Source organism: Erpetoichthys calabaricus, chromosome 18 (assembly GCF_900747795.2).
Source record: "Erpetoichthys calabaricus chromosome 18, fErpCal1.3, whole genome shotgun sequence".
Lineage (NCBI taxonomy): Eukaryota > Metazoa > Chordata > Cladistia > Polypteriformes > Polypteridae > Erpetoichthys > Erpetoichthys calabaricus.
In genome coordinates, this window is record NC_041411.2 from 86,772,806 (window position 1) to 87,061,163 (window position 288,358).

The 288,358-nt window shown below is 40.2% G+C and overlaps 3 protein-coding genes across 4 annotated transcripts; 1 reads left to right on the forward strand and 2 right to left on the reverse strand.

The window, feature by feature from the left end:
* Window positions 1-22,874: 22,874 nt before the first annotated feature.
* Window positions 22,875-239,008, forward strand: plxnd1 (plexin D1). Of its 2 annotated transcripts, none has more exons than XM_028824793.2 (36): window positions 22,875-24,244; window positions 69,898-70,074; window positions 77,535-77,666; window positions 86,107-86,207; window positions 96,239-96,368; window positions 96,473-96,641; window positions 98,149-98,257; window positions 98,579-98,681; window positions 100,790-100,894; window positions 101,125-101,214; window positions 102,828-102,921; window positions 108,461-108,618; window positions 123,626-123,771; window positions 129,632-129,731; window positions 138,946-139,085; window positions 139,177-139,350; window positions 147,056-147,146; window positions 155,536-155,811; window positions 170,391-170,540; window positions 190,771-190,885; window positions 193,971-194,078; window positions 194,349-194,461; window positions 195,701-195,805; window positions 201,039-201,169; window positions 207,373-207,571; window positions 208,504-208,650; window positions 208,735-208,891; window positions 209,489-209,592; window positions 213,262-213,325; window positions 216,866-216,900; window positions 218,545-218,649; window positions 221,465-221,628; window positions 225,710-225,857; window positions 231,135-231,275; window positions 234,367-234,441; window positions 236,430-239,008. In XM_028824793.2, exons 1-36 carry the CDS (start codon window positions 23,030-23,032, stop codon window positions 236,544-236,546), a joined length of 5,688 nt encoding a protein of 1,895 aa, XP_028680626.2. In that variant the 5' UTR covers window positions 22,875-23,029; the 3' UTR covers window positions 236,547-239,008. The 2 variants fall into 2 exon arrangements, with proteins under 2 accessions (XP_028680626.2, XP_028680627.2); XM_028824794.2 differs by having other exon boundaries at window positions 101,128-101,214.
* An 8,486-nt stretch (window positions 239,009-247,494) lies between these two features.
* LOC114668826 (protein B4) lies at window positions 247,495-254,764 on the reverse strand. Its single transcript, XM_028824795.2, has 5 exons — window positions 254,639-254,764; window positions 250,350-250,609; window positions 248,023-248,158; window positions 247,886-247,938; window positions 247,495-247,818 (listed from the first exon to the last, which is right to left on the reverse strand). Exons 1-5 carry the CDS (start codon window positions 254,691-254,693, stop codon window positions 247,531-247,533), a joined length of 792 nt encoding a protein of 263 aa, XP_028680628.2. The 5' UTR covers window positions 254,694-254,764; the 3' UTR covers window positions 247,495-247,530.
* A 7,120-nt stretch (window positions 254,765-261,884) lies between these two features.
* On the reverse strand, window positions 261,885-278,783 carry LOC114669187 (rhodopsin). Its single transcript, XM_028825349.2, has 5 exons — window positions 278,356-278,783; window positions 270,119-270,287; window positions 268,285-268,450; window positions 265,328-265,567; window positions 261,885-262,437 (listed from the first exon to the last, which is right to left on the reverse strand). The coding sequence occupies exons 1-5, from the start codon at window positions 278,714-278,716 to the stop codon at window positions 262,309-262,311; spliced, it is 1,065 nt and encodes a 354-aa protein (XP_028681182.1). The 5' UTR covers window positions 278,717-278,783; the 3' UTR covers window positions 261,885-262,308.
* Window positions 278,784-288,358: the final 9,575 nt, after the last annotated feature.

The window sequence follows — 288,358 nt, forward strand, 5'->3', positions numbered from 1 at the left end:
TCTCATTCAAGCAAGAAACCTTTCAGTAGCTCATTTTATACCAGCCCTTAGTTAAACATTGATGATTGACTCCGTTTTATTTACACTTGTCATGTTTTATTATAGAACGCCAGGACTTCTTGTTGTGAGACCACCACCTTCCTGCTCTGCTACATTGCCTGATTAGAAGCAGAAGTGTAGCAGCCAACAAAAACACAGAAATCCTCATTCCTGCTTATCTGCCCTGGCTAATATGCAGCAAAGAGCACAGAGGATGTTCCTGTCAGGATGTCATTGGTACCATTATTTGTGTAGTCTAAATCTGTAAGAAAAAAAGAAAATAAACAGGCTGACATTTATTAAAAATGTTATTTTTTCCCCTTAAAATGTAGCTGTGTGACTTTGACACAGCCTTTCATATGCGTCTAGGGTTCTTACAGAGGAGTGCGATGTAAAGAATTTTAATGAAGGGTTTTGATCATCATTGCCGTTTAATAGCTCCAGCAACACCGACAGCTCCTGACATGGATTAAGAAGCAGATCCTCCTCTATCCCTCACAATCTCTTTGAGTTTAACTAATGCGTCCCTGCTGATAGTCCCCCGCCTAAAGACCTGGCCATGAAACAGATCCCAGGTCAGCGATAGCTCATGGGTCCTGAGTAAATGGCAGCCTTTCATTTTACAGGGAGCCGTTGCTGATATGACTGGCGAGGCTACTCAGAGGGGAATGCCATCCCAATCCATATTGGGCTGGAGCCTGATCAGGAAGCACTGCAATTCAGAAACGCCTCCTTATCCTTTCAGATTTATTAAAAACTCATTAGGATAAACGCAGCAGCAAGTAAATTAGAGTAACCTTCCTGTGAGTATTAAAAGGAACAGGTCTCATTTCAGAAAATGCCACAGGGGGACCAAAAAGGCAGAGAATATTTCATTTTGAAATTGAACTGAGGGCTGCCACTCTGGTGGTGTGAAATAGGAAAGAAATAGAATAAATGGAAAACTCCCGATAAAACACTCCTCATGTACAGGACAAATGAATGCAGTTTTTAAGATTTCTTTTGTTTAAAGCAGCTTGCTGAAAGAGACGGAGATAACAGTCAACGTAAAGTGCTTCAAAAAAACCTACAGTGGACTAGTGGAGTATGTCTTCTGGAAGATCTTCTGATTGTAATTTTATAAATGTCAAAGTTATTTAAGATTAGTATTTATAGTAACCTATTTTTAGGAATGGTACACAAAAGAATAACAATTCCTGTAAGTAACAGTTGATTTTGCGTAATTATGCGAGGCTAATCTTGTACTTATGTAAAACAGAATTCAGCCAAGGATTTCTCGCTGTTTTGGTGGCCATTATGAATATACAGAGTCCTCTAAATTAAATTCATAATTCATATGCAATGATCTGAATACATAGGGATCTACAGTATCTCTGCAACCTAATGAAATGGCGACAGAATACAGTCAGTCAGTCATTTTCTAACCCACTTAGTCCTGAACAGGGTCAGGGGGGTCTGCTGGAACCTACCCCAGCTAGCACAGGGCACAAGGCAGGAACAAATCCCGGACAGGGCGCCAGTCCATCACAAGGTGAACACGCACACCCCAACCAAATGCTAGGGCCAATTTAGAATCACTAGCTCACCTAACCTGCATGTCTGTGGACTGTGGGAAGTAAGAAAACCCACACAGATATGGAGAGAACATGCAAACTTCATGCAGGAAAGGCCCAGGGCGCAAACCCTGGGCTCCTTACTACAAGGTAGCAGCACTACCACTGTGCCACCGTGCCACTCAGAATACATTAATTTAAAACACAAAAATAAACTAGTATTAAAACTGTCATTAAATGCTGTTGTGAACTAAAATCCCAAAATTGGTACAATACTGCTTATATTTTCCATCTTTTGAAGAACTTGTTTTCTGTGTGTATGGAAGTGTGGGGAGCTGGTATGAAGCAGGAGCCAACTCTGAACAGGACACGCTCACCCACACAACTGTGGTGACTTGGACTCGGCTCATTAAAACCTGAAAACACATCTTTGGACAATGGGAGGAAACTGGAAACTGAGATGACCATGGAAACTCTGCAGAATGGCCAGCCTCGGCCCCAGAGCTTTGAGGCAGCAATGTCAGCCATGATAATGATAAGCATAATTAAGCTCACAAGCTCCAAAGAGAAAATGCGTATAAAGGTGACTAGTGATACCGTGTTGGCTCAGTTTGAATGTGCCCCATGTTGAACTGATATGTAGGTGTCCAGTGCCTGCATGGAAACTCCATAGAATGACAACTATTGGACCTGCAGCTGTGATACAGCAATGCCAATTATGGTCAAAGTGCCACCCTATCCTATACACGGTAAGCACAATTAAGCTAACCAATTCTAAAGACAAAACTGTGCATGCAGTGTTGACTGTTGTCACTTCATTGGCTCAGTTTGATTGAGCAGCATGATGGATGGATGGTTGGGTTCCTGCTTTGTGTCCAGTGCCAAAATGTAAGCTCCACAGAATGGTCAGCCTTGTACTGGGGCTGTGAGGCAACATCACCAACCATGGTGACAGTGCCACTCTAAACAGTTGAGCACAATTCAACTAAGCAATTCCAAATGAGAGGTGTGTGTGCCAAAGTTAACACCAACATTAACACTACATTGTAACACTACATTGGCTCATTGTGATTGGGTCCAATGACGGACTGATGCCTTATTCCTGGTGGGTTATTGCTTTATGCTCAGTGCGGCGGAAATAGGAAAGGGTTCCCCGCTACTCTGAAGTAGATAAGCAGGTTATAAAATGAAGGGAGAGAATAATTAAGTTTTAGACCATAGTGTACAACTAAAGCAAATGCATTAGGTACCCCTTACTTACTACCTACTCTCCCTTTGGCATGCCTGAACAATATTTTTGTTTACCTCTTCTGATGGATGGCATGGTGGTGCAGTGCTAGTGCTGCTGCCTCCCAGTAAGGAGACTAGGGTTCACGTCTAGGGACCTCCTTGATGGAGTTTGCAGGTTCTCACCATGTCTGCTGGGAGCTGCTCCGGGTTCCTTCCAAGGGCCAAATACATGCAGTTTAGGTGAATTTGCCTGCTAAATTGGATCTTTTGTGTGTATTTGCCCTGTGATGGACTAGTGTCCTGTACAGAATTTCTTTTTGCCTAGGCTCCAGGCCCCACTCCGACACTGGTCTGGATTAAGAAGGTTAGAAAATGACATGACATGACCTTTTTTGATGCTATACTGGTAACTTATAAACTTAGCATGTAGCCACAATTCAGACTGCAAGAAGAGAGAAACCCATATAACAGAGGTAAGATATATTTGAGAAGGGGCAATGGCTTTGGAAATGGGCACCCTAATGTTTAAAGACAGAGGCTCGTGGCTCCCAGCATCTAGACTGAATGGGGTTTAATTACAGATGGTGGTCCATGAGTACTTGACAACGGATGCTGATAATTCATACTCTTCAAGTTGGGTCAGGAACAAAACAGTTGGCTCTGCACTCAGGGGTCCCTGAATGGTGGCACTTGTGCAGATGCAGAACCAACAGGAATTAGCTCTCAGAAGGTCCCTACACCACACCGAACCAAGCTGCTTATTACAGGAAGGATTGTTCTTCTGCATCTTGAGCTATGGATCAAGGATGTATTGTTCTTGGATGGCCGCTGGTTTAAGGAAGTGATTTTCTTACAGTATCCCTGGAAGAGGGGTTAAAAGGTTAACCTTTGAAGGAGAATTAAAGACAGAATGAGAGGCAACGTTATCCTTTAAGGACAATAAGCAGCCTGAAGTAGGTGATATGAAAGGAAGGAAGGAGCAAAATTGATCCTCCAAAGGAAAAAACACATGGACCTAATGAAAATGTTCATATTCCTACCCAGAAAATGATTGAGCAAGGAACTAGTCTGGGTCTGAGTCTTGTTAATCAGCAACATGCAAAAAACAGGAAGAAACTCACAACGGACAAAAGTCCATGGAAAGACCCACTCTTGCGTTCACCCATACTCACTTATATTGGGACATTTTACAGTTGCCACACAAACACAGGGGACATTGCTGAATTTACACAGAATGTACCACAGCCATCATATAAAGAATAAACTGTATGTATAGAGGATTGGCACTGCTGCCTCATGAATCCAAACTCCTGGGTCTGAGTTCTGCACCCGATTGCTCTCTATTTGCACTTTACATATTCTGTCCATGTCTGCATGTTTTTATTGTTGTTTTTTTTTTCTTTACCCGGGTACTCCATTTTTCCTGCCATTTCCCCAAAGATCTGTGCAAATATGATTGTGAATGCATATGTGAGTAGGCCCTGCGAGGGCCCGCTGCCCTGTCCAGGGCTATTTCCTGCATTGCACCCAGTGCTACTGGGATAGGAGATTTTGCAGGGTATGCTTCCTTAACATAAAACAAAAGTGCCCTAAAACTGAACAAAGTGGTTTATTTAAAACTAGCCACATTACCTGTTGAAGACAAGTAACAGAATAAGTTCAAGATATTTAGTATGTCTTGCCCCACATGTACCTTCAGTGCCTTTCTTCAGTATCCTGAACATTTCTTGACCGACGCTCCATCTCTTGAGATCATTCCCATAAAGACTGCTTCTCAGACTCTGCCGTTTCGAGGCGCCTTGCTCACCTTCTTTCCACTTTAACACCTCATGTCCTTGAAGACAACTCTCAGCGTGCCTCCTAAGCCTTTACTCCTCCTTGTGTGTCTAACACTCACACTTCCTCTGTCAATCGCATCACCAAGGCCAAACTGAGCAATCACACCAAAGCCAAACTGACCAATCAGATTGCTAGGAGGAACCAGACACATTTGCAGACCTTAGTGTTTTATTATATAGTAGATAAAATACCAAAGGGGTCGATGAGTATGGGGAGACTGCAAAATATCACATCAGAATGAAGTGAAAACAATTCTAGCTGCATCCCCAACTATGGCAATACCTGGTTTGGTTCCCAGCTATCAGGTGGGGTTGTTCTCTAATCTTCTCACCATCCAAAATACTCAGCCCCAACAGCTGAACATTCATGCTGTGAAATCCAACTCTCTTTTTCATTTTCTCTCTCCAAAATTTAGCCACACCACTTAGAAACATGTCAGTTGAGTCCTTGTGTGAATTTGCCTTTTGACTTTCTTTTCCTTTAACTTCAACGATCTTTCTCAACAGTGAAGTAATCAGATCTGGTCAGAGGAGATGACTGTTGCATCCACTAATTCTCTTAGTGGCAAAGGTAAAATGTCAATAAGTACAAAGCACTTCCAAGAGATCGTGTTGATTCTATGAGACACATGTATATTATAATGGCAGTGAAATGTATATGGGCGATAATGCCAGTCCACAAGGCATTAGTGGTCAAAAAACATGCTTGACAATGATGTCAATTAGAAACCAGAAGTGTCCCTATGCTCCAACATTAAAACTCCATTGGATGGACTTTCTTATGCAAACTTCAGAACAATTCCAGACCCTAGTTTAGTAAATGCCAAGGTATTACTTGTAGTTAAAGCTGTAGTGATGGCTGTGGGGGCCCAATGCTCTATTCAGGCAATTTACACACAATTACTGAACATATTATTAGGAAATTATACTTATGTTGGGCAGGCCCAACTTTTGTTCTCAAAAAAGCCTCAATTGTTAGTACAATTGATCCCACAAGATGTTGGAAATTGAGATTCTGAGCCATGTTGACATGATTTCATCATGCAGTTTCTGCAGATTTGTCAGCAGCAAATTCATGCTGCAAACTTCCTTACCTGCCATATCCCAAAGACGTTCTATTGGATTCACGTCTGTTGTCTGGGAAGGCTTCTGAAGAACACTGAACTCTTTGTCATGTTCATGAAACCAGTTTGAGAAGATTTTGGCTTTGTGACATGATATATTATCATGCTGTAAATGGTCATCAGTAGTTGGGTAAATTTAAGTCATGAAGGGGTCCACATGGTCAGCAGCAGTACTCATATAAGCCATGGCACTCAAGCGATGATTGATTGGTGTTAACTGGCCCAGAGTGTGCCAAGAAAACATTCCTCACTCCATCACACCACCACCACCAGCCTGAAGTGCATAGATTCATGCTGCTCTGCCATCTGTGTGCATCAGCAGAAATCAAGATACAGTACATCAGACCAGGCTGCATTTTTCTAGTCTTCACCTGTCCATTTTTGGTGAGCCTGTGCCCAATGCTGCCTCAGCTTTCAGTTCTTGGCTGGCAAGAGTGGAACCCAATGTGGTCTTCTGCTGTTGTGGTGCATCCACCTGAAGGTTCGATGTGTTGTGCACTCCAGGATGATGTTCTGCTCACCCCAGTCCTACACAGTGGTTATCTGAGTTACCGTAGCCTTTCTGTCAGCTCAAACCAGCCTGGCCATTCTCTTCTGATCTCTCTCATCAACAAGGCATTTCCATCTGCAGAACTGCCGCTCACTGTTTTTGTTTTTCACATCATTCTGTGTAAACTCCAGAGACTGCTGTGTGTGACAAACCCAGTGTTGTGATGTGAAATTTTGCATACAAGTTGATAAATATTTTGTATGTCTTTATTTGTAACTCAGATAAAGCAATGTAATATTAGTGTTACATTATTGATAATAACAGCAATGGTTTAAGAAGAATTTCCATCCTTTTAGGAATGAGACTCTTTGTAATTTTACGACAGGGTTGGGGGAAGTGCCTCAAACAAGTTTGGCTAATATTTCTCTGCTGAAGTCTCTCAGTCAACCCCCACAGGAAGGCCAGGCTGCCTAACTGCCAAGTTTTACCTTAACAAATGGTTTGGAGGGCAGGTGTGAAGGTATTCTGTCCCCCCATTGGTCTGAAGTATGGCTATTTGGAACTGGCTTGTATCAGAAGCCTTTAAGTACCATGACTGTAGGGGTTGGACAGAAAACCTTTAAATTTGCTTGTTTTACCCAACCCCCCACCCCCCCTTACCAAACTGATGAAAGACCATCTCACACCATGACCTGAAAAGGACAACACAATGAAGAGCAGAGCTCGGCAGCCATATTGAGACAGGCATGCGGCCTGTTCTGAAGAAAGCTGACCACAAATGATGCCTTAACTAGAGACATTTTAAGAAACTAACAAGTCTGTGTGCTGCCTGAAACTACACAATACCACTTATCAGGATGTATGGTTGCCAATATTCAAATGTACTTTGCATATTGTTATTATTTATGAATATTATCAATAATACATTATTTAAAGTGTAACTTAACACCTGCTTGTCTTTTACTACACCTAATTGCCGGAGGTTATAAATGTAGAAGGGAAGGTGGGGAGAAGTTATATGGTACAATACCTTATGAACAGTGGTAAGTCTGTGAAATTTGAATCATGCTGACAAAGGCTACATATTAATAATTCAAAAGGGGAAGTAGAGGTAAAATGTTACTCTACCAAGACAAAACAGCCCAGGAGGTCAGAAATTATAGAAATACTCAAACCACCCTATCAGGTACCCACCAAAAATCAATGCCATGGTCAAAATCACTGAGAAAACATTTTTCCCCATTGTAGTGTTTGATGTGAACATTTATGAAGCTCCTGACTTGTATCTGCATGATGTATGCATTGTGCTGCTGTCACATGATTGGCTCATTAATAAGCAGGTGTTCAGGGATTCCTAATGATTTGCCAAGTCATCATAGGTGCTTCCTCTGTTTTATCAGTTTCATATACTTGGTGCTTTGTGAAACACGTACAGATTCCTTAGGAACATTTATAGTGTGCTAACTGGGGAGTTCTCGTTTTCCTACCATGTGTGAAGACAGTTTTTTCTCCATAAATGTACAGTTATGAAATGTAGACTATGACAGGGTCCAGCTATTCCCCTTTGAACCAAAGGAATTTCAGAAACTCATAATGAATGCAACATATGAAATGTATCACTACTGGCTCTGGCATTCTTTACAGTTCAGCACAAGTGAGACATGTTCTGATTAACCACAGTCGAACAAGCTGAACCACATGCTCTCTGTCAATAATGAAGCCCTTACAAGGTCTGTAAAGTTTTTTTTTTTTATTGTTGTTGATCATTATCTGTTGAGTACACCACCCTGACGGAGCCATGCACAGTACCTGATAAGGGGAATTGAACTTGATGGCAATGTGATGCACACCCGCAGGGTGCAAAGCCATGTACACCCGGTATAGAAGGCCGCTAGTTGTTGCGCCTATATCCCAGTTTGGAGTTTGGAGTTTTTCGGGTATGTTACCTTGAACTGGTCTAGGAAGTTAAAACAGGTTTTGTTAAATTCAGTTCTTTGCTAGCCTTGCGGCTTGTGTTTTTTCTTTCTTTTCCTTCCTTTCCAAAAAAAGGCTATAAATCAGAACCAATGAGGTAAATGGTACAGGAAGCTGCCATGCCATTTCCTAATTTAGATGTTAAGGTCGCATTACTCATGACTGGTGCATATAGAAACTGGATTGGAGGCTACAGCCTGTATGCTTTTTTTTTTTTGTTAAATCAAAACAATTTTGAATTAAAAAATCAACAAGAAACTAATGCTTTCATCTGAAGAATCTTAAAAATTTCAAAATTCATTTATTTTTGTGTTATAATAAGAGTAACTGTAATATTAGGTGACTTCCTTGCTGGCACAGTTAGTCAGTGGTGATTAATGAAGTGGCAGCCATTTATTTTACAGCCTATTGTCTGAGCCACTAGGCCTTACTGGTGTATCGGCTGCTCAGCTCATCATTTTACTGTCTCATGCCGCCAAGGACTTGGGTTCAAATTGAAACACAAGCTGTAAGGATGTTGTATGGTCTCTCTGTGCTCATTTGGATTTTGCCAGTAGCTCTTGGGCCTTCTTACTTCCCAGAAACGTGCCGGTAGTTTAACCGGTAACTCTGAAATTGACCTAATTGTGAGTATGTTGTGACAACATGGCATGGCAAAGGACTGGCAACCAGACCGGAATTTGTCCCTGCCTTGTGCCCAGATTTACCTTGGCAGTCTTTGGCATCACATAGCCTTGCAATGGAAGAACTTCAGCAACATTTTTTTCCATACCACATTTTCATACAAACCATGTAGCTCAAAGTGCTTTACAAGATATCAAGGAGAAAGTTGCATGAAAAAAAAAACAATTACAATTAGGCAACAATATTATAAAATAAATAACAAAAGAAAAGGTAATGTCAGATGGCCAGGAGGACAGAAAAAAACAAATCTGCAGGGGTTCCAAGGCCAAAGGCAAAGAATAGCAGAGATTCGTTAAGATTGCAGATCAATGAAGAATATGATAATTCCATGTCCATATAGTCTATTAGGAATACAACTAAAATGTAGCTATGAAAGAGACAAATTAAAATGAAGGGTTTTTAGCAGTTTCTTAAAAATGTTCCACAGTATATACCCTGGCGAATTTCAATTGGTAAAATATTCGAGATTTTAGGTACATAATAGCAAAAGGCCACATCGCTACTTCTTTTAAGCTTGGCTCTTGGCATTATAAGTAGACCTCCATTTGAAGATCTAAGGTTACAACTTGGGAGTGTAGGAGAACAGGCATTGCACAATATTAGGACAGAGCAAAATTATTTAAGGCTTTATAAACAAGTAGTAGTAACTGAAGTGAAGAGAAATGAAGACAGTGGAACAGCGTAAATCACAACCACCCTCTCAGTGGTCAGAACATACATTCTGAGTGAATGTGAAAGGCCTGAGTAGCGCCTTATTGTGCATTACTAATAGTTGCATGTAGGTGGTTCACCTTGAGCCGGTTTCAGACTTACTGTATTCATCCATATGTCATATTCACTATGCCCCAAAGGCGGCTCCAGTAAAATGCGCAGCTTTGTCACCCTGAGCCACTTACATGTTCATGCTGGAAATTCTTCTTTATAAAGCCCCCCTAATGTCTGATGCTAAAGTGCAAAGTACATCACCGTGAGTCATGTAGATACTCCATCTGCCTTCTGTCATCTCTTTGTGTACCTGCTGTCGTCATCTGTTGAAGGAAGGCTCTTACTCTTGTGTACATTCCGTCAAGTGGAGGGGTAAAGTCCATTGCCATGTATAACATAATGACTGCATGGACCACTCAAAGTACTTTAAAGGCCAAGATCAAATATGCCTTCGTTTTACATTATTTTAGGTTATTGATTTTACACGGTGCCTTTAGAAAGTAATCCAACCCCTTCGTGTTTTACATATTTTTATTATGTTGTGTCTTGGGCTAAAATCATTTAAATTCATTTTTTTCTACATTAAGTAATACTCAGTACCAGTCAATGGCAAAGCCAAAACAGGATTTAAGAAATTTCTACAAATTTATTCAAAATAAAAAACTGAACTATGACATCGACACAAGTATTCAGACCTTTTTACTCAGAATTTAGTTGAAGCCAACTTGGCGTTGATTCCATCTTGGAGTCTTCTTGGGTCTGGCACGATAAAATTCACATATATGGATTTGAAGATTTTCTGCCATTCTTCTCTGCAAATCCTCTCAAGCTTTGTCACTTTGGACGGAGAGCGTTGGTGGACAGCTATTTTCAGGTCTCTCCAGAGATGTTTGATTAAGCTTAATTTTTTGCTCTGGCTAAACCACTCGAGGACATTCATAAACTTGTCCCTGAGTCACTTCTATGCTGTTTTTGCTGTTTATGGTCTGGCTAATTATTTATTTATTGTTATGGAATAAAAAAATGCTAAAATTTAATTGATATATTAAAAAAAGAGACACAGATATTACACATGACATTTTTATCTAGGAATTATGACTTGCAAAAACAATGTAAGAATGCCACATCAACAATCAAACTAGGGTATATATAGTGTTCTGTAAGTGAAGAGAGGTTCCGTTTTTACTGTGTAATACAATAGGGTTATTATCCAGTTGGGAGGTGCACCTTTAACTCAGGCTATAGTCCAGAGTTCTCTGTGGATATCTCTGTGCTTTGCCCAGTTCAGCTCTCTGCTCACACTGACTTGCCTCCTAGTCCCTGCCACTGAAAAACAACCCCACAACATGATGATGCCACCACCATGGTTCACCATTGGAATAGTATTGCACAGGTGATTAGCGGTGCCTGGTTTCCTCCTGATATGACACTTAGAATTGTGGCCAAACTGTTCAGTCTTGGTTTCACCCAACCAGAGAATCTTTTTTCCCTTAGTGTGAGAGTCCTTTAGGTGCCTTTTTGTAAACTCCGAGCAGGCTTTCCTGTGTCGTCTGGCTATTCTGCCATAAAGCCCAGATTAGTTGAGTATTGCAGTGGTGTTTGTCCATCTAGAAGATTCTCCCATCTCCACATAGGTTCTCTAGAGCTCAGCCAGACTGGCCAGGAGATTCTTGGTGACCTCTTTTACCAAGGCCCTTTCTCGTTGGATTACTCAGTTTGGCCAGGCATCTAGCTCTAGAAAGAGTTGTGGTTGTTCCACACTTATTCCATTTAAGAATTATAGAGGCCACCATGCTCTTGGGAACCTTCAATGCTGCATGAATTTGGAGTAGCTTTCCTCAGATCTGTGCCGTCTTTGCCAAAATTTCTAAAATCCTTCTTTTGCTTTGTCATTCAGGGGTATTGATTACTGTTTTATGAAGGAAAAAATTAATTTTAATGATTTTATCATTAAGGCTACAACATAACAAAGGGTGAAAATAGTGAAGACTTTCTGAAGGCATGGAAAGAACACAAAAGAAAGGAACAACATATAGCATGAAGAAAAGTTCCACTGGTCGCCTGGTCAATCTGAAATACTGCTACCCATCTACGTGAACCCAGAAAACCTCTGCCATTTGCTTGATTATCCATACCTTACCAGAAAAATGGTAAAGAGTGACTTCTGCCAAGTTAGCTTCCTGCTCAATGGTGTGTTTCTCTTTCTAAAGGCCGTGTGTAGTATGGACAACTTCCACTTGTCAAAAGTCACAGAGTCAAAATAAGAAGTTGTCAGGCAGTTAAATGTGGTCTGTGGCCTGTTAATGTTGTATGTTTTCTATGTATCAGTATATGGAGTATTAAACAAAGGGGGGCACAATTATGGAGGGTGATACAAAATGTGGTAAATTAGTTTATTATATACGGGCATCCGTGTCAATAGCTCACATGTACTTTGACACAAATAATATCCCTTATTGACTGTTAATTGTGTCACTGCTGTTCCTCATAACTCCAAAGATGATTGGTTGGGTTAAAGAACACGATTAGGTGGGTGAATCAAGATAAGCAAAGTTTTATTTTGAGTCAAAAATGAAGAACCTGTCTTTATCTGAACAGTTACGTTGTAGTTGGCATTGGACATTTTGATCATGTCCTAATACAGAGATATGGATTTGATGTTTGCTTTCATGTTCTGCTTCACATATGTATTGAAATGAGGGGGTGAAGGAGTTTAAATTAGGATTCAGGCAGTATCTGTGACTACTCTTTTATCTTTGGCCAAGTCTGAAGTTCCCTTCTTTGTATTTTTTTATGTGTATTTGAAGGGTGTCATTGTCACTTGTAATAATATTTTTTGAGCTTCTGCAAAAAAGCAAAATTTCCCTCTTTAGACAAATAAAGTTCTATCTATCTATCTATCTATCTATCTATCTATCTATCTATCTATCTATCTATCTATCTATCTATCTATCTATCTATCTATCTATCTATCTATCTATCTATCTATCTATCTATCTATCTATCTATCTATCTATCTATCTATCTATCTATCTCACCAGCAGCGTCTTGTTGAACCAATGATCAAGGCCCATTTGCCAGTGTGGTCAAGTGGGCAGTGTGATTGCTCACAGACGCGTCCACATACAGACAGTCTTGTATATCAAATATCAAAGCCTCACCAATCAGTATTTTCATCTGCTTGGCTCTTATCCCAAAACAGCAGGAAGCATGAGGTGGATGCTAAACATACCCACTGGCAGAAATAAATGGTATAATTTCATTGATAAAGTGATTTACCTTTGTGTTGTAATTTTTTTACAAAATTATTATCTGTATTTGTCAAATAAATTAGCTCTGCATCAAATTTGATTTTAGGCAGGCAGTGTGGTTTAATGGCTAAGGAGCTGTTAGGAAAAGTAACAGTTTTCTGGTTCTGTTCCCACTGAGTGTGTCACTTAACCCAATAATGTCTCATGAAATAGGAACAAGCATATTGTGGTGACTGTAAATCACTTTGAATCAAAGTGACACCTAAAAAATAACTGTAAAATAACTACTGTGCTCAGAAGGCCAACAAATTTACATTACCAGCTGAGAATGCTATTTTTAAATGTGCCTCCAAAGTTTAGAACCATTGCATGGAGTCCTCTATCAAAGGGAAATACCAAATTAGACAACTTTCAGTCCAGCTATTGGCGACAGACTCTTTCAAATAACTGATTTGGAGAGAATTAAAACTGAGTGCCATTATGAGCGATGCTGCACATCCTCTCTCTGGCAAACTAACACTGAGGACTTTCAGTCAACAAATTATTCAGCAGAAGTGTGTCAAGAAACGCTGCAGGAGCTCCTTTATACCAACAGTAATATGTCTGCATAGTGCCTCACTGGGAATGTGACAGCCAAGTCAGAAATTTTCATTCTTTTTAAAGCTTTTTTCTTTCTAGTCATTCATGTGTGCGTTCAGGCCATTGGTGTGTATGTGTGTATATACATCTTTTATTTATCTACATGGGCGGCATGGTGGCGCAGTGGGTAGTGCTGCTGCCTCGCAGATGGGAGACCTGGGGACCTGGGTTCGCTTCCCGGGCCCTCCCTGCGTGGAGTTTGCATGTTCTCCCCGTGTCTGCGTGGGTTTCCTCCGGGCGCTCCGGTTTCCTCCCACAACCCAAAGACATGCTGGTTAGGTGGATTGGTGATTCTAAAATTGGCCCTAGTGTGTGCTTGGTGTGTGGGTGTGTTTGTGTGTGTCCTGCGGTGGGTTGGCACCCTGCCCAGGATTGGTTCCTGCCTTGTGCCCTGTGTTGGCTGAGATTGGCTCCAGCAGACCCCCGTGACCCTGTGTTTGGATTCAGCGGGTTGGAAAATGGATGGATGGATTTATTTACGTATTTATTTATTTAAACAGCTTCTGTAAAAAGCCAAATTTCCACAAGAGGACAAATAAAGTTTGTTCTATCTATCTATCTATCTATCTATCTATCTATCTATCTATCTATCTATCTATCTATCTATCTATCTATCTATCTATCTATCTATCTATCTATCTATCTATCTATCTATCTGTTTCATACCCACTCTCACATGAACACCTTCTGGTCTCTTAGGTGGAGCTGTCCTAATGTAGTAGAAATATGGACCCTTTGTCCCTTGGGTCATCCCTGGTTACACCAAAAGCAAACTTACCTCAGTTTCTCTTTCTGGAAGCAAACTGCCATGTAAGTCTGAAAGTTTATGGACAGTTTTTCTGTCGGGAAGTAAACTGTTTCCCATGGTTAGTTTTTTTTTATCTGGCTCCAGATCCTCAGGGCTGGAAGTTCATCTTTCTGGAGACCTTATGGGGCATTTTTGAGCCTTCTTTAGTTGACCTTCAAATCTTCTCATGAGAGAAAGCAGAACATGCTTCAAGGCATCCAGAATTCCTCACTGTTAATATAATGGTTCTCTCTGTCCTCCCATCTTATACCACACAAGCAAACCATGACATTACTTCCACATTACAACTTAGTTATCTTGAATTATGTTAGCATTCATTTTGAACTTGCTTCATCTATTCTAGGATTTCAGGGAGTTGGGGTCCATACTACACTTGTATAAATAAAGGTGCCAAAGCGGTTCTTTAGAGTGATTATGGTTCCCAAAAGAAACCTCCACATCAAGGATCCAGAAAGAACCTATTATTTACAGGTAAATCCATAAAAGGTTCCATAGATAATAGCAAATGTGTGAAATGCCCAGTGGGTTCCTGATTTTAAAAGGACTCTTGTTACACGCAGTAATGCTGGCTTAGCTCAGGTTTTCTAGATCTGTGAGTATCCTGCTATAGGTGGTCCATTATACACTAAAGATTTCTGTTCTGTCTGCTTGTTAGAAACCTTTTCAAAGCCCAAACAACCTAAGTACTTGGAGAAAAGCCTACACAGACACAGGGGAAAACATGCAGACACCACAAAGGCAGTGAAGTTGAGAAACAGCAGAGCTTCTTTAACAATGACTGTCTTGAAAAATGTCTGTTTAAATGAATAGAAAAGTCTCCTCAAAGACAAACCTTTTTTTTCTGTTATCTGCATTTATGAAACAAACTTCAAGTGAGAGGGCAGCACGGTGGTGCAGTGGTAGTGCTGCTGCCTCGCAGTAAGGTGACCTGGGTTCGTATGTTCTCCCCGTGTCTGCGTGGGTTTCCTCCTGGTGCTCCGGTTTCCTCCCACAGTCCAAAGACATGCAGGTTAGGTGCATTGGCGATCCTAAATTGTCCTTAGTGTGTGCTTGGTGTGTGGGTGTGTGTGTGTGCCCTACGGTGGGCTGGAGCCCTACCGGCTCCAGTGGACCCCACTGACCCTGTGTTAGGATATAGCAGGTTGGAAAATGACTGACTGACTGACTGACTGACTGATTGACTGACTTCAAGAGAGACGTTCTGCTTTGACAATAAATAAAACAGCATCATCAGTGCATTCCAATCTGCGCCAATTTTTAAAAATTGTTTTACTAGTCTGCTACTCTCCTGCTTTGAATGGTTTATGGTTTTCATTTTCTCGCTAAAGCTTTCTTTACAGTTTCCTACATGTGAAGAATCTGAGAAATTGTCAAGAGTTAAGCATATCTTATCAGTCGTTAAAAATAGGGCATCTCAAGGTCTCCAGATTGTTACTTACACTTTGGAGTTATTTGATCAGTGTCTTTAAAAACACTTTGTTACAGGTGATAAACTTCTCAGCTATATGTTAAGCATAATTTCATACTTTGCTTTCTTTCAAATGCATATACATGACACTCTGAACTACTCTTAAAAATAATGGCACTTTACTGGTTGTGAGGCTCCTTGAGTTGCTTGTTAAAGACCCCTTTCATTCTGAGTTCTTTGTACAGTATATCAAGTTGGTTCTTTTGGCTTTGTAAAAGTCCCTAATACAGTACATCGATAAAGGCAGACATTTTTAATGCATACGAGGCTACATAGAAGGACACAAAAAGATTAAGAAAACCTGAATGTAGCCTCTGTAATTGTATGCAGCAAAAGACCTTTTAAAATCAGAAACCCACTAATATATCACAAATCTGTTGCCATCTATTTATGGAAACCTACTACAGATCTCAATAAATTAATGTTCTTTCTGGAATCTCCGTGTGGATGGTTCTTTGGAGAACCAAAAATGGTAACCCTATGTCATCACTTTAAAGCACCTTTATTTTTAAGACTGCAGAGGAAGGGTCAAAATCTTTCTCAACACACATGGTGAGAACCTAATCTGGACAAGGTGCCGATGGGGCCCATGATGCTTCTGATGCTTACAGTATGTATGTTTCTATGTTGCTATCAAAACAGGGTCTCCAGCATATAACTTTGCGCAGGGGCCTTTGATGCAGATAAGATGGTCCTGAATGTGTGCAAGAACAGCTTATCACATGAGTACACATCTATCTATCTATCTATCTATCTATCTATCTATCTATCTATCTATCTATCTATCTATCTATCTATCTATCTATCTATCTATCTATCTATCTATCTATCTATCTATCTATCTATCTATCTATCTATCTATCTATCTATCTATATAGATCACCATTTGAATTAATGCCAAAAATTATGCTAGGATTTGCAGATTTACAGCATTTCATTTTAAACTTCTGAACAACTGCCATCAACAAGGTGCCGCTGTGGTGTCTAGGAGTTGGTGCTGCGACCACCCACTGTAATTCCAGGAATGTGAATTTAGTTTCCTGCCTGGCCACTGCCCATAGATTAAATTTGTACATTGTTTTTGTGTTTGCATGGATTTTTTTTTCTTTTTTTTTTTTTGTATTCTGATTTTTGTTTTTTAAATCCGCTTGACGGTTCGTTCGACAGCCCTAAAGTGACCCGGTGTCAGTGACTGCGGGTGTGCGCGTCGCGAGCGTGTCACGCAGCGGGCTGGCGCCATGTCATTTGTTGGGGTTCTGTTCAATAAGGGCGCGCACAAAAAGGCCACCTTCAAAAAGGTGACCTCAATTGAGCACAGCAAATAAAGGCGTTCGTAGATAATTTAGTTGAAATGGCTCAGGAATATGTGAAGAGCAACAAAGGTGCAGATCTACTCGTAGTCGAAGGCTATACATTCAGAAAGAAGAAATCTATCAACGGGAAACACATCTGGAAATGCACTGAATATAGACCTGAAGAGACACTTCGGAGCGAATTAAATTAATTGTCCTTGATTATGCTAATAGACCGCATCTCGAATATCTACGTGGCATTGCACATAATCTACAGCTTCAAGTGTAACTTGCTTTCATCTTTTTATACATTCAGTCATTGCCTTAATCTAATTTTATGTAATTTTGAAAACAACATCTTGCCTGAAGAAGGGGCCTGAGTTGCCTCGAAAGCTTGCATTTTGTAATCTTTTTAGTTAGCCAATAAAAGGTGTCATTTTGCTTGGCTTTTCTCTAATTTTCTGTAATTTTGAAAACAACGAAATATAGAGAGCTTTAGAAATAGTTCGTTAGAAGTAGTTCGTTAGAAGTTCATGCATTAATTAATTGGATGTTTTAATATTCTTGCTTTCATCTTTTTATACGTTCAATCATTGCCTTTATCTAATACATTTTCTGTAATAATTTTGTTGCGTTTGCCTTTATTCGCTGCGCCCAATTGAGGTCGCCCTTTTGAAGATCGCTTTTATTTATGTGCGCTTTTTTTCGCCGCGCCCAATTGAGGTCGCCTTTTTGTGCGCTCCCTTATTGACGGATACCATTTGTTGGCTTCTGTCTTGCGCCTGCTAATGGCTGTGATGCGATTCTGGAAGAGGTGAGTTTATAAAACGAGTAAGTGGAAGCCCTCTGGAGACAGCGCCTTGCATATCCTAGCAAGATTCACTTTGGAAGTTTCTGCTATGCTGATTCAAAATGACTTCATGGTCACATCAATCAGTCTGATGTTTAGTGAAATATAATGAAGCACAACCTTATTAAGTAAGAGCTATAGAACCAAACATAAAATACTAATGAGTTCGTTTTGCTGTACTGAGACCACACCCCATCCATTTTTTTAAAAAATATTATCATTATTTTTATGTGGTTATTAGTTTACAAGTTCCATTTATGACAGGTTTCGCTTATCTAAACGACAGTTTCGAAATAAAAACCTCCACACAGAGTGAGGTAATCAGTGGAGTCCCTCAGGGTTTGTGCCGAGACTTTTGTTTATTTATTTATTTGTATTAATGACATAGGTTTGGGTATAGCAAACTTGTAAAATTCGCAGATGATACTAAAATTGGAGAAACAGCAGACACTGAGGGTGCAGCAAAACCAATTCAAGCAGACCTGGACAAGCCTTAGAAGTGGGAAAACATTTGGAAAATGCAGTTTAATGTATGACTAGAAAAGCGCAAAGTGCTACACGTCAGTTATAAATACAAAATGGGAGACACTGTGCTACGGGAAGGAACCTCTGAAAAGGTGTTAAGGGTTTATGTTGGCACAGTGTTTTCATCATCAAAGCAACGTGCATTAGTAATTAAAATGGCAAATGTTAGGTCATATCGTAAAAACTGTTGAATATAAATCGAGGGATGTTATGATCAGACTATATAACGCATGCATCTGTAATATTGTGTGCAGTTCTGGTCACCATGCTGCAAGAAAGACACAGCAGCACTTGAAGCTGTGCAGAGGAGAGCAGTGAGGTGCATCCCAGGACTTCAGGACAGGTCGTACTCATTAAACCTGCTTAGCCGCGAGCAGAGGAGACTGCGTGGGGATTTAATCCTGGTGTTCAGAATTCTCAAAGGCGTTGATGAAGAAGATCCAGCAGAATTCTTTCAGCTTAACAGTGAATCACGTACTGCACTCGAGGACATCGGTAGAAATTAAGGAAGGGAGAGCATTTAGGACTGAGGCCAGAAAGCACTTCCTTATGCAAATAGTTGTAGGAAGTTGGAACAAACCACCGACACATGGAGTTGAAGCAGAAGTCTTGACAAAATTTACGAAGAATCTGGAGGTGAGACTAGGACAGCTTTGCTATTAGCTAAAGGAATTGTGAAACCCTTTTCAAAACTAAAGTAGGAGGTCGTTTAGAACGTGGTGAGTCCCCCATTGTAATAAGAACTTTCTTCCTGAAAATGAAACTTACAGCTGGCTTCTCATTTGGTTTAACAACACGCCTCCACCCCTCGCCCCACCTTGAAAGAGTAATACTGAACTTACATGAAGTGAAGAAATGCGCTTAGAATGTTACAGTGACAGTTTAGTGAAGGGGTCCCTTAAAATGAATCTATACGAACCTGAGTTTTCGATTTCACAAACTGTACCGAATGCAGTTCTCCCCACAGTTAAACACTTTAGTATGCCCAGCCCGCAATATCGTCGCCGCATTTTAAGGTATGCGGTACTGTTTATTTTAAAAAATCATGTGAATCTACGCATGATTTTATTTAATTTACACGCAATACAAAGTTCATACTGTCTCAATTTGGTTAATCGTATAATAAAATTTTTAGCATCTTGAAAAATGTTACGCATGAGACGCACAGAAGATCTACAGCATACACCTCCGCACAGAGCAGGCAGGGAAACACAAAGACAAGTTTGAAAATCGCGCTGACGATCGCGGAAAGGGTTTCATTACAGGAAGAAAGGCGTTCTGAAATGTATTTATTTTTTTCAATAATTATTGTGCTGTCAAAATAGGTGAAATATAAAGTGACGAAGGTAAGAAACAATGCAGTCAACTGGCTGAAGTTGCAGGAATCGTCCAAGTCCGGAAAATGGCAACCCGCGGAGTTAAGTGCAAACTCGATGTGCTGCTCATGCAGAATCGAAAAGGAGTCAGGGGACAGCCAGGTGCTGAGCAGCGTCAGTTACCACTTATAAATATAGAAAAGGGATTTTTAAAAAATCAGCTGGTTTGCCGCACCCTGGGTGGCTTTTATTCACATACTAATAGTTGAACCTCGCAGAACTGGCGAGCAGATTAAATATTTGGTTCAGTTATTCGGCCTTATCTCTGGGTGTCCTTGAGCTCCACGCAGCTTACGCACACATTGTTCAGGTGTTGCACATTACTCTGAATTCCCATGTTTTCAAAAGCGGAGTTTAAAAACAGGAATCTGCCTTTTGTTACAAAGGTCTAAAAATCCAAGTTTTATTCTATATAATGTCTTACGTTAAGAACGTCAGTTTGACCTCTGTTCATTTTCTATTGGAGCTTTTCTGTTAAGTCTTTACCGTCAGCGGGAACAAACCTGGAAAGATCTCCCAGCTCCGTTACGGATTAACAATTATTGTATAATCACGCAATTATTATTTATTGCGACCCCGCTTACTTCTAAACCAGGCAGCGGAGGACTGATGCCCGGAGCTAATTCTGGTAGTATCGGACACAAGGAAGGAATCAGATATGGGGTGAGTGAACCTCATGGCTTGAATGATCGATTTAGAGTCACCAGTTAATCTATTTTACAGATTTAAATCAGAATACCCGTAGGAAACCCAAGACGATAGCCACAGTGCCGCTTTGAACCCACCGGGACCAGCCGGGCAAACGTGCCAACGGCACCTGCAGACATTATGGCGTTAATGATAATGTGCTCAAAAGGAATCAGTGGTTTTGTTATATTTGCATTTTACGACGGTGTGTGCATGATTGCCGTAAAGTGTTTGGGATCAGAGGAGAAGTTTTTCAATGAATGGAAGTTCTGGAATAAACGCCTCTCCGAGACAACTGCACCTCACTTATTGTATGCAAGAGGTTTGAGGCCAAGTTATTTGATCCGCTTGAAAGGCTGTGTTATCAAAACGTATAACCCCAACTCTGAATTTTTCTGTCCACTCGTTTACAGGATTCGTTTAATCCGGTTTAGCTTGGTGGGTCGCGATGTCTTGCTGGGTCGCCAGGGTAAGCACACTCTTACACACCCATGCACACTCACACATTGTTGAGACTAACATTTAAGGCTGCCACCTTAAACAGAGAAAAGCTGCGACGTGCAAACAGCGTTTTGAAAGTACAGGGTGTGGATCAAGAGCGACACGGTTGTGCTGCTGCATCTCCACACTGTCCAAGTCCTAGATGCTCTCTGCATGGGGACTGCGTGCTCTCCAGGTGTGCGCCTGGGTTTCAGCCACTCTGCTCTCCTCCCTCAGTCCAAGAATATGCTGCTTATGTGGATTGGTGATGCTAAGTTGGCCCCTGATATTTGTGGTTGTGTGTGTGTTGACTCTGCGGTGAGGCTGATGCCCTCTCCAGGTGTTCTTCCTGCCTTGCTCCCAATACGTGCTGGAATAGGCTCTGGCGATGAATGGATGGATGGGCTATGGCTCGAAGTGAGCTCCTTGGAGCAGTGATGCACACGATCGTGATTTGTATGCACTACTGTTTCTGATTCGGTGTTCCATTGTTTTGTGTTTCTACCAACACCGTTTGAGCCTCCAGCATTTATATATTAAGTCAGCGTCTTTTTGTCTTTATTTTGAGAATACCACAAGTGGGCTCCAAATTTAAACGTTGGCAGCAGTAAGTTTCATATCCGTTATTTTGTCTCGTGCAGTCTTAGTTTTTACACCCGAGTTATTTCCACATTCTAGCGGAAATTCATTACTCGAGCTTTAGCGGCATTCTTTGAAGCAAAGTCTTCAAATAAAAGGATTGCAAACAGGTATCTCGACCATACAGATATCTGTCAACCTCGATGGACAACGCCCTATTCCATCTCTCCTGGAGTCTATATACGCCCCTGTTGCAAATAGGAAGATTGGACGTTTCCTTCAATGTAAAAGAGGCCGGAATTCTCTATTTGCCACTGTCAGTTTCCGACACAATTCACTTATTTCTTTCCACCTATTCAGCCATCCAAGTGCTCATGATGCACATTACCTGCATCTCCAACATATTTATCTACAAACCGAAGGAACAAATTCTTTCCTAATGAAAAAAGTATGAATCTATAAAGATGACTAATCCGAAATATAAATTCTTAAGGACTCACGTGTATGCAGGGCAGTTTTTATGGCCTCACGTGACACAGCATATGCGGGCATATTCAACGAGAATATTGCAAATGACGTGTTTTGGTATTTGGAAGGCACGTCAGGAACACTATCTGATGCATTATTAATATTATTATTACAATTATTATTATTCACTTATTTATTATCTGTACCTGTTTAATCGAATTCAGGGTCTCAGGAAGTGGTGCCTACTCCGGCGGTATCGGGTACAAGGCAGGAAACAGCTGGTCCAGGCGCTGAGCAGACTCACAAATAAAGGCACAATTTACGGGCGTAAATAGAAATGGACACATTTTCATGCAGGAAGTTAACTCGTTTTACAGTGAGCAGTGCTGCCGTCTTAAACCTCCCGCGACTTTATCCCGTTCAGTGAGTGCCGTTTGCACATCAATGTAAGGATTTTTTCTGGGTACCATCTCGCATCCCAAAGACTTGTGTGTTAGATTGCACGGCGCCCCCACGTTTTTCAGGTATATGTGCCTAGCAATAGACAGGCGTCCCTCCAGAGCTTGCCCCTTGATCACAAAGCGGGGTACGTAAGATTGCTGAGGAGTTGAAATACAACTGACCCCCTGGTTAAGTTTTTCTTTTTTTAGTTCCCGGGGAGATCTATAGGGAGCTGAACGACGTGTTTCATTTGTCTTCCGCTGACTTCGCTTAGTGAGAATGATTTTCTTGACTTCCCTCCCCCGCCGCTACCAGAATACAACGTGACTCCTGCTGCTGCTGGCAGCGGCTGCCGCTTTAAGAAAGGAAGCACGACTCTTAATCACGTCATTTGAAGTTTAGGCGTATTAGCAGGAAACAGGTTTTCCTCTTGGATTGTTGCAATGTGAACATCTTTTTTGACTTCTCCTTTTGCTAAATGCACCCCAAAGTGCTCGCGGCGCAGCGGCTGACTGCAAGGATCACACGATGTCCCCTCGTCGGAAAGTTGGTCTTCTAGCTTGGATTCTGTCTCTTCTCGCATTGATGAGCACATCTGCCGGAGGGCTGCAGCTGCAGCAAAAGTACACGCTGCCTAAAATGACCAACAACTTTGAAGTGGACACTGTCTCCAGGAAAGTATACGTAGCGGCGGTGAACAGCATCTATCAGCTGAACAGCGACCTGACCCTGGAGGTAGAGCAAATGACCGGACCGGTGGAAGATAACCGACTGTGCCATGCTCCGGAGTTACCCCAAGCCTCTTGCGACCATCCGAAAGTGCCAACCGACAATCACAACAAGCTGCTTGCCCTGGACCGTGGCCAGGGGGTCGCAGTGGTTTGTGGCTCCGTTTATCAGGGATTCTGTGAGCTACGGAACCTGGACAACATTTCGCAGATCGCCGTGAAATTCCCTCCTAAGGAGAACAACAGCGTGACCGTGTTCCCCAGCATGCTGAACATTGCTGCCAATCACCCTAACGCCTCCACGGTGGGCTTGATCCTCAGGACAGGTGGCACCACAAGGCTACTGGTGGGTGCCACCTATACAGGAGTGGGAACTCCGTACTTTCCCAAAAACCACAGCAAGGAGGATCTGAGGTTCGAAAACACCCCAGAAATCGCTATCAGGTCCCTCAACATTCACGACTTGCCCCGTCTTTTCACCTACGATATCAACCCTTCAGAGGAGAACGTGTTTAAAATAAAGCAGGAGAAGAAGCAAATGAACAAACTGAGCTTCGTGCGCGCCTTCATTCAAAAGACTTACACATATATCGTCATGAACAACGATGCCAATTTAAGCGACAAGGAGAGTCAGCCTAACAGTGTCCTCGCCAGGATATGCCTGGATACAGAGAACCCCCGCAAATCTGCACCTGAGAGTAAAAAGCTAACCGAATCCTACATCCAGATGGGCCTCCAGTGCGGCTATAGCGGCAACGTCTACAACCGGGTGGTCTCGGTTTTCTCCGGTAGGATCTATCTGGACGGAGCGCCCGAAATGCAGGATGTCTTGTTTGGCGTCTTTGAGAAAGGAAACAAAAAGTCGGCCGTCTGTGTTTTTAGGTTTGCTGATATTGAGAAGTCCATCCGTGATGCCCGGCAAAAGTGTTTAAACACGAATTCAATGGATGTTACCGTATTGGACAGTGTCATACAAGGGACAGGGGCTGGCTGCAGCAAAAACATCAACATTGTGGTAGGTACCCACCTTAGAAAGCTGGCTACGCGACTTTAAATTCTGGCATGAGCATGTAGCGCCTTAATACCCCTTAACACGCCTAAGTCCCAAGTACCTAATATAACTTACATTGTAATACTGACAGCAGAGGTGTGCGTCACGTGAACATTTTAGCAAAGAGTTTCTACGCCACTTGCTAGGAAATGCTGCGAATTTACACGGATGAATGTGCGAGTGGAAGTGAGCCAACCACTCAGCAGTTAAACAACAGAGTAAGGTCTGAACCCCATTTAATGTAGTGCAAAGTCGCGGGTGCGGGAGTCTATCCTGGCATCCCTGTTGAAAGGCAGGACACAACCATGGACCATATGACTCGCAGCGCGCACCGATTCACCAGAGCGCAATGTGGAAACACCAATTAACCTAAACTACACGTCTTTGTGGGGATTGGTGGCGGGGTTGGGTTTGGGAGGAGATCCGTTGTACCCCGAGGAAACGCCACTGAGCCGCAGGGCACAACGTGCGAAATCCGCGGAGATAAAGTCGAGGCTCGGCGTCCGTGAAGCAGCAGCGCTTACCACAGCTTTGTCCGCTAAATGATAACTGATAATCCCCGAGAACCATACTGCGTTTAAACGTTTATGTTATTATGACACGTAACCTAACATTAGAAAAGATTACAATCTGTAAAACAACCAAAGCAACAGGTAAGGGTGTGTTATACACCAGTTTACTGAATTGTACAACACAGCATTCGGATTACATAGCAATTTGCAGAAACATAACTAGTTAGTTAAATCCAAATTGTTTTCATTCCTAAAACAGTTTATTTCAATATTATCAGTACAAGGTGTATTAACCACAAGTAAATCCATCCATTATCCATCCATTATCCAACCCGCTATAGCCTAACTACATGTCATGGGGCCTGCTGGAGCCAATCCCAGCCAACAAGGCAGGAAACAAACCCCGGGCAGGGTGCCAGCCCACCGCAGGGTGCACACACACACACATCAAGCACACACTAGGGACAATTTAGTATCACCAATGCACCTAACCTGCATTTATTTGGACTGTGGGAGGAAACCCACGCAGACACGGGGAGAACATGCAAACTCCATGCAGGGAGGACCCGGGAAGCGAACCCCAGGTCTCCCAAGTGCGACTGCGCCACCCTGCCGACCACAAGTAAACACTATTTCTTAATTTAAAATGCCTAAGACTGTTAAATGACAAGATTTTCAAAAAGTGAAGTTTTCAGCAGGTGAAAATTGTATCAATTATCAGGCAGCAAACTGAGAATCCTGCTATTGTGCGCTGTCCAGTTTATGGCAAATATCCACTACACATTAAATGCTATTAAAGTGTTCGGTGCAGAACTAAACTCCAGGAGGCTGTGGTTGATGTGTTGGGTCCTCCCTGCATGGAGTCTGCATGTTCTCCCCGTGTCTGTGTGGGTTTGCTCCTGACGCTCCAATTTGTTCCCATAGTCCAAGAACATACTGTGCATCACTCTTAAAAATAACAGTTCTTTAGTGGAATTTTATGGTTCTTTACTGGGTTGTGTGGTTCCTTGTAGAACCACTGCTCGACACAGCACAATTCCATTTTAAGAAGGGTTCTTTACATTTGAAGTTGGTTCTTTGTGCTTCTTAACATATAGAAAAAAAATGAAACCTTTAATGTATGGTATATTACCTAGAAGGACACAAACAAATTAAGAAAGCCAGAACTTAGCCTCATTACTGTATGTATGCTGAAAGAGACCTTTTAAAATCAGGACCCAATGCTATTTCCCAAATCTGTTTTTTTGTTTTTGTTCTTTATTTCGTCTTATACGATTTCTTGTATTAGAAATTTGTTAGTTTTCGCATACCCCTTGGGGTTAGAGCGCAGGGTTAGCCATTGTACAGTGCCCCTGGAGCAATTACAGGTTAAGGGTCTTGCTCAAGGGCCCAGCAGAGTAGGATCTCTTTTGGCAGTGATGGGGATTCGAACCAGCAACCTTCTGGATACCAGCGCAGATCCTTAGCCTCAGAGCCACCACTCCGCCCCATCTATTCATGGCTATTGACTGTATGGAGTCTGTTACAGATCTACATAAATGAAGGTTACTTCTGGAACCTTCATGTGGATGGGTCTTTTGGGAACCAAAAATGGTTTCTCAATGGCATCACTCAGAAGAACCACTCTGGCACCTTTGTTTTTAATTTTGTTTAAGAGTGCAGGTTAGGTGGATTGGCAATACTAAACTGGCCCAAATGTGTGCGATGGACTGGCGCCCTGCCCAGTGATTGTTCCTGCTTTGTGCCCAGAAGCTGATTCTATTATGAAACTGATGACGCTTAAGCTCCAAGGCCCCTAATCTTGGAGGGCCCCAGAAGTGATTTTAGTCTTTATTGCGGGGTGTCTACTGTATGAGAAGTTTTTACAATAATAATATTAATGGTGTAGTATAATTCAATACAAAATAATAGTTAAAATAAAAATGAAAAGGTTGTGAAAGTATCATTTAGGCTAATGGTAAATGAAAGCAAATTAAGGATGTTCCAGTCTAAATATTTTTAATATAAAATAATTTAAAACAGTATTAACATTTATGACAGAAATTCAGATCTTTATTAAAATGATTTATTTGTGGTGATCTGCCGTGAAACAGCCCCCTTGTAGAACATAACACAGGCTACCCAGACCTCGTTGCTGGTTTTGAAGGGGCCCTCATGACAGTCTGGGGCTTCAGGCCCCCAAAAATGTCTGTCCACCACTCCTTGTGCCCTCTGTTTGCTGCACTGGGCTCCATCTACACTGTGACCCTGCTCAGGATAAGGAAAATGACTGGAATGGAATGAGTGGATCTCAGACATGCAATTCTACGGTGGTGGAGTGGGAACGAATGTGGTTAGTGCTTGAGTGTGCCCTGCGACGGACTAGCGCCATATTCTAGTAGGTTCCTGTTTTGGTCTGTGGGACTCTGAAGTGGATAAAGTGGTAAAAATGATTAGGCAGAGATTTTATGAGCAAGATAAGTGATGATGAGTAACCTCATGGTTAAATACTTAATGACAAAATGAATATTCAGATGTTGTTAGAAAAACTAAATTACATGCAAGTTAGCATCTTAAAGCCACCAGTGTTCAGTTAATCGTCTTCCAAAGGCCCACCCCTGTTTCTGTCTTCTACCTCGAAAGCTTTTCCCACTTTCATGTGGGGTCGCTATATTGGACCAACCTCCTCCACTCTCGTCTTTTGTACATTTCCTCACCTGACCTCCCCTTCTCCCTTAAATTCCCCTTCACACAATTCATCCACCTTCTCTTTGGTCATTCTTGTCTCCTCCATCCTGTCACCTCCATATCCACGATTCTTCCCCCCACTTTATTTAGCTCTCTTCTCATGACATGTCCATACCACTTTAACCTTCTCTCCTGTATTTTCTTTGGTATTTTCCCAACATCAACTGTGCCTCAGATTCTCTCATTCCTGATCTTATTAAGCGTTGTTACTCCACACATCCATCTCAACATCTCAGTTTCTCTAATATCCAGAACGGGGTTGAGGGTGGGGACTGGGTCACGCTTCTATTTCTATATTCACATTAATATAAAATACACTTCTTCCTTTTCACATTCACAGAGACACATAATACACTGTCAAAATATGTAGCTGATAAAAGTTTGATATAATGAATTGCTTGCCTAATAGAGTCTGCAATTGGATCTCTTAAGATCCTAATTTGCCATCTCTCTTAATATGTTTTAATCCATAATGTGCGCCTGACTAAGCCCTTTTAGAAAATGAATCATAGTAAAACTTTCCTCAAACAAACATTCCCCTTGATCACGGGTCTGCCCTTAGCTAAGCTGTTCCAAGAAAGTTTAGTCGGAGCTCTGACAAAGGTTGTGGGAACTAGTCTGCAAAATTGTGCAATTCTCTGTGTTTTGGAGGCTGGGCATAGAGGCCTCGGGGGGTTATATTAATTTAAAGCGACTGCGAACATTCATCAGTTTAAAAAGGAGGGGGTGAACCAGTCAGTGATGTTACTGTAACCGCAACACACAAATGTCTTTCACAGCTTTTCATATGAAGTGTCACAGAGAGCTTCAAGATGTGATTAGAAATTCGCAGGCTAGCTGCATTTAGGAATATGGATGGATGAATTAAAATGATGGAGAATACACAAGTAAGAGCACCATCAACCTTTGTTCTCTATAGCACCTTTTTATGTAATGAAGATCACCCTGAGTCACCTTATGGGAACCACACTACAGTCCAGAAGTTTGCAAATTGTTTTTCCAAAGTAGTGTACAGCCAAGTGATGTGATATCCTCAAAGTCACATGAGTTCACAGGTCACAGTCCTATGCCTTACCCACTAGGCCACACTTCCTATATTGGCAAAATCAGGTTGATGTTTTGGACATGATTCTATTAAGCTTAATAATTGTAATCTCATTTTATAGCAATTTTTCACTTTTTTGAATAGATAGAATGTAAATTAAACACACCAAAGCATATAAAATCCATCATTTATCTCTCTATATATAAAATCCAATGTCTGTCTGTCTGTCTGCTTTTCACGCGAGAACTACTTAACGGATTTAATTTGGGTTTTATTCTATAACTAGTCATTTAGCCCGTTACAATAACGGGCGCTAGAACAGTAGTGCATAAACATTAGTAGGCACAGTCTATATTAAATGGCAAGGGACTTTGACCTCATTCTTTTTGTTGGTCGTATTTTTCTTTCTTTCAGCCTTTCTTTTGTTGATGTTTACTTGCTGAGCTGACCGTTCTTTGTGGGCTGCCGCCGTGTATTGTGTGTCTTTAATTTTCTGTGACAGTAATACTGTCTTTTACAGCTCTATTCAATAAGGGCGCGTAGATAATTTAGTTCAAATGGTTCTGGAATATGTGAAGAGCAACAGGTGCAGATCTTTATTTACGCGCGCCTTTATTCGCTGCGCCCAATTGAGGTCATCCTTTTGTGCGCGCCCTTATTGAAGGATACCGTCTTGTACGTCCGCTGGCTTGTACGTCTGTAATATACGTCCGTAATATACCTTTATTTTTCTCTGGCGGTAATACAGGCGTGCGTGTCGGTAATATGCCTTTACTCTCCTCTGACAGTAATACTGGCTTGTATGTGGCTGTAATATGCGTCACTGTATTGTGTACCTTTAATTTCCTCTCGCAGTAATACTGGTTTGTATTTCCTTAAAACGCCTCTAACTTTCTCTGACAGTAATATCGCGCATAGCACCGTGCCCCACGCATGCGCACTTCACCAGAAGACACACACACACGGACACCTGGACGCACATAGGGATTTTATATATATAGATTTGCTTGAACATTCCAGTTGATTTTGTGACTCCTGTCATTGCGCTAAGTATCATAGTTCGTTTGCGTCACCGATTTATTCACACAAATCTGCGAGTGATAGGAGGGAGAGGAGGGACCTCAGGAGTAGGGAGCCGGGCATGGCCCTCCTCACTCATGCGCCAGCCTCCATTCAAGTCGCTCTACCTCTCGCCACGTGTTGGAGCGTACCTACCTTGCCTCCACTTAGCTAGCAATTCCTGTTTGTTCAGTAGAAATTGTCATCTAGAGATTGTTAAAGAGTAACGTTTGACATTTTTGAGAGGGAGATCACAGCCACGTGTGTTTTAGAGGGTACCTGCTGATTGCCAGAGATATCACGGCCACGTGTTCTTGTCCCCATGCAGGGACGCTCTCCCATCGGAGTTGAACACAATTAGATACAGTGCCAACGTTTGACGTTGGAGCGTACCTACCTTCAGCTTGGCTAGAGATACCTTGCCAACTTTTTACATTTTTGGCAAACAGATCACAGCTACATTCTCGCCCCTGATAGCAAAATCAAAAATATTGTATATCAAGAGGCCCTCGGATACAAAAGCTATCAATATAAATTCTTCTCAATACAAATTGTTCCATCTTTTAAATTTTTTTTAATTGATTTTTAAAGTTTGTCCTGTTTCACTACTACACGGGCTAGTATTCTATAAAACAGAACTTTATGCTTTTTCAGTCCTTACAGTTTCAAGGAGCAATACTTTTTTAACAGAAACTTTTCAAAAAGCTTTGTAAAGCCAATATCTTTAAAAAATAACAAGGAACATGTACTCTGTAGGCCGTGTGCCTATTCTTTACATTTCATATTAATATTGTCATTAGCTATCCTCATTTCACACGCGTAATGCCCTGGGGCTGTGTCTAAGCATACAAGAGAAGTGGCAATAGAATGTGTGTCCTAAAAAATGAAACTCTGTGACTGTTACTGCATGGAGAGTTCAGCTGACTTACAATAAAGTAACAATTATAAAATATACAGCACCTTTAGAAGTATTCAGGACCCTTCACTTTTTGCACATTTTATGTTGCCGCCTTTTACTAAAATGGTTTACATTAATCTTTTTCCCACATCAACACTCAATACCCTAGAATGACAAATCGAAAACAGGATTTCAGGAATGTTTTTGGAAATTTATTGAAAATTAAAAACTGAAATATCACATTGACACAAGTGTTCAGACCCTTTACTCAGTACTTCATTGAAGCCCCTTTGGCAGCGATTACAGCCTGGAGTCATCTTGGGTTTGAATAGACAAGCTTTGCACACCTTGAACTGATTGTTTTTCTGCCGTTCTTCTCCACAGATCTGTCAGATGACGGATGTGTTCAGGACTCTCCAGAGATGTTTAATTGAGTTCAAGTCTGGCCACTCAAAAACATTCCCAGAGTTGTCCCTGAGCCTCTCTTGTGTTGTCTTTGCTTTACACTTAGGGTCATTGTCCTATTGGATGGTGAACCTTTGGCTTGGCCCAGTCTGGAGCAGGTTTTCATCAATGATATCGCTGTCCTTTTCTCCTTTCAAATTTCCCTTAACCCCAACTGGTCTCCCAGTCCCTGTTGCTAAAAATCATCTCCACTGCATGATTTGGCCACCACCATGCTTCATCACTGGAATGGTGTGGCACAGGTCCCTTCTCAGAATGAAAGACAAATAGTTTAATGCTGGTTTCATCAGACCAGAGAATCTTGTTTCTCACCATCATTTTGCAAACTCCAAGTGGGCTTTCATGTGTCATCTGGCCACTTTGCCATAAAACCCAAATAAGTGGAGTTCTGAAAGTTTCTTTCATCTCCACACGGGTTCTCTGGAGTCTGGCCAGAGTGACCATTCAGTTCTTGCTCACCTCTTTTGTCAAGGCCCTTTTCCCCTGATTGGTCAGCTCTAGAAATAGTCGTGGTTGTTCCAAACTCCTTCCATTTAAGAATTATGGAGGTCACTGGGGGGCTTCAATGCTGCAGGATTTTTTTTTGTGTATCCCTCCCCAGATCTGTACCTTGACACAATCCTGTCTTTAAGCTCTTGGTGTTTGCTCCGATGCACAAAGTCAGCTGTGGGACCTTCGATAGACAGGCGTGCGCCTTTGCTAATCATGTCCAGTCAATTGAATTGACCACAGGTGGACTCCAAACAAGGTTTGAAAACATCTTGGTGATGATTAATAGAAAGGGGTGCATTTGAGCCAATAGCAGAGAGTCTTAATACGCTATTTCAGTTGTTTTTTTTTAATAAATTTGCAAAAATTTCAGAAATCCTGCCATTGCTTTGTCATTCTGTGGTACTGAGTGTTGTTTGATGGAGGAAAAAACAGAATTGTAATGATTTTAGTATTCAGGCTACAACATATCAAAATGTGAAAATAGTGAAGGGATCTTAAGATTTTCTGAAGGTACAGTAAGAACACAAAAGAAAGAAACAACATACAGCATGAAGAATAGTTCCACTGGTTGCTTGGCCAATCTGAAATGCTGCTTCCCATCTGCGTAAACCCAGAAAACCTCTGCCATTCCCTTGACTTATCCATACCTTACCAGTGGAAAGGGAAGAAGTGACGTCTACCAAGTTAGCCTCCTGCTCAGTTGTCCTCAAGTCCTGCTTTTGATTTGTCATTCTGGAGTACTGAGTGTTGCTTGATAAGGACACGGCTACAACATAACAAAATATATAACAAGTGAAGGGGTCAGAATGCTTTCAGAAGGCACTGAAAACTTCTTACTGTTTGCTCCTTATGCTGATGAGTAAAGAGAGATGGCTCGGCGGCCAAGGCGTTAGATATAAAAGCACTGAGCTTCCAGGAGGCCACTTTCATCCACTTCTCTGATTCACTGAGTATTCTGAGCAAGTTGCTTGACCCGCCTGTGCTCTAAATCTTTAAAATGTTAGTCTTTGTATTTGTGAAGATCCTTGAAAGAGTATTTAATTCATTAAGGTGTAATATAAGATAAAGTCAAGTTGCTTTACCCTAATTGTAGGATAAAAAGAAAATGTTCTGAGATTCTAAGAGGTATTCTTTTGATATTCTCTAAGGGTTTTTTATTAACAACATTACCATTAGGCTGCTGTAGTAGAATATCTATACATATATAAAAATGGTATGGGTTGTCTGTCTGTCACATAGAAACTTATGAACCTCTCTGCCTTAAACTTTGATCTTGGTCTTACTTGAGAGCTTATGCCATGATATGGGTAACAGGGCCCATGAATCGGACTTGCGGACTACCCATGGCAACATGGCCACACGCCATAGCTGACAGGAACACAACAGATGTACATGCATATGCCATTGTTGACAGGAAAAGAACTTTGGCAACATGTGCTGACAGTACAGCACATCGCACAGGCCATTCAGAGGCACATCAAGTACACTCTATTATGCCACTAAAAACTACTTGATCTGCAGATGACTGGTCATTTTTGGTCCATGAATGACTAATGTTGTGCATCACAAACTCAAGTCGTGCACTTTGAACACAAAATAAAGTCAAAGAAAAGGTGGCAACACCCTCAGCAGAGCGATACGGGCTTCTATGTTTCATTAAGGTCACATTTCCATCTGATTATTGTCAATTGCACTGCACAGCACACCTTTCTTCAAGGACTGAAGATCCAAGTGTTTTCAGTAAAGTATAAATGCTCATATGCCGACGGTGCCATCATTTAAATTACTGCAGTGCATCATGGTGACTGGATACATGCAGAGTGAGTTCTGTGTCGACTTGGTATATTAATGTGAGGAATGCCCCATCCATCCATCCATCCATCTATCCATCCATCCATCCATCCATCCATCCATCCATCCATCCATCCATCCATCCACCCATCCATCTTCTTTATACACTTAATCCATTTCAGGGGAATGAATAACCTGAACGTATCCTAGCAATATTGGGTACAAAGCAGGAACTAATCTTGCCAGTCCTTCGTAGGGCACACTAATGGGTACTCCCAAACTCAGATGTTCAGGGCCTATTTAAAGTTACCAACAAACCTAACAGATAAGTCTCTTGCATGTGGAAGGAAAGCTGTTTACCCCGTGAAAGCCCACCTGGTTTCGCAATGAATTTGTAAAGCACTGCTTTAGGGATGCCTTAGCTGTGAAGTTTCCTTCCACTGTCCATAGACGTGCAGTTAGGTTCAGCGATCTGCTGGTAGGTATGTGGACAGATATGCTCTACCATTCACTAGCATTCCATCTCTGCCTTGCTCTAAATGTTGGCAGGAAGTACCCTCACTTAGATCCGGAAACAACAGAATGAAAAGGTGGATGAATAGAAAGAATCAGAAAATGGACCCCCATTAGGCTGAAACAGTTACATGAGTCTGACCAATGGAGTCATTAGATTGTTAGGACCCATGTGTGCCAGACAGCATTTGCAGCAAAGGCTGGGTGAAAAAAAATCAAACTTTTATAAAAAAGATGTTACTGTATGTCTTTGTCATGATTTCAGTTCCCAAGAAAAAATGCATTCAGCCAAAAGCAAAAAGTGTTTAGTCCCCTAAGCATTTAGGAAAAAACAAAGCCAGGCGGGCTAGACAAACCGCAAAGCAGGCCACAGACAGCTATGCAAATCGCCTGGAGAGAGCGCGATCGTTTCTTTTCTTTACATAATAATTTGGCAGCCTGCTTTAAATAAAATACAAAGCTCAGATTGTTTTGCAGTTTAAGTTTACCTGGGCCAAATAAACACTTTTTCTTTTATTATTATCATATTGTTTCAGTCACTCAGCTCTGCATGGAGATCATGCGCCACAAAAACACAAAACAGGAGAATGCATTTTTGAGAGGGTCAGATTTCTATATCATGTGGTAATTTATGTTTGTCTGGCTGTGTACAACTTTGAGACAGTCACAAAAGTTTACTAAATAGTGCCCGGGGTTTCTATTGGAAAGCTAAAATGTTTTTAACAGCAATGAGTACTCACATAAAAAATGCCATTTTTTAATAATAACAGAAAATTGTGTTTGTGGTTTATGTTAAACCTGGTAGAGTGCAGATCAGATAGTCCTGATATGTTTATCCTCTCCACACAGTAGGTGTCAGGTTTTTCCTTTGCTTTTGCGATAACAGCGGATTGACGTGAAGATTATGATAAGCTCTGTGTGAGCCATTTAAAAGCAGAGATGTCTACTTTAGTCTTCAATTTTTATCCATCCATTTTCCAACTTGCTTTATCCAGTCCACTAACATAAACACCCAAAGTGACTCAAGGAAGGTTCATTTAGAGCCATTACCGGTAATTAGCCCCAGCATGCATGTGTTTGGGATGTGGGAATACCTGGAGAAAAACTTCAAGCACATATAAAAGGAACATGCAGACTCCACATAGACTGGCCAAGATTTGAACAAAGGATTGTGGCATTCTACAGCCCTCATATTTTAGATTTACTTATTCATTGTAATGCAGGAAATCCACAAAAAAGCTTTGCGATTAAGGACATGACAATGCTAACAAGGCAGACAAATAACGTGATGTCCCATCTGTTACCTACACTACCATCCATCCATCATCTAAGTCCACTTCATCTTGTTCCTGCCTTGTGCTCTATGCTTGCTGGGGTAGGCTGCAGCTGCCCTGTGATCTACACCACCTCTCTGACAATTGCTCTGCTCTATAGAGATGGGAATTTGTCTGTTTTGTGTATGATTGGATTCAATAATTGCCATAACTAGATACATTAGAACCTTGTGTATTGCTTCTTTATAACAGTACTTCCTGGTTTAGTGTGATTTTACACATTTAATCCCATTTTAATGAACTAGATGGCTTGTTGAATAAGTGAATCCATGCACAGCAGAAAGCATCTACAGTAGGGGGGACCAGGGGGTCCTGGGGTTCACAGTCATAGATGCAGGTCTTGGTGTTATTATAGCAGACAGCACCAACACAGACTGATTTCAAGGTCCATAGCATGTTGTTACAGTGATTATATTCAATACTGTTATAAAGACGATTCAAATCATGATGCTGTATTGGCATCAAAACTTAAAATTAGTTGTGCATCATCATAATGATCTATCTATCTATCTATCTATCTATCTATCTATCTATCTATCTATCTATCTATCTATCTATCTATCTATCTATCTATCTATCTATCTATCTATCTATCTATCTATCTATCTATCTATCTATCTATCTATCTATCTATCTGTTGTAGGTGCCTTTGGCATAGATCCAGTATAGACACCCACAGGGATCCATGGGATTTGTAGTCTTCAGGGACAACCCTGTCAGGGTTCTTGGGTGCTGCCTAAGGGCACTGCAGGGAGAAAGACTCCCTGTTTCGTGGGGCTTCCATGTGATCTGAAAGTGTCTTCTGTCATTCAGGGCTATGGCACTGGAAATACTCTCGAGCCGAACATAAAAGGAAGCTGTCCAGCCTCCTCCAATTGAGTCATAGTCGGGAGACAGAAGGTGACACTTACTGTACATGGAGGGGTTGAAGGATGGAAAGGAACTGTATATTGTTGGTGGCTATTTAAGTAGATCTTGTTCATTTGTAAAGGTACCATCTTTAATAAACCAAAAAACCTTTATTTGAACCTTTATTTGGATCTGTTGGTGCCTGGTGTTTGGTACTCAGTGGCACTCCCTGGAGCTCACATCTATCTATCTATCTATCTATCTATCTATCTATCTATCTATCTATCTATCTATCTATCTATCTATCTATCTATCTATCTATCTATCTATCTATCTATCTATCTATCTATCTATCTATCTATCTATCTATCTATCTATCTATCTATCTATTTATCTATCTATCTATCTATCTATCTATCTATTTTGGACTTGAATAATCCTCAGTCGCTCTTCTTCTACCATAGTGTGTTGTTCAGCTCGACATGCACTAACGAATCTTGTTTCATTCTGTTTAATTGTGCCTTACCTTTATTGCAGTTAGTAAGGATTTGCAGGTGCATGATAGCATTTGCTTTTTCAAAAATGGAAGGTTTTCCTTGGATTAAAAATGTAGCATCATCAGTTCATTTGAGAATTATTGTCACTTGTACACAGTGCAATGAAATCCTATCGGCATGTTGACCAGCACACACCATGGCAGCACTATCTTGTCTGGCAGCCAGAATGTATCTGCAAATTAAAGTATAATTTAACATCACAAAGTAATAGCTAGTGGGTAGTGAATTAGCTTTGTTTCCTTTCACATACAACATTGCAAAAATTCACTCTAAAGTTTATTTTGTATGCAACCATGAAAACTCTCTAAAAAGGATGTTATGGTGTTTTCAAAGTTTTTGGGAGTTTGAAAGAAAGAAAAATGGCTCCTTAAGGACTTTCCAATGCTTTTGAACCTGTATATTTATCAAAAAAGAGTCTATCTGAAAACAGATAGGGAGATTCAACATGGCTGAACACAACCCATGACGAGACTAAAAGACGTACTCAGACAAAAGCTGTAACCCCACCTGGGAATTGTATCCCCTGCATCAGCACTCATTTTTGGGTTGCACCCCACCCCGCAGGATACAACCCCTCTCTCTGATATACCATCTGGCGTATATTTAAGTTAGACCAACAGTAACACAAATTTCATGAAAACCGATTCAGCCATTTTGGCATAACTGGCAAACAAATCAACAGTCAAGCAAACAGGTTATGATTTTATTTATATGGATATGAACTACTAAGGCCCCAGAAGACCACTAAGAATTTGCTTTTAATGAGAAGTGAGCTGCTCCTTGCTTTTTGGTCCACTTGTGTCAAGCCTGTGTACAGACAGCAGCTTGTCATCCTATAGGACCCAGTCCCTCTTGTTATTTTTTTATGTATTCATTGTTGAGTCTGTGTATAACTTTGGCGATCTCACAGCCCGTAACGTTTTGTTACTGTAACCTGTGTAAGTGTTAGTGATTAGTGTGAAGCTGAACCATTACTAGACGCCTGCTCTCTTTGAAGATGTGAACTGAAGTCTGGAGCAGTCCTTTGTTAAAACTCTGGCTGTCTCCCAACAATACTGCCCCTTCCACCCTACTCAGGGTAGACTTGTGACAGCCTGACATTTAAGAGCTTCCCCGTCACCGTATTATAAAGCACATTGTTCTTATACAATTCCCATTGTCTTGAAATATTAAGAGGAGAGATAAAAATAGAATTTAATAATTGTTACTTTGCCTGGGGAGACAAAAAAAATGAAACAATACAAGGCAACATAAGTACCCAGAAATATGCACTTCAAGCACCCTGCTTTTAAATGGATTGTAACAATGCCTAATTTTTGTGTTCATTAATGGATTCAGCTGTGTACTGACAATATGATTCCACAGTAACTGCGATTTTGTTTTGATCATACAAATCAGTGTTGCTATGGTCCTCTGAATGGGAATCATATTCTGCCTATCATAAGCATGATACCTCGTAATTAGTTTCAGCTGGATAAACAAATTGTTCACTCACTGAAAGAAAGGCCGAAAATACAATGAAGCTGTGTTTGGTGGAAATTTGTTATGTGTGTGTAAAGATTATATTATGATAATGACCGGACATTGAAAATATTCCTCTACAGTATATTTTTACAGTTATGTTTACAATAAACACAAACAAAACGGGGACAATCCATCAGAGCGGCTAAGTAGACAGACTGTGAAGGATTCTGTGTTGTTCTGCAGTCCCTTAGTGAACACATCAGGTGGTGTTTGTCAAAAAGAGAATAGTTTGACAGATTTACCAAAATATTTAAATGAGTGTACAATTTGTTAAAATAATTTGTTTCCATTGATGAAGGATATGCTTTGATGGTAAATTTTTGATATCCTTCGGATATCACATGATAGTTACTGCAAACTTAACAATTTCAAAGAGTGCATTTCAGTTTTGTTCTTGTCAAGCAAAAGTACGATGTCCACTAGGGAAACCGAGATTACCGCATTAACACCTGCACAGTAAGATTTCAAGAACACACTGGACATCAACTTATTTTAGGTATAACCATTTAAACTGGAATGATAACTAGTTGATGGCTGACTACACAGTTAACAGGTACAGTTAGGTCCATAAATATTTGGACAGAGACGACTTTTTTCTAATTTTGGTTCTGTACATTACCACAATGAATTTTAAATGAAACAACTCAGATGCAGTTGAAGTGCAGACTTTCAGCTTTAATTCAGTGGGGTGAACAAAACGATTGCATAAAAATGTGAGGCAACTAAAGCATTTTTTAACACACTCCCTTCATTTCAGGGGCTCAAAAGTAATTGGACAATTGACTCAAAGGCTATTTCATGGGCAGGTGTGGGCAAGTCCGTCGTTATGTCATTTTCAATTAAGCAAATAAAAGGCCTGGAGTTGATTTGAGGTGTGGTGCTTGCATGTGGAAGATTTTGCTGTGAACAGACAACATGCGGTCAAAGGATCTCTCCATGCAGGTGAAAGAAGCCATCCTTAAGCTGCGAAAACAGAAAAAACCCATCCGAGAAATTCCTAAAATATTACGAGTGGCAAAATCTACAGTTTGGTACATCCTGAGAAAGAAAGCAAGCACTGGTGAACTCAGCAACGCAAAAAGACCTGGACGTCCACAGAAGACAACAGTGGTGGATGATCGCAGAATCATTTCAATGGTGAAGACAAACCCTTTCACAACAGCCAACCAAGTGAACAACACTCTCCAGGGGGTAGGCGTATCGATATCCAAGTCTACCATAAAGAGAAGACTGCATGAAAATAAATACAGAGGGTGCACTGCGAGGTGCAAGCCACTCATAAGCCTCAAGAATAGAAAGGCTAGATTGGACTTTGCTAAAGAACATCTAAAAAAGCCAGCACAGTTCTGGAAAAACATTCTTTGGACAGATGAAACCAAGATCAACCTCTACCAGAATGATGGCAAGAAAAAAGTATGGAGAAGGCGTGGAACAGCTCATTATCCAAAGCATAGCACATCATCTGTAAAACACGGTGGAGGCAGTGTGATGGCTTGGGCGTGCATGGCTGCCAGTGGCATTGGGACACTAGTGTTTATTGATGATGTGACACAGGACAGAAGCAGCCGAATGAATTCTGAGGTGTTCAGAGACATACTGTCTGCTCAAATCCAGCTAAATGCAGTCAAATTGATTGGGCGGCGTTTCATGATACAGATGGACAATGACCCAAAACATACAACCAAAGCAACCCAGCAGTTTATTAAAGCAAAGAAGTGGAAAATTCTTGAATGGCCAAGTCAGTCACCTGATCTTAACCCAATTGAGCAGGCATTTCACTTGTTGAAGACTAAACTTTGGACAGAAAGGCCCACAAACAAACAGCAACTGAAAGCCGCTGCAGTAAAGGCCTGGCAGAGCATTAAAAAGGAGGAAACCCAGCATCTGGTGATGTCCAGGAGTTCAAGACTTCAGGCTGTCATTGCCAGCAAAGGGTTTTCAACCAAGTATTAGAAATGAACATTTTATTTCCAGTTATTTAATTTATCTAATCACTTTTGAGCCCCTGAAATGAAGGGATTGTGTTCAAAAAATGCTTTAGTTGCCTCACATTTTTATGCAATCGTTTTATTCACCCACTGAATTAAAGCTGAAAGTCTGCACTTCAACTGCATCTGAGTTGTTTCATTTACAATTCATTGTGGTAATGTACAGAACCAAAATTAGAAAAAAGTTGTCTGTCCAAATATTTATGGACCTAACTGTAAATTACCTATAGCCACCCAAAATAAATTTGCACCAACTGTGGTTTTCCTTTTCTTCACTTTACTTGTCTTATTATCTTTGATGAATTATAAATAAGTTAAGGGCTTTAATTATATTGCATATTTATTTCTCCTTTGTGACTCAGGAGTTGGAAACAGAAGGATGATTGGACGGTTATTTATTACCTGCCTGTTTTGTGCTTTATTATTGTTTCTGTGGTGTGTTTGTGTTTCATTTTGAGTATAAGAGCGTGTGCATTGCTCAGAAGTGATCTACAGGGAAGACAGGTTTTAAAATAAATTGAAGTGAATTGTTTATTGATTAGGATCAAAATGTTATTTAATGCACTCCATACAGTAGACATGTTAATTATGGCTTAATGTGGTCTAATGTGGCTTATCCCATTTCTCTTCATTAAGTATTCATTGCATTCATTGGCTTTTATGTTGTCTTCTTTTAGCAGGCTTGGCATCTTTGGTCTGGTTGTTTGAAATCAGTTTACATCGCACATTTCAGGTGTGCTGGCATAAAATACATTTTTAATAAATAGGTACTGAAATAAGTAAGAAATATATACATTATCCATCCATTATCCAACCCGCTGAATCCGAACACAGGGTCACGGGGGTCTGCTGGAGCCAATCCCAGCCAACAAAGGGCACAAGGCAGGAACCAGTCCCGGGCAGGGTGCCAACCCACCACAGGACACACACGAACACACACACCAAGCACATACTAGGGCCAATTTAGAATCGCCAGTCCACCTAACCTGCATGTCTTTGGACTGTGGGAGGAAACCGGAGCGCCCGGAGGAAACTCACGCAGACACGGGGAGAACATGCAAACTCCACGCAGGGAGGACCCGGGAAGTGAACCCAGGTTCCCAGGTCTCCCAACTGCGAGGCAGCAGTGCTACCCACTGCGCCACCGTGCTGCCCATATATAAATTATTTTATGTATTTTTTGATTACAGCCCTGCATTCAGTACATGAGTGCCATCAAAACTGACAGATGCTCCTCACCCTTGGTTTGCCATCCACCATCTGTAATTGAGTTCTGCACTTTCTAACAGGCACACCTCAGGTATTCTGTATTGTGAACTGCATTTCCAACAAAAGGGTTTTAAATATAGGGACTCCTCTGGGCTGTGTGCTAAGCCCTCTGCTTTATACCCTCTTTTTGAAGGACTGTGTTGCCTCCCAGAATAATGCCAGCATCATAAAATGTGTGGGTGATACCATAGTCATTGGACAGATTACTGGGAGAGATGAGAACATCCTTCAGGATGGAGGTGGTAAATCCGTTAACTTTGAATATCCACTTGAGAAAAATAAAGTACAAAATAATCTAATTTAGTGCAGTTCCAAAATAACAATCTCTTCTTAAATATTGCTAAAGCAAAGGAGATGATTGTGGATACACAGAAAATGGAGGAACAGCATACACCACTGTACATTGGTGAGGCAGAACTGAAAAGAGTGGAAGCCTTAAAATTTCTTGGCTTTTATATTAGTGAGAATCCTACATGGTCCCACATTACTATTCAATTAGTAAAGAAATCTCAACTGCATTACTATTTCCTATGAAAGATAAAGAAATTTGGTAGCCAGAATCCTTGGTGGCGTTGATGGGGGAACTAAAGAGAGCATTTTTACCAATGCCATCAAAGTCTGGTTTGGTAACTGCTCTGCATATGTTGGTTAGTGGTCGACCTACCAAACCATTTCAGGGACCGCTCTTCCACTTCTAGAGGATATTAACCATTCCAGAGATCTCAGGAGGGCTCACAGCATTAGAAAGGACAGCACCCACCCACAAAGCGGTCTATTCACATGCTTACCACCAGGCAGATGCTATAGGAGTGTGAATCAACAACAATAACAACAATTATTTATATAGCACATTTTCATACAAATGATGATGATAAACATAGCTCAAAGTGCTTTACAGGATGAAGAAAGAGAAAAAAAGACAAAATATACAACATAAAATTAGGCAATACTAATTTACATAGAATAAAAGTAAGGTCCGATAGCCAGGGAGAATGAAAAAAAAAAAAAAAAACTCCAGACGGCTGGAGAAAAAAAAGTAAAATCTGCAGGGGTCCCGAGGCCACGAGACCACCCAGCACCCTCTAGGCATTCTACCTAACATAAATGACCTCAATCAGTCCTCATGGTATTCAGGGTTCACATGGAAGAACTTGACGATGACGGTCATGTGGACTTCTGGCCTTTTATCCATCAATGTAGGGACAGCATGGTGCTTTGATCAGGTGGTGGTGGCGCAGATTGCCACCAAAGAAAACCTGAAAAAGAATAGCAGAGAAAATAGGGGTTAGTATGGATTTCAGAGCCACCATGAATGATAATGATAATTAAATGCATATACAGACTATCAGGATTAAACTAAAATGAAGCTATGAGAAAGCCATGTTAAAGTAACTGGTTTTTAGCAGTTTTTTTTAGCATATTAGCCTGGTGGATTTCTATCAGTAAACTATTCCAGATTTTAAGTACACAACAGCAGAAGGACACCTCACCACTTCTTTTAAGTTTATCTCTTGGAATTGCAAGCAGACACTCATTTGGAGATCTAAGGTTATGATTTGGAGTGTAAGGTGAGAGTCATTCCGAGTTATAGGACGGAGTGAGATTATTTAGGACTTTGTAAACCATAAGCAGTATTTTAAAGTCAATTCTAAATGACACAACTAACCAGTGTAGTGACATCAAAACTGGAGAGATGTGCTCAGATTTTCTTTTCCTAGTTAAGATTCTAGCAGCTGCATTCTGTACTTGTTGCAGTTGATTTGATGTCTTTTTTGGGTTGTCCTGAGAGAAGTGCGTTACAGTAATCTAGTCGACTAAAAACAAACGCGTGAACTAATTTCTCAGCATCTTGCAATGTTATAAGAGGTCTAACTTTTGCTATATTTCTTAAGTGAAAAACTGCTGTCCTAGTAATCTGAAAGCAATGGCTACAAGAATACGGAACAGTTTTTATCTGTAGACAATTAGACTTGTGAATGATTCCTGTCCATTTCCTCTTCCCCTCACAATATCTGACTTTGCTGGTATGTGGGTCCAGCCAGTAATGTAACCACTCCATTTACCTATTGAATTAGATAGATAGATAGATAGATAGATAGATAGATAGATAGATAGATAGATAGATAGATAGATAGATAGATAGATAGATAGATAGATAGATAGATAGATACTTGAATTATGATAGCTACATTACATGTTTGTTTTTTGGATTATATTTTTCAGTCTCACCTTCTGATTTATATGTTTACATAATGCTCATAGTATTTGCACTATATTTGTGTACATTGCACTGCTCTATTTTTCTTATCTATTGTCTATTAGTACATTAAGTGTATTGTTTTGTGATTAATTTGTGTATACTGGTGGCTTGAAGAGCTCACAGAGTTAAGATTTACTCTGCATATGATAATACATTCTCAACCCAATTCAACTCACTTTCAGAGTAAAAAAATGTACATATACTGTATGAATGTTGTGGAAAAAAAAAATAAGAACCAAGAAAATAAGAGTTGGGGTCCCTGAGGATGCCCCTTTTAGTGTGAGTGTCTAAAGGATGAAAACAAAAAGTAAACATGGGCTCCGTGAGGCGTGGTGTGATGCACTTAGGCAAAGACAGTTTTCTGAGGCACGATAAAGACGGAAAGGAATGTAGTTCTGTGGGTGCAGAAAGTGACCTCATTGGTCTTCTGGTGGTTTCTCTTCCTCCATTTTAAGGAAATAGATGGAGAAAAAGATAGCAGTAGCATCACACTCTTTTGCTTCCCTGTGCTAGTTCAGCATAATACGTGAGTCTAACTATGTATTTGTATTTATATAAATGGAACAGACCAAGGGGCGACAAAAAAGTGTCATTGGGACACCAGCTGGGTCACCCCCTTTAAGATATCCATCAAACAGACAGAATTACCTGCTGCAGCTGCAAAAGAAAGAGGAAAGACTGCCATCTTCTCTGTCTTCAAATCTGTTATTGTGCAGATCCATCTCAGAAGGCTATGGGTCTGATCAGACGTACTGCTTCTCTGGATGCCTGCTTTTAATGTATCTAGGGTGGAATGGGTGAGTCCAACTCGGGGTACAGTATGTGGGGCTAGGTCTTGTCACTTGTCTTTTTCTCCAAAATGGAGTGAAGGAAAGAGAAGAAGAAGGTTAACACCAGTGCTTTTCTAAATATAGTCAGCAAGGTGGTCCCTAGGAGTCCATATGTAACAACACATATATATATATATATATATAAGAATTTGAAATAGACGGTAAAATAAATGATAACACCAGCTAATAATAAAAATCAACAGTAGTAAATTTAACAAATACACTGCAGATTCATAAGCTACTAGGAATCTTACAGCTTCTCCAGTACAAACTGGGAATCTGTGCACAATTTGGTGGAAATACGTTCAATGGTGTTGCTTTACTGGACAAACACAAACAGGGGTACCAGGCACTACCCAGGAAGAGGCACCATGTTCATTTTTGTAAACTGGATTTGTGAACTGAACAAGCACAAACTCACACACAAACACACACTCAGCTTTATATATTAGATTTTCCCTTACCAAATATAGACATTGTTCTCTTCTTTTTTTGTATTTAGCACCATCAGTACTGATAAATATCACTAACAATGGCAGAAGGAATTGTAAATGTGGTGAGAGATTGTTGATCACCCAGTAGAAAATAGAAGCAACCATAAAACCTGACACTTTCGGTTGCTATATGTCATAAAATGATTAAATCTCTCTGCCTATCTATGTTGTTTGCCTTTTCATGACATTAACGTAGAAGACTCAGCATCATGAAATTGCCCAGTCCATCTTTAGACAATCTTCTCATAAACTTGACAAGTTGGTTTATTGATTTTAAGGATTACTTTTGACATAAACCGTCTGGGCTGCCATCATAACATAAACTGTTACGTGCCCCTGTTGTGCCAAATGCACCCTGAAACAACCTTTAACAGCAGAAAACTGCATTAGATCCCACTTCCCAACGTATCCATTTTTATCTTCCTCCTTCATCAATCATTTCTGACAAACCTTAGCTTTGTCGGCTAATCTGGGACTCCTGATCCAGTGACCCAGCCTTATATCTCCTCACAGGCTGCTGTAATGAGGCAGCTGACATATTAATCGAAAAGAACACTTGTCTCATATTTCTTCTGTCTGCAAAAACTTACTGGAGAAAGTAGAGGTCCATATAAGAGACACCTCAGGTCAGCAGCATTCTGTGAAGGAATTAGGCTTTAAGTACTGAAGAGAAAGGTTGCTGATTCAATAAAAAATCCTATGATTTCTAGTATGAAAAAAATGCTATCATATTTTTATTAGACTTTGAAATTCTGGAGCTTAATCCTATCAGGTCACATGGGCTAACATAATAGATTTCTGCCAAGTCTTATGGAAGGAGCATCTGGAGTGTTGCATTAAGTTTAGTTATTTTTTTGTCAGTGAAATGAGTCAAATTAAAAAAATGAATTTTGAAATATCAAAAATCACATTTGTTTTTGCATAAAAAGTGGAACAACCAGAAGATGACATTCAGTGGAGTGCAATATTGGGAGCAATAAGAATCGTTAGGTAAAATGCATTGCATTTGTTAATATATGTGAGATATGATAACAGTTTGTGGTGTGTGAAAAGGTTTGAGGTTTATAAAATATACATTTGTGTGCATTTACAGCATTGTATATAGGAACACAAAAAAGTAAGCATGATTTGACAGTACTATGGTGTTGTTTTCAACCATACTGCTTGAAAACCTGTTCTAAGTATCTGCAGTCCTCCAAGTGAGGACATATTTCCTAATCTATATATATAATTCACTAAGAAGCTGACAGGGCACGCAAGACAAGCATGGGATACGCACAACATAGCCACGACCCGCCAACTCACAGAGCCGCGCCCACCAACTTTAAAACCATGGGATGAGAACGCCTGTTGACCCGCCCGCCTGCCTGACTGTTACCAGCATTCACCGCAATGTACTGGAGTGTAAAGCTATCACAGCTGCTAAGCTTTCAGCCATGTGACATTGAGCAATAACAGGTCTGTGATGCCCTTAGATGTCCGGGGCTACCGCGCGCTACACTGAATGGATCAACGTGTGTCTACCCGGTGCTGAGAGGCGTGGGTAAGCCGTTGAACCTCATTCGTGATGGGGACCGGGGCTTGCAATTGTTCCCCATTAATGAGGAATTCCCAGTAAGTGCGGTTCATAAGCTCGCACTGATTAAGTCCCTGCCCTTTGTACACACCGCCCATCGCTACTACCGATTGGATGGTTTAGTGAGGTCCTTGGATCGGCCCTGGCGGAGCGCTGAGAAGGCGATCGAACTTGACTATCTAGAGGAAGTAAAAGTCGTAATTCCGTAGGTGAACCTGCGGAAGGATCATTACTGGTTGTGCTGACCCATCATTGGATGGTTAGGACCCGAAACCTCTCGGGCCCGCTTCCCCGCCCTCTCTCTGGAGAGACGGAGGGGGCGGAAAGGGCGTCCTCCCTGGGCGTCCTTCCCCTCTCCCCCCATTCCGCTTTTCCGCGCCTGACTGCTGTCCAGCCCCATCCCTCGCTCTGGGAGGTGGGGGCGCGGCGGTGGTCCTCCAGTTTTCAGTCACGGACAATTGTATGTTGCTCTCTCCAGAGTTCCATCTTTTCATTCCCTTACAGTCGTATCCTCAAACCCACCCCATTTGGACAACTGTGTCTTTCAGGAAATGTTCACCCATCAATACATAATTATGCGGCGTATGCTACGCCATGGGTTGGCTAGTATTTGTATAAAATGTACTCCTATCCTGTTTCTGTCCACGCTCTGTGTTCTTGGTTAAAGAAGTTGTTTGAAAGCAGCAGTGAGTGAAAAATGGCAGGAAGAAGTTGTGTGGGAGCATCTTTAACAGCAAACGCAGATATTTAGAAAGGTCTAGTATTTGTTATTTCCATATCCATATATTTTATTTTAATCTTGCTGTTCCTACTGCAACTGACTTCTTCCTTGATTGGTCTCTTATTCTCTAAATGCTGAAAAAGTATGTTAAGATCAACTTTTGGACTATCAGCAATATTCTTCTTTAACTTCCTTTAATATTTCTAACTTCCCTTTGATCTGTTGCTATCATGTGCTCATAAGATGTACAGTAAGCACAAGAGATGTTTTTTCTCATAAGTCATCTTTTCTTCAGGAATTTCCATCTAATCTCATTTTTCCCTTCCACTGAAGTGATCTGTTAAATTTTCTGTTGCTCCCAATATTTGGTGTGAGATTATTCTTCATGTCCTGCGGTGGGTTGGCACCCTGCCCAGGATTGGTTCCTGCCTTGTGCCCTGTGTTGGCTGGGATTGGCTCCAGCAGACCCCCGTGACCCTGTGTTCGGATTCAGTGGGTTGGAAAATGGATGGATGGATGGATTATTCTTCATTATATTATATGAATTATATGTTTTTAACTCTATCCCATTATTCCATATAGAAGTTATTCACTGTTTATTTTTTTAGGTTTATTGGTTCTATTCAAAACAAGAACCTCAGTATTCTACATTTTTTGTCGATTAATGCAAAGTATGGTCAATTTTGACATGTTTCTTTCAAATGTACCTTGACATACTGAGCTAAAAACACCATCATTAATTACATCTTTGAATTCCTGTTCTTATTCTCCACTAATTGGTTGGTTTTCTCAATTTATATCTGGGTAATTAAAGTAACCCATTAACATAACATCCTGTTCATATTTTCAATATTGTTGTGAAGTTGTTTGTTGGCACCACTGTCTACCTTTTCCCCAGTATGCCTTTTGGCATGTTAGTTGACTTTTTAAACCCAAATATTATGACAATGATGTGGCTAATCTACTAACTGAAGCAGCCGCTTATGTAAATTCTCTGTTGTGCCCGTAGAATATCCTCCATGTTTTCCAGCTTGTCTGTCTTTTCTACCTAATACATATCCTATGAGGTTATGCAAATTTCCATTTCTAGGATTCAGGCGGGTTTCTTTAGTGTTTTACTACTGTAAGTACTACAGCTGTTCAAATTTCTCACGCAGATGTTGTGACTGCTCGATCTATCCTTGTAACAAATTGATAAAACAAATTGACAATCATGTGGCTGAAATTTAAGGCAATAGTCAGATGAGATAGTAAGAGTAAAGATCAGAGAATGGCAAACTAAACAATGTTATTATCAGTATTTTTATTTAATTTTTCTGGTCATTGGAAAAAGTTATTTCTGGGGCTTTGACGCCCAAGCAATTCAAATCCAGCATTTGCTTTTTTTGTTTTGAGTTAGTTTTAAGGCCGTTATCTTGGCCTTTTTTTCAACACCACTTCTGTTTTATGGGCACTGCCATTTTATAGCTTTGTTACCAAATTGTGGTGACCCATTGTTATAGGTAGTGGCTTCGGTTTAACTTTTAGAGTAGTGATCCCAAGGTGAATTCTGGCTTGTATTTTGGCTTAAGAGAAAGATTGGAAGAATCTCTGGTTAAGAATTTTTTGATTATGTTTCATCTTCTGATCCAATAACATTTCTATGTGGTTCCTGGTTCATTCTAGGCAGGGCAAGCAATGGGGCAAAACAAAACTCAAAGTGGCTAAAGAAGCAGTGGGCACAGATGACATTCTAACATGTGGCACAATTTTAAATAAATTGTCCTCTATGATATCACACACCATAATGTATGTGGTGAGTATGTCCCAGTAGAATGGGACATCAAAGCAACTGATTCAATCAACAATTCAGTCAACAATATTGAATTAACACAGTAATAGTAAGCAAAAGAAAATAAAAACAAAACACTGCAGTTTCTTCTAAAGTTGTGATAGCAGTGCTAACAGTCTACTTACAGTACATTTGTCAGCTGTTTTCTGATATGGATGATGACAACTAAATCCAGGAGCATATTGACACTCTGTTGCTGTTGTATCCCATTTTTTCGTCTCTTCAGTCCTAACTACAACCCCGAAAGTATCATAGTTACTGTCCCGCTTTAACTCAAAATGGTTGGATACTTTTGACTTTGTGCTTAACTCCCTTGGACATTATCCATCTCTTTCCTTCTGCTTACTTTAGTTGTGGCCCACCCATTTACATCTACTTCACTGCATTGGTGTCTCATACAGCTCCAGGCTTGGGTACACACTATCTTCAAAAATGAAATTCTGGATGAATTTCAATGAAAGACAGCAATGTCTCCTACAAATGGAGCAGCCCTAACCTTGAGGTGCTGTCTTAGCTTGTACCTCACTCTTTCTGCAACTGATGTAAACTTAAGCTAGCAACTTGAGCGAAAACGTTTCATGAAGTAAACAAGGAGGACTGGAATTACATTGCTCTCAACTGAACCAATTTTTGGGTGAACACGTTTTACCCCGTTTTAACAAATTTGAAAAGCAAGTTTGAAAAATGAAGGAAAATTTGTTTTGCCTATGCACCTGTATTAACTGCTAATGTATGATTATGGCTTCCTTTGTGCCCGTGTCTTCATCAGATTAAACTATCAGACGCCTGTTACACTACAAGATTTTGTCAGGTAGTATTCTCACCCAACTCAAACACCCCTTGGTTGCAACATGTGGAAATGAACTCATCATCTCAGTAACACTGCTGCATCATAGCTTCGCAGTCAGAGTATCAAATATCATCCCAGGCACTCCTTGTGTGTAATTTGAACAGTACTTACTCCTCATTCTTGAATATATTTTTCTCCAAGTACTTCAGGTTTTCCTCCCACATCCTAAAGACATGTGTTATATTAATAAGTGACTCTAAAACTGGCCGGTTATTAGATTTTGTGAGAGCATGTGCCCTGAGATGGACTGGTGGCCCCGTCTATGATTGGTTTTCCTTCTTTGTGCACATTCTTGTACAAAGCAAGATAGGCTGTGATTCCGAATGACACTGAACTGGATAAATGGATTCATATATAAAGGATAAATACAATAAATTCCTCTTTTATTTGTAGAGTAAAATTTTAGATGCTTCTAGGCTTGCTCACTCCATGCTTTCTTGCTTTACTCCTTCCAGTGCTAAGAGTCTTTTGTGTGGTCTTGAGCTTTCTTGATGTAAACCATAATTTAATTCATCTACTTAGCATCTTGGCACTTAGTGTCACTTTTTAAAATATTTTACTCTCTTAGGTTTCTGCTTTGGCTTTTAAGTGCTTTCACTCTTATGAATTTAAAAGAAGACAAAAATAACTGGCTGCCACTGCCAGTTTTTTTATTTTTAATAAATTTGCAAAAACCTCAAGTAAACTTTTTTCACGTTGTCATTATGGGGTGTTGTGTGTAGAATTCTGAGGAAAAAAATGAATTTAATCCATTTTGGAATAAGGCTGTAACATAACAAAATGTGGAAAAAGTGATGATGCGCTGTGAATACTTTCCGGATGCACTGTATATAAATATATACTGTATATGTTAGCTGCTGACCAAAAAGAGTGCACTAATCCATAAGAAATGTTGGGGTGCCAAACAGGTCACCCCATTTTTGAAATAATAAAGTTAAACAAGTATAAAAGTCGGCTTAAGACCTACTGGTTTTCTTCTGTCTTTCATTGTGTATGATGGGATTGTGGTGGATGTTACAATTGGTTGTTTTATTAATCTGCTTTTGTATGATTGTTTGTATTGTGTTTCTTTTAATGTTGTTTTTTTTTGTACAGCACTTTGGAGCAATCTCTGTTGTTTTAAATGTGCTTTTATAAATAAATAATCTAAATAATGTACAGTATAATAGGTGCACAATGGCACTATAAGGAGCAAAAGATTAATAAAGCTCTATAGAGCGGTCAGACTTCAGGATCAGTCTGACAAATTGCTCTCCCCAAAATGACACCCCTCCTTCTGGGAGTGCCCTGCTCTTATAGCTCCTGGAGCGGAAGGGTCGGAGTCAGTTGAAGTGTCTTCTCTGAGCTCTGGCTGGAAAAAGAGAAGACAGTTGTTGATTGCAACTGTGTCCCAGTGTGGTAGTGCTTACTAATCATGAGCCCGGAGGTTGACTGTCTAATGCACATACATAACTATATATACTGTATCTCACACAGCATCTTCGGAAACTATTCAGACCCCTTCATTTATGCTAACATTGTTTTAATTCAAACAACTCTCAATACCCCTAATGACAAAGAGCAAACTGGATTTTTTTGCGAATTTATAAAAAAATGTAAAATTACAAAAGTATGCATACCCTTTAGTCAGTACTTTGTTGAAACACCTTTGGCAGCAATTACAGCTCAGAGTCTCCTTGTTTATGATGTGACAAGCTTTGTACCTCTGGATTTGTTTTTCTTCTGCCATTCTTACCTGCCGATTCTCTCAAGCTCAGTCAGGTTGGATGGAAACTGCCAGTAAACAGCTATTTTCAGATCTCTCCACAGATGTTCAAGTAGGTTCAAATCCAAGCTCTGTTTGGGCCACTCAAGAACATTCAGATAGTTGACCCTGCACCACTCCTATGTTGACTTTGCTTTCTGCTTAGGGTCATTGTTTTGTTGGAAGGTTAAACTTCAGTCCAGTCTGAGGTCCAGAGTGCTTTATAGCTTGGTTTCATTAAGGATATACAGTACCTGCACTTTGCTCCATTTAGCTTTTCCTCAAAAATGGCTATTCTTCTAGTCCATACCACTGAAACACAACCCCAGAGCATGCTGTTGCCTCCACCATTTTTCACTGCTTTTCTCTCACTCCCCACAGTACACTAAGCACCCAAAGGCACAATAAACACGGTGCTTTCTGTTCCTTCTTCCTTTTCTCTCTCTGTCCCTTCGTCTCCACTCCTCCTCTGGCAAGCTTCGTCCACCTCCTCCTGACTCTGGCTCCCAGAGTAGTAGCCACTGGCACCTTTTAAGCCACATCCAGGAGTATCCCAGGTGACTCATTAGGGAGGTCTGGAATCACTCCCAGGTGTGGCGGAAGCCAAAGTAGGCCTCTGCAGCACCCCCAGAATCCAACAGGACTGACCCATCAAATACCAAGTCCCATATAGCTCTGTGGAAATTTGAGGTGCCATTGCACCCCAGGAGACCTGCAAAATAGCAGCTCGGGGGAGATAGTGCCCTTCATAAGCCATCTCCCCCATTCTTCAATTAAGGAGGTGTCCCAGCCATCCTGTATAATATATATATATATATATGTGTATATATATATATATATATATATATATATATATATATATATATATATATATATATATATATATATATATATATATATATATATATTCACGGCATTCGTAGTCTGTGCCACAATCTGATTGTATGGGTGGTTACCTACCAGGTAACGCTTGTGGTTGGCCAGCAATCTGCTAACATCCGCCACGGTGCCCTCAGTTTGTGAGGAGCAGATCATAGAATGGTTGAAAATAGTTTACTGTCAAATAAATGCAAAGAGTACACGACACGTGTTTTGCCCTCATTCTGGGCTCATCAGGAGTACACACTCAATGCACATATATATAATATATATATACATATACACACAGATACATTATTTTTTCTCTCACGTTTGCAGTGTATGAATACATTTAATAAGGTTTAGGAGGCCACCAGAGATTTTGTTTTCTAATTTATCATGCAGACTCAATATGCTCATAGATTTCCATAGCTTTAAAAGTGGTGAATATTTTATCCCGTTCTCATTGCCTTCTGACATGCTGTTCCTCAATTCTTTAAAACTTTGTTGAAGAAAAAATGAGCTTTTGTAAAATGTAAAATGAGACACAGTGCTAGCATTATTGATTGGAATGAAAAAAAAATAAAAAGCTGGAGCTGAAAATGCATAAAAGGTCATGCATGAAATTCTGTCTTTTAGGGCATTTTCGATTGGATGGCATTCAAACACAGACATAGCTTAATGATTCTTATGGAGTTCCTTCAGAGAAAAATGATAGCCAAGTGAACTGTTATGCTCCGCTGCCATGGCCGGGTGCAGGCATGCGTTTTGCTTTTGCGAATAAGTGTGCCAAAGTCATTACGTATACACCATATAAAGCAACTAAGCTACACCTGAATTTGGGCATAGTGGTCCGCACATGATTTGGAATTCTCCTAGCAGGCCCCTTTAATTTGCTGAGGGATAGAAAAGCTTCATCCCCCTCTCTCAGCACCTGTACTTTGCCATTTCGAAAGATGGCTTATCAGCCTATCAGTGATCAGCTGTAGATCTGCTCTGGAAATCTGATGGAGGCACCTCACATTTTCCTGTGAGATTCAAAACCAGTGCAATAATTCTCTGTCTTAATTGCCTCCTAAAATTAATTTGTGTTCAGCTCTGCATATTATTTTCAATTATGCTGGCGGCTCCTGGCAGCTGTCTGTTGAGGCTAATTGGCCTGGATTGGCACATGTCTTTCATGCTGGTTTATGTGAACCTTAATTTATTTTAAATTTCCGCTTACCACCTCATAAATGCTTTGAGTGGCATTTTAGGCTTTTTATTTTTTCACTGTGTCATTCAAGACAAGGCACTGATTTGTTTTGCTTTGGTTCTTTCAGACTACAACATTAACAGGAAAACTCAAGTATTTCAGTTTGCTGATGTTTGAGCTTGGTAAACAACAAAGGAGTCTGAAAATGACTGAATTTCATCTTCCCTAAGCCAAGATATTTATAAAATATATGGTCTGTCATATATCAGAAGGAAGATTGATTAAATTGATCACAAATTACTTATAGTTTTAGTCCAGTTTGTCATTGATCTCCTCTTTCTTTTCCCATATAAACAAATAAAAGCAACATGAGTGGCAGACAGTCTGTCTTTACCTATAAAATAAAAAGAGTGCTAGTAGATGGTTTGGAGTCAGAGCATATGAGGGGGCTGTTTTGCTCTCCACATTTGGATCAATAATAACAATGGAGAAAAAGCAAGATACATCCATCACAAGCACAATTGTGCTAAACTGTAATGCCTTTCTGTAAATTAGCCAACTATTAAAAGATGTACTTGGCTTTCTGTATTCATGTACAACTTGAATATTTCATTTCAAAATATTAGCAGACTGTGACACACAAGCTGTTTGGCAATCTTATATGTGCAATCAGGTGGTAAGTACAGCTGTTACTGCCGCAAATATCAGCAGAGGCCAAAAAAAACGATAGCTGAAAATACATCACTAACGACATCCTGTGGAAGAAGAACGGTCCTTTAGCTTATAGAAGAGCCACAAGTGGGATGGCAGATGGGTTCATATTGGATCTGCCCTTCTTCACGGCATCCAGTCTAATCAATCAGGTGTGAATGTGCAAGTGATTCAATAATTTAGTGCAGCCATTAAAAGACTGAATAATGCAATATCAAGAAAAAAGCTGGATTAATATTTGAGTAGATACTCATTTAGATAAATGTTAATCTTGTGTTTAATTTTAATGGAAATAACAAAAAAATCGAAAATTATATATGAAGATTTTTTTCTGGAATATGTTAAGCAAGGGTAATTTCTGATTTAAAGGTACATCTGTTCTTCTTCTGCTTTCGGCTGCTCCTGTTAGGGGTTGCCACAGCGGATCATCTTCTTCCATATCTTTCTGTCCTCGTCATCTTGCTCTGTCACACCCATCACCTGCATGTCCTCTCTCACCACATCCATAAACCTCCTCTTAGGCCTTCCTCTTTTCCTCTACCCTGGCAGCTCTATCCTTAGCATTCTTCTCCCAATATACCCAGCATCTCTCCTCTGCACATGTCACTTGAATATATTCTGTTGACTGTTCTCAGATTCTCAGATAATATTTGGATTAAGCTGGTTTGAGTATGTTATTATTTAAAGTTTAATACAACAGCGTCTTGGTTACTGCAGTTACCTGAAGTTACTACTCGAAGGCATTCTTAACCCTGATTGTGTTATTACTTTTTTATATTTTAACTTCTCATCATTAACATTTTGCCCCCAGGTTGCCACTGATGTGTTGTTATATGATATACCTCTACATTGTAAGTCTAAATTTCAAAAACAGCAGCCAGTCCTCTCAATACCTCCATATTTTTTTTAATTCTGCAAAATGTATTAATTATCTTCTGCCAGACGTGATGCTAATTCAGATTAGTAATTGCAACGTTTTCTAGGTGTTATGAGAGCTTGTGCCATCTCTGGAGTGACATTTTAGAAATAGTTGAAAATAGAAAAAGAAAAGAAACACAAATGACAACCCTACTGAACTTAACTAAACAGACCTCCTTACCAGTAAGGAGAGACCCCCTTTCTGCTTCATTGGTACCATAACAAGCACTCTACTCATCATCTGCCATCTCACTTTTTCTCATCTGATTTCTTTTCTTCCCTGATTGTGAGCCTTTGTCCAGTTCATCTCAATGTGCAACTATCAGAGATTAAAACCCTTTCAATGGCTAATTCTGGGTCAGTCAATTCTGAGGTAATGGAGACCTTTTGAAAAGATATGATGACTGGGTCACTGTGACCTGGGGTCCCATTTATAAAGTTTGTATACGCAACTTTGCATGCAAACATTGGGATTTATAAAATAATTTTCTTTTTATTTTAATAAAAGCAATTAACATTCCATACAATCAAATCAAACTTAAGAGAGAGAGGCCAATAGCCAGAGTAAAACTTTAAAAGTAGAAAAGAGGAAAGAGAATCCTTTTCCCCAATATAAATGCTTATTCCAAAATGTTATTGATTAGGTCCTGCCAGGTTTTAAAAAAACTTTTGAACAGATCCTCTAAGTGAGAATTTGATTTTTTTTCCAGTTTTAAATAATATATAACATCAATTACCCACTGACTTAAAAGAGTTGAGTTAGGATTCTTCCAGTTGAGTTAGAGAAGCCTATGTGCTAGTAGTGAAGTAAAGGCCATTACAGTTTGTTTGTTCATCTCCACTTTAAGCCCATCTGGGAAACCATCAAACATAGCTGTTAGTGGGTTAGGAGTGATTGGGACACCAAAGCTGTCTGATGGGCATGCCAAGATTGTTGTCCAGAATGATGTTCATTTGATGCATGCCCAAAAAATGTGGCCTTGTGAGGCAGGACCTCGATTGCAACGTTCACAGGTTGGAGTGCCCTGAAAATATTTTGGACAATTTTAAACAAAATGGATGTGTTTGATAAAAGATTTTAAATTGAATAATTGTATGCTTTGTGCATATGGAGCTTGAGTGAATTCTGTGCATGGCTGCTTTCCACTCCTTTTCTGAAATGTTGAGTAAGAGATCCTTTTCCTACTGTACTCTGGGATCTTTGAAAGGAAGGAACTTTAAAATGTTTTATATATTATAGAAATGCTGTCTGAGTCCCCAGCACTGATCAATATATAGAAATAGGTGGGAGGTGAGGAAAATTGGGCAGATTTCGCTTAGCAAAGTTTCTAATTTGGAAATAGTGGAAAACTGTGTTGATGGGAAGCTAAATTTGGAGTGTAATTGTTCGTAGAATGCAAAGACATTATCTATATACAAATCTCTAAATGATTTAATCCCATACTTTTTCCAAACTTTAACAAATGTGTAAGTTTGAGAGGGTAGAAAAAGGGGATTATCATGTAGAGGTGCCACAGATAAAAGCTTCTCTGTCTTGAAGTGCTTCCTGCATTGGTTTCATATTTTGAATGAGTGAAGCACAATTGGATTGTTAATATATTGGCGATAACTTGTATTTACTGAGGTAGAGAGCATGGAATATAAAGAAGTACTGCAGGATTTTATTTCTATTGTGGACCAAGCTTGTGTGTGTTCAACTATTTCTGTCAATGTCCAGGTTTTTAGAGCTTGTATATCTGTTGCACAGTAATAAAATTAAAAGTTATGTAGTGCCATTCCACCTTCTGCTTTAGGTCATTGTAGGGTTGCCCTTTGGCTGCATGGGTATTTTAAATTTCAAATAAATGAGGTTATGATTAATTCTAATTTCTTAAAAAATGATTTGTTAATATATATGGGGAGCATTAAAATAGAAAGCTTAGTAAGGATATTTATCTTGACAATGTAATTCTCCCTGCTAAAGTGAGATAGAGAGTAGATCACGTCTTGTTTAAGTTTTTCCACACAGACAGCAACATTTTGTTAAAAAGGAAGCTTTATATTTTCTTGTTTTATTTACCTCTAGGTATTTAAACTGATCTGCGATGATAAAAGGGAAGGTGTCAAATTTAATGTTGTGTGCTAGAGAGTTCACTGGAAAAAATTAATTTATTCAAATTAATTTGGAGTTCAAATATCTTTTTTTACCTCTGCCAGTGCTGTTAGGACTGTAGTCACAGAATTTTTTGCATCTGATATATACAGCACCATATCATCTGCATTTAGTGATATTTTCTGTTGAAGTCCTTCTCTGATAATCCCCTTTATCGCATAAGCATTTCGACAGTGAAATGCCAGTGGCTCAATGGCAATTGCAAAAAGTAGGGGTGATGAGGGGCATCCTTGTCTAGTACCACATTCTAGTTTGAAGTAGTCTGCAATAATGTTGTTAATACAGACTAAAGCTTATGGACTAGTATATAGTAATTTGATCCATGCACAAATGTTCTGGCAAAACCCAAATTTGTGCAATGAAGTGAACAGGTAGTCCCATTTAACCATACTGCATGCTTTTTCTGCATCCAAAGATAAAAAGATCTCCAGGGTGTTAGAGTTTATGGGTGAATATATTACATTAAACAGAAGTTAAGTGTCTGCCTTTAATAAATCTGGTTTGGTCTTATGATATTACTACAGGAAGCACTTTCTCAGTCCTTCTAGCTTAAACTTTGGAGAGAATCTTAACATTGTTATTCAGAAGTGAGATTGGTCTGTATGATGCACATTGTAGTAAGTCCTTATTTTTCTTAAGAAAGACAGTAATTAATTTTTGGTGAATATACATTTTTCTAATAAAAGAGGAGCTAACGTAATCTAATTTTTTTTGTAAAATTCAACAGGGTAGCCATCAGGGCCACCTGCTTTTCCACTCTGAAGTAAGATTTTGGCATCTAGTAATTCTAAGAGTGTCAGAGGTTTATCGAATTCCTCTGCACTGAGAGTATCTAGCTGTGGTGTTTGTAATGCATCAAAAAGTGCATTAGATTGTGTCTTGTCTTCTTAAAATGAGAAGAATATAACAGAAAACTTAACGTAGGAACACTGACCCCTTTGTATGCAACGTTTGGAGAAACTGGGAAATGACAACTTCCTTGATCAAGTAGGGAATTGCAGCAAACTAGCTAAATGATGACTTGCCTGCATAATAATTCATATCACTAACCCATTATTATAATGTGTGTTGACATGACAAATATTAAACGTCAAATGTGCTAATTATGATGTGCAGACTGCATTTCAGGTCCCTTTAAAGATGGCCAATGCTGTGTATTTGTACTGAAGAACTTGTTTGGTTTTTTCATACTTTATATAGCCTATCCGTTGTCACTTTTCAGGGAACTGGCCAACATGTCAGGAATATCTCAGCAAAGCTTCACTCCATCATGTCTGCTGTGCTGCAAGCCATTAATTGACCAGTGAGGTACATCATTCAGTTCGAGTATGGTGTGGATGTACATACATAAAACATAACAGGCAATTTGCAGCATCTGGTACTCCTAACGGAATCAGAGCAGTTTATGTACTCATATTGCAACAAGGGCATCTAGTGAGAATGAAGCTGCTTCTGTTAACTGTGAGCAGTGACATTCCATTAATGCACAACTGACTGAGAAACATCATGTCTCTGTGGCCTGGGTCAGCCCGTGATTCATCTATTTTAAGACAAAGTAGCTTTGACAGATGTCACAATGCTATATTGATAATACTGGCTTATTGATAAGGTAACTGGTTGAACCCTCATTGTTTTATGTACCGTATACTATTCATCGTAACAGCAATCATGTCATTTCATGTGACAGGTGACAGTGGCTACCCGCTCAGACACTGGTACCTTACGCATTTCCTAGACTCCCAGAATGCAGTGGAGAAGCACTATAATGTTGCGCATGATCTTTCTCCCTCAACTGTGGAATACAGCCAGTGTTTCGATGCATCAGGTGGGATGCTACTCTACCAGCCAATGAAGTTCTGCAACACTATGATTGTGTGTGTATATGAGGCAGATTAGTATGCTCCATATATGGATGTTTCACGGTGGCGTTCAAGGCACATTCATGTACAAATACAATACAGTATTTACAAGGTGATTTTGATTTGTAAACGGTAAACATTTTAGATAGTCACATACAGCAGTTTTAATAAATCTTTTTTTTTTTTTTGGTGGGCGCATATGTTCATGCTTGAATCCATGCAAAGTTTTATAAATGAGGCTACCTGGTGTGGTTGTATCATTGAGCTGTTTAAAAGGTTAGAATGTCTCTACCAGCTCTGTATAGCCTTTCTGTTCCTCTTGTGCCCTTATAGGGTTCTGAAGCACTGCTCACAGATTCAGAGCACAATGCCTCACTCTGTGTCACTCTGTCTATGTTGACAACATCTAGCCAGCCAGGCAAACCTTTAAAGCATATACATGCAAAAGCCAATGGAATTAGCCCAGTGGATTGAGACCCTTACTTTAAAATGAGTTCAACAAGAACACAAAGACGCAGTTGGAAAGTTGCTAAAGGTAAATTTTGTGCAAAGATTAGGAAGTTTGTCTTCATACAGAGAACCTTAGAAACACAGAATAAGTTACCAAGTGGTGTAGTGGACAGTAGGACCCTAGGAACATTCAAAACTTAGCTTGATGTTGTTTTGGAGAAATTACAGAAGGTGGATAGGATTGGTGAGCTTTGTTGGGTTGAATGGCCTGTTCTCATCAACGGTTTTTCAAGTGTTCTGATGTTCTAAAGGTCTAATGTCTAAACATTTTTGTCAGAATTAAGTACAATTCAGTGTTGTAAAAATTACAGTGTAATTATAGCCAGGATGGGCTCTTGTACCCCACCATCCCATAAATGGATCCAACAGGTTTGAAGATTGATGGCTAAATTTACATGATTAATAATGAATTCAATCACCACTCACCAATAAGCACAGCAACTCTGTCTCCAGCTGACCAACATGACAGGCTGTAGAAATGCACATTCTCTTCTACATTAATGTACTGATTAGTTTCAATCCACACAGGTTAAACAAAGTAAAAAATATCTACTGAACTTTCAAAACTAGCATTTCAGTACAAGCTGTAGCTTGCCTTATTCACCTCAGCTTTACACTACACATTTTACTGTTGACGCTCTTGATTAAGAGATAAGAACAAGCAAACAAGATCCAAAGAAGATGCAGCAATTGTTGTAAATGGCTTCTGAAAATCCTGAACCGCATGTGCTAAGTTTCACTGTAGACAATCATCTAACTGTGCACTTAAGTTTCATTCACACTGCACAGCTGTGCATGTCTAGTGGTCTTTTCCTGTGCACCCACCCACCCACCTCATTTTCCATCATCATTATGACTCAACCAGGACAGAAATGTGAGTTGACTGAAACATGGTTTACACCTCATGTAATTAACACGCACACATTGGAGTTTCTACACAGTGTCATCCTGACTTGAACCCTACTTCAGAATTTTACTAAATTTGGAAAGCTCAGTAATTCTTAATGAATAATGTTTATTTGCTTTTTACATTCATATTTGCTCATGCAATGTTAGATTTTTTTAGAGGATTGTTTGTACTCCCACCCACCACTGACTTGTCTGTGGGATGAGTGGGATGATGCATTTTGCTTTCAAAGAATTATAGGCAACATGTTTCTTCATATTACTGTGCTATACATACGTGTTAGGCAAAGAGAATAAGAGCTGTGATTTTTTTTTAAAATTCTGCATCATAAAGACATGGATTTGGATTTGCATGTTTGTTATTCTTTGGGAATTTTTCCAAAATATTCTTAATATATTTCTCTAGCAGTTTCACGTAGGTGAACAGTTACCATCAGGCTTATTTGCAAATCTTTACAAAACTTGTATCCTGTAAAATATTGAGACCCTTTATTCTATTACAAATAATAATTATGTATCTTCTTTTGGTCTGTGTTTTTACTGCAAGAGGTCTAAGTCACATGCTTAGGGTTTGCCGATGTAACTTTGTGTTAGTGGAAGGCACTCTCCATCTTGAGCGTTGTGAAATGTGGTTAAGGGAGTTTGGTGCCAGATCTTACATGCTCCCATTGATGAAAGGTGCAAATCACGGACAGAATACAGCCTGTAGTAGGCCATGGACATCACCACCTACCTGTGTCAAACAGGATTCTGGGGAACCTTGCTCATCCTCATGTGGGAGAACCCTATTTAAGATAGTCCAACAACTTATGCACAGTGGAGAGGACACTTTCATGGCAATGCACAAAATTGAAAGGACTTTGACTTAGAATATCAAGTATATGACAATTGTGGTGGAAGTACTGTACAGAAGAAGAGTAGATGTGTGCTGTGTTCATCAATGAGAAGCTAAAAGAGAGAGATTACTAGTGGAAGTAGTGATGGGTACAACTTATTCTGGCACAGGGGCACTGATGTTAATGCTGCTTTTGGTGTACTTTTGTCAGGTGAATGGGCGGACAAAATGCTGGAGTTGAATAGGATGAGTTAAGATAATTACTAGTAAACAACTGATGAGCTATAGTCTTGAGATATGCTCTGCAGTTTGACAGAAGTGATGAAGAGAAAGAAGAGTTCTGGAGGAGGTCGATTTGAGTGATGTCTCAGGAGCCTTACAGTGAGTAGCAACTTGAATAGGTATGTTCACACCAGTGATGCTGGTTATGAGGGTGTTCACCGGAGCTTTACCTTTGGTATAATAAATATTGAGGATAAGAGAATTCTGGATTTTAGTGATGCAATGGAAATGGTTTTCTGCTTTTACCAGCTTTTAAGAAGGGGGAAACTCTGTTGATTATATTTGAATCTCATGGTGAGAAATGTATGATAGACTACTTGTTGATATGGAAAGACAAGTGGGACATGTTGAAAAAATATGAGGTTGATCCATGGAGAAGGGTGTTTATTTCAACATCATTTAGGGGTATGAGAACTCTTAGTTAGAGGGTAATACAAGTAGAAGGTCTGGAAACTAAATGAAGAGAGGGCAAACAATACATTTTTTGAGATGATGGAAGTAAGAGTGGTGGTACTCGGTGGTTGGACTAGGGGCCGTAGAGACACAAGGAGATGGGGTAGTAGGAAAGCTGATGTGGAGAAAGTGATTGAGGAGAAAATAAAATGCTGTATAGAGTATTAGAAAACAAACTAAGTAGGCAAAAATGCAGTCTATACGGAAACAAACCAGAATGCTAGAAAAGCTATTGTGAAAATCTGGGAATTTGCAAGTAAGCTGCAGAACAGGGAAGGAAAGAGGAAAGTGTTCAGGGTCGAGCAGCAAATGGCAAAATAAAAACAGGATGTAGTAGGTGGGAATTGCTCAAAAATACTGATGGGACCATCGTGATTGATTTTAATGGGATTAATGATATCTGGAAGAAGTACATGGCAAAGGTGTTGAAGGAGGGGGACAAATGGGATAATGTTGTCCATTATGGGAAAACAAAAGGACCTAGCCTTATGTTTGCAAAAGATTAAGTCAAAAAGTGCTGAAAAGCTGAAGACAGGTAAAGCAGTAGGCATAGCTATAGTGATGTCAGAAAGGGTAACAGAATATCATGGAGTTAAATGTTTGACAGACCTGTGAGGATTGCTGAAGACTAGGAGATAAGTGTCTTCATTCCAGTCCACAAAGGAAGGTGATCAATTGGTTTCTAGGTCAAATCAAGAGGTCAGGATTTTAGAGCAAATGAAGAAGATGGTTGAGACAATGGTGTAGAAAAGAATCTTGAATAAAGTAAACATTATCAATATATATTTTGCTTTCATGCCTTGGAAGAGAACAACATACGTGACCTTTGTTGTCAGGCAAAAGTAAGAAAGGCATAATACTAGCCAGTCAGAAACAGTTGGCACCACACTTAAGTGAAGGGCAGTCACATAATATGACATACTCAGCAGCTCCCTCCAACTAGCTGTGGATGAACGTTTAATGCCAGCGGTGATGGCAATCTGCAGTCTGAAGAAGCATGAAATGCAGTCAAGACAGCAGATAAGGATGTTAAAAATTGTGGGGCTACACCAAGAATCCATTCTGAGTTATTTGTTTCTCATGATAGAGTTGTTGGTGTTGATCAGAGAAGTATGTGAAGGACTGCCATGGGAGTGCTTTGTATGTCATTGATCTTGTACGGATATTAAAAAGTAAAGAGCAACTGAAGGAGAAGATTCTGAGATCAATGGAGCTGCCCCCAGTGTGAGAGAAGATCTAAATTAGCTTCTCTGGCATTGAAGAGAAAACTTCATGAAAGCTGTGTGAAAAGTAGTATGTGTTATGGAAGTGAGACATGGCCAATAAAAGAACTTGGAGTAGAAATGGAAGGAAGAGAGATAAAAATGATCAAATGGATGTGTGAAATGTCATGGAGCAAAATGAAGTAGAATTACAAAGTAAGAGAACAACTTAGTATGGTGGCAATAGGTAGTGAGGAGGTTGTTGGGGCATATAGAGGGAAAGTTAGAAAATGAGTGTGTGAAGAAGTGTCAAGATGGAGGAGGGGGTGAGGTCCAGAGAAAAGCTGAAAAAGATGTGGTGTGAGGTAGGAGACAGAGAGGTTGGGGGCATGCACTGATACAACATGTTGCTGCACCCACCACATGAGAAACCACTTCTGGATTCCAAATTAAGACCCGAGCACAACCGTGCAACACCTCAGCGCCACACAAGTTCAAATGGAATGGAACAGTGTGTGTTTTTTTCCAGTGGCTGGAGTGACAATCCTGCCACAAACTGCCAAATTTTCCCTGTAAGTTGGAGGGCTGTATGCAGGATAACGTCATAACCAGGACCGAGCAATTACAGGTTAAGGGCCTAATGGAATGGAAAAACTTCTTACATTTATGGGATTCAAACCAGGAACCTTCTGATTGCCGGCACAGATCCCTAGCCTCAGAGCCACAACTCTGCTTATGATGTAGGAGCAGGTACATAAAAAAATGGCTCTAATGCCAAAGAACTCCATGATAAGTGGAGGTAAAAGATGTGGTGTTTCAACCAGCCACTAACCTACCTAAACCAAGAAAATGCTTGAGAAGAAAAGATAAAAGATAAACTAACGTTTTTGCTTATGAATATTTTAAACAAATTCATAATCTAAATTTGCTGGCTGGTTAAGTGTTTCGAAACTACACATTAATTATTTTGTTTGAACCACATCTTGCATGCAAAAGTGCATTTCATTTTTTATAAGTTGGTGTATTCCAGCTTTACCCTCTGGATCTGTTTGCCCATTCCTCAAGCTCCTTTATGTTTCTAAAGTGTGCTGTAGGACTACTATTATCAAATTGTGTCAAATATTCATGAGATGACCAACCCAGGACATTCATCTATTTGTGCTGGATCCACAGCAGTGTTTTTTGGCTCATTGATTGTGATCATTGTCCTGTGCAAAGATAAATCTTCTCCCAAGCTCAAGATTTTTAGTAGACTGTAACAAGACTCGGGTAGCATTGTTAGGAGACCCGGGTTCACTTCCTGCGTCCTCCCTGCGTGGAGTTTGCATGTTCTCCCTGTGTCTGCGTAGGTTTCCTCCGGGTACTCTGGTTTTTTCCCACAGTCCAAAGACATGCAGATTAGGTGCATTAGCGATTCTAAATTGTCCCTAGTGTGTGCTTAGTGTATGGATGTGTGCGACCTGCGGTGGGCTGGCGCCATGCCTGGTGTTTGTTTCCTGCCTTGTGCCATGTGTTGGCTGGGATTGGCTCCAGCAGACCTCCATGACCCTGTAATTAGGATATAGTGGGTTGGATGGATGGATGGTAAAAGACTCTTTGCAATGTTTTTCCTTAATGTTGACATGTTGCACCATCCCCGTTGATGATAAGCAATCACAGCATGCTGCTCCCACAACCCCATTACACCTTAGAGCCTCCAATGTGCTATTCTTGGACCATCAGTGGTGTAAGGTTTGAGTCACATATAGTTTTTTTATTTAAAAGGGATAATTGTTTTACTTTATCTGAGTAGAAGAACATTTTCCAAACCATTGTGTTTTCTTGTCAACCCTAAGATGATCCATTTTTTAGGGCTCTTGACTGTTTTCCTATTACTCAACTACAGAATTCTGAAGGTCTTTTAAGGCTTCTCTCCCAAGTCACCTTGATTGGATACTGAGCTTTAGAGATCTTCCTTTCCCTGGCCATGTTTGGGCTTCCATTCATCGATAACTTGATCAGAGGGAGATCCATCCATCCATCGTTTCAGTTTCAAGTCTGCTTAGTCGAGTTCAGGAGGCGTAGGGATATCGAAACGTGTTTGATCTCTGTGTTCCTTTTTGTATTTATCACTTTGTCTTTGACTTGCTTAGAATGGTATTTAGTTAACCTTTTTATACTTATTCTTAATATACACCACATAATTAACAATTCTCAAGCAGACTAAAGTTTTTATCTAAAAAAATGAAACAGTATATTTAGCATTGTAAGGATAGGGGCCCACATGAAGATGATTATATCCTCATCAGGATAAAAGGTAAAGTGTCCTGAGCACAGGCAACTGAATACTTAGAGAGACCTGAACACTATGTTCTGAATGTTTAGAAAGTTTTTTTAATTTAATATATAACTTGCCTAAAAATGCAGATGAGAAGAAAATATGCAAGTGTCAATTGCAATCCAGCAATATTTGAAACTTTTTAAAGGTCTGAATACTTTTTCAGGACCTGCTGCCGTACTATACCTGTGATATGTGCTACCTTATCTGTGTCTTCTAATTAAAAGCAAATATTATACTGATCCACCCATGTGTGTGTATCTGTTTCCTTTCCTTTTGGAAAAACACTCTGAACTAGATCCCAGTTCATTTGACCCCTTGGAATTTTCACATTTTACTGTTATACAACAGTGGATTTAATTTGCAGTTTTTTACACTGATTAACAGCAAAAGACATTTTACTCTCAAAATGAAAACAGATCTCTATGGAGTGGTCTAAATTAATTACAAATACAAAATACAAATACTGTAATAGATCACATAAGTTTATAGCACATTTAGTAGACACGTTTTTTGTAGCCATGACAGCCTTGACTGTTTGTGCATAGGCCTCTCTCTGTCAGCTTGGCACTCCTGCAAAGTTCTTCTTTATAAAACTACTCCAGCTCTGTCTGGTTGCATGTCAGTCATGAGTGTGCAGCTTTGCTCAATTCCAGAAATACATCTCAATTGGACTTAGACGAGTCATATCCAGGACATTGACATTGGTTTTTTTAAGCCATTCCAGTGTAGCTTTGGCTTTATGCTTGGGGTTTGTTTTGTCTTAGTAGAGTGATATATTTTACTCTACTTTTCCCTTTTGTATTATTAATATGTAGCCTTTGTCAGAATTCCTCAAATCGCAGACTTACTACTGTTTGCAAGGTATTGTACCATATAAATTCTCCCCACCTTCCCTTCTACATGTATACCCTCAGGCAATTAGGTGTAGTAAAAGTAAACCAGGAGTTAAGTTACACTTTAAATAATGTATCATTGATAATATTCATAAATAATAACAATATGCCAAGTACATTTGAATATTGGCAGTCATACAACCTGATTAAATGGTGATGTGTAGTTTCAGGTGGCACACAGACTTGTTAGTTACTTAAAATGTCTCTAGTTAAGGCATCATTTGTGGTCAGCTTTCTTCAGAGCAGGCCGCATGCCTGTCTCAAGATGGCTGCCGAGCTCTGCTCTTCATTGTGTTGTCCTTTTCAGTTCATGGTGTGAGATGGTCTTTCATCAGTTTGGTAAGAGAGAGTGAGCTGAGTAAAGCAAGCAAATTTATAAGTTTTCTGTCCAACCCCTAGAGCCAATAGGGGGTCATGGTACTTAAAGGCTTCTGATACAAGCCAATATTCCAAACAGTCATGCTTCAGACCAATGGGGGGACAGAACATCTTCACACCTGCCCCCCCCCCACCCCAAAACCATTTGTTGAGCTAAAGTTTGCCAGCTAGGCAGTCTGGCTTTCTTCTAGCGGTTGACTGAGAAACAGCAGAGAAACATTTACCAAACTTGTTTGAGGCACTTCTCCCAACCCTGTCGTAAAATTCCCTAAAGGGGGGTAAACATGAATGCTTCTCACTAATGTAACACTAATATTACATTGCTTTGCCTAAGTTACAAATAAAGACATACAAAATATTTATCAAATTGTATGCAAAATTTCACATCACAACAGGGTTGTTGTCTTGTTGTAAAACAAATCTTCTCTCAAGCTGCAGGTTTCTTGCAGAATTCGTCAGATTGTCCTCCAGTGTTTCATTGTATTTATCTGCATTAATTTACTTTCTGGCGGCACGGTGGCACAGTGGGTAGCGATGCTGCCTCGCAGTTGGGAGACCTGGGGACCTGGGTTCGCTTCCCGGGTCCTCCCTGCATGGAGTTTGCATGTTCTCCCCGTGTCTGCGTGGGTTTCTTCCGGGTGCTCCGGTTTCCTCCCACAGTCCAAAGACATGCTGGTTAGGTGGATTGGCGATTCTAAATTGGCCCTAGTGTGTGCTTGGTGTGTGGGTGTGTTTGTGTGTGTCCTGCGGTGGGTTGGCACCCTGCCCGGGATTGGTTCCCTGCCTTGTGCCCTGTGTTGGCTGGGATTGGCTCCAGCAGACCCCTGTGACCCTGTGTTCGGATTCAGCGGGTTGGAAAATGGATGGATGGATGGATTTACTTTCTAGCCTCACAAGCCTTCCAAGGCCTGCTGCAGAGAAGCATCCCCACAGCATGATGTTTCCACCACCATGCATTCCACTGTGGATGGTGTGTTTTAAATAATACGCAGGGTCTAACTTACACCAAATATGGCATTTAGTTTGATGGTAAAACGCTCAGTTTTGGTCTCTTCAGACCATAACACCTTCTATCAGTTGACTTCAGAGGCTCCAGTGTACATTTCTGGCACACTTTTCATTTTTTTTAATGATGGCTTTCTCATTGCCAGTCTCCAGTAAAGCTGTGACTGGTGAAGCACCAAGGAAACAATTGTTGTCTGCACAGTCTCTCTAGTCTGAACGGCTGTAGCTTGTAACTCTTTCAGAGTTCTCATAGATCTCATGATGGCCTTACTTGTCTTTTTCTTCAGTTTTTGTGGACAACCTGCTCTAGACAGATTTGAAGATATGACTTATTTAACTGGACTCCAATGGATATTGGGAGGCGTAGATATTTTTTTTTGACTCCATCCTCTGATTTGTGCTTTTCAGTCTCTTTTTCATGGAGTTGCTTGGAGTGTTCTTTGGTCTAGATTGTGTAGGTTAGGCCACCATATTGACCCAGCACAAACTGAACCTTCCAGATAAGGTGCATTTAGACTTCAATTGAAACCCCAGGCAGATTATCTCTATTTAACTAGTGATGGTACTTTTAAAACAAATTGGTTGCACCAGTGATGATTTAGGAATGTTATATTAAAGGGGGTAGTAGTAGGATGATGTACCACGTTAGCCATGATGGATGCAATGAGATGGCAAGAAAAACAACACCTTTTATTGGCTAACTGAACAGATTACAATATGCAAGCTTATGAGGCAGCTCAGGCCCCTTCTTCAGGCAAGATGTTGCTGTAGTACCACAACTTGCCTGAAGGAGGGGCCTGAGTTGCCTCAAAAACTTCCATCCATCCATCCATCCATTCATTATCCAACCCGCTATATCCTAACTACAGGGTCACGGGGGTCTGCTGGAGCCAATCCCAGCCAACACAGGGCGCAAGGCAGGAAACAAACCCTGGGCAGGGCTCCAGCCCACTGCAGGCCTCGAAAACTTGCATATTGTAATCTGTTCAGTAAGCCAATAAAAGGTGTCATTTTGCTTCACTTCTCATTGCATATTAAAGGAGGTGAATACTTATTTCATCAATTATTTTGTTTTTTATATTTGTAATTAATTTACCTGAATGTGCAGATATATTTTTTCACTTTCACACTAAAGGGTTTTTCTGTTGATCAGTGTCCAAAAGGCAAGGTTAAATCCACTGTGGTTCAATGTTCTATTACAATAAAATGTGAAAGCTTCCAAGGTGGTGAATACTTTCTATAGGCTCTGTAAGTACATCTCAGGCTTATGCTAAAGCTTGATAACAACGTCCTTCCAGCCGATGGGAGCATATGGAGGAAGTCAATGGAGAAAGCCACACAGACACAGGGACAGAAACCATGTCTGACTAGAAAGTGACTGAGGGTACAAGTAGTACAAAGCTGTGATGGCGCCCACTTTGCCAAGATGTTATGTGACGTTACTTATAACATGTTTCTTCATGATTGGTTTCATTTCCTTTGTTATATTTTTCACTGAATGCAGTGCATTTATTTATAAGCTACTGAACAACACTCTAAGATCATGGCAGGTCAAGGCATCCAAAGTTTGCCCTCTTTTCTCAGCTTTATTTGCAGCATATTTATTATTTACAGTTGTTGTAGCCCTACACATTTCCAGAATACTGTAGATACATGGCTGGCAATAGTTTGATTTCTTCCTTATTCCTTGTCAATGTGAGGAAAATAACAAATACTTGTTAATGTTTAGCAATCCAGTCTCTCTCAATCAGAGAGGGGGACATTTGCAGATATTTGGGTGTTCCCTTAATGTGCTTTCCTTTTTTGGACAGTTGCAACAGGAGCATCTGGACTGTGGAGCTGCTCACCTCCAGCATCCTCTGGAAATCCGCACACCTTTGAATGTGGCACCAGTGTTTGAAGCCTCAGGTCTCACCTCTGTGGCAGTATCTGTTGTCAACAACTACACAGTGATGTTTCTGGGCACTGCCAGTGGGAAATTACGAAAGGTAAGAGAAGTGTATAATGATCTTAAGGAAATATTGTAATAGAGTTGGTATAAGAATCTCTTCTAGATAATGTTCACCACATTGAATAAAAGATAGTCATGTTAATGGAGTTTGCCTTTCATTGAGTAAAATACTGTCACTGTTGGTTTTGTTCACAGGAAGGCTTAGTATCACAAGGCATTAGAGGCCCAGGGTACATTAAGATAGATAGATATCATGGCATAGATGTGTTAGAATGTGCTTATATACCGTAAATGAGAAAATTCATTAGCAGCAGTCAAATTGTAATGGAAAATGCCAGGTTGTCTTGGAGTCAGATTTAGAAGGATTCTCAGGTTTGGCTTTGTGAATGGGCCCAATTAATTATCAAAATAAGAAGAAATGATCCCATGATTAATTAAAGATGTCTTACACGAGCTGCACCTTCATCGGGTTATTGTATATACATATGCCTGATAATCACTGCTTGGGTGGGGAAATTCACTTCTGACCTGCCATCCTCCATCTTCACTTAACCCTTTGTGAAGGAGAACATGTCTTCAGAACAAAGTTCAGGCATTTCCAGCACAAGCACCCCTCTCTGCCCACTGAATCTGCATTGCATTTCTGTCTGAAAATCTATTAACTTGTGAACTTTATGCTACCATTAAACTGGCATAGCTGCCCAGTGGTTAGCCGTGCTGTCTCCTAGGAACCTGAAGCCTGAGTTTCAATTCCAGTTTGATAATTGTGTGAAATTTGCACTTTCCCATTGTTAACATTACTGTGACTATTATTGGGTCCCAGTGGAAGCAGCCTTTAAAGTTCACATTATTTGAAATATACGACTAGTATTTTATAATGGTTAGTTTCATTTTTTTTTCTTTCAGTGACAATGAAATATAAAAAAATCCATCCATCAACTGTTTTCACAAAGTATTCAGACTCCTATTTTGTAATTTTGCAGCCTTATGCTAAAATTATTGAAATTGTTTTTTTTTTCCCTCATCAAGCAACATTCAGTACCCCAGAATGCCAAAGTGAAAACAGGACTTTAGCCATTTTTTCCAATGTATTAAAATAAGAAAATTGAAATATCTGTTTGATGCAGGTGGTCAGGGTGTTTACACAGTATTTAGATGAAGCACAGCCTGGAGTCATCTTGAGTTTGACATGACAAGCTTCAAACAGCTGCATTTGGGAATTGTCCATCGTTGTTCTTTGCTGACACTTTTTGGTGGACGGCTGTTATTTAGGTCTCAGATGTTCGATTGGGTTCAAGTTAGGCCTCTGGCTGGGCCACTCAATGACATTCACAGAGTTCTCCCTAAGCCACCCCTGTGTGCATTGTGTTTAGTGTCATTGTCCTGTTGAAAAATGAACCTTCACCCCGGTCTGAGATCCAGAGCGCTCTGGAGCAGGTATTAATCTCTGCACTTTATTCCATTCAGCTTTCCCTCAACCCTGATTTGCTTTCCAGTTCTTGCTGCTGAAAAACAACCCCACAGCATGAGGCTGCCCCCATCCTGCCTCACTGCTGGAATGATATTACGTGGGTGATGAGCAGTATCTGGTTTCCTCCTGATATGTCACTTAGAATTGAAATCAGGCAGTTCAGTCTTAGTTTCATCAGACCACAGAATCTTGCAAACTCCAATTGGGTTTTCATGTGTCTTTTAGACCTCCACCTGGCAACTCTGCCATATAGTCCAGATTGTTGGAGTGTAGCAGTGATTGTTGTCCTTCTGGAAGTTTCTCCCATCTTCACACTAGTTCTTTTCAGTTTAACCAGAATGACCTTTGGATTCTAGCTCATCTCGTTTACCAAAGCCCTTCCCCCTGGATTGCTCTGTTTGGCCAAACATCCAGCTTTAGGAAGAGTTGTGGTTGTTCCAGACTTCATCAAATTAAGAATTATGGAGGTGACTGTGCTCTTGGGAACCATCAATGCTGCAGAAATGTTTTTGGTGCCTTCTCCAGATTTGTGTCTCATTAAAATCCTGTCTCTAAGTCCACAACTCTGGTCCTGGAAGGCCCCAGTGACAGCAGTTTTCATTCTAACCTTTGTCTGAATTAGTGACCCACTTTTGGTGCTAATTAACTTCTTTTGAATTCATTTAGTTGACTTGTTTTTTAAGATTTGTTCCCCTGAATTTCTTCATCGTTTCTCTGAATTGCTTCATTTCTTTCTTTAAATGGCACCCAAACAAAAATGAAATGTGAAGTGAGTGAACCAACAGAAGACCAACCAAGTCAGGGCCTCAAACTCCAACCAGTTGCTTAATGAGACGCCAAGTCTGGTTGTTAATTAAACCCGTTCTTTAATTCCATGGCTAGTTGCTGCTCTCATTGTACAATAGCAGACATTTCTGAAATTGTTAATTTTCTCTTTTCTAAGAACACAGATAAAATGTTTTGTGGACCTGAGCAGATCAACATTCTTGAGACCTTCACCTTTCTTTATTTTCAGATATTGTGTGATGGACACAGTTTGCTGGTCATGTTTTGGCTCATCTTGTATCTCATTATTGTTTGGCTGCTAATTAAGGAAAAGAAACAATTAAGGGGTCTGAGTCTTCAAGAGAAAGTCAATTAAGATTAATTCAAAATAAGATAATTAGCAGCAAAAACAAGTCAATTATTAAGAAAAGGGTAAGAATGAAAACCTGCTGCCACTGCAGCCCACCAGGACTGGAGTTGTGGGTCCCTGAGCTACAGGCAATTCCTTCAACCTCATAGCTTGATTTTTGTTCTGATGCACATTGTCAGCTGTGGGACCTTCTATAGACAAGTGTGTCTACAGTTAAATTGACCAAACGTGGGCACCAAATCAGGTGTAGAAACATCTCAACAATGATCAATAGAATGCGATGCACCTGAGCTAAAGTGTGAGTGTCATATGTGATATTTCAGTTTTTTATTTATAAGAAATTTGCAGTAATTTATAATGCCTTGCTTTTGTTTCATCATTCTGCAGTATTGAGTGCTGCTAAATGAGGGAAAAATGAATTTAAATGATTTTAATATAAGGCTGCAACATAACACAAAGTAAAAAAGTGAAGGGGTTTGAGTACTTTGTGAACACACTATGAACAGGTGAAAATTTTTTTATGTTTTATTGTTACTGAGGGAACAAATGAAAATAACTGATAACAGTTTAGTTTAATGCATGTGTTACTCATCTGCTCTTATGTAATAAGACCTTAACAAATACAAAACATCAGTAGATCGTTTATTCATCTCTGTCTGGTGTGACATATCGACATGATGGTAAAATGACTTGTTAAGATGAAGGATTCACAGGTCTTATGCTAAACCAGTAACGGCACACTGCACAATAACGTGCACTGAATACACTTGACTTGAGCGTTCCTAGTTTTCCTACTCTTTCTCTGTACATTTAGCATTCGTTTGCTCAGAGGTTGATACGCTTGCTACTTCCTGAGCAGCTCTTCTTCTCTCCACCCTAGTGGCCCACCTCTTCTCTTCCTTTGTCGGCATTTTTTCACGTTAAAATTGATTAAGTCAGGGTTTGTGTTGCAATTACTTAGCATGTTTTCCTTAATTTTTCACTTAAACTGGCATTTAAGTGTTCAATCTTCCTCAAGAATGATTGAAGATATGAAGAGGTAGGGGAAGTGACGGTGAAGGTGGTAGGGATGAGAACGGCGCCCTTACACATATGCGGTGTACAGCTGCCCTGCTGTCTGCTGCCGAGAGTTGATTCTACAATAAAATAAAAATAAAAAGAGGAATAACCTTTGAGGTCAATCATCACTCCGAAAGCGGATAGTAGACGTCACGTAGTATAGGTGTACCAAATTTCAGGTCAATAGGTCAAACAGTTTGCGAGCTACAGGTGAGTTACAATCTTGGACAGACAAACGAACAGCCACAGTAGCGTATAATATGTAAAGATATGTCATATCAAGAGAAATGTGTCTCAGTTAAGCCACCTCAGAGCACTCCAAAGTGAAGTTTTGTCAGCAGGTCACATTGTAAAGATGAATAAACACTTTACTGCTGCTTTGTAAATAATAATAATAGTAATTCTTTACATTTATATAGCACTTTCTCACTGCTCAAAGTGCTCTCCAGGCTGGGAGGATCCAGGACGTGAACCCATGATCTCCTCACTGCAAGGCAGCAGCACTGCCACTGAAAATGTTATGAAGACCGAGATGCATGCTGGTTTTGTTACATAATAGGAAATGAGTAATAGATGCATTTTTGCAGTACCTAAACTGAAGTGTTACCAGTTCATCTTTGCAATGCACTGGTGAGTGCACTATAGCTGTCATGTGAACCTGCTTAATCCATGTGTTAGAGTGGCAGGGTGCCAGAGCAGCCCCGGGGGGCAAGGCACAGGCAGGCTAGCCGTACATGGGATGTAATCCATGGCAGGTCTCACCCTTGAGCACGCTGACACTCACTCATACCAAGCTAATTTGTAATCACCAATTCATCTAACTTGCACCATTTTTGGGTTACCAGGCAAGAAAAAAAAAAAACACAGAAACAAGGTAAGAATGTGCAGATTGCACATGGGAAATGTTTACAACAGAATACAAGTCCAGCTCTAACTGCTAAGTTGCACATTTTCCGTGTTGGGGTCAGAGCTTAATTATCTAAGATAAACTGACACAAAATAGGAAATAGCACTTCGTAGGGAGCCAGTCCATTTTAGAGCACACGCAGACACACCCAGCTGCACAGGAAAGCTGATAACATTCTCAAATCTACTTCATCCAATTCAGGGTGGCAGGGGCACAGAACCCATCCTGGCAGCAATTGGTAAATAGCAGGAAACAACCCTGGACAGGTTGCTAGCCAGTCATTGACCCAGTCACACACACACAGTTTGGGCTAAATTGGAATTAATTGAAATGCACATCTTCTTGAGGGGCATCGTGGTGGCCCAGTGGTAGCACTGCTGCCTCACAGTAAGGAGACTGGGGTCCACATCCTGGGTCCTCCTATGTTCTCCCCAAGATTGCTTAAGTTTCCTCCCATGATCCAAAGACATGCAAGTTAGATGGATTGCTGATGCTAAATTGGGCCTAGTGTGTATGTGTGTGTGGGTGTGTGGTTAGGTGTGTGTGTGTTCGCCCTGCGATGCACTGGCACTCTGTCCAGGGATTGTTCCTGCATCGTGCCCTGTGCTAGCTGGGATAGGCCCCAGTACCTCCCTCAACCCCGTTCAGGACTAAACCAGCTAGAAACCGACTGACATTTTTTGTGAGATTTGATAGGAAAAACTGAGATACTCAGACGAAATCCTACGCAGACAGAGAGCACATGAAAACTCCACTTGGATAATGCACTGTAATAATAATAATAATTTTTTGCATTTATAAAGCGCTTTTCTCACTACTCAAAGCGCTCAGCAATTGCAGGTTAAGGGCCTTGCTTAAGGGCCCAACAGAGCAGAGTCCCTGTTGGCATTTACGGGATTCGAACCGGCAACCTTCCGATTGCCAGTGCAGATCTCTAGCCTCAGAGCCACAGTGTTGACATGTTTAGGATAGAACATAATCGCTTCTCTTCTTATGCAGTTTCTAAATTGGAGTTCAGATGGAAAATGGGCAGGATTTGATCAAATGAGATATCAGATGTGGCTTTATTAGATACTAGTCATTTAGCCCGTTACAATAACGGGCGCTAGAACAGTAGTGCATAAACATTAGTAGGAACAGTCTATATTAAATGGCAAGGGACTTCGACCTCATTCTTTTTGTTGGTCGTATTTTTCTTTCTTTCAGCCTTTCTTTTGTTGATGTTTACTTGCTGAGCTGACCGTTCTTCGTGGGCTGCCGCCGTGTATTGTGTGTCTTTAATTTTCTGTGACAGTAATACTGTCGTGTACGGCTCTATTCAATAAGGGCGCGTAGATAATTTAGTTCAAAGGGCTCTGGAATATGTGAAGAGCAACAGGTGCAGATCTTTATTTACGCGCGCCTTTATTCGCTGCGCCCAATTGAGGTTGTCCTTTTGAGGCTCGCCTTTTTGTGCGCGCCCTTATTGAAGGATGCCTGTGCGCGCCCTTATTGAAGGATACCGTCTTGTACGTCCGCTGGCTTGTACATCCGTAATATACGTCTGTACGTCCGTAATATATGTCTGTACGTCTGTAATATACCTTTAATTTTCTCTGGCGGTAATACAGGCGTGCGCGTCGGTAATATGCCTTTAATCTCCTCTGACAGTAATACTGGCTTGTATGTGGCTGTAATATGCGTCACTGTATTGTGTGCCTTTAATTTCCTCTCGCAGTAATACTGGTTTGTATTTCCGTAAAACGCCTGTAACTTTCTCTGACAGTAATATCGCGCATAGCACCATGCCCCGCGCATGCGCACTTCACCAGAAGACACCCACACACGGACACCTGGACGCACATAGGGATTTTATATATATATAGATACTGTAGTTTATATAATGCTGTTGACAAAAAATGGGCTTCTGAAATGTGCTACAGTGAATGAGCTACTGTACAATAGTTGTGCAAATTGGAGAGGGCATGACTTTATGATTATGAGGCATTTCATTCTAAGGGCATCAGAAAGTGCTGGGGAAAAAACTTTTAATTTTCAGGACACAATGGAAAACATTTTTGTGTCAGTAGTATAATTTAAGTCAATTTCTAAAACAATCTTAACTCTGTGATATCAAGCATTAAGCATTAGTTATCCAATAGCGGAAAGAAGCGCATGGCAAGCTGTCCAATTGTGAAGCTGACACTCTGTGAATATGAAGAGATGACTGTACAGAATTCAATGGGCTGTATACATCAAAATGTCCCTTTTTGCTCTTATTACTGTATATCTTTTGTATTTTTAGGACATGGCTGAGTGAGTTTGTGTAAACCCAGACCCAACCACCATCTTTGTGGAGTTTGCACGTTCTCCCCATGTTTTTGTAGAGTTATTCCTGGGTATTCTGGTTTTATTCCCAAATCCCAAAGACGTACCTATTAGGCTAACTAACAGCTCAGAATTGGCTTTGAGCGAGTGACTGACCCAGTGGAGTAGACGTCTGTCAAGAGATGCTCCCTGCCTTGTGCCTGATTCTGCTGAGATCTGTTTGTGACCTCATAACCGTGAACCAAATAAGTGACTTTGATAAAGTGTAGGTTCAAGAAATATAAAAGTTGTCAACCTAAACGGACAAACTGTTTGAAAGTCAGACCTTCAATGGCAGCACTATAATGAAACTGAAGATGTGAAGTGTGCTGTTGACGTAGCAGGAAGGATAGGCCTTCAGATATGGAGTCTATCACACATTATCTTCATCAATCTAGTAAAATGCTAAGTTGTTCTTCACAACAGGATTAACAGGATATGAAAGGTGATAAGTGATCTATGGCAGCAGTGCTAAGACAGGAAGGGACCTCTGACCCTTTGGTGCTTTGGAAAATGTTCAAATATAACCCAGATATTTTTGACAGCAGATATACAGTAAAACTCCTTCTCTCTTTACAGCTCACCCTGCTCAGAAACTTAACTGTTGGAAGTCAGAAATTCCTGCGTGTGGCCCCTGGAGAGTCTGTTCATCACATTATGACTTTTGACCCCTCAGACAGTAACTACCTCTACCTAATGACATCCTATCAGGTAAGATCACAAGTGTGTGTGTTCCATGGTCGGTCAGAAATATTCACTTTAACAAGAGGAACATTTTTTTTACTCAAGTGCTTAATCCATGTTTAAGTTACCAATGTGAACGCATCTGATCTCACGTGATCTTGGAAGGTAAACACACTCAGCCAGTATTTGGATTGGGAACCCCAAGTTTTAGGCAAAATACTCAGTGGGGGCTTGGAGGTCTTTAGACCCTTGAACCTCTGCACATTTTGGGGTTTTTTTTTCTGGCATTGTGCACCTGGAGTTTCTTTTCTTATTTTTCTTTCCTCCCCAGCCATCTGACCATAGCTTCAAGTGTATTATTATAGACTTGAAAAGCAAGTTTATAAATAAGAACAGTGTCTATTACTTGTATATCTGTGTAATGTAAGCGTGTAGTGATTTATTCTTGTTAATTATTTTTGGTATGTCATTTATTCATTCATATTCTTATCTATTGCTAATGTGTTTTGTTTTTGTTGACATCTTGTAAAGCACTTCAAGCTACATTCTTTCTGTGAAAATTTGTACAGAAATAAATGTTACTGGGGTGGCACGGTGACATGGGTTCACTTCCCGGGTCCTCCCTGTGTGGAGTTTGCATGTTCTCACCGTGTCTGCATGGGTTTCCTCCTACCGTCCAAAGACATGCCCGTTAGGTGCATTGGCGACCCTAAATTGGCCTTAGTGTGTGCTTGGTATGTGTTTGTGCGTGCCCTGCAGTGGGCTGGCGCCTTGCCCAGGGATTTGTTCCTGCCTTGCACCCTGTGCTGGCTGGGATTGGCTCCCGTGACCCTGTGTTAAGATATAGCGGGTTGGAGACTGACTGACTGACTAAATGTTCTTCTTTAATTGATTTGCCTTTCTGTTCTTCAAAAGTGAGCTTCAATGCTCTGAAACAGGTCTGCTAGATTTTATCAACAGTCAATTCATTTTATTTTTATTTAGCGGAAGGCAAGCTGAGAACCCTATGTAGATTTTCAGATATGGTGCCCTAAGATCCACCTTAGTAAAAGGATAAATGACTGTGCGTCTGTCTTGGTGTCTGTCGGGATGCTATGTCTCTGTTATTCCAAAAGATGGCTCATCACTAACATTTTTAGTAATAAAATGCATTGCATTTCTCATTCCAATAAATGGGACATCACAAACATTAACACTGCTTTTACAAATCCCATACCAAATGGAACATAACAGAGACATGTGCATTACATGGTGAACTGCAATTGTTAATGCTCAGGTCTATGTTGATTACCTAGATTTCAACCCATCTTAGACGGGTAGCACAGCTCATCCACCTTAATAAAAGGATAAGGGTCTGTGTGTCTGTCCGGCTGCTATGTGTCTGTCAATCCAAAAGATGGTGCATCACAAACATTTTAGTGATAAAATGCATTGCATTTGTCATTCCAACAGATGGCCCATAACAAATATTAACACAGCTTTTACAAATCCCATAACAAATCCCTTATAACAGAGACATATGCATTACATGGTGCACTGCAAATCTTAATACTCAGTGCCTGTTACTCTGCCACAGATGTTAAACTGTCCAGCTCCATGCCTACAATAGTGCCTGCCTTCCTCACCAGTTTGTCCAGGCATGAGGTGTCCCTCTTCTTAATGCTGCTTCCCCAGCACACCACCGCTTAGAAGAGGGTGCTCGCCACCACCGTTTGATAGAACATCTGCAGCATCTTATTGCAGATGTTGAAGGACGCCAGCCTTCTAAGATAGATAGATAGATAGATACTTTATTAATCCCAAGGGGAAATTCACATACTCCAGCAGCAGCAGCATACTGATAAAGAAAATATTAAATTAAAGAGTGATAACAATGCAGGTATACAGACAGACAATAACTTTGTATAATATTAACGTTTACCCCCCCGGGTGGAATTGAAGAGTCGCATAGTGTGGGGGAGGAACAATCTCCTCAGTCTGTCAGTGGAGCAGGACAGTGACAGCAGTCTGTCGCTGATGCTGCTCCTCTGTCTGGAGATGATACTGTTTATTGGATGCAGTGGATTCTCCATGATTGACAGGAGCCTGCTCAGCGCCCATTGCTCTGCCACAGATGTCAAACTGTCCAGCTCTGTGCCTACAATACAGCCTGCCTTCCTCACCAGTTTGTCCATATAGATAGATAGATTGCTTCAGAGTTTTCCTCAGACCCATTTTCTATAAGGCAGGAACAAATGTTCTTAATTGCTGAGCCAACTCATCCATATATATGTGCTAACTCATACTGGACCACTTAATAGTTTGCTGGAAAGAAAAACCTTTGCAGACACATGCAGAACAAGCAAACTTAACATAATCAGTGTCCATACCCAGATTTGAACCCAGGACTTTGTAGCTGTGGGGCAATAGCATTAAATACTGCAGTATTGTGACATCCAGTGTTTAAAACTATTTGTGCCACCTAAAAATCTGTCTATCTATCTATCTATCTATCTATCTATCTATCTATCTATCTATCTATCTATCTATCTATCTATCTATCTATCTATCTATCTATCTATCTATCTATCTATCTATCTATCTATCTATCTATCTACCGGTATATATCATATAGTGGCTTTCATTATCTGTCTATCTTGCTTCATTTATATACGCACATATGTAAGTAGAATAGTATAAATTAAGTCATTGAAGTTGTTGCCTTTTTTTGTTTGCTTGTCTTTATTTTAATTTTAATTTGAAAGAGGTGGTGACACAATTGCTGCCTCACAAGAGTAGACATTGGTGTTAAATTCCCAGCCTGGTCACTGCTGGTCTGGAGTTTTCCCATAGCTGCTTGATACTCCAGTTACCCATGTGAGGTTTAACTGTTGTGTGTGTATATTATCTAAGGAATGAGTGAGTGTGGGTTTGTATATACTGTACGTATGTCCTTTTGTGGACTAATGTTTCATCTAAAGGTTGGTTTCTTCTTTATACCCATCATTGGAACAATAGCCCGATGCTCCAATGGAAAGCTGTAAGTAGTTTCAGAAAATTATTGGTCATTCTCTAAGGGCAAAATGAAGCTTAAAAGAAGTTGCACTAAATAAGAGCACTTTAGTTGTGTTACATAGTAGGATTTTGTATTTTAGCAGCATGCATTGCATTTTGCTGTTTTCAAACTGAATATTTACTGAACCTCCAGATCTCAGTTTCCTCAGACCTCTGTTGAGGTCTAAAAATAGTGCATCTCCCATGGTGGCCTGTAGCCCTGTTTCTCTGACGTAGAAACACAACAATTACATTAAGATAAGAGGTGATGGAGCAGTCTGAAAAGGCAGCAACCTGGGATTATGTTTTATAAAATCAGACACACTCCCCATTATGGTACAAAACAGAAGCAGATACGACATGCACAATCATATCCTTTATAAGGATCTGGTTAAAAATTCCCAAAAAGATCAATGAGAGAAACAAAAGTAAAATAAAACAATCAAATTTACTAGAGGGAAGCACAAAAAAAGATTAAAGAAAGAGAAAATGGAAAGAAAAAAGATGGCAATTAAATGTACAAAACAAGGACATTTGGCAAAGATGGATGATGGATACAAAATCTAAAGGAAAAAGAGGAGGAAGCAAAAATGAGAAAAGGAAAAAAGATGCATTAAACCCTTGAGAAAAAAAAATAATCAAAAATTCTGCAAAACTTTAGCACACCATGAGATACAGTGAAGCTGGAAATGGGTGGATGTGACTAGCAGCTTCAGATATTGACAAGTTCAGAGGTGGCCCATGTAGTGTTGTCCCCTGTCTGTATGTCACACCTCACGCAATTAGTTTGCCATAACCACCAAAGTCCTGATGCTGCTTTATATCAGAAAGTCAAACTACTGTACTTGTAATGTCTAAAGAACAAATGCTTGAGCAGTGCAGCAGGCTTCCCATGGGCTGCAACTTAGGACTGATATGCAGCTTCATCGGCCAATCATTCAGTACTTGAAAATGTTATTTAGGAACTGCAAGATGCATGGAAACCTCTGACTGCAGTCAAGAAGCATCTGCTCCTTAGGGACAAGCTGACAGAGATGGGAGTAGATTCATACCTGGTAGCATGGATCGTGGACTATCTTACAGACAGACCTCAGTATGTGCGTCTTGGGAACTGCAGGTCTGACATTGTGGTCAGCAACACAGGAGCGCCTCAGGGGACTGTACTTTTTCCAGTCCTGTTCAGCCTATATACATCGGACTTCCAATACAACTCGGAGTCCTGCCATGTGCAAAACTTCACTGATGACACTGCTATCGTGGGCTGTATCAGGAGTGGGCAGGAGGAGGAGTATAGGAACCTAATCAAAGACTTTGTTAAATGGTGCGACTCAAACCACCTACACCTGAACACCAGCAAAACCAAGGAGCTGGTGGTGGATTTTAGGTGGCCCAGACCCCTCCTGGACCCCGTGATCATCAGAGGTGACTGTGTGCAGATGGTGCAGACCTATAAATACCCGGGAGTGCAGCTGGATGATAAATTAGACTGGACTGCCAATACTGATTCTCTGTGCAAGAGAGGACAGAGCCGGCTATACTTCCTTAGAAGGCTGGCGTCCTTCAACATCTGCAATAACATGCTGCAGATGTACTATCAGACGGTTGTGGCGAGCGCCCTCTTCTATGCGGTGGTGTGCTGGGGAGGCAGCATAAAGAAGAGGGACGCCTCACGCCTGGACAAACTGGTGAGGAAGGCAGGCTCTATTGTAGGCATGGAGCTGGACAGTTTAACATCTGTGGCAGAGTGACGGGCGCTGAGCAGGCTCCTATCAATTATGGAGAATCCACTGCATCTACTAAACAGTGTCATCAGAGGAACAGCTTCAGCAACAGACTGCTGTCACCGTCCTGCTCCACTGACAGACTGAGGAGATCGTTCCTCCCCCACACTATGCGACTCTTCAATTCCACCCGGGGGGGTAAACGTTAACATTATTCAAAGATATTGTCTGTTATACCTGCATTGTTATCACTCTTTAATATAATATTGTTCTTTATCAGTATGCTGCTGCTGGAGTATGGGAATTTCCCCTTGGGATTAATAAAGTATCTATCTATCTATCTATCTATCTATCTATCTATCTATCTATCTATCTATCTATCTATCTATCTATCTATCTATCTATCTATCTATCTATCTATCTATCTATCTATCTATCTATCTATCTGTCATTATGTAACTTGTTGCATTCTTTTGCTTACTTTTGCTCCCTTGTTTGTAAAGTAGCATGTGATGGATGGCTGTGAAAAGTGTTACATAAAATAAAAACTGAGTTCTCTATCGGTTTCAATTCAGAGTGACACATTTAGGGTTGTCACTCAGTTATCATACTTTAATCAGAATGTCACCTGTTTATAAAATATTCAGCATGTGGAGGAGAGTAGTCTATTCTAGATGGCTCTCTAGCTCTTTACTTAGTTTTTTAGCAACAAGTTTCATAGGGCATGATCTTGTTAGTGGTTGCTTATAATGCAGATGGTAACTTTTGTGAAAGCGGTACTGAAAGTAGTCTAATTATGCCATGATTCATATGCAGGTCATTTTCAAGTATTTTGTGTATTTCATTGCTGTTTCTAGGTGTGGACACTTAAAGTGAAATTGATATTGTGACAAATAAAGGGTACATGGCAAACCAAGATACTGTAAATCAATTACTTCCTATATTTTTTTTTGTTTTGTTTTATGCCAAGTTCCATTTATCTAAAGTAATTGTGAATGTGATGGTCTCAAAGTGACACAGCATATGCACAACTCGTGGACCTTGGTACGGCTAGAACACACATGTATCCAGTGTTCATGTGGATTTCCTTCACATCCCACAGTCCAAAGTAACACTTTAAGGTTAACTGGAGACATTCAATTGGCATTGAGTGAATGAATGAATGTTCCCTGGAGTGGGCTGGAGGGTTGTGTGGCCATTGCTGCTGAGACGAATGCCATCTTCCCCAAACCCATGCTGAAAAAAGTGTGTGTTCTGTGAATCAGGTTTCTTGGCCAGACTCCCATTTGCATTACACCTGTCATAAGGATGGATTTCTTCTAGGAAGGTTCTCAGATGTGAACTATTCTTTCTTATGATTCTGTGCCTCCAGCTAGTGATACAGCTGCATGGATTCTTCTCAGCCATCTAGGCCGTGGTTTATAGTGTAGCTTCCATTTGACTCTTTGTTGAGTATGAACTCAGAACAGAACAGAATATACTTTTAGTTACACATTTAGGACGGGTGGGCCTGATGATCCATAAAAAAATAATTCAATTTGTATAGAGTCATAAGTGTACTGCTACATCACATCCCATGTCAAATATTTTAAATTGTTTGTAATATAAAGTTTGCAATATGAAGCAAGTCTCACTTACATTAACACATTTAAATCTTCAAAATTACAAACAAGTACACAAATGCCATTACAGTAACCATATTTAACTGACAGGAAACATTGCTTTTTTAGGTTTGTTTGTCTACTCATTGTAATTGTGACAAAATAAGTACTTTGCTCTTTTAACAAGTTAGAAAATGTATGCAGGTGTAACATTCCATAGTTGGGACTTTTTCAGTTATTTATTTGCTTAATCAATGAGACAGATATCCCATTTTGGTTTGTTAAATATTTTGTCACAGTGGTTTGTGTGACGTGTGATGGAGATTTGCTCAGACAGCCATGTCGCTGCTTTGTACAGGCAGGCATCAGCGTCAGGCACACGCACACTGCCATTCCAGTCGCTCACACTGACTACTGGGGATCTGTTTGAGCGGCCATCAGATGTGTAAAGGAGGCAAATACAAAATATACAAGTGGATGTGACCTTTCTCTCTAAATCCGAAACTAATTTGTAATTTATATTGTAATTCAGAGGTCCCCAACTCTGGTCCTAGAGGGCCGAAGTGGCTGCAGGTTTTCATTCTATCCCTTTTCTTAATTAGTGACCTGTTTTTTTGCTGCTAATTAACTTCTTTTGAATAAATTTGAAATGACTTGCTCTTGAAGACTTAGACCCCTTAATTGTTTCTTTTTCCTTAATTAGCTGCCAAACAATAATGACATACAAAATGAGCCAAAACATGACTAGCAAACTGTGACCATCATGCAGTATCTGAAAATAAAGAAAGGTGAAGGTCTCAGGAATGTTGATCTGCTCAGGTCCACAAAACATTTTAACAATACAATTTATTTTTGTGTAGCCCAATATCACACAAGAAGTGCCGCAATGGGCTTTAACAGGCCCTACCTCTTGACAGCCCCCCAGCCTTGACTTTCTAAGAAGACAAGGAAAAACTCTCCAAAAGAAATTCTAGTAGAGAAAAAAATGGAAGAAACCTTGGGAAAGGCAGTTCAAAGAGAGACCCCTTTCCAGGCAGGTTGGGCATGCAGTGGGTGTCAAAAAGAAGGGGGTCAATACAATACAATACACAGAACAGAACACAAGTAATCCTCAATACAGTGTAACAGTGAAATAAAAATAAAACTATTACAAGTAACAGTGCTCTTAGAAAAGAAAAAATGAACAATTTCAGAAATGCCTGCCATTGCACAATGAGAGCAGCAACATGGAATTAAAGAACGGGTTTAATTAACGACAAGCAACTGATTGGAGTGAAATTGGTTGGAGCTTGAGGCCCTGACTTAGTGGGTCTTCTGTTGGCCCACTCACTTCACACTTCATTTCTGTTTAGGAAATAAAAGAAGCAATTCAGAGGAACGATGAAGAAGTTCCAGAGAACAAATCTTAAAAAACACGTCAATTAAAATGAATTCAAAAGAAGTTAATTAGCAGCAAAAACAGGTCACTAATTAAGAAAAGGGTTAGAATGAAAACCTGCAGCCACTGTGGCCCTCCAGGACCAGAGTTGGGGACCCCTGTTGTATTTATTTCTGTTTGTTTTAAGGCTAGGTGACATTTAAAGGAGAGCTACTTAAAGAAGGACGGATCACAGTGCTTATTGATGCATCCGTCTATTTTCTAAACCCGCTTATCAGAGGCAAAGCTACCCCTTATTTGAAACTAATTTTAGTTAATGCATCTGTTGGCAGGGCCAGGCCCCCCTGGCTACCCCTCAAAACTCTGTCTATAGTAATCATTAGGTATTACACCCTTTCTGTGCATCATGTCATTACCAGATGGATGAAGCAGGTATAATACATTTATAGTTGACAGAATATAGAAAGAATCACACAGAAATATACTTCATTGAAATGGAAGAGAGGCTTTCAGGAGAAGCAGTCACTTTTCTTAAATGCCTTTCTCGTTTTGTGAATTATGAAAGATTCTTTACAAGGTTGCATTTTTGATTAAAACATTTTTCAGAAACTTCAAAGGATTTGAAAAGTTAACCAACAACCTATAATAAGTGTTTGTCTAATTTCCAAATAAAAAGTTACCATCCATGGTTCCACTGCTCTGACAGCGTTCTGCTCTTTTGTTTTTCTTTGCAGATTATGCGGGTGAAAGTGGCGCGGTGCGATCAGTTCACAACTTGCCGTGATTGCCTGGAGGCAACTGATCCGCACTGTGGATGGTGCACTCTGGAAAACAGGTAGAAAGAACCGTTCTTTAGCATCCTTATTGTTTGAGAAACCACACTTGCTCCATATGCCAGACAAATTTAAAATTAACTGTGAACTTTTTCCTCCTGTTGTTGAAATTCAGACTATTCTGGTATACGAAAGTCTGCATAAAAACTGCTATGTAACTGCTAGCCCAGCGTTTCTCAACCTTTAGGTATTTGCGACCCGAGTTTTCATAACAGTTTTAATCGCACCCCCCTAACGTTTTTTTGAAAGGCACCCACTAATACCAATTTGTTCTTTTTTAATTAATGATATATCATAGATGCATATTTTATTATACCTACTTAACTTTTATCGACATTTATCTAACTCTATATTTATTTTTCTAGTATCAGAATGTAGTTTAAGTTAATTTATTTTGGTTTCAATAGATGTATTTTTCATATTTTTGATTCTTGTTTTGTTTTTTTCACATCTTTGTGCCCCCCTAGGGAGGCCCGCCCCACAGTTTGAGAACCACTGTGCTAGCCAGTAATGGAAAAGGTGTAGTCCAGAGCTGGGCTTTCAATATTGTGACAGAAGATGATGTCAGGGGAACACGAAGGAGACTGTTAGGTTGAGGTCTTGTTGCTAGAGAACAAAGACTAAAAAAAATGAATTGGAGTCATGGAGAGCGTGGTGAATGATAATGGAAAGTAGATAAGAGAGAAGGAGAGGGAGAAAGAGAGAGCCGTATGGACAAGAGCGTTAGAGGTGAGGGCAAATGTAGGTTGCCTGCACCGTTGAGGTGATAGCCCAAGGGCCTAGGCTTTTATGCAAAATCCAGTGTATTGCATCCCTCATGCAGTTGTTAGACATAGTACATTTAATATTTAATAAACATGTTAAATATCAGATACGAGTGTATACCATACAGTTTTGGTCCACATTTTCACACAAAAGCTCCTCCCCATAACCACAGAACAGATTTGTCATGAAACCAATTGCCTTCCAAGTCCTTGATCATTTGAAGTAGGTGGTTAACTGCATACAAATGTAAAGATTTGGCGAGTAAAAGAAAGAAATGTGAGAGAAACGGAATAAGCTATCATGATTCAGAGAGGGAGATATGTCAGAATTTAGCATTAAATGTTATTGAACATCAAGACAAGCTGCCATTAAAGGGCTACACAACTGACATAAAGATAAAAACAGGGAGCAACATAGTGCGTAAAGAGCAAAGGAATGCACCAGAAAGATGCTGTGTGTCCACGGGGAGCGATCAGCCTCATGGATGGACCACGTACACTGTTAGGAAATGCATTGTGGGAAGGTAGTACCACTTACCGTACTGCCTCAAAGCTATGAACGTGACAAAATAACATGAGAAGCAACCAGTCATGACACAAATAATACTTTTATACTTAGCATGTATTGTTCAATCATTAAGTATACAATCCATATCAGGATCTGCCAGGAACCCCCCAAGCACTGGAATTCGGTAGGATGAATGTGGGCTCTCACTCCGTCTCCAGGTCTTTCTTTATTGGCTGCGGTGCTTTCAATGCTCCAGTCACTATTGGCTACTGGTACTTTCGACTGGAGGGTGTAAAGTAATATAGGGCAGAAATTCAAAGGTCCCAGTGTTGGACAGGTCAGAAGTTATCATACTCTAGCATGTCTGAGGTCCAGAGGTTGTGGGGCTTTGAAGTGCCATTTTATTGATGTGCGTTATATCTCTAAAATAATTTTAAGTAACAGTAACTATGCTAAGCTAAGACATAATGCACATATATGTAGAGATTCCTCAACTTACGCACATATTCCGATCAAACTTCATTTCCATTCAACTTTGTTTCATCATTTCATATGCAGGTGATTTCATCATAAGCATACCTAAACATCTATGCACTGGAGCTCCTCAGGACTGCATGCTCAGTCCTCTGCTCTTCACCCTGCTGACTCGTGACTGTACAGCGATGCGCAGCCCTAGTTACATCATCAAGTCTGCTGATGACACAACTCTGCTGGGTTTGATAAGCAGGGATGACGAGTCAGCATATGGAGATGAGGTGGAACAGCTGGCCACTTGGTGCAGAGACAACAAGTTATCCTTCAACATTGACAAGACTAAAGAGTTAATGTTTGACTTCAGGAAGAAAAATAGCTGTGACCACATCCTAGTTTGCATAAATGGCTCCGCTGTGCAGATTTTAAATAGTTGCTTGGTTTGCACAATACTGAGGACCTGACGTGGACTAACAATACCACGTCCTTAACTAAAAAGGCCCAGCAGAGACAGCACATTTTTGAGGTGACTGAAACATCCAAGCCTCTTATCTCCCATTCTCACCATACTTTACAGTGGCACCATTAAGAGTTTTGGTAGCCAGTGCCATCCAAGCCACAGTGCATGAGATTATATCACTTGGTTGGCTTGGGAACGTCTCTATATCCTCGCCGAAGGAGTTGGTGAAGGTGGTGGGGAAAAGGGATGTCTGGGCATCATTGCTTAGACTGCTGACCCCGTGACCCAGACCCAAATAAGCAGCACAAAATGGATGGCTAGACCATTGAGAGTGTTCTGACCAGCTGTATTACGATCTGGTAAGGAAATTTCAGCATAGACAACCATGAAAGAATGCAGAGAATAGTGAGTTCAGCAGAACTATTGTGTTGTCTCTCCCTTCTCTGAAAGACACATTCTCTAATAATAATAATAATAATAATACATTTTATTTATATAGCATCTTTCCCATGCTCAAAGCTCTAAACACTGTGTCCACAAAGGCTGCTGCATTGTGTAGGACCCTTCACAGCCCTCTCATGGATTCTTCACTCTTTTGTCAATCTGGAAAAAGATACTGCAGCATCAGAGCCAGATCTTTCATTTTATGTGATATCTTCCCCATCGGATATCAGACTCTGCAACACAATGCAGCCCCCATGATCTTCCACCCTACCCTAACATCTAAGATCACAATTAATTGTTCCAGTTTATTCATAAGTCATTTTATCTCCTGTGTTAAAACAACAGCCACTGGACGGATCTGTGGATCTTGCATTTATTTGCGACTCTATGTAATTGAGGCAGTTAATTGTATTGGCTAAGTGCCTGTTTAAAAGTGTACTGTACAGTATATTGTGTGTGTATTTTGTCTGTTTGTGCACACTGTCTTGTCTTGTTTGCACTATGTGTGGGCCCTGAGCTTTCATCTCTCTATATATTTGTATACTAGACAAAGAGCCCGTTTCGACAATGTAAGATGAAACGGGCACGAGTGGAATAGTAATAAGTATAAGCACCACAAACCTGATATAGGTATTTTGAATGAATGTGTAATTAGGCCTTGAGCTGTGGTCGAAATCGCCTTTCAGGCCTCTAGAGCTTTAATCGAAGTTGCCTTTCTCTTTGAAGTTTTGCGGCCGTAAATCCGCCGCCTCCTGTGATGTTGGGGTTGAATGTCAGTCGAAGTCGCCTTTCTCTTTGAATTTTCGCAGTCATAAATCCGCCGCCTTCCGCGATGTCGGTCTCGTAAGGTTTTTCGGGCAGCTGCGCAGAAGGCGACTGCGCATTCGGCTTCAGACATGTGCAGAAGGCGACTGCGCATTCGGCTTCGGACGGACGTGAGTGAGTGAGTGAGTGAGTGAGTGAGTGAGTGAGTGAGTGAGTGAGTGAGTGAGTGAGTGAGTGAGTGAGTGAGTGAGTGAGTGAGTGAGTGAGTGAGGAGACTGGTGAATTATGTATTAAGATGGTTGGAATGACAATAAAGTTTACTTTGACTTTTAATAAATGAAGCCCTCCACAGCAGTACTGTGTTTACGTCATCTGGACTACTGTGTGCAGTTTTGGTCTTCAGGGTGCAAAGGGGACATATCAGCACTAGAAAAAGTCCTGAGAAGAGCGACTAGGCTGATTCCAGGGCTTCAGGGGATGAATTATGAGGAAAGATTAAAAGAGGTGAGCCTTCAGTTTAAGCAAAAGGAGGTTAAGAGGAGACAAGATTGAGATGTTTAAAATTATGAATGGAATTAGTCCAGTGGATTGAGATTGTGACTTTAAAATGAGTTCATCAAGAACATTGGGACACAGTTGGAAACTTGTTCTGGGTAAATTTCACACAAACATTAGTGCATTTTCTTCACACAGAGAACCACAGACACTTGGAATAAGTGACCAGGTAGTGTGGTAGACAGTAGGACTTCAGGAACTTTCAAAACTAGACTTGATGTTATTTTAGAAGAATTAAGTAGTTAGGACTGACAAGCTTTATTGGGCTGAATTGCCTGTTCTTGTCTTGATTGTTCTAGTGTTCTAAAACAAAAGCCCAGAAAGTTATCTTCTATGTAATACCCAAAAACCAAATGAAATAATGTACTTAAGAGTAGGCTGGGTAGGTGGAGAGCACTGCTGTATTATGTCAATGTTTTGGAGCAGTTATAATTAGCAATCTTTATGAGCTACCTTTCAAAATTGGATTTTTTTTAAAGAAGGCTTTCTTCTGTAATCTAAAATCTAATTAGTGGTTTGAGTCTTCTCTTAACCGCTTCTGCTGGATGTAATCTATGCACGTAAAGAATCCAGAGACCTACCACTAGAGATCACAGAGTGTGTGGAGTAGCTGATGTTCAACAGTATTTATTGTAACTTTTCATGAAGGATTCCACTGTGTAGAACATAGCCAGGTTCAAAACACCACACCGTCTGTAATGTATATGCTGTGGTCTTCAGTGCTTGTCAGGCATATCTTTTATAGTTTAATCTCCACTTCTGGTTTATTTTATTGCCCTTTCCAAGACACCCAACTTTCTAAAGTTCCTATTGCAGAAACAGGGAAGTAAGTGCACCACACTAGCAGACAATGGTGTTCGTAATATTGAGTAAAGTGTTGTGGTATTTGTAAAAATAGAAAGAGAAGCTACAAAAATGTTTTGTGTAGATAAACCTAAAGGTTTTAGAATGTATCCCTTATGGAGCTTCCTCAGTCATACAAGGATTTATTTGCATATCAATATATTTTTAGGTTTTCTGTATGAAATTATTGTAGAGGCCAAATATAAAGCTCTCCTATTAATACAAATTGTGTTTAAAAGGTGTGCTAATGAATATATTAAGAGCAGGAAATAAAGAAGTAACTTATTTTTGTAATGATTTGCAATTTCCTGTAAAGTCCTTTTGCAGTTTTGCGCTTGGCATCATTCCTGTGACACCCTTTGGGAGTGAGAATGCCACACTGTCATTATCAGCACGTTCTCCATGGCCTGCAGGATGGTGGTCTTTACATGCTACTCTTGGACACAACACGTTGCATGTCTTTGACATGTTATTAAACCCCTGCCTCACCCCCTCTGTGCCATTAGTCGCTGACTTTTATTGAAGAAGCAGTCACATGACAAGGGTGGCATTACCTGCAAAGTCTAATGTTAAATGTAAGATTGCTTCCAGTTCTCTAAAGTAGTAAGTTCAGAGTAAACTTGCAGGGGAGCCGCAAGATGAGTGAAATTGATAAGAAAGCAGCAGCAAAATAGCCCTATCTCTAAATTTCGAGCTAAACAAAAGGTGTTGAAATTATCTCTGTAGAACAGACTGCTTCATAAAAATCCAAAATACGTTACATACAGTGCACAATGACTGTCAGTTTTCTCAAAGATCCCTATTACGTTTGTTTCATATACAAATTGTTTTGGCATAAAATATAGAAGGATCACATTTACACCTGGCATTAAAATGCATCTCCAATGTCTGTTTGTGCATCACAGATACTAACCTGTAGTTAGAATGGAAATGGGAATCAAAAAGAAAAAGTGAAAAGAAGATGACGTGCCACACGGCCATGAAGACATTTACCGTATATACTCGCGCATAAGTTGGGTCTTGAAACCCGAAAAATCGATCATAAAATCAGACCCCGACTTATACGCCCATTCAAAAATGCGACACTTACATTTTTTTTTTTACATCTTCTTGCCTCCTCCAATCTCACACCAGTTTCTCAAACACATCGAATTTTGTTGCAGCAGCGCAGTTACCGATTTCTTTCGCTACTTCAACAACGTTTAATTTAAAACCAGTTTCATATTTTCTTCTGATCGAACGCTCCATCATAGATAAGGGATGCTCTTTCGATAAAGGTGTATGAGGGTGAGAGATACAAAAAACACAAAACAGTGCAAACATCGCTTCGGAATAGTTCGGGTATTACCAGGTGGTCATGTGGGCACAGTACATAAAAAAAAAAAAGGCCGTGTGCTCTGTGATTACTCTCTCAGGTGGGCTTTAGCATATCATAATCTCTTGGACCAATAGCGTGAGTTTTCCGCATTCGACTTATACGGCCGACATTATAAAATACCGGAAATTATATGGTAAAGGCAAGCCCTGACTTATCCACGGGAGAACTTAAACGCGACTATTTGTATATTTAAGGTGTGACAGCTCGATACACACTTCTGCTGCCACTCCAAGTACTTTTTCAAGCTGCATAGGTACCATGGCTGGTCACCCTACCACGGCTTACCTGACCACTGTGACCACCCTGTGTGATTCTTGAATGTTGTATGTGGAAAGAAAACACCTTTGCATTTCTGCTTGTGTTCAAAGTGGATATCACTGATGGAAAGGCTTCAGTGCTGAATCCAGAGGATAATGAATTAGCTTTTATAATTAAGTTGGAAAAAAATGTCTGTGTGGCTAATTCTACACTTTATAAATTACTTTTTATTTTTTTATTTTTAGAAATACATAATCATTTTATGCTAAATTTAAGCTGAAAAGTCAAGCAAAATGGCACCTTTTTGTACTGTTTAAAAGCTACAAGCCTGTATTTTTTAAAAGCACAATGCAAAATTAAAAAGCCATTTCAATAACAGCCTTTGAGTTTTTATTAAATAAAAATGATTGGTACTAGTACCTGAATTTCTTAATCATAACATAAAATGAGTTAGCAATTTTTTAGGGATAGAGGATAACCAATGATTACCGAAACTCAGAATTTGTCACTGCAGATGTGTTTGATAACAACAAAAGCTGCTCACTACTCACTTGGCTTGAGTATTATTTCTTAAATTTAGCATTACTAGGGAGTTGTACCATGTTAGCCATTATGAATGTAGTGAAAAGTTAAGCGTCCTGTGGTGGGTTGGCACCCTGCCCGGGATTGGTTCCTGCCTTGTGCCCTGTGTTGGCTGGGATTGGCTCCAGCAGACCCCCGTGACCCTGTGTTCGGATTCAGTGGGTTGGAAAATGGATGGATGAAAAGTTAAGCAAAATGACACCTTTTATTGGTTAACTAAAAAGATTACAATATGCAAGCTTTCGAGACAACTCAGACCCCTTCTTCAAACAAGATGTAATACAGAAACTGGAGTTTCCTGTGCTTATATAGACACCAGGACAAATAACAACATTGGAAAGCCTTTATGTGAGACATCTTAGATGCAAAAAATTAATAGACCACCATATGCTGACCTCCAGTTTCCATATTACATCTTGCCTGAAGAAGGGGCCTGAGTTGCCTCGAAAGCTTGCATATTGTAATCTTTTTAGTTAGCCAATAAAAGGTGTCATTTTGCTTAACTTTTCACTACATTCATAATGGCTAACACGGTACAACACCCTAGTAATGCTAAATTTAAGAAATAATACTCAAGCCAAGTGAGTAGTGAGCAGCTTTTGTTGTTATCAAACACATCTGCAGTGACAAATTCTGTGTTTCGGTAATCATTGGTTGTCCTCTATCCCTAAAAAATTGCTAACTCGTTTTATGTTATGATTAAGAAATTCAGGTACTAGTTCCAATCATTTTTATTTAATAAAAACTCAAAGGCTGTTATTGAAATGGCTTTTTAATTTTGCATTGTGCTTTTAAAAAATACAGACAGCGTAAAAGCACCAGCAGGAAATATGCTTTTGATCATAAATGTAAGTTTAAAAACAGTCACCTTTGTCACGCCTGTAGTAAAAATACAAGAGGGAAAATATCGTGAAGGGGTGGGGGTCTCACAAATTCTCACAGTACACTGGGGGACCTTGGAGGAATAAAAGCTGAGAAGCGCTGTCTTATGGGATTCTAAGCTCCTGTTTTTTTTTTGTTTTTTTGGTAAGTCTTACCTTTCTTGTGTCTTTGTATTCTTCCATTATTCACTGACTCCACTCCAGTTCACCAAAGCAAATTTATACATGAAGTGAGGCACCAGCCACTTTCCTCCTCTCACCTTCCTCCTCTCAGTTCTGCTCTGCTCTGTTTAGTATTGAAGGTGGAGACCCAGCCTCTGGGTTTGGTATTTGCATGCTATTGCCTGACAGGTTTATGAGCGCCTTATTAGAACATGTCGAGAGCTGCTGTGATTACATTTGGGAAAAAAAAAGAAAAGTAAAACCCTTAGGGTGCAGAGGTGTATGTCCTTGGGAGAAGAATGACTTGATGTTGTGTATAGGTTATCACGTACTGCGCTTTGGTGTCTGTTATGAAACTTAAACTACATAAGTAAATAAATTAAACCCCAATTATCAGTTTTATGAATTACTAATTGGATACTTTTTAGATTTGTGTATAACTAAAGAGCTTTGGATACATTTGTCTCAACTCTTAAGACCTGAAATTAACGAATATGTAATGATATTGAGGGGTATGTGCAGGTGGTACTGAATTGGCTTAATATGTATGTATGTATGTATGTATGTATGTATGTATGTATGTGAATTTCCCCTTGGGATTAATAAAGTATCTATCTATCTATCTATCTATCTATCTATCTATCTATCTATCTATCTATCTATCTATCTATCTATCTATCTATCTATCTAATGTCAGAATGCAAAAGGCTTCATTCTCATCAGTGGGAGATGTGAGAGAAGAGGCCGTGCATGAGTCAGTAGTAACCATCAGATGGCCGGTTATGAGTGAGTATGGGTGTATTCCTGAGTGTGCTTTGTAAAAGACTGGTGTTCTCTCAGGGCTGGGTCTTGCCTTCCACTTGATCAATGCTTGTAGGATAGGCTCCACCTTCCCACAATCCTAAAGTTCAATGAAGACAGTAAAAGAATAAATGGAAAAGTGGGAGATATAGATGACAGCTAAATCATAAGACAAGAATCTGAAATCTGCACATCCTCATGTCTTTTGTTTCAGTTCCTTTTCATCTGCGCTTTGTCTAATGACTTTGCTGCAGTGCAACTAGTTTGTATTTTTACTGTGATACCCGTATTTTAGACTATTCTCTCGCCCGTGCCTTGTTTGGTTGTTTTTCCTGATCATTTAATGTACTTTTTGAAATGTTGACTGTGTCTCCTAGACTGCTGTCTGACTGTCTGGTTAGTGTGAATCCATTCTTTTAATAATGTCACCAGACACTCCCTCCATCTCAAACACACTTGATCTCAGTAGGCAGTTAATCCTAAATGCTAAAGCAGACATGAATATATTAAGCAGAGCTAAGTGTGAAGCAATGAATTAACAGAATTTAAACAAATCACAACATGTTTCAAATTCTAAAGGGAATTAGTACAAGCCATTTTGTTACGAAAAGGCCCTTCACTTCAAAATAGCTTGTTAGTATTTGTATCTGCTTATTGTGTTCAAATTGTTGTCAAGTCAAGATTTCAAGGATTTCAAGGTGAAGCAATTAAAATGAACGCCAGGATCATGGATGTTATACACTTCCTTAACCACTGCTGGGGTTTACACTCATTCAGCCAAAGACATGTGGACAAGTTCCTTCACTGAAGCATAAATTTAAGGTGTCCAAGGCAATGAGTAGATTTTACAAGAATGATTTAAATATTCATCAATAAAATTGTAATTATCCTGAATGCTTTGAATGGCTGCATGGAGCAAAGCAGCATCCTGGCAACCTTCATAATAATATTACTTTAGAAATTCTAGGCAAAATAGAATTGATGAACTACTCTATGTTGTGATGAATGGCCTGTACTTGTCAAAACATTATTTTTTCCTATAAAGAGACAGCGATAATTATATTTAATAAGCTGATGATTATGGCTTCTAAAACAGCAGAAGGTTTACATTTCTGGAATAAGATCTGAGAAAATAATTTTTGCTTTGCATCTATTTTCTAGGTGTTCCCTGCAAAAGGAATGCAGGAACTGGAACCAACCCAATTACTGGATCAGCCTGAGTGACGGAATACAGTCTTGTCCATCTATGGAAATAATTCCTGAAAGGTTACATTTTTCGCACAACACGCCTGTAAGTGGTGGGCTCTATCTAGAGAACTAGAGGTCTTCAGGGCACGCTCTGATCCTATTTACTGTCCCACAATTCTGATTACTCTTATCTGTGCACATTTGCAGAATATTGGGATTCTGATCGATGGTAGTATCCCTGACCTTAAAGATACAAGTGTGTGTTGTGACTTTGGGAATAAGGCTTCCACTCCAGTTGTAAAATACAACATGACAAAGATCTATACATGTCCTTTGCTACCAAAAGAAAAGTATCCAGCTTTCCCTCCTGGTCAAGGTGAGTGATGATGTATTGAAGCAGCACCTCCTTGGGTAGATGACTAGAATTCAGATTGCTATGCTGAAAGGCAGTAGTGATATATACGATAATTAATCACTTAACATGAAAATCAACAAGCACCTCGGACCCAAATAAGTAATGGGTTACCACTTTGGAAACAGGCAGGACATGATTGAGCCCATTGACCCATAAACACTTTGAGTGGTTTGGAATGAACTGAGAATTGTTTAAGTGTAAGCATCACTTCTCACCAATGTATAAATAGGATAAGTGTTTAGTATTATGAGAGTTATCCAAATTAATGTTGTGAAAAGATGTGCCTCGTCCCAAGACAAAGATTTGTGACAGCCACCTGTGTACTTGACCTTGGCTGCAAAAGGCAAAGTTTCAGTACAGTTGTGTATAGATCTGAGTCCAAAACAGAACTGCTTAATGGAGGAAGGAAGTTGGCTTTTATAGGGAGGAATAAGGAAGTGATGTCGTCCTTGAGACCAGGACAGGAAGTGACGTCGTCCTAGAGGCCGGGACAGGAAGTGACGTCCTGAGAGCCGAGGTGGTAGTGATGTCTTTGCACTCAGACAGAATTTCCCGTGTCTGGTCTGCGGGGACAAAATAAGAGGGTTGAGTGCACCCCACCACCCCCCAGCCAGGCATGGAATTCCCTTCTTTTGGTCCCTGTGGCTGGCTCCCATGTGCACATGTGTGACAATGTGCATTTTGGACAAAAGCATGTAGAAACTGAGTAACGCAGGTTGGATCGAGCAATGTATGACCATTTTGATTAGATTCAAAAGCCGCTTGAGAATTAAATCTAGAACTCATGTAGGGAATACCTGTGTAATTTAGACTGAAATATCATCAATTTAGTTAAAACAACAGAGCCAAATTGCCTTAAATAATGGCAGCATATACTTGATTAGAGGTCTGTGCTTATAAGTGCCTGAGAACCTTAACAATTAAGCAGCAAATATCTGAGCTCCTACTATCAACTCATAGAGTGATTAAGAAGCTTTGATTGGCCAAGGATTGTCAGAGAGGTCCAGATATGCGAGGATACTGAGGAAAGGCGCTGAAGCTGCACATAGGGCAACAGGTATCAAATATGCATTCAAATTATTTTTTCACCTGTCTTCTAAAGTTAACATCGCTAGTAACAATATACAGAGTAATTTGGAAAATACTAAAACCTTTTCTGGTGCTACATTAAGTTTTTTGAGTGTGAATCATCTATATCATCTAAGGCAGGGTCATTAGTGATAGAGCAACCAAATCTTGGAATACAATAAAGACAGTGAGAATAACAAATGACAGAGTCAAAATTGTGTCGTCTTACAGAATGAACTTCTTATCTTGCTATCATTATTTCATAAGCCGTACGTCGATGTAAAAGGACCTTGAGTAACTAAGCCTAATCCAAAGCAGGCAGTAGTTGAGTTCACTGCCAATCATGACTAAAATAATGAATCAAACTTCATTGGTCTTCTCTTGCTTTCTGCTTCTCTAGATCATATTACCATTAGCACTTCAATCAGAGCTAATGGCACAGGCATCGTCTGGGGCAATTTCACCATCTATGATTGTGAGAGAACTGGCAACATCGATCCGAAAAGAGCGTAAGTAAGAGATCTTTTTCTTTCAGCCAGTTTCTGAAATACTGCTTGCTGCCTGAAATCCTTCCAGTCATATACACAATGCAGAAGTATTATGAAGAAGACTATATTTAAAAAAAACTATCAAAATTAAAAGCTAATTTGAATCATTTCACTTCTGTCACCTTTTAGATATGTGCAGGAAAACAAAAGCATGTATAAATGAGAAACTGCTACCTTCCTGCTTAATTGCAACAGCAATCATTTCCAAAGTTATCAAATAATTATTTAATTTTATTATAATAAAGAGTATGATTCACTGACTTTTCCTTTTTGTGATTTTAGATGTTATCACTGTCTTGACGCAAAATGGAAATGTTACTGGGATGTGAAAAGATTTGCCTGTGTTTCAAATAATTCTGATTCTAAGAATCAGTTCTTAATTGAGGTAAGATGCGTACAATATCAGATGTTAGTGTTCTCTTTTTGGTGTTTAAAAGTTAAAGGTTCTTTTTTAGTAACTAAGTCCATTCTTCTCTCAAAATCTCCCAGAGACATCCTTCTCCTTGTCCCCATCATCCTGATTGTTTAAAAAACAAAGGGCATGTGTTCCAAAAACTGCTTAACTTGTAGTTCTGGGTGGCTGGGAAACAATGTTAAGTAGTGCCACTGTCTATCATTCAGGCTGGAACTGGCAAAACGCAACCTGCCAGAATGGACAAGTTAGTGTGTTCTGGGACGTCAGAGAAAATGAGTTGTGGATATTCAGAAAATGTACATTGTTGTGTTGACAAGAATTGCTTAAAAACACTTTGAAATCAGTTCATTTTTTGTTCTTTTCCTCCTGATACACAATAAAACCCCGACATGTGATATAGCATTTGACTCATCTTGCTGTCTACTTATGTAAGACATCAAGCATTTTGGCATTCCCCCCTATTTATGACCCTCTAGTCTCAAAAAACCCTCATTTTTAGGCCATATTGGGACCATATTTGGTGCTGGAAATAATACCCTTATGATAAAGAGTAAAAAAATAGGTGTCTGTGGCAAAAATGATCAGAAGGATTTGAAATTGTGCATGCCACATCAAGCAACTCCAGGGGTTCATCCCCTAATGGGATACGAAGGGTCAAAGTTACTCCTCTTCATGAAACTTTGAAAAAATGAGGATTGGTGTTATAGACATGTAGGGTGAGGTTTTATGCTACTTTGGGGTTGTTGATCATGAATATGGTAATATTTTTCATATTCGATTCTTTACCTGTGGTTCAAGCCCTCTAAGAACTACTCCCAGAAGGTTAAAAATGACAGATTTCAAACCTAAGCATGTGGGGCATCGTTTTAGACTCTTTCAAGGTCAGTGATTATGAATATCAGGCTATTTTTGATTTTTGATCCTTTACTAGATATCTAGATCTCTATGGACCGCTATCAGAGGGTCAAAGATGGCAAATTTCTATTACTATCGAGAATATTTAGACTTTAAACATTTAGATTGAAGCACGCAATGTAATATTTCAAACATCTGATGCAACTATTCTTGTTTATTTTGAAGTTCTACCTCATGAAGTAAATCCTTACATTTCTTAGGTACACCTCAAATTAGGGTGGTTTATGCTAATTCAGACTTTTCCACTGTTGTATCCTCCATCCATCCATGCTTTTCCGCTTATCCGAGGTCGGGTCGCTGGGGCAGCAGCTTGAGCAGAGATGCCCAGACTTCCCTCTCTCCGGCCACTTCTTCTAGCTCTTCAAGGAGAATCCCGAGGCGTTTCCAGGCCAGCTGGAAGACATAGTCCCTCCAGCGTGTCCTGGGTCTTCCCCGGGGCCTCCTCCCAGTTGGACGTGCCTGGAACACCTCACCACGGAGGCGTCCAGGAGGCATCCTGATCAGATGCCTGAGCCACCTCATCTGACTGCTCTCGATGCGGAGGAGCAGCGGCTCTACTCTGAGCCCCTCCTGGATGACTGAGCTTCTCACCCTATCTTTAAGGGAAAGCCCAGACACCCTGCGGAGGAAACTCATTTCAGCCGCTTGCATTTGCGATCTCGTTCTTTCGGTCGCTATCCATAGCTCATGACCATAGGTGAGGGTAGGAACATAGATCGACTGGTAAATTGAGAGCTTCGCCTTGCGGCTCAGCTCCTTTTTCACCACGACAGACTGATGCAGAGCTCGCATTACTGCTGATGCCGCCTGTCGATCTCATGCTCCATTCTTCCCTCATTTGTGAACAAGACCCCGAGATACTTGAACTCCTCCACTTGGGGCAGGATCTCACTCCCAACCCTGAGAGGGCACTCCACCCATTTCCGGCTGAGGACCATGGTCTCGGATTTGGAGGTGCTGATTCCCATCCCAGCTGCTTCACACTCAGCTGCGAACCGATCCAGAGAGAGCTGAAGACCACGGCCTGATGAAGCAAACAGGATCCTTTATTCCAAAATAGTACATTGAGCCTGTTGGTCTGTTATATAAGAGATATCAGATTTACAGCCTAATTCAGACTCAATCAGCATATTTTATTGTCCCTTTTCTCTTTTCTGTTATAGGAGGCAAATTCCTGTCCACAGCTTTCACCTACTAAAATCTCTCCGGCTGCAACTGGAAACACTCTGGACATTATCATTCACTTGACCAATGCAGCATACTTACAGGTTGGGGCATTGAGCTCTCTTTATTGTCCTACAGAAGGAAAGAATGACTATGTTGGGTGCACTTCTCTTCCTGTCTAGCTTGTGTTAACACGAGTCTTTCATCTTGGATGTGATGCTGTTAGAAGTGGGCAGTAAAAATCCTCACCCGTTTATCCTGTGATCCACAAGAGTTAGGTTGAAGAGTATAATTTGACCAATCTAAGCAGCATTTCTTTCTCTCTACCTGCTAGGAGAAGTCTCTAGAATGTGACTTTGGAGGGGGACGCACTTATGATGCAAGATGGATCGACATGTCCAGTATTATCTGCTCAGGTGTAACGGTGAGTTTCTGATTCCCAAAAATGCCAACCCATATTCTGATACCTCTCCTTCCAGCTTACAGACTGATAAAGGCAAAATGTGTTAGCTTCTATTTAAACTACCAGGCAATTTACAATGTGTGTATCCTTCTGCTTTCACTTTGATGAAGTTACACTCAGGAGTACGAAAAACCACGGCGTGAAGAAGTCTATCGATAATAAACTTTCGCTATTTTTAGCGGGCTGCTTTTGTTGTTCGACCTCTTGTGTTTCAATATTTTGATGAACATGACTACCATTAAGTATTTTTGTGACTAACAAACACCACCCATGGAATACGTCTTGTTCTGCTGCGGTGTGATAGACCAGATGCTTTGCATTGCACTAAAATTGTGTCCATTGGCTTTGTCCCTGGAAGTGTCCAAGAATGCTTGCTGGTCTTGTAATCTGCACAACCTTTCTGTTATTTTTAAAAGCGTTTTTTAAATCCTAACTCCCCAAAAATGTTCAATTCAAGTATGCACACAGATATATTCCCTCTAATAAATGATTTATTTTTGGCCCTGCCTTGGACCCTTTATGCCATTTGTGTCAATATGGAGGAGTAGGCACCTTTCTTCACCTGTTTTAGGAAAGCCCCATCATAACTATTGTTCAGTCCACGGTTGCCTCTTTTCTGTCTTCCATTCTTGCTGTTAATATTCTTCTCTTGCCTCATCATTTTCTTTTTCTTGATCTTCCCTCCCTCTCTCTAAAATAGGTTATTCTCCCTTGGTTCTCTTGCTGCTAAATCTGATTTACTATAATAACCTGTTAGAAATCCACAGACTCCCTATTAGTTTCAGCCTGGATTAATGGGGCACACATTATAACATTAACAAGTGGCATCACTGGAACATTCTAATGTTCAGGGTAAAATAATTTAGAACCAGGTTTCAGGTGGTTTTCACTTCTGATCAAGAAAGTACCTCCAGGCAAGCCTGGATTTTAAGGGTACATTGTGCCCCTTGGCAAACTTGGTTGCACACACCCAAAAAGAATAATCTTTTAGATCCGCACGGTTAGATCAGTAACTAAAATCAGTGGGTGAGGGTTTCACCCTTGGAAGTTAAGCGTCCTTGTGATTGCATATGAAGTTTGCAATTTTTCCCCCTTGGAGGTTGCCACCCTTGTGATCACATATGAAATTAATGAGCCTGCTGTTCCCCCTTGAAGATCAGCACCCTTGCAATTGCATTGAATTTGTCTCATGTATCCCCCTTGAAGATAGGAGCCCTCACGATCATATATGAAATGACCTTGGGCCTGTGCCTAGAGCCGGCCCTGCCTCTTCAGCTTCTCTAGCTATATACAACAGACATTAGTTTGAAGAGCTTGGGATTGGGAAACGGAGAATAGGAAATGGGGGGGCTGAGAGATACAAGCTTCATTATGCTGTGTCATTTATTTGTGTTCACCGTTTGTCTGTATTTGGTTGTTTTACTCTTTTAAAAAATAATTGGTCACAAATAATAGCCTACACAAATGCATAAAAATATTTAATAGTGTACTCATTTCTTTTTATAACTCAAGAAAGGGTACTGCCAGTTATGTTTATATGGGATAAACTGTAATTACTTTTCTGTTTTATGCAGCTTTATACAGCCGAAATCAGCCAGCATATCCCAGTTCATGTGCGGCTCAAGGAAAACCCAGAAAAATACATTGACAATCTGGGACCATTGACTGGTACGTATGAACGCACAAACATTGAGCATTGTAAGGGTGCTATATAAATTAAATGTATTCTTCTTTTCTTCTTCTTCTTCTTCTTATTATTATTAGCATTCCAGACCAATCACATGCATGTACATACTGTCAGTCAGTCAGTCAGTCAGTCATTGTCCAACCCACTATATCCCAACACAGGGTCATGGGCGTCTGCTGGAGCCAATCCCAGCCAGTACAGGGTGCAAGGCAGGAACAAATCCCGGGCAGGGCGCCAGCCCACCACAGCATGTACATACATTAAAGTGCAAATACATACAGTATATGTATTGTATATTGAGACACATACTGTATGTATGCTCCCATAGAAATGTAAGATCATACTGTATTGTGCCCTTGCACTCACACCCATGTATGATTTTAAGATTAGATTAGATTAGATTAGATTAGATTAGATTAGATAAACTTTATTTATCCCATCAGGAAATTCAGATGCATACATCATCAGAAACATAAAAAACAAGGATACAGACTCACAGGACGGATGAAGCAGCTAGTCAATCAAATGATCGATACATTAATAAGAAAAGAACCCCACAGGTGCTTCTTAGCAGATCATGGTGGAATGAACCTGTGACTAAAAGTGCTCCAAAAGGGCTCCTGCTGGAGGGAATGTAGAGAATTTTTCATGATGACATTCTATTTTGCCACCATCCTCTTTCCCTCGACAGCTCCCAGTGTGTCCATGGTTTGCTCTGTGATGGAGCAGACTTTCCTGATAAGTTTGTTCAGGCATTCTACATCTTTTGAATTCAGGTTGCTTCCCCAGGAGACTCCAGCATAGAACACCACACTGGCTACTATGAACTGGTAGAACATTTTCAGCATCTTGATGCAATCATCAAAGACCTGAATCTCCTTAGGAAGTCTAGTCTTCTCTTGCCCACCTTTTATAGCACCACTATGTTGTCAGACCAGTTCAGTTTGTTGTGAACCCCAGGTACCTGTTGCTCTGCACCATTTCCATGACCTCCTCCTAAATGGTGACTGGTCCCAGAAGCTCCTTGGGACTCCTGAAGTCCACCACCAACTCTTTTGTTTTGCTGATGTTGAGTTGCAGGTTGTTTTCCCTGCACCACAAGACAAAGTCTTCCACAACCTTCTTGTACTCTGACTCGTCTCCATTATTAATCCATCCTATTATGAATGAGTCATCTGAAAATATCTGTAGATGGCAAGCGCTGGTACTGTACTGGAAGTCTGTTGTGTAGAGGGTAAGCTGGAAGGGAGACAGGACAGTTCCCTGAGGTGCTCCAGTAGTACATGCCACCATTTCTGGCACACAGTCCCTCAGCCTCACTATCGGCTGTGTGTTGGTCAGGCAGTCCAAGATTCAAAGCCTTGAAGTTTTTTTTCACATTCAATAAGGCAGAATGGTGTTAAAAGCACTGGAAAAAAATCAAAGAACATAAATATGGAGAATATGAATGTGTTCACACACACACTAGCATTCAAAACTAATAAGGTGCATACCTTAGAACTACACTTGGAAACGTGTGCACACCTTTTACTGTACCTATGAAAGTACTCACACATGCATGCTCATACTGTATTGTTTCAGAGAGTTTATGGTGCACATTCACTTACACACGTATACAGTACATGATCTGTATGTGTCTCTATGTGCACATGCATTCACATTGGTACTAACTTATGTACACATTCACATTCATTCATGGATGTGTGTCTTGGATCGTGATAACTGCATGTCATAGCTTGGCCTCCCAGTCCTGTTTCCTTTGTCCAGATGTTCCTGCTCCATTCAGAAACGTGCTGCATGTGTTCATTAGTCACATAGCAACAACAAAGTGTATGAACAGTACACTGAGGCACGGCCTTAACTAAGCACTCAGCCTCTGTCAACAGTGCCTAAGACCAGAAGCCATCATCTGTGAAAATGATTTTAAACGCCCCACTTTCTCTCTCCACATTCCCTGCCAAATCTTGACACACAGAGTTACTCACATACACACACAAATTTGCACATACATGCTCACGCAGTCACGTGCCCAGACAAAACAGAGCCGACTCTCAAATAGGTATGACCTAGTTTTTATCGAAAAATGAATAGTAAAGAGTATTGACAGCAATTTCTTAAAGGTATAGAATTAAAATGAAAAAAAAGGATTTTTACGTCTTACTGTGCTCTCAGCTAAGAGACACAAAGCCAGGCAATTATGCTAATTGGCAGAGAAAGACATGCATCTAGAAGTGGAAGTATCAGGTTGGGTGATTGACGCTGAAGAAAGTCACTCAATCTGTCTTCACTCTGCCACTCAGAAACGCCGGCAATTGTCAGTGTAACAATGAAGGTAAAAGCTAACCCCGAACAAAAAAAAAATCTGTATGTTCATATGAAGATAAGTGTAGTTTATCACTATACAGAATTGTATAATGCATAACTTATTAATTTTACTCAAACAAGAGCGGATCCTCTGCAGCCTCCCAAAGTAATTCCACACTCAAGGAAGCCAGTTATTAGATTTGAACGGTCATTCAAATGTTCTGGTTTTGATATATCTCCTTACCTTGGCAAATTTATTGTGTCACTGTGATTTCCTAGCTAAAACTCACAAGGCTTCTCTCTAGAGCCACACATTTCAACCTTTTAACAAGAAAGCATTTAAAAAAAGGAATGGGGCTACACTAAAATTACCCAACTCCTCTGGAAGTGGAAATCTATAGGAGTCTCATCCTTCTTCTAGTGGGACTGTGTGTTCATTTCATTGACTTCAAACAGCATCTCCGCTTTCTGAGGTGCCAAAGACTTTAGGCTGTGTGTGCATTTGGAAGACACTATATAAATGGATTATTATTATTATTATTATAAAGAAGGCTCTCTCCTTTCTTTATTGTTCTCAATTTTTCATCCTTGTCTTTCTTTCTCGCTTTTCTTTTCTGATCTCTTTCTTACCTACTCAGACCTGCGAGTGTAGGTGCTTTCCTAACAAACCATGGACTGCTGGTGAGGAATGGCTGTGTCGATTGCACTTGTGCCTATGAATGTGCAATCTGCCAATTCTCCCATTAAGCACTCCATGGCTGCATGCCTTTCTTACCTCACACACACACACACACACTCATGAAGTCTGAGCTGACCTCATTCTTAAAGATATATTCCACTAAACACTGCAGACTCCGGACACACTTCAGCACACTTGTATACATGACAGAATGGTTTCAACCTAAGCTATATAACACATTTTTGACAATTCATCAAGTGTTTGGTCTTCATTATTAGAAGAAGAGTATTACAGCACTAGAAATTGTCCAGGGAAGATCTACAACTGTGGATGATGATCTTTGAGATAAGATTTTTTGATATTTTAGATGAGCAGGAATTGATAAGCCATACTGAGTAGATATACTGTACCTGCTCCCATAGCGATATTATTATTAGTATTAGTATTATCACTTTGCAGCAAAAACTGCTGATGATGAGCCCAATAACCTCTAAAACAAACATATTGTATGCCAAATGGAAATCACAGCAGCAGAAGTTCAAGATGGCGCAAATGGTTAAAATAATGATTTAACCTGAGCTCCAAAATGTTAATAAGTCAAACTTTAAAATAGCAGAAAATGAACAGTAACAGGCAAATTAATGGGAGTGATTTAAAAAGACGAGACAAGAAAGATTATGTGCTGTAGGTGTTTTAACAGACAGTCAGCACAGGTTTAGACAAAGGACATCCTGTTTCGATATACTGGCATTTTACAAGGAAACAACAAAAACATTCAGCTGCATTCTATAAAATAATAACTTTTAAAAAGTAGGTACTGTGGTATCTCATCGATCAAACTGCCACACACAGAATTCAAATCCGCCTTCCTGAAGATGTTAACATTATGCTTTAACTAACTGAGTAACCATCTGTGAACTTCAAAGCAGGAGTTCAGGATGCAATGTGTAGGTGGGTGCAGAATTAGCTTAAATACATAAAACATTAGGTTATGGGGAATGGAATGTTTTCTGAATTAGGGAATATCAGGGGTTATCACTGCATCTGTTGCTGTCTTTAATGCATTTAAGTGACTTAAATAAAGTGATAACAAGGTGAATTAATTTGCAGGTCCTGTAAAGAATTAGCAGAACAGAACTCATTTGTGGAACTTTAATATAAATAAATCTGGAATTTTGCATATTATGGTGGAAGGAAAAGAGGATGTAATTATATAAATGGAGGTGGATCTAGAAAGTGTGCCTTAATTCAGTTACTTTGGATTCCTGGTGGTCTTATCATTGTCTCATGACCCCCTGTACACTGTATCAAATAAAAGGCCTAATTTGATACTACATTTTATAGCTTTCTGCCCTGTTGTGATGGCCCAGGTGTCTGTAGCCATGTGCATCTCCAGTCTCCCGGATCATTGATAGTGTTAACTGAGGATGGACTGAGGCAAGTGAGAACACAATAGCAACATACTGACGCAAAGTGTAAAGTGCGTTTAAGTCAATCAAAGCTATCAAAACATTAGTGTGGGGTACTTTCAACTCATCAGTAAAATAGTCCACTAAATCAACTGTGCCCATTGTGAGTAAGTTAAAAATCCAGTAAACAAGTGACTAAAACCAAGGGAAAAATCACATGTTGTGCTCCCCCATTTGTCTGCTCAGTGGTGCTGAGACCCTGGCAGATGTGGTCAACTAACTGGCTTCCATCCTAACCACCTCCTTTACCGAGTCTGGCTTACTTGTTCTACCGTCTACGTCTTTAGCCGTCAAGAGCCTATGATCTCCATAGTGCCAACCACTTGACAAGGTTCAATCCACCCCAGTAGCGCCATTCCTCTCACTGCACCACTGGACATCCTTGACAACTTCACTTCCTCCCCATCATGCTGGACTGACCACTCGACTCTCACATCCTTGTTTTTCTTTCTCATTTTCCTTTCCTGATCTCTTTCTGACCTACTCAGACCTGCAAATGTTGGTGCTTCCCTAACAAACCATGGACTGTGCCGATTGCACTTGTACCTATGAACGTTCAATCTGCCAGTTCTCCCATTAAGCACTCCATGGCTGCACGCCTTTCTTACCTCACACACACATACACACTCATGAAGTCTAAGCTGACCTCATTCTTAAAGATATATTCCACTGAACACTGCAGACTCCGGACACACTTCAGCACACTTGTATACATGACAGAATGGTTTCAATCTAAGCTATATAACACATTTTTGACAATTCATCAGGTGTTTGGTCGTCATTACTAGAAGAAGAGTATTACAGCACTAGAAATTGTCCAGGGAAGATCTACAACTGTGGATGATGACCTGTGAGATAAGATTTTTTGATATTTTAGATGAGCAGGAATTGATAGGCCATACTGAGTAGATACACCTGCTCCCATAGAGATATTGTTTTAAATTGCTGGGATGGGGAACATGTACAGTACATGCTGTATCCTGACCAAAAGGATGGACCAAAAGGATTGTAAGAAAGCATTAAAGACACTCTGAGTACAATGTTGTCTTGTGCTCCCTTTGTTTCTAGTGGAGATATACAATTGTGCTTCTGGCAGCTCAGACTGTTCCAAGTGTTGGGGGCGACAAGACCTCGAGCACAACTGCGTCTGGTGTGAGAACAGCTGCAGGCCAAGGAGCGACTGCAAGTCCATCCAAGACACTTGCTCGCCTCCGGAGATACGTAAGGTGAGCCTGAAAATGCCCTCGATGCTTCATAATAAGATGTGCCATTCCCAACAATTTCTGTCCTGTAAAATTATGAAGAAGAACAGGCAGTGAGAGCAGTCGTATTTTAAGCAGTTCAAACACTGCATAATATTAAATAAAATAAAGACTGAACTACAGTACAATGCAGTCAAGAATTAAGTGAAGGGAAAATATTTGATGTCTGTCTTCTGAATACATTTCCTATTCACCTGGGAGAGAAGCTTATTTTATATTCTGTAATAAAAAATTCAGTACATAATCCTTTTATGCAGCACAGATCCCTTTATATCTTTTAACAAATTTGGGGAAGAGGTGTTTGGGAAAGTTGTTAGTAAGTCATCCTTTATTTTATATGGTGTCGTTTGGTCGGCAGCACTATAAAGCACTTTGCTAGAGCAGTGTGGTACGTCTTGCATAAGCAGATACAGGTATCTTTAAAGGACATATGGAATTAAAGGTCATAATCCGAAGGAGCTAAACTAAATCTTTCTGCCTTACGTTTCAAGTTGTGTTAATGAGCTACACATTCTGAACACCACACTGGTGCATATTTTGTTGCAATTTATTCTGCCTAGTGCTAAATATTGCCACGAGAGCAAAAGGACGGACCAGGAGATAAACGAGAGACAAAAACAAAGAAAAAAGTTGTAACCGAAATTCAAGAGATCCAAGCGACAAAATCTGAAACGTAATCCTGAAGCCACAGTCACATTACAGTTTCTAGTCGCTGCGTATGTCAGACTTGCCGATTGCAGCTGCTGAATCATATCAATTTAAATGACTGAAAACTTCTGACCATGTCACATTTATCAACTGCATGCCTACCTTCCAGCACAGACATGCTTACCTCTGTTATGGTGGCAGGGTTAATGGGTATTGCGAGTTCACACTCAGTCTCTGCCTTTTTTCACAAGACATCTGACAGATGGCCTTCTCCTTTGTTTATGAGGTCCAAAGCACCGTCTTCCATTCTTGGTTGTCACCTCTCATGTGCACAGATCACACCCCTACAACTAATGACATGAGAGCAAGTCACGGACTAATTGGTGTTAATCACTGTGTGGGTCACAACAAAATTCATAGGAATGTCCCGAAGACTGCCTCTGACTAAGACTATGTACAGTAAATGAAGGCCTCGACTGAAAATCTCTGGAAAAGTCGCCTTATTATTATAACAAGGAGTTCCTTAGAACCTTCATTTTTCTGGGTAAGGAGTTTACTACCTGACCAAAATATACAGTGGGGGAAATAAGTATTTGATACCCTGCTGAATTTGTAAGTCACTTACAAAGAAATGAACAGTCTCTAATTTTTATGGTACTTTCATTTTAATGGCAAGAGACAGAATATCAACCAAAAATCCAGAAAAAATACATTACATAAAAGTTATAAATGGATTTGCATATCATTGAGAGAAATAGGCATTTGATCGTCTACAACCCAGCCAGAATTCTGACTCCCACAGATTGGTAGTGTGCTCACATGGCACACAGATTACAATCAATCAATCAATCAATCAATTACAGATAAGTTTATCAGTGACCATCCAGGCCTATACATGTGCCTTCTTGAGCAGGGAGACCTTGCAGGCGCAGCAAGATTTCAATCCATTACGGCGTAGGGCGTTACCAATGGTGTCTTTGGTGACTGTGGTCCCAACTGCTTTCAGATCATTAACAAAGCTCTTCCCGTGTAGGTTTGTACTGATCCCTTACCTTTCTCATGATCATCCTCACCCCATGAGGCAAGATCTTGCATGGAACTCCAGGCCGAGGGCGATTGATGGTCATTTTATATTTCTTCTATTTCCAAATAATCACACCAACAGTTGTCACTTTCTCACTAGGTTTCTTGCTAAAGGTCTTGTAGCCCGTTCCAGCCTTGTGCAGGTCTACAATCTTGTCCCTGACATCCTTTGACAGCTCTTTGGTGTTGCCCATGGTGGTGGAAAGGCTGGAATGGACGACATTGATTCTGTGGACAGGTGTGCTTTATACACGTAATGAATTGAGATCAGGAGTATCTGTAATTGATTGATTGATTGATTGATTGTAATATGTGTGCCACGTTGGGAGCCAGACTTCTGGCTGGGTTGTAGGGGATCAAATACCTATTCCTCTCAATGATATGCACATCAGTTTATAACTTTTATGTAATGTGTTTTTTCAGGATTTTTGGTTGATATTCTGTCTCTCTCCATTAAAATTAAACTACCATAAAAATTAGAAACTGTTCATTTCTTTGTAAATGAGCAAACTTACAAAATCAGCAGGGAATCAAATACTTATTTCCCCCACTGTACAGATGGATTGGAAATGTATGCCTGCCTTTAATAATTAAGTAATGTATAAGTTAGTGGCTGCATAATTTGAGCCCTTTTAGGTACTTGTTTAAAGGTAATTACCTCATAAGAGATAGTGTTTTAGCTTAAATAAGTGCATTATTATTGCAATGGACTGCCGTCCTGTCCAGGAATTGTTACAGCCTTGTGCTTGTGTTTACTGGGGTTGGGTTCCAACTGCCCCATGACCCTGCTCAGACTAAAGATGGTTCAGAAGATGGATGGATATGTTCGTTGCTGCATAATTTTGTCCTTTTTAGGCGCCTATTTGAGGGTAATTACCGCATCAAACATTGTATTTTTTCATCAAGAAATATTGTATTGCTGCAATGGACTGCCATCATGTTCAGGTGTTGTTCCTGCCTTGTGCTATATGTTTGCTGGGGTGGGCCCTAGCTGATCGATGACCTTTCTCAGGGGAAGGCTCTGGAGATGGATGGATAAGTTAGTGGCTCAATGAGCCTGGTCCTTTTTAGGCACCTACTTGAGGGTATACCACACAAAACATTGTGTTTTAGCATCAAAACATATTGTATTACTATGATGGACTGACGTCCTGTCCAATTGTTGTCCCTACCTTGCACCCTAGGACTGCTGGGATAGGCTCCAGCTGCCCTGCTTACCTGCCCTGGATAAGAGAGTTAGGAAAATGGATTAATTGCACTACTGTATTGGGCATTTTTTCAAAAACCTTTCAATATTGAAACAAAATCTATTAATAAAAAATGAGTGCAGAGAAAATCTATCAGTAGTTTTAGTTACTTTACAGAAAAAAAAACGTTTCCCAAAGATAGGAATAAAAATATTAGACGCCATTGAAGAATAACAGAATGTTTTCTTAAACAGTTTTTCGATTTTTGTGCCAGTCTTTCATAGCGTGCATACACGATAAGGGCCCAGTAATTGAGCTGGCGATGTGCCTGTCTGTGCTGTGACATGTTAGTGGTAGTGGCGCTGTGTCTGCTGCTGTCAGGCCAGCTCTATTGGTGTAAACGCTGGCTCCGCACAAGCATGTAATTGGAAACGCGAGGTCTCAAAACTGATGGAATGAACGATTGCTTAAAGGCTTTTTGACCAGGATGATCATATGACTGTTTCTTCAGGGAGTTGCATTGTTAATATGTCTTGCAAAAAGTGCTGCCATAACATTCTGAAATCTTCTGTTCGGTCTTCCTACTTTTTTGTATTTTTACTGTCCTTCTCTAAATGGCTTCAGTTGAGCTCTAACTCATTTCCTGTCAACAGTTGTCTGTCCAATTCTTTATATCAGTTTGAGCACAGGGCAGCTACTTCGCAGAATTAGCATAATGAGTTTGAATCGCACACATCCTGGCAACCTTCCATGTGGAGTTTGCACATTCTGCCAGTGTCCATATGGACTTTTGTCAGGGTAGTGTGCTTTTCTTCCCACATCTCCAAGGACAGGTGTGTTAGATTAACTGACGACTCTAAATTGGCCCTGTGTACCGTATGTGTGTGTGTGGCCACGTGATGGACCTGCACCCACTCCAAGGCTGGTTCATACCTTGTATTCAGAGCTTCTGGGACAGACACCAGCCCAAACCAAACCATGACACTGTATAAAATGAACTGGGTTTGAGAATGTTATCTGTTACTTTCAGCATATTTTATGTTTCTGTGTGTTTTCTTGCAGCTTTGCTTCAAGCAAAGGCAACCTTAATCAGCTCACATCCTGTTGATATGTCTCTAACAAAGCTGACAAGCACGCTGAATAAAGATGGTAACACAGCCTGTTGATCTCTGATAAGCAGCATGCTAATCGGCGTCACGGATGCTGCTTGTTACACAGTGTTCTGTTATCCTGATCACCTTTCTACACAAACTCTGACTATAATCTCTGGGTTGCCATGGTGATGTGTTGCATGACCTTTACTAAATCCCTGTTCCTGACTTCAGTTTCACATGCTCCTTTTTGCTTTCTCTGGATACTCCAGTTTCCTTTCCGAGACCCACAACCTATGAATGAGTCAGTCTAAAATTCTCTTTTCCCTCCTATACTGATATACAGGGAAATTCACTCGAAAGAGGCCCTGAATATTCTGCTGAAACTCCCGTTAGGATGAAGCAATCTGAACCACAAAAATACACTATATACCTTGACGTACGTGTAATCGACTGCGTTACATGCGATGCTGGAAGTGGTTTCCGTTTTTTGCCAGATACATTGACGCGGTGCTCCATGTTCTGAACGTATCAGTAAGCGTCTTGGGGTGGGGGGGGAATAGCATCAATTGTATGTTGGATGTCTTCCTTCAAATCTTCCACAGTGTCAGGCTTGTTCCGATAGACTTTTCTTTTGAGCATACCCGAGGGTGCAGTGGCTGCAGGTTTTCATTCTAACCCTTTTCCTAATCAGTGACCAGTTTTCACTGCTAATTCACTTTTTTCCCCCTTTATTTTAACAGCCATGTTAGAAGGAGTCACTCCTCTGAATTGATTTGTTTCCTCATTACATGACAGCCAAACAGAAATGAGATGTGAAACGAGCCAACAGATGACCAGCTTAAACTGGGGCTTCAAACTCCAACCAATTCCTTAATGAGAAGCGGATGCTTGCTGTTAATTAAACCCATTATTTAATTCCACAGCTTGTTGCTGCTCTCGTTCTGCAACAGCAGACATTTCCAAAACTGTTGATTTTTTGTTTTTTATAAGAACATCGTCAAAGTGTTTTGGTGAGTTGTGAGATCAATCTTACTGAGACCATCACCTTTCTTTACTTTCAGATATTGTGTGATGTGGTGGCTTGTTTTGTGTCTCATTATTGTTTGGCTGCTAATTAAGGAAAAAGAAACAACTAAAAGGCCAGAGTCAAGTTAATTAAAAGAAGTAATTAGCAGCAAAAATTGGTCACTAATTAAGAATATGGTTAGAATGAAAACCTGCAGCCACTGCGGCCCTCCAAGACTGGAGTTCGACACCCCTGCCCTAATGGAAGAAGTCTGGTGGTGTCAGATCCGGCGAATGTGGTGGCCAAAGACCCTTTGAAATTACCCTGTTGCCGAAGAAGGACTCAGTTTCTGCCGTGCACCTTGCTGATGTGTGACATGTTGCTCCCGTTAACTCACGATCATCCAGTTGATTCTGGCATCGCTTAAACAAAATGGTGACCCAATAGGTTCGCACCGTGAAGACGCACTGCTCAATACTGTACACCACCATCCTGATGAGAAGTCGAGTGACTAAGTGAAGAGGTAGGACAGTTATGTACCCAGAAGTTGCAAACGGAGGTTAAACATCAAGACGGCTGTCCGGCGCTTACCTTATCACTCTGACGCAGGGGCATCCCGGCTTGTTCATAGCTCCATACACTGAGGATCACATTGCACGTTGTTTTGTTCAGATTGCTTCCTCCTAGCGAGAGTTATTACAAAATATTCGGGGCCTCTTTCGAGTGAATCTCCCTGTAGAAAAGAAGCAAGCACTCCACGATGTGTTTTAAATCAAGCACTCAACAAATGTTCTTATTCAGGACCACGTGAACCATCTAAGAAATATCTGCTCACTATTAGAGGAGCAATTAGCAAACTATGTCCACATTCATCAGGGGTATATGCAGCAGGAACAGAGTTTAATGTATTTTGATTATTGCTCGCTTTAATTTACAAACTCAAGAAAACTACATGTACAGCATAGGTAAAATGAAATGCAAAATAAAATATAATAAAACATAAATACACCTTGCAGTATATACCTACTATATACCCAGTGCCATTTGCTAGGTTATTTTGCACCCTAGGCCAATCTTATTAGTGTGCCAACCGACTGTTCGGTAGCTAACCCATGCGGCTTGGATTTTCACCCCATTATGATCTGCGCCTAAAGTGAATGCCTAATTCACCTTAATGGTGGTGCCGGCACTGCATATACACTGCATTCAGAAGGTGTTCAGACCCCTTCACTTCTTTCACATTTTGTTATGTTACAGCCTTATATTAAAATCATTTAAATTAATTTTGTTCCCACATGGAGCACATACTCAATACCCCAGAATGACATAGCGAAAACAGGATTTTTAAAAGGTTTGCAAATTTTTTAAAAGTAAAAAAAACTGAAATCTTGCATTGGCACGGGAATTCAGACCCGTCACTTAGCATTTAGTTGAAGCACCTTTGGTAGTGATTATAGTCTGGAGTCTTCATGGGCACACCTGGATTCAGAGATTTTGTAACGTTCTTCTCGGTAGTTCCTCTCAAGCTCTGTCAGGTTGGATGGAGACCATTGGTAGACTGTTATTTTCAGGGCTCTTCAGAAATGTTTGATTGGGTTCAAGTTCAGGCTCTGACTGGGCATCTGAAGAACATTCACAGAGCTCCCCCTAGGCTACTCCTGTGTTGCCTTTGTTTTGTGTTTAAGGTCATTGTCCTCTTGGAAGGTGAACCTTTGGTCCGGTCTGAGGTCCAGACCACACTAAAGCAGGTATTTTTTCAGGATAGCCCTGCATTTTGCTCCATTCAGCATTCCCTGAACCCTTATCTAGTCTCTCTGTCTCTGCTGATGAAAAACAATTCTACGGCATGTTGTTGCCACCACCAAGTTTCATCACTGGAATGGTATTTCACAGGTGATGAGTGGTGCCCAGCTTGTTCCAAACATGACATTAATTTTGGTTTCATCAGACCAGAGAATCTTGTTTCTCAAAGTCTAATAGTTCTTTAGGTGCCCTTTGCAATCTCCAACCAGACTTTCATGAGTTTTTCAAAAACTTACAGTCTTACAAAAGACTTCTGTCTGGTCACTCGACGTAAAGCCCAGGTCATGAAAGTGTTGTAGTGATGGTTGGCCTCCAGGAAGTTTCTGCCATCTCCACACAGGTTCTCTGGAGCACAGGCAGATTGACTATGGAGTTCTTGGTCACCTCTCCTACCAACACCCTTCTCCCACAATTGCTCAGTTTGGCCAGGTGACCAGCTCTAGTAGAGTTGTGGTTGTTCTAAACTGCTTCTATTTAAGAATTATGAAAGCAACTGTGCTCTTGGAAACCTTTAAAGCTGCAGGACTTTTTGTAGCATTCCCTAAATCTGTGCCTCAACACAATCCTGTCTCTAAGCTCTGTAGACAGTTCCTTTGACCTTATGGCATGTGCGTTGCTCTGATACACGATGTCAACTGTGGACCTTCTGTAGACTGGTATGTATCTTTCTTAATCCTGTCCAATCAATTGACTTCACCAGACGTGGACTCCAAACAAGGTGTAGGGACGTCTCAACACTGATCAATAGAATGGGATGCACCTGCTCTAAAGTGCAATTCTCATATGTGATATTTCAGTTTATAATTTTTAGTTAATTTACAATAATTTATAATATCTTGTTTTCGTTTTGTTAATTTGGGGTAGTGAGTGGTGCTAGATGAGGGAAAAAAATGATTTGAGCATAAGGCTGGAACATAACAAATAGTAAAAAAGTGAAGGGGCGGGAATACTTTGTGAATTCAATATAGACAAGTGGATATTTTTTTATGTTTTATTGTACTAAGAAAAAATAAATTAATTTTTATAATGCACTGGTGAGTGCACTATATCTATCAAGTGAACCTGCTTAATTCAAGTGCTAGTGTGGCATGGAGTCATAGCAGGCCCCAGGGGTCAAGGCATTGACAGGCTAGTTGTAGATGGGATGCCTGTCCATGACGTGTCACACCCTTGAGCACACTGACACTCACTCACACCAAGTTAATTTATAATCACCAATTAATCTAACTTACACCTTTTTTTGGTATATGGAAAAAACTGAGTACCAGGCAAAAAAATAAATAAACACATATCCTGCCTCTATGTTCTGAAGCTGACTCCTTTGACCTTCGGCTTGGTTTTTGTTCAGATACACGTTGTCAACTGTGGACCCAAGGTGAGTGCATTTCATAGTTATGTTCAAACAATTGAATTGACCACAGGTGGACACCAAACAAGGTGTAAAAATATTTAAATGGTGATAAATAGAATGAGATGCACCTGAGCCAAATTTCAAGTGTCACAGTAAAGGGTCGCAATACTCTTTTCAGTGTGATATTTCAGTTAATTTATTTTTAATACATTTGCAAAATTTCTTTGATCCTGTTTTCACTTTGTCATTCTGGGGTATTAAGTGTTGTTTGATGTGGGAAAAATGAATTTTAGCATAAGGCTATACAGCATAGCAAAATGTGAAAAAGCGAAGCGGTCTGAATACTTTATAATTCCACTGCACATATACATATGTGTGTATACAGTATGTATGCAGTATGCATGCACTGAGACCATCCTGGCAGCCACAGATCACAGAAAGAGCCAATAAAGGCAATAGCAGGCTTCATTTACACATGCACCACCTCTCACTCATGTGGGACCAGCTTAGACTTGTTACATATATGGAGCTCATAAATATTAATAAAATAAGTAAAGGGCAAAATATGAATGTATTAAGCTAAAGAAAGCTAGCAATGAAGAAGTGAAAAAACAAACCTCCTGCCCACATTGATTCCAGAGAAAGGAATGCTTCAGGATTTATGAACATTAGGAGAAGGCAGAAAAGAAGGTGGCTGTCCTTAGACAACAGGCAGTTGATCCTCTTTCTCGGCACTGTTCTGTGATGTAAAAGAATAATAATAACAGTAATAATAATAATAATAATAATAATATATTTTGGTAGAATTCAAAAAATGTATTAAATTGGGTCTGTAAATGGCAAAAATTTAAAGGATCAATTTGGTATTTTTACAAGTCAAAGTTATTTCTTTATAAACATGCTAAATATGCATTTCTCAGGCTATATTGTGTTCTAAAGTTATTTGCTTTCTATTAATTTAAAAAAATGATCTCATCTATGGAGGAAAAACTTAAAAGCATACCAAATACGTCCATTTTTCAAGTCAAAACAGTTGTTGAGTATTGATCCACATCTTGCAATTATACACATATTGTAAAATAGTTTAAGCATGTCATTTTTGAACAAAAATACACCAATAATTTGAGATTCGGCCTTTTTAAAAGATGACCAGCTGTACACGATAACTCCGCACTTAGTCTTCCTGTGCAACAACCTTTAAACCCTCCTCACTCCAAAACAGACCAATCACAGTAAAATTTTCATGTCACGTGATTGGTTTTTTTTTTATTTACTTTCATATTTATATGAGAATTCACACAAGTGAATTGAAAACACATTACTTTGAGAAAAGTAGTACCAGGAACATGCGATAAAATGAGAAATTCCACATCCCTTTTGTTGTTGCATACATTCAGTGGAAATACAGAAGGCGCAGATCAATATTCGACAGCTGTCTTGGATTGAAAAATTGATGCATTTGGTAGGTTTTTCCTCTGTGTTACAAACCCTCCATTGTAAAGCATCAGATTGGGCAAGATATATTTTTTTTTAGCTTATAGAAAGCACTTAACTATAGTAGACGGATGGGGAGAGCATGGGGGGTCGTGAGGTCGCTGGAAAGGAGCGTGTGGTGCTCCCGATAACTATGCAAAAGGACGAAGGTCCAAGTCTTTAGAGTCCTGGTGCTTCCTGTCTTGATATATGGTTGCAAGACATGAACGCTATTCAGTGACCAGAGACAAAGACTCAGACTCCTTTGGTACTGTGTCTCTCCGGAAAATCCTTGGGTACCGTTGGTTTGACTTTGTGTTGCTCATGGAGTCCCGAATGAGGCACATTACTTGCATTGTGAGGGAGCATCAGTGGCACTATGGCCACGTGCCGCGTATCCCCGAGGTTGATCCAGCTCGTAAGATCCTCATTGTTGGGGACCTGAGTGGCTGGACCAGGCCAAGGGGACGCCCACGTAACACCTGACTGCGGCAGATAGAGGGTCATTTCCGGATGGTGGGACTGAACCGCGTGTCTTCCTTGGGGGTTGCCAACCAGGATCTCGAGCTGTTTCATTGTGTGGTGGGTGCGGCAATGTGCTATATCAGTGCATGCTCCCCAACCTGACCTGACCTGACTTAACTTTACAACACAGTCTGCTTGGCAAATGCATATATAATATAGCATGTTTGTAAAGAAATAGCTTTGACTTGAACAAACATATCCTTTAAGGTCTCTTAATGGTACAAAGTCAGCAGAATAAACTTGGTCAAAATGGCAGTGACACTGAACACCACCAAGATAAAGGTAATAAGACAGACTAGGTTACAACCAATCACAATTATTAAAAGCAATGCTTTAAGAGGTGATACTGATTGGGTATTTCTAAAATTCACAGATAAAGTATTCTAGATTTTGTGGTCCTTTTAGCTAAAGACTGTGCCTCCTACACTATTTTATTCATCCTGAAAACTTTCAGGAGGTTTGGATCTTGTGGTCAGAATCTTGCTGTACACCCCTCCAGGTGTTTTGTCTCCTTTTGGCTTCAACTCCTCATGTAACATAGAATGTAAATGGTAGTTGACATCTTCAGCTTCCTATATAACTAAACAAAGTGCAAATTAATTAGATGGCAAAGCAAGTAAAATAATTTATGAGCATCATTAACATTTCATGGCAGTCTGTCAAACAGAATGGCATGTCTGCCTGGCGCCCAGACTGTGTCATAACTGCCACTGTGCATGGAACCACCATTAGCGCATTGCATGAGCCACAAAGTTTCTTAAATGCTGCTAGTGTTGTCTCTGAAACCCTCACTGCTGAAGTGCCGTTAGCACTGCTTTTATTTGGAACTCCCCGCCCCTGCCGCCTTAAGGCTTGCATTGTCTGCTATAGTAAGACACTTTGAATGCATTCTGCCAGAGCATATTGGTTTTCCAATTTTAGAAAAACTTCAGGCTTACAGGATCTCAAAAAAATGTGTGTGTGGGGGTGTAGGAATTGTGCAATCAGGAGGAAATCACAATCAGTTTTTTGATGGTACTACACCCATTTAAGGCCCATAATTAGAAAACAGTCGACTGAGAATGCATAGAAAAACAAGGCTCTGCTTTTGTTACCTTATCACGGAGAGTAATTAGGAGATATGGTGGGGCTGGCTGGCTGGCTGGCAGGGCAGCCGTGAATACTTTCTGGTAAGCAGGAGCTGGATAGAGATTCTCGCAGCCTAATTTGGAACTTTCATTTTCACACCTACCCCTAAGCTTCAGCTATCTGGAACCTAACCATTGGGCCTTGCTGATATGCAGGGCCACAAACAGACATAATTTAAACAGAGCTAGGTGATATTTAGTGAGATAAAAACCTAATTTGGAGATAACTGCTACAAAGTGGCACGAGAGTTTTTATCAAAAGAAAGAGTAGCTATAGGTTAAACTGAACTGGTATGTTAGTGGATATTTGTGGCAGAGAGAAACTAAAATGATGCCACTACTCAATATAATTATATGTACTCTAAAACAGTTAAGAACTTTAACTCAGATTTAGCTTAGCTAACCAATTTATTTGTCCATCATGATTTTGATTCAAAGACATAGTGCTTTGTTGACGTGCATCTCTAAAACGTCCTACACAGATACACGTACAGGTTTGTTTGCAACCTGTATACATTCTGTAAAATGGAGGAGGAAACAAAGAGACTGAAATTCCATCGCTTTTTCAAAAACCCTTCTTTGGTATTCTTTAAGTAGGTCCCCATAAAGACAACTGGTATGTTAAATTCGTGTCCCTAGATGCAATGGTCCAATTTATATGAAAACTGGCAAGAGAAATCTACACGGCCAGATAATCAAATGATTAGATTTATATGTCGCTATTCTGACATACATTAATGCATTCCCTCACATTGGGCTAGGCATCAGGGGTCAGGTGATTAGCATGACTTATTGTGGCATATTTTAGCTGTTCAGTGTGACTACAGGAACAATTTTGATGGTTACGGTTAACGGATTGACATTCGTAACAATTATGAAGAGCATAGGAGGCCCAGAAGAACAACACTAACCGAATTCAAGGGCGATGTGCAACAGGCCATTACAGCAAATAAACATTAGATTTGGCTTGCATCATGGATCACCAAACTATGCCAATTTATCTTAGATGTAGAACTCTATCCAAGGCATCTATCACAATTCCTCCTATTAATTGCTCACCATTGCTGAATTCAAAAACATAGACTACCATGGTTAGGTGCCTAGTCATCTTGATGACTACTACTTCTCCCTTTACAATCACATTTACAAGGAGAGCCAGTGCAGACAGTGACGCATTTTTCAAATGATGCCCTATTAGAACATAAGAACATTACAACTTTGACAAACGAGAGGAGACCATTCAGTCCATCAAGCTCATTTGTTTCCTTAAGAGCTAAACTGTGCCAAAATCTCATTAAGATACTTCTTAACTGATTATCGAAGTTTCCTCTTCAAAGACATGTCTTGTGAGTTTATTCCAGATTCCCAGAGCTCTTAATGTAAAGAAGTGCTTCCTGACTTCAGTCCTAAATAGATAGATAGATAGATAGATAGATACTTTATTAATCCCAATGGGAAATTCACTGGTGTCCTCAAGTATGTGATTGACCCTTAAGCTGAAAGATTCTGCTGGATCATCTTTTTGCAATGCCTTTGAGGATTCTGAAGACCTGGATTAGGTCTCTCCATGTAAAACATGGTCCTGCAGTGCCATTGCCCATGACAGCTGCTCAGTTCTTCTGTTTGTCACAGTCAGTGTGACTCTGGCCTTCCTATCTCTGGTAGAAAATATGTAGGTCATTTAACAATGCCAACTACTTAATGAAGTTTTTCTTTCCTTCTCCTTCGTTGTCAACTGCCCATAGTACAATGATTCATTAATTGACAGATATTACTGAGCTTCATTTATGTTAATACATTTCAAAATGCTTTCTTTCCTGTCAAATCTTTGTCTTTATGTGTACTCATTATGTAATTAGTAACTTGTACAGTTTTCATGTATGTCTGCCTGTAAGCTTGTCATGGCACTTGTAGTCAGTGAAAGGTGCTGTACAAAAATAAACTAAGTGGAGCTGAGAGATCTATAGTTTGCTCTATGTCTCACATGGACTGTTGTCACCCTGGAAAAGCAGCTAAACAATGTGTGTGGCACTAGACATCATTTAGCACCTACAGTATAAGACTCTGCACCACAACATGTAGCGTTTGTACACAGTGAGAAGTACAAAATGCCTAATCCTGCAGTGAAGACACAACATACAATGAATCAATGCAGAACATTAGTATTTTTGTAATATTCTTATTAAGGTCAGCTAATCTACCCTTCAAATGAAAATGTGGCACGAAAGTTCTTCACAAGCACTCTGTAAATTGGGCAGGTAGCACAGATCGGTGATATTGCAAAGCATAATGGGAAGCTGGGAAAAAAAATCTGCCAGCTGCACTGCAGATTTTCAGGGAAAAATTTGGCCAACAAGTTCACCAGTGAACCCAGCAAATTCTCTGTGAAAACCAGTTTGGTAAATGTCACTGATCAATGCTGCAACATGTTTGTTAGCCACCAAAATTATATATACATTCATATGTATTCAAACCATATATTTTTAAACATTTAATGTTTTGGTGTCAGTTATTAGATGCCAGACTTACAAACCTAATGGCTGGTCATGCAGAGCTAAGTTTAAACGGTATATTGATTTATGTAATTTGTTTTATTTAATGGCTAAATATTTTCTCACCATCTTATTAAAGAGGAAATATAAAAAAATGATTTCAAATGGTATGAACTGCATCAAAAGGTTTTTTATTTTGTTACTACGTGTTATTAATATTTTGTTATTTGTTATTAATAGTTAAGGCATAATTTTGCCTACAGGGATATGATGTCAACCGTCAATTGAGCCAAAGAAAAGGAAAAATTAAACAGTAATATGAGGCCAAATCGAATCATAAAATATATTATGTTTTGATACATAAAATGTTACAATATTATTGTATTGTGTCCCAGGTTTCATGATAATATTGTATTGTGTTATCCCGGCAATTCCCACCCTAGTCAATTTAGCAGTTCCAACATGCAAACCTTATGTGGAAAAATAAAATGTTTCTTTGCTCTTGTTTCGAAGTGACTTCTTCTTCATATGCTTTTTTATGAACTTTAGACCATGGCTTCTGTGTGTACAATTATGTTGTCACAGAGTTTACAAAACATTATCTAATATGGAAGAATTCAGTTAAAATAATAGGAGCAAGCAGTCAGAAACATCCAATTACACTGAGCTGAACAGGGCTAACCAGAACTTAAATGAATGCACTGACTCCAATACTACACCATGTCCATTAAACCTAAAGCTTTTTTTAATTTATATTTTATTTTGGAGTAATTTTACAAATATAAACCTGTTGTACAATTGTTTTTTTTACCATTAAATCACAGACGCAGTTAATGCCTTGCTCAGAGAATCCGTGGTGAATCAGGCACTGGGCTATGTTAATCCACATGCATTGATCAACCCATAAATAAGACTGAACGAAACAACATAACCTAATATGGAGACTCAATCCAGGTTTTGTAAATAGAAAATAGTTTTTGAACAGGTTGAAGAGACCCCCCTGTACTATAAAATGTCCCAATACTGTCTGCAAGGGAGTACAGTCAGCAGTGAAATTAAAAAGAACGTCACTACGTTAATGAAACTAATAGTTCCTTTGATTCCTCTGTGCATGTAAGCAGGTAGTGATCATTTCATGGATTACATTTGCTGTTTATGTCTGTTTGCATTTATCCCCCCTAGATTCTGCCCTTAAATGGCCCACTGGAAGGAGGAACTCTGGTGACAATACAAGGAAGGAACCTTGGTCGCAGATTCAGTGATGTCACAGTTGTCATTGGAGAAGTGAAATGCCAGCTGCTGCCCGAGAGATACATTGTTTCAGAAGAGTGAGTGAATGCTCTTGCAAAATCTCCGGCCATCAAAGCCAGCCAAATGACTGGCATGTTTCATTTTTCCAAGTGTGTTGTTAAATGAATTGTTGTCTGCTTCAAAGGCTGCTCGTTAGACATCCGGAATTATAATCAAACTAGAGAGTATTTGTGAAAAATCAAGTGAAGGTTTCTTTTGTGTATATATATATATATATATATAAAGTGTAAAAAAAAAACACCCCCATAGGAAAATTTTACTGCTCAAAGGTCAATCCTTGTTGGCTCAGGAGACTTAAAAGAGATTCCCATTTATGGTTTATTTAATAATCGACTTTGTCACAGATGTTTCTCCTAAAATTGCTTTGGAGAAATAGCTTTAGACAAAAAGGACATATGAGATACAACTGAGGTAATATCTTTCCAGCTTTCAAATTTTTCACTTATTATTGGACTGATGCCTTGATCTACTTCCAATGTCTAAGGTGCAATTGGTTACATTTAATTTGCATTTGAAATTGGAGCACAGGCAGATGAAATGACTTTCTCATGGTCACACAGTGGTGTCAGTAGTGGGATTTGAACCCAAAACCTCTTTGAAGTCCTAAGTCTTAACCACTACACCACACTGCATGCCTTGTCTTCTAGAATGATGTGATAAACCATGGCGTGATACCAGCGCTTGACCCGACACAGACAGACACGGGAGGCATTGATGAAACACAAATGTTCTTTATTTATTCTTTGCTCATGTGGAATTTTTCATTCCCTGTTCCCATGAGCACACAACACAGTCCCCAACGCACCAAACACACCATAATTTTTTTCCTCTTCTCTCTGTCTCCGGCAAGCTTTGTCCACTACCACCTGGCTCTGGCTCCCGGAATAGTGTCCGCTGGTCCCTTATATAAGTCACCCGGAAGTGCTCCAGGTGCTCGTTGACCTACTAACGGCAGCACTTCCAGATGTGTCAGAAGAACCACCCACACAGGCTCAGGAATAGTTGCAGCACACCCTAGTGGCACCCCCAGATCCCAACAGGGCTGTAACGAACTCCAATTCCCATGCAGCCCTGTGGGAGTCCGAGGTACCACTACCATCCAGGGGGGCTGCCCTCTAGCGTTTCGGGGGAGGTGATGCTTTGTCCACACCCGCTCCCCCGGTTCTTTAAAGGCAAAGGCGTCCCATCTGGGCAAGGGCCCCGGCCATCTATGACAAATGAGTATGATGGAATTGGAGCACAGCAATATAAAATAGAGCAACTATTATTCAGTTTTGTATTACATTTTTGTAATCATAGTAAAGTGTTTAATTACCACAAACAACTGTCTATACATTTCAGCTTTATACTACTGAGCACACAATGCAAACACTTACAAAAAAAATGTCAAGACACTGTTTGGAAATTCTGAGGCCGTTATGTGACTTTGCTGAGATCTCTGCCGAAACTCAAGAGGAGACCCCTTGTGAGAATACTGGGAAAAACCTGAGAAGCATGAGACAAAAGAAAAAGATCTCCATTTTATTTCTTTCTGGTCTCAGACTGAAATAAACAATTTGGAAAGGAAAGAATAAAAAATTTGTACTGCAGCTTTGAGTGTTTCCAGGAACACAGCAGCCTCATTGTTGTCTAGGAGAAACCAGAAAGATATTAAGGAGATCTCTTTTTTGAATTTTTCATTCCTACGGGCCAGCAGGCCTGTAGATACTTACTTGGATCACATACTGCCTTCTATCAGTCAGGTGTTAAAGGGAGAAAATATGATATTTTGAATCGTGGCCTGCTTCTGCAGATTTGCACACTTCTGTGTGGAGTTTTCGTGATCTTTGCATGGTATTCTGTTTGCCATTGCAGTTTCTTCCAGCAACACAAAGACTTTTGGTTAAATTAAATGGGAATACCTAGCTGGGTTATTAAAAGTTAGTGTGTGTGTGACTGTTTGGAATCACATATTCTGAAAATGAATGGACAAAAAGGCCCATTTTTCTCAGCGATTGCTGTTTTGCATTTTATGAAGACAATGACTCTTGATTTAAGATCAGCAATGTCCCGTCCAGGTACATAAAAGTAAAAAGCCACACTGATTCTGTAATGTTTTCAGCATTTCTCAGATTTTTTACCAATTCAGTATATTTAAACACACGGTGTGTCAAAAGAACAGCTTCAAATCAGCAGTTCACCCGGTTTTGAGAAAAATGTACCAATTAGAGTCGGCTAATTAAAATAATGAGACAGTAATTTAAAGCATTAGAAACTCAACAACTTGTCCAAAGATTGCTAGCTAATTACCACAACTAAGAAAAAAAATTATTTACCAATGATGTATAATTTTTGTCAGCTGCACCTGCACGTCCCTATTTACTTAAAAATGAACTTAAAAATGAACTTACAGATTATAATCACAGAACAGCTGGTTCATCACACGCCATTCCAGCCACTAATCTTGAAATCAGTTTGGGGCCGAATGTTTAAATACAGATACAGCATTAATCTGCTCTGCAGGGGTATCTGTTTTTGAAAAAGCTTTTTATGTGTGGGGCTTTCAGGTAGCCCACAGAGGTAATCTGTTATCATTGGATTGAGTTTGTGTTCATACAGAGTGGAGAAATCTAGGAAATAGCACAAGGAGAGGGGGGCTTGAGAAGAAAGCTAATGAGAGGAACAAGGCTAAGAGAATCAGTGGAGACATTTCTGTTCTGCCTTCCGCATAATCATTTCCATATATTGATGGCTTTCCTTCAGCTTTTCCCAGGACCACTGCTGCCTCAAGTAAGCATTCATTCCCCTTGATACGAGTAAAATATTTATTTCATCGGCTTGACCGTATAAGATTCCAGGGTGGTACTGGGCTTGATCGGAAACTGACTGACTCCAGTTTGCAGCCCGTGTTAACCTTACTCTGGTTCTCCAGCAGTGGATCAGAAGAAGATTTACTTTCACTCTCCTTTCCTAATGTAATGGATTCAAAAAGTATTGAGACCCCTTCACATCCTGCACACTTTAGGGTGTTGTAGATTTCATTTTAAATGGATAAATTTGCCATTTTTGCCTGTCAATTTACGTTCAATAACCTATAATAACAAAGTGATAATATGTTTTTAGAAAAGTGGCCTGAAATGACGGGACCAACTAAAAGTGTTTCTACATGGTGAGTGAAATGTATGCAAATCTCCGTAAATTATAAAGCCTGCAATGTGCACTTTATTCACACCTGAATTGTTTAATTTGTAATTTTAAACTGAGGAGCAGAGGGGTAAATCAAAGAAAAATGAGTCCTCATCCCAAACATTATGGCGTGCACTGTACATTCGACTGACACAACATTGAAACATTCTGTAGCACCATATGTTTTCTCAGGTCATCGTACTCTAATCCTGTCCAGTGAAATGATTTTTATGGTAAGTCCACCGTGTAGCCCTCTGCTCCTGTAAACTGGACCCTTGGATATGTTTACAACTGTTTAGTTTTGTAGCTGTTGATGTGAATGCAGATATAGGCAGATATGTTTTTGAAGTGGTAATGCTGCTGGACTTTATACAATTGTCAGATTAGACTCCACATTTCTGACCCTGAGCAAGTCACTTTCGTTGACTGTGTTTTAATTGTAAAAAAAAATGCACTGTGTATGAAGATGATTGGATCTTTGTAAGTCATTTGAACAAAGGCATCCATGACATGTCTTCTTATATAATACGCTACCGTGGCTGTCCGTTTGTCTGTCCAGGATTTTAAATCACCTGTAGCTCGCAAACCGTTTGACCTTTTGACCTGAAACTTGGTGCACATATACTACGTGACATCTACTATCTGCTTTCAGGGTAATGATTGACCTCCAAGGTTATTCCTCTTTTTATTTTTATTTTATTTTATTGTAGAATCAACTCTCGGCAGCGGCCAGCAGAGTGGCGGTGCTGTGCGTGCGTATGGGTGTCATTCTCATCCCTACCACCTTCGCCGTCACTTCCCCTACCTCTTCATATCTTACATCATTCTTGAGGCAGATTGAAGACTTAAGTGCCAGCTTAAGTGAAAAATTAAGGAAAACGTACTAACTAATTGCAACACAAACACTGACTTAATCAGTTTTAATGTGAAAAGATGCCAACAAAAGAAGAGAAGAAGTGAGCCGCTAGGGTAGAGAAAAGAAGAGCTGCGCAGGAAGCAGCAAGCGCATCAACCTCTGAGCAAACGAATGCAAAATGTACAGAGAAAGAGCATAAAGAGTAACTAGGAATGCTCAAGTCAAGTGTATTCACTGCACGTTATTGTGCAGTGCGCCGTTACTGGTATAATAATAATAAACTAGTTTTTCTTTTTAAAAATTTTTTTATTGATTTTAATTAAAAGTAGATAACATTCCATACAATCGAGTCAAACTTAACAAAGCAAAATTCAACCCCAAAGAGAAAGACAGGAGAGCCAACAACCAAAGCTACTCTTTATAATAGAGTGGTGGCTCTGAGGCTAGGGATCTACACTGGCAATCGGAAGGTTGCCGGTTCGAATCCTGTAAATGCCAAAAAAGGGACTCTGCTCTGTTGGGCCCTTCAACAAGGCCCTTAACCTGCAATTGCTGAGCGCTTTGAGTAGTGAGAAAAGCGCTATATAAATGTAAAGAATTATTATTATAAGCAGCAACAATGGAAGCGTATCCCTTTCCCCGAAATTGAAGCTTATTCTTAAATGTTATTGATTAGATCCTGCCATATTTTTAAAACGTTTTGTCCAGATCCTCTAAGTAAGAATTTGATTTTTTCTGATTTCAAATGGAATAGTACATCAGTTACCCATTGACTCAAAAGTGGTGGGGTGGGATTCTCCCAGTTGAGCAAAATAAGTCTACATGCTAGTAGTGAGGTAAAGGCAATTACAGTTTGTTTGTCCTTCTCCACTTTAAGCCCATCTGGGAGATAATGGAATACTTTTTTAACAAATGAACATTAATAGACAGAGTAAAATGTTGACTTTTTCACTAAAATTTTTCCAGTAAAATGTCTCTCATCTCTGAAGGAAGGACTACATTGACATAAGAGAAAGCATCACATGGCAAGAGAGATACATTTACGCCTCACAAAAATATTTTTGCAAAGTGGGCTAGCACCTAAAAGTCATTTAAACAATAAGAAGAATTTGGTCAAAATAGGGGGAGAGGGGGGGCTTCCCAAAAAATGTTACTCTTTGTGAAAGTTAAGATGGAATAATTTGGAACAAGGAAAGTGAGGTAGAAGAAGGAATGTGAGCTGCTGCCTTGCAGTAAGAAGACCAGGGTTCACATTGCAGTTTGCATGTTCTCACCGTATCTGCCCAAGGTTCCCCCAGTGGTTTCCTTACACTGTCCAAAGACATGCAGCTTAAGTGAATTGGCAACACTGTGTGGATGTGGTTGCATCACATGTGCAATGTGATGGACTGGCGCCCTGTTCAGGGTTTGTTCCTGCCTTGCGCCTTATGCTAGATGGAATAGACGCCCACCACCCACCCAGACCCTGGTCTGGATTAAGCAGGACTGAAAATGACATGACAAGGAAGGTGATGCCATGTTGGAACTAAGCAAAATCTCAACCATCTCTAAAAGTTGGATTTCCCATTAAAATTTGGTCATTTGATTAGTTGGACTGTAAGTTTATACGTACAGTAGAGTGTTTTTGTGTGAGGTTGATAAAACTAATGATGAGCTTGTCTGGTGTTCTTTTATGCAAACAAAGGTTGGACATTGGGGGTTTTTAAAAAGGTGCATCTGCTGCATTATTGTAATTCTTCTCTGAAGTGGCTTCCATTTTGGAACTTTACAGACTTAATGCTTTTTCTTTTCAGCATTGTATGGTTTTGTCTGAATGGATTCTGACACTAAACCCCTATCTGCATGCTTTGCCGTAGGATCATCTGTGAAACAGCTGCGGTGACCAAGGAGTTTTCTGATGTGGTGACAGTGAAAGCCCCAGCAGAAGGCAAGTCAAGAGAGAAGTTTTCCTATGTGGTAAGTCCTGGGGTCTCTTAATACATGTATTGTTATTTTTAATGAGCTTTTTTTTCTGTGCTTGTTATACATAATGCAAAATGATGCAAGGACAAGGCCAATAGTATGAACAATGGACGAGTAAAAAGATACTTGAAAAAAATTGGCTCCAAATGAAAAGAGTGAAAGTGTGGAAACATGCTGTCAAAGTGGACATCCAAAAAATGAAAAATGACCATGCAGTTCACAGAACACAAACATAATAAACATATATTGTAAACTTGACAATATCAGTACAAGCATCCTCCTAAATATAGTTTCATTATATTTTACATTATATTGACTGCTATAGAATTAGTGAGAGGCTGCGTCAGTGCACATCTGCAAAGGAAAAAAAGGTTAAACGTTACTTACGCGCTGAAAATGAAAGAAGTTTAAAGACACAACATTTTCGCTGTATAGTCTTCATCAGGTGTCTAACTGATAAGGAATAAGCATGTAACATTTATAGAAGAGGAAGGAGGGAACAAACCAGAGAAGATGAAAGGAGAAAAGGTGAGAGTAGGTGAGAAAAAGGTGCCATTAGAGAAGACGAAGGGAGGGATTATAAAGTGAGTTACTTATTAAGACCTGGAGAAATATCTGATCCCAGACTGAGAATGAGCTTAGCTTCTTCTGAAAAGTGTCTTTGAAGCCCTGTGAAAGAACATACAAAAAGATCAATGTGGCTATGATCAGTGGATGTGAAGTGTTCTACTAAAGGCTTTGTAAGGTCTTTGATCGTAACGGGTCCAACATGCTCCCTCTATTTCACCTATGTAGATAGCCGAACACTTCTACAAGAAATGAAGTAAATAAGGTTTTTATACTGGCAAGAAGGTGGTTGTTTCATGTTGAATTTACCAAAGAGACCAGGTTCAAGGGTATTGTTGGTGACATATTTGCAAGTGACAGAGTGACTCCTAGTACAGCTCAAAATGCCTGGTGAGGAATGTGGCTCTCCTTTGTGAACTGAACTGTGTGTGAGAGGTCTGCATAGGTTAGGTGGAAGGAAATCACAGAAGGATTAGAAAAAAAGCTCAGTCTGCAACACTGGGAAACTTTTGTTTGCTGACCTGTTGGGAAGATGGAGTATTAGAGTGAAATGAGAGGACCACTGTGATGTGAGTTTCATTATTGGGATCCCTCTCGGAGTTGATGTTATTAGGTATGATCCTGGCTTGATTGAGGGCCCTGTCCATAATTTGAGATTATCAATTGTGGACCATCAGAGGTTACACTGCTGCCCAAACCCAACACAGACAGACGTGGGACACAAGTTCAAAGCATTTTCCTTTCTTTTCCCTTGGGAATCGCCTTTCCCCGTTTCCCACCAGTACAGCACAGTCCACAGCACAATGCAAATCTCTCTTTCTCTTTCCTCCACTCCACCTGGCAAGCTTCATCTACCTCTTCCCGACTCTGCCTCCCGGAGTAATGGCTACTGGCTCCTTTTATAAGGCACCCAGAAGTGCTCCAGGTGCTTGTTGACCCACTTCTGGCAGCACTTGCAGGTGTGGCGGAAGAGCTACCCATAAAGGCTTAGCAGCTCTCCAGGCTCCCCCTGGCAGTGGCCACAGGCCCCAGCAGGATTGAGCTCCCATGCTCCAAATTCGTGGCACTGTTGCACGCCAGGGGGGCTGCCCTCTAGCGCCCTGGGGGAGGTAATGTTCTAGATAGGCTCTCTCTCCCGGGCCTTCCATTAAAGGGCTGTCCACCACACAATAAAGGAAATCCTCATTCTGAGTGCTTCACTGCAGAAGTCAACTTCATCACTGCAGAGGCAGTGGAAGGAACAGTGAATTAAGCTGAGAGATTTCAGTAAGGATACCAGGGATGGAAGGAGCGGTAAAGAAAGTACGTAAATGTAAATGTCAGTTAGCCTGTAATAGGTAGATGTTGTCAGTCCTGGAAAGCTGACAGAAAAACAAACATCTAAAAATGCTAGAGTTCTGATTTAAACATTAACTGTAAACCTAAGAGATGGATGGAATCTGATAACATTATTAGTGAATTCCTCTGACTGGCATCTGGAACAAGAGGCAGCACCAACACAAACACCGATGTGTCTTTTGTTCAGGTTTGGCACAAAGCCTAAGTACGAAGAAAAGAAACACTCTTCCAGCCAGTCGATGAAGATCTTGACATAGTTAGGTCCTTTCTGGTATCCATTGCACCTCCAGTGACTAACACTTACTGCTAGGCAGGTTGTATGGTGTTGTGACTAAGGAACTGGAACTTGAAGCACAAGGTTTACAGTTCAGTTACCACCTCTACCCCACATTATGACCCTGAGAGAGTCACTTAACCTGCCTGTGCTTCAACAATACAAAATGTATACACCTGCACAATTGGTTTGGACTGGTATAGAAAGGCACTATATAAAAAGATTGTTCTTTGATATCTCAGCATATACTCTGTGGCCATACAAATAGTTGCACCCTGAAGAAACTGCCCGATTTGCTTGACAGTTAGTATGAAAGATCAAAATAAGTTTTTAAATAATTCTATGTACTTGTGTGAACTGCAGAAGCATGGATCATGTGGACTGACATTGGATCAGTTCGGCAACGAGTGTCACTTCTCCTATGATTCACACATTAAAACAATAGACAAAACTGGGCAATATGGACAAGTTTCTTGAATACCAGTGATGCCAGAAGAGTGGGTAACAGGCAGGAACTCTTTATTGGCCTAAGCAAGGACTGGAAATGCGTGAATGGATGGTTGGGTGGAAAACTAACTTTTTGTTTTTTTATAATCCAGCTGCCACAAATGCAGTGGACTAAGTTAGATGGTTACCACTGCTTTTAGTTTGCTACGAACAACAGATCACATCCCATTTTCTGTTGCTTATATTCTAAAAGCTGCAAATGTTTGACTAGAGCAAGCTTAATTTTTCAAAAAGGTTGCCATTCCCTTTTATTCCTCTAAAAATGAAAATGCGTATTGAAAAGGGAGAAAGAGGTCTGTTGATACTGTCTTCATCCACTGCCATCTCAATTCTGAAGTAAAAAAAATACTCAGGAAGTGAAAAGGAAGAGTGGCGTTTATTTTTCAACTTTTGATGCTCTGAAAGGAGAGCTAAACCAGGAAACATCTGCCTCCACGAGGCAGTAGAAAGAAGAGGAAACTGTGCATTAGCACATCCGAAGACAATAGTCTTCCTTGACCTCAAGGATGTAGATCCTACCCTGGAATGCCTTTGACATTATTTTTGACTTATCTTTTTGGGAACATCCTCTGTATTTCCACTGACGTGCTGCTCAGAGCTTTCCTCTGGAAGGGAAGCTGCTTCTTTAAACATGAATTCTATACAGCACATGGAATTCCATGCTAAAGCCAATTGCAGTAGCAGGTCTCTAACGATGCAGACGCTGATCAATGTGCTGCAATGAGCCTGGCCATGCTTATACTCTCATGCTTTTCTAAAGAGATCTGTTATGGAGTTTCCTATAAAAATTTGAAATTATTTTATTGCATTCCACTCATGATATTAATATCAATGCTTCTGCACCAACACTGCCTATGAAGCATGCTTGATAAAATTCACACCTCTTTCTAAATGTGTGGTTACATCAAGGGGTACAGTGTAAAATAAGAATTGATTTTATGATGCTGAATCCCTAAGTGCCATGCTCACCATGAAAGATTCGATGTAAACCAGCTCCAGTTGTTTTGTCTTTGTATTCCTAATGCTGTTTGCAGTGTGTTGGCAAACCTATTTGCTTTAATTGGCTACACTGTGAGGCAGGTAGCTGTGCTGCTACTTGGACCCCTTTGAGATTCCCAGCTGAGGTGCCATCTTCACAAAGCAGGCATTCTCCAGGCATTCCAGTTCCCTCCGAGGGTCCAAATGCATGCTGTCTGATCTGATCAGCAAAGCTAAAATTGACAAGAGAGGAGGGTGTTATTTTGTACATTGTGATGGATTAGAAGTCTTCCTTCCCACTCGTTATGGATAGTCTACCTCACTTACACTACATGCGGGTCAGAAATAAAGGGACAGGTTAACTTTGAAATATGCCATTTAAAATTTAGATTAATTTCATTCCTTTCTTTTCATAATGCTGCCATCTTCATTGCTTTTGTGTTTGTGTTCACTTTGAAAGGCATTATAGATATGAAGACTGATTACACACCTCTGAATCCCAAACAATATTATCAATGTTTCCATATTCATAGTGTCACATAAATTAGACATTCGTTTTATTCCATGTCAAGACAAATCTTGCTGTCAACACATTTTTTAGGCAACTCTGCCTCCTTTAAAAGATGATGTATTAGATAAATTTTGATTAATTAGCTTTATAGTATTATTTTATTATTAATAGCTTCATTATCATATTATAAATGACTTTAAAGAACAATAAAAAAGTGAGAATTCATTTCTTTCACTAATGGCTAGTTGTCTTGTCCAGGATAGAATTTGGATACAAATTCTGTGGATTCCAAAAATAAACAGATTGATAGATTAATGTAATTTATCTGCATTCCTAACACTATCCTAATTTTGATAATGGATGTATCACCTTCTACTTCTTCTTTTGGCTGCTCCCATTAGGGGTCACCACAGCGGATCATCTTCTTCCATATCTCTCTGTCCTCTGCATCTTGCTCTGTCACACCCATCACCTGCATGTCCTCTCTCACCACATCCATAAACCTTCTCTTAGGCCTTCCTCTTTTCCTCTTCCCTGGCAGCTCTATCCTTAGAATCCTTCTCCCAATATACTCAGCATCTCTCCTCTGCACATGTCCAAACCAACACAACCTCGCCTCTCTGACTTTGTCCAACTTGAGCTGACCCTCTAATGTCCTCATTTCTAATCCTTTCCATCCTCGTCACACCCAATGCAAATCTTAGCATCTTTTTTTAAAAATTTTATTGATTTTATTGAAATCATACAACATTCCATACAAATAGATCAATTTTACAAAAATAGAATTGAAAACAAATCAACCCCTACCCCTGAGAAAGAGAGCATGGGCTGCAGAATAAAACTTAAACCTAGTAAAAGTAAGTAAATAGATAAATGAATAAGTGAATAAAGATAAATGAAGAAGAAAAAGAAAATGGGGAGAGAATCTGCTTCCTTAGTGCTTTAAAAGCGTATTCTAGAATGTTATTGATTAGATGCTGCCAGGTTTCTGCACAGATCCTCTAAGTAAGAATTTGATTTTTTCCAGTTTCAAATAATATATAACATCAGTTACCCACTGACTTAAAAGAGGAGAGTTAGGATTCTTCCAGTTTAGCAAAATAAGTCTGCGCGCCAATAGTGTAGTAAAGGCAATCACAGTTTGTTTGTCCTTCTCCACTTTAAGCCCATCTGTGAGCCCACCAAACACAGCTGTTAATGGGTTAGGAGGGATTGTGACACCAAGGCTGTCTGAAAGGCATTTAAAGATTTTGGTCCAAAATGATGTTAATTTGGTGCAGGCCCAAAACATGTGACCTAGTGAAGCTGGAGCTTGGTTACAACGTTTGCAGGTTGGATCTTGCCCTAGAAACATTTTGGACAATTTCAAGCAAGAATTGTATGCTTTGCGCATATGGAGCTCGAGTGAATTGTCTGCATTGCTGCCTTCCATTCCTTTTCTGAGATGTTGAGTGAGAGATCCTTTTCCCATTGTCCTCTTGGATCTTTGAAAGGGAGGGCCTGCCCCTCCCGACATCCTCATACAATACCACAACTCCTCTCGAGGCACCCTGTCATATGCTTTTTCCAGGTCCACAAAGACACAATGCAACTCCTTCTGACCTTCCCTATACTTCACCTTCAGTGCCCTCAGAGCAAACATCACATCTGTGGTGCTCTTTCTTGGCATAAAACCATACTGCTGCTCACTAATCATCACTTCACTTCTTAACCTAGCTTTCACTACTCTTTCCCATAATGTCATGCTGTGGCTCTTCAATTTTACCCCCTGTAGTTACTACAGTCCTGCACATCCCCCTTATTCTTACATTCGTACACTTCTTTTCCACTCCTCAGGCATCCTCTCACTTTCCAAGATTCCATTAAACAACCTGGTGAAACATTCCAGTGCCATCTCTCCTAAACACCTCCATGCTTCCACAGGTATGTCATCTGGACCAACGGCTTTTCCATTCTTCATCCTCTTCATAGCTATCCTTACTTCCTCCTTGCTAATCCGTTGCACTTCCTGATTCACTATCTCCACATCCTCTAACCTCTTCTTTCTCTTGTTCTCTTCATTCATAAGCCTCTCAAAGTACTCTTTCCATCTGCTCAACACACTCTCCTTGGTTATGAGTACGTTTCCATCTTTATCCTTTATCACTGTAACCTACTGCACATCTTTCCTAGCTCAGTCCCTCTGTCTAGCCAATCGGTACAGGTCCTTTTCTCCCTCCTTAGTGTCCAGCCTCTCATATAACTCATCATACGCTTTTTCTTTAGCCTTTACCACATCTCTCTTCACCTTGTGCCTTATCTCCTTGTACTCTTGTCTACTTTCTGCATCTCTCTGACATTCCCACTTCTTCGTTGCCATCCTCTTCCTCTTTATACTCTCCTGTACTTCCCCATTCCACCACCAGTTTTCCTTTTCCTCCTTCCTCTGTCCAGATGTCATGCCAAGCACCCTTTTTCCTGTCACTCTTACTACATCTTCTGTAGTTTCCCAACTGTCTGGTAATTTTTCACTACCACCCAGTGCCTGTCTCACCTTCTCCCTAAACTCAACCTTGCAGTCTTCCTTTTTCAACTTCCACCATTTGATCCTTGGCTGTGCCCTCACTCTCTTCCTCTTCTTGATCTCCAATGTCATCCTACAGACCACCATCCTATGCTGCTTAACTACACTTTCCCCTGCCACTACTTTGCAGTCTTCAATCTCCTTCAGATTGACTCTTTGGCGTAGGATGTAATCTACCTGTGTGCATCTTCCTCCACTGTTGTACATAACCCTATGTCCCTCCCTCTTCTTAAAATACGTATTCACCACAGCCATGTCCATCCTTTTGGCAAAATCCACTATCCTCTGACCTTCTTCATTCCTCTCCTTGACACCATACCTATCCATCACCTCCTCATCTCCACTGTTCCCTTCACCAACATGTCCATTGAAATCCGCCTCAATCATCACTTTCTGTCCCTTGGGTACACTGTTCATCACTTCATCTAACTCACTCCAAAAATCTTCTTTCTCATCCATTGCACACCCAACTTGCAGTTCATATGCACTAACAACATTCATCATCACTCCTCCAATTTCCAGCTTCTTAATCATTACTCTGCCTGACACTCTTTTCACTTCCAAAACACTCTTGACATACTGTTCTTTCAGAATAACTCCTACCCCATTTCTCCTCCCATCCACACCATGATAGAACAATTTGAATCCACCTCCGATCCACCTGGCCTTACTCCCCTTCCATTTAGTCTTTTGCACACACAATGTATCAACCTTCCTTCTCTCCATCATATCTGCTAAGTCTGTCCCCTTACCAGTCATACTGCCAACATTCAAAGTTCCTACCCTCAGTTCCACTCTCTTTACCTTCCTCCTCTCCTCCTGCCTCCAGACATGTCTCCCGCCTCTTCTTCTCCTTCTTATTCTTCTTCTTCAGCCAACAGTAGCCCAATTGCCGCCAGCACCCTGTTGGCTAACAGTACTTGTGGCGGTCGTTGTTAGCCTGGGGCTCGACCGATCCGGTATGGAAATTTGTATCATTGTTCGCATATTGATTTGGCAAAATTTTACACTGGATGCCCTTCCTAACGTAACCCTCCCCATTTATCCGAGCTTGGGACCGGGACAAAGAAGCACACTGGTTTGTGCATCCCCTGTGGCTGGGTTGATGGATGTGTCATGTATGTTTATATTAATAGCTTCTTGAACTGAATTAAGCAGGTTTCAGAATGGACAGATTCAAGCAACTTTGCAAAATGAGAATGGATTTTATCAAGCTGAGAGGAATTAGCAGATATTTAACACTCTATTATCACTAGAGTAGTACAGCCAACAGCACTACTCTCTCATCCACTGTATGTCCAAAAGTATGTGGGCATCCCTAAAAATTTTGGTGTTTTCTGGCTAAAATGATTGAGTTCTGGTGTGTCAGCCTCACTTTTTGTTAAAAGGTGCATAAAACCATTTCCAAACATTAGCAGTTGAATGAATTGTATTAAAGATCCCAGTGACTTTAACTGTGGCACTGCCATATGATGCCATCTTTACCATAAGTCAGTATATGAAATTTCTGTTGTGTTTGATCTGCCCTGGTCAACTGTAAGTACCGTTATTGTGAAATGGCAATATCACGAAACAAAAACTGCTCAGCCGTGAAGTGGCAGACCACGTACAGAGCAGGGCAGCCATATGCTATATTACCTAGGGAATGAGTATCACCTGCCCTGTGTGCATCACCCACAACTGAAATCCAAACTGCCTCTACAAGTAATATCAGCACAAGAACTGTGCATCAGGAGCTTCATGAAAATGGTTCCCATGGCCGAGCAGCTGCACACAAGACTAAGATCACTTTGTGCAATGCCAAGCGCTATCTGAAATGGTGTACAGCACCCCACTTAATGACTTAATGAGCAGTGGAAACGTGTTCTCTGGAGTGATGAATCATGCTTCACTATCTGGCATCTGATGGACAAATTTAGGTTTGGTGGATGCCAGGAGAATGCTGCATTCCAGATTTCTTACTGCACTTCTTAGGTGACTTCTGGTGGAGAAGGGACAATTGTCTGGGCGGTTTTTCAGTGTTTGGTTTCAGCCCTTTGGTCCAAGTGAAGAGTTCAGTTAATGCTACAGCACATAAACACATTTTAGATAATTGTGTACTTGTGGAAAACCCTTTTCTGTTCCAGCATGACTGTTCTTCTGTGCATATAGCCAGGTTCATAATGACATGGTTTGTTGAATCTGATGTGGAAGAACTTAAATGACCTACAACGAGCCTGACCTCAACAATATTGAACATCTTTGTGATGAATTAGAATAACAACTGTGAGCCAGGTGGTCTTGTTCAAAATCAAACCTGACCTCACAAGTGTTGCATTATTGCATCACAAGAGTTATGTATACTGCTGACAGCACTGGCCATGAAGATACAATCAAGGAGAACTGTGTTCTGGTGAATACAGTGTGGGATACGACGCAAGCACACATTTGTACCGTCTAGCATGTCACCTTCTTGTTTTCTATCTTTTAGATTCCAACTGTGCAATCAATTAAGCCTGACTTTGGGCCAAAAGCAGGAGGAACAAAAGTAGTCATCGGTGGCACATATTTGGACGTGGGCTCAAAAACAAAGGTTCTGGTGAATGGCTCTAAAGAGTGCACTATCCTGGAGTAAGTTATGAAATGTTTCAAAGATAAAGTACATGCTTATCAGAAGACCAAAAACATCAACTGTAATTTGTATCATTTTTGTCTCTGGCAGGCAGGCACAATCAACAATCAGCTGCATCATGCCAGAGGTGCAGTTTTCAAAGGCAGATGTGTATGTGTGTGTACAGTTTGAAAATAACACATGCATCAAAAGCAATGGAACCGTATACAGATATATGAAGAATCCAGTTATATCTGACATCACACCAAAAACCAGCCACCTTAGGTAAGTGACTTCTACTAATTTAATGCCTGTATTATCAAATGGAGTAAATAGTGAGCTTGTTTATTTGTTACATTCAGATGTTCTCTGCCGCTCCTTCTGGGGGATCTAACAGAGGATTTTAATTTTAATTAAAAAAAAGGTGTGCTGGATTTTTCATCCGTGTTGACAAAGCATTGAGTAAGCTGCACAAAGTCTTTACCAGCTGCAAAAACATAGAGACAAAAATCTGCACATACAACCTTAACACAAATTGATTTTTTTTGCTTAATGTTTTTCTCTGCTTCTTTCTGTGGTTTGGCTAGGCACTCAGGGAATGTTAATCACAGCTCAGATAGTTCAGCTTCTTAAAATCTGAATCTAAAACCAGTGATGATGTCTGACTTCCTTGTCTTTTTTAATGTGCTGTCCACTAGTTTGATTGTCCTCTGAATATCTGCCTGCTTTGAATATCTGTTACTTTGAAATAACGTCATCAACTAATGGCATTATGATTAGATTTGTAATGCGTACAAAAGACTGTTTATAATGTAATGTTTTTGTTCATATTCAAAGCAATAATACTTTTACTGGAATTTTATTGTGCATTATAGATAATTTGTTGGCCGGCATTTCCCAGTATTTACTGTTGTTGTTAATACTAGGATGTTGTACCGTGATAGTCATTATGAATGTAGTGAGAAGTCAAGTAAAATGACACCTTTTATTGGCTAGCAAAATATTTCAATATGCAAGCTTTCGAGGCAACTCAGGCCCCTTCTTCAGGCAAGATGTAATACAGAAACTGGAGTTTCCTGTGTTTATATAGACACCAGGACAAATACAACATTGGAAAACCTTTAAGTGAGACATCTTAAATGTGAAAAAATAATAGACCTCTTCAGGCTAAGATTCGTTTAGCAAGAGAGGAGAACAATGTACAGTCAAGATCTTTGGATAAGATAAATGTCCAACAATGTCTTTGAAAGGAACTGCAAGGCCACAAGTAGAAGATATTGGGGCCGCTGACCCGGTTTTCCCCTGTTAGTTATGATAACAGTCCAAACAAAATGTACACTCGATGGCACTAAACAGACAAAATTGAGGGTTCTAGCGAAGAAACCTTTTCTTGGCTGGTAAAGCACATGATAGGGCTGTGGGAATGCGTTCTGCCCTGCGGAGTGTTCTCGTAATGAGTGACGCCTTTTTCTAGGAAGCATGGGATATGTAGCTGGGGGCCTGGAAGGGGTGGAGTCAGTTGCCCTCACTGAGTGTCTTCTTCGCACAGTGGAGGGAAAAACAGAGGGTAAGGTTAGCATCAGCGCCCCCTCTTGACTCGGGGTGGAAGTACAGTACATACCTCAGAAAAAGCCGGACGATGATCCACTGAGGTGCATGCCTGACATTATCTTATTATTTCTCACAACTTTTAAGGTTAACTCCCATGATGCTCTGGTCCTGACGCATAGCTCTAACACACATTTCAGTGGTTAGCATTGTATATTTTATGAGGTGAGGATGTGCATCGTAATTAATAGCCATATTGATTAATAATTACCAACCAATGAGAATAATAATGTCTCCTATAAAAGCTACAGTCACAAATTTAGTATTTGCTGAAGCTGGAGTTGTAGTCAAACTTTTTAACGTGTCAGGAGTTGGAGTTAGAAACTTTTTCCACCGACTTCAGAACTCCCATAACGCCTCCATAGCCTTAGCCACTAAGTTATACTGGAGTCTTTTTTTGCTTCACTAGTCCAACCATTCTTCTTACTCTATAACTTCTTCTGTTTTGGCTCCTTTCATGGATTAAACAAAAACAATTTGCCTGGTCCTTGTATTTCTTCTGTATTACTGTCCCAAACCCTGACCACATCTAAGCTTGACAATTTTAAGCAGTGGTCAATTACTGTCCACAAATTCAGATATTGGTTCAAACCCACTGAAGTGCCAGATGCTTAAATGACGGTGGTATCTCACAGATGTTGTAAATAACGATGGTGTGCAGCTGCAGACAGGTTGCATTAAATCCATTTGTGACAAGACCACAGAAGTACAGGAGTGTAAAGTAACACAGATGAGGATCACACAGAGAGCCAGGTAAGCAATCTGAACCCATTAAAAGTGGGACTTCATTCCAAATGCTAAGCCACGCTGCCTAAATAATCAATCCACCTGTTCAGATCTGTGTAATACGGTCAATGAAAGGGAAAGCCTTGGGATTTTATCTGGGTCATTTGCCTCTTTACTTTGTAACACGTTTCTTTGTTGCCTGTGTTTTAATTCTGCCTTTCACTCTGGACACAGAAATGGAAGTGTGTGGTTAAACAGGTATGAATGCATTACTGTGCTCATGTACCAAAGAAAAAGATACTTGCTTCAGCTTTTTCATAAGAAGCCATCTTGAAAAATTACATTTTTCCTTTTGTCTTTAGTTACATTGGTTTGAAGTCTTAAAAATGTATTGTTTAATTAAAAAATATATCTTTGAGGGTGTTAAGATAAAAGCTCTTAATTCCATATGCATTCTGAAGAGAGGCATTTATATCCTGCAGTGCCCATTGAAGTGGAATTGAAAACAACCTCTTTGTATTCTGTTATGATGTCTGACTGAGCGCACTGAACGCTTTATGTCAGCGCACATTTGTATTGACTGATATCTGGTGTTTTGACTGCAGTAAGGCCTATTCAAACATAAGACAACCACAAGTGTCTGGTCAGAGTCTCTCAGTACACTGACAGGAATTATTTTTATTGTTGAAACTAAACTTTCCAGGGCGCACTCAGGACTTAAATTGCCTGTATAAGGATTGGTTTATTTATTTTAACTGTTTTTTAAAGAAACAACCTCTTCCCCTCATGAGGATGTTATGTAAGTAGGCGTACTTACACATTGTTCATTCGATTCAATACTTTGTGGAAGCCTCTTTGGCAGCAGTTACTGCTTCAAGTCTTCTTTGGGAAGTCCCTTCAAGCTTTGTACTCCTGGATTAGTGCAGTTTATCCCATTCTTCTTGGCAGATCCTCATAAATTCCTTTAGATTGGATATCAAGCATCTGTAATCTAAAATCTTTGGGTCTCTCCACACATGTTCTCTCCTTCAAAGGAGTAATAAACAATTTACGCAGTTTGCAGATGAAGTAATTTTTATTTGCAGCAACAAAAGAAGTTCTACAAGATTTGGTTAATAGTGTTAATGAGGCCAGCAAAAAAAAACTAATGTCATGTAACGAAATAAACACAAGAACACAAAAGATCGACTGTTGGGGGAATTCCCCGTGTAATCTCCCTGGTCTGAGTAATTGTAAAAGACTGATACTCTGGTCAAAATTTGCACAAACAGACATTTGACAAAGAGAACATGTTTCATGGCTCTTTTATGTATAGACTAGCAAAATACCCGCGCTTCGCAGCGGCGAAGTACTGGTTTAAAATTTTTATTAAGAAGAAAAGTAAACCTTTTTAAATTGAGGGAAAATATACCAATAATAATTTGTTAAGGATCTCTTTGATCATTCAATACATAAGACACAATGTTCCTCCGGATATCAAGAGTGAGCCTGATATGGCCGTGCAATATGTAACACAGAGAATGGAAAAGGCAGTCGCCATTTCCGGGCATGGAAACCACTCGGTAAGTGACAGTTCTTTGATCGATGGTGATCACCTCGATAGACATGTTAATGGGGGTACGGTTGGACCGATAAAGGAAATGGGTATCTGAACAATGTAAACTAAGTCTAAAATACCTACACAATAATTATAATCGTAATAAATGAACAATAAAACAGCAGAGAAGCCTTGGATTAAGTAAAAAGGCTGCAGTTTTCAGCAGGGAGACGTGAATACCGTGGCGAAGCAAGGAAGGGAATGAAGAGACCAGAGCGACGGACGGCCTTATATAGGCAGGCAACCAACTACGTGGGAGGCGTGGGGATGGGGGACCCAACGCTGCCTCACACGGTGACCGAGCTGGAGGCTATGGATGTATATATGTACGTAAATAGAATTCAGTTAGCATTGGGAACCCGCGTACCAAGTTTCTTGAAGATGGGCCCATAAATAACAAAGACCGTTGGAAAGTTCAATATGGCGGACGACAGTGGGGTCATAACACCGAAATAAGTACATACATCAGTTTCGGTTAGCGCAGGGAAGCCGCCTACCAAATTTCGTGAAGATGGGGCCATAAATAATAAAGTTTAACATGGCGGACGTTGTCGACTGTTATGACCGTTACGCGTAGAATTTCGAAATGAAACCTGCTTAACTTTTGTAAGTAAGCTGTAAGGAATGAGCCTGCCAAATTTCAGCCTTCTACCTACACGGGAAGTTGGAGAATTAGTGATGAGTGAGTCAGTGAGTTAGTGAGGGCTTTGCCTTTTATTAGTATAGATGGCAGGAAATGATAGACAGGAAACAAAAATGAGTTGGGAGGAATTGACGTTGATATTGAGGGACGGTATTGAGGTCATGAGGGAGAACCAGAACTGAAGTCATCGATATGTGACTGGAAGTGATGTCGTCAAACTGGGACCGGAAGTGACGTCATCAGCAGAGGACCTGGAAGTGGAGTCATCAGAAAGATTCGGAAGTGTGTGGATTTGAGGTATGGTTTGGGCATTAAAGGCATTAGTACTCTGTTCCAATCCTCTACCTTTTGTTCTTTCATGCTCATTTGGGCTCTTTGGCTGCCCCCTAAGCACACGTGTGTGACAGTCAAAAAGACTAATACAATGGTGTGTGCAAAGAAGCAAGAAAAGGTTGAAATCAAGATTGATGTGCAAACAGTGAAATGGGTTGCAAGCTTTGTTTATCTGGGACCAATTTTCTGTGAAGATGAAGGATGTTGTCAGGAAATAAAAAGGCAGTGATGACATCGAGGAATACAATCTGGAGAAGTAGACATGTATCTAACAGTTCAAAAGACAGGCTGGGTAAAACCTTTATCAGGCCAATTGCAACATATGGATGCGAAGGATGAACTTTAAGTAAGCAGACAGAAAGAATATAGAAACTTCTGAAATGTGATGCTACAGATGGATGATACAAGTGTCATGGAAAGAACACCGTACTAACAGATGGGTTCTCGAGCAGCTAAATGATGCCAATGAACTACTGCATTAAGTAAGAAAGTTTAAACTTGGCTGCTTTGGGCACATTACAAGAAAAGATAGATGTAAGAAAAATGATCAGACATCATTCAGGGATGCACAGAAGACAAGCGCAACATTGGGCAACAGAGGAGAAGATGGATCGAGGGTATTTCAGACTGGACTGGCATCGGAATCAAAGAAGTCGTCCGAGTGACAGAAAGCCATGAGGCATGGTGACCGGCCCCAACCCTTCCATTAAAGGATGAGGCTGAACACACGAACACACACACACATGTTCTGTGATGTTTAAGTCTGGACTTTGGCTGGACCATTCACAGACAGTCAGAGAGTTGTCCCAAAGCCACTCCACCGTTATAATTGCTCTGCTGGAAGGTGACCCTTTGCCCCTGTCTGAAGTGGTGTGCACTCTGGAGCAGGTTGTTGACAATGACTTCTCTTTATATGGTTGCATTTATCCTTTCCTCAGTCCACCTGTCCCTGCCACTGAGAAGAACCCCCATAGCATGATGCGGCCACCGCCACGCTTCACTGTAGGGATGGTATTAGGTAGGCAATGAGCAGTGCCTGGTCTTTACCAGACCTAGTGTTTGGAATTCTGGCCAAAGATTTCAGTTTTTACCTCACCAGACCAGAGATTTTTTAATGCTCTCAGAGTCCTTTTAATTGCTATATAGCAAGCTCCAAACAAGAGTTAGTCATTGTACACCTGATTGACGGAGTGCTGTTGAGATGGTTGTCCTTCCAACAGGTTCTCCCAGGATTTCTAAAGCTCTCTTAGACTGACCATCGTGTTCTTGTTCACCTCCCTGATCAAGTTACTTCTTGCCCGGTTACTCAGTTTGGCCAGACAGCCAACTCTTGAAAGATTCCTGGTGATTCAGAACTTCTTGCACTGCACAATTACTGAGGCTACTGTGTTTCTTGGAACACTCAAAGCTTTAGAAAGGGTTTCATTCGATCGCCCTGATATTTGACTCACTACAGTTTGATTGTGGAGGTCTACAGAGAGTTCCTTGGACTTCATGGCTTGGTTTTTGCCCTGACGGTACATGCAGTATGAATTGTGGAATATTATACACAGGAGTGTGTCCCTTCTAAAGAATGTCCAATCAATTCAGTTTGCCACAGGTGGGCTCCAACCATGTTTTAGATACCTCTCAAGTAGTATTAAAGTAAACAGGGTGCACCTGACCACAGTTTGGGGTGGCACAGCAAAGGATCTAAATACTTACATACATGAAAGATTTGCTTTTTATTTTTAATAAATTTGCAAACCTTTCTGAAAACATGTTTTCGTTTTATCATAATGAGCTAATGAGTGTAGATTGATGGGCAAAAATGGCAAATATATCTATTTAAATTTAAATCTACGACACAGTAAAGTGAGTAAAAAGTGAATTCACTGTATATGCAGCTATTGTTTTTATAGGGTTATTTTTCCAAACACAGCACAAGCATATCTGTCTATCTCCACAACCAAAACGTTGAAATCAAATTTCTATTTTATCATCCTTCTCCAGTAGAATGCACCTTTCTAATTGCGTTTCCAGAAAAGGTTTTGAACAGAACAGAACAAACTATCAAACTCATCATACCTCATGTATTCTACGAGGGATGTTCAAAAAGTTTCCGCACTTTTATGTTTTCATTGGAAACAGTGAAAGCGGGAGGAGTAGTCATTGGTCGTGTGTGAGAGGGTCATGTGACTAGTTCTGTCTGGCAAGCCGGCTGCCCTTACAGTTTAATATTAGAGTTATCACCCTGTGGTGAAGATGGCTGCGAAACTTATAAATTGCACCAAAGAGGAACAGCGTTCTGTCATACGCTTTTTGTGGGTAGAAGGTGTGCCAGGAGCACAAATTCATCTCTGCATGTGTGCTCAGTATGGGGATAACGTTCTCACTCGTAGAGTCATCTATGAGTGGATTGAAATGTTTCGAAAATGGCCGTACTAGTGTGATGGATGCGGAGCACTCCGGACGTCCAACTACAGCCACGACTACGAGGAATGAAAGTAACAGTGCATCAGTGGCTACACGCTCAACCAAAAACATTTCTTGTTGATGGCATTAAAAAGTTGGTATGACACTTGGAAAATTGCATCGCAAAGAAAGGTGACTATGTAGAAAAGTAATGTAATTAGTTTGTGAAATTCTTAACAAATAGAGTTAAGAAAAAGTATGGAAACTTTTTGAATGTTCCTCATATTACATATATCGTGTCCTAAATATGATTTCAAACCTGAAAAGCAACACTGAAGGACAGATGAGTGTCATTAACCTTTTTTTTTTTATTTTTATAATTGTATTGATTTTATTAAAATCAAATAACATTCCATACAAATAACTTAAGTTTTACAAAAAAATTAAAATAATAATAAAAAAAAAGATTTGAAACAAATCAACCCCACCCTGAGAAAGAGAGCTGTAAAACTTTATGCTAGTAAAAATAAGTGAATAGATAAATTAATAAATGAATAAAGATAAATGGAGTAAAACAGGGGAGATAACCTGCTTCCTCAATTTAAATGCTTATTCTAAAATGTTATTGATTAGATCCTGCCAGGTTTTGCAAAATTTTTGTACAGATTACCTTTTGTGTTTTGTTTTAGTGGTGGAAGGACCATCACCGTGCATGGCCAGGATTTGCTCCTGATACAGGACCTGTCTATGAAGGTGGCCAGCTCTGGCCAAGAACAAGTGGTGAGTAATGACTGAGCTTGTGAATGAGACTCACTTTCACAGTACGCTCCACATGGTAACTTTAATTATGCTAAGCAGTGTTTCTTTAAAATCTGATTCCACATTGTGTGCTTCATTTATTGCACCTCCACCCATCCCCGTTATACTAATGCACTTACATTTTCCAACTCCATGTACTTCTGCAGGTTCAGTGAATGCTTTTTAAACACCTCTGCTCTTTGGTTCATTTTTTAAACTCACTTTTTCTAGCACATGATTACAAGGAGCAGGTACTAATCATCGCAGTATCGAGTACATAGTAAGATAGGAATCAACTGTGGACGGAACGCCAGTACAGTACATAGTGGGGTGTGATTACTCAGACACCCACACACACACTCAGACTGAGTCAACACAACATGCATGTCTTTGGCATGTGAAAAGAAACCAGAAAACTCAGGAGAAAAACACACACACACACGATAAGAAGAGATAGTGACCAGATTGTGAACCGAACCAGGACCCCTTAAGCTACAATCATTACTTACCACTTCTCTTTGTGGTCGTCAACTCAGAAGCCAAAGACATATTTTTATACTAATCTACATGCTTACACCTCATGCTGTTTAAAAAGATTTAATATTTAGTCATCTATTTTTCAAAATAGATTATTGAGAGGGGGCGGCACGGTGGCGCAGTGGGTAGCGCTGCTGCCTTGCAGTTGGGAGACCGGGGGACCTGGGTTTGCATCCCTGCGTGGAGTTTGCATGTTCTCCCCGTGTCTGCGTGGGTTTCCTCCGGGCGCTCCAGTTTCCTCCCACAGTCCAAAGACATGCAGGTTAGGTGGATTGGAGATTCTAAATTGGCCCTAGTGTGTGCTTGGTGTGTGTGTGTGTGTGTCCTGCGGTGGGTTGGCACCCTGCCTGGGATTGGTTCCTGCCCTGTGTTGGCTGGGATTGGCTCCAGCAGACCCCCATGACCCTGTGTTCGGATTCAGCGGGTTGGAAAATAGATAGATTATTGAGAGTGAGGGATATAGTAACCATTATCCACAAGCAATTTATTATGTTATATTTGTAATAAAATTAGGTCATTCTGCAGAGAACACCTTTCATTTTGACATTAAAGAGAGTTGTTTGCTCTGCTGATCAGTGTCTAAAAAGCCAAATTTAATCTACTGTGATTCAATGATGTTTAACAATAAAATGTGAAAACTTCCATCCATCCATCCAACCCGCTGAATCCGAACACAGGGTCACGGGGGTCTGCTGGAGCCAATCCCAGCCAACACAGGGCACAAGGCAGGAACCAATCCCAGGCAGGGTGCCAACCCACCGCAGGACACACACACAAACACACCCACACACCAAGCACACACTAGGGCCAATTTAGAATCGCCAATCCACCTAACCAGCATGTCTTTGGACTGTGGGAGGAAACCCACGCAGACACGGGGAGAACATGCAAACTCCACGCAGGGAGGACCCGGGAAGCGAACCCGGGTCTCCTAACTGTGAGGAAGCTACCACTGCACCACCTCTGTGAAAATATATGTGTAAAATTAATGTTTTGGAGTATGGAAAAAGAGTAATGGGAAGATTATAGTACATGCGCTATTATGGTAAATCACACCCACACTCCATTTTTTATGTGGATATTGACAGACTCAACGTAACCCGAGTCCAGCATTTAGACATTCGTTTTCAGTGCTCATGTATTTGAAAGGCAGGTTCAGTATGAAAGTAGAATGGGTAGTGAAAATATTCATATAAAATAGAGCCTCATGCTGCATCTGAATGAATATGAGAGTAAGGGGGGGGGGGTACAACTGACGCTAACATAAAAACTTAACATGCTGTCTTTGTGGTCTTGTTCAGTGCAGGAACTTTCAATCAGTTATTGATTTAGTTACCAGAAATGGGTGGTCTCATGAAATATGAGATATATAATAAGAAACCTTCAGGACACAACCTCAGAAAGAATGGAAATGAGTAAGAGAGCGCACTCACAAACACACTGGAAAGCATAACGCAGTTAGAGACGCCATTGATTAGCAGCAGTGAGCATGCTGAGCTCAGATCTGTCACACAATCTGCTATCTTGTTGTTATAAACACTCATTGATAAGGATAAAAGGAGAAGGTGGGGAACACAAGTGGGAGAATGAGTGCGGATGAGTGTCATCTTCATAAGGTTTGTTTGCATTTTACTTAATTTAATTGGAGATTTAAAAAGTCTCTCTCCATGGGGGCACGCAAAGGAAAAACAAACAGTAAACATTGCCTTAATTACATATAAATATTTGTCTATAGTTTTTCTTCTTGCATTATATTTTGTTTCGCCTCATTTTCTTTTTTTCAGTTTGATTTTTTTTAATATCTTCCTAGTAGCCATACCGCATGCACTTCAGGACAGGTCATCCACCTGAAGCTAAGCAAGTTTGGGCCTAGCCAGTACTTAGATGGGAGACCACCCAGGAAAAGCTTGGGTCGCTGCTGGAAGAGGTGTTGGTGCAGCCAGCAGGGGGGTGCTTACCATGTGGTCTGTGTGTGGATCCCATTGCCCCAGTGCAGTGACGGGGACACTGTGATGTAAATATCAGATGAGACGTGACTCGCTGTGGTCATAATGGAACCCTGGGCATCCTTCATAAAGAGTAGGGTGTATCCCAATGTCTGGGCTAAATTGTCCATGACGCACTCATCTATTTCGGACCCCTAATCATCACCTCTCTCTAATTGGCTAACTATCTCTCTCATCCCTTCTCCACCTCAAAGCTGTGTGGTGAGAATACTGGCACAAACATGGCTTCCGTCATATCATCCAAGTGGGTGCTACACATTAGTGGAGGTTGAAGTGGTTGCCACCTGTCTATGAAAAGAGATTTGAGTAGCGAAAAAAGTGCTATTATACTTGTGATTTATTATTATTAGATCATTCAAAGGTAAAATCAAATTCTGCAAGAAGCGCATATACAGTGTGACAAAACCGCTAGGGGGCATGCCAACCACCCAACCTGACACAGGCAAGGACCCCGGCTGTCTGTAACAACAGCAATTAAAAATATATGAATTTAACATTTCCATTTGGTCTGGTATAATAGTACGCACCCAATCCCTTCCCTTCAAGGCAGCCGCTTTTTTCTTTGCATAGAGACACCCATTTTTGCTGCTTTTTCTTGGTGTCGCTCATTGAACTGACCCTTTATAGTCCAAGAGTTTTGCCAGGAAAATCTGGCAGTGGTTACTACTGGATAGGCCTGGTTTTGTTACTCTGTGTCAGGGCTTTGATTGTTTGACGTGAACGTCAACTTATGGTTATTTTCACTCATCCATTGCTCACCATGCAAAACTATCAGTCATTAGTATTACACACATAAATCTCATTCACGTGGCCTGAGAGGATGCAAAAAAGTTGCTACCACGCTGCTGTTGCTGGCATATAACGTCAGACAGCAGAATAGGCTGAGACTGATTTTCTTATTTTTATACCCTTATTTATCATTTTTGATTTTTTTGACTCTTCTTCTACATGGTTTGCCTGTTTTTAAATTTTTCTTCCTAAACCTAGCAGATAGACACATACTTACAGACACATACTTACCCACACATTCACAGACACTTGTCCTTTTATTTAGGTGGATATGAATATATGATAATGTGTGGGTCACAGGCTTGGGTCCGGGTTTCTGAAACAAATCAGCTTTATTGTTGTAGAGACAGTAATATTCTCCAACAGGAGCTGTCACTTAAACACACGCAGCATGCAAACAGTGTCAATGGTGTCGTCCTGCATTCGCTCCCTTCTCAGATCAAAAGAACAAATAGCCTTCCTGTACAAGAGAGGAGACAGAAAGTGAGCACACGGCCAGGTCAGCGGCCGGTTTGAAATGTTCCCCGTATCAACCAACTGGCGACAGACTCGTCACATGGTGAGCCTGTGAACTTGTCACTGAACCGGCAGTGCACAACTAATTCCTGCCTGTTTCAGCACACAGTGCGGTTGGGGGGGGTTGTCGGGGGCCTCAAAAATTTCACATTATTTATGTAGCAATGCAATGTTAATACATAATGATAAAATGTCTATTCTTCATAATCTGAATGGCAACTTGCCTTTCCGTACTGACCAGACCACCCCAGTGGGGGGTTCCACACAGACACACTTACTGTATATCATTGGTCATCTCAAGTGTCGAATTGGCTGCAGGCCTAGTTATATGCACATGGCTAATAGATAAATGTTGTGATGTGCTGACTCATTACTGATCTGTGAATCGTATCATCAAGTAGACAGCAGACACTTTTTAGGCAATTTGTTTCACAGCAAATAAAATATATTGTCACAGTTTTACACTGATTATAAAGACATTCTGTTGCACAGATGGTAACATTTGTTCTTTTGCAACTGTGCACAAAAGCTAAGAGTACACAGTAGCACATCTGAACAGGTGGATTACAAACTTATGGGTGCCACTTTTTAGGACAGCATCCAAGTACTTCCACATACAATTCCCTTCTTGTCCTATGGCCTCCTTATCTTGTACTAGTGTTGTTGTGAATCAGCTGTCTGTGGGTGCATCACTCCTCTTTGTATTAAATTCTTATTGTTCACAAGAAATTTTGATGTTTCATGTCTTGTTTAATTTTCAACCTGCTTAAAGAGTTGTGAAGCCTTTGTATTTGGACTATTCAGACTGAAAAATACCAAGAAAAACTGTCCCTTCCCCTTTGATGAATGGAGATAATCTAACATGTTCCATAGCTATTGTATATCTATATCTATAGTCATGGGGAAAACAACGTAAACTCTCCTTCAGTTTTATGATATCATTAATCAGGGTTTAAATCACAATTGTGTTGTCATCACTAACTTCCATAACAAGAGAAATGCAACCTCAGATGACAAGTTAAACATAACAGATTTCAGGAAGCAAACATTCAGAAACCATGTGGGAAAAAAACAAATCCACCCTTCCAACTTCCACAATAATTAACGACGCATTTAACAGTGAGGTGTTACTAATCGCATGCACAAGATTAGCTAATCACTGGGACATGTGACAAAGTCTATAAAAGGAAAGCATTTAGTTATTTGGTGTTCTGGAGCACTCAAGGTTGTGTTCACATCATGTCAAGAAGAAAGGACATCAGCCATGACCTCAGATAAGCAATTGTTTCTGCTCATCAGTTTGGGAAGGGTTATAATTTGAAATTCGCCATTCTACAGTGATTTGGATAGTTTCTATATGGAGAACTTTTAAGTCAGTTACCAATCTTCACAGAATGGATTAGGGATGCACCGATACCACTTTTTTGTAAAACGAGTACGAGTACGAGTACGAGTACTTGCATTTCAGTACTCGCCGATACTGAGTACTTGCCGATACCAAGTACTTAATAAAAACATGATTTAAATTTACAGGTAACAGCTTTAGTCATATAATTTAACAAAAAAAACAAGAAACTCTCGTCTATCCACTGGGAGGTTAGGCTAATTAGCGACACGGGGCTAACACTGCTTGTCCAAATATCCGTGGTGAAACTAAACGCAGAGGAGGCTTGCAGTAGGCTGTGGATATGTTTTTTCACGGAGTCGTGTAGTTTAGGCAGCTCCGTGTCAGTCATGTAGCGGTGGCTTGGGACATCATATCTGGGCTCCAGAACATGGAGGAGACGCAGGAATCCCACATTTTCTACCTCAGAGAGTGGCTGGTCACTCAATGCAATGTACTCGATAATTGCCTGTGTTATTTTCACAGCACGTGGATTGTCTCTGGACATTTTCTCTCGTCTTGCAAGAGTTTGCTGCAGCGTGGGTTGTGTTGGTTTAGAAGCGTGGGTAAACTCTTTGTACTCGTTGTTGTGTTGGGATTTTAGGTGCTTGATTAAATTACTTGTGTTGAATGCGCTACCTTTTGAGCCTCCTCTGGACAATTTCGCTGAGCACAATTTGCAGTCCGCCTTTGTTTTGTCGTCTTCATTCACTTTGAAATACTGTAGTTCCACACGGCTGACATGTCTCGCCTCGCCTTCTCCCCGCTCTGAGCTGCAGCTGGGGCCTGGGGGCGGGCACTCGGTGCCTGTCATTAACCCCTTACACGCCGCTCAAACATAGACATTTCTCAGACCGTGGTATCGGTCCCCGGTATCGGGGGACTTTTAACGAGTACGAGTACTTTAGAAAATGTGGTATCGAGGCCGATACCAGATACCCGTTTCGGTATCGGTGCATCCCTAGAATGGACATTCAGCTCAAGGCCAGGCCTTGTAATGCACAGAGAAATCAAGAAAAACCCAAGAACTTTATCACATGACATACTGACTGTGGTGAGCATGTTACATGTGAGAGGTTCAGCCCGGACACAACCAAACGGACACCAACTGTTCATAAAAACACACGCTTTTATTCAGAATCGGTCCCACAAGTCCAAATCCTGCACACTCACAGTGCTTCACGTACCAAACACCCTTACTTGGGCTTTCCACTGTCCATGGGCTGCCTTTCCTCTCCTCACGGGATCTTCGTCCTGCTCCCACTCCCGACTCTAGCTCCCAGACTGTAGGAAGGTGGTCCCTTTTATGTTTACCCAGATGTGCTCCAGGTGCCTGATGATGCTTTTCCAGCAGCACTTCCAGGTGTGGTGGAAGCGCTGCCCTTGTACCCGGAAGCACTCTGGGCGTTTGTGCCTCCTTGCTCCATTCCCGTGGTCCCTTCCTTATCTAGGGCGGTTGCCCCCTTGCAGCCCGGGGGGATGTACTGACTGCCTCCCCATCCTTCAAGGCATCCCGGCTGAGTCTGGCCCCCAGCCTCCTGTGACAATGTTCACATTCACATTCATGACAGTACAATTACAAAAAGACCTGACAAATATGGCTTTCCTGAAAGGGTGGAAAGGCAAAAGGCCCTTCTTTTTGGGTTACATTGCACCAAATTTCATCTAAACAAACCACAGACATTGTGGAACAATATCCTTTAGACTGATGAGACCAAGGTGGAGAGATTTGGGTCATCATGCACTGTGACACAGCATATCACCATAAGCACCTCATACCAACTGTCAAGTGTGGTGGTGGAATGTGTAACGATTGAGGCTTGTTTTGCAACCACAGGACCTCTCCGGAGACTAGCTGTCATTGAGACGATCATGATCTCCACTTTAAACCAAAATATTCTTGAGAGGAACGTGATGGCATCTATGGGATAAAATTGAATCAGGCAACAAGACAATGATCCCAAGCACACCAGCAAATCAAAAACTAAGAGAAGTCAGGAGCATGCGCTGATAGCACATTGCTGCACCCACCACACGACGAACCACCTGGATTGGACCCAAGTACAGCGGGCGACACCTCAGCACCACACTGGAACAGTGTGTGGCTTTTTAAGGTGTCTGGAGTGCCAATCCTGCCACCAACCCCCAAGTTTTCCCTGTAAATTTGAGGACCTGCTTGGATGCTGATTAACGTTATACCCAGGACGAAGCAATTGCATGCTAAGGGCCTTGCAGGGCCCAACAGAGTAGAATCACGTCTGGCATTTATGGGATTCAAAGCAGCAATCTTTCTGATTGATGGCGCAGATCCCTAGCCTCAGAGCCGCCACTCCACATCTCAATGACTAAAAAAGAAAAAAGTCAAGGTGTTGGAATGACCAAGTCAATTTCCAGACCTCAATTCCATCGAGATGCTGTAGCAAGATCTTAAGAGAGCTGTGCACAAATGGATGTCCATAAACATCAATAAAATGAAGCAATGTTGTCATTTCTCCAAAACAATTTGAGAGACTGATAAAACGTTTCCTTCAAGTTATTGCTGCTTGAGGTGGTTCAACGTGTTGCTGAATTATAGGGCGAACTTATTCTTTCCCCATGGTTTCTAAACGTTTGCTTACTTTTTGATAAAAAAAAAACAAAAAACATATTGAAATTTGTTCATTTTTATTTGTCACCAGAGGTTGCATTTCTCTGTTTATAGAAGTTAGTAATGACAACACAGTCTTGATTTAGATCCTGACTGGTAAAATCACAGGGTGTTCTTTATTTTGTTCCATGACTAGATACATATCTATTGATATAGCAATGTACTGTATATTAAGTGAAAAGTGTTTTGAAATAATAATAGAAATATGCAATGGTTGAGCTTGAAACTGTCTGCAATGATCCAGCCATCTTTGTGACAGCGTATGCAAGCATTTTGGTTACTTTGTTATGTTAATTATACATTTTTGTATTTTTTTAAGTTTAACAATATCAATGTAATATTTTATATATTTTACACTTAATTATAACAGGCATCTGCCACTCTCCTTAATCAGCTTTATCTAAATATTTGAAAAGTGGCCTTAGAAATGTATTGACTACCCAGTCATTAATTATAAAAACAAATAATTCGACTTTTCCCTATGACTTTCAGACTTGCGCCATCCAGAGCAACACAATTGCCCTGTGCCCATCCCCAGCGGTTACCCAGGCATCAGAAGAACACAACCCTGCCGTGGTGGAATTTTACATCAATAGCAAGCTCTACACTGGGGATGGCAGCACCTCGCACAGTTTCCTGGATGATGAAGACATTGCTCAGTCAGGCAAATTCAACCTGGAGTATTTCGAAGACCCTCAGTTTTACACAGCTAACAAGGAAAAGTGGATCAAGCATCATGAGGGAGAACCCCTGACCTTGGTTATCATGGTATGTCAAGTACATTTGGTTGCTCAACGGAGGGGAAGGAAGCTTAAGGGTCTGGGTGAGCTGATATAGAATATCCCATCCAATTCTGTGAGAAATGGTTCTCCTTCAAACCGTATATCAAAGTTGATTATTTTTGTGAAAGGTTACATACTGCTAAACAGTAAATAGTATTTCAATTAAACATTAACTATTGTGCAGAGATTTGTAAAGAAGGAAAGCAATACGATGTGCAAACTGCGTCTTTGATGGTCCTAGGACAGGGATGTCTAAATTGTGGCCTGCAGACCAGCGCAGGCTCACTAGCACATCTGACTATTATTACTATTATTATTATTATTACTATACACTATTATATTATTACTATACTATTATATTATTATATTATTACTATACTACTATTATATTATTACTATATATTATTATTATTATAACCCTATTAATAGGGTTCAAGGAATAGCAATAGCTTAGATTTATATATTCTGCCTAATAACAGCAAGGCGTGATTTAAATAGTCCTAACTACACTCTTACTTCTCCCTATTGTTTTTTAGAAACATAATCCGTATCAAGTTATAACGGCCAATTATTTGCAACATGTTAGCCTTTGCTTATTGGTATGATTGTGTTTCACCTCCATATCCTACAACTCTGAGCAGCCCAGTACGGAGGATTTTGTTCCACAGATGCCCCAACCAAGGACAACACTGTCTTATTAACCTTGGAGTCTGATTTCCTTTCTGGAATTTGAAAGCCAGGAATCCTAAAATATATGAAGGTCAGGCAAAAAGGCCAACCTTCAACAGATTAGACAGCTATCTTGCTGCAAGGCTATTCACAAATTTATAGGTCAGTGGTGAAAGATTAAAAACAAGTTTTGTTTTGTGATTTAGTATTAGATCTAGGGAATCATCAGCCTTGTAGATCACGCCAAGTCCTCATATCTAAAAACTTCAGACTCTAAGTTCTGACAGAAATCCTGCTATCAGCTAGCTACTTGGCAGCCATGAAAAAAAGTAAATTACCAGTCAACCATCTGTTGAAAATCCAAAGTGCTTCAATTTTCAAGGTCAGTAGCCATTAGGATACACACAAGAAGTTAAAGATGAACACTTGTAACAAAAGGAAACTATGGGAAATACTTTGGACATAAGCAAACAATATTTTGCTCTTTCTGTCAAGTTTAATGGAGGGCTCACCCATCCACAACAGATTGCATTTATTTTTCCCCTCACCTGGCAGACGACCACTCACTGGCATGTCGACATTTTTGTCAGCATGATTTTTCACATGATTTGGGATGTTGGCATATTTTGTCATATACAGTAGGTGCCATGTGGCTCGAATCAGGAGACACTGTAAAATACCTGACACTGCAATGAGGGCTTAGCTTTCACTGGAAACTCTATATTTGGGAAAAATTAAGATGTATTACTGGAAAAATATTTTTTACATTCACATTTATTTGCTTGGCAGACGCTTTTATCCAAAGTGACTTACAAAAGAGGTAAACAAAATCGAGTAACATTAGGCTGGGGCCTGTTTTTTCAACATGTGTAGTAGGACAGGTAACAAAAGTTGTAATAACTAATAATTAACAATCATAGATTACAATCGTTAAAGCAATTAAATTTAATATAGTAACAAATCAACCAATAATATAAAATATCACAGAGTAAAGTTTATTTTTCAATCAATTAAACAGATATTCACAGAACAGATGGGTCTTCAGTTGCTTCTTAAATACATTGAGGGAGTCAGTAGTTTGGATGGAGGTGGGCAGCTCATATCACCAACTGGGAACTACACAGGAAAAGAGTCTGGACTGAGACTTGATAGCACGCAGAGGTGGCATCACCAGACGCTGTTCCCTGGCAGACGTAAGTGGGTGAGAAGGAGTATAGGACTTCACCAGCATCTCAATATACTCAGGTGCTTACCCATTGACTAGTTTGTAGGCAATCATCAGGGATTTGATCTTAATGTATGCTGCTACAGCGACCTGAAGAGAGGAATGACATGTGCCCATCTCAACTGGTTAAATACAAGATGGGCTGCTGCATTCGGGACCATCTGCAGTGGCCTGATAGCACATACGGCTACTCCTGCCAGAAGCAAGTTGTTGTAGTCCAGACGTGACAAGACCAAAGCCTGGATCAGAATTTTGTTCTGTGTATTCCATCAGATAAGGTCTGTTGTACATCGTGAGCCTGCGTGAATGAGAAACAGTAGACATGTGGTCAGAAAAAGATAGTTGCTCATCAATCACCATCCCAGGGGTTGTGTACTGACTTGGCAGGTGTTAGCGGCAGTGAGCCAGGCTGTACGGAGATGGGGAATTGAGCATATTGATTGGCTAGGATCACAAGAAGCTCTAGTATGTATTATAAAATATATTTTATTGTACTGAAATACTGTGATGGGCTGGCGCCCTGTGTAGTGGTTGTTCTTGCCTTGTGCCTGATGCATGCTGGGATATGATCCATCTGCCACACAAGCCTGCCTTAAATAAGTGGAATAGGAAAATGGATGGATGTACTGAATTTTTTAATATGGGTTACAATGCCAAATATATTTATTACATGGAAATTTGCAGTTCAAACAGCGAGCCTTCTGTTTAAGTAGAAAGCAACATTTAACTGTGATTTTCAGGTGTAGTTGTGATGTGCTCTGCTGTTTTTCTCAATAAAATGCTCAAAGAACAGCATTTATTACATTTAGATAATGGCCATTGCAGTGCACTCACAGCACCTGTTTGATTCTTTCATGCCTCAAAAATCCCCACCACCTTTCAAGTCCCACCTGTACTGTCCCATTCTGGTACCCTCACTACAGTAAATTTCAGCATGACACACTTCACTCATTTTGAATGAAAGATTGCAAAAGGAATAGTTGGACAAGGGATTAACTTGTAAACCCCAAGTACTTTGACAGGTAATGCAGGAAAGGGACAAAAGTGGGGCATTTTCAGAACAGAGCAGTTTGCTCGCTACAAAAATGTCAGATAACAACAACAACAACAACATTTATTTCTATAGCACATTTTCATACAAAAAGTAGCTCAAAGTGCTTTACATAATGAAGAAAAGAAGAATAAAAGACAAATAAGAAATTAAAATAAGACAACATTAGTTAACATAGAAAGGAGTAAGGTCCGATGGCCAGGGTGGACAGAAAAAACAAAAAAAAACTCCAAAAGGCTGGAGAAAAAAATAAAATCTGTAGGGGTTCCAGGCCACGAGACCGCCCAGTCCCCTTTGGGCATTCTACCTAACATAAATGAAATAGTCCTCTTTGTAGTTAGGGTTCTCACGGAGTCACTTGATGCTGATGGTTATACAGACTTCTGGCTTTTAATCCATCCATCATTGTTGGACCATCATGGTGCTTTGGGTAGATGGTGGTGGCACAAGCCACCACCAATAGGACACCGGAAAAGAAAACAGAAGAGAGAGTAGGGGTTAGTACAGATTTTGAATGAATAGTTATTATAATGAATTGGATATACAGAGTGTCAGGATTAAATTAACCCAACAGATTAACCCATTTGTATAATCCTGCGTGCATGTGGTGGAACGAACCTGCAAAAGATGCACTCCTCCATGGGCTGTCCTGTTAGGCATTAATTCACGTAATGTGTTTGATGCTCCAAATGTATAAAATTATTGTACGGGTCCAAACTCCCTGTCATTTTGTCAAAATCATGGTATGGATGGGACCGGTGCCACCATTAAGGTGAATTAGGCATTCGACCAGGGCTCAGATCAAAAGGGGGGAAAAACCCAGCCTCACAGGTTAGCTACTGAACATTTGCTTGGCGCACTAATAAGCTTGACCTAGGGCAGAGTCAGGCTCAATGTTGTTGTCGGTATTGGAGATGACAGGCCGTCAGTCTCCTTTGTGCTTAACAATTGTCTGACTATTTTGAACTTCTTGATCCATTTGTAAACACTCCACCATTGTAAAATGCTGACTCTGTATTATGCAGAAAACCTCCTGTGTATTTTGGCCTCCTGGTACTCCTTCAGCCCATAAAAAGCGGATCACTGCTTGCCGCTCTTCTTTGGTGCAAGCAAGCAGAGAGTGGAGAAGCCATGTTTATCTCTAGGAAGGAACAAGAGAAACCGACCAGTCCAGGCAGAAACTTTACCACTGTGACCACAGATACATCATGTTTCCACAGGTGAATGGAGAAAGCTGTACAGCTACCCCAAACAAAATGATCATAAAAGTGCGGATAATTATCAAGTTATTCTTATAGTTTCATTAAAAAAATTGGAAGTTTTGTGAAAGGGTAAATATTTATGAACTAGCATATATAAATACCTGTACCTCCTTTTCATGGGTAAGCATGAAGAAGATGAGCTGATGCACTCCCTTTATCTCAGAGGCGGTTTGTAACCTGCACAGGTCTACCTGTTTTGCATCCATAGTCCATCCATCCATTATCCAACCCGCTATATCCTAACTACAGGGTCACGGGGGTCTGCTGGAGCCAATCCCAGCCAACACAGGGTGCAAGGCAGGAAACAAACCCCGGGCAGGGTGCCATCCCACTGCAGTGCATCCATAGTTTTAATTCTAAAGCTGCCACTCTCCTTTAGTGTTTTCTGTAGAATATGTATGTATGTTCTGAAAACCTAATCTGTTTTAAGATGTTCTTAAGCCCTGCCTGTCAAAGCAGCTTTTCCTCTTTTAGATGTTTTTAGAATCAGTGCACATGATCTGTGATCTGATGGACCATAATAGGTTTACACACAAGTGCTTTTATGGGAGACACCTTCACAAAGCACTGTGTAGAACAAGCGAGATTCCAATATACCATATATACTCGCCGATAAGTTCTCCCGCGGATAAGTCGGGACTTCATTTTATCGTATAATTTCTCATATTTTATAACGTTGGTTGTAAAAGTGGAATGCGGAAAACTCACGCTATTGGGACAAGGGATTATGATATGCTAACTCCCACCTGAGAGAGTAACCATGGAGCACACTGCCTTTTTTTCTGTGTGGGTGCGGCAATGCACTGTATTAGCGGGTGCTCCAAACCTCTCCCTCTTTGTTGTGCCTACTTGACCACACGGTAATACCCAAAGCAACGTCTGCACTGATTTGTGTTTTTTGTATCTCACACCCTCATACACCTTTATCGTAAGAGCATCTCTTATCTATGATGGAGCGTTCGATCAGAAGAAAATATGAAGCTCGTTTTAAATTAAACGTCGTTGAAGTAGCGAAAGAAATTGGTAACTGCACTACTGCAACAAAATTCGATGCGTCTGAGAAACTGGTGCGAGATTGGAGGAGGCAAGAAGATGTAAAAAAAAAAAAAATGAAGTGTCACATTTTTGAACGGGCATATAAGTCGGGGTCTGATTTTATGATCGATTTTTTCAGTTTCAAGACCCGACTTATACGTGAGTATATACGGTAGTATTAAATAAGAAAACTGTTCAATACAATATAAAATAGTGAATACTGATTCTCTAGTTGGGTAGAGAGATCAAAGTAAGAGCTAAAAAGTCAGTCATCCATTTTCTAATAGTGGGTGAACACACAAGCCGAACAAACACACACACATACACCCCACTCACAAGTTAGGGCCATTTTAATATCGCCAATCCACCTAGCGGAGACAGAGTGGTGGCTCTGAGGCTAAGGATTTGCCCCAGCTATCAGAATGTTGCTGGTTTGAATCCCAAAAACACCAAAAGTGACTCTACTCCTTTGGGCCCTTGAGCATGGGCCTTAACCTGCAATTTCTCCATCCTGGGTATGATGTTAACCTTCATGCAGGAACAACTTGGGGGTTGGCACACCAGCCACTGTAAAAACAAAACCTCACACTGTTCCACTCCATTCAAACTAGTGTGGTGCTGCGGTGTGTCACTCATTGTACAGCTGCTCTCAGGTCCTAATTTTGAATCCTGAGGTAGCGTGGTGGGTGTGGAAACAGTGCATGCAATCAATACCCCCCCACTACCACCACCATCACCAATCCACCTAAACTGCATGTCATGTCTTTGGACTATGGGAGGAAACTGGAGCACCTGACAGAAACCCATCCAGACTATGAGGAGGAAGCATTTCAACTGTGCTGCACAAGCTAAAGAATGTACCCAAAAAATGTATAAAATGTACACTTTAAAGGACATTCAGAAATCAAACATTCTTAAAATTGAACATTTCAAAAAAATTAGATGTACAGAGAATGAGTTTGAGTCTGGTTTTATTAGATTGCCCTTTACCAAGAAATATATTAATTATTCTTTCTGTTTGTATATACCGTGCCTTCAAAAAATATTCAGTCCCCTTTACTTTTTCACATTTTTTATGTTGTTTAAATTATTTCTTTCCCTCATCAAACAACATTCAATACCCCAGAATGACAAAATGAAAGCAGGATTTTGGGAATATTTCCAAATACTGAAATATTACAACAACAGCGCCTCTACTGTGACACTTCAAATGTGGCTCAGGTGCATCCCATTCTATTATTTTCAGGCTGGCACATTTATCCAAGGCAACTTACAACAATGGAGATACAATTGGTTACATTTCTTTTTGGAGCACAGGCAGGTCAAGTGACTTGCTCTTGGCTATGTTAGCGGCATTGTGTGTATAGAATGCCTAGGAAATTTATAGAATGCGTGACGTTTTTAGGCAAAGCATGACATGTCTGTGTTACTTTAACATGCTATATACTTTCCTTAGGTATTGTATATAATACCAAAGCATTATACAGAACCACATATCGGTTTGCCTTTTTGCGTAGAATGCCAGGGAAATGTTTGAAATTTTAATTGTTTCCTACTTTGAAGTCCCATTTTCGGCATTCTATAGATTTCCTTGGCATTCTACATAATGCCTAATTTTACATATTGGTGGTAACAGCTACACAGTGACAGTAGCAGGATTTGAACCCACAACCTCAGGGTTTGAAGTCCAAAGTATTAATCACTATACCACACTGATCATCATGGAGAAGCTTCCACTTTGTTTGGAGTCTACCTGTGGTCAATTCAAATGACTCAATATGTTCAGGAAAGACCCACATCTGTCTATAGAAGGTCCCACAGTTGACAATGTGTATCAGAGCAAACACCAAGCAATGAGGTTGAAGGATTTGCCTGCAGTGCTTAGAGACAGAATTGTGTTAATTCACACATCCGGGAAAGTCTACCAAACACTTCTGTACCATTGAAGTTTCCCAGGAGCAAACTTTTAAATGGAATAAGTTTGTAAAAACCAGAAATCTTCCTAGAGATGGCCATTCTTCAAAACTGAGCAATTCTGGGAGAGCAATTTGGTGAGAGAGGTGACCACTATGGTGGATTTCCAGAGAACCTGTGTGGAGTTGGGGGAGACTTTCACAAAGACAACCACCATTGCAGTACTTCACTAATCTGGACCTAATTGCAGATTGGCCAGAGAACAGATGAAAGCCCAATTGGAGTTGATGAAAAGAACTCTCAGGCTAAGAGAAGATAGATAGATAGATAGATAGATAGATAGATAGATAGATAGATAGATAGATAGATAGATAGATAGATAGATAGATAGATAGATAGATAGATAGATAGATAGATAGATAGATAGATAGATAGATAGATAGATAGATAGATAGATAGATACTTTATTAATCCCAAGGGGAAATTCACATACTCCAGCAGCAGCATACTGATACAAAAAACAATATTAAATTAAAGAGTAATAAAAATGTAGGTAAAAACAGACAATAACTTTGAATAATGTTAACGTTTACCCCCCCAGGTGGAATTGAAGAGTCGCATAGTTTGGGGGAGGAATGATCTCCTCAGTCTGTCAGTGGAGCAGGACAGTGACAGCAGTCTGTCACTGAAGCTACTCCTCTGTCTGGAGATGATCCTGTTTAGTGGATGCAGTGGATTCTCCATGATTGACAGGAGTCTGCTCAGTGCCCGTCGCTCCACCACAGATGTTAAACTGTCCAGCTCCATGCCTACAATAGAGCCTGCCTTCCTCACCAGTTTGTCCAGGCATGAGGCGTCCTGCTTCTTAATGCTGCCTCCCCAGCACACCACCGCATAGAAGAGGGCGCTCACCACAACCATCTGATAGAACATCTGCAGCATGTTATTGCAGATGTTGAAGGACGGCAGTCTTCTAAGGAAGTATAGCCGAAAACAAGGTGGTCTGGTCTGAAGGAACTAAGATGGGACTGTCTGGAGGAAAAGAGGCACCTGTGTAACAGCATTCTAACATGGAAGCATAGTGGTGGCAGCATCATGCTATATTGTTGTTTTTTAACAGCAGGAACTGGGAGAGTAATCAAGGGAAAGCTGAATAGAGCACAGAGGTACCCTTAAAGATAGATAGATAGATAGATAGATAGATAGATAGATAGATAGATAGATAGATAGATAGATAGATAGATAGATAGATAGATAGATAGATAGATAGATAGATAGATAGATAGATAGATAGATAGATAGATACTTTATTAATCCCAAAGGAAAACCTGCTAAAAAATATTCTGGATCTCAGACTAGGCTGGAAGTTCACCTTCCAACAGGATGATGACCCTAAACACAAAGATAAGACAACCCAGAAGTGGCGCAGGGACATCTGTGTGAACGTCCTTGAGTGGCCCAGCCAGAGCTGAGACTTGAACCCAAATAAACATCGCTGAAGAGACCTAATGGGCTGCAGCCAACCTGACAGAGTTTGAGATGATCTGCAGAAAAGAATGACAGAAAATCCCTAACCCCAGGGGTGCAACGCTTAACATGTCAGCCCCAAGAAGAGCCCAGGTTGTAATCACTGCCAAAGGGGCATCAACAGAGTACCGAGTAAAGGGTTTGAACTTCTAAAATCAGGTTTTCACTTTATGGTATTGAGTGTTTCTTGATGAGGGGAAAACTGAATTTAAATGATTTTATCACAAGGCTGCAACATAACAAAATGTGTGAAAAGTGAAGGGATCTGAATGCTCTCTGAAGGCACTGTAAGCAAAAAAGAGCTGGCTTTATTAACCTCTAAGGTACGGAGCTAAGTCACTGACTGGCACTTTAAATCAGTAATTGTCAGTTATCGCATTTCATTTGTGGTTTTGCCTAAAGGGGGATTTAATCTATCATAACTACTAAAATGGATTTCTTTTCAAAGTTTTTTTTTTTTGTTTAACCGCAGATGCAAGTGGCTGCCTAGTGCATATTAAAACGAGCTATGACACATTTTATTTACATTCGGAGATTTAACTCTTCATTGTCTTATTGTCCTTTATTATCACAGGATCTGCTTAGCATCTTAAGAGAGCTATGGGTGAACATTCCAGGCTGTTTTTCTGGTCTGAAATCTCACATATTGGCAGGGATGTAGAAGGATCATTTTCTATATATTAGATTTACCTTTTGGAGACATGTAAATGTTTAGTCTGCCAAAAATAAAACCAACAAACACTAAACTGTCTACTTTGACCCTGTCTGTGTTATGCAGTTTGTGGGGAGGCCAGAGCTGTCCTCATCAGTGCGAAACATCAAAGTAAAAGATTCATTTTGGATCTTTGTCTCCACTTCAGGCCTCTCTGCCTCTGACTGTTGCAGCTCCTTTATTTTAAACACCACCACTTTCTGTCTCCAGTGAGATTAATAAACTACGTTTGCTAAGAATTTGCTTGAATGAGGGACCTGTAAGTTTCTTTTAACTCTGCACTACATATGCTTATGTTTAAGCATTAAAATACACAAAATGTGAAATGTTACGAGTGAAAACACTGCAAGTGCTCTTATTTAAAGTGGCAAGACATAAAGTACGGCAAATACACAAGGACAAAATAGAACATTAAACTTGATTAGACAATATAATTCTTCAGGACGGACTTTGTCACAGTAAGCGGGCCCCTTAAGAGAGACTGGTTAGCGTGTCTATGGTTAATTTCTGACTTGCGCCTGATGCTCCACATTCCCAATAATCCTGTAACCATGAAAAGCAAACATGAAAAATGGACAAGTCACTCTGTACAGGTCCTGGGGAGTTTAAGAAAAAATAACATCATACTCAGTGACATTGTACAAATGGCATCTAATATAAAAATACACTTTCCACATAAATTAGCTTTGTGTGCTTGGATTAACATTGGAATATGTTAGGTGAAAGGTCTCAAAGTCTAATTTTGTTTTACTCCGTCAGCATAAATTATGGGGCCCGATAATTTGATGGCATTTACTTGAACTTGGCACGTCAAGCTGTTCTTTTTATTGTGTCATTTACTGCTGAGCAGAGACTTAATGTTGTTGGTAGAATGTTGACGCAAACTCTACATCATTACTGCTTGCTTTTTATTAATTACAAATTGCACGTGTTACAAGTACTGTAGTTATACTGATGTCTACAAAAGGCTTATGAAATGTATGTATTTGGTTCTAAGGTGACAGTGTGGTGCAGTGATTAACGTGGCTTGGATCCTGGGATACTCTTTCTGAACAACAACAACATTTATTTCGACAGCACATTTTCATGCAAAGAAGGAGTGCTTTACAAGATGTGAAAGAAAACATGGCAAGAAAAGAAAATAAATTAGGCACAGATTAGAATATGAATGAGTAAATGTCATTTTCTAACCCTCTTAATCCAGACCAGGGTTGCTGGAGCCTATCCCAGCTGGCATAGGGAGCAGGCGGGAGCAAACTCTGGACATGGCACCAGACCTTCACAGGGCAAACACACACACACACACACAAACGCACACAATAGGGCCAACTGTCTGCCATCAATCCACCTAACCTGCTTGTCTTTGTAGCGTGAGAGGAAACCAGCGCACCCAGAGGACACCCACACAAGGAGGACATGCAAACTCCACACAGGAAGGATTCGGGAAACCTGGTCTCCTTACTGCAATGCAGCAGCACTACCACTGTGCCACCCTGAATGATTAAATAAGACAATAAAAAACAGTAAATAAGAAAACATCACTATACACTTACACAACACAGATATACAAGGCATAGTTAAAGTAGAATCCTTATTTAGAGATTTGTTTTCTAAGTCTCTAATGACAATTCTGATGGTGAGGTCTGGGAGAAAAAAAAACGCAATCTGCAGGCGTTCCAAGGCCAAAAGACCACCCAGTCCTCACTGGGCATTCTACCTAACATAAATGTGCTTACGTTGTCTCTTAAAGTTTATTAGGTTTCTTCCTAGAAGATTCGATGCAGTGGGGTTTGTGCATATTTGGGGTGTCTGCTTTCATTCCAACATCACAGGTGGCTGCCTAGTGCTTTGATCAGATGACACCAAAAAAAAGGAAAACAAAGCAGAGAAAAATAGAAATGAATAGATAGAAATAATGATTGCAAATATAAAGTAAATGATATTGCATTACATATACAATCTTTTTAGATGTCTAACTAAAATGCCAAATTAAAAAAAAAGTGTTGTTATAGGAGTTTTTTGAAATGTTTCATGGAATTAGTCTGGTGTTGGTAAAGTATTCCAGATTTGTGGTGCGTAACAGCAAAAGGTCACCTCGCCACTTCTTTCATGCTTCACTTTTGGAATAATAAGCAGGCAGGCCACTATTAGAACCAGAATCACATTTATTGGCTAAGAGTCCTTGCACAGAAAGAGTTACACGACAGACATACTGTAAGTACACACCTAATAAGAGATAAATACAAGACAAAGAACGCAAAGATCTGCGTAGAAAGTGCAAGGCAGTGCAATAAATCTATACTAATAAAAGGCAAAGCCCTCACTGACTCACTCATCACTAATTCTCTAACTTCCGTGTAGGTAGAAGGCTGAACTTTGGCAGGCTCGTTCCTTACAGCTTACTTACAAAAGTTAAGCAGGTTTCATTTCGAAATTCTACGCGTAACAGTCATAACGGTCGACAACGTCCGCCATGTTAAACTTTCTTATTTATGGCCCCATCTTCACGAAATTTGGTAGGCGGCTTCCCTGCGTTAACCGAAACTGATGTATGTACTTATTTCAGTGGTATGACGCCACTGTTGGCTGCCATATTGAACTTTCCAATGGTTTTTGTTACTTATGGGCCCATCTTCAAGAAATTTGGTACGCGGGTTCCCAACGCAAACTGAATCCTACTTACGTACATATATACGTCCATAACCTGCAGCTTGGTCGCTGTGTGAGGCGGCGTTGGGTCCCCCATCCCCACGCCTCCCACGTAGTTGGTTGCCTGCCTATATAAGGCCGTCTGTCTCTCTGGTCTCTTCATTCCCTTCCTTGTTTCGCCACGGTATTCACGTCTCCCTGCTGATAACTGCAGCCATTTTATTTAATCCAAGGCTTTTCCGCTGTTTTATTGTTCGTTTATTACGATTATAGTTATTGTGTAGGTATTTTAGACTTAGTTTACATTGTTCAGGTACCCATTTCCTTTATCGTTCCAACCGTACCCCCATTAACATGTCTATCGAGGTGATCACCATCGATCAAAGAACTGTCACTTACCGAGTGGTTTCCATGCCCAGAGATGACGACTGCCTTTTCCATTCTCTGTGTTACATATTGCACTGCCATATCAGGCTCACTCTTGATATCCGGAGGAACATTGTGTCTTATGTATTGAATGACTGGGACAGGTTCAAGGTGTGGACTGATGATGGTACAGGAGATCATTATACTACACAGGAGCACTAGAAGAGTGAAATGCTTAAGCTCTTCACCTATGGTTCCGCATGTGAGTTGATGGCTGCCGCTGAATTGTTCAGTTGTCGCTTTCAAGTGTACTGAAATGGCCAAATGTTTTACACCTTTGGACAACTGCCAATGCCTCTTAAACATCTTAGATTCACAGGTGACGATTTGAGTAGTGGACACTTTGATGTTTATGAATGTTTAAACTCTCAAAAGCTGGATGCGAAGTTATCGATAAAACCCATTTCAATTCAAACGCCTCCAATTTCCAGTAAGGCTCTGCTTCACAATGACAATTAATAAGTCTTAGGGACAGACCCTACAAAAGGTTGGCATTGATTTGAGGCAAGATTGCTTTTCACTTGGCCAACTATACGTTACATGCTCAAGAGTAAGCTCAGCGCACAGCTTGGTCATATTACAACTGGAGGGCCGAACTGACAACGTGGTATACAAAGAGATCCTTGACAAATAATTATTGGGATATTTTCCCTCAGTTTAAAAAGGTTTACTTTTCTTCTTAATAAAAATTTTAAAGCAATACTTCGCCTCAGGTATTTTGTTAGTACTGAAATAAATGCAATTTAAAAATTAGCTATATGTAAGAATGTTTCAAGATATTGGGGTGGAGGGGCTGGGAATGTAGACGGATAGGCACTCCAAAAGACAGACAGATAGATAGATAGATAGATAGATAGATAGATAGATAGATAGATAGATAGATAGATAGATAGATAGATAGATAGATAGATAGATAGATAGATAGATAGATAGATAGATAGATAGATAGATAGATAGATAGATAGAACTTTATTTGTCCCCTAGGGGATATAGCAGGATTGTTTTGAACTTTACATACCATCGATAATATTTCCAAATATATTCTAAAGTACATTGGTAACCAGTGTAATGATGCTAAAACTGGTGACAAGTGCTCAGATTTTATTTTGCTGCTTGAGATTCTTGCAGCTTTATTCTGAACTAACTGCAGCCGATTGCTCTTCACACGATTCCCTCAGTCTTTCCTGCAGGCTCTCTTATTTCTTGCCACAATATAAAGGGATGCCATTAGGGTGATTTGCAACACTAAGTTCATGCAGTGTGAGTGTGGGTGTGTGCACCAGTGTGACCTGTTATAGACTGGCATCCAGCCCAGAGCTAGTTTCTGCCTGACATAAATATAAATGCATGGATTTTGATGGCCTCCTTTATCACATATTGTTGCTTCTGAAAGTGTATGAAATGCACCCAAAAATCAAACATCTCCTAATTGTCTCATTTTTTTAGCTAATGGTTTGATGCATTCATTCATCCTTTTTCTGAACCTACTTCTTCTATGAAAAGGTTGCAAGAAGCCAAAGTCTAGCTCTGGACAGGCTGCCAGCCATTTAAAACAAACCTCACTGAAACTCATCTTTACTCAGACCACATCAGATTAGAGTCACCAGACAAGCTAGCATGCACTCCTTTAGTAGGTGTGAGGAAGCCAAACCACTGGTGGAAAGTCATGGGAGTACTGGGAGAACATAGCAACGTAACAGGCAGAGACCAGACTAGGATTTAAAACCTTGTCAATGAGGCTGATAAGCAGCAGGGATGATCACTGCACTGTGCTGCCACTCTGCTGCTCTTACCTAATGCTGACTATCAAGTCTCAGTACAATTGTTTCCTTTTTCCTACAAAACTGAAGGACCAGTAGGTAGTGTGACTTGCTCAGAGTCACACAGTGTGTGTTGCCATTTTTGGTTTTACAGCCGAGCACTTTAACCACTGAATCACACTGCATGTAAGAGCGAGGTTTGCAGTTGGATAGACTCCCAATGCTGGATGGGATATGTGACTAAAAGGAAATGGAGAGAGTAATAGAGTTTGGCTTCTGAATGGAATAAAAGGCTACATTAGCTGTTTCTAATATATTCATGTTTTCATTTTCAGAAAGGGACAAATAATCTGAATTTTCAAGTCGAAGAGTACAAAGTCATGATTGGCTCCATCCCCTGTGAAATTAGCTTCATCAGTGAGAAGAGCTTCCACTGCACCATCAATGGATCCCTCAGCTCAACAGAACGTGAACTGCCAGTCATTGTAAGTGAATAGTTCATGCACAGTATGGAATGTTGTTATGGTTTAGTATTTTGTGAGTGTTGTACAATTAAGTTATTAGACTGCTGTACCATTTCCATGAACAGACTTAAAACCATCGAATCCCTAGTTAGACGTCATTATTCAATGTAGCTGTAGTAGTTATTTTATGCATACCAGTGTCTAATCTCATCAAAAGAAGACCTTGTTTCTTATCACTCACCGCCTAAATGATGTTACCTTTCATTTTGTACATATCTTGAGGTTCAGGACTTTTTGTTCAAGGCTTTTGTGCAGTTAAATGTGGCAGAATTCATTCTGCAAAGAGAGTAGAATTAACATGGAATGAGAGTCTGTCTTTAAGCTGTTATCACGGTTCCCTTTCCTATCATAAGAGGTTAATAGGTAGCAGTGTGTGATAAGCAGCTATTCATTTAGCAGAACGCTCACTGATTGTACATAGACCTAAAAATATACCACTTCCAGTTAGGAATAACACATTCTTCATGGCTCCAAGAAATGGCAGAAGCTCTCGCCATTGGCCCTCATGTTATAAGAACTGATTCAGGCAAAAACAGTGCAAGTCAGCTTTTTGTTGAGGCACCCTTGAAGTAGTATGATGGTGTCTACACGATACTCTGTGAAACTCAGCTGCTTGCCATGTACTGAGAGTGTATGTGATGAACGAACGTCAGGTTTTATTAAAGTTAATCAGCATTTGTTTTATGTAAGCTTTGTTTTAAATCCTGAGTAAAAGAAGCTGTTATCACAGCTACACTGTATAGCCAAAAGTTTGTGGAAACATGATCATAACACCAATATGAGCTTACTGGACATCCTGTTCCAAAACAATGGGCATTAATATGGAGTTGACATCCCCTTTACAGCTATAATCACCCCCATTCTTCTGGGAAGGCTTCCACAAGATGTTGGATTGTGTCTGTGGGACTTTAAAACAGACATTTGGACAAGAAGATCTGGTAATCGGTGTTCAAATTCCTCACAGAAATGCCAAGTTCCTCCTCCAAACTCACTACCAAACCATGCTAAAACAGAAAAGGCTCTTCCTCAAATTGTTGCCACAAAATTGGAGGTGCGCAATTAAAATGTCAAAAAAGTCTCCAGCAGACACCCCGTGACCCTGTAGTTAGGATATAGCGCGTTGGATAATGGATAGATGGATGGATGTCTTTCTCTTCTGTGGTATTAATATTACCCTTTACTGGAACCAAGAGGCCTAGTCTAAACCCTACCATTATCCTTCCTCTGCCAAACTTTACAGTAGGGACTAAGCATTCCAGATGGTTGTGTTCTTCTGGCAATCACCAAACCAAGATTTCTTCACCATACTGCCAGATAATGAAGCATGATTCATCACTTCATCATCTGTTCAGAAAACGTGTTTTCACTGCTCCAGAGGCCATACTTTACACCACTCCGCCCAATGCTCGGCATTGCATGTGGTAATCTTAGACATGTGTGCAGCTGCTTCGACTTGGAAGTGCCTTTTCACGAAGCTCCTGACACATAGTTCTTGTGCTGATGTTGCTTCCAGAGGCAGTTTGGAGCCCTTTTGTGAGTGATGTAACAGAAGATAAGTATTTTGTATTTGCGGCCCTGTTCTGTGAGTTTGCATGGCCTACCGTGGCTGAGCAGTTGTTCATCTGACACTCATTACACATCCTAATCATAGCACTTACAGTTGACTGGGCCAGATCTAAAAGACCAAAAATTTCACATACAAACTTCTGACAAAGATGGCGTCCTATGACAGTGCCACATTTAAAGTCACTGAGCTCTTCAGTACAACTTGTTCTACTGCCAATGTTCATTAATAGAGATTGCATGGCTATATTCTTAAGTCGATGCACCTGTTAACAAAGGAAGAGGCTGAAACACCTGAACTCAGTAAAAGTAGCCTTAATGGACCGTGTGAAGCAGGATATGCTATTGGTAGTGCATGTAAAAAGTGTGCAGATTGGCCAGATAAATATGCCCCCAAAAAGTAACCCCTCCAGCCATTTTCTTTAATATTCTTCAAGTTCTTCAGTTTAGTATCCCCTTTAAATATTTATGGAATGTTTTCAAGTCTCTTATTTCTAGTTTTAGCTTCTATTCTTATGGTTCTTATCTATCTGAAAGAAAATGACAGTTGCCGCTTTTATTTTAATAAATCACGCATTCTATAAAGATTATATCTTATTATACTATATTAAACCATCTATCCATTTAAAGAACTTGCTTATCCAAACATTTGTCACACAAAATCAATAGTATATTCTAGCATCAATTTGCACAAAGCAGGAGAAAGCTGTAGGCAGGGCAACCGTCCATCATAAACTACACTCTCCCACACACCCACAGTCACTTTTTCATTGCCAATTTAGACTTTCCAGTCAATTTAATTTACACTCACTACACAAATTATTAAGAACACTCCACTAATACTGGGCAGGGTCTCATCTTGCTCTCAAAACAGTCTCAATTCTTCATGGCAGGGATTTCACAAAATTTTGGAATTATTCCTTTGAGATTCTGGTCCACGCTGACGTAATTGAATCACACAATTTCTGAAGATCTATCAAGTTCACATTCATGCGGTGAATCTCCCAGTGTTCTAATGGATTCAGATCTGTTGACTGGGAAATCCAATGAAGAACACTGAACTCATTGCCATATTCATGAAATCAGTTCACTTTGAAACATGGTGCGTTATCATGTTTGAAGTAGCCGTTCGATGATGGTTAAATTGTGGACATCAAGGGATGCACATGGTCAGCAACAGTACTCAAATAGGCTGTGGCATAAAGGCGATGATTAATTGGTATTAATGATCCCAAACTATGGCAAGAAAACATTCCCTACACCATTACACCACCACCACCACCACCACCAGCATGGACTGTTGACACAAGGATGGCCAGCACCAAATTCTGACTCTACCATCTGTGTGCCTCAGCAGAAATTAAGATTCATCACACCAGGCTATTTTTTTCTAGTCTTTAGCCGTACTGTTTTGGCGAGCCTGTGCTCACTGCAGCCTCAGCTTTCTGTTTTTGGCTGGCAGGAGTAGAACACAACATGATCTTCTATTGTTAGAGCTCATCTGCCTCAAGGTTTGACGTGTTGGGCATTCTGAGATGTTGTTCTTCTCCTCACAGTTGTACAGAGTGGTCATCTGAGTTACCATAGCCTTTCTGTCAGCTCAAACCAGTCTGGTCATTCTCCTCTGACCTCTCTCCTCAGCAAGGTGTTTCTGCCACTCATTGGGTGTTTTTTGTTTTTGGACCATTCTGGGTAAACTGCAAAGACTGTTGTGCCTGAAAATCCCAGGAGTTCAGCAGTTATAGAAATACTCAAACCAGCCCATCTGGCACCAACATTCATGCCCTGGTCAAAATAATTTTTCCCTATTCTGGTCCCTATTTTAATGTGCACATTAACTGAAGATCCTAAACTGTATCTGCATGATTTTATGTATTTCACTTCCATCACCTGATTGTCTGATTAGATAATTACATGGATAAGCAGGTGTAGAGATGTTCCTAATAAGTTTCCCGGTGAGTGTGTGTTTGAACAATTGTAAAATGGCCAGATCTTTTAAATCACTTTCGGAAATATTAGGCTACTAATAGTAATCGTAGTATTGTGTCCCTGTAGCCAAACCTGGTTGTCCTTGACCCTAAAAAAATTCTGATGCTTGGCCTGGAAGCAATCTCAAGTAAGGGGAATTAATTTGGAATCAGGCAGATGGCTGGGGTAGACTCAGAGACAGGAGAAAGAGAACCCTGGGTTGGGGAAGGGATGAAATAGCAGAGGAAGAGTGGTTTATTGTGGTATTTAGGATGAAGGCAAGTCATATAGCCACCTCACCTGACAGACCAGGGCTCCCACTGGTAAAGAAATGTCAATTCTGATTTGTCCATTCTACTATATTCCCTCACTTGTGTGTTTTGTTGTTTTAAGTAAGCAGAACGAAAAATTCGGCTTCATTTCCATTATTCTGGGTGCATGCCAGGACAGCACTCTCTCCCATTAAAATTTCCTTTAATATCAGTGGGTATTCATACAGTATATGTATATAATGCACTAATATAGCTCTTCTACGGGAAACATTTTTCTTTTAGTTCATTATTTCACATAGTCTACTGGGTCATTTAAAATACAATGAGTTGCTTCTACTTGTTAGTCTCGTGTGATTTTGGCCTTTTCAAATAAAAGTCCTTTTCTTTCAATTTCTGTTAGTCATGTCAGCAGGAGAGAAATTACTGGGAAAGCATTAAGTTAGCTTGTGGTAAATTAAATTCAGACTAGACTCTTTAACAGAGTGGCTTAAAAAAAAGAATAACCCACTTTGTTCAACCAAAACCATAAACCAAAATGATAAAAATTGTCTGTCAGCCAAGGGGCTACAATACCATAATTTGGCTTTGAGGCCCAGTCTTAAAAAAAATAAAGTTCTCATATCTTCAGAGTTAGCATAAAATGTACTCATCTATTTGTAGATATCAGCAGTCTGTGCAAGCAGAAAGCTTTTAAAATCTGAGATAGCTTTGACACAAACACACGCACAAACACTCACACCCTCCTGTAAAGCCTTACACTGTAGGTTGGCTTTGTAAACATCTTCAATTATCTTAAGAGACAAATCACCCTAAAAATGAATAAAAAACTTGAGAAAGAGTGATTTTTTTAAGGACAATACCTGAAAATGCAAAAATGTATTTTCAAAGAGTGGTCAAGTAAGTGGCAGAATATAAGAGTCTCCCACTCCAGCTACTAAATCAGTTCACTAGAAATAAGAACAAAACCAATTAAATGAAGACATGGCATGGAGGCTGTACTGCTGCATTTTATTTCCATCCATCTATCCATTTTCCAACCCGCTGAATCCGAACACAGGGTCACGGGGGTGCATTTTATTTGTTGGATGTTTTTCTTGGGTTTCTAGTAATGGTGGCTCTGAGGCTAGGGATCTACGTCAGCAATCGGTAGGTTGCTGGTTCGAATCCTGTAAATGCCAGAAGTCCACTCCACTGAGCAAGGCCCTTAACCTGTAATTGGGTATGACGTTAACCTGCAAGCTGGTCCGCCGACTTGCAAGGGAAAATTCGGGAGGTTGGGGGCAGGACTGGAATTCTACCCACTGTAAAAATAAATACCGAATATACTCACGTATAAGTTGGGTCTTGAAACCTGAAAAATTGATCATAAAATCAGAACCCGACTTATGCGCCCATTCAAAAATTTTTATATTTCTTACCTCCTCCAACCTTGCGTCAGTTTCTCAGGCGCATCAAATTTTGTTGCAGCAGCACAGTTACCAATTTCACTCGCTACTTCAACAATGTTTAATTTAAAACCAGCTTCATATTTTTTCCTGATTGAACGCTCCGTCGTAGGTAAGGGATGCTGTTATAATAAAGGTGTATGAGAGTGAGATACAAAAAACATAAAACAGTGCAAAACTCACTTCGGAACAGTTCAGGTATTATCTTGTGGTCACGTAGGCACAGTAGGCAGAGAGAGAGGTTAGGAGTACCCGTTGATACAGCGCATTGCCGCACCCACATAGAAAAAAAGGGCGTATGCTCCATGGTGACTCTCTCAGGTGGGTGTTAGCATTTCTTAATCTCTTGGACCAATAGCGTGAGTTTTTCACATTCGACTTATATGACCAACATTATAAAATACCAGAAATTATACGTTAAAATCAACTCCCGACTTATCCACGAGAGAACTTATCCGCGAGTATATACAGTAAATAAAACTTGACACTGTTCCATTCTAATCAAACTTGTGTGGTGCTGAGGCGTCACTGGCTGAACTCAGGTCCACATTTGGGGTCCTGAGGTGTGGTGGATGTGGCAAAGCACCATATTAGTGCATGATCCCAACCTCTCTCTCTGGTTCTAAATTCCCAGAAGGGATTTCACTCTATAAGTTCCCATTCCAACTTCTTTTGATTGGCTGTACAAAAGTTGTGTCACTGTGCCATCATTTATGGGTGTGTGGATTCTGCGAAAGGCCAGCAGATGACAAAAGGAGTAGGCTGACCTGGCTTTCCAGGGGAAGTCATTTCCAAGTGACAGACAGATAGACTCCAAATAATACATCCAAAACAGAAAAATAATAATCTAATTCTAAAACCAACATCAATTTGCTTTCCTGTTTAAAAGCCAATCCCAACAGCATTGAGCCACAGGTAGAAAGCAACCCTAGAAAGCATGCAACAAAAACTGAAATAAAACTGATAATAGTTCAGTTATGTAAGATGTAATAGTTGAGGCTGTTATCGACCTCTCGAACCCTCAGGTAGTACGCCAAACACCAGGTAAAAGTCAAAGATTTTTTATTTTTATAATAATAATGTGCACAAAGCACCCTCCACTCCATACTACACATACAAATACAAATATCGATACAATAAACCAATCCTCCTCTCCCAGACACTTCGCCACCCTTCCTCCCAGCTCAGCTCAATGTCTGGGCTTTCCCAGAGTCCTTTTATACCCCCTGACCCGGAGGTGTTCCTGTCCCACAATCCACAAGTCCTTATTACTTCCGGGTCAGGGTAAAAGTCCGTTTCTTCAACCTGAAAGCACGTTGTTTCTTCTTGTCATGTGATCATGACGCATTTCCGGGTTATAGAGCACGTAAGAGTCCGACAGCCTCCCTACAGCGACTCCCGGTGGTCCCCAAGGTATCCAGCAGGGCTGTGTATACAAACTACAGGGTCCATAAGGCCCTGCTGGAATTTGGGGAACCTCCATGCTGCTGGGAGGGCTCCACCTGGCGGCCTGGAGGTGTGGGCCGGAATATTTAGCCGGCTATCCATCACAAAGACATTATAGTGGATTCAGAAAGTATTCAACATGCTTCACTTTCTGCACACTTTATTGTGTTGTAGATTTAATTTTAAATCGATAAATTTGCCATTTTTGATCATCAGTCTACACTTGAAAACTCATACTGACAATGTAAAGACATGCTCTCAGAAATGTTTGGAAATTTGTTAAAAATCAAAAGCTTAAATCTCTCCTTCATACAAGTCTTCAGACCCTTTGCTGTAGCACTCTAGGTTGTGATCAGGTGAATCCTGCTAGCTTTAATTCTCCTTGAGATGTTTCTAGAACCCGATTGGAGTCCATCTTTGGCAAGTTGAATTGATTGGACATCATTTGGAAAGGCACACGTGGATTTAAGTATATAAGGTCCATTGACACTGCATGGCAGGGCAAAAAACAAGTCATGAAGTCCAAGAAAGTCTCTATAGATCCCCACAATCAAATTTTGGTGAGGTATAGATCAGGGCAAGGGTATAAAAACATTTGTAAAACTTTAAATGTTCTAAGGAGCTTCAATAGCTGTGAAATGGAGTATGTTTTGAACCACCAGGACTCTTCTTAGAGATGGCTGTCCAGCCAAACTGAGTAACCATCCAAGAAAGGCCTTGGTTAGGGAGGTAACGAAGATACCAATGGTTACTCTAACAGAGTTTCAGAAGTACTCCCTTAGATTGGAGAACCTGTAGGAAGGCCAACCATCTCAGCAGCAATACATTAGACCTTTAGGATACAGTGGCTAACCCCCCTTGGAATTTGCTAAACAGCATTTAAAGGACACTGAGAACATGAGGAGAACGATTCTTTGGTCTGTTGAAATTAAAATTGAACTCTTTAGGCAAGAACTCCAAGCACTATGTCTGGTGAACACCAGGCACTGTACATCACCTGCCTAATACCATCACTACAGTGAAGCATGGCAGCGACAGCATCATGCTATAGGAGTGCTTCTTAGCAGTAGGGACAGGGCAATAATCTGAAGCAGACTGCCAAACCAACACCAGAGTGGCTTCGGAACAGGTCCCTGACAGGTCTTGCATGTCCCAGCCAAAGAGAGAGAAGGTGGGGAGCATGCACTGATACAGCAGCATTGCTGCACCCGCCACATGACAAACCACCTCAGCATCCCAAATTAGGACTTGAGCGCGGTCATGCAGTGGGTGACACCTCAGCACCACACTAGTTCAAATGGAATGGAGCATTATGAGGTTTTTTACAGTGGCCATCAGCCGCCATGTTTTCCTTGCAAGTGGGAGGACCTGTTTGCAGGTTAACATCATACCGAGGATGGAGCAAATGCAGGATAAGGGCTTTGCTCAAGAGTCCAACAGAGTGGAATCACTTCTGGCATCTACAAGATTCAAACCAGCAACCTTCCGATTGCCAGTGCAGGTCCCTAGCCTCAGAGCCACCACTCCAGCCAAAGCCCAGACTTAAACACTATAGAACATCTGTGGAGAGACCTGAAGATGGCACTTACCATCCAAGCTAAGAGAGCTGAGAGGAGCTGCCAAGAAGAATGGCTCAAATCTAGAAGGATAGATAGATAGATAGATAGATAGATAGATAGATAGATAGATAGATAGATAGATAGATAGATAGATAGATAGATAGATAGATAGATAGATAGATAGATAGATAGATAGATAGATAGATAGATAGATAGATAGATAGATAGATAGATAGATAGATACTTTATTAATCCCCAAGGGGAAATTCACATACTCCAGCAGCAGCATACTGATACAAAAAACAATATTAATTAAAGAGTGATAAAAACGCAGTGCAAGTTAAAAAGTGCAAGGTGGAGAGTGTGAGGCCGGTATAACAGTCAGTAACTTTGCATAATGTTACTGTTTAACCCCCCATTCCCATTGGAGTTGAAGAGTCGCATAGTGTGGGGGAGGAACGATCTCCTCAGTCTGTCAGTGGAGCAGGACATTGATAGCAGTCCGTCACTGAAGCTGCTCCTCTGTCTGGAGATGACACTGTTTAGTGGATTCAGTGGATTCTCCATAATTGATAGGAGCCTGCTGAGCGCCCGTCGCTCTGCCATGGATGTCAAACTGTCCAGCTCTGTGCCTACAATAGAGCCTGCCTTCCTAACCAGTTTGTCCAGGCGTGAGGCGTCTCCCTTCTTTATGCTGCCTCCCCAGCGCACCACCGCGTAGAAGAGGGCGCTCGCCACAACCGTTTGATAGAACATCTGCAGCATCTTATTGCTGCAGCATCTTATTGCTACTTCCAAGGAAGTAAAGTCGGCTCTGTCCTTTCTTACACAGAGCAACAGTATTGGCAGTCCAGTCTAGTTTATCATCCAGCTGCACTCCCAGGTATTTACAGGTCTGCACCCTCTGCACACAGTCACCTCTGACGATCACAGGGTCCATGAGGGGCCTGGGCCTCCTAAAATCCACCACCAGCTCTTTGGTTTTGCTGGTGTTCAGGTGTAAGTGGTCTGAGTCGCACCATTTAACAAAGTCCTTGATGAGGTTCCTATACTCCTCCTCCTGCCCATTCCTGATGCAGCCCACGATAGCAGTGTCGTCAGCGAACTTTTGCACGTGGCAGGACTATAGACTGAACAGTTCCGGAGAAAGTACAGTCCCCTGCGGCGCTCCTGTGCTGCTGACCACAATGTCAGACCTGCAGTTCCCGAGACGCACATACTGAGGCATTCTAGGCATGCAAAGAACAAAAAGATTCAAAGCTATAATTGTTGCTTCTGCAAAGTACTGAATTAAGTATGTATATATAGTAGTATATATACATTAAGTATGTATATGAAAGAGAGATTTTAGCTTTTCATTTTAAATAAATTTGCAAACCTTTCTGAAAGCATATTTTTTCACTGTGTCCTTATGGATTAATGAGTATTGATCAAACATTCTGAAGCACGTTATGTAGACTAATCAATCTGACAGCATCCCTGACTAGAAATGAGTCTGAATCAATGTGCTGTAAATCAGCAAACTCAGAACCCCTATGCTGCTCATATTTTTTTTTAATTAGTAAATTATCAAATAGTGCTGTTAGCAATAGTGTTTTATGAATCACTCAGGTCTACTTTTTTCTTTCTCTATTTATTTCTTAAGAAACTGCTTAATAATAACAATAACAATAATTTGTTACATTTATATAGCACTTTTCTCCCTACTCAAAGCGTTTAACATAGTGAGTGGGGAGCCACTTCAATCAGCACTAATGTGTGGTTGGCCATTTTTGTGCCAGTATGCTCACCACACATGAGTGAGCCATTAGGTGGTGGAGTGGTGAGAGAGATAGCCAACTAGAGACAGGGGATGATTAGGAGGCCGGAATGACTAGGCCATGGTGGGCAATTTAGCCTGGACATCGGGGTACACCCTACTCTCTATGAAGGATGCCCAGGGATCTTTTATAACCACAGAGAGTCAGGACCTTGGTTTTACATCTCATCCGAAGAACGACACAATTTTTATAGCACAGTGTGTCCATTACAAACAATGAATACTGTATGTTTTCATCACAAATTCTCTCCATAGTTTGAACTCTGAAAGGTTTCCTGAATGGCCACTAAAATTTCCAATGCTTGGTTACCTCAAGCTGGGGAAACATATAAATTCCACACAGTCACCTCTACTGCCAGGTTACCCAAACCCATTAGTATGATCTCCATAATGACTCACAACTCATTTAATATATTTCAATATTTTTACGTCAATTATCATTTAGTTTGCATTTTGATCCCATGCTGTTTACAGCAACAACAGGGAAATGTAAAATGATTTGCTGTTTACAAGGCAAATTCTCTAAGCATACCATCTGGACTAGCATCAGTTTCCAATTAATTGTACCAGAGCTGTTTTATTCAAAATAAATCAGTACAAGCCACTTCTCTCATGTCACACAAAATCTTTGAAGAGTTTTGATAATTGATGTAGCGTCTTAAGTCATTTCACAGCCTTCTTCAAGGTGTTTATAGCCCTTGTTGTCATTTACCTCCAAGTGTTCTACACTAAAGGATAAAACCTGCTCTTTAAAGCAGTACTCATGCCTCCCAGACGGATATTTCTTCTAGTACAAGCACAAACACGTCTGTATTTTTCCCTCAGAGTTTAAAGAAGTTACCAATCTGATCTGTTACACCAATACAAATAAGATAAGGCGTATACAAGAACTGTAACAAAGGTGGAGCTCACTGTAGCACTCTCCATGATTATCGTATTTTGCACAATATTAAGGCAAATGCTGCCTCAAGCCTCAGCAACAGGATTTACATCAAAAGGCTGTGTAATACCTTAGGGTTCTGCCACCATCACACCCCTATCCATTTTCAAAATAAGGAAGCCTAGCCTTTGCTCCCAAATTATAGGCAGTGTATCACTATGAATGGGAAATGGGATTCTTCTGCAAGTGGGAACTGACTGAGCCTTCATTTTCTGCTGCCCGTGCCCACGATTCATGCATGCCTTTCCAGGGTGCCAAGCTGGTTATGAATAAGGTAACATCTTTTCTCAGTTCACAAACATCAGTATGATACTCTGAGTCCTCAGGATGTTCTTAGTCATACGATATACAACAGCTATCCCCACATAAAAACTACACGCCTTTAAATTCATTGCAGGCCCTTCCTGGGAAGGACCAAGTGCTCTGTGATGCTGTTTTCCAGTCGCAGCCATTTCCAGTGACAGACATTAAATAAAGTTATTCATCTGGGATGACCACAACACATCTGCAACGTCTGAAACAAGCTTTGTTCCAGCCTTGAAAGTTGTGAAACTCTGCTCCATTCCAACAGAAGCAGCTAACAATGGCAGGGGAACGCCAGATGTGTATTATGTGACTTGTGCCCTTGCCAGAAGACAAGAAAAAAATGAAAATCAATAAAAAAAAAACATCTGAAGCTGATGCAAAACTGGAGTCCACTGATAGAGTGTGACAAAAGAGTGAGAAATTGCTCTCAGCCAAAGGCAGTTAATCAGCTGAATCTAGTATTTCGAAAAAAAGACATTCATGGCCGTCTAGAGAGCATTTTCACATATTTAGAGGTTCAAAATGACTGACGCCCCTTTTACAAGCCCCCTTCACTTCCAATCCTCTACACGTAACCCATTGCTTCCATTACTCATTTCCAAGAGTACTTGTAGTGAAATTACAAATGAGTGGCTCTTCTGTCACGGGGTGTCACAGTTGGAACCCACTTCACCTGTAATATCCCTGATTTAACTTCTACCCATTTTCGGCTGTTTAGGGGCCCGGCTACTAATTTTTGACTGACACTGATCACAGACCAAACCAGGATTGGCTGCACGTGTCATTTATCATTACCTTACTCAGAGACTGTAAACAGAGTGCACAGAAATCAAGCAGGGGAGCAGGCACAACATTTTATGCATTTTATTATACATTAAAAACATACAGTGCATCCGGAAAGTATTCACAGCGCATCACTTTTTCCACATTTTGTTATGTTACAGCCTTATTCCAAAATGGATTAAATTCATTTTTTCCCTCAGAATTCTACACACAACACCCCATAATGACAACGTGAAAAAAGTTTACTTGAGGTTTTTGCAAATTTATTAAAAATAAAAAAATTGAGAAGTCACATGTACATAAGTATTCACAACCTTTGCCATGAAGCTCAAAATTGAGCTCAGGTGCATCCGGTTTCCCCTGATCATCCTTGAGATGTTTCTGCAGCTTCATTGGAGTCCACCTGTGGTAAATTCAGTTGACTGGACATGACTTGGAAAGGCACACACCTGTCTATATAAGGTCCCACAGTTGACAGTTCATGTCAGAGCACAAACCAAGCATGAAGTCAAAGGAATTCTCTGTAGACCTCCGAGACAGGATTGTCTCAAGGCACAAATCTGGGGAAGGTTACAGAAAAATTTCTGCTGCTTTGAAGGTCCCAATGAGCACAGTGGCCTCCATCATCCGTAAGTGGAAGAAGTTCGAAACCACCAGGACTCTTCCTAGAGCTGGCCGGCCATCTAAACTGAGCGATCGGGGGAGAAGAGCCTTAGTCAGGGAGGTGACCAAGAACCCGATGGTCACTCTGTCAGAGCTCCAGAGGTCCTCTGTGGAGAGGGGTGAACCTTCCAGAAGGACAACCATCTCTGCAGCAATCCACCAATCAGACCTGTATGGTAGAGTGGCCAGACGGAAGCCACTCCTTAGTAAAAGGCACATGGCAGCCCGCCTGGAGTTTGCCAAAAGGCACCTGAAGGACTCTCAGACCATGAGAAAGAAAATTCTCTGTTCTGATGAGACAAAGATTATACTCTTTGGTGTGAATGCCAGGCATTACGTTTGGAGGAAACCAGGCACCACTCATAACCAGGCCAATACCATCCCTACAGTGAAGCATGGTGGTGGCAGCATCATGCTGTGGGGATGTTTTTCAGCGGCAGGAACTGGGAGACTAGTCAGGATAAAGGGAAAGATGACTGCAGCAATGCACAGAGACATCCTGGATGAAAACCTGCTCCAGAGCTCTCTTGACCTCAGACTGGGGCGACGGTTCATCTTTCAGCAGGACAACGACCCTAAGCACACAGCCAAGATATCAAAGGAGTGGCTTCAGGACAACTCTGTGAATGTCCTTGAGTGGCCCAGCCAGAGCCCAGACTTGAATCTGATTGAACATCTCTGGAGAGATCTTAAAATGGCTGTGCACCGACACTTCCCATCCAACCTGATGGAGCTTGAGAGGTGCTGCAAAGAGGAATGGGCGAAACTGGCCAAGGATAGGTGTGCCAAGCTTGTGGCATCATATTCAACAAGACTTGAGGCTGTAATTGCTGCCAAAGGGGCATCGAGAAAGTATTGAGCAAAGGCTGTGAATACTTATGGACATGGGATTTCTCAGTTTTTTTATTTTTAATAAATTTGCAAAAAACTCAAAGTAAACTTTTTTCACACAGTAGATATTCTTAATTTCTAAATGTGCCTAAAGCTGACACAAAGAAATTATACGAGGGGGTACCCAAAAATAACCGGAATTAAAAAAAAATTGTTTAAATAATTTTTACTTACTGAAACTTTAGTCTCCTTCAAAGTACTCTCCATGTGAATGAATTCCACTGGTGGAAACATTTTTGAAATTGCTGAAGAAGAACGCTGTCCAATGTCAGCAGCAATTTTTCTTTGATTTCCTCCACAGTACAAAAATGCTTTCCCTGGAGTTCTTTTTTCATATTCGGGAACAAGAAAAAGTTGCCCGGAGCAAAGATCAGGCGAGTAGGGAAGGTGGCAAGAACTCCAAGACGCACACGTCAGTTCAGGAATCTTTTCAATAGTCCGACGAACTTTTTCAAGATTTTCATCATTCCTAATTGTGGAAGGTCGGCCAGATCTTGGTTGGTCTTCAAGTGACATTTCCCCTCATTTGAAACGTGAAAACCACTCGTAGACCTGCGTTTTACATAAAGCTTCCTCTTTAACAGCAGTGTCAAGCATCACTACAGTTTCAGCAGCTGTTTTCCCTAAGAGAAAACAAAATTTAGCACAGACTTGCTGTTTTTCGTGGTCACCCATCACAAAAATCTCAGAACACGTTTAATAAGCACCAAGAAGAACCTGACACGGAATGGAGTACAAACAACACAGAGCAACGCCACTTGGCAGACTGCCACAGAATACTGTAAGTTATTCTGTACCCCAAGGTATGGGGTACCCCCTCATACATGGGTGTATCATTTACCCCAAATACACCCTGGATCAATAGCAGCGCATCTAATGTCTAGTGCTCAGGTGGAAGGTCTTCATGCGTTACGTAAAGAGGTGGACAGTCTTTTTTGCAGGCCCACCAACTGCAATGGTTTAAGGTAACCAGCGGACCCTTGATTTGCCCTGGTATTTGTCTTTTTCAGACTTACCTGCCACATTTGTGGACTGTCAAAGGGTAAGGGGCTGACACTCTTTTCATTGTGGCCTCTGTCCCCTCAACTAATGTCATCCAGGTCCTACATTTCTTCTCAAATCTTCCATTAGTCAATATTTTAGCCGTGACAACAGTCTCATAGGACGCACTCTGTGCTTTTACAGCTTTCGGCCCACACTGACCTGAAACACTAGGCATGAGGGAAAGGATGTGAACTGCTATAATAAAATACATGAGAAAATTTATCAGCATTTTTAAACACTGGCCTTGAGTTGTATTATTATTAACAATGTCCCCAAGAACACTGCAGATCTCATAGTTCACTAATCCAATTATTTTAGGAGCTCAAATTGGAATTGCTGAACCTATGAAGTAATATGGATGGTAATTCAGGGTTGATGCCCTGACATTTTTGCTCAATGGTATTTTATCAACTCAAGAAAAATGACCAAGTGCCTTGTCTGGCCTGCCTCTGGTTTTATTTCTCCTTTTGTGTAACACTCACAGTTAATCCTCTTTTCAACACTTTCACGGTTCAGTGGTGTCAGGGATTTGTTTCTCTTTTTCTAGATGTAATGTTTGTTTGCATTAGTTTCAAAGAAGACTATGTTTTTCATCTCAGAGAACAGGTGGATAAAAATAATTGGATTAGTGAAAAGTCATTTTGTGAAGTAGAAAAATTACTGTATTTTTATTGTTTACCCCAACACCATTTTGTTTTTCATGGCCATTACCATTTTGTGATCAAGTTGCCAACACAAATACAGGAATTGCCAGTCGCAAAATTGCATCATTGATGCAAATGTTTAAAAGTTTGTTGGATACAAAAGTTTATAGTGCGCTTCAATCCTTCTAGATTCGACTTTGATTTTGTTTAGACTTCCTTTGGTTAGATGCCATTACTTTTTTCGTCCCTGCTTCAATATTTTTTCTGTCTGCCTTCATTCAGTTCTTGGTCCTTTAAAACCTCTGTCCACCTGCATTGTGGAATATTTAATATAAATTGACTGGACGAGAGCAGCTGATGACAAGGTTCCCAGTTAGATCTTGTGACAAGATGCACTATCAGATTTGACAAAGAGTATTCAACAGTCAAATTTTCATGTTGAAAAAAGAAAATTAACGTTTATATCTTTTTCAGTGCTTTCAAATTAATGTAAACAAATTCTGCTTGAAATCATTGGATGTGATTATGACTTTGCTCATTTGGAACACAAAAAGGCCATGGGTAAAAAATGAATTCCTCACTTATCTATAGCAGATGGGTGCAATGCGGCTGTCTCACTTTCATTTCTACTACTGCATTCTAAATAGAGACTGTGAGACTTTGTAAGAGATCAGATAAAAATGAACTTGTACCCACTTGCTTTGACCATGGAGTGGAAACCAACCATTAATTTCTCCCTGAATGCTTTGGAAACCTTTAGAAATGTGTATACTGACAACATATTTGCATCCTTTGAATAACTGTGCCTTAAATATAATCTTCATCAAAACATTTCCTGCACTGCATGAAGAATAGAGAGGTTGCCAAAAGAAAAACGTTAAAATTACAACTTCTACCTGTGATTAAATGTAGGTGTCATAACTAAACTACATCGGTGCTTTCAAAAGAGTTCACTTCTAAATCATCTTAAACAATGTTACAGTTACATTTTTAGATAATGAATGGAAGTCTGACCTAGACAAAGTACACTTTTCCTTAATCTGTGCAAAAACATTACACACAGCAAATGGTGATGATGATGATGATGTTGATTCTGAACTAATTGTGTGTACTGACAATAGGAACAGACAGAGCATAGGAGTCAGCAACTTACCATCAGCCAAACCAATGAACTGGTGATCGCACTGAAGAGTCTCTACGCTCGGAGTGGATGTGAAGGTGTCCACTCCTACAAGTACTTGGAGGTCCACATCAATGAAAGGCTTGGCATCTTGAAACACAGAGGAACTATAGAAGAAAGGGGAAAGCAGACTTTCTTAGGAGACTGTGTTCCTTTAATGTGAAGAGTGATATCCTTCACATCTTCTATCACTTTGTGATGGCCTGTGCAACTTTTCACACTGTGGTGTGCTGAGACTTAACATCACTTCAATAGAGGCCCACTAAATCAATAAGTATTGTCAGAGAGAGGAGGTGCAGTTTGGTTCATAAGCCTAACCCTAACCCCTGGAGAAAGTAGTAGAAGAGAGAATTAAAAACAAAACTGAGTGCCATTATGAACAGAACTGTCCCTCCTCTCTCTGACACAACAGCATTAAATACTTTCAATTAATTAATTAGTAGAAGTGTGTCAAGAAATGTTATTGGGGCTCCTTCATGCCTACGACAATATGCCTTTATAAAGCCTCACTGTAACTACAAATGCTCTTTTTACCTTTAGCTTAGATAGAGGCTTTGCCTTTTTAGTTTCTTCCCTATAATCATTGTGGTGTGTCTTTTTCTTTTTTTGTTTTGTAGAACAATATTTATTTATTTAGTCAGTCAGTCATTATCCAACCCACTATATCCTACCACAGGGTCACGGGGATCTTCTCGAGCCAATCCCAGCCAGGACAGGGCGCAAGGCAGGAACAAACCCCGGGCAAGGTGCCAGCCCACCACAGGGCACACCCACACACACACACACCAAGCACACACTAGGGACAATTTAGGATCGCCAATGCACCTAACCTGCATGTCTTTGGACTGTGGGAGGAAACCCACGCAGACACGGGGAGAACATGCAAACTCCACGCAGGGAGGACCCGGGAAGTGAACCTCAGGTCTCCTAACTGCGAGGCAGCAGCGCTACCCACTGCGCCACCGTGCTGCCCCATTTATTTATTCATGTATTTATTGCATTTCTGTAAAAGCCCAAATTCCCCTGCTGAGGACAAATAAAGCTCTATCTATCTATCTATCTATCTATCTATCTATCTATCTATCTATCTATCTATCTATCTATCTATCTATCTATGATATGATCTTACCTCTAATTAATGTCTTCAGTCATCTGCTTCACTTGGCCAAAAGTTAATTTGGAAATAGCTCCAGCTCCAAACTTGTTAGAATAAAATATTTGCTTATTTATCAGGTAGAGTTAGGACTATAATAATCCAGAATCACCGAGCAGGCATTACTGCTCACAGAACAATCCATCCATCCATTTTCCAACCCACTAAATCCAAACACAGGGTCATGGGGGTCTGCTGGAGCCAATCCCAGCCAACTCTGGGCACAAGGCAGGAACCAATCCTGGGCAGGGTGCCAACCCATCGCAGGACATACACAAACACCAAGCACACACGGGCCAATTTAGAATCGCCAATCCACCTAACCTGCATGTCTTTGGACTGTGGGAGGAAACCCATACAGACACAGGGAGAACATGCAAACTCCACGTAGGGAGGACCCGGGAAGCGAACCCAGGTCTCCAAACTGCGAGGCAGCAGCGCTACCCACTGTTCCACCACAGAACAATCTATTGTGCTAATTTACAGTTCACTATCTTCTCCTGCTCAAGTGGAAGAATCTTAACCCACATATGTGACTTTAAACTAGAATTTAAAGAATGGGGGGCGGCACGGTGGTGCAGTGGGTAGCGCTGCTGCCTCGCAGTTGGGAGACCTGGGGACCTGGGTTCGCTTCCCGGGTCCTCCCTGCATGGAGTTTGCATGTTCTCCCCGTGTCTGTGTGGGTTTCCTCCGGGTGCTCCGGTTTCCTCCCAAGACATGCAGGTTAGGTGGATTGGTGATTCTAAATTGGCCTTGGTGTGTGCTTGGTGTGTGGGTGTGTTTGTGTGTGTCCTGCGGTGGGTTGGCACCCTGCCCGGGATTTGTTCCTGCCTTGTGCCCTGTGTTGGCTGGGATTGGCTCCAGGAGACCCCCGTGACCCTGTGTTCGGATTCAGCGGGTTGGAAAATGGATGGATTTAAAGAATGAATTCCACTTTATGAGGAACAGCTCAAATTATTTATTCTTCAGTGTTTTTCTCAATTAATTAAACAGGATGAAATATTAGTAACTTTTTGGATAGTTCTGTATTTCTGAGCTATTCTGGATTTGAAACTTTTCATTCTCTGCTCTCTAGATAAATAGAGGAAGGCGGTATCTTACCTGGTTTGAATAAAATGAAATACTTTACATGTTACTGTTTTGTAAGTTATTCTTTGTAATGAAATCCTTAAAGTAAATTTTAAAAAGAACAAAACATAAAACATAAAATAACAACACTCACACAAAGGTTTGGAGTCCCAAATGGCAAACCCCACTGACTACCACTTTTAAGGAATGTGGGAAAATGGATGAAAAGAGAAAGAAAAAAAAGTATGTTCAATGCCACCAGAGTTGTATCTTATCACATGATGTTCAGATTTCAAGGCTGGTGCTGGAAGGGCAGCATCTGGAGAGGGACTGAGGTGATGCTTGTGACCCTCTTCTGGGGAGTTCTCTGACATTTTAAGGGTGAAAGAGGGAAACAGGGCAGAGAATGTGTTACCTCCTATTCCTTCCCCCGTGCCCCCACAAAATGACTCCCTGTAAGGGACTTTCCTAGCCTCTGCTTGTGACGCAAGTATATGTTAGGATATGCACAACCTGAAAAGGCCCAGATGAGAACGAACTGAAGCATAAGCAACTCAATGACTGCTCTTCACAAAACATTATAAATATACTTCTGGAATAACCACATAACTGTACAAACTGCAGATGCCATGCACAAGGTCTGTCCAGGGGGTGATGTGCCTAATACCAGTAACTTGAGTTGTGAGTTCTAGCATCAAATTTTAGTATCCATCCATCCATCCATTTTCCAACCCACTGAATCCTAACACAGGGTCTGTTGGAGCCAATCCCAGCCAGGACAGGGCACAAGGCAGGAACCAATCCTGGGCAGGGCGCCAACGCACCGCAGTCAAATTATAGGATTAATGTAAAAAAGACTGTCGATTATGGCCAAGTATTTGCACTACATTCTTGAGAAAATAATTTATGATTAATAGGCTGTCAGCATTATGATCCATTTTGAATATTGTAAAAGGTTGTTGGAAGATACACACTGTATTCGCAAAAACTGCAAATGGGGAGAGCATCTTCTGGCAATTTAAAAGTGAAAATAAGAACATCTAATGCCTTTTTAACCTTTGATCGTATCTGGATGTGTTGTTGGGTATTCATGAGGTTGAAAAGGCCCCTGGAAATGTTTGAGTGTAAGCAGTTATGAATTTATGATTTTCTTTCACAAACTGCAACCAGCTGAAGATTAAAACAGTCTTTGAACATGCGTATTTCCCTGTAGTTAAGACCTTGTGGGTAGGTTAAACCTTCTTCTTTGTCTGCAAGTAGATGTTGTTATTTGGATTGCGTAGATGAAGACCTTGACAACAAAAAGGCTTGCTCTTCTAATGTAGATCTAGATTTGAGTTTCAGGTTTTCTATTTAAGGGTCAAAAAGTCACTTGACTTGATCTCCCTCCTGCAGTTCAGGAATTGGACAGTTGGTCCTCAATGAGGTTTCATTTTGTGTTCTTCAGGTGCAGGTTGGAAAGTTGAAACAGACGATTGCGACGGTACACCTTGGTGGTATAGAGACAGCAATCGTCATCTCCATCGTAGTGTGCGGTGTGCTTCTGCTAGCATGCTCAGTAGGTAAGTAGCTACAAAGTTGCTTATTCTTCTCCTTCACGTTTTATGGTGCACATGTCTTCCTAGCAGTGCAGTAGCTCCCTTTCCCAATGACGATAATTATGACCTTAGACAGACAGTGAACAATCATAAATCATTAGGGCCTGGATGGAGCTCAGATTGTTGTGCAGTTTTTTAAACATTATATGTGGAACAGATGAGAAAGGGCAAGAAAAAGTGAAAGAAAATCTTGTTGGGCAAATACGGATTACATCCTGCATGCAAAACAATGCTCTCGCACTTAGAGGAACAAGTGTGTATAATTCAGATTTTCATTTGTAGCAAGTTTCTTGAAATTCTTCTTTTTATACTGCAGGTCTGTTAGCATCATATTAATAAAAGGCTTTATTAAAAAAATGGAAAATGTTATTCAGGTAGTAGCAGACAGCATATAGTACCGGAAAAATATGCAACAGTAGGCAACAATGAGCAGTATGCAGTGTAAAAATGTGACATTAAGCAATCATGACGATAACAGGGGATTGCAATGAGTCCAAAGTGTACATACTGTACGTTAGCTCAGAATTCACATCTTTCAGGAAACTACCGTAAGTTATCAGGCCTTTGAAGAGAAAGATCAACACTACGGCAGCTCAGCTGGCACGTCCTTCAGGAAACTGGGTTATCAGATTTTCAAGAACCATGAGATCAAAAAGGAAATCAAGTTAATGTTATATAAGGCTGCTTTCATCACTAATCTCCTGCACAGCAGCAAGATCTGCGTTATCAACCTTTGTCACATAATAATACTCAAATATTTTTGTCATACGGCAGGATTGCTATACCAACAATAGAACCCTCATGGAAGCGAATACAACCATCATTAATAATTAATAATAATAATAATACTTCTTTACATTTATATAGCACTGAAGGATGTTAAGTGAGACCTTTGATCAGAAGAAATCAAACAAACTTGTCCTTGCTACTCTGTGCTGCTTGTCCATGTTCACTAATCATCTTGTCCACGTTTAAACCCACAAATGCACTTTTCATTAGAGTGGCTGCCTACACTGTTCATTATGGAGTTGATCCTTTTGGTTTTCTCACCAAATAGACAGGGTAGTGACTTATACTCTGATATCTACAATTCATTATTAAACAGTCTGTAATAGATATCATCCCTGACCAGATATGTTCAGAGCCAGTGAGCAGAAAACATATACACTGTCTGATTAAAAAAACATGTCCCCAGAAGTGGTGGTGAACTTAACATGTAAAGTCTCCATGGTTTTCTGATGCAGCACATTACAGCATGGAGTCAGTCAGTTGACAAGTATTATTATGTGGCAAAAATAACCAAGCACAGAGTTACTTCTTCTACATCGAGGAAATGGCTCATGGAGGTTTCTGAGCAGACTATAGTTGACATTCCATCCAGGCTTTGTTGTATACAGGAAAGAGAGCTGACATCCGGTAGGAATTCCCAGGAAACTATGGCTGTGCAAGATCCAATATTGCTGTGTTGGAAATAAGTATTCAAGAAGGTCTATCACAAAAGGTTGTATAACAGGATCTACTCAAATTATTGTTTTATGGTCAAGTTACACTTAACAAGCAAAGGTCACAGCCACCTATCAAAGGCAATGGCGTCTCAGAATACAACATCTTCTGTTCACTCACTGGGCACGTAACTGGAAATGATTCAATGACAGTCCATGTTGCTTGAGCTAACTCTAGTCTGTCACATGAGTTGTCAATGACAGTTATCGTAAACGTCCAACGGTGTTACCAGGCAAACCGTGGAGTGCATTATACATCCAAAGATGGTAGAAAAATTTGACTTCTATGGTGTTATTCTTTGCAACAAATAAAACACGATCGAACACTGAAGGTGCATTTTCATGATAAGTGTAAATTCAATCAATTGTAATCTGGCTAAATTATACAAGATTATATAGTCCATATATGAAATAAATGTTAATGGGGGTCTTTTGAAAAAAAACAATATTCATTGCAGCCATATGCTTTGAGCACTGGTGAAGCGGGATGCTTTTAAAAGGTCCACACTGTGATATGTCCCTGTCCTGTTATTGCTTTTAATGTCCAGCCTCATGTGTGGCCCGGTACTGATAGCTGTAACCAGCGAAGGACATGCAGACCTTTTAGTGAGCATTCATTGCCTAGTCAAGTTAATCTCAAAAGCTGTATTTCAAATTGGACCAGTGCTTCTGGGTACATCCTTCTGTATGCTTATGTCCACTCCTGCACATATACTTCAAGCTTTAAAATATACTGTAACAACCACATGAAAGTTTGGGAGCATGAACCGATAGCACGTTGTTGCACCCACCACATGATGAACCACCTGGATTGCGACCCAAGTGCAGGAGATGACACCTCACTGGAACAATGTGAGTTGTTTTTCCTGTTTGTATGGTGGCTGGAGTGCCAATCCTGCCACCAACCACCCAGGTAAATTGGAGGACCTGCTCGCAGATTAACGTCATACCCAGGATGGAGTAATTGCAGGGCCCAATGGGGTAAAGTCACTTCTAGCGTCTACGGGATTCGAAACAGCAACCTTCCAATTGCTGCTGCAGATCCCTAGCCTCTGAGCCACCACTCCAACCATGTAAATGTAATAATTTTATTTTTGTTTTCTATGTTTTTCTGGTCATTCTCATGGAACCTATAACATTTCAAAATATATAAATATAAATGTTTGTAATACTAATTTTCTAAGTAAAACTCGCTATGAACATTACAAATGCTTCCTAGAAGCCAGGCATCTGCTCTCTTACACTCAGCATGCCAGAAATTAGTAGACGTTTAAGTGAGAAAGCAGAAATCACATGTTTTCTTGATTACAAGAGAATATTAAATAGTAACACGCAAATGATAATAATTTTACTTCAGATCATCTGTGATGCTGAATGTGAGATATGAAGACAAATATTACCATAAAATATTAGAAATGTGCCTCCTTGCAGCAAGCTTAGGGGGATTTTGCTTCCAGAAATTTCTTAACCAGCTTGTATATGTTTTCATAACCATACTATCACCAACTAATTCTTCCGATTTTAATCTTTCCTTTTAACTTTGATAGCTTTGGCAGTGTTTTGCACGAAAAGCCGCAGAGCAGAACGCTACTGGCAGAAAACATTACTTCAGATGGAGGAGATGGAATCTCAAATTCGTGAGGAAATTCGCAAAGGTAAAAATAAAAACAAAACAAAAAGAAAAGAAAAAAAACTTTTCGTATGCAATCCTTAACGCATGAAGAAAACATTGCCCAAAAATTGTTTAAAATAGTTCCTTGTTGATACTATGGACGAACTTTTATTCTCGGGTAAATTTGCATTTTCCTGGTTTTAACTGATAATAAATGGGATCGTCAACCCTGCTGCTTACTGGTCCAGACCACTTGGACTCGTTTCCTAAATGTGTATTTGAATTTTATCCTTCGCTGCTGCACCTTCTTTAGGTTTTGCAGAGCTGCAGACAGACATGACGGATCTCACCAAAGAGCTAAATCGCAGTCAGGGAATCCCTTTCCTGGAGTACAAGCATTTTGTTACCCGCACATTCTTCCCCAAGGTGAGTGCTTCTTTCTCCAGTTGGGATGCCATGGTTTTAATGCCATGGCCTAGCATTATCCCCTTATGGTATTTGATTTCCAAGCTGTGGTTGCCCTTACATGATGTTGGGTGCCTGTTCTTCACTGTTGCCAATGTGACGTTTTCTCCTGCTATCCACAGACATACGTATGTCAAGTGCATTTGACCCAAAAAATGAATGAGTCTGAATGAGAGGCCAAGTGTAAATTCTTATTTCTGTAGCACTCGTGAAGGACATGCACCCTTTAGTGGATGTTATCCTGTCTTACTGGCATTAAACATAACATCGACCTTAACATGTAAAGAATAATTACATTTATAGGCTGTCTCCCAGTAGAGCAATCAAAGAGCGCCTCTCACCACAAAAACTCTTTCCTGATGCACGGTGGAAGAACGCGGTTGTTATCATGAAAGTTTGGTTTGTGCACTAGCCCAGTTCAAACGCAGACACTCAGAGTTCATTTGCATTCCCATTGAGAAAGGAAACAGAAACAGGGAATGAATATTGAATACTGAGACGCTCATCTAGAAAGCCATGCAAATTTCTGCAGCAATATTCTTACTCAATATAAGAGGAAGACAAAAAAGCAACATTTCCTTTTTTACTGCTAACCACAGACCTCCCATGGGTAAAGCAGCGGGCTTTTTGATGTTTTGAAAGAGTCAGATCCTTTTGTTTTGTTTTGTTTTGTTTTGCTTTTTTTTTTTTTTCACTTGATGGTGTCATCAAATTTAGAGCACAAGACCGAGGTGTCAGGAAGTCTGTCCCTTCTAACGTGGGTGGCATAGTTTTGTATAGCCTGTGTGGTGTTAGCAAAAAAAAAGAGAACTAAAATAATTAAATAATAATTCTTTGCATTTATATAGCACTTTTCTCAAAGCACTCAGCAATTGCTGGTTAATGGTCTTGCTCAAGGGCCCATCAGAGCAGAGTCCCTATTGGGACTCGAACCAGCAACCTTCCGATTGCCAGGGCAGATCCCTAGCCTCAGAGCCACCACTCCGCCCTCAAATCTGATTGAGTCCCCTCATAACCAGTTACCTCCCCCCAGATGTAGAAACCCTGACTTTTGCAAAACAAGCAGTGGGAACAAGCAACAGGCAGAGCTGTGTCACTTACGAAACAGCAAAAATCCAATTAGCGGCCTCCCTCACTAACTCTCCATGTCTTGGCATCTGCAGCTCTTTGAAATCTGCTTGTCTTGTTTCACTTTGGTAGATGTGCTCCAATTACGAGAGGAGTTGTGTCCAGCCTATTCACCAAAACCAGACCCATGCCATCATGACGCCAGAGGAAAGTCACCCCCTTCTGCAGGAATGGAAGGTGAGATGCATGTGGGGATATGGGAGGCATATTATTATGATAATGTCACAGCTGCTTGTGTTATTTTTATACATTTTATCATCTTGTCGTGTTTCTTTAAACAATTCATGTGACCTTCAATAGATATAAATGAGTTCTGAAAACCCACGGCCAGATTTTTTATTTGATTATGCATTTTGACATACTGTAGAGTGAGATATACGAATTCTGTAAAGCACAGGTGTCAAATTCCAGGCCTGGAGGGCCGCAGTGGCTGCAGGTTTTCATTCTAACCTTTTTCATAATAAGTGACCAGTTTTCACTGCTAATTAACTTCTTTTCTTTAGCCCTGTTTTAAGGATTCAGTCCCCTGAATTGATTCTTCATTAAATGACAGCCAAACAGAAATTAGACGTGAAACGAACCAACAGATTATCAATTAAACTGGGGATTCAAACTCCAACCAATTTCACTCCAACCAGTTTCTCAATGAGATGCTGATTCTTGTTAATTGAACCTGTCATTTAATTCCATGGCTTGTTGCTGCTCTCGTTCTGCCACAGCAGACGTTTCCAAAACTGTTGATTTTCTGTTTTACTGAGACCTTCACCCTTCTTTATTTTCAGCTTTTGTGTGATGGGCACAGGGGAGCTGGTCATGTGGCTGCTTGTTTTGTGTCTCATTATTGTTTGGCTGCTAATTAAGGACAAAGAAAAAACTAAGGGGTCTGAGTCGCATCAATTAAAACAAAGGCAAAAGAAGTTAATTAGTAGCAAAAACTGATCACTAATTAAGGAGATGGTTAGAATGAAAACCTGCACCCACTGCGGCCCTCCAGGACCGGAGTTCGATACCCCTGCTGTAAAGTATTAAAATTCAATGAAATGATGAACTCTGAAAGATTTGATTCCATGTCAATTGATCTTGTAATGAAGTTAGTGAAGAGCTATGTCAGCATGTACTTCTAGAGCAGGGGTCGCCAGCTCCGGTCCTGGAGGACCACCATGGCTGCAGGTTTTCATTCTAACCCTTTTCTTAATGAGTGACCTGTTTTTGCTGCTAATTAACTACTTTTGAACTAATTTTAATTGACTTGTTCTTGAAGACGCAGACCCCTTAATTGTTTCTTTTTCCTTAATTAGCAGCCAAACAACATAAGCCAAAACAACTGGTGTCCATCATGCAATATCTGAAAATAAAAAGGGTGGAGGTCTCAGGAATATTGATCTGCTCAGGTCCCCAAAACATTTGAACAGTGCTCTTAAAAAAGAGAAAATCAACAATTTTGGAAATGTCTGCTAATGCACCACAAGATCAGCAAGAAAGCCACGAAATTAAAGAACGGGTTTAATTAACGACAAGCATTGCCACCTCATTAAGCAGCTGGTTGGAGTTTGAGGCCCTGACTTAGTTGGTCTTCTGTTGGCTCCCTCACTTCACATTTCATTTCTGTTCGGGTGTCATTTAAGGAAAGAAATGAAGTAATTCAGAGGAACGATGAAGAAATTCAGGGAAGCAAATCTTAAAAAAAGCAATTCAATTAAAATGAATTCACAAGATGTTGATTAGCACCACAAACAGGGCACTCATTAAAAAAAGGGATAGAATGAAAACCTGCAGCCACGGTGGTCCTCCAGGACTGGACTTGGTGACCCCTGCTCTATAGGAAATAAAGGGTTAAAGGTTATTTCCACACTTCAATGGACATAAGGTTAAAGACAAAATGTTTTGGCTGTATAGTCTTCATCAGGTGTGCTGCTCAAAAAGGAAACAGCAGGTAAGATATATAGGAGGGAGAACAAAGTCAGGGTGGATGAAAGGAGAAAAGGTGAGAGTTGATGAGAAAAAGCTGCCATTAGAGATGAAAAAGTTAGTCAGTCACTATGACCGGGAGAAATGTGTGGTCCCAGGCTGAGAATGAGCTTAGCTTCTTTTGTTTTTCCTTGACAAGTGTCTTTGAAGCCCTGTGAAAGAACACAAACAGAGAGCTCAGTCTGGCTATGATCAAGGGATGTGAAGTGTCCTACAATAGGCTGTGTGAGATCTTTGATCTTGACAGCTCAGATGTGCTTCCTAAAACAGCCTGCTAGCCAACTCCCTGTTTCATCTATGTAGGTGGCTGGATACTTCCTACAAATAAAATATGGTAAATAAGATTTTTATATTGGCATAAAGACCATTTTTAAGTAAGGAATTTACCTTATTAAGTTGTTGGTGACATAATTGCAAGTGACACAGTGGCTCCTGTGACACCTTAAAGTGCCTGTCCCTATGTGGCACTCCTCTGTGAAATAAGCAGCAGACGATTAGGTTGTGTAGGTTAGGTGGTTGACGTTAGGGGAGGATTAGGAAACACGACTCCAGTGGATGGATCAGTCTGCAGACTTGGGACATTTTGATTGATGACCTGTGCGGAGACACAGAGTGTTAGGGGGGAATGGGGGGACCAAAGGGATGCGGGTTTCATTAATGGGGTTCCCTCTTGGAGTGGATGTGGCGAGGTCTGCTCCTGGCTTGATTTAAGACCCTGTCCATATTATGAAAAGAGTAATCACATATTGTGAACTTTTCATGTGCCAGTATCAAATTTTTACATTGTATTTTATAATGCAGACTCCTTCAAGGAATTTGAGAACAATGCATTTTACAAAGGCACTTATTGTTATTTCTGGAGCACAAGCAGACTGGGGGATTTACTTACTGTCACATAGCCGGGCCACAATTGGGTTTAGCATACCCCTCTATAGAATCCCATTACAATCCTTAGTTGTTAGAGTAAATGTTTGCAACAAAGTTAGTAGTTTCCTATCAACTGTGCAGACTTCTAGAAGTCTAAGAAAGAGATTGTCATACTTTTATGATGCTGAAAGGAGTACATCCTGAATGAAGGATGGTCGTTATTAAGGCTTAAATGTTGGGCACACAACAGAGGTTTTCTCACTTGTTTTGCAATGAAAGGATTAAGGTTCTATTTTGTTGGTTTGCTCGACTTAATTTGAATGTTTTGCACTTAGAGTCCCTATGGTTTCCTTTTTTCTCCTGACGTTCAAATGTAAAAGCTAGCTGCACTGTCGGTCTGAAACAGCAAAGGGAATTTGTTTATTCAAGGTTTTACCAGACTGGAAAGCATTTTACTTTAAGTTCATGTCAGAATGAACATAAGTGGAAAACAAAATAATTAATTTAAACACAAGGTCACAGCTTCAAATTCCACACTGTCCTTGCTTCGTAAACCTTGAACAAGTAACTTTTGATCTTGATTATGGCACAATGTAAAATTAATCATTGCTGAACTGTCTGTTTTTCTTTTACAATTTTAGAATATATTGAATTGCTCCATTACAGTGCCTTCAGAAAGTGTAATTCAGACCCCTTCACGTTCTACACATTGTGTTATGTTAGTTTTTTGCAAAAATCTTAATTTTTTTTCCCTCGTCAAACAACACTCAAAATACCAGGAGTTTACAAGTTTTTGCCAATGTGTTACAAATATGAAACTGAAATAATCACATTGAGATGAGTATTCAGACCCTTTTCTATGACACTTGAACTTTGACTCGGGTGCTTCCCACTCTATTGATCTTCACTTAGATGTTTCAAAACCTTGTTTTAAAGTTGATCTGTTGTCAATTCAGTTATTTGGCCAAGATTAAGAAAGGCACACACCTTTCTATAGAAGGTCCACAGTTACCAAAGTGTGTCAGAGCCAAAACCAAGCTATGAGGTCAAATGAATTACCTGCACAGCTTAGAGACAGGATTGTGTTGAAGCACAGATATGGGGAAGGCTACAAAAATATTTCTAAAAATGTTGAAGGTTCCCAAGAGCCTAGTTGCCTCCATAATTCATAAATGAAAGAAGTTTGAAACAAACACAACTCTCAACACAACCAGGCCAAACTGTGCAATTGTGGACGAAGGGCCATGGAAGGAGAAGTGACCAAGAACCTGATGTTCACTGGCTGAGTTCTAGAAAACCAGTGTGGAGATGGGAGAAACTTCCTAAAGGACAACCAGAAGTGCAACACTCCAGTAATACGGGCTTTATGACAGTGTAGCCAGACGACGCATGAAAACCCACTTGGAGTTTGCAAAAAGGCACCTGAAGGCCTCCTCAGACTGTAAGAAACAAGATCCTCTGCTCTAATGAAACCATGAATGAACTGTTTGACCTCAGTTCTAAGCATTACTTCTGGAGAAAAAACAGGCACAGCTCATGACCTACAGAATATCATTCCAACAATGAAGCATGGTAGTTGTTTTTGCTGTGGCAGAGACCGGAAGACTAGCCAGGGTTGAGCAAAGTCTGCACAGAACAAAGCATGGAGACATCCTTCATGAAAACCTGCTCCAAAATGCTCTGGGCCTCAGACTGGGCCGAACATTCACATTTCATAAGGACAATGACCCTAAACACAAAGCATAGACAATAAAGAAGTACCTTACAGACAACCCTGGGAATGTTCTTGAGTGGTGCAGCTAAAGCCCTGACTTCAGCCCAATTAAACATCTCTGGACAGACCTGCAAATCGCTGTCCATTGACATTCTCCTTCCAGCCTGACAGAGCATGAGATGATCTTCAGAGAAGAATGACAGAAAACCCCCAAATCCAGGTGTGTGAAGCTTCTGTCAGACCCAAGATGACTTCAACTGGAATTGCTACCAAAGGGGCTTCAGCTAAGCGCTGAGGAAAGGGTCTGAATACTTGTGTCTTTGTGAGATTTCAGTTTTTTTTTATGTTTAACACATTTCTAACATCCTCTGGTCACTTTGTTATTCTGAGATATTGAGAATGAGGGAAAAACAGAAATTAAAGGCTGCTATATAACAAAATGTGAAAAAAGTTAAGGGGTTTGTATACTTCCTGAAGGCACCTTTATTGAGCCAATGGGCATCAATTTCAAAGCTATTTTTCTCCAATGACTGTCAATATTTCTCTAGTTCATCCAATGAATTTCAATTAAATGCTTATAATAATCTCTGTTGTATCTTGAACTCAATGAATATTCTTCACTCATTTAATATTGAAAGACAGTTTTATGAATGAAGGTAGTGGACCTTGTATCATAATTGGGCTCTGTCGGCACCCTGTTCAGATGTGGTTGGCAGTTCTGTCAATTTAGGGATCAACTTATAAATAACAGGTTTGAAAAATGGGTGGCTATTAAATAAACTGAAGAGCATCTCTTTGTAGTTTAATCATACAATTTCTTCTCACCTGGGTAGTTAAGCAGTGTTCCTTTTTTCTACACAGTCTTGTAATCAAGTCAAGCCCAACATGGAAGAAGGAATTACGTTATTCTCCACACTGTTGAACAACAAACACTTTCTTATTACGTTTGTCCATGCTCTGGAACAACAAAAGGACTTTGCTGTCCGGGACAGGTAATGAAAAAATACATTTTGTACTTTTGGTGACGGACCACTAATTGAATAACATTGCCCCCTCATTGTTACTTGAGGTTGGTGGGAGTACGTCTTCTGTCATTAAGATGAAAAGCAATACGTAAGACTCTGAGTTTTAGCTTTGAAAGATTGACATGCTGTCCTGGGTGTTGCTATCTCTTCATCTCTTGTGGCCATTATGAGATTCGCGATGACTGTTGTCAGGGTTGACTTGGTTGTCCTTACGTTTCACATAAGTCAAAATAGACATTTCTGAATGAAAGAACGGGTGTTTCTAGTATATTACTCATAACTCAATGAGCAAAAAATTCAAACCCATTCTGAAAAGCACGATGATAGCTACAACAGTGGTAAATGAAGTCGTAAGTTCAAAATACTGCGTTAGAATACTGAAGACATTATTGTGTATATGTAAAATATACAGTACCAAACACTTTAAAAAGCGTTAATTGCTTTCCACATTATAAAATTAAATACATCAACCAGGATCACTACATGCATTAGAGAACCAACTTTAAGAACATTATGAGTTGAAACGCCAGATAAATATAAGCAGTGAAGTATCAAACAGATGGGGTCGGAGTCATAGCAGCTCAACATGCTGCAGCGCTGTTTCGATTCCCAGCTTGTCTATTTCAGGACAGCTCTTGCAGTCTTTGTAAACAGTTTTTCCTTCTTTACACATAAAGTATTAGTATGGATTTAAAAAATAGATATTATCCTTGTCAATTTAATCTTGAATTCTAAAATTTCAATCTAGTAATATCATAACTTATTCAAATGCACAGAAAAAAAGAGATACAGTATCCAAAAATGTTCTATTGCAATTTCATTCCTAAAACCTACATTTATTGAAATTAACTATATGTACATGCAAAGGGATTTATTTCACTGATGAAAATTTATATTGTAACTACCCACGGCACCTGTCAAAGACAGATAATGGAATAATTAAAAAATATTTGCTATCTCACGGCCTATGTGTACTCACAGCGCCTCTCCCCTGTATTTATGTGTATGAATGCTTCCTCAGCGGTGCTCTGTCTATTGAGTGAGTTTCCATAAAGCCAGCTTTTCAGAATCTGTTGTTATTTTCAAGGCACCTTTCTCATCTTCTGTTAGGTTTTATACTTGCTGTCTTTAAAGCCGACTCTCTCCGCGTGCTTCATGCGCCTTTATTCCTCTTTGTGCGTCTCACATTCTCACATCATCTTTTGTCACATCAGAAAAGACAAACTCACCGGTCACATCGAAGACAAACTGACAAATCGGATTGCTCAGAGGAACAGGGCACACAGACCTTAGTGTAGGGGTTCTTAACCTGAGGTCTGTGGACCCCCAGGCGGTCCATGGATGGGTTTCAGGGGGTCCGTGAGGGTCAGATAAAAATTAACATTTATATTCACTATACAGCCCGGTACTGTTGATTCAGATTATATATAGTAGTAGTACTAGTAGATCTGTTTTAATTTGCATAAGAGGATTGTATTTCATAATTATAATGAGTGGCCATTACTTTTTGCATAAAAAAGGAATTTTTTTTTAGATTGTTCTATTTAAAAGTTTAATAATACTTTGTGTATGTCATATACTGTATATATATATATATATATATATATATATATATATATATATATATATATATATATATATATATATATATATATATATATATATATGAGACAATCAAATCTCGATAAATAAATTACATTACATTCGTTGCATGCAAAGTTGTGTGTTTCTGGGGAAGGGAGGGGTCCATAGCTTTCATCAGATTCTTAAAAGGGTCTGTGACTCAAAAAAGGTTAAGAATCGCCGTCTTAGCATTGTACTAAATAGTAGATTGTTCCTCTCCTTTTTTATTTAGATCACTGGCCGGGTGAAACTCCTGCTCAGGGTCTCTCTATGAGTCACTATTAGAGATTGACTAGAACTTTGTGGTTTTCCGTGTCTTAGCCACTAGGCCACAAGCTTCCTTTAGTAATGAAGAAACCCAAACAGCAAGCAATTGGCTTGGCTGATATACAAGAACAGAAATCTGTCCATTGATTACAACATGACTTTTAGCAGCCTTATGGTTTGGGATGTTTACAGTGAGCAGCTACTCTTCTTTCCAAATGAAGTAAGAAGAAGCAAAATCAACATTAAAATAACTACATTTAAGAGCAGATGAGAATGAAAGGATAATCCAGTAAGGCTGTCTTTGGACAGTAAATGGTAATAAATTATTATAGCATTAGAATAGAAGACCTGTCTAATAGTTAATAGTGACCAAGAGAAATCAGTTTAAATGACCTTAGAAAGAATATATATACTGTATATACTAGCTGTGTAAGCCAGTGCTGTAAAAAGCCCAGGGTCCTAGAAACTATTGAAATCGTCAGAAAAAAAATGTAAATGTAGAGATGTCAGGTAATTGAAAGGAACTACTCTGGGCGTCTCTCTCCTAGGAGGTTTCATTTTGCCAATGCGCTTGCATTGTTTGTGCATTAGCGGCTAAGCAACTTTGTCTTTCTTTGGAGGTTTCATTTTGCCAATGTGCTCATCTTGCTTCTGAATTAGCAGCTAAGTGAGTGACTCTTTCTTTTGGAGGTTTCATTTTGCCAACACGCTGGCCTTGCTTTTGTATCCTTAGAGGTGGAGCCCTTAACCCGACGTCACTTCTCACTTCCGGGCCGTACAGACAGACAGACAGACACACTTCCACGTGTAGACTACTTAATATATATATATATATATATATATATATATATATATATATATATATATATATAAGATATCCAGTATTTATATATATATATATATATATGATATCCAGTATTTATATATATATATATATATATATGATATACAGTATTTATATATATATATATATATATATATATATATATATATATATATATATATATATATATATATATATATATATGCAGTATATATATATATAAAACATTTCAGTAGAAATAGTCTTGATTTTTAGGTAGAACAGTCATAAAGTGTCACCAGTCCTCACACATCTAGGGACTGAATCTGAGTGCCAGGCCGAGTGTATGTGTGGAGTTTACTTGTTCTCTGTGTGTCTGCATGGATTTTCTCTACATATTCAAGTTTAAGCCCCTAAACACATCCGTGATGTTTTATTGTGAAAACATGTTCATAAAAGGTACTTTGACCTCTAAAGTTCTTTTTATATTGGTGAACAAGCTAATGCTGGAATGCACTAAAATAAAAAACACAGTAAATATCACGGATCATATTTAGCATACTGTAAAAGAACAATTTTTTTATTAGCATTACACTTAACATGTTGGTCAGTGAATTTGTCCTATGTTCGTGTACTCATGTATGCGAGTGTGTCCTGTAATGGGTGACACCCCACCCTGGGTCGCTCCCTGCTCCCTGGGTTACAAACAGGCACACCCATCCACCCCACCAACAATGAATTAAAATAGGAATATGTGGGTTGTGAAAGGCGCTATATAGCGCCCGACCTGGCACAGACTGAGGCAGAGGCACGTACTTAAATAAAATACTTTTTTATTTTTCTTCAGCCATGGGGCACGCCTTCCCCGTGTCCCACAGTCCCAACACAGTCCCAAAAACACTCACAAATACCACAAGAGTCCTTCTATCATGACCACTCCTCAGGCTTAGTCCTCCTCCTCCCGACTCTGGCTCTCCTGAGTGGTGGTGGCTGGCCTTTTTTATACCTCACCCGGAAGCATTCCAGGTGCTTGATCACCTGGGCCTAATTGCATTTCCGGGTGGGGCTAAGGAATTGACCAGCTGGGCTGCAAAGTCCATGCAGCTCCCCCTGGCGGCCATCCGAGCCCCCCACCAGACTGTGGAGGACTCCATGTCCCATGGAGCCATGCGCCAGGTTGGGGAATCATCGTCCACCAGGGAGGCTGCCACCAAGTGTCCTGGGGGAGGTATTGAGCTTCCCATGGTGGCTCCCCCAGAACAGCTGCAGCAGGGGCGTCTCTGCCGGGCATGGGACCCGGCTGTCCTTCACAGGGTCCAGAAATAAATGGCTGAAGGGAAAAATAACAACAACAAGTGTTAAGTTCTATAGCACATTTTCATACACAGATTGTAGCTCAAAGTGCTTTACAAAATGTCAAAGAAAAGAAAGACAACGTAACACGATGTAACATAGATATACAAGTAACTATCTGTGCTACCCATCTAAGATGGGTTGAAATCTAAATAATAAACTCAGACATTAGTGTTAATGTGAACCATGTAATGCATATGCCTCTGTTATACGCCATTTGGTATGAGATTCCTAAAAGCAGTGTTAATGTTTGTGATGTGCCACCTGTTGGAACGACAAATGCAATTACACAATGGAATGACAAATAAAATGACACTATTTATAAATAAAATTTGAATTTCAAATTTCTTACTAAAATTATTATTATTACTAATTATTTAAAATGTATTACTTATTACTAAAATTTGGAATTAAATTTGAAATGACAAATAAAATGACACATTTTATTATTGAAAATGTTGACGATGCACCATTTTTTGAACTGACGGAGATATGGCAACCAGACGGACACACATGCAGACGCACAGAAATGTATCTTTTATTAAGGTGGATAGATAATGCAGAGTCTCTATATATAGATTCATAGAAGAAATGTCGGGGCACCAACCCGGTCATCCACATTTATTCAAAAGAAAATAACAAACAAAACACACGCTCAGTGGTGCAAGAAAAGAACACAAAAAGCTTCCAGAATTCGGAAAGTCATTAGTAGTCCTTAGGCTTGGGACGCCTTGTTCAGTCACTTGATAGGAGCTCCGTCCTGTGATGGGCTCTTTTTACAGAGTGGCATCTCCATTAGGTGGTCACAGTGGCTCCCTCTTGACCAGGGGTGGTAGTACATAACTCAGATGAGCCTGGAAAGTGATCCACCGATGCACATGTCTGACAATATACATTAGGAGAAATACTATATGTCTTACACAAATAAGTTAATATCATACAACACACTTTGATCTGAAAAGACCTCATATATCGTCATCCATCCTACTGTATGGGGTAATAAAGCCATAAAAAACTTGTGGAACTCATCAGTCTAATTTAAAATAAATAGCCCCCAAATGGAGAAGATGTACCACCATAGCACTTCTAATTAGATATGGATGTCCTTCACAATTACTCTAAACGAACAGCAAACTCATTCAGCATGTCTAAGAGAACCCATGACCACATGCAAGAATATCTAGATTTTTGTTGATGTCATGTGCAAACCTCATTAATACACCAGACTGAATAACAACAACATTCATGGAGGGTAGCCAGGAGAATTTTTTTTCTGAAAAAATACATTTTCTGTTCATACTTAGTTTACAAAACACTATTTGGCTGATCTGAATGTTCCATTCCTTGGCTACATTAATCTAAACTTGATCAGACTGATTGCTTTTGGTCAAGCATAAAAGGTAAAAACTACATATTTGGCAAAAACCCAACATTTATAATGAAAGTGTCAGTATTGGGTTGTCATCTTTCAATAAGCTATAACTTCAAATATTTTAGTGAAGAACATCAGGTCCCCTATCCTCGAGTTTTTGATGCTAAAGAGTTCTTTTTGAAAAAGCCGAGTCCAACTCTCAATCCAATATATTATTATAGCATGGCCTGAAACCGGCTGTTCATGTGTGACATTCACTCCAGCACATGTGTACAGTACAATTAAAGCAGACTTGTGAGGAACAATGGGCAGATGGGACGATCTGATTAGCAGCTACAAGAAAGGTTTGTTGTCATAGCTATTAATGGATGTCCCATCACTTGTTGAATCAAAAGGTTGACTTCCCACTGTGCCCAGGTGTCAAAGTTTTTCTTGTGGAATAAACATATTTTATTTTAAAATATATCCTTTATGTATATGCATTCATTATATGGATTATTGTACATAGAGAACCTTGGGTTACTTCTTTAAGACAGGAAAAACAAAATGTTTACACACTTTCCACAGTGAATGACATTTTAATTGGCTCCCAATATGACAAGCACTCAAAGTTTCTGAGGTGAAGGATCTTTCTGAAAATGTAGCCTTTGATCTGATAGAAAAATAATGCAATTAAAACAGCCAGATGTACTGCTTCACTGAAATTCCAACGATCTTCTCTGTCCTTAAAATGTGTTCTTGTCTTAACCCCAGGTGTAATCTTGCATCTTTGCTGACCATTGCTCTTCATGGGAAGCTGGAGTATTTCACCAGTATTATGAAAGACTTGCTGATTGATCTTATAGATGCCTCTGCTTCCAAAAATCCCAAACTCATGCTACGGAGGACTGAGTCGGTTGTTGAGAAGATGCTGACCAACTGGATGTCTATCTGCATGTATAGCTACCTCAAGGTGACCCTTCTGACATCCACACAAACAATAACCTTGTTGTGTTCTGCTCTTGTTCTTATGTGCCAGTAACCCAAGGTTGCCAGGTCTGCGGTTTTCTCACCCAGTCGGGCAATTTTTGATTGTCGTCCGTGGGGAAGAAAACAGCTTTCACGGGTTTCATTTTTCTGGTCCACTTTTTAAAAACAATGTAGAATTTTGGGCTATTTTCCAACACTCCTCCACTGAATTTTTACAATGTTTTTTATCCATCTGATGGCATTTTCCCTGTTATTTGCACTTGTGTATGTTTTTACTGTTGTAAAATCTCCAATAGGGATTTTGTGTGATGGTATATACCCATTCTATCACTCTGAAATATCTCAGAGGGGACCCCACCCCTCAGGCTTCAATGGTATGTGCCTAACTCCCTCATTCTGACACCAGCATCCCACTTTCGTTGTTTCATTTTGTCTCCTTTCAGGCATTGGGCTATTTTTTTTAGCTCAAATTCACTATTGTTCTTGGGCTATAATTTGTTTAGGAATCTGCAGTAGTCTTTTAAAGAATGAATGAATGAGAACAGACAGTAGTTCAGTTCAATAGCTGAGGACTCAATTCCCAGAGATACTTATTTCATAAATGAAAAGGACGTGTGTCCAAATTTTCAGTGAGAATGTGGTCTATTATTTTTTAATCATGCATGGCTTTAAGAAGAATTAGATTCTGAAATCTTTTGACACATATATAGAAAGATTTTATCATATGTGCGGTAGAAATGGTCCACAGTTAACTTGTAAAAAAAAGTATTTTATATCCAGGAGATGCAATGATGTATGGGATGCTAGTGAAGAGAGTTTGTTTCTCCTGAACTATTTCGTGAATGTGTGTTGCACCATATATAGGTAAAGCAGAAATTTGTCATTGATATGCATTCTTTTCATTTATTTTTGTAGGAAACAGTTGGAGAACCTTTTTTTCTGCTATTGTGTGCCATAAAGCAACAGATTAATAAGGGATCTATTGATGCCATCACAGGCAAAGCCAGGTATACCCTCAATGAGGAATGGCTTTTGCGAGAAAACATTGAAGCCAAACCATTGGTAAGGGTTGCTTTTAGTAAAAATACTGCAGAAAGTTCAAAATCAACATATTTACATATAAATAAATCTGTTTAATTCTTTCAGAATATCAATGTGTCATTCCAAGGCTGTGGTATGGATTCTCTCACAGTGCGGGTCATGAATACAGACACTGTCTCTCAGGTCAAAGAGAAAATTTTAGAAGCTTTTTATAAGAACCTTCCCTTTTCCCAGTGGCCGAGGGTGGAAGACGTAGACTTAGGTGAGTATCGCCTGGACTTAGTGCTTTGTGAGGTGGAGAAGTGAGTGATGGGATCAGAAATTATTTGTGATAGAGAAGACCTCTCTGAAGCACATAGGCTAAAGGATGTACCAAAGCCCGTTACTCCCAGTCCTGACTGAGGCCCAGATACCCCCTCAGCTGACCAGCAGGCAGTAGTCACGCAATGTGAAACTGGTGTGGTCTTCCTGACTTCTTTCATCCTTCCACTAAACTGCCACATGAAAAGATGAGAGTTTATAATGAAGTCTTACATAGACACACAGAAATACGACTACAAATGCATGAATTTATTTCTATATTAGGAGATGCCTCATTTTTTGTAGTCTTTTTTTATTATAAACTATTTGACTATATGGCACTCCTCTTTTCACAAAACAGTGGCATACATTTCAGCACACTCAGTATACACAGTAGCTCCACCGTTAATGGAGAGCTCACCCGTCTCTTTGACCAACTGTGACTTGAGTTCAGCAGCTGGAGGGCTTGCTTTATTTTGTACCGTGTTTTGAACATGTCACTCATGAAGTATCTGGAGAGTAAATAATGACCTTTTGGATTTTCAAATCCCAATTTCAGAATGGTTTGCTTCTAGCAATGATAGCCGTATTCTTCGTGACCTGGATGACACCTCAGTAATGGAAGATGGGAAAAAGAAACTCAATGCAGTTTCTCATTACAAGGTGAGAAAGTTAAACTTTTTTTGTTCATATCCACATAAAAATTGATTGGTCTTAAATAGTGTGCCAAGGTACAGCAGTAGTTATTTTTGTTATGAAGATGCCGAAAAACTTATGAAAATTAATGAACTACGAATGTATTGTAGATGTTCCCAAGTAGTTGTGCAAATTGCAAAAAAAAAAAAAATCTTTCATTTGTATTATAATTAAATAATTAAATATGTATCTTAAATTCAGTTATTCCAGGGTAAAGTGCTGGAGCAGCTGTTATGCTGTAATTAGAGTAGATATTATAAACTTTATTAATCCTGGGTTGAAATTTAGATGCTTACAGCAGCAGAAACATCCATCCATCCATTTTCCAACCCGCTGAATCCGAACACAGGGTCACGGGGGTCTGCTGGAGCCAATCCCAGCTAACACAGGGCACAAGGCAGGAACCAATCCCGGGCAGGGTGCCAACCCACCGCAGGACACACACAAACACACCCATACACCAAGGCCAATTTAGAATCGCCAATCCACCTAACCTGCATGTCTTTGGACTGTGGGAGGAAACCGGAGCACCCGGAGGAAACCCACGCAGACACGGGGAGAACATGCAAACTCCACGCAGGGAGGACCTGGGAAGCGAACCCAGGTCCCCAGGTCTCCCAACTGACAGGCAGCAGTGCTACCCACTGCGCCCGCAGAAGAAACAGAAAAAAAAAATCAAGATACAAACGCACAGGACAAATAATACAATCAATCGACAGATAGATCAAAAAATAAATAAATAAGGTATGTTTGTGCAGAAATAGCTAATTAAGAGTTTTAAGCATTTGGTCTGGGAGGTCGGGAGGAAGCATTGAGTCGCTTGGTAGTAGCATCAATTTTTCTCTTATCGTCTTCTCTATACTGTATCCAGGGTCAGTCCTGTGATGGCAGGCTTTCCTGATAAGTTGGTTCAGGCATTGTATGTCTTTTGCACTCAAGTTGCTTCCCAGGAGACCCCAGTCATACAATCTAATTACAAAATGTAGATAAATTATATTTATTTTGAATTTACTAAAGGTATAATATAATAAAAATGCTAAGTACTTATATAACAGTATCATGAAATGAGCTTATAATTGCTTGCGATGTTTCATTTTCTAACCTGCTTAATGCAGACCAGAGTCATGGTGAAGGCTGGAGCCTAACCCAGCCAGCATAGGGCACAAAGCGGAAACAAAACCTGGACAGGGCGCCAGTCTATGACAGGGTGAACACCCACACACACACACACAACGCAGACAGTGTCTCTGATTCACCTAACCTGCATGTCTTTAGACTATGGGAAGAAACTTAAGTAGCCAGAGGAAAGCCATGCACTCCCATGGAGGACATGCAGAATCCACACAGGGAGGAACCCTGGTCTGCTGACTGCGAGCCATCAGCACTACAACAGTGCAAAGACACAAATATCATAAAAGTACAATATATTAAAACATATTAATGACACTGTATTTAAAAATTAATCAGTACCTTGTATAGTATCATATACTGTACATTCAGTTTATTATGTACTAGATAGATAGATAGATAGATAGATAGATAGATAGATAGATAGATAGATAGATAGATAGATAGATAGATAGATACTTTACTACTCCCAAGGGGAAATTCACATACTCCAGGAGCAGCTTACTGATACAAAAAACAATATTAAATTAAAGAGTAATAAAAATGCAGGTAAAAATAGACAATAACTTTGAATAATGTTAATGTTTACCCCCGCCACCCTTGGGTGGAATTGAAGAGTCGCATAGTTTTGGGGAGGAACGATTTCCTCAGTCTGTCAGTGGAGCAGGACAGTGACAGCAGTCTGTCACTGAAGCTGCTCCTCATTCTGGAGATGATCCTGTTCAGTGAATGCAGTGGATTCTCCATAATTGATAGTAGCCTGCTCAGCGCCCATCGCTCTGCTACAGATGTCAAACTGTCTAGCTCCATTCCTACAATAGAGCCTGCCTTCCTCACCAGTTTGTCCAGGCATGAAGCGTCCTTCTTCTTAATGCTGCCTCCCCAGCACACCACCGCGTATAAGAGGGCACTCGCCACAACCATTTAATGGAACATCTGCAGCATCTTATTGCAGATGTTGAAGGACGCCAGTCTTCTAAGGAAGTATAGCCGGCTCTGTCCTCTCTTGCACAGAGAATCAATATTGGCAGTCCAGTCCAATTTATCATCCAGCTGCACTCCCAGGTATTTATAGGTCTGCACCATCTGCACACAGTCACTTCTGACGATCACAGGGTCCATGAGGGGTCTGGGCCTCCTAAAATCCACCACCAACTCCTTGGTTTTGCTGGTGTTCAGGTGTAGGTGGTTTGAGTTGCACCATTTAACAAAGTCCTTGATGAGGTTCCTATACTCCTCCTCCAGCCCATTCCTGATACAGCCCACGATAGCAGTGTCATCAGCGAACATTTGCACGTGGCAGGACTCCGAGTTGTATTGGAAGTCCGATGTATATAGGCTGAACAGGACTGGAGAAAGTACAGTCCCCTGTGGCGCTCCTGTGTTGCTGACCACAATGTCAGACTTACAGTTCCTGAGACACACATACTGAGGTCTGTCTTTAAGATAGTCCATGATCCATGCCACTAGGTATGAATCTACTCCCATCTGTCAACTTGTCCATAACGACCAGAGGTTGGATGGTCTTGAAGGCGCTAGAGAAGTCCAGAAACATAATTCTTACAGCACCACTGCCTCTGTCCAAGTGGGAGAGTGATCGATGTAGCATGTAGATGATGGCATCCTCCGCTTCCACCTTCTCCTGGTATGCGAACTGCAGAGGGTCGAGGGCGTGTTGGACCTGTGGCCTCAGGTGGTGAAGCAGCAGACTCTCTCTCCATGGTCTTCATCACATGTAACGTCAGAGCGACAGGCCGGAAGTCATTCAGCTCACTAGGACGTGATACCTTTGGGACTGGGGTGATGCAAGATGTTTTCCAAAGCCTCGGGACTCTCCCCTGTTCCAGGCTCAGTATTTCTGTATTAAAGTTTAAAGGAGGTACCAGTTACATTATGGGTACATTGACGTCACTGCCAAAGAAGAGTGACCAGAGCTGCACCTCAGATATACTCTGTTAACTTTGAAGGCTAGTACTTCTTAACCTGACTGATCAGCATGTAGTCAAACGTTCAGGTCTTGGAGGAGACTTGCCTGCAGGTCATTTGAAACAACAATAATGGAAGGTAGTTTGAGAAGATCTGTTATATTAGCATTAAGTGTTTTAAATGTATGGTGTATAATGCATTTAGATGTATATTTAAGGATACTGTCTATGCCTCTGGATAATTCATATTTATTATATATATTGTGGACATTATGAACAAGATCAAAACATTTGCATTTTTTTGCCTTTTTGCATCTGTGCTACAAGAAGGTTGCGGAAAATTTGGCACAGTGAATGGAGATACAGTAGGCATTGTTCCAGGAACTCTAGAGCATTAAAGGCTCATACTATATATAAAACACTGATAATGTGTTATTAAACAAAAAGGCAACTTTATACATTATGAGACGTCTAAAAATTCCCATTCCTTAATGCATGTTTTTGTTAACCTTATTAAGATGAAAACTGAACTAATCAAGAGAATACTATGCGAATGTTTTAATTACAAATGTATTTTTTACAGATACCTGATGGTGCCTCACTTGCCATGAGTCTTAAAGACAAGCGAGATGATACCCTCGGACGAGGTATTACAATTAACTGAAAACTGGCTGTCATGAAAGAATTCAGATCTTTGGTGAACACACATTTGGTATCACATAATTGTTTTGAAGTCACATCGAGCCTAACCATATAGTACAGTATGTATCGATACACACCAAAAAAAGATGAGCTAAAATTTAAGAAATAAACACTGAATTTGTGGCATTATACTGGTGAAATTATCTGTCCATGCAGCAAGGCCATTTTACTTAAAGACAAATCTTAAAATAAGTGGGTTCATTCTAGAAATGAGAAAGCTCTGACACACTGCAAATTGTTGTGTGCATGCCAAGATTTAAAACCTTAGATCTAAAAATATGAGATTAATTATCTTGTTTTAAAAGCTACTTACTAGTTTCTGTCTTTGAATTTCTGGTATATTCTTAAATTGATCACGAGTATGTCTTTGATGTCTCAATTAGTCAGGAAATCTTAAAATGGAGCAATTTACTGGTTAAACAAGCTACATTAGATGGAGTGCCAATTTGTAGCATTCTCTTTCGCTAAAGACAACTTGTTTCAAGATTCAGTGACACAAACTCAAGTTCAATTGCTTGATTTAAGAATGGCACACAAGGTATATCTATTTTCTAAATGCGCTTTACGCTTTTTATAGTTGTGGCAGTGCATCGGGTGGACGTCAATCCATCACAAGGCACACTCCCATAACTATCCGCACTCATAGCAGGCCAGTTCTGAGTCACCGGTGAATCCCACAGGCACATCTTTGTGAAGTGGAAGAACACTAAAGTAACAGTAAAAATCCGCAAAGACAAGCAAACTCCACTGGGCTCCCAATACTGCAATATGTACGGCCAGCTCTGATTCTTCCTTGCATTCCTTTTGGCACTAGAGTAGCTAAAACGTTTTTTTTTTCTTCTGACCAGGAACTAGCAGGTGTAGATGAATGGTACAAAATTGCCAAGAATGAAAGGAAAGTCAAATTAAAGTCACCATAGCACATGCTTTCCTGTGCCTGATTGTAATCTACTCATTTGTTCTTCATTGTTTTTACGTTGCTTTGCATTTTATGCTCTCTACAGATCCACATTTAGCTTGTGTTGTGAATACTTAAATAGAGGCCGTTTATCCAGCTAACGTTATATAGCTGATCCCCACGTTATTTAAATTGAAAAACTTAGCATCTTTTTGAAATATTTATTTAAATATTAATACTAAAATAATGGTGCTGTTGATTATTAAGGTCCCCAGTTTCTGGTATGATGAAACTGTAAGTGGCTATGTATTTTTGCACAGTGGTTGGTGCCAATACCTGACCTAGACTCCATTAATGTGCAGTTTGCATGTTGCCTGCTTGGTTTTTCTCCTGGTACTTTGGCATCCTCCAGACTTCTCAAACACATCCAAGTGAGTTGAATCAGTTACCCTAAATTGCTTCACTGTGAGTGAGTGGGTGATGTGGCCACCATCTTGCTTCACTGTTGGAATGATATTGTATAGGTGATGAGTGGTATCTGGTTTCCTCAAGATATGACACTAATCTTGGTTTTTCATCAGACCAATTGTTTCTCACTGTCTGAGAGTCCTTTAGGTACAGTTTTTGCAAACGTGAGGAGAGGCTTCTGTCTGGCCACTCTGTCATGGTGGAGTGCTGCAACACTGATTGTTTTTCTGGAACTTTCTCCACACTTGTTCTCTGGAGCTCAACCAGAGTGACCATCAAGTTCTTGATAACCTCTCTTATCATGGTCCTTCTTGGCCAGATGGCCAGCTCTAGGAAGAATCGTAGTTGTACCAGACTTCTTCCATTTAATAATTATGGAAGCTACTGTGCTCTTGGGAATCGTCAAAGATGCAGGATTTTTTTTGCTACCCTCCCCAGATCTGTGCCTCGACATAATCCTGTCTCTAAACACTTTTTAGCTCTGATACACATTGTCAACTGTGGGACCTCCGATAGACAGGTGTGTGCCTCTCCTAATCATGAGACATCAATTGAATTCACCACAGGTGGACTCAAAACAATGTGCACGAGTGAGGTACCTCAGCCTGATTTCAGGTGTCACAGCAAAGGGTCTGAATACTTGTGGCAATGTGATGTTTCAGTTTTTAATTCTGAATACATTGGCAAACATTTGTTTTCACTTTATCATTCTGAGGTATGGAGTGTTGCTCTACTTGGAGGAAAAATTAACATAAGGCTCCAATATAGCAAACCTGCAGTTCAACGCAATTGTCTTTCTGATATCAGGGGTCTTTACACTTTCAAAAAGCACGTGCCAATCTATAAGAAGCATTTCCGTTGTGTAAGGAACTATCTTACATTTACTAACAACTAAGGTAAAGATTTAGTTAAATTATTTTGTACATGGACTTCTTAGTTTTTGGGTAAATTTGAAAGAGACGTGACAAAAAAAATTCAGAATTTATGTCAGGATATGTCAATGCATTTTCATTTGCTTGAATAGCAAAGACTTTTTTACTGCAAGTCAAGTTGGGGAGCATGCACTGGTACAGCACATTGCCGCGCCCACCACACGACGAAACAATCCCGATTGGCAACCCCCCAGGCAGACACGCGGTTCAGTCCCACCCTCCAGAAATGACCCTCTATCTGTCACAGCCAGGTGTTACGTGGGCGACCCCTTGGTCTGGTCCAGCCACTCAGGTCCCCAACAATGAGGATCTTACGAGCTGGGTCACCCTCGGGGAAACGCGCCACATGGCCGTAGTGCCATAACTGACGCTCCCTCACAATGCAGGTAATGTGCCTCATTCGGGACTCCATGAGCAACTGCTCATTCGACACAAAGTCAAACCAACGTTTTTTTTTTTTACTGCTATAAATCTAATTCTTTTTGAGCTCTTTCATAAAGATGCTTTACATCACATTGAGCAGAATTTTATGTATTATTTCAGATTACGTAGCTATGGTCCATTTAATTATAAAAGTTCCCTGACTCACATTGAACAACAACATTTATTTCTATAGCACATTTTCATACAAACAATGGAGCTCAAAGTGCTTTACATGATGAAGAAAGAGAACAAAAGACAAAATAAATAATTAAAATCAGGGAACACTAATTAACATAGAATAAAAGTAAGGTTTGATGGCCAGGGAGGACAGAAAAAAAAAAAACTACAGATGGCTGTAGAAAAAAAAATCTGCAGGTTTCCGAGGCCACGAGACCACCCAGGCCCCTCTAGGCATTCTACCGAACATCAATGACCTCAATCAGTCCTCACTGCATTCAGGGTTCTCATGGAAGAACTTGATGATGACGGTCATGTGGACTTCTGGTCTTTAATCCATCAGTGTAGGGACATCACCAATTCACTCCAGCTCCCTTACATTACAATTAATGGGAATGGGCTCCAGGGCTTATTTGTGTGATCAATGCCAAGAATAGTCAGGAAACCTAAACTGCCCAATTTGTAAACACTTCATGAAATATATTTTCAATAAGAAAGCATGCTGTTTAATGGTTAAAATTAATTTCAAATGATAATTTCTGCGCAATGTATGTCTCCTCATTACTTTCTATATTTTTTTTTTTCAGTTAAGGACTTGGACACAGAAAAATATTTTCATTTGGTAAGTACCTATACTTCCCACCTTGTTTCCTCCCACACTTGGGCCTTAATCATATACTGTACTGTAGTTACTTTTTTTCCATCGATATGTGAAGAAACTGATATCTTACACGGCTCATTACGCAGTGTACCTGGAAAACCTAATCTGCAAATTAAAGTCATGTCATTTTCTAACCCACTTAATCCGGACCAGGGTCCCTGCTAACTCAGGGCGCAAGGCAGGAGCAAATCCTGGATAGGGTACCATGGGGGCCAATTTAGCATCGCCGGTTCACCTTAAATCAATGTCTTTGGACAGTGGGAGGAAACTGGAGAACCCAAAGGAAATCCATGCAGACATGGAGAAGAAGCAGGGAGGACCCTGAACACGAACCTGGCACACACATTACTGTGAGGCAGCAGCACTACCTCTGCACTACGGTGCCACCCTGCAAATTAGAGTACCTGTAGAAAAATATTTTTTGAAAATTTGGTGATAACATACCTTCATTTATATAAAACTCTTTTGCAAGGCTATCATGTGCACTTGGTAGGAGTGGATTACTGAATGCTTATTTCACGTGTCTTTGTTATCTCACCAGCATTCCCAATGCTCCTTATCTTTGTACTTTAGTCTGAAAATCGGTATATTCTAAATTGTTCAGAACTTTTCAGGCCATCAATATCCTTACATTTTTCCACCCTATCTACTGCCAACTCTGATTCTTTGGTAGTCTTCAATATTTTATAGACAGCATCATATCCATATTCTTGTTAACAGCGTCCTCCACATCCTCTGCAAAAACCACACTCTCACTGTATGGTCTTGTTGTCCTGTCTATTAAACACTTTTAATCTCACTTTAATTTTTTACACTTCATGCTCTGGGACTGCGTCTTAATGTGGACATTACTTACATTTTTTGGAATATTCCCCTAAAGTCAAGAAGACAAGTTCACATAATCACATAATCTTGCTCATTAAGATGAATCAGTAAAGGACTAAACTTATCTCCTTTAAAAATCTCATGCCTTTTGCTCCATGAAATGGGCACTTTCAACTGTGTTGAGCACCACTACCATGTCCTGTTCTTCTACTACAGTTCTTACCCTTGTCTTCTCTTTCCTTTTATCCTTTTTGTTTAGTTGACAAAATGTTACTCAGTTCTGGAAACTTCCTTTCTAAGTTTTGCCGAAATAACAATTATATGTAAATATAGGCATTGCGTTTCATGTGTCTTGCTGTCATTTCCAAGAGCAGATGTATTACCTTCTACAAATGCTTGCTCCCTTAATTACAGTAGCAAATGACAAGTCAACCAAAAACACATTTGTTCTGCTTTTGTCTGAGTCTGTGTTTTTTCTCTGAAAAGATTTATGGATGCCTTGATCACATTCTTGAATTGTGAGTGAAAACAATAAAGACGTTTCCTAAAACAACACACAGATTATCACTTACTTGAATCTTCAGTTGTGACAGTCTTTACATAAGGGACTTATTATGATACTTGATATTTATCACGTTTTACCGTTGAAAAGAGAAATGATTGCATTTGGCTTAGGCTCTCTGTTACTCTTGCTGTTTCTGTCATGTAGTGTTCAACCAAAGTTGGTCAAATACGAAATGGGCACTTTATTCAATAATGACCATTTATTCCAAATCCCAGGTACTTCCAAATGATGAACAAATGGAGACCAGGAAATCATATCGCCAGAGCCACCGCAAGAAGGTTCTACCAGAAATATATCTGACAAGACTCCTCTCCACAAAGGTTTGACTGTTTTCTTTTCAGTTTGGAAGTTATACTTTACTCACAACTACTTTTTCCTTTAATTTTACCTCACAATCTGACACAATGTTCTGTAGGAATTATTTCATCGAACAATTCATTTTCCAAGCATGCTTGTTCCATTTTTTTTTTTTGTGTGGGTGTCAGTCTGTGGGCATGAATGTGCATTACCTATGCCAACAGCATTAAGTCCAAGACAGGCGCCAAACCTGAATAAAGTGCCAGTCTGCTTCTGGGCACACTCATTCATACAGGGCCAATTTCATGCTTTGTCAATAACTGCATTTCATTGGCTTTAATAAGTACAGTCCAGAGATGGTAAATCGCCATTCTACCCAGACTGGCATAACATTACCATATTAAGCCTGCTTTTGTCTTAATTATTGTCTTCATCTCTTTTGTTAACATATGCTGTTTTGTTTTGACTTTACCTTCAAGCTAACATGGAGAAAGTCATAAGAGCAAAGGCCTTCATACTAAACAGTAATTAGCATTAAATAAAAAGGAGAAAAGAAAATGTGAGAAGAGCAATCGCATAATGTATACATTACCCAGTGAAACATATAAGATCCTTACTTTTTTTGAACCTGCTTATTCCAGTACATAGTTAAAAGGAGTTACTGTGTTGTGTGCTTTGTCATAGCTCCTTTGCTTGATGAAGCACCATTTCATTCTGGTCAGGGTTCTTTACATATGAAGTTGACTGTTTGTGCTTTGAAAAACTTCCTGATATGTAGAAAAAATGTAAAACCCTTAACATATGGTGGGCTGCAGGACACTAACAGATTAAGAAAAGCTGGAGTTAGCCTGTGTTACTGGGGGGCAGAGTGGTGGCTCTGAGACTCAGGATCTGTGTTGGTATCCAGAAGGTTGCCAGTTCAAATCCCCATTACTGCCAAAAGAGATCCTACTCTGCTGGGCCCTTGAGCAAGGCCCTTAACCTGCACTTGGCTCCAGGGGTGCTGTACAATAGCTGACCCTGCACTCTGACCCCAAATTCCTACTACAAGAAATTGTATAAGCTGAAATAAAGAACAAAAAAGTCATTTGAAAATTAGGTCCCATTGGTCTTTCACAAATCTGTTACCATCTAATTCATGGTTATTCACTGTATGGAGCATGTTAAATAAATAAAAATTCTTTCTGGAACCTTCATGTGGATGGGTCTTTTGGGAACCAAAAACGGTTCCTGTATGGCATCTCTAGGGCGAACCACTCTGGCACCTTTATTTTTAAGAGTGTAGGGCACACTCACTCAGACGCCCACATTTACTCACACTAGGCCAATTTAGTGTCACCAGTTAACCTAACATGATCATCTTTAGAAATGACCAGTTGGTCTCTGCCCATGAGGAGTTTGCACATTCTCCAAGTCTCATAGTGGATTTTCTACTGGTTACTCAACTTTTACTCCCTCATCCCAAAGTCGTGCAGTTTGGGATGAGTGACAATGTTGAAATGGCCTTTTCCAAATGTGTGTGTCTGTGATTGTGCCTTGTAATGGTATCCCATTCAGGGTAGTTCTTGCTAAAAGAAGTGGATGGGCTAACCTACCATGTACTGCATGTCATGATGAATACAAACAGATGTGAAGTCTTCTCATTTTCCAAGCTCCATGCTGGCTTTATCTTGACACTCACATCCCAAAACCGTGCATGTTGGGTTATTTCAAAACCCCTCATGGGTGCAGTATAAATGTGTAGCTTCTTCCTTGTATCCAGTTCTGCAGGTTATTCAATTCAATATAAACACTTTTAAGTACAATTTGATAAATATTTTCATTATTCACTAAACACTTTTACCCAACATGTTTAGATGATTAAACAGATCTTTATTAGTGTAGCACAGTGCATGGAATGTCTTAGTTATCTCTGATCCCTTTGAAGAAAATTCATATTTCAGTGTGAGCGGAAACATTAAAGCAGTAGTGACATGCAACTGTAAGCACCTACTGATGTAGAATTATAAAGATAATCATCTCTGTTCATTGTCATGTATGATTAGTTGAGATACAGGAGCAGTCACTGCAGCTTAGTGATTATAAGGAGGTGAGTTTTCCATGTCATGGATTCAAATCCTGTTGCTTTTAGCTCACTGACTGACAAAGTCACTTAAGCAGTCTGCTATGACACTTGAGGGAATTTTACAAGAATAGTCTGGAATGGTGAGGCCAAACTGTTCATTTGGTCACACTTTTGAATCCTCTCCCTTCTTAGAAGAGTGACAGAAATAACTTTGTGGTAAGGAGGGGACAGAGATAGATCATTAAGACCAAGGAGCTATAGACCTAGCTAGAGATGAGTTTATTATCTTCATATACCGTGTTGCTCACAGTAGAAGGGGCTGGATAAATGAAAGTTAAAAAATGCTAAATTAACCCATATTTCCAATGGCTGCAGAAGCCAGAATGGCAATGAAGAATTTTACATTAATCTACATGACAGAGTTAATGCTGTCATTTCATTATCCTTTGACTCACACATTTACAATGCAATTAGGGAAGATATTCATAAAATCCCTTCAAGCTAGTATAAAGGCAGAAGATTAATCACCACGTTATTACAGAAATCCTATCTTTGAATATGGAATATGGAATCTGATCTTTTAAAGTAATAAATCTGCTACAAAATGACAAGCATTTTAAGAACTCCCCCTTACCAAATCCTTATCTGTAACTTTAAGTTATGTAGATTCCCAGTTAATCATTAAGGATTTTGCCTTTTTTTTTTTTTTTAGTAAATTACTAGCTCAGTCAAACTGCATTCTCACTCTCTCTCGCTCTCTGTGTATCTGACAGGGAACGCTTCAGAAGTTTCTGGATGACCTCTTCCAAGCAATTCTAAGCATCCCCAAAGACAAACCCCCCTTTGCAGTGAAATATTTTTTCGATTTTCTTGAGGAGCAGGCTGACAAGCGGGGAATAACTGACCCAGATACTCTGCACATCTGGAAAACAAACAGGTAAGCTCAGCAGGCTAAATGTCCTCAAGCATCTTGAGATTGGGGAGGAAAAATGGAGCAAAACGTACAATGGAAAAAGTATATATTTACAACTGTGTGTACTTTGAGACTATGGCTCATATACAATGTGCTCTGTTCACTAACGGATTTAATATGTTGACGAAATAAGTTTATCAATGAGGACCCAGAAGGCCATGAACTAATCGACAACGGACTTTTCATTTCATTGTCCAGTTTGATTTTTGTAATGGTACTTCATACATAATAGATGAGCACACCACAGCGTAGAAAATGACACTGGGCATCGCAGAGTGCCAGAAGATGTGAAGGAGTCTGCTCTCTTCTGTCTTATATATAAGAATAACATATAGGAGTGCACCACCACTGTATTGACTCCCTGAGTAGTGACCAGACAGAGAGGCTCTTTGGTGCAGAGAAAGTCAAAAACCAGTTCCTTGGATAATAATGCAGTCAGTCATGACACATCCAGATTTCATTCTTCCATTTTCTGAAAACCACATATCTCTATGCATGGCCAATAACAACAGGCACTAGGCAGGAAACAACTCTCGACCTAATGTTAGTCCATCATAGACCACATCTCTTACTCACTCCCTTTCATTCACAATGGGCGTGAAAATAATTTTTTGAGATGAAGTTTGTCAAAACATTTTTAGGCAGCAGTGATATCCACTGTACTGTTATTTACAATCAGATAGATAGATAGATAGATAGATAGATAGATAGATAGATAGATAGATAGATAGATAGATAGATAGATAAGGCACTATATACTACATAGATAGATAGATAGATAGATAGATAGATAGATAGATAGATAGATAGATAGATAGATAGATAGATAGATAGATAGATAGATAAGGCACTATATACTACATAGATAGATAGATAGATAGATAGATAGATAGATAGATAGATAGATAGATAGATAGATAGATAGATAGATAGATAGATAGATAGATAGATAGATAAGGCACTATATACTACATAGATAGATAGATAGATAGATAGATAGATAGATAGATAGATAGATAGATAGATAGATAGATAGATAGATAGATAGATAAGGCACTATATACTAGATAGATAGATAGATAGATAGATAGATAGATAGATAGATAGATAGATAGATAGATAGATAGATAGATAGATAGATAAGGCACTATATACTACATAGATAGATAGATAGATAGATAGATAGATAGATAGATAGATAGATAGATAGATAGATAGATAGATAGATAGATAGATAGATAGATAGATAGATAAGGCACTATATACTACATAGATAGATAGATAGATAGATAGATAGATAGATAGATAGATAGATAGATAGATAGATAGATAGATAGATAGATAGATAGATAGATAGATAGATAGATAGATAGATAGATAGATAGATAGATAAGATGAGGTCAGATCTTCTCAGATTTTATCACTGGTTTTTAGTTAAAGGCATTAACATTTGAATAGAGCACATCCTGCTTGTTGTGTCCACAAATGAAACATGTTGATACTGTAGATGTTTGTTCCCTTGACGTCACCAGCATTTTAGCCATTTTCTTCACTGCTCTGGCAAATAGAATTACATGCTTGTGATAGGACCAACGACTTCCACCAGACAGTGTACCAGATGATTGCAGACACCATGAATGGACATACCTCTATTCACTATCACCAGGCCCATCACAGATTCAATTAGAATTGCAAATTCACCAAACACACATCTTTGAGGAAAGGAGAAAAAAGAAATCTGGATTATAAATCATGACGTCCTGGAGAGAACTGCACCCAGAAAATGACCAGGTGTGGTATTTAAACCCAAGACACTGAGTCTGTGAGGTATCAGAACTAACCACTACATCATCCCGCTGCCCTGTTCTGCCAAATATATATGGAATTTTCTTTTCTTTTTTTTTTTAATTGAATAAAATATTTGCCTATTAGGTATGAGCCTGTCCACAGGTTCTAGTCCCGCCCTTCTCTTGCTCCTTTCTTGTGACCACACTCATCTCCTTAAGAAGCTGGGCAGCAGGAAATATGCATGAGACATGTGATGAGAGAACTGGGAAATAAAAAGCTGCAAGCTCTTCATGGGGCTGCTCATGACATTCCTTGTTTAAGCAAAGGTGTTTTCACAATTTATAGACTTTGCTATTTAGACATTATTTTTGTATTTGACTTTTTTTGTTGCCCTTTAGGATGCTTTTCTTTAAGCTAGCCTGTTTTTTGAGCTACAACAACTTTATTCTACAGACTTACAAGCATTTCAGTCCTTCACTAGCACCCTCAATTTTAAATTGCTGTTTTAGCAATAATGTTCTTCAAAACAGTGCTTGAAGTAGAAACAAATAATTGCTGGTATTCTCTGTTTTTGTCATCTTCTTGGTCCTCCTCCTCATTATGCACTACAAATTTTACACAATTTCTTAATCGAGCGTGCGGTTTAGTCCCCTTATCATTTTAAGTGCTGTGTTATACAGCTTTCTTTAAACATCTCAGTTAATCATTTACCACTAATACAGGTATGAGATCACTTTCAGCAATGTCTATGTCTAGTGAAAATTGCCACTTTTTTAATGCATCAGCTGTCTCATAAAAGAAGTCATGCTGCGGTTGTACACAATTCTTATGCTTGCTGTGATAACTTGCATTTGGGCCCCATATGTGTAACTGTCCACTCGCTCGTTTACTATTAAATGACCATTGAAAATGCCGTTTTTTATTCTTTAAGCAGCTATACAGTTCAATTTGGTGTTGGACTTCAACTTGAGAAATCTCAAATGCTGTTTTTACATATTCTATCCACACTTACATATGCATATATCTATGATTATTTTATAAATAAGTCATTCCATATTGTTAGGCACAATTTCCATTCCTCTGACACTTTTCCCACATATTCATTGTCTGTCCTGTGGTATCACACGTCCATACCACTTGAATCTAATATTCTGTACTTTCTTAAATATCTCTTCCACTTTTGTTGTCCCTTTGATTGTCTAATTTTTTATTCTCTCCATTTTGTAACTCCAGACATTCATCTCAAAATTCTAATTTCTGATAAATACAACTTCTTCTCCTGCTCTGCCTTTACTGCCCATGTCTCAGCTTCATATGTCATTGCCAGTCTTACCACGGTTTTTAAAACCTTACCTTTAAGTTTCACCTTAATTCTTCAATCACAGATAACTTCTTCTAGTTGTTTCATCCACACTGCACTCTATAAGTTATGTCTGCATCTAATTTACCATCTCGGGCTGCCGCTGATTCTAGATATGTTAATTTATTCCCTCTTTTCAATAGCTCTCCCTGCAGGCTAACTTCTTGCCATCACTAAACCTCAAATCTTCTGTCTTCTTCCTATTTATCTTCACTTCCCTGTCTTCCAAAGCCCTTCTTCTTTCTTCCAAATTCCTCTCCACTTCCTCATTTCTGATGCTACACAACACAATGACATCAGCACAAAGCCTGCACCAGGACAATTGGTCTATTATCCCATGAGTCAACACATCCAAAACCAGATCAAAGAAGAAGATCAAGGGTGCAGACCTACTCTGATGGGGTCTTGTCTGTTACCCCAACATGGTTTTAAACCTAAGTCCTCACTTCCTCATCTATACCCTGGACAATCCTCACATTCTTCTCTGGTACACCTTTCTCTCTCATGCACCTCCAGACCTCCTGACGTGGCACTCTATCATAAACATTCTCCAAATCAATAAATGCCATATGGAAGCCTTCCTGTTCTGCAACTACAGTATCTCTCCATGGCATAAAACCAAACTGTTCCTCCTCTATGGTGGTCTCCTCCCTAATCTTCTATCTATAACTGAATTTTAAAGGTAGTATAATATACTGGGACTAAAAAATCTAACAGGGGAATATCTGGGGCATTTATTTCAACTACTTTATTTATAAATGTGTACTGATAGTGAAATTTGATTATCATGATTGACTCCACCACACCAAGAATTGTGTGTTTTTGCTTTACTTCCACAAGGTTACACTTTTTCCTTTAATAGTTAATTTGTATTTGTTTTGTTTTTCTGTTTTTCAGCTTACCTTTACGATTCTGGGTGAACATCTTAAAAAATCCACAATTTGTCTTTGATATTGACAAGACTGATCACATGGATGCTTGCCTCTCTGTCATAGCTCAGGCTTTCATAGATGCGTGCTCTATCTCGGATTTGCAGTTGGGCAAGGTAAGGTCTTTTACCCAGTGAACACATCCATTTTGTATTGTTTTATATTTGTTTAATGCTCTGTGCGGTTCAGGGGAAAACAGAAAACAATATTTCACCTTTTACCAAAGTAATAGTGTCTCAGACAAGCAAGAACAGAAATGCTTTGAAAGTTCTCAATAGCTCCTTCTTGGGTAACAATGCACCTGATCCAGTCTAATACTGCACTGCATTGTGTGGAGCTCCCGGATTCATACATCCCAGCAAAACGTGAACATTTTAGAGCAAGCAGCCTCTAAGACATCCACCCTGAATGTCAAGTTCTATGTATAATGATACCTTTCAAACAAGTTGACCAGTCTCTTCAAATACGCTACACTGTGGTTGTCTTGTTACAGGCTCCAGGCCTGTTCTTTTGGATTCAGTACTTATCCCCAACAGCCTTCAAAAACAGTTTAACCTGTGTCCAATAAAAAAATTCTGTTGAAATTGTTTAATGTGACTGGGATTTTTGCAATCTGTTCTGTTTAGAGGTGGGATCAGACCTATTGATTTGGAAAAAAACAAACATTCACAAGTACTTTTTGAGATATATGATTTATTTGAATATACAAGTATGCACACATGGAGGCCGACACAAGCACATGCATACACATACCGACTCAAAGAAATGTAAAAGTGAAGATAGGTGACAGCTTGTTTGCCCTACCAGAGAATATGCTTGATGATGATGGAGAGGAAGAAACTGAAAACTGTAAAGGGCGACGTGCATCGAGGCATTAAGCCACCTCTCTACCAGCCCAATTTGTCTATCGGTGCAATTTATTTACTCAATTGTACTTAACATGTTTAGTTTGAAATTAAATTTTATTTAAGTTGTTCACTTGATTCAATCTCCTGTTGCTTATACTCTACATTATTTGATGTGAGGCAAAGAGCCAAAAACAAAGATGAAGCTCCAAGGCACCAGATGGTGATCCCTATATATTTAGAAATACAAAAAGTAGTTGAAGTAAATTATTGACAATTATTGTCATAAGACCATTACAGACAGAAGTCATAAAGCGAGACTGGAGGGTTGTGGTGGTGGTACCACCTTTAAGGTGATATTCCAGGAGAGGCAGGTTCAGGTGGCTGTCAGTCGTCTGTTTTGAATGCAAAAGGAAAGGAGGGCCATTAGGTGAGAGCGCCAACCCTCGACTCGACAAAGTCATTTCTACTATTGTATTTCTATTCCTGAGGTGGCAATGATAGATTGGCCATCTAACTGTGTGAAGAAGATTACTTGTGTTCTGTTTTGTGTATTGTATTTATCCCATTTCTAACACCAATTGCACACCCATCTTAACCTAGAAGGAGGTCTCTCTTTGAATTGCCTTTCTAAAGATTTCTTCCATTTTTGTTCCCTCTACAAATTTTTTGGGAGGTGAGTTTCTTGTCTTCTTAGAGAGTCAAGGCTGGGGCCTGTCAAAGATCAAGTCCATTGAGGCGCTCCTTGGGTGATTTCGGGCTAGACAAACAAATTGTTGTTATTATTGTCTTCCAAGCACATGTGTGTGACATTGCGTATACAGTTGTGCTTGAAAGTTTGTGAACCCTTTAGAATTTTCTATATTTCTGCATAAATATGACCTAAAACATCATCAGATTTTCACTCAAGTCCTAAAAGTAGATAAAGAGAAACCAGTTAAACAAATGAGACAAAAATATTATACATGGTCATTTATTTATTAAGGAAAATGATAGAATATTACATATTTGTGAGTGTCAAAAGTATGTGAACCTTTGCTTTCAGTATCTGGTGTGACCCCCCTGTGCAGCGATAACTGAACTAAACGTTTCCGGTAACTGTTGATCAGTCCTGCACACCGGCTTGGACGAATTTTAGCCCATTCCTATGTACAGAACAGCTTCAACTCTGGGATGTTGGTGGGTTTTCTCACATTAACTGCTCGCTTCAGGTCCTTCCACAACATTTCAATTGGATGAAGGTCAGGACTTTGACTTGGCCATTCCAAAACATTAACTTTATTCTTCTTTAACCATTCTTTGGTAGAACGACTTGTGTGCTTAGTGTCGTTGTCTTACTGCATGACCCACCTTCCCTTGAGATTCAGTTCATGGACAGATGTCCTGACATTTTCCTTTAGAATTCTCTGATATAATTCAGAATTCATTGTTCCATCAATGAAGGCAAGCCGTCCTGGCCCAGATGCAGCAAAACAGGCCCAAACCGTGATACTACCACCACCATGTTTCACAGATGGGATAAGGTTCTTATGCTGGAATGCAGTGTTTTCCTTTCTCCAAACATAACGCTTTTCATTTAAACCAAAAAGTTCTATTTTGGTCTCATCCATCCACAAAACATTCTTCCAAAAGCCTTCTGGTTTGTCCACGTGATCTTTAGCAAACTGCAGACGAGCAGCAATGTTTTTTTTGGAGAGCAGTGGCTTTCTCCTTTCAACCCTGCCATGCACACCATTTTTGTTCAGTGTTCTCCTGATGGTGGACTCATGAACATGAACATTAGCCAATGTGAGAGAGGCCTTCAGTAGCTTAGAAGTTACCCTGGGGTCCTTTGTGACCTTGTCGACTATTACACGCCTTGCTCTTGGAGTGATCTTTGTTGGTCGACCACACCTGGGGAGGGTAACAATGGTCTTGAATTTCCTCCATTTATATACAATCTGTCTGACTGTGGATTGGTGGAGTCCAAACACTTTAGAGATGGCTTTGTAACCTTTTCCAGCCTGATGAGCATCAACAACTCTTTTTCTGAGGTCCTCAGAAATCTCCTTTGTTCATGCCATGATACACTTCCACAAACATGTGTTGTGAAGAGCAGACTTTGATAGATCCCTGTTCTTTAAATAACACAAGGTGCCCACTCACACCTGATTGTCATCCTATTGACTGAAAACACCGGACTCGAATTTCACCTTCAAACTAACTGATAATTAGAGGTTCACATACTTTTGCCACTCACAAATATGTAATATTTGCAACTAAAAAATCAATCTGGAATGGCCCATACACTACTGCCATGTTAATTACACTTTAGTGATGCTGTGGAGGATCACTCAGATTTTATAGTGCAATACAATAATATAGAATCAAGAACATTAACATACAGTTGTACTTGAAACTTTGTGAACCCTTTAGAATTTTCTATATTTCTGCACAATTATGACCTAAAACATCATCAGATTTTAACTTAAGTCCTAAAAGTAGATAAAGAGAAACCAGTTAAACAAATGAGACAAAAATATTATACTTGGTTATTTATTGAGGAAAATGATCATACAACTGAAAGAGAACTTATTTATATGAAACATGATCATATATTATTAGAATACTTGGCCCGTGTTCAGGGGTGTAGCACAGAATTCTGGGCACTATATATAAGCAGTCTTTGTGGTCCCCTTCCTGTCAAAAAAACAAACTTTTCTTTCCAGGCTTCAAGGGCTCCCCACCCAGTAGGGTTCACCCAAATCCCCCACCGACCCAAGGCGACTACAACACCCATGCCTATGTTCCCAAAAATTAAATATTTACAAATGGTGTATCTGTGATCAAGTAGGAAATTTTAGCTTAATTTCAAATTAAACTTAATTTCTCTTATATCATTATAGTAAAATGTATCCCTAAATGATAATGCCATTGTAAGATTCAATTTTCTGTAAACTTCTTTTTCACTTCACAATCAAATATGCTGGCCTTGTTTTGTGAGTTAATAAAATCTGATAATTTTCAAAAAAAAAAAATAACCAAATGTGACAGTTTGCTTGGAAACATGTCACAGAGCTGAATCGAATATCAAAATAATAAAAATGACTGCCATGTGTTAATTTTATTCCATCCACCCTAATGAAATATGCATAACTGACAGGGAGGGTTTGCAGGAGATGCGCTGGTTGAAACAGTTGTCTTTGGCTGTTAACAGTTTAGAGTGATGCTGTACTAAAGGAAAATGGACACTAAATAGTTTCTGGCGACAAATAACTTATTGTATTATTAATATGTATTAGAAAGGAACCAGACTTCCTAGATGGATAGGTAAACATATTCTATCCTTTTCCATTAACAGTGGTACTTCTGAGTTGAGCTCTTGGTGAAGGATTATTTACACAGCATGGATTAGCCAGAGCTTTTATTACCTGCATCTTAATTTTTGTTAGCTTTAATATCTTACTGAGATGTAGTAACTACAGGTCAGCAAACATCGCCAGCCTAACGTCACTAAACTGCTAAATTATAGGAGCCTTTCATTTCACATGCATCAGGACCTGCATTCTGATATCTCTTAACATGACATCTAGGTTGCAGCCTGATCAACCCGTTCTGAATTTTTTAAATTTGATAAGTTCAGCTTCCAAGGTATTGCTAGGCAATGCTACTACATTTTTTTTTAAATCAGATAAGCTTGGTTTCAAGTTTGCGAGGAAACACTCAGCTCAGTTTCCCACACTTGACAAGCTTCAGTTCTAAGGAGCCCAGTCCCAAATGAATTTCTACAATCTAAATATTCCACGTTCCACTGTGAGTAGAGTATGTGTCCCTAAATATATAAATGCAGCTTGAAATTATGTTTCCAAATAGTGAGACATACTGAAATACCACAGTGGCATTTACAGTACAGCTCATTTCAGTGCGTGTTTATTCTTCTTATATGAGGACATTTGCAGGATGTTTGTGCAGTTGTGAATGTCACAAAGCTGTTTGTGTCATTTTCATCATATTCTGAATTTACCAGACATAATAAGGAGCAGGCTTCACCTCAAAGGCTGCATCAGTGTGGAATGTTATGATTTATTATATTAGATACTGGCCAATATATTTTTGACCCCTTGAGTCATTTCCAGACAGCAACATTGTTATTCAAGGTCTGTAAGTAAAAGGCCACCTCGGGGTTGAGCAACAGATGGGACATTTGAGGAAGTTTCATACAGAAGAGGAAGGAAGAGTGAAGTTATCAGGTGGAGCATTCTGCAGATTTAAGGTCCCAAGGCATTATTCTTAAGTCTGTTAGGATACAAAAGGCTATACCCGGTGTAGCACATTGATAAGAGCTCTTCCTTCAGAAAGGGAAAAAAATGACAAGTTGTTTAGACAAGGCAGCAAGAATAGCCAAAAACTGGTTTGTGTATTTTAAACTTTCCACACATGAATGTTACGCATTAAAAAGTGGAACAAAGGCATCCTAAAATCAAGTTATTTTGAGCCTTTCATGGAAAGCACCCATGCAGAATAGTTCAGTAGGTTCACAATAACAGATCTGCTGTGTATTTATTGCAGGATTCGCCCACCAACAAGCTGCTCTATGCTAAAGAGATCCCAGAGTACAAGAAAACAGTCCAGCGCTATTATCAGCAGATCCAAGAAATGACACCTCTGAGCGAACAGGAAATGAATGCACATTTAGCAGAAGAGTCGCGGGTAAGAAATGAACAGCTGTACATTTTGTTAGAAAAATGTATTTCTATATGTAATATTTCTTTAAATTTGTACTGTTATATTTTTCAGAACATGTAGAAAATGTCAAAAAATGTCATAGAATTAACTGACCTTGATGGAAGCATCATCTATAATTATTTCTGGGAATCTGACAGTATATGATTTTGGGAAAGCTGGAGAATTAATAGACAGGCAGATGGAGAGATGGATGTGTGTGTAGTGTTCCCACATAAAGAGCTGAAAATATCAAATAAATACAATTTAGCTAAAGATAGATAGATAGATAGATTAGGCACTATATAATAGATAGATAGATAGATAGATAGATAGATAGATAGATAGATAGATAGATAGATAGATAGATAAGGCACTATATAATAGATAGATAGATAGATAGATAGATAGATAGATAGATAGATAGATAGATAGATAGATATGAAAGGCACTATATAATAGATAGATAGATAGATAGATAGATAGATAGATAGATAGATAGATAGATAGATAGATAGATAGATAGATAGATAGATAGATAGATAGATCACACGTCTCTTGCGCACTACTGTTGGCTCACTGCTGCTCAGAAAGGCCATGGAAAGTAACCCCTTCTGATGTAAGAACAGAAAATGTATTTTCTTAATTCTAATGCTCTTGGTGTAATTTATAAACCAGCAATAAAAAATTACAATTTGTACTCAAGACAAACTTTTTAATATTATAATGTAAAATATAAAACTTCTGGTGTCGCATCTCCTGTGCAATATTACAAAATGGAGTGTCACCTGTAGGTGGTGTCTCAGATCCCTGAATCCCATAAACAAAATGCACCAACACAGTCCTGGGTTCAAATTCTCTTTTATTTTTTAAAAATACTGTACTTTATATAGGCTTCTTATTTTCCACAGTCCAAAAATCAACAATACAATTCATTTCTTCTCTTTTCATCCACTCCTCCCAGGAGAGCATTGCCAATTCCACTCCCAACTCTAATTTCCCCAGTGAAATGAGAAGGCCCCTTTTCTTCAGGACCCTGGAGTACTTTCGGTCCAAGGTCATTGCATGAAGGAAGTACATCCAGGTCAGACGAAAGACCAAAGGTGTGATACCTAAGAACCCCCTTTAAATCATATTTTCCAAATATCTACATTAGCCATATAATTTTGTAAATTTTCAAGGTCCCCAACCAAATCATAAAGTAGCACAAAAATTGTGAAAAATTATAAAGTAACATAATTTCAAATTCAGTTATAATCCAATTCAAATCAAAGGGCCTGGAGTCAATCCCTGAAATATTGGAAGCAAAGCAAAGACCAGCCCTGGACAAGGGGCCACTCCAACAGACTGCCACGGGCACACTTGGCAATCCCATTCACAAGTCTACCAACCCCACATGAAGATTGGTGTAACTAGAGAAAAAAAACAATGCAAATACTGGAAGAACATGAACACAGTGTATAAAGATGAAATCTAAAGTGATCTCTCGAGGAAAAGAAGCATGTCAGATCACATTAGAAAGAGTAAATAGGATACACTGGCATAAGGGAACAAGATAAAACATGCCTGTCACTCGCCTCCAGCACTGCAGGTAATGTGGATGAAACAGAAGGCTGAACTTCAATTCATAAGAAAAGGCAGTGAGGCATCTCAGTTAGAGGGGGGTCTTCTGTGCAGCAAGAAACAAATTCCATATTAGAGCTACAACTCAGTGGCCTGGAAAAGGGCTGAAAGCAGAATGTCGATTAACAAAAGAAATGTAGATCATTAAGGGAAGAGATGGACACTGTGTGGGTAAGAGACCCCTGACTCAGAACAGCACTTGTAAAAGACAGAAGAGCACCAAAGTGGGCAAACGCTCAGGAAAAACAGGCTGCTGTACGTCCGCTGTGTTAGGCAGATGAGGGCGCTAGGTGGTAATTTACAATGAAACGATGAGGCCTCACCACTGAAATGGGGAGACCTTCTTCTTCTTTGGAATGTGCTAGTGTCTTGAATGTATTTATTTATTCATTTGTTTGTTCATTTGTTTATTTACATATATTTTTAATTATTTAGTTCCTGTTTACACTAAATGCTGCTTTTCATTTTTATAATGTTCAACTTTGTTCCTGAAAACGTAGTGAGTTTAATTAATGGATTTCAGCCAAGAGCAACATCAGTCCTGGAGGGCTGCAGGTTTTGATTCCAACCCAATTTCTTAATGAGAAGTCAAATATTGCTGATGAAGCACTTATTGATCAAGCAGCATTTTAACGCGTCATTTTAGTGGTCTCACTTGTTCACATTTCACACCTTTAACTGCTTATTTTGGTCTTAAAATGCTGCATTCACTGTTCTTAATTGCTTCCTATTAGCGATATCATGCAAATGACAAAGAAAGCAGCAGTTCTCCATGTAACTTGTCTCCATTTACATCTGCATGTATTCATCATGAACTATCGGGTTTAGTAAAATATTTAGAAGGAAACTGAAGGGAAAAAAGAGAAAGACTGAGAATTATTCATCCTTTTTATGCTTCAAATCATTTGGATGATATCCTTGGAAAGGAAACAAATCTACAGTATAAGAATGACCCGACATGGCAGAGTAAAACACTAACTTCTTCTTCTTCTTCCTTTGATTGGTCCTGTTAGGGGTTGCCACAGCAGGTCATCTTCTTCCATATCTTCCTGTCCTCTACATCTTGCTCTGTTACAGCCATCACTTGCATGTCCTCTCTCACCACATCCATAAACCTTCTTTTAGGCCTTCCTCTTGCCTGGCAGCTCTATCTTTAACATCCTTTTCCCAGCATACCCAGCATCTCTCCTCTGCACATGTCCTAAATAAGATCTGTTTCTGGTGAAGATTGGTTTCTAATTAAGCAGCAGGACTGAAACAAAAAACTGTAGCCACTACGGCCCACCAGGATGGATGTTGCTCACCACATATGTATTTTTTTTTGTTTGTTTGTAAGTTTTTGCATTTGTTTTTCTCGGTTTCGAACAAAGCCACAAGGCAAAACTGCATCTATCACAACTATGGCCTAACTGTTACATCCTAATTGAAGTTAATGCCCTTTATTTCCTTTTCACAGAAATACAGAAATGAGTTTAACACAAATTTGGCCTTGACTGAAATTTATAATTATGCCAAGAGATATCGGACACAGGTAGGTAAAGTTTTCAGCATTATCTTTTGTGTTTTCCTAATTTACAGTATAAAATAATAATAATAATAACAGTAAATGTAATGTTGTAGAAAATATACAGTACATATACACACTCACTGAACAAATTACTAGGATCACTTGAGTTTGCTCTCAAACTATCCTCAGTTCTACATGGCATGGATTCCACAAGATCTTGGACACATTCCTTTGAGGTTCTGGCCCACATTGACATGATTGCATCACACACTTACAGAAGATCTACCACATCCCAAAAGCATTCAGATCTGCTGACTGGGAAGGCCACTAAAAAACACTGAACTCCTTGCCATGTTCATGAGACCCAGTTTGAGTTTGAGACGACATTGGCTTTGTGACAAGGTGAGATATCATGCTGGAAGTAGCCATTAGAAGATGGGTAAATTGTGGCCATAAAGGGATGCACATGATCAGCTACAATACCCTTAATAAGCTGTGGTATTCAATCAATGATTGATTGGTATTAACGGGCCCAAAGTGTTGCCAAGAAAACATTACCTACACCATTACACCATCACCACCACTAGCCTGGACTGTTGACACAAAGCTGGTTGGGTTCATGGATCAAATTCCCACCCTACTATCTGTGTGCCTCAGCAGAAATTGAGATTCATCAGACCAGGCTTGATTTTTCCAGTGTTCATCTGTCTAGTTTTATTGAGCCTGTGCCTCAATTAAAGCTGTGCATCAGCTTTCTATTCTTGGCTAACAGGAGTAGAACCCAACATGGTCTTCTGCTGTTGTATCCCACCCACTTCAAGATTCAATGTGTTACTTCTTCCGATATGCTTTTCTGCTCTCTACAGTTGTTACCATAGTCTTTATGTCTGCTTGACAACAACAACAACAACAACAACAACATTTATTTATATAGCACATTTTCATACAAAAAGTAGCTCAAAGTGCTTTACATAATGAAGAAAAGAAGAATAAAAGACAAATAAGAAATTAAAATAAGACAACCTTAGTTAACATAAAAAGGAGTAAGGTCCGATGGCCAGGGTGGACAGAAAAAACAAAAAAAAACTCCAGAAGGCTGGAGAAAAAAATAAAATCTGTAGGGGTTCCAGGCCACGAGACCGCCCAGTCCCCTTTGGGCATTTGAACCACCATGGCCGTTCTCCTCTCATCAATAAGGTGTTTCTGTCCGCAGAATTGCCACTCTCAGGATGTTTTTGGCTTTTTCACCATTCTGAGTAGTCTCTAAAGACTGTTGTACATGAAAATCCCAGAAGATCAGCAGTTACAGAAATACTCAAACCAGCCTGTCTGGCACCAACTATCATGCCATGGCTAAAATTACTGAGATCACATTTGTTCACCATTGTGGTGTTTAATGTGAGCATTAACTGAAGATCCTAAACTGTATCTGCATGATGTTATGCATTGTGCTGCTGCCACATGATTGGTTGATTAGATAATTGAATGGATGTGTTTGTTCAGTGAAGGTATATACCGTATACGCACACACATTCGAAAAATAGAAAAGGTCTTAGTATGTTCCATTTTCATTTTACAGGTTTATGTAGTTTTTTTCTTTTGAAGTTGACTTTGTTTTTTGTCAAGTAAGGATGTGTTTTGCTTTTAGTATGGAATTTGAGGGTACTGTGGTGCTTTCAAATAAGCAAAATAACCCGGTGATGGAAGTACCCAGGCCAACAGAGCACCACATTGTGCTCAGCTAGATGGAGGCCACACAAACAGAGCAACAGCACAATCAGTAATCCTTAAACTATAATGAGTATCACGTGTGCTTCACTTTTTGCACATTCAACCGCTTCCTGCTGCACACTGTCATGCACTGAAAGGTGTGAATAATGTCAGCGGGGTAAAGAGTGGCATTAGACGTTTTCTCAAGCTTCTGCTTGCAGGTTCCGTCACTCACAGACTTCCTTGATACACCACATTCTCATCAGCTTTTCTTGTTTCTTGTTTCTCTCTGCTCAAATTAGGTCGTGAGTGCACTGGATGCCAACCCCACAACCAGGCGCACTCAGCTCCAACACAAGTTCGAACAAGTGATTGCACTGGTGGAGGACAACATTTACGAATGCAGCAGTGAAGCCTGAAGACAATGACTTTGCATTACCTACTTTTGTAATTCTGTAAAAAGAAAACATACGGATGGATGTGATGCCAAATGTGTGCATTCAGTGAACACACACATACAAAAAATAAACTTGACAGACTTAACAGACTAGATCTTCATTTCTTCAAGCAAGAGATGGGTTGTGTTGCTGTGGCACACTGTGTGAAGTCAAGAAGGGAGTAGAGACTTGCCATCTTTAATAAACGAGACCGATTTCTGAAGGGGTCTGTTGGGTTGAGGAAACTGATCTTTATTGGGGCTCCATTCAGATCAACTTCAACAGACTGTCTCCCACCTCAACGAGACCAATCACCAAAGATGTCACCTGTCAGATCAAAGATGTGTCACTGCAGTGGCAATTGGCAGCAGGTGATTCTAAATCGTTTGGCATCGGCAAGACAAACTTCCAGTCAAGGCCTCATAACTTTAATCATTACGTTACATTCACTACAGCAATGCCTTCACCCAGCATAATCAGAAAAAGGAAACTCTGTGTCAACTGAGTCTTTAAGAAGACTCCTCTCAGATGAATAATGGAGAAATGGAGATTCTTTAAATCAACATGACACGCCTGTAATGGGATACTCTTGGATCTAAAATAGAGACCTCCAAAGGACGCGTCTATAGGATGAAGAAGGCACATCTTTGGTGGGGACCACATCTGCATAATCACTGAAACAAAAGTCCTGTAGATATTGCTGTGTCGGTCCAATATGACATACCTGCAAAGAGGATTCCTGCCATCAACAGAACATTTTCTACTGAGGAGATTTAATTTTGAATTATAGAAAAGGATTTCTCAGATTGGGCCAAGTCACTAGCATTGGAGCTGACAGGCTTCCTGAGGAATGGAGCACAGAATTCTCACTAATGACAAATCCCCTGTGGAGACGGCTCCACCAATGTGAATGATAAAATTGCTAGTGGCAATCTGTTGTTGTGGATGGATCCTTGAAACAGATCACCAAAGAGGAGCCATTAGATTAATATCTAAATCCTATTTCTAGAATCAAAAAGAAAATCTTCTGATATGGAGCCCACCCTACCACTTCAGTGTTTTCGTTTGAACATGAGGCATCTGAATTGGGAATTTCCTTCTCTGGCTGCACTGGATGCTGAACAAAAAAGCTGCTAGCTTCCAGTGGGATGCAGGCCCATATATCCTTCAGGAAGAGTTCATTTTACCATCTACAGTCCTGCTCTATTCCTGAGCGATAATAAATAAAAATTCCAATAAGGCGACTGTGTCTCACAGAGATGAAACTGGTTGACAACAACTCATTTAAAACTTTCAATATCAAGTGTCCACGTTAGAATAGTAGATCTATAATATAAATCAATAAAGAGAAAAGTATTGTGTGATGAAAGCGTGATCCAGTACAATCAGCATACTGTAAATAGAGCCAAAGGTGTTTTCCGCTGAGATGTTATGGACATATGACATGGTCATCTACATGGAGTTCACATTTTCACGAAACCTTCTGAGCATCAGAAAATAAGTCAAGACAAAATGTGAAAACAGCTGACGTGAGTGATCAGGCCTTCCTTTAACCCCCCCCCCCCAAAAAAAACCAAGTCCAACAAACTGCTAAACCAGATATATGACAGTTACATGTTATTCATAATGGCTTTGGATGGGATTGTGGTCATGTTGTCCTTGTGTCTGTCCACTTTGAAAGCTGCCAATCTGTATATATGGTTGCACAACTATTGCTCTTTCTCTTGACCCAAAATCAGAACCTTGCACTTGAAGTCTTTGCCTGATTCTAAAGGTAAAGAAGGACAATTATAAAAGTAGAAGAGGTAGTGAGGGGCAAATCTGTAGGTTTTGACAAAATCCTGTTGCCAGACAAAGGAGAGAAATGAAACTTCTTTAAAAGATTTTCGAAAAAAGAAGCACATTTTTCATTTGGTTCAAGACATCAAACTGGAATATCTGGAATGTCTTTTCTGGGCAGTCCGTTTATTAATTATAGTTTTTAAGACACCCTCATGATTTTAACAAAAGCATTGATGCACTGCATATGTAACATAAATGTTCATAGAGATATTTATGAAGTGTTCGATTGGATTTAACGTTAATGATGTCTTTAATAGTTGTTTCTATATATATAAATATACAAAACATTTTTTGGGGGGCGGGGGGGGGGGGGGGGAGTTTATATAAAGAATGTGTGTTTTTGTGTGTAAAGCCAAGTTCTTGAAGCCTTAGCAATATGCAGAACTGGAAGAATCAAACAATACATTTTGTTCTGTTCCCAATCTTCATCAGATGCTGGCTTTCTGAATATGAACAGATATGGCCAACTAGATGCTGGCTAAGTTTGCTTCTGTGGGTTAATAAAAAGAAGAAACCTTTTTTTTAAAGCACCTATAATGTCGGAGCACAACGATTTGCCAAGAAAATGGCAAATTATTAGTATAATAAAAGCCTGAAAAACACACTCTTTCCAGCTTTGCAGACCTTTTATTTGCACAATTACCCCTCTGACCCTCTAATGGAAGACGATGGTTCAAACAATGCGTTGTGTACACTAGTGAGCAGATAAACTATTTGCATGAAGGTAAAGTTGCAGCAAAGCTTAAGAGAAAATTGCGTTTGGCTACATGTGAAATGAGTGCCATTAGCAGAAAAATCTTCATCTCATCTGCAACCAGTGCCGGATTAACCAATAGGCACATGTAGCATATGCTACGGGCCCCCAAATGGTGGACCCAATATTTAATGAAAAAGTGTAGCATTGAAAAACTGGTCTTTAAAAATATTATCTTTACGTTTTTAAACTGTAAATTTCTTACACAACAAAACTTTAGGGGCCCAACACATAAAATTCACATAAATATTATAAGATTCTTATTATAATCGAGAGTAAAATAATTATTTAGTCCGGTTTGAACTGTTCAGAATCTAAACTTCAGATGATGCAGACCAAAAGGGCCCCCAAATTTGAAATGTGCTACGGGCCCCCAAAGCTCTTAATCCGGCCCTGTCTGCAACGTATTTCTTCAAGTGCTAAAGTATTGCAAAACTTATTCTAATGTACACTTAGCTGCAAGTACTTACGGTGCCTTGTGAAATTATCCATCCCCCTCGGTGTTTGTCCTCCTTTAGAACATTAGAACATTAGAACACTCTAGACGAGAACAGGCCATTCAGCCCAACAAAGCTCGCCAGTACTATCCACTTATTTGTCCACTTTGTCACATTACAACCTGGAATTGACATGGATTTTTGGGGGGTTAACAACATTTGATTTACACAACATGCCCATCACTTTGAAGGTGCAAAATATTTTTATTGTGACACAATAAATTAATAATTAAGACAAAAAAAAAACAGAAATCTGGAGTGTGTGTAGATGCTCATCCTCCAAGGTCAATGCTTTTGTGGCAATTCCAGCTTCAAGACTCTTGGGGAAGGTCTCTATTAACTTAGCACATCTCACCACTGAGATTGTAACGGCAACTACACAACCAAGACTATTGACTTGGCTAACCTGAGGATTCTCCAGATAATAATAAGCCGTACTCCTTACAAACAGTTCTTTTTTTCCCCAAGCGACGAAATAACAGGCAATGCAAATCAGAGATGTAAAATCAAGTGCAGATATATTGAGAGTGAACATATATATATTGTGGCAAGAGGCTGGGGGTGGTGCCCAGCCGGGACGCCCACAAGGACCGGAGGAGAGCTTACGCCTGCTCCAGACCACGAGGGGGTGACCGCCCTGGTGGCTTTGGGGACCACAGGTACAGAGCTTTGAAGCTCAACCCTATAGGAGCCCGTGGTCACCACCAGATGCCTGGAGAGCCCTGGTCCTCAGCACTTCCGCCACAACCGGAAGTGCCGGAGGGAAGACGACCAGGGACACCCAGAGTGTTTCCGGGTGCGTAGCCAGTACTTCCGCCACACTGGAAGGCACCTGGAGCACATCTGGGTGTGTATAAATGGGGCCGCCTGCCTCCGTTCGATGGCTGGAGTCAGGAGGAAGAAGACAAAGTCTTGGTGGAGAGGAGTGGAGGCGGCGAAGAGAGGCATCATTGTGGAACTTGGCCTGGACACAGACAGGCGGACACCGTAAGTACAAAACCCAACACGTGTTTATTAATTTTCAATGTCCTGCACACAACACCATGTTCCAATATCCTCAACTCAATCCTTTCTTCTGCCACCTCCACTCCTCACTTGCAACCTCGTCCTCCTCCACCGGACTCTGGCCTCCTGCTGGAGTGAGGTGGCCCCTTTTATACCGCACCAGGTGCTCCTTGATCATGTTCCAGTAGCACTTCCGGGTGTGGCAGAAGTGCTGTAGACCTCAGCTCCGGAACTGTCCAGGCGCCCCATCCATTTCAATTCTAGATTACAATGCAACAAAACAGGACAGACATTGAGGGGGGGAATTCTTTCACAAGGCACTGTAAGAGACACTTGTATGTGGCCGCTGGTAAGCCTTCAGAATCATCCTGGCTTGAATTGGCTTCTGGAGTTGAGGAAAGTGAGCGCAGATACTCTTACCTCTGGTCCCAAATGAGCAGTTTAGGGTGTCTGAAGCCATAGGGTATGAGCTGTGCAAGACTGGGGTGGTGGCAGCAGATTCGGAGAGTGGCCAAGGAAAGAGACAGCAGCTTTGGCTGCAGAACGACCCCTAGGTAGAAAAATATTTCATGCTTTCCGCCTTAAAAAATTAAAAAATAAAACCCCAAACCCTCATTTTTTCAAAATTGTGAAATAACAAACAGAAGGAAGTTCAGGAACAGTTTCGCAAAATGAATCTCTGCTGTTTCACTCATCACTAGTTTATTCATTTGTATTTGCTCTTGTGTCTCCTTTCACTTAATGCAGTGCCACACACATTCACGCTTTGTGAAAGTCGGCTTGGCAAAGCTGAAGAAGGAGGGCCAGACAACCACTGCTAGCCTTCCTTCACACATGAAGTCCATTTTTAGGCATTTTTAGTACCCACTTTACTCATTGTGTTGCTTTACTGCTTTTTAGGATATTGTTCTAATTTCACCACTTGGCACCCACTGCTCTTATTCACGTGTATGTGTTGTTTCTTCTTTTACATATGATGTGGTGTTTTGCTTGTTGTGATTTATTTGTGTTCATCCATTTTATTCAGACAGTTTTAAACCATTTCCTAATTTTTGCTTTATTTGTGTGGGTTCATGTATTAACTCATTCATTTTGCAAACCTGCTTATTTGGAACAGGGTGACAGGTGACAGGGGACCAGAACGTGCCCTGGCAACACCGAGAGCAAAGTAGGAACCAAAACCCTGACCAGGATGAGGGTCGATTGCAGAACACAGAGATCTGAGCAAATTTAAAGTCACAGGGGAACAAAGAAGAAATATGTCAACTTTGTGGAGAAAGGCCTGGTCAGGATATGAACATAAGATGCTGAGGCTCTGAGCTGGCAGTTCTATCCACCAGCAGTTCATGCCACCTTAACTATGCCTGTGGCAACTTCAGTTATCTATTATTTCACCTGAATAGCTTTCATCATTCTTCTTGTGATACTTCTCGTACAATCTCTCACAGCCAGTGACAAAACATTTGCTTCTACTAATCTGACACCTACCAAGACAAGCAAGAGCCGAGTGACTTCATGAAATCAGGTGCTTCCATACAAAACTGATGGGCAAAACAACTATGCCATTAAATCTGAATACGGGAGCAGAATGAGAATTTCTGCCTGGATACGAAGTCTGAGATGGTTCTGGGTCTCCATAAGCCTATATTGGAATAAGCAGGCTCGAGAACGTAATACTATGGATTTTTCTTTATTCAAATTGATCCCCAGCTAAAGTGACCTAACAGAATGTAACGTGCTGAGCTTCAGTTCTGTTCAGTATGCAGAAGGTCCACTTGGGACATTTGATTTTGAACATATTTGGCTTCACGTTATCCTATAGCATTCACACCAACTTCAGATACCAAGTAACCCACTCAGAAAATGTCCTGAGGCAGAACATGATAGACCCTCCAGCATGTCACTTACATAAAAGGTGTGGTTGTCTCAACAGGCAGGCTACTGCCTTGCCCTTGCAGCCCTACAAAAGACAACCACACAATCTGAGGTTTGGTTTTTCTTTCATGCAGTCTCTAAAAGTGAACCACTTACACTCACCGGCCACTTTACTAGGTACACCTTGCTAGTACCAGGTTGGACCCAACCACTGCCATAATTCTTCATGGCAGAGATCCAACAAGGTGCTGGAAACATTCCTCAGGGTCCATATTGACATGATTGCAGTTGCTGCAGATTTGTTGGCTGCACATCCATGATGTGAATCTCCTGTTCCACCACATTATAAAGGTGTAACCTATTGGATTGACATCTGGTGAATGTGGGGGCCATTTGAGTAGAGTGAAGTCATTGCTGTGTTCAAGAAACCAGTTGGAGATGACTTGAGCTTTGTGACATTGTGCGTTATCCAGCTAGAAGGAGCCATCAGAAGATGTAAAGAGATGGACGTGGTCAGCAACAATACTCAGGTAGGCAGTGGCATTTAAACAAGTTCAAGTTGAAGCAATTTAAACGATGCTCAGTTGGTACTAAGGGGCCCAAAGTGTATCAGGAAAATATCCCCTACACCATTACGCTACTACCATCAACCTGAACCGTTGATAAGGCAGGATGGATCTATGCTTTCACATTGTTGACGTCAAATTTTGACCCTACCACCTTAATGTCGCAGCAGAAATTGAGACTCAACAGAGCAGGCAACGTTTTTCCAATCTTGTATTGTCCAATTTTGGTGAACCTGTGCAAACTGTAGCCTTTGTTGCCTTTTCTTAACTTACAGGAGTGGCACCTGGTGTGGTCTCTGTTATCCATCTGCTTCAAGGTTTGACAGGTTGTGAATTTCGAAATTCTCTTCTGCACACCTTGGTTGTAACGAGTGGTTATTTGAGTTACTGTCATCTTTCTTTCAGCTCAAACCTGTCTAGTCATTCTCCTCTGACCTCTGGTATCAACAAGGCCTTTTTGCCCAAAGAACTGCTGCTCACTGGATTTTTTCCCTTTATCAGATCTTTCTCTATAAACACCAGATATGACTGTGCGTGAAAATCCCAGTGGATCAGAACTTTATGAAGTTCTCAGACCAGCCCATCTGACACTAATACCCATGCCTCTTTCAAAGTCAGTTCAGGCACCTTTCTTCTCCACTCAGTTTGATCTTCAGCAGGTTGTCTTCACAATGTCTACGTGCCCAAAATGCACTGAGGTGCTGCCATGTGATTGGCTGATTAGATATTTGCATTAACAAGCAGTTGAACAGGTGTACCTAATAAAGTGGCCGGTGAGTGTATATCCTCTATGACAGGGGTCGCCAACTCTGGTCCTGGAGGACCACCGTGGCTGCAGGTTTTCATTCAAACCCTTTTCTTAATTGGTGGCCTGGTTTTGCTGCTAATTAACTTCTTTTGAATTCATTTTAATTGACTTGCTCTTGAAGACTTAGACTCCTTAATTGTTTCTTTTTCTTTAATTAGCCATCAAACAATGAGATACAAAATGAACAAAAACATGACCAGCACACTGTGTCCATCATATAATATCTGAGAATAAGGAAAGATGAAGGTCTCAGGAATGTTGATCTGCTCAGGTCCACAAAACATTTGAACAGTGCTCTTAGAAAAGGGAAAATCAACAATTTCAGAACTGTCTGCTGTTGCACCATGAGAGCAGCAACAAGCCACGGAATTAAAGAACGGGTTTAATTAACAAGAATCAGCGCCTAATTAAGCAACTGGTTGGAGTGAAATTAGTTGGAGTTTGAGGCCCTGACTTAGTTGGTCTTCTGCTGGCTCCCTCACTTCATGTTTCATGTCTGTTTGGGTGCCATTTAAGGAAAGAAATAAAGCAATTCAGAGGAACGACATTCAGGGGAACAAATCTTTAAACAAGCCAACTTAAATTAATTCAAAAGAAGTTAAGTAGCAGCAAAAACAGGTCACTAATTAAGAAAAAGGTTAGAATGAAAACCTGCAGCCACGATGGTCCTCCGTGACCCCTGCTTTATGACATTGGCCATCTCTGCCCAGATATCACACCTTTCTATAGTTAATGTTTGCACTTCCCAGCCAATGTGAACATTTTGCCCTGTTTTTGACCCTGACTAAATACAAACATTGCAGTGTTAAAAGTCAACAGAACAGTTCATTCTGAAAAATGTCCCACATGAATCAATTCTATTTATCTCAAAGACAACCAATCAGAAAAAGCACACTCATAAAGGTTAAAGTGCGTCAGCTGAAAGCACACTTTGTATTCAGTAGGAAGATTACCAGACAAATTAAAATGACATGCAGCAACATTTTAAATAATGTGCCTCAAAATTAGATCTTCTAAGAATAATACAGGCAAACACTGGTGATATATTGCAAAACAAATTGTAAGATAAATCCACTCATTTCTCTACTCAAGACTGCAAGGGCTTGATTGACTGAATTGTCAAATTTCTTCTGCCGTCCACCACACAGCGCTGGGCAAAAGGCTAAAGCCAAACTGATTGGGGTAAGAGTCCATGGCAGGCTGTGACCGAGGTGATTTAGAGGAGTCAGTAAGTGCAGACATCTTTAGAAGATGAGGGGAAGTACTGGAGCATCACTGGGGGAACACACACACACACACACACCTAAACAAGGAATGAGTGGGCAGACTCCAAAGAGAAAGTGGCAGGTCTAAGATTTGACTCTCTTCTCATACAGCGGTGAGGGAGCAGCCCTGAGCGACATGCTAATCTCACACACACAGAAACTGAGAAAAAGTTCAAATGAGATAGGACAGGAAAGTACACTTCAAGGTTATGAGCCTTCCAGGACTGCATCTCCATTTCTATTCCAGTCAAAAAGCAGCTGCAGAGTTGGGGAGAAGAGGGAAGCATTTTAATCTCTTTCGAGTCTCACAGGAGTACATTAAATTAACACGTCGGCTCTTATTTAAATTCTTTTTAACAGGCCACTCAGACTCTAAACTTGGCAGATTGCCTACAGCAGCAAAGAAGAGTAGAAAATAAAAATTAAAAAAAAAAAGGTTCTCCTGTGCACAGCTAATGCTAACAAACCTCTGTCCAGAGGAGCCAAATTAAATACCATGAATAGAATTTAGGTCACCTGCTGCTCAGACTTCTGAAATAAAACTAACTGTGGGGTGGAAATTAGATGCTGAGTCGTCTCTACGAATCCAGTTATCCCCATGAATCAGACCACCACGGCCTAGACGATGTCAGACACCCACCCACGCTGGTAACTACAGAAGGAAAGCTGCCAAAAAGCAACGGCTCAGGAGGACATCTGGGAGGGATATGCTGTACATGTGAGGAAGGCTCCTAAGATTCATGGCTTCTCATTTTAATTTCAATTCATTGTTGGCAACAAGAATCAACCATACAGCACCTCTCATTAGAAGTAAAGCTCACAAAGCTATTAGGTTTTATAGAAAAGGATTAAATGCACACTTGGTGTAGATGGTATGAGAGTGATGCAATTTGTTCATTGTTACAATGAGTCCCCCCCGGCATGCTTCTCTGGCAGACTTGACCACACTGCTTACTAAATGCAGAACAGATTGCAAAAGTCATAGGGAGATGGGGTCGGGGGAGGGGGGGGTTGGTGATGTCGGCATGCGTTTTTAAAATTTGCACCAAGGGCGACTTTTGGTAACCATCCTATTGCTTTTGTAGTTGGGATTTTAAAACCTGTAGTGGAGGCACTCTAACCACCATTCACCCAGGCCAATGGAGAACTTCCAAAGAACATGTTGAATCTCATTAAAAGGAGAATATGGCAGGATTTCTTCATCTCCACTCACAGTCCAATCTGTTGATGGGTTATAGGACATCCCACCACAAGACAGGTCCTCCACTGCCAAACCACCACATGGCTGACTGGAAGCTGTAAACGGACGGATATCCACTAGCCTGGGAGAGAAGAAATCTGAAACCTACAAACGTTCAGAGCTGGTTTCTAAGCACTTCAACCCAGGATTGGGCAATGTCGCTTCTGGAGGGCTACAGGTTTTCATGCCAACCCAATTGCTTAATTAGAAGCCAATCCTTATTTAAAATTTATGGCTTGATTGCGCTACTCTCTAAACCACATATTGCTCCGCTCTCTCAAAAACGTCAAATGTTACTTGTTAACAATCTAAATGATTGTGTCTGTGGCACAAACAGGTCTTGCTAGCTAAGCAGAGGCAAGGTAGAGCAACTTGAACAGAGGCTGGTGAGTGAATGAGGGCCCCCTGCCTGCCCCCCGCCCACTGTGGGTCTGCTGGCTCCTTTGTCATTTACATCTCATTGCTAGTGAGCCCTTACAATTGCTGAATGTGGCAGTTTAAGACTAAAATCATCAAGGGTGGGAACTTTAGCAAGCGAGACCACTAAAATTGAAGCAGAAAAATGTCTGAGGAATAAGTGCTTCATCAGCAATAATTTACTTCTCATTAAAAAAACAAACCTGCAGCCACTGTGGACCCCCAGGACTGGCATTGCCCACCCCAGGCTTAACCCATCAAAAGTGATCCAAAGTCACTAAAGCTAGCTAGGGCTATTAGTCAGCTAATTGGTAGAAATCAAGTTTCCATTTGAGCCAGTCAAATATTTAAAAAGTGAAACATGGCACAGCATTTGAAGTTTCTCTAAGACAATTTGCACAGCTTAGACATCTTGTTTGTAGGAGCTCACCTTCTCCACCCCACCATATCATGCAGCTACTGGGTGTTACTTTGCATGATAAGCAACGAGCACATATACCCAAAGTATTGCTCCATCTCAAGTTGCTCCCTCCTCTATGCCAGGCTAGGTTACCTCAACATTCTGACCGCATGAGGCTACATTGTTACTATACCTCAATTAGTACAAATTTCATTACTCAAAATTACCTTTATTGAAAATACAAAATATAAAAATGCACTATTTACATAAGTTAAAACAGTCAGTGCCCCACCCACACTACTGCTCTTTTGGTTTTTTGCTACGTTTGCCAGCAGTCTTTGCATTCGGCTTGTCAGCATTCTCTGCATTCGGCTTGTCAGCATTCTCCTTGCCCTCCTCCTCACTGCCCTTTGGTTCAGCCTTGGTCTTGTTCTGGGACTTTTTTGGTGCCCGGACTGTTGGGGCCTCAGCTGAATTCTGCTTCTTGACTTTTGGCTTTGCTTTCTGGTCCAGTTCCTGCTCCGATGCGGCTTTTGCTGGGTCTTTAGTCTTTTTTGGTTTAGCCTTAACTGCCTTCTCAGGGTTCTGTTTCAACAAATACTACAGTTAAACACTGAAAAAAGTTTGAACTTGACATCCTGAAGCTACTCACCTCAGCCTGATTTTCCTCGGCTACCTCAGATTTCACTTTGGCCTTTTTAGTATCTGGAGAGAAAATACCCACACTAAAAACTTGCCCTCTGAATTTAAAATTGTCAATGTTGTCTTCAACTAAAATGAGGCTCTTACCCGCAGACTTCAGCTTGTTTCCAGACTTTGGTTTCTTGGCAGGAGCCTTTCGAGTAGCATTTTCCTTCTCATTTGGGTCAACATTTTCTTTTGATTTGGCCCCATTGAGGACACGTTTCTTCTCTTTACCTCCAAGCTGAGACAAAAAGTGATCTTAAAAATGGCACAAGCCATGTGTTCACACTGAACAGGACAGGATTTGCCCATTTAGAAGCGAACTTGAAGAAAAAGCACACCATGGAACAGAAAAATCCCCATCTGCCCTGCATGAAGATGCTTATGGAGGGACAGCCTTTAAGATTCTGGGATGCATGGGGGCTTTGGTTTTTGATTCTGTACTTGGCATTCAGTGCAAATTCATGTAATAACTGCAAAGTATCACAACATAGGTTCTTGAAATTCATATGGAGTTTCAAAAGTGAAAATTCAATCCCAGGAGTAAAAAATTAGAACAGTGGTACAGGATTTGGGTTTTAAGTGGAATTTGGTACTACTGTGAACTAATCTTCGAACACCATTTTAAAAATTTTCAAACCCACTCAGCCCAATTCATGGTGGCAGGAATTGAGATTATGGATTGGAGCCTATCCTGGCTGGCAAGGGCAGAAGTACATCAATTTAACACCTTTCATGGATAGGACATTACAAAACACTACAAAAATAAAATGTCATCCAAATAAAAGGTTAAACTAAACACCCAAGCAGAGACTACAAACCAAATCCTGGATAGGAACCCTGCACATCAGAGATATGCATTCAAGGTTTAGACTTGTCTACACTGCATGTGTTAAATGCTTTTGGATACAATTAAGGGAGCACACCCTACAAAAAAGGCTAAATTAAAAGAATTCAATGAAAAGCTATGCAAAAAACATTTTGGGGATCTGTATGCCAGAAAAATCCCCATGAGCATTTAAACAAAAATCTGAACTTAAAACTTGTGCCCACTAACACTGAGGATAAGCCAACTTCCCACAGCAACTTGACTCAGAGTCCAATGCAGGACACTGCGGGCTTAAGGTGCCAGGCACCAAATTGAAAGAAACAAAAGCCTTTGACGGGTTTATTCAGATGGCGAGAGGTTACTAGTTTGCCCACAGGGAACACAAAGCTGAATTTCACTTTTACAACTGTTGAGGGGCATCAGTTTGGACACAGGAGGTCAACCTCAAAAGGCACAACTGAATTGAATTCCAGCATACAAGGAACTGGTATACAGATCAGTTTATGGCACAGGACCCATAAAATCAGAAATCACTCCCCAGTTAACACTGAAGGTAACACATGGGTTACAAAACATCACCGCCACCAATTTAGGAGAATTCCGTTTATACAAATAATCCAAGCCTTCATCTTACAATTTTAACCTTTTGTCAGTTAGTGCCTTTTCCATGGACCCTTACACTTGGTCAACCAATATGCTAGATCAGTGGTCACTAAACTCAATCCTGAGTTTTTATTCCAGCCAAATTCACAAGTTAGTGAGAATAACTGATCATTTATTTAGATGGTCCCCCCCCCCCTTATTCTGCCTTTAGAAAAGCACAGAAGTATGTTTTACATTAAAGATTAGGAAATTTCTACTTTTGCTTTAAACGTTTCTCTTTTGTTCTATTTATTGTGCAGATTGCAACATTTTGTTTCCAACAATGATAAACAGAACTGACTGCCAGGTAAATTCTGAATGATGAAAGGCTGCAATAACTAGCATCAGACCCACTAAATTAGCAGATTAATTTAACTATCAGAACACCTGGAAAAGTAGAATGAATCATGCTGAAAATTGTTAACACATTTAAAAACACCTATTTCCCCTTATAAGTGCTTAGTACATTTGAATACAAATTTACCAAACTTAGTTTGGTTATTTCTCCATTGACTCCAAAACACAAACTGGAAAACTGCTCACTTAATTGGGCTAGGAGTCCCATTAAAAACAGAAGTTGGTTAGAATAAAAACCTGCAACCACAATGGGTCCCCAGGACGGAGTTTGGGAAGCACTGTGCTAGGCGACAGTCTAGATACAACAGACCCATTAATTGGCCACCAAGAGTCAATTGGCATTGTATTGGGCTGATCGTCACCAGGTTGTCTTCTGGGATGAACTACAGCTTGTAATCGTGACTTCCAAGAACAGTTCCTCTCCTTAAATCAATATTGATAAGCAATTTAAGGGGACTGGCCAGTTCTCATTACCTTTAACAGTACAACTCCATACCATAGAAAGGTGCCTACAAATAAAATTTGTTTACCCTGGCTTGTACAGGACCATCACAAGTTTAAACAGTCCAATATTAAAATGACTGGACATTGTCAAAAATCTTACCTTGAAGCTGCCAGTGGCACCAATAGCCGTAGAATTTTTAGGTCTGATCAAAATGCCACTCCCTAAACCTTTCAGAAGGGCATTCTTCAACAGGGGCTTCAGCCTTGCTGGCAGCACAGAGGGATACTTGGCAAGGATGTATCCACGAATAGCCACCACAGAGACCCCTTTCTTGATATTCATCTCTTTCAAGGCCTCAACCACCATGTTAATTGTGGAAGGGTGGCCACTGGATGGAGGTCTGCTAGCCTTAACGGTAGCTTAAAAAAAAAAAAAAAAGTTTACATCACTTACACACCAACCCACTTTCCACATGCTATAAAGCATTCCACTACATTAAAGAAAATTAAAATTTACAGTAAGGCAGCTGTGGTTTCCAGAATTACCATAAAACAAGGAAACAGTATGTTTAGGTCCATAGTGTAACATAGTAATTAACTTTTCACCACATTACAATAGAAGTGAACGCTGAACCCTAACCATGGGTTATTTATTACAGTGCAAGCAAACCATTAAATAATTGTCAGGATCAAATACTAGTACAGTCTGCATCAGTAAGCTAACCAATAGCAAACATGTTGTATCATTTAATTATATACATTGAAAAGAATTCAGTTAAGGAACTCTGGTGGAGAAGTAAAATTCTTTTGTGGTGTAAGGTGTCCTCCAGGTGTGCCAGCTTTTCAAATACAACCCATCATAAATCAGCTTTCAGAACCCCAAAAAACCTTCAGCACACTGGAAAAAAAAAGTAACTTCATGGGGCGCGTGCCCCCCCCCCCCCCATTGTGCAAAGGTATGCAGGTCACCAGGAAAGCATTGTAAGGGGGGGCATGTCCTTATGCAAATAGAACTTGTCACTGAAACATTTAAGTTGCTTACCTTCACCATTTAACTACACTGTAAAACTAACTTTTCCAGTGCAATGCGTCAGTAAACAGTATGTAGCATATTTAAAAAGGTAGAAAAGTAGATTTTACAAAACGAGGTGGTTAAAAAATGATAGATATATAAATAGATATTAAATGCATTGTTTAAGACATACAGGTAATTTTCAGGAGAAGGTACCTTTCCTTTTTTCCAGAAAAGGTTATTTTAAAACACAAAATACTGTAAATGGTGAAATTTGAAATTTTTACAGCGCAATTCAAAGCTTTAAGTGCAAGTGTCACACACACACCCGCTATTAAAGCACTCTTTGCATATTGCTAGAATGTTCACACGTCACTTCAGAAAGTCATTAAACATCCAGCATAAACATTAGCCATTCAGACATCGAGACTACCTCCACCGCACACCATTCTCTACAAGACAGCTCCAACCCTAAAATGAACCCCATATCAGACCGACACCTTTCAAGTTCATGTTTGTCAAGTGTTCAAAACCTTGCACGTCTCCCACCGACTTCAGTAAAATACCAGTTAATGAATAGGAGACTATGGAAACCGCTTTACATATCAAATGCCACGCAGTTCTCAGCATGAACAGTACTAGGTACATTTGCACTTCAGGCAAAGCTTATTAGTGCACCAACTGACTGTTCTGTAGCTAATCCAGGCAGCATGACCTGAACGTTGGCATCAGCCCACAGTATGACCAACTATTGAATATCCTCAGTGACAGGCCAAATGCCAACTCAAAATGCAATTCTTGTATGCTAGAACAAATGTGGCCTCAACCACCCTACAGTTTCAGAATGGTTAAGACCATGATTAACCATCCGCTTTATAAAATGCCCATCTAGCACTGGGCTAGGAGGGTAAGATGGAGGAGCACAGAATGCGTGAACACAGCGTGGAGATTCCAATTAGCATAACCATCTCAAGGCTGTGGGGTGAAAAACTAAGGGGTAGCACCTGGGCCAGAACTAGACCCCAGGACTCGAGTGTTCAGGCATTGAACAGCTAATGGGCCATCATACTGCCTTAATCATTGCTACAGCCATGTAAAACACTTTCATGAATGCTGAATACTACTACTTTGGTAGGAGTCATTTTGTACATTAGAGAACATCACTTCTAGACCAAAACTCAGTCCTACAACTACTCCACTACAAAGGCATGTAGTTTTATCCTCCACCACATTTAAAACATCAGTATCGTGATGCCATTATTTCCCACATTCCTGTGATAAGCATGGTACACAATTCTAAAGCATGGGTATTTGGGTATTAGGGGCAGGGCATGTAGGGTCACTACCACAAAGATCCAGCGTGACAAGTTCAAATGCCTGTTCATTTGACAAGGTTGTACCTTCATGCCTTGTAGGGGTACACCAAATATATGCAGTTTAGGTTGAATGTACATTTCAAATTGTACCCATGGTGTTCAAAGTAAGCATGCAAAGGGGCTTGATGGGCTAGTGTCACATTCAGGATCAACTAACTTGTGCCCCAATGCAGGGAAGGACCCAGCTCTGCATGACCCCGAATTTGATTAAGCAGGTTGGACATTTCCATCTCACGTTAACGTCCTAACATTATATTTGTCAGTAGCAGCACTTTTACGGACCATTTTCTACACCGTCAGATCTTTCATCTCATTTCACTACACTGAAGCAGTCCGGAAAGTCGTGCAGTGCCCACCCACATCAGAAGGCGACACAGGTAATAAGGTCATTGATGATATGAAAACCATTTGTTAAATGCATTTTCAATAACAGGACAAGTCACGGCTGGCACTACAGCCTAATGTGTTCAAATAGGCATAGCCGACCAAATCCCTGTGTTAATTCAACTTTAATTACGGCGGTGCTTGAATGGCAAACCCAGCGAACCAAATGGCGACTACGAAAGACGCACATATACCAGGTGCAAACACGCAGCACATGTCAGACTTTGCGAAGCCATTGCGATTTGCACTTCACATAAAGAGCCTATTGCTAGTCTTACGCTAACGCACATGAATACAAGGGTTAAAAGTGCGACATCGTGGTGTTGGGGGAGAAGGAAAGCTCTCAAACGACATTGGTGACCGAACAGACGACACACCGCCGTTAAAGTTACTTTAGTACTTATGCATACTGTATTGTCTCCAAAAAAAAAATAAATAAAAAATCAATCATTTACGGGAACGGGGACATCGAAGGTGAGCAACGGAATAAACGCCATATTATACTGTTCGGGGCTCAACGCTCAGGTTTTCCTGGGAACTGCGGTAAACACCAAATGTTTTCCGATTAAAGTTAGACTGCTGAACTGATTCCTGACGTGACATTGGCGTTTGCCAACACTAGCCGTTTAATGTAGAATTTTAAAAAGTACGAGTTGTTTTAGGGAACTTACTACAACCAGATTCTTCACCGATCCTCCGGCGGCATCTATCGCTATTTGCTCCGCTATGAATGTGGATGCCCTGCCAAGCATAGACTCCGGTTGCGACCCAGTGTCCCAGTTTAAATTTGTTTCCGAATGGGACAGGTTACTTGATCGCTACTCGTTCTTTGGCCTCAAGGGCATAATTGTATCCGTTCGCATCGTCCCCGGATCGATTCCCAAGAAACTTATTTGCGCAGCATGCCGTTTTAAACACTAACTGCTTTAACGCTCCAGTTTCTCGCAATATAGAAATTAATGTTTTAAATTTCAGAATATTGCTGTACACAATCTAACAAGTTGAACACAAGATTACCAATACCTACAATTATAAAATTAACCAAAACTGAGGGACCTTCTCCGTCGAACCCTATAAACTAAACTGCATTTTAGATACTTTATAGGCTAAACCTTTAACATGTTCATTTACTGGGCACTGTCAGAACTTGTGTCATTTTATTATTATGTCTAAGGAACTAGCACAATATGCTAAATGTTAAAATTGCTTGCGATCACGATGTATTCCACCATCACATTTTGCCCGACGATCCCCCGTGACCTAAACACTATACGAAACACTGCACGGCTGATCGAAAAGGTAAACGCGTAAAAGAAGAGTATCTGGTACTGCGGCTTACGACGTGGAATTCGCGCACAGGTTGGGAGCATGCGCCGAACCACCTGGATTGAGACCCAACGCTCACAGGATTTTTTGTGTATTTGCAAAGATCGTCATCTTTTTCAAAAGAATATACTCTCCCGTTTACTAAAGCGTTTTTTTTTTTTTTTTTTTAATTTGGAGATGACGACCATGAGGGAGTCCCCGTCACTCTATATCCAGCATAGTCAGGTTGCTTAGAGTTTACATCCTAGACATTGGATACCCGTAAGATAATGAACTGTCACAGTGGAGAATAAAAACATCCCACATCCAAGGAGCTACACGTAAAAAGTCAAATCCGATAACAGGATTTACCAACTGTTTTGGTGGTAGAGGTCTCCTCTTCAGATGCACTTCTCTTAGCTGCCATTTCAAAGTAAACTTTTGAAGAAGACAAAATGAAAAACCGCGGCCTTGTATTTTTCGTGGTGACCCTGGCCAAATCCTTTTATCACATCAGTTCGTCCGCGGTAAAGTGCCGACGTGGCCGCCCGAATGCTAGTCACGTGTCGATTAATTAGCCGCTAATTGGCTGTAATGCCCACTCTTCAAACCCGCCTAAGTCAATTTCGAGGTCACGGAGTATTGAAGTTCATTATTACGGCCGCCGGTCCGTCAACACACACGGCGCACTCGGAATAAAATGGGATGAGCGAAAAGCTAACAGTTTTTATTCAAAAAATTACTTTTACTTATTTGCCTGACACCTTTAACTAAGGAGGCTTACCACATTTATGAAACGATTGGTTACGTTCCGTTTGGTTTTCCAATCAGGGCGCAGGCAGGTCGAGTGATTTACTCATGCAATGCTTCATCTTCCACAAACCTTACTTAATAAATGGCTTTATAGGGTCGTTATTGTTACTTGTGAGAGTATTGAGAAATTCTTACTTTCAACAAAGTAACTTAGCCAGCGCTGAAATGAAAACTGTGCCCTTCAAGGTGTGTATCCCAAGGGTCTTTGAGAGGGGGTACCAAACAGAATACAATGACTAAATATGGTAATTACACAATATAGTAAAAAATCTCCCGAGGCACATTAGAGATTTATAATGGTTTATGTTTTATAATTAGTGTACAGGCAGTTTAGGTTGCTTGCTTATGCAGGGTTACATATTGAGTTGGTGGTAAGATATGAACCATCAACCTTCTGATTTGTGGGCTGTGACCTTTACTAGAATAGTACGCACCCTGTGATTATATATCTTTATCTCCTAATCCCTTTACTTCATATACTTCACAATTTACCTAATAAAGTACTTAATCTATTATTTATTTAAAAACCTGTGTAATTTGTAATGACTAAAACATGCAGTAGTTTTTCTTGAACATCCTAACTGGCATCTCTATTGGTCCCAGTGTCAGTGTGTGTGTGAGAGCGAGCCCTTTGGTGGTCTGGTGCCACTTTCTGACTTGTGCCGGGTGTTGCCAGGATGGTTCCCACCAGGTTGATGAAGTGGATTAAGTGCATTTGAAATTGACTGACTAAACATGCTACATTATTTCATTTTATACAGCATCTTTTCACAAAGCAATCAATTACAGTACAGGCAACTGAGCATTAGCTTGGTGTTTTGCTGTAAGTACACTCTTGAAATTAAAAGTGCCAGAGTGGCTGTTAAGAGCGATGTCAGTCCTTGATGGCCACAGTGGCTCAAGCTTTTGTTCCAACCCAGTAGCTTAATTAGATTCCTTATTGTAATATAATGACTTGTTAGTGATTTAACTCTGCAATGTCAGGTTGTTCTTAAGTCATAGGTTTTGTGTTCCTTTCTAATGATATATGTATCGTTGAAATGATCAGAAGCCTAAAACGGATGAGTAATTTTCAGTTCCTCACTTTCTCAGCAGTTCCTTCTGAGTACTTAATTAATTAAACCAAATAGTGCACGGTGAATACACACAGGTGGAAATGGAAAGTTCGATGGAGGACTGCTGGGGTTCCTTTGTCATTTGCACCTTATTGGTAATAATGAGCCATTACAGCAGTGAATGCTGCTGTTTAAGACTAAAATAAGCAATTAAGGGTTCAAATATTTAACAAGCGAGACAACTGACATGAAGCAGAAAAATGTCACCTAAGCAATAAGGGCTTCATCAGCAATAAATGACTTCTCATGAAGCAACTGGGCTGGAACAAAAACCCTCCAGGACCGACATTGTTCAGCCCTGATTTAAGGGGTGTAAATCTTAAATAGAAAATAAATTAAATGAAGTTAATTAGCATTAGGGTTAGAAGGAAAACCTGTAGACACTGTGGCTCTCCAGTATCAGAGTTGGGCACCCCAGCCAAGTTGGGAACCCTAAAGACACATGAAGGCTACATGAAGTTTCCAGAAAGAGCCATTGATTTATTTAGATCTGTAACAGGCACCATATAGCAAATGAGCAGATGGTAACAGATTCCTGATTTTAAAAGAAATTTTGCTGCATTCATCCAGTTCAGGTTTTCTTTTAATCTGTTAGTGTCCTCCTGGGTAGCCAAACAGTAACAATTTCATTTTTGTACATATTACGAAGTTTTCAAAGTACAAAGAATCAACTTCAGATGCAAAGAACTCAAGCAATGGTTCGGCAGAACCACAGAACCCAGTCAAGAGTTGTAAAGTGCCAGTAAAACCAACATTTCTAAGGGTGTAATTTCTTTTACTTGTTTGAAGATGCATTTCTAATTATTCAGATTATTTTAGTATTATTATTATTTGTATATTTGTCTGATACCTTTGTCTAAGGCAGGGGTGCCCAACTCCAGTCCTGGAGGACCACCGTGGCTGCAGGTTTTCATTCTAACCCTTTACTTAATTAGTGATCTGTTTATGCTGCTAATTAACTTCTTTTGAATTAATTTTATTTGACTTGTTTTTAAGAAATGTTTCCCTGAATTTCTTCACCCTTCCTCTAAAGTGCTTCATTTCTTTCCTTAAATGGCACCCAAACAGAAATGAAATGTGAAGTGAGTGAGCCAACAGAAGACCAACTAAGTCAGGGCCTCAAACTCCAACCAATTTCACTCCAACCAGTTGCTTGATGAGACGCTGAGTCTTGTTGTTAAGTAAACTCGTTCTTTAATTCCATGGCTTGTTGCCGCTCTCATTGTGCAATAGCAGACATTTCTGAAATTGTGGATTTTCTCTTTTCTAAGAGCAGATCGGCATTCCTGAGACCTTCACCTTTCTTTATTTTCAGATTTTGTATGATGGTCACAGTTTGCTGGTCCTGTTTTGGCTCATTTTATATCTTATAATTGTTTGGATAATAAGGAAAAAGAAACAATTGAGAGGTCTGAGTCTTCAAGAGCAAGTCAATTAAGGTTAATTCAAAAGACGTTAATTAGCAGCAAAAACAGGCCACTAATTAAGAAAAGGGTTCAAATAAAAACCTGCAGCCACTGTGGCCCTCCAGGACTGGAGCTGGGCACCCCTGGTCTAAGGCATTGTACAAGATCAGAATATAATAAAATTGTTAAATACAGGATACTGTTGTTTATTGTAATGTTAACAGATGCCTTTCTTTAGTCAGCTTGCTGTACAGTCTGCAACCTTTAAAAAATGCCAAGGAACAAATATTGTACAGAAGTAAGTAATACTAGGGTGTTAGCCATTATGGATATAGTGAGAAGTCAAGCAAAATGACATCTTTTATTGGCTAACTAAAAAGATTACAGTATGCAAGCTTTCGAGGTAACTCAGGCCCCTTCTTCAGGCAGAGATGTAGTCTTGAGATGTAAGTTGTAATCAAGATGTAATCTGAGTTGCCTCGAAAGCTTACATATTGTAATCTTTTTTTAGTTAGCCATAAAAGATGTCATTTTGCTTGACTTCTCTATACAGAAGTAAAAAAGAGAAACATTTTACATTGTGTAAAGGATATTAACAATGTAAAATTACAAACAGTTGTAGTTGTAGTAGCAATACTGTCAACGAACTGTGCTGATTGGTTTACCACAAGCACTGGCGCCATTTTAAAAATCTGTTAGTAGTTTGGACTATGGAGAGTTATTAGTGAAGATCATCACATCATTCTTACAGTATATCCCTCTCCCTGGTGTGCTGCTCCATGCACCGCATCAAAGCACTAATCTCCCCCATGACCTCCTAAATGCGGCACACTTTGAGCCACACCATTCGTCATGGCCACATCCTTGGTGTGCCATGCCATACACCGCATCAAAGCAGTAAGTGTAAGTCCCCCAGTAAGTGGGGGGCTGTCCCCCATGATTTCCCCAAAGCATTTCACTTCACACTGCATCATTTCTCATTGTACATTGTCACATATTTTGCATAAAAGTCAGTCTGCAGTCAGAACGCAACACACAAAAGTAGTCAGGACCACAGGTGGCCCAGGGCCCACATCGTACAGGAACTAATTGGTTTCTATAAAAAATTTTTGTGGTGGGAAAGCGCTCTGTGATAATGCATGCAGAAATCCATCCATTTGGGCCATGTTGTCTGAATCGTGGCCTTTCATGTAACTATACAAGTATCAAGAAGAATGTGGAGGCAGCATGAAGAAGCCAGTGGGTGTAATGAGAGCTGGAAAATTTCAGTAAAAGGGCACATGTAGTACTGGAGTTCCATTGCATTATTTGATCCTCCCAATATTGGTGTCTGGAAGTGTCTAATACTACGTTTGTGGCTCAGCAAATTTTAGTGATTGACAAAAATGGACAAAATGAGCGTATTAGAAATAAACCTGATCCAATGGGCTTAAATGTTAAGACGGAGGTAAAGAATTTAGGGGTAATGATTGACTCTGACCTAAATTTTAAATCACATATTAATCAGATAACTAGGACAGCATTTTTTAACTTAAGAAATATAACAAAAAATTAGACCCCTTATAACTTTGCAAGATGCTAAAAAATTAGTTCACGCTTTTGTTTTTAGTCGAGTAGATTACTGTAACGCACTCCTCTCAGGACCACCCAACAAAGACATCAATCGATTGTAACGAGTGCAGAATGCAGCTGCTAGAATCTTAACTAGGAAAAGAAAATCCGAGCACATCTCTCCAGTTCTGATGTCACTACACTGGTTACCTGTGTCATTCAGAATTGACTTTAAAATCCTGCTTATGGTTTACAAAGCCTTAAATAATCTCGCTCCAGCTTATATTTCAGAATGTCTTACACCTTACACTCCAAATCATAACTTTAGATCTTCAAATGAGAGTCTGCTTAGAATTCCAAGAGCTAAACTTACAAGAAGTGGTGAGGCGGCCTTCTGTCGTTATGCACCTAAAATCTGGAATAGTTTACTGATAGAAATTCGCCAGGCTAATACGGTGGAGCACTTTTAAAAACTGCTAAAAACTCCATTACTTTAACATGGCTTTCTCATAGCTTCATTTTAGTGTAACCCTGATATTCTGTATATGCTTTTAATTAGCATTTTTTTTCACGGCTCTGCAATCCATACTAACCCCTACTTTCTCTGCTGTTCTTTTTCTGGTTTTCTGTGGTGGCGATCTGCACGGTATCCGTCAATAAGGGCGCGCACATAAAGGCGACCTTCAAAAGGGCGACCTCAACTGGGCGCGGCGAATAAAAGCGCACATAAAGGCGAGCTTCAAAAGGGCGACATCAACTGGGCGCGGCGAATAAAAGCGCACATAAATAAAGGCGAGCTTCAAAAGGGCGACCTCAATTGAGCGCCGAATAAATGCGCGCGCAAATAAAGGAGTGCTTCAAAAGGGTGACGTCAATTCGGCGCAGCGAATAAAGGCAAACGCAACAAAATTATTACAGAAAATTTATTACATAAAGGCAATGACTGAATGTATAAAAAGGTGAAAGCAAGTTACACTTGAAGCTGTAGATTATGTGCAATGCCACGTAGATATTCGAGATGCGGTCTATTAGCATAATCAAGGTGTGACACCCCGTGTAGTGGGAATCAAATCACCAGTCTACACTCTGGATGTCTAGTAAATGGAACCGAGCGTGACCAGGATGATAATGGATGACAGGGAGACACGGACACAAAACGGGTTGGGTTTTTAAAAATAAAGTGAAGTTTTATTTACAGGTGCACTTAACAAAAATAATGTCCTGCGGAATTTATATATTAAAACACAGTTCAATACCGCAAAAGACACACAAAAACAGTAAATAAATGATGTTCAAAAATAGTGACTATATACAAAAATAAACAGTGCACCAAAACCCATAACTCAAATAAATACCTCCACCAAAAAGTATTCCAGAGATATTTTTACAAAAACAATGCACAAGCCGTCATGTCTGGTAAATCCGAACTGTCCTACCGAGTACCTTTCTCTTAGAGGGTCTAATCAAAAAAGCACCATGCTCTGGGGCAATGCGTTCCTTTTATAATCGGTGCCCTTGTACCGACCAATTAAACTGTCCATTGTCATCCCTCTACAACCGCGCGATGGCGAGAACTCGTCGGCGAGAAGTGGCGTCTCTTGCCCTGCAAAAATGCTTTATTAAATCGAGCAGCCGGCGCGCGCGCGCATAGCTGTGCCGACTTTTGAGACGCAACTGCGCTTCTGCCTTAAGTTACAGTAAGCACTTTTAACTTTTTACGTCCTTCCCCTGAGCTACTGCCCAGACAACTTCACACATGGGATCCCTTTTCTAAACCGCGGTAAACTAATATTATGACGCTTCACCCTTTCTTTTACACTTTTGGAGTTATGGGGTCGCAGGAGGCACACGCAAGAGTGGAAAACCATTAATGCCATCCCGGCCGGTTAATGGCAAGGCTGTCTCTCCATACTGCACGAGACCTACCGCGACACTCTCTAAAAGGCGCTAAGGTCAGTGAAGATGTCCATCTGCATTCTATACAAAAGGAAAAGGCAAGGTTCCTTTCTTTATACTTTGATTTTTTCCCCAAACAAATGCCTCTCAACACTGCAGAGGACACTTGACAAATTTTATTTACTTATAGGTAATGCCAGTAAGGCACATTACCACACAAGGACAATTAATTTAATTCGCTCCGAAGGTCATCCTTTTGAAGCTCGCCTTTATTTACGCTCAATTGAGGTTGCCCTTTTGAAGATCGCTTTTATTTATGTGCGCTTTTATTCTCCGCGCCCAATTGAGGTCGCCCTTTTGAAGGTCGCCTTTTTGTGCGCGCCCTTATTGAATAGAACCGATCTGCATCCCCACCACCTGATCAAAGCACCGTGCAGTCCTTACATCGATGGATCATAGGCCTGATGTCCACATGACCATCATCATCAAGTTCTTTCACATGAAACCAAAAAACCATGAGGACTGACTGAGATGATTGATGTTAGGTAGAATACCTAGAGGCAGCTGGATGGTCTCATGACCTTGGAACCCTTGCAGATTTTGTTTTTTCTCCAGCCCCTGGAGTCCCTTGTTTGTTTGTTGGACCTTACTTTATTTTTTGTTAATTAGTATTGTCTAATTTTTATATTTTTTCTCTTTCTTCATCATGTAAATCACTTTGAGCTACATCATGTGTATGAAAACGTGCTATATAAATAAATGTTGTTGTTGTTGTTGTTGATTAAGAATATCATCCAGGACACAAAACTGACAAAGAAAGTAGACAGGAGACAGCCATGAATTGCAAAGAGCTTTTTATTACTTTAACCATGCATAGATTCTATTCCTCCTAGAACGGACCCTGAAAAGCTGCAAATGAACAAATGGAAAAAAAGAAAAACATCCCATGCATTTTATAAAGCTCAGAATATCTGAAGTAAGACCTGGAGGTACAAAATAGGTGGTCTCTTTATTTGTTGGGTTGGGGGAGGGAGGCGCCTTCTTGATAGCCATTGACAGGAGGTGGAAAGTCTCTTTGGTGTTTTATTTTAATCTATGTTGTTAATATCAAACATGTATTTACAGCCTTGTTCAAGTGATCTCCACGTTCAGTCGCTGAAAGTCCATCCCGATTTCGTGCGCCCGTCGGCACGCTCGGCAGAGAGCAGGTAATATGGCTGCAGCTGCAGAGCCTGCCCCACGGCGAAGTTGTCTGGAGACTTTACGCAGGAGACACCTGGCTGGAAGAGACTGAGGAGGCTTCTGTCTTGCTGGAGGCAGCAGAGGTTCCATCCTCCTCGCCAAAGGGATTCTTGCCGCAGCACAGAGTGGTGATCATGCAGTGACGGAACTGTAGGCGACAACACAACAAGGCATCATGGGATAGAGTATATTAATTAATGTAATTGAAAGCATAATTGCTGCCTTTATAGGCTGGGTCACACTCCTGATGATTAGGACCTCATCGAGCAAATGGGAGATTAACACCAGCCGAGTGGCTTCTAAGAAAGCAATAGGACTAATAGGGTGGGAGGTACTGCACTTCACTTTTATGCATTTGTTTTTAGCACAGCACTCTTTGGAATGAACTGTACGCCCTTAGTGCTTTCTCTGGAAACAAATAATGGAGTCTGACACATAGATAATAGATTCTGTCACAAAGCTGTCAGATTTGAAGCAGCTTGGGCCTTTGTGCACTGAGCTCTATTTGAAACACACTGTTGGCTAATGGAGGCATCATTAAGCCATGGCGAGCGGATATTATGTGTTGAGCGCTGGGACTGTGGGCGAGCCTGTCACAGGCAGAAATAGTGCTGGTGAGAAATGGGCCTGTAGTGACCTGCGGGGATGAGCCTGCCAGGAGAAGATGAGATACTGGTGACACGTGGGACTACAGTGAGCTATTGGGAGTTGCAAATCATACCAGTAAGGAATGGGCCACTGGTGATCATAAACCAGGGGTGTCCAACTCCAGTCCTGGAGAGCCGCAGTGGCTGCAGGTTTTCATTCTAACCCTTTTCCTAATCAGTGACCAGCTTTCACTGCTAATTAACTCCTTTTCCCTTCATTTTAGTAGCCCTTTTTTAAGGATTCAGTCCTCTAAATTGATTCTTTTCTTCATTAAATGTATCATAAATCAATATGATACTAGTGAGAAATGGAACAAGACTGCCGGAAACAGATATGATACTGGTGAGAACTGGGATGAGATTGACATAAGCAGATATAATACTGGTAAGAACTGGGATGACACTACCATAAGCAGATATAATACTGGTAAGAAATGGGATGAGACTGCCACAGTTAGATATGACCCCAGTGAAAACTGCAGCTACTGTGAAGCAAGTATAATATCTTGAAATGTTCACAAGGCACATATCATAATAGAAAGTATCTTATTACATGCATGAAACCACCAAAAGTAGCTATGATACTGATAGCCTACTGGGATGAGACTGTTATAAGCAGATATGATACTGGTGAGAAATGGAATGAAGCTGCCATAGTTAGATATGGCCCTGCCCGGGGTTTGTTTCCTGCCTTCCATCATGTGTTGGATGGGATTGGCTCCAGCAGACCCCTGTGACCCTGTGTTAGGATATAGCAGGTTGGATAATGGATGGATGGATAGTTAGATATGACCCCAGTGAAAACTGAAGCTGCTTGTGAGGGAAGTATAATATCTTGAAATGTTCACAAGGCAGATATCATAATGGAAATATCCCATTACATGCATGAGACCACCATAAGTAGATACTATACTGGTAACCTGTTATAAGCAGATATGATACTGGTGAGAAATGAGACTGCTGTGAGCTGCCATCATGAGACCATGACAGCATATGTGATAATGATGAGAAATGGAGGTGCTGTATGCTTTAGTCACCAAATGCTACCAGGCTGCTACAATACCACTAAGCTACCAGGACGATGCTGGTAAATGCTACTGGGATGCAATACTCATAGGCAGGTATCATACTGGGAGAACATGAGTCTGGGACACACTGCAGGAATGAAACCATTACAAGCAGATATTATATTAGTGAGCTACTGGAATAAGGTTGCCTAAAATTGATACCATGCTGGTGAGAACTGGGATTGCAGAGGCTGCAGGATATGAAGGCAGATACAATACTGGTGAGTACTGGGATGAGACTGTGATAAACATACATGATACTTGAGAGCAACTGGGATGACACTTCCAGGATCAGATAAGACACTGGTGCAGGTTAATGCTATGAAACAGTCACATTGGTGAGAAGACCTCAGGCAGCAGTGGACTGCAACACATGTGATGTGGGTGAGCTACTGGGAGTAGACTGCCAGACAAAGATATGATACTGGTGATAACTGGGCCAGACATAAGGTACTAGGAAGACATGTTCATAGGCAGATATCATACTGGTGATAACTCAGCCATTGGTGAGCCATTGTGATAAGAGCCTCACAATTATTTATGATAAATGGTGAAAGTAGGGCAGTGGTGAGCTGAGAGGATGATATCTTTATAGGCAGATATGCTGGTGAGGACTGGAACTGGCGTGAAATTTTTGGGAAAACATACTCGAAAGCTAATATCATACTGAGAAATTGTCCCGTGAGTGTGTCCTAAATGGATACTAGTGAGATCATTGCAAGCAGACGTGATACTGGTGAGATGTTAGATTCAGTGAGCTACTGGGATTACAACTTCAAAGGCTGACATGATGCTGGGTGAGAACTGAGACCACACTAACATACTGGGAGAAAATGCTCCTGAATAGATATCATACTGGTGAGAAATGTACTGCAATGGGATTATTCATACTGTATGTAAACAAGGTATTATGGCGGGACACCAGGATGAAGTTGGGATAGGCAGGCAGGTAATGTGTGAGGTTGGTGAGCTACTGGGATGAGGGTGTCAAAAGTGGATATCTTACTACTGTAATCTCAAGGATGCAGTTCTTTTGAGCCCTGGTTTGCCGGTGACCTACTGGGATGATACTGGCATAGGAACCTTTTAATAAGAAGTGTTGGTAGGCACTTCTTCACCACAGCAGCTATTTACTTAATGGGTTCTCAATCTTCATTTTATAAATATCATTAACAGTAATCGTTATAGTTGTGGTATGCTGTGGCACAGTTGTCTGCAACACAAATTTCAAGAGTCTAGAGTGTGCCACATTTATGTATTGTGTACATTTTGGATTATATGGATAGGCTAAAGATTATAGTGACACCTTTACCTCCACACATACCTGTTTGTTCAAGAAGATATAGATTATAGGGTTATAGAGAGAAGCACTTTTGGCAAAGAAAGCAGGTGCTGTCATAAAGACGGGGCCAAAGTCGGCGCCTTGGTGGGTGAAAATGTACCAGGCAACACTGGCATAGGGCAGCCAACAAATCAAGAAGCCGACAACCATGACCACAACCATGCGGGTGACTTCTCTTTCGGCCCTCTGGGTGGTTTCAGATTCCTGTTGCTGGGCAGCAGCCTGTTGGGAAGCAAAGGATAATTAGGCAGAAGCCAAGGAGGATGTTAAAAACACTCCCTAGTGACATCTTTGAAATCGCTAGCTGACTGATTTGAATGGTCCTGGCAGGTAATAGCATTGTGGGGAACAACGTGAATGAGTTAAGTGGCTACCTGTACTTGGATCTCAGATTCTTCCACTACTAGGATCAAGGCCATTGAGGTTCCCCCTACAAGCTAATAGACATTTTAAATCATCTGAACACAGAAGAATCTTTTGAGGTGCTCTCAGGACAACACAACAGTCCATTGTAGACCAGAACATTACTGATCAGTGGCTTGGCTTGCTACAGAAACCTGAATAACAAGTGAAAAACTAAATTAAAGCCTTGCTTCCAGTTTACAGTGTGAGATGTCAAAGGAACCTGGAGATGGACTGAGAAAATGAAACTGACTACAGAGTTGGGCAAGATAATAGAAAGTTGATGAAATTCACAAGATGAGGAGGGACTCAAAAATTTTAAATTGCTAGAGACTACCCTGGCATCAATAACTACAAGTTAGGATTGTTCTAGAATGGGATACAAGGTGACTTCAGAGGGCATTTAGACACTCTTGAGGACCATAATAATGACAAAGCAAAAAATAACATCAGAATTTAGAGAAACTGTGATGCCTAAATTGAGTGGGAATTAATGGTTTGAGTGCTTTGTCACTATTTGATATTTTTTAGAGAAAAACAAGTCTGGCGTTAATGTTGGTTTTCCTTTGAGCTGCTTTTACACCATTTTATGCCTGATTTATGCATTTCATGCAGGCAGAGAGTAATGTAATCAAAATGATGTTCTTGTTGGCCAATCTTGAAAGACACAAGCCATGTCAATCGCCTGTAAATGAACTTGAACTTCAGAGACTGGCATACCGTGACCTAAAACGGTGGAGTGCATTCTGGGTACATCACTCTTTTTCATTTTCTCGTATACAAAGTATATGTAAAGTATTGGAATCGTCCAAAAATTTGATGTCGAGATATTGATGAATCTAGATGTTTTAGGTCTCCCTGAGTCTGAAAATAGTATTATTGGAATTATGTCTGTGTGTAAACACGAAAACTTGAGTATGCTTTCACTTGGGTCAACCAAATTTTGCATACAAGTATTAGGTACAAAACGTAGATTTCTATCAACTTTTGAGCTCTTTACGCTAACCAGAAGTGGTACTTTTTTATTCATGCAGCTGCACAGTCCAATTTATTCAACTTTACTTTTATAATAATTGTTCAATATATTATTAACATGATTTGATTTGTTGTTGATGGTTCTTTAAAGTACAGAATATAAAAATTCCTCAAATATCCATCCCCATATCTGAGTATACGAGAAAGTCGAGGTCAGACCACTCCCGATTTTTCATAAAGGAAACAAAGATTTCCTGTTGTTGTAAATATGTTTCTTGATAATTCTAAACATTATTTCTTTGCTCAGCTAGACTTGTTTAAGTGAATGGTTGCTGAAACTTAAACCAATTGCAATGTATTGTAGCATGGAAATAATAAAAAAGTTTGTATTGTATAAAAACTATTTTAAATAATTTATACAAAATGTACTGAAACTGTGAGATGTTCAAATAATTGCTTTAATAAAGCTAATGTACCTGGTTAAGCATTATTGTTTATCTGATATTACAGTAACATTTGTTACATTCTTAAATGTTAGTAAAGTTCTTTACAAAAAGATGTACTGTCACACTAGCACACTGTATGTGTGCTATGCATGGAAATGCTGTGACAGTAAAAGATGCCAAGTTCACCTTTTGTGAGAATTAGCAGCAGAAATCCGTTATTAGGGTGTTTTTCAAAAAACGTTCAGTAGGTAAGAGCATCTCTTTGTCTTTAGGACAAAATGACATGTTCATAAGGTCCTGTAATTAGAAAAATCCAGCGTTAATGGATTAAACTCTAATTATGGACTGACTTCCATTCTCTATTTCTTGTTGTCCTACACTAATTACATTACTGGTTCTTTCATGGGACTTTACTGGGTTGTGTGGTTCCTTGTTGATCCATTGCTTTACAAAGAATCATTTCATTCTTGGCAGGATTCTTTGCATATGAAGTTGCTTCTTTATTGTTTGAAAAGGTTTGTAATGTTTAGACAAAACAGAAATCTTTTAATGTATGGTAGGCTATGTAGCAGGATACGAATAGAAAAATAAATTGGAAATTGGCCTGTGTGATTGTATGCAGTAGAAGTCCTTTTAAAATCAGGAACACATTGGTATTTCACAAACGTGTTACCATCTGTTCATGGTTATTTGTAGTGCCCATTACAAATCTGAACAAATAAAAGTTTTTTCTGGAACTTTCATGTGGATTTTTTGAGGGATGGGGGACCAAAAATGGTTCCTCTTTGGCATCTCTCTGAAGAACCACTTTGGCACCTTTATTTTTAAGAGGGTAGGGAGCCGGACTGGTGTTCTCCTCTCTGTTTCTCGTCATCTTAGGGAGATGGACTTGCTTCTCCTTTTTCAGTTTTTCATAATTCTATGGAGATGGACTTGTCCCTCTTGTCTTTCTAATTTTCCTGTGGAGATGGCTTGTTGTCCACCTCTACCATTCTTAGGGTCTTACACACACACATGTATCCATCTGTCAATGACGCTATCTCAGTACAACGTTAGCCTTCCAGAAACAAGAAAATCAGTGAATAGATACTCCATTTGAGAGAGAGACTGGCATACCTCTTTGACAGTGCAGACCAGGCGGCCATAGCAGAAAAAAATCACTACCATTGGAATAGAAAAGTGGACAATGAACATGTAGATGACAAAAGATTCATTGTTGACTTCAGGCTTGAGGGTGTAGTAGTCAATACCACATGAGCACTGCATACCTTCAGGGATGTACCTGGAGAAATAGAAAGCAAGGCAACACTACATGAGTACTCCTACAGGACCACACCATACATGAACACACACACCACTTGTCCATAGTCCTTGACCTGAGCCAATATGATCACCAGTTGAAAAGGAAGCCTGGGTTTGGGTGCCTATGGGTTGAGGATTTCTGTTAGCTGATTTATTCTGAAAAGACTAAATGGAAATTTAGACAGGTTCCCTAGATAGCTAATTAGTTGATTATTTCCATACGTCATTTGCTTTTTGATGAACAGAGAATTTGTTCCAGACCCCCATTCAGGGATGCTACATGCATGACATGAGTCTGGATGTAAAGATACATTTAGTGCACCCCACCTAATTCTATTTCAGATGTCTACCCTCCATGTGGTTTACTGGTTAGATGAGTGTAAGAATTCCCTGCAGATCATCAGATTATTCTCTCTCATACTCCAATATAGACCCCTTTCACCTCAATCCGTGGGGTAATTACACCTCACTATGGCACCAGCATTGTTCCCACAAACTGCTTTCACCTAAAAGAAAACTTCTAGGGTACACCGATGAATGCTAACCAACTGCCTGGAGACAAAGATGAGCAACACACAAGACTGGCACAGTCTGCTTTTTAACGTTTGTTATGCCCTGAGAGTAAATATTTGTACAGGGGAAGACCACAGGCTATCTTTCATTCCTAAATTGTTCCCCTTGGAGCATACCTGTGCTATATTTGGGAAGTGCCACTAGGAGGCATTTTTCGGACTTGACACAAGTTCGTAAAGTCACTCCTCACTGTGGAAAGTGAACATTTGTTTTTGGGCCAAATTTTTGGCCCTTTGGAATTTATTTAGTGATCACACCTGTACATTATTGTATCATGGGCAGCTCTGCGTACCCCTCTGTGTGCACATTGGGTTCCATGATGCATTACCATTGATCACAGAATAGCAAAAGAGGTGGGATCAGATTTATTCTTTAACTATAAGGCAAAAGGAGAAACTTTTTGTCACAGAAAAACACTGGGGATAAAACCGACGCTATCATCCAACATGTCCTTGGAAGATGTTGTTTAAGGTTACCCTTTCAGCGGGGAAAGTTATGGCCACTCTTTCTTTGGAAACAGAAGAGGTGATCCTGATAGACATTATGTCACCTTTAACTCATATCTGTACAGGAAATCTCTTAAATAGCTGAAGAAAGCTTTTATGGTGAGGTCGGTCAACTTCACAAAACGGTGGCAGAAATCTTCCATCAACATGACAACACAGTGCCACACAAGCATGAAAACCAAGGAAACATTCATAAAACTTGGACTGACTGTTCTTGCCATTAACTCTACAATGCATATCTTGATCTCTCAAAGTTCTCAAATGTTTCATCGGTGGGAAACCGTCTAGAATGACAAAGTTATTGAAGGAGTGATTAAGTGACTGAGTTACAACAAGATACAAGAAGGTGAAGGTTTCTCACTAATGGTGAGAAGTTGAAATACGAGTGTAACCAAAATATGTTGTGTTCTTTACACAGTTCAATAATAAATTACTAGCAATACCAATTACACTGCAAAACTATGTTGTAAATTCACATTTAATGAAAGTGTAAACTAGGGGAATCTACAGGAATGACAGCTGAAAAGTAAGTCATTTAAAAATTACAAAAATCGACCTGTTAGACCTACCTGGACCACCCCAAGAGAGGTGGAGCAGCACAGGACAAGGCCATGATCCAAGTGAAGACAACGCCCATAATGGCATGGTTCTCTCCAAATCGGAAGTTAGCCATAGGTTTGCAGACCACTATGTACCTTTCAACGGCCAAGACCACGAGGGACCACAGACCAATTTCACCTGCAAGGGTAAATCCACTGTGACTTAGTGAGAGTAAATACCAAGATGTCTCATTAAATGCAACATACATGTTTCAATACTTATATCACAGTGATCTCCATCGGTCCAACATTGGGTCTTTGCCTTTTCTGGGGTACCTAGACTTATTACTCAATGGCCCCTCTCAAGAATTTAAGACTGTGTTTATCAAAACAGGGCGAAAGCTCCTGGAGGTATTGCATATTTGACATCTGGACATGGAACGAGGAAGCAGACCTCAGCTCCCTAGACAAGGAGTGATGGCAGCCAGCAAAGCAACCACAGAGGAAACAGTCAAGCATGTCAAGGTTTAAAAGGTCTCACCAGACAGTCCATGTGTTACATTTTCCTTGAGCCTACAACACACGCTGAACCTCTGCAGGACCTCAGGGAGTCAGAGACTATCAATGTCATGATTTTAGGGTTTTGGAAGTTGTACAATCAAGCTTTACACTCATTTTCTGTCTCAAGTCAAGTTTATTGTTGTAGCATATACACAAACCCTTGACTGTAACTTTGTGGTATTGGGGTTTTTATGTGTAGAATCTGTTCAGTGTTTGAATTTGAATCCCAAAAGTTGTTTTCTATTACCATCTTAATTTTTTCGCTTACACAATGGCTTGATCACGTGACCACATCATGGGAAGTTTTCCTACAATTATGATGTGTTTGCATTCGCAAGTATCCCCTGGTGGATAAAAATACACTTTTGTTTGCTTTAGATTCAGTTAGTTTCTACTTCAAGTAGCCAATAGCACTAAGTCTGTTTCTTTGGTTTAAATTTCCTTTTTTAATAGAAAAACATCTTTGTTTTTGCTCATTTGGGTCCTGGTTGCTCAATCACTTTTTAAATTTGATGTTCTGATCAAGCCGCTTTTTTCCCCTGACATCATGATTTCTTGACATTTTTTCATTTCCTGGTCAAATTTCTACAGGCAGTGTGGTGTAGTGGTTAAGGCTTTGGACCCCAAACCCTGAGCTTGTGTGCTCAACTCCCACTACTGATGAGCAAGTCACGTGACCATGAGCAAGTCACATGACCTGTTGCTGTGATCCAATTGAAAATCTAAAAGAAATGTAATCACTTGTATCAGAAATGTTATAAGTCACCTTGGATAAAGGCGTCAGCCAAATAAGTTAATGTAATTTCACTCAATAATTTTCGAGTCACCTTACATGTCTACAACAATTGTCATGTGTGCACAGTAAAATGATATTCACACTTTGTCTTCTCAGAACAGTTGACAAAAATACAATTAAAAAATAAATATATTAAAAAGCATACAGTATTTAGCATGCAACATATAAATATATACAATATGTATTTGGAAGTTTTTTATATATATTTATCTACTAGGGGGTTCCCCCTGTTCGCTTCGCCGCCAACCCCCTCAGCTTGTGCTATACGCCAGCCACATCTCGTCTCTGCCGCTCGCGTTGTGAAGAGGGGGACTGAACACACCCCAAGGAGACGTGGTCGCTCCCCCGAAACCCCCTCTTAAACAGTGATACAATGGGAAACAAATACAGTTTTTTTTTACCTCCTCTTTGCTCGATCAGCTGCTGCTGCTGCTGCCGTGTGATCTGCATCTCGCACGACACTTTGAACATTTAAAAGCCTGTACAGCAGCTGTCCTACTCTTTGTCTATTACTTCCGGTCCCGGGTGTGGTTAAATCTGTTTGCACAAACTCTTGTCTCGCGGGAGTTCTAGATATTTTTAGTTTTTAATTTAAAAACAGAATAAGAATCTGAAAATCTAACGACATCACATTAAAATTTGATAAATTCTGAAAAGAATAATACCAAACATATATATGTAGCTTTTAAAATAAGCCAGATTTAAAGCGTGACAAAAACGTGACATAAAAACGTCAACTAAAATTGTTGCACAAAACTGTTGCCCTTTTAGGTTTAGGATTTTATATATAGAGAGTAGATATATCTATCTATTATATAATAAAGTTTTGGGTGGAAACATGATCATCTTGGAGGGACACTTTGAAGTCCCACGAGACTACTTGCACGTCACGCCCTATTTACAAACAGTTTCTCGGAGACACTTGAACGTCCCACGAGACAAGGAAGTGAGACATAAGAACAGCTGCTGTACAGGCTTTTAAATGACCGTCGCACAGCACGACAAACAGATCACGCAGCTCAGTAACAGCTAGCAGCAAGCCAGTAGCTGATCCGTGTTTAGCGTACGTTCCGCCCAAATCTATACTAATAAAAGGCAAAGCCCTCACTGACTGACTCACTCACTCACTGACTCACTCATCACTAATTCTCCAACTTCCCGTGTAGGTAGAAGGCTGAAATTTGGCAGGCTCATTCCTTACAGCTTACTTACAAAAGTTAGGCAGGTTTCATTTCGAAATTCAAAGCGTAATGGTCATTACTGGAACATATTTTTTGTCCATACACTGTAATGGAGGAGGCGGAGTCACGTATCGCGTCATCACGCCTCCTACGTAATCACGTGAACTAAAAACAAGGAAGAGATTTACAGCACGAGTCGCACGCGGGAACGAAGGTAAATGACGTTAATTTTTGACTGTCTTTTAATACTGTGTAAGCATACATATTAACACATGTGCAATTAAACGTGTGCATTTACGGGGTGATTTCTCAGGCTTAAAAGCTCACCTTTTATCAAACGCGGGAACAAAGGTAACTGACGTTGTTCACTGTCTTTTAATACTGTGTAACCATACATATTAACACATGTCCAATTAAACGTGTGCATTTACGGGCTGATTTCTCAGGCTTAAAAGCTCGCCTTTTACTGAAAAGGTAAATGCAAAACTATTTTCAATCAGTTTATTGAAACGCTCCCGTTAAGGATTGCAATAACATATTCGCGAGATAAAAGAACGAAGTAGGGGGAAATGGAGGAACAGCCGCAAACAGCGAAGAGCAAAAAATTAATTAAACAATTGAGAACGGAGCGAGTTAAGCATACAAGCATGTTCATAAGGGAAACAAACCACGGTGTAAAACGTAAGTTTAAATAAAGTTTATAGAAACGCTCCCGCTGCGGATTGCAATAACATATTCGCGAGATAAAAGTTTAATGAGAACACACGAGGTATAAACGAACCACACGCCGTGGCGCAACGTTAGGGGCAACAGTTTCAACCATTCTATGATCTGCTTCTCGCAACTGAAAGACGGCACATGGTGGATGTTAGCCGACTTGCTGACCGCAACGTTAGGGGCTTCAAGTATGGCGCTGACGCCACATCTCAGTGCCAACACTTTGCAGACTGTACTTAAAAGACACGCCCTCCTCACTGGACAGTTAAAAACACCAATCAAACTAACGATGACATCAAGTATTACCCAATCAAAAGTAGGAAAGGAGGCATCTTCATAAAATGCGTGTGGGATGATTTGCAAGAGACGCTGCTTTAAAAAAAAAATGATTAAAAAAATACGGGATAAATCCCGTCCAGTATTGATTCAAAACGGGACGCGCAATTTCATTGTCAAACGCGGCACGATTCCGTATTTTAAAGGACGGGTGGCAACCCTACAGTGCCAGGTAACCACCCATACAATCACATTGTGATTCAGACTAGGAATGCAATGAATGTAATTACCCCGATCTACATACAAGGCGAAAGTCTTGCAACATTCAAAGATGATGGTTTGGGATAATTAGTACTTATTAAGTACACCATGGAACATAAAAGAGCTTATGAAGCCTTGAACTGAAAAAAGCAGCATCTCAGAGATCGTACAAAAAAAAAAGGAGGTAATGTCGTTTTACTCGCTGTACATTTTAGTGAAACATTACCAGTTATTCCACGAGTTCCAGATGAACTCAACGCTTCTTTAAAATCCATGCTTCTCCCACGGTTGGTTATATGTCGCGTGTTCTCGGGTAGGTACACCAAAAAATGTATACATTTAAGCATGTAATGGGCAAAGAAAAAATGAAGTATACCCGAAGGCACTGCAGTAGTACTCAATGTAACTTTACTTCTTAAATGTTAATGTTTTACTGTTTAATAATTTATACGCTTCTTATATATTGTTCAAATTCTTTTATCAAAATACCAGTGACAACGCAATGCACGATAACATGGAGTGAATACACCATACGCATCTGCCCACGGCCGCCCTGGTGTGCGCAGATAGGAGTTGATTCTAAAATAAAATAAACATAAAAAGAGTAATACAATCATCACCCATAAAGCGGATAGCAGACGTGACGTATTATATGTGTACCACATTTCAAGTCAATACGTGAAACGGTTTGCAAGCTACAGGTGATTTAAATATCCTGGACAGACCAACGAAAAGCCACGGTAGCAAATTATACAAGAAGATTTTACTGTTTAATTATTTATATTTATATGAAATGTGCTTCTTATATATTACTTCATATTCTCATATGATAATGATGTTAATGTTGTTTATATTGATTTCTATGTTATTGTAAGTGCATCTATGTGTGTATATGTATGTATGTATGTATGTATGTGTATATGTATATATATATATATATATATATATATATATATATATATATAAAAAATATATATATAAAAAATATATGTGTATATGTATATATAATATATCTGTATATGTGTATATGTGTGTGTATATGTGTATATGTATATATATATATGACAGCAACACTCATAACAATGACAACACAATTACATTGACAATCATGTTACGTTATTTTTAAAATGTTTCCTTTACTTTTTCATAACCTCTTTAACACACTACTTCTCCGCTGCGAAGCGCGGGTATTTTGCTAGTATATATATATATAGGGGGTCAGTTTAGGGCTGCCAACTAGACCAAGTTTTAGTGTAGGATATAAATTATAGATAACAGGTTTGATTTAATAGTGGTAAGAATTATACCGGACACATTATAGTATAGGCACAAATAATTTAGTTATTTTTGTTTGTGATCAGTTAATTGTCTGGCATACTGAAAATGTTGTAGTTGGGTCATCTGGATTAGAGTGTGATAGAGTGAGAGAGTGTGGGAGTGAGAGTGAGAGTGAGAGAGAGGGTGAGGTCAGGAGGAGAGCTGAAAGTCCTGTTCAGTCTGTGCACCATAAAAGGTTTATAAAGAACTGAAAACCCACAGCTTATGTGTCGTAACTTCATTCATTTTGTTTTTAATAAGCACGACTCTGACAAATGGGACTAAAACTGGGGAACTGAGAGAAATCCCAAACAGTCACAGGGCGTACATGTAAACTGTACACCAGGTGTGTCCAGGTTGGGATTTGAATTCCGGGCCTCTGGACCTGTTGAGTCAGTAGTGCTAAACACTGCGCCACCACACCTGACCTCTTCTAAAATGTGAATCCGCTCTATAAGCTGAGATAACATTTTTCAGAAACTTTGTTGCCACTTTGACTGCCTTATTTAGTATACTTTACATCATGGCCCTCAGCTGCAGAATATTTTCATGGTTTTTTGTTTATATGATAATAAAGTGTGGTATGCCCATCAGAATTAGTCATGACATATTGTAAATACAGCTAACACATGTGAAAAATGCAAGTCCAAAAGATCAGGAACTGAAAGAGGAGATGAAGAAGAAGAAGAATATGAGTCACTGGAAATGACGAGGGAGAGAAGAGGATGAAGCTGGATAAATCACAGTTTGACAGACTCATGGCCTTGGCGACAATTCTGCCGAGGTCACAAGATGGGGGACTTGAGGTGGGGAAGGTCACTGGACACACAGCCTTCTTTACGTTACAGAGCTAAATGACAGAAAGAGGAGGACAAATACAAAAAGAGTGTTGCCGGGCACAATAGTCTAAATTAAAAATGCTTATGGAGAGGCATCATGGATACTGGTGTAAGAGTGGACAAGGCATTTATCCTTACAGTACATGAAGGACATTGTGATGAATAACCAATATGGTAACAACACCAGCCTTCCATACCACAGGCCATTTCTGAATGACACTAGATTTTGATCCAAAACAGCTCTGTAAACACTCCCCATGCTTTTAGCTAACCTGCCAGCTCAAATTTGGCATCCCAGTCAGCCAGAGCTAGTAGTTAAAAGGAAAAAAGTGAGCATCCCTTGGCTGCACTCCATCCGGACTTGTAGGAACAGGAACGTCTGCCGTCCTTCCAACTAACAACAGTAAACGTCTGAAAGAAAAGGCAAACTAAAAAAAAAACACAAAACAAACAGGCAGCAGATAGCAGGCTAACAGGAAGGCAGTGTGTTTACTGCGGGTTTGCTTCTGTGCCACCTACACCTGAGAAAACATCCTGAGCCAGTCTCCAGGGACGCCATGGACGGGCGCTGTGCAGGTGCTTTCAACATTAGGGCTTTGCATGCAGTGTTTTCAACTTCCTCTCCGTTTTTGCAATGACTTCCAATAATCTATTTATCATATATAGCACCTTCCATATTTCTTTATAAGTAGATCATAAATAGTGCCTTTATATTTATATATTGATTATATATTAATTCTTTTATATCTATTAGTCATATATAGCATCTTTCACATCTATCTATCTATCTATCTATCTATCTATCTATCTATCTATCTATCTATCTATCTATCTATCTATCTAGTACATAATAAACTGAATGTACAGTATATGATACTATATAAGGTACTGATAATTTTTTAAATACAGTGTCATTAATATGATTTAATATATTGTACTTTTATGATATTTGTGTCTTTGCACTGTTGTAGTGCTGATGGCTCACACTCAGCAGACCAGGGTTCCTCCCTGTGTGGATTCTGCATGTCCTCCATGGGAGTGCATGGCTTTCCTCTGGCTACTTAAGTTTCTTCCCATAGTCTAAAGACATGCAGGTTAGGTGAATCAGAGACACTGTCTGCGTTGTGTATGTGATCTAATGTACAGTATATATTAAATTTATATTGCAAGTTTACCTATTGATCATACATAGTGTCTTTCATATATTTTATTGTATGCTTATTGTGTGTAATGTATATTTTTTGTGTGAAGTGTTTGCTTTGAATATCACTAAAACTTTTAAAGTGAAGACATTTGGATTATGGAGTTTTTTCTTTTGTACAGTGAGTCATATTAACTGCTAAAGTGTCCTTCTGGTAGCTGTATTTTGAACTATTTTGATGTATTTGAAATCTCTTGACAAGCTCAGTTACATTTTAGAAGTAAAAAATGCATTATTACAAATGTTTGTGAAGTGCCATCTTTTGGAATGACAAATGCAGTATATATACATGCCATGGTATATATTTATGCCAGTTGGTATAGAATTCATAAAGACAGTGTTAGTGCTTTGGATGCTCCATCTGTTGGAATGACAAGCACAATGAATTTTATTACTACAAATGTTTGTGATGTGCCATCTGTTGGAATAGCAAGAGACATGGCTACTGGACAGACTCACAGACACTTATCCTTTTGTTAAGTTGGACAAGGTATCATTATTGGCCTTGAAATACTTTCTTGCTTGTGCTAATTAACATGTAAAATGTCTCCACTCTTTGTTGCCATGATTAGTAATTATAACAATCTTACCTTGTCATTTTTGCACTTTCTTATTTGGGAAATCTCAGATCATATTTGGACTACAGTAACACTATTAAAATTGTGTTTTTTTTAAGAAATCAAATCTCAATCTCCCGTTATATCATTTCAATGAACTAACTGATGTAAAAAGCCCCGTTAATCCAGTCCACCCTAAACAGTACTGAGTGTAATGTAACTCTACATTGTATGTCCAATCACACCCATGCCTACATAGGGCAAATTTAGAAAATCTCCTTAACTTAATAAGCAGATCTTTGAGATGTAGAAGGTAAATTTGGGGTATCCCATTAAAAAAAAGAAAACAAAAAACAAACCACCCAGACACAGACAGGATATGCAAACTCCACAGGAACATTGTTCAGGTGCAGGACTGAAACACAGGCAGAAGCAGCACTAAACACTGCACCACCCTACCATCCATTATAAAAAACATTCTTTCCTTCTGTAAAGGAGATTGACAAATGATTGGAAACAAGAAATAAATTCATTTGAAATGGAAAGAAATGTAGCACTCACCTCCCAGAGTAGCAAAGAAGCCCTCTAAGTTGCAGCCTGTCTCCCCAAAGACGAAGTAGCCATGCATGGATGTGTACAAGGTGGTCGTGAAGCCACCAAAAACCATGAATAAGCCGGACACTGCCAGATTTAGAAGGATGTAGTTGAGCGGCGATCTCAGCTTCTTGTGCTGCACGGTGACATAGAGGGTAAGGAAATTGATGGGAAAAGCAGTAATGATGAGGAAGAACATGTAGGCAGCAATAGCAGAGTACTTCCATGGCTCTGCCAGGTAATACTGGGGGTAATCGAATGGGCTTCTCACCACCCCAGTCTTATTAGACATAGGGACGTAGAAATTTGGACCCTCTGTTCCATTCATGGCTGGAGGTGTCGGGCTTCCGTGAGGAGGAAACTTTCTTTGTTTGGTTGTTTTTTTGTTGCCTTTTTTTGAAGGGAAGACTACAGGAGTTCTTAAACCTGGTCGGAGGCTGACTACTCTTCTGTACCTGCACGGGCCACTCCTTTTAAAGTTTCACCCTGGATTAGTTTAGGCATTGGTGTCAGCAGAAAAGAAATTGAGGCCACCTTGATGTTTAATAATCCAGCCAAGATGGCTCTCTTTAATTGGCTTCTCTTTAAGATATTAGGCAACACCTGCCACCTGTAAGTGACATCTGCTTGGGAAGCAGGGGACATGGAGCGTGGGGAGGAGGATATGGGAGGGTATGAGGGGGGGGCTTTCACATTGTGTATATATATATATATATATATATATATATATATATATATATATATATATATATATATATATATATATATATATTTAAATATTAGATAAATCCACAGGTGTATTTCAACACTGCTGGTGCCATGAACAGAAGAACAAAGAAATCCAAGTACACTTGGATCAGCACAGTTATTAGATTAAAACTCAAATAACATTCTCCTGTTCTGACATTCTAAAGTTTGTATTTTTTGATATTAAGCTGTTATTCATTCATCTAAATGAAGTGAAAGTATACCAATAAGCAGTTAATTAATCATATTAATCTTGAAGTGCATCCTCTTGTTGTGTAGAGAAACTGAAAAAATTGTGATATAAAAGGTGCCGTATACAGTAAGTTGATCACGGTGCCTATAAAAGTTTTCACCCCCTTGGAAGTTTACGCTTTTACTGGTTATAAAACATTGTATCACAGTGGGTTTAACTTTGGCTTTTTTGACACTTTTCACCAGAAAAATAATATCTAAATGAAATCCAGTTTCCGCAGAGTGACCTAAATTAACTACAAATACAAAACACAGACGGATTGATTGTATAACAGTTAATTTGACACATCTACATCCTCACTGGTGCAGCCAATTGGTTTTAGAAGTTCCAGGACTGGTTTAAAGGGGATGACCTGCCTGGGGCTATAGTTGATTGTAGTCTAACTTCACCTTATCGGGAAGGTCCAACTTGTTTGTGAGTCGATCTGGTGGACTGACCTACACAATGAATCCAAAAGAACAGTCCGAGGACCTCCATGAGTAGGTGATTGAGAAGCACAAGTCAGGGGATAAAGGCAAGAACTTCTCCAAGTCGCTGAAGATTCCTTGTAGTTCATTTAAATCAACCATTAAGAGATGGAAAGAGTGGTGCAGAGCTGCAAATCTGCTACAGTAAGCCATCCACAAAAATGGAGTGATTGTGCAAGAAGACGACAGGTGAGGGAGGCCACCAAGAAATGGGTGATAACTCCAAAGGAGTTACAAGCTACAGTGGGTAAGATTAGAGACACTGTGAAGACAACAAGTGCTGTCCAGGTGCTTCACTAGTCACAGCTTTATGGGAGAGAGGCAAAGAAAAAATAAAAAAAATCAGGAGTGGTCTCCCCTAGAAGTTCTTGTATACTCAGATATGGGGATGGATATTTGAGAAGTAAACCGCAAGGTGATTTTTATATTATATACATTAAAGAGCCATCAACAACAAATCAAATCCAATTAATAATATATTGAACAATTATTATATAAGTTGTCACGCACGTGCACATAGGGAGCCACAGAACGACCCAGGAAGCAGCGCGAAGTCTACAGCCAAAAGGGAATGGCGGGCAACTAACCTCTCTCTCTCTCTCTTTTCCCAGAAAGAAGGAAACGACGACCCATGAGTCTAACGTCTTGCCACTTCCGCATTCTCCTTCCCCCTGATGACGTCAGGACTCCCAGCGTCCATTGCGACTCCCTACCCAGCATTCCTCTGATTAATTCCGGTCCCCACTATAAATCTTGATATATATTATATTGTCGTTCGGATTGTAATCTGTGTATGATTCTCTGGACTGTATATTTAAATATTATGCAAACTGTACAGTATACGGGGCCGGAAACCCCAAACCTTTATGCGGATATTGTGTCTTTATTTTACAAAGTAAAGTTGAATAAATCGGACTCTGCAGCTGCATGAATAAAAAAGCACCACTTCCAGTTAGCAGAAATAGCTCAAAAGTTGAAAGAAATCTACGTTTTGAACCTTATACTTGTATGCAAAATTTGGTTGACCAAAGTGAAAGCGCACTCAAGTCATTGTGTTTACACACACAGACACAGACAGACACACAGACATAATTTCAAAAATGGTATTTTTGGACTCAGGGGAAGTCTAAAACATCGAGATTCATCAAAATCAAATTTTTGGACAATTCCAATACTTTTCCTATACTTCGTATACGAGAAATTAAAAATACATAGAAAGCACGTCAGCTGGAAAAGGTTCTGTGGTCTGATGAGACCAAAATCGAGCTTTTTGTCCATCAGTCTAAACTCCGCACCAAACGCTGCCCGTTATCAAAAACACCCCATCTCCGCCATCCTGTGGGGATGCTTCTCTGTAGAAGGCTCTGGAAGGTCTGCAAGGGTGAATTTGTAAAACAAATGCAGCACAATCAGACAAATCCTGAAGGAAAGTGTGATGCAGTATGTAAGACACCTGCTCCTTGGGAGAAGATTTGTTTTCCAGCAAAATAAAAACCCCAAACATAAAGCCAAAGGCATAAGAAGAGCTCCAAAACAACAATGTCAATGTGCTGCAGTTGCCGAGTCGGGGTCCACATCTCAACCCAATTAAATATTTCTGGATGCCCTTGACACAATCCCCATGCAGCTTGACAGAGCTTGACCAATTCTGCAAAAACGAATGGAAAAAAATCAGCAGTGTCCGGATATGTCAAGCTGACAGACAGAGCCCTGACTTCATAGACTCATGGCTGTCATGGCTGCTAAAGGTGCATCTGCTAAATGGTAAATACGTATGTGATTGATTATATTATCTTTATATATAATATGCTACTGTGGCTGTTCGTTTGTCTGCCCAGGATTTTAAATCACCTGTAGCACGCAAACCATTTGACCTATTGACATGAAATTTGGTACGCATATACTACGTGACGTCTGCTATCCGCTTTCGGGGTGATGATTGACCTCCAAGGTTATTCCTGTTTTCAGTTTTATTTTATGTTATTGTGAATCAACTCTCGGCAGCAGGGTGGCCGTGCGGCACATGTGTACGGGCACAGTTCTCATCCCTACCACCTTCGCCGTCACTTCCCCTACCTCTTCATATCTTACATCATTCTTGAGGTGGATTGAATACTTAAAAGCCAGCTTCAGTGAAAAATTAAAGAAAACGTACTAAGTAATTGCAACACAAACACTGACTTAATCAGTTTTAATGTGAAAAGATGCCGACGAAAGAAGAAAAGAAGCGGGCCGCTAGGGTAGAGAAAAGAAGGGCTGCTCAGGAAGCAGCAAGCGCATCAACATCTGAGCAAACGAATGCAAAACGTACAGAAAAAGAGTCTGAAGAGTAATTATGAATGCTCAAGTCAAGTGTATTCACTGCACGTTATTGTGCAGTATGCCGTTACTGGTGTTTTATATTTACTGTGTAATTAATGTAGCTCAATTGGCAGAGATCTGTTTTCACTTTGACACTAAAGAATCTTTTTCTGTTGATCAGCGTCAAAAAAGTCAAATGAAATCCACCGTGAGTCAATGTTGCATAACAATGAAATGAGAATGGTTTTTAAAGACACTTCATTAATAGTGAATGGTGCTACATAACAACAGACAGATCTCTTCCTGTAGCTGTTAAGCCTGTGATTTACCTAACTGAACAGGACTACAGATAATCTCATTTAATCTCCAGGGGTTTGTGTAGGAGATGCGGCAATTATAGCGTGATTTAGTGGCGAGGTACAGCATGTGTCAAAATACCACAAGCAGAATGTCACACAGTGCAGGGATGCAATTCTCTCTTTAAAGATTCAAAAACCAGAAAGAATACCCGTCTAGTTAATGCTGTTAAGTGTGGCTTAGTTCACATCAACAACACCCTCTGGTTTTAATGACTTCATTCTCAAAGGCACGGGTGTCGAAATTTGGCTTCAGCACCTTAACTTTGGTCCTACATTAGGACATGCATGTGTTACATTTGTTTTATTAGTCACACTTGCTTCTCTGTTTCTACATTTGGAGTTTTGTTTGCTCGGGTCACTCGAGGACTGAACTGGCACTGCAGTGGCTGAGAGGCCAACACTTTCTTCTCTCCTAGCAGGGTCCGCTATATATAAATGAATATAAATAATTCAGATTGAAGTAGGCATATTTGTTATGGAGCTTCTAATATGGAACTCTATTAACTACTTTTATTCAGTTATTATGTCCATCCATCTATCCCTTTTCCAACCCACTGAATCCGAACACGGGTCACGGGGATCTGCCAGTTTTTATGTATTTTTGTATATTTTTAATATTAAACAAGAATGTTAAGATTAGAGCTGTCAGGTAAGAGGAAAAGAAGAAGGCCTAAGAGAAGGTTTATGGATGTAGTGAGAGAGGACATGCAGGTGATGGGTTTCGGAATTAGAACATTAGAACACTCTAGACGAGAACAGGCCATTCAGCCCAACAAAGCTCGCCAGTCCTATCCACTTATTTCTTCCAAGAAAACATCAAGTCGAGTTTTGAAAGACCCTAACGTCTTACTGTCTACCACACTACTTGGTAGCTTATTCCAAGTTTCTATCGTTCTTTGTGTAAAGAAAAACTTCCTAATGTTTGTGCGAAATTTACCCTTAAGTTTCCAACTGTGTCCCCGTGTTCTTGATGAACTCATTTCAAAATAACAGTCTCGATCCACTGCACTAATTCCCTTCATAATTTTAAACACTTCAATCGTGTCACCTCTTAATCTTCTTTTGCTTAAACTGTAAAAGCTCAGCTCTTTTAATCTTTCCTCATAATTCAACCACTGTAGCCCTGGAATCAGCCTAGTCGCTCTTCTCTGGACCTTTTCTAGTGCTGCTATGTCCTTTTTGTAGCTTGGAGACCAAACCTGCACACAGTACTCCAGATGAGGCCTCACCAGTGCATTATACAGGTTGAGCATAACCTCCTTGGACTTGTACTCCACACACCGTGCTATATAACCTGACATTCTGTTAGCCTTCTTAATGGCTTCTGAACACTGTCGGGGAAGTCGATAGCTTAGAGTCCACTATGACTCCTAAATCCTTCTCATAAGGTGGACTTTTGATTTTCCGACCGCCCATTGTGTATTCAAGCCTAACATTTTTACTTCCTATGTGTAATACTTTACATTTACTGACATTAAATTTCATCTGCCACAAATCTGCCCAAGCCTGTATGCTATGCAAGTCCTTCTGTAATGATATAACGGAATCCAAATTATCTGCTAATCCACCTATCTTGGTATCATCTGCAAACTTAACCAGCTTGTTACTTATATTACTATCTAAATCATTTATATATATTAAAAATAGCAGCAGCCCTAGCACTGACCCCTGTGGAACACCACTCTTAACATCGGCCAGTTCTGATGAGGTTCCTCGCACCATCACCCTCTGCTTCCTGTGTCTGAGCCAATTCTGCACCCATCTAAAAACATCACCCTGAACTCCCACTTCTTTTAATTTGATGCCCAACCTTTCATGTGGCACCTTGTCAATGCTTTCTGAAAGTCCAGATAAATAATATCATATGCTCCACTTTGATCATATCCTTTTGTTACCTCCTCATAGAATTCCAGCATGTTAGTAAAACACGACCTCCCTCTTCTGAACCCATGCTGACTGTTCAGAATAACTCCTGTCCTTGCCAGGTGTTGCTCAATCTTATCCTTAATAATTCCTTCCATTAATTTTCCTGTGATGCATGTTAAGCTTACTGGCCTATAGTTGCTTGGATCTGCCCTGTCACTTTTTTTATATAATGGGATGATATTTGCCATTTTCCAGTCCTTCGGAATCTCTCCAGTGCGCAGTGACTTCCTAAAAATATGCATCAAGGGTTTATATCTGTACTCACTAGCCTCCTTAAGAACATGAGGATAAATATTATCTGGTCCTGGTGATTTGTTCGATTTCAGCTTATTTAATCTGAGCAGCACTTCTCCCTCTACAAATCCAAATCCCTCAGTATCTCCTTAGTAGTCCCTGTTACCACTGGGAGGTTATCCACTTGCTGACTTGTAAACACCTCAGAAAAATGTAAGTTTAAGGCATCCGCTATTTCATTGTCTGTATCTTTTAATTCCCCTTTACTATTTCTGATGCACTTCACCTCCTCCTTGACTGTTCTTTTGCTACTAAAATACTGAAAGAATCTCTTAGGGTCTTCTTTCACCTTATCTGCTATATTCCTCTCCAACTGTCTTTTAGCCTTCCTGATATACTTCTTAATGGTTGCCCTCATGTTCTCATACGCTCTACAATTCACTTTGCAGTCATTAGTCTTATATGCCTTATAAAGCAGTTTTTTCCTTTGCAACTTCTTTTTTAAATCTTTATTAATCCATTGTGGAGTTTTTTTTCGTTTCCTATTAATTCCAAATTTAGGGATGTCTCTGTCCTGCATTACATGTAAAACATTTTTAAACCTGTTCCACTGCTCCTCGACTGTCTCCACACTTAAAAGCTTATCCCAGTCTATCCTCCTTAGACTTTGACAGAGGGTGTGACAGAACAAGAGGAAGAGGACAGAAAGATATGGAAGAAGATGATCCGCTGTGACAACCACTAACGGGAGCATCCAGAAGAAGAAGAAGAAAGATAATCATTCCCGAAGAGGGGTAACATAAAAGAGCAGTTGTGCCCCACAGTTTAAGGAGATTGGGTTCAAGTGCCATCCCAACCACTGCCTATTTGACGTCTCTATGGGTGCTCCAGTTATCCTCTCACACCCCAAGGACTTGTGAGTCTGGTTAATTGGATTTAGTACATTGGTTTGTTTTGATTGTACCCTGAGGTGGAATGGTGTTGACAGGCCTCAGTCCATGTAAACCACAATTGGATTTGTGGGTTCATAAACTGGATGAATGAATGAGGATTAGGACACCGGTGTAGTGGTTAGCAGGTTCCAGAAAACTGGGTTCAAATCTTGACCCAGTCACACTCTGTGGGTTTTCTCCAGTTGGTCCAGTTTCTGTAAGATCGGCAGGTTAGATCTATTAGCGATACTAAACTGACTTGGTGTGTGTTGAGCATGCCCTGTAATAGACTGGCACCTTGTCCTGGGTTCAGTGCTGCCTTTCATCCACTGCTACCCAGAGAGGACGACGCTCCTAGGGAGCCTAAATTTGGATTAAGTGGGTAAAAAATGAAATGGAATTGATGAAGTGCGCACATGGATATGGCTGCAGATGTTAGGTGCTCCACTCCTTCATGTCTCTCAACAATAATGTGTAGATGGAGGAGTAGCCCAAATATTAAAAGGCAGTCATGGATAACAAGGTGATCCTTGATTTGAACATAGAATAAATTGGTTAAAATGGGTGGAAGTGGCTGTTCTTACTAAGTAAACTTAATTATTTTAAAGCAGACAAAACTTCAATGTCAGTAATTTTTATAAGTCTATTTGCTTGGATATGTTGGCTTGCAAATCTTACTACTAAGAACAAAAGTTCAATAGCATTGATATACTGGGGGTGAATTAATTCACCATCTTGTCAGGACCTGACTCAAGGCTGAATCCACTGTGTGCGTGTATTATATATATGGGGTGGCACAGTGGCGCAGTGGGTAGCGCTGCTGCCTCGCAGTTAGGAGACCCAGGTTTGCTTCCCGGGTCCTCCCTGTGTGGAGTTTGCAAGTTCTCCCTGTGTCTGCGTGGGTTTCCTCCCACAGTCCATAGACATGCTGGTTAGGTGCATTGGCTATTCTAAATTGGCCCTAGTGTGTGCTTGGTGTGTGTGTGTGTGCGTGTGTGTGTGTGTGTGCCCTGCGGTGGGCTGGAGCCTTGCCCGAGATTTGTTTCCTGCCTTGCGCCCTGTGTTGGCTGGGATTGGCTGGGATATATATACAGTGCATCTGGAAAGTATTCACAGCGCATCACTTTCTCCACATTTTGTTATGTTATAGCCTTATTCCAAAATGGATTAAATTCATTTTATTACTCAGAATTCTACACACAACACCCCATAATGACAACGTGAAAAAAGTTTACTTGAGGTTTTTGCAAATTTATTAAAAATAAAAAAATTGAGAAGTCACATGTACATAAATATTCACAGCCTTTGCCATGAAGCTCAGAATTGAGCTCAGGTGCCTCCTGTTTCCCCTGATCATCCTTGAGATGTTTCTGCAGCTTAATTGGAGTCCACCTGTGGTAAATTTAGTTGGTTGGACATGATTTGGAAAGGCTCACACCTGTCTATATAAGGTCCCACAGTTGACAGTTCATGTCAGAGCACAAACCAAGCATGAAGTGAAAGGAATTGTCTGTAGACCCCCGAGACAGGATTGTCTCGAGGCACAAATCTGGGGAAGGTTACAGAAAAATTTCTGCTGCTTTGAAGGTCCCAATGAGCACAGTGGCCTCCATCATCCGTAAGTGGAAGAAGTTCGAAACCACCAGGACTCTTCCTAGAGCTGGCCGGCCATCTAAACTGAGCGATCGGGGGAGAAGGGCCTTAGTCAGGGAGGTGACCAAGAACCCGATGGTCACTCTGTCAGAGCTCCAGAGGTCCTCTGTGGAGAGGGGTGAACCTTCCAGAAGGACAACCATCTCTGCAGCAATCCACCAATCAGACCTGTATGGTAGAGTGGCCAGACGGAAGCCACTCCTTAGTAAAAGGCACATGGCAGCCCGCCTGGAGTTTGCCAAAAGGCACCTGAAGGACTCTCAGACCATGAGAAACAACATTCTCTGGTCTGATGTGACAAAGAGTGAACTCTTTGGCGTGAATGCCAGGCGTCACGTTTGGAGGAAACCAGGCACTGCTCAACACCAGGCCAATACCATCCCTACAGTGAAGCATGGTGGTGGCAGCATCATGCTGTGGGGATGTTTTTCAGTGGCAGGGACTGGGAGACTGGTAAGGATAAAGGGAAAGATGACTGCACCAATGTACAGAGACATCCTGGATGAAAACCTGCTCCAGAGCGCTCTTGACCTCAGACTGGGGCGATGGTTCATCTTTCAGCAGGACAACGACCCTAAGCACACAGCCAAGATATCAAAGGAGTGGCTTCAGGACAACTCTGTGAATGTCCCTAAGTGGCCCAGCCAGAGCCCAGACTTGAATCTGATTGAACATCTCTGGAGAGATCTTAAAATGGCTGTGCACCGACGCTTCCCATCCAACCTGATGGAGCTTGAGAGGTGCTGCAAAGAGGAATGGGCGAAACTGGCCAAGGATAGGTGTGCCAAGCGTGTGGCATCATATTCAAAAAGACTTGAGGCTGGAATTGCTGCCAAAGGGGCATCAACAAAGTATTGAGCGAAGGCTGTGAATATTTATGTACATGGGATTTCTCAGTTTTTTTATTTTTAGTAAATTTGCAAAAACCTCAAGTAAACTTTTTTCATGTTGTCATTATGGGGTGTTGTGTGTAGAATTCTGAGGAAAAAAATGAATTGAATCCATTTTGGAATAAGGCTGTAACATAACAAAATGTGGAAAAAGTGATGCGCTGTGAATACTTTCCAGATGCACTGTATATATATATATATATATATA

Bases quoted from the DNA above. Each gene is read 5' to 3' on its own strand.
- LOC114668826 (XM_028824795.2), bottom strand. From the start codon at position 254,693: ATGGCAGCTAAGAGAAGTGCATCTGAAGAGGAGACCTCTACCACCAAA. The intron at 248,159-250,349 runs GTAAGATTTTTG...TTTTTGTCTCAG, and splicing joins GTGCCACTGGCAGCTTCAAG to CTTGGAGGTAAAGAGAAGAA. The intron at 247,819-247,885 runs GTGAGTAGCTTC...TTGTTGAAACAG, and splicing joins CCGAGGAAAATCAGGCTGAG to AACCCTGAGAAGGCAGTTAA.
- plxnd1 (XM_028824793.2), top strand. From the start codon at position 23,030: ATGTCCCCTCGTCGGAAAGTTGGTCTTCTAGCTTGGATTCTGTCTCTT. The intron at 139,086-139,176 runs GTAAGTTATGAA...TGTCTCTGGCAG, and splicing joins AAAGAGTGCACTATCCTGGA to GCAGGCACAATCAACAATCA. The intron at 207,572-208,503 runs GTGACCCTTCTG...TTATTTTTGTAG, and splicing joins GCATGTATAGCTACCTCAAG to GAAACAGTTGGAGAACCTTT.
- LOC114669187 (XM_028825349.2), bottom strand. From the start codon at position 278,716: ATGAATGGAACAGAGGGTCCAAATTTCTACGTCCCTATGTCTAATAAG. The intron at 265,568-268,284 runs GTATGCCAGTCT...GCTTCCCAACAG, and splicing joins TGGTCTGCACTGTCAAAGAG to GCTGCTGCCCAGCAACAGGA. The intron at 262,438-265,327 runs GTATGTGTGGAG...TGTCGCCTACAG, and splicing joins ATATCTTCTTGAACAAACAG to TTCCGTCACTGCATGATCAC.